Here is a 284,359-nt window from a genome sequence, read left to right as displayed (position 1 = left end):
ACACATCAATTAGAATTGCAGGATCAATAAATAGGGCGTAGCGGCATGTCCATGTGCTTTGGAACAATGGATCCTAACAATGCTGATGTTGCAAGACAACAGAGAGGAAGAGGACGACGACGATAACAACAAAGACAAGTAATCTCAGATGAAATCCGTGCCACCCTAGTTCATCATGCGAAAACAGATAATTTGCCTTGTTGTTACTATGATACATGTAATGTTGTAGTGCGTATAGACTGAATCTCCACTTTGTTCTCAGTGTAGTTTTTAACACAGTAATGGAAGACCATAGGTCAGTAATGGACAAATTTCATTTTTGCAGAATTGAGAGGCGGCCATCTATTGGAGGTAGGCAGAGACTTCTCACAGCTGAGCAGGAGACTGTCCTGGTGAATATGGTGATTGCCAGTAATGCCATCCGTTTGAGGGAAATTCAAACCCAAACAGTTGAAGACCTGGTAGTCTTCCAAGGAATTGACAGCATCAGTATTTCCACCATTGACCAGATCGTTCAGAAGAACCACACAAGGACAAAGCAGCTGTACCGTGTGCCTTTTGAAAGGAATTCAAACAGAGTTAAGGAGCAAGGATTCCAATATGTGCAGGTAATTGCTATACTGTACAGAATTTTTACAGTATGTAGAATATGGCCCATCTCTCCAGCATATCAATTCAGTACTGTATAGTAATGTGTTACAGTATATGCAGTATACAATATTTAATTCCAGTACAGTAGTACACTATAGTACTGTATTTGTAGTACAGTAAAATGTATGTTTTAATTTTAATTTTACATTTTTTACTTCTGTAGAGAATCTTTGAGCTGGATGCCTTGGCTGACCCACAGGACGACATCTTTTCCTTCTAACCAAAAGGCGCAAAAGGGTGCGCAACATCATTGGTCACCGTGCCATCATACAAGTTCCTGGCCAGAGGAGAGGCAACGTCACCCTATGTGCAGCCATCAGAAATCGTGGCGTCTTCCACCGCCATGTCAAAGTGGGTCCATACAACACGACACAACTCCTTCGATTTCTAGATCAGCTGCACAATAATTCTTCAACAGGAAGGGGAGCCAGGGCAACCAGAGCAAGCCCAATATGTTGTCATTTGGGATACGGTGAATTTCCATCGGGCTGCTCTGGTTCGCTCCTGGTTCAATGACCCCACCCCAGGTTCCATTCTTTTTTTGCCAGCATATTCCCCATTTCTGAATCTGATTGAGGATTTTTTCTCAGCATGGCAGTGGAGTATATGACCGCAACCCCTACGCACAGCAAAACCTCCTGGAGGCAATGGTGGACGCCTGTGGTGAAGTCTCTGTGGAGTCTATCCAAGGTTTTCTAAGTCACACAAGGGCATTTTTCCCATGCTGCCTGGCAAGAGCAAACATAATGTATGACGTTGATGAGATATTATGGAATGACCCAGAACTGAGACAAGATGATGAGAACGCTGATGCTGATGCTGAGTACCCTGTACATTTTCTGCAATTGGAAATAAAGCTTTTGGAAATTTGGTATTTTACTGTGCATGGACTCTTCCTTACATATTTTGTCAGTGTGACATTTCAAAGGTCAGGTTTTTGACCAAAACAGCATTTACAGTAGTATTCCCTTATCCACTAATGTAAGAGGTATTTATTACAGTACTGTTTTGAATTTCTCTCTGCAGGGTATCCTGAAAGGGTTATCTGGATAATTAGTGCTGTGATTTTACAAAGTGCTAAATTATTTCTCTGAAAACCTATTCTATCCATTCTGGTAGCAGTGTTTGAATTAATCCATCCAGTGTATAACAAACAATCATGTAGTCTGTGTTTTTGACAGCTTGTGTGTTGTCTGAGTGCAAAGTTTGAAGTGGGACACAGAAGTTAGATGTTTGTACCGTTGGGTGAGTTTTTAAAATTGTGTGTGAAGAATTAAGAAAATGGTGAGTTGTTCCAGGAATTGTGTCTTAGCAATCGAGAAAAACTGAAATAATAACTAAATGTAAGCAGTTGCCTTTGTTCTTGTTCAGACTTGGTTTGTGATACATGATCAAAGATGACTTCAGATGTCTAGGCCTAGGCTAGTTGGTCAACTGAAACAGCAAGCTACGACGTTATTAAATGCTACCAGGTTATGTAAAGATGTTACTTATCTGCTTTTTATTATTGGTTGGTGTTATAATATAATCATTAAGTTAAACTGTGGGTTTTGACAATGTACAGGATGTCTGGCTTTTCCCTTGAGCTGCATCCATTAGAAATGTGATTCAGATGTTACCTCTCACTGCTACAAAGGTGCTATCTAGAACCTAAAAGGGTTATTTGGCTGTCCCATAGGAGAACCCTTTGAAAAACACTTTTTGGTTCCAAGTAGGACCCTTTTGGGTTCCATCCATCCATCGCTTCTGAGTATATTACTCCCTAATGTTCAGTCTCTGGACAATACAATTCTGCTGTACACATACTATTCGACAGATATACTGCATATTCTATCCATATACTGTCCATGTTGTCTATACATCCCATCACATACATTACCAATAAAATGTTTGGACACACCTACTCAGTCAAGGGTTTTTCTTTATTGTTACTATTTTCTACATTGTAGAATAGTAAGGAAGACATCAAAACTATGAAATAACACATGTAGTAACAAACAAACAAATGGTTAAACAAATCAAAATATATTTTATATTTGAGATTCTTCAAAGTAGCCTCCCTTTGCCTTGATTACAGGTTTGCACACTCTTGGCGTTCTCTCAACCAGCTTCACCTGGAATGCTTTCCCAACAGTCTTGAAGGAGTTCTCACATATGCTGAGCACTTGTTGGCTGCTTTTCATTCACTCTGCGGTCCAACTCATCCCAAGCCATCTCAATTTGGTTGAGGTCGGGTGATTGTGGAGACCAGGTCATCTGATGCAGCACTCCATCACTCTCCTTCTTGGTCAAATAGTCCCTACTCTGCGTCTCACAAAGACACGGTGGTTAGAACCAAAAATCTCAAATTTTGGACTTATCAGACCAAAGGACAGATTTCCACCTGTTCAATGTCCATTGCTTATGTTTCTTGTCCCAAGCAAGTCTAAACATAATAAAAAGTAAGTTTGAATGACATTGAGGGGCAGTGTTTTTACAGTTAATGCTGGTTTGCCTGAGGCTGATGCCGTGCAGGTGTTTGTACACATGCATATACACACACTCTCATTCAAATACACACATACACAGACACACACACATGTAATAGTGCCAGACATGCACTCAAACGTATACAGTTGGTATTGCTGTTATGATTTTAGTTGTCCTTGATGTCCTTTGTTTTTTTCTATTTAAAAAAAATAAAAAATGGCATTGTTTGTTTACTGTTTTAATTCAGTCTTTCTTTTTTTCTCTTTAGTTCATTTTCTTGGTTGTTGGTGCAATGGGGGGTTCTTGGGGGGTGGGGAATGGAATTAATTGTCTTTTTTGGGGAAGGGGGACTGTGGAAGGATCTTGGAGGGTTCGGGTTCACATTTTTTGGCCTGGTGAGCGGCTTCACAGCAAGTATATTGTATGTTTTGGATATAAAATTTATAAAATTAAGTGTATTTTTATTATTGTCCTTCAGTAGTGGTTTCTTTGCAGCAATTCGACCATGGATGCCTGATTTCACGCAGTCTCCTCTGAACAGTTGTTGAGATGTGAGATGTGTCTGTTACATGATGTATTTATTTGGGCTACAATCTCTGAAGTGCAGTTAACTCTAATGAAAGTATCCTCTTCAGCAGAAGTAACTCTGGGTCTTATTTTCCTGTGGCGGTCCTCATGAGAGCCAGTTTCATCATAGCGCTTGATGGTTTTTGTGACTGCACTTGAAGAAATGTTCAAAGTTTTTGAATTTTTTTTTTTTTTTTTTGAAATTTTCCAGATTGAGTGACCTTCATGACTTTAAAGCAATGATGGACTGTTGTTTCTCTGTGCTTATTTGATCTGTTATTGCCATAATATGGACATTTACCAAACATTTACCAAATAGGGCTATCTTAGGTATACCAACCCTGCAATACCTTGTCATGACACAACTGATTGGCTCAAGTGCATTAAGGAAAGAAAATCCACAAATTAATTTAACAAGGCACACCTGTTAGTTGAAATGCATTCCAGGTGACTATCTCATGGAGCTGGTTGAGAGAATGCCAAGAGTGTGCAAAGCTGTCATCAAGACAAAGGGTGGCTACTTTGAAGAATCTCAAATATAAAATATATTTACATGTTTTGGTTACTACATGAATCCATATGTGTTATTTCATAGTTTTGATGTCTTCACTATTATTCTACAATGTAGAAAATATATTTTTTAATTAAACTTGAATGAGTAGGTGTGTCCAAACTTTTGACTGGTGCTGTATTTATACTCTGGACTCCAACATTACTCATCCTAATATTTCTATAATTCTTAATTCCATTCTTTTACTTTTTAGATTTGTGAGTATTGTTGTGCATTTCTGCACTATCGGAGCTAGGAACACAAGCATTTCGCTACACCCGCTATAACATCTGATAAATATGTGTATGCCACCAATACAATTTTGATTGATTCGATTTCTACATGGAACCCAGAAGGGTTCTACCTGGAACCAAAAATAGTTATCCTATGGGAACAGCCGAAGAACCGTTTTGAAACCCTTAGCTTTTTTCTAAGAGGGTATGGGTATACATGAGCCTTAGTATAGGCTAGAAGCCTCCCGTCCATCAGGCCTGCCCTAACCTCTCATCCACCAAATAGTAAAAAACAAGATTTACATTTATAACCCTCTATTGTTTAAACACGAAAAACATTGTTTGCGAGCCCGAGTTAATGTATTACTGACAACAATGAAATGGCCAGGTTATAACTTGACTGTAACCTGATAAGTTATGTTTAATGCCATAGCTTACCACCTTGCTCAATTTAGAGTAGGTATTTTGCTTTCACGTCAATCTCTTATAACACTGAAGTTATTATTTTAACAGCCAACAAGAAACCTAATAGAACCTGCCTATATTGGGATTATACTGATTTGCTGCTTAACTGTGAAAGTGCAGTAGGCCTGTATCAATTAATTAAATAGTTTGCACTTATGCATTTTAAGATAGGACAGGAAAAGCTATTTGGAAAAGGTGAAGAGAGTGCTCTGGTGTTCTTCTTGGCTTTAGCTTTACTTAGCTGGAAAAATCCCTGGAAAATGTTTTGTATATAAAAGTAAATGCATATTGTGGATTCAAAGGTATTGAAAATAAATGACAATATCGCAAAGCCATTAAGAGAAAGTGGCAGTTAGGCTTTGACTGGAAAGCTTCCCACTGGGCAAAAACTAGTTGAATCAACTTTGTTTCCAAAATTCAATGAGATGATGTTGAATCAACATGGGAAAACTGATTAGATTTGCAAAAAGTAATCAATGTAAGGGAATTTCGTCTTTCTTTCACCCAAGTTGTAACCTAAATCAAATGACATAGTGAAATGTTTTGTTGATTTCACATTGAATTTACTTTAGTTGACAACTCAAAACTACAAGTTGAAGTGCCATCTGTCCCCATTGGATTGCAGCTCACAGAAACCAACTCATTTAAGAGGGTTTCTTCTCACTCACTTGAAGACTGCATGAGATCCATCTACCAAACTAAGCATCCTCATAAAATTCCAAGTGCCATCCCTCACTGAGCTAGAGCAAGTGTTTTACAATACTGACTGTGTGTTCATCATTATTGATCACTTTAATGAATGTCACTTCCAAGAATGACCCTTCTCTTTCCTCCGAATGTCAATGGAAAAATCTCAAGCATCTTTCCTTATACTGAGAATATACAACTGTCTGTGCGGAAACAAAGGGCCTGGGGAAAAGAAGAAGACAAAGGAACCAAGACAAATGGTATTTTATATCACTACTATTTTACAAGCTAATCTCTTGGAGCAAGCTTTGATCAAAGTAACTTTTATTAAAACATGAACATACATGTCCCGATGGAGATCTGTCTCCAGAATGTGTCAGTCAGTCTCTTTACCTCTCCTCTTCCTGCTCATTAGAATAGCACCTGCCCCTGACAATGCAGTTTGATGGTGTATGAACCCATCTCTGGAGATGGAGAGCAAGTGTTCAGCAATAGAGTGACTCCCAGGTCTTCCTCCAGAATCACGGCAGTGTTACACTGTTGATCACTTCTATTTCCATCTCTAATCTACAACAGGTGTAAGAAGAAAATCCAATAAAAATTTCAGAGGAGCATGTTACTCATATTGAAATAGTGACCAATCAATGCATTATAAACCAAATATGCACACATGGGATGAATCAAGGAAGAGTGGGTTCTTACTGGAAATGTTTCACAGATGGGCTTCTTTGTTAGTGAATGAGTTTGTTGAGAAAGCTGTTTGGTTATTAACGGCATCCGTCAGAGCAGGATTTCATCTTGGAAAGAACGGAAGAGGAAGCTGCAGACAAATTAGTTGTTCCAGCTCAGCTCAGCTCAGCTCAGCTCAGCTCAGCTCAGCTCAGCTCAGCTCAGCTCAGCTCTGTCCACTGATAAGATGCCCATCAGCATGGGCGCCATTGTGAGGACAAGCAGGTGTAAACCAAATGTGGCCTACCTCTGAAAATCACATGGACCTCCTAACATACAATGCATTCGAAAAGTATTCAGACTCCTTGACTTTTTCCACGTTACAGTCGTATTCTAAAATTGATACAATTGTTTCCCCCCCTCAATCTACACACAATACCTCATAATGACCAAGCAAAAACAGGTTTTTAGATTTTTTTGAAAATATATATATATGTATAATTAAAAATCACATTTACATAAGTAAAGCACCTTTGGCAGTGATTACAGCCTGAAGTCTTCTTGGGTATGACGCTGCAAGCTTGGCACACCTTTATTTGGGGAGTTATCCCCATCCTTCTCTGCAGATCCTCTCAAGCACTGTCAGGTTGGATGGGGAGCGTTGCTACACAGCTATTTTCAGGTCTCTCCATAGATGTTCGATAGGGTTCAAGTCCGGGTTCTGGTTGGGCCACTCAAGAACATTTATTTTATTTTAATTTTATTTATTTCACCTTTATTTAACCAGGTAAGCAAGTTGAGAACAAGTTCTCATTAACAATTACGACCTGGCCAAGATAAAGCAAAGCAGTTCGACACATACAACAGCACAGAGTTACACATGGAGTAAAACAAACATACAGTCAACAATACAGTAAAACAAGTCTATATACGATGTGAGCAAATGAGGTGAGATAAGGCAAAAAAAAGGCCCTGGTGGCAAAGTAAATACAATACAGCAAGTAAAACACTGGAATGGTAGATTTGCAGTGGAAGAATGTGCAAAGTAGAAATAAAAATAATGGGGTGCAAAGGAGCAAAATAAATAAAATAAAATAAAATAAATACAGTAGGCAAAGAGGTAGTTGTTTGGGATAAATTATAGGTGGGCTATGTACAGGTGCAGTAATCTGTGAGCTGCTCTGACAGCTGGTGCTTAAAGCTAGTGAGGGAGATAAGTGTTTCCAGTTCATAGATTTTTGTAGTTAGTTCCAGTCATTGGCAGCAGAGAACTGGAAGGAGAGGCGGCCAAAGAAATAATTGGTTTTGGGGGTGACCAGAGAGATATACCTGCTGGAGTGCGTACTACGGGTGGGCAATGCTATGGTGACCAGCGAGCAGAGATAAGGGGGGACTTTACCGAGCAGGGTCTTGTAGATGACATGGAGCCAGTGGGTTTGGCGACGAGTATGAAGCGAGGGCCAGCCAACGAGAGCGTACAGATCGCAATGGTGGGTAATATATGGGGCTTTGGTGACAAAACGGATGGCACTGTGATAGACTGCATCCAATAGGTTGAGTAGGGTATTGGAGGCTATTTTGCAAATGACAACGGCAAAGTCGAGGATTGGTAGGATGGTCAGTTTTACAAAAGTATGTTTGGCAGCATGAGTGAAGGATGCTTTGTTGCGAAATAGGAAGCCAATTCTAGATTTAACTTTGGATTGGAGATCTTTTTTTGATGTGGGTCTGGAAGGAGAGTTTACAGTCTAACCAGACACCTAGGTATTTGTAGTTGTCCACGTATTCTAATTCAGAGCCGTCCAGAGTAGTGATGTTGGACAGGCGGGCAGGTGCAGGCAGCGATCGGTTGAAGAGCGTGCATTTAGTTTTACATTGAGACTTGTCCCGAAGCCACTACTGCGTTGTCTTGGCTGTGTGCGTAGGGTCGTTGTCCTGTTGGAAGTTGAAGCTTCGCCCGAGTTTGAGGTCCTGAGCACTCTGGATCAGGTTTATCATCAAGGATCTCTCTGTGCTTTGCTCCACCCATCTTTGCCTCGATCCTGACAAGTATCCCATTCCCTGCTGCTGATAAACATCCCCACAGCATGATGTTGCCACCACCTTGCTTCACCGTAGGGATGGTTCAAGGTTTTATCCAGACGTGATGCTGGCATTCAGACCAAGGACTTCAATCTTGATTTCATCAGAGCAAAGAATCTGGTTTCGAATGGTCTGAGAGACCTTTGCCTTTTGACAAACTCCAAGCCGGCTGTCATGTGCCTTTTACTGAGGAGTGGCTTCCGTCTGGCCACTCTACCATAAAGGCCTGATTGGTGGATTGCTGAATAGATGGTTGTCCTTCTGGAAGGTTCTCCCATCTCCACAGAGGAACTCTGGAGCTCTGTCGGAGTGACCATCCCCCGAACCAAGGCCTTTCTCCCCCAATTGCTCAGTTTGGCTGGGCGGCCAGCTCTAGGAAGAGTCTTGGTGGTTCCAAACTTCTTAATTTTAAGAATAATGGAGATCGCTGTGTTTTGGGGGACCTTCAATGCTTCAGAAATATTTTGGTACCCTTCCCCAGATCTGTGCCCCGACAGACACAATCCTGTCTCTGAGCTCTACAGACAATTCCTTTGACCTCATGGCTTGGTGTTTGCTCTGACATGCACTGTCAACTGTGGGACCATATATAGACAGGTGTGTGCCTATCCAAATTATGTCCAATTAATTTAATTTACCACAGGTGGACTCCAATTAAGTTCTAGAAACACCTCAAGGATGATCAATGGAAACAGGACGCACCTGAGCTCAATTTCAAGTCTCATAGCAAAGGGTCTGAATACTCATTCAAATAAGATATTTCTGTCTTAAAATGTCTAAAAACCTGTTTTTACTTTGTCATTATGGGGTATTGTGTGTAGATTAATGAGGATTTTTTTAAAATTAAATCCATTTTAGAATAAGGCTGTAACTTAACGAAATGTGGAAAAAGGGAAGGGATCTGAATACTTTCCGAATGCACTGTATGTATCCCTGAAGAAGTCCATTAACAGTGGGGAGTCTCTCATGACTCTCCATTAACAAAGGGGAGACTCTCATGAACACGGTAGTGTCACGGGACTCGTCTGAAGTCACCAATGCTGATGTGCCAACTTCTGTCTGTAGCGTTCAAACCGTATGAGCTACAAACGAATATGACCCCACTGTGGAAAGGGGAGACTCTCACGGACACGATGGTCTTCTCCGTTATGCTTGTCTGAAGGTAACCCATACAAATGAATGGAAGTATGGAGGTAGCTTTGAGCCAGCATGTGTAAAAAAAAAGTTAAATAAGTGTCCAAAAAAATATATATATATTTCCTGAGCTTTCTTATATATCCTAGATGTAGGTCTTTTTTGCCATTGAATGTGTTATTCAATGTGTTTCAATAGGCTATATTATTAAATGACAAATTCAATATTTTTTTTAAAACCTAAAGGGGTCCTAAAATTCAAAATCAAATAGCTAAATGATCCATGGTATTACCATCTAAAAACAATTCTACATGTGAGCTTTGAAAGTGTTGTCTCTCATTAGTACTAGAAACAGAATATTCTAGATATTATTTCTGGTGTCTAATTTGGCTGCACCTTGTCTTAGTTGATGTGCGGTCCACTCTCCATCTTGAGTCTAGACCTTCTTCCGTTTTCTCCAATATTCAGTAAGACGTTTTGTTTTGTCGCAGTCCTAAATACTGTTTTCGTCAACAATATTTAGGAATGTATTTCTGGCAAGTTTTTGTTAAAGCCATCCAAAAATCTCAGAAGTCCTCGGCTTTCAACCTCTGTATGACTGTAAATACCACAGCTTTTTAAGGATGGAAAAGAGTGTCTCATACAGAAGATTGTGTAAAGCAATTATGGTTCACATTAAACTGGAGTGTTTGTTGTGGAAAGTGAATTAATAGAAATCTGAACACAAAATGTTAATGGATCAGTAGATGATTTTATGTGGCTCTTTGTTTCAGGCTGCATAGATCTTGCAGCATGTAGCCTAGTAGATAAGAGCATTGGGCCATTAACCGAAAGGTTGCTGGTTTGAATCCCTGAGCCGACAAGGTGAAAAGTCTGTGACCTAGAGCAAGGCACTTGAAAGAGCTTCTGCTAAATTACTAAATTGTAAACTGTCTTGCTGTTACTCTAAATCAGGGTTCCCCAACTGGCGGGCCACGGGTGATTTAATTTTTAAAAAAATTGGTGGACATAAAAGACTGTAAAAACACCAGGAAATCAGCTACTAGTGATTGAAATTGTTATGTTTTAGTCAAATATAATATCTGTTCGGGCTTCCTGCGGATAATTTGAGGTCTACAAATTATTTGTAATTATGTTCTGGCCCCCGGACCAGCCGCTCAAGAAAAAATTGTCCTGCGGCTAAGGCTAGTTGATGATCCCAGCTCTAAATGCATCAGGCCCTTTATCTTAAGTAAGGCCTCTCTATTTCATCCTAAAACATATAAGTTGCAGAACTACTGAAAGGAATCCCTTAAGATTTTGGTATGCATTTTCTCTATGTTAAGGATCATGCTGCAGCTGTTTCTTTCATCAAGGCAGGCCATTTGAGGTAATGTACTCTATGTTGTTTCAATCATTACTGCATCCTGGTGACTGTGACATGAAGTTCTGAAGTCCTGCTGAAGCCCAGGGCCGAAGTCCATCTCCTTGATGTTCCTTTCTGGTTTTATCCCTCTTTTAGACGAGGGATGTACTGTATCATCTTATGGTATTAAGCAGTAAGCCATAGACAGGCCATGGGAAGATAAACAATAATAAGAAAACCGACTTTGTGACATTGCATCGTTTTTATCCGTATTACTGTGATCAGTTCAGTGTGGCCAACTGCAGATGGATTAACTGGCTTTCCAGTGTTCTTAAGTACAAGCTCCCAGTTACTGTTGAAATGCTTTGTTTAACCTAGCTGTATGTACTGTAAATGGAACAAAGCCTGAAAACAGCAGTGACCTTATTCCAACTGCAAAGTAATGTCATGCAGTACTGTAGCGTATAGTGGGTATGCCTTCAGGGTCACCTACATCAAAAAGTATATAAGATATATTTCAGAAAGAGAGAAGACATCATTTTACACCAATGAAAACGAAGGAATAGAGATGAGGCTGACGTCTCTGTGATTCAGCTGTACGGTGAGTGCCTGATGTGAGCTCCCTACTGAGACCACACACACACACACACACACACACACACACACACACACACACACACACACACGCACACACACACACACACACAGACACACACACACAGTGGTGTAAAGTACTTATGTAAAAATACTTTAAAGTACAACTTAAGTTGTTTTTTGGGGGTACCTGTACTTTACTTTACTATTTAGATTTTTTAACTATTTTTACTTTTACTAAACTACATTCCTACAGAACATGATGTACTACTTTTTACTCCATACATTTTCCCTGACACCCAAAAGTTTTGAATGCTTAGCAGGACAGAAATGGCCCAATTCACACAATTATCAAGAGAACATCCCTGGTCATCCCTACTGCCACTGATCTGGCAACTCACTAAACACAAATGCTTTGTTTCTGAATGATGTCTGTGTTGGAGTGTGCCCCTGGCTATGCGTACATTTAAAAAAACACAAACAATTGTGCCGACTGGTTTGCTTAATATAAGGAATTTGAAATTATTTATACTTTCACTTTTACTTTTGATACTTTAGTACATTTTTTAAATTACATTTACTTCTGATACTTAAGTATATTTCAAACCAAATACTTTGAGGTTTTACTCAAGTAGTATTTTACTGGTGGGCTTTCAATTTTACTTGAGTCATTTGGCATTAAGGTATCTTTACTTTTATTCAAGTATGACAATTGGGTACTTTTTTCCACCACTGTACACACACACACACACACACACACACACACACACACACACACACACACACACACACACACACACACACACACACACACACACACACACACACACACTCACACCCATACCCCCATAGTGTAGTATGCTTACCGCTCAACCCCTGCAGGATAAACATGGGTCTGCTGCAGCACAAGGCCAAAGCTTGTCCCTGTCTCCCTGGCAATGGTGGATGGTCCCATGGTAAACCCTAGCGACCTTGTCATCCCAGGGCTGATATCAACTGCTACTCACTGTTTGTACCCTACATTGGCTGACAGCTCTCAAACCAAAGGAGAAATATATAATATAGGTTTATTTTTCAATGGAATTTTTGTATCAGAACATGCCTACTCCCTCTGGTTGGAGTATAACATGTAGATGGGTTAAGCCGTTGGGGGAATTTTATAATAATATTTATTTCTGGATTACTTTAGTTTACTTACAGTACACTCACACTACGGACTGTTCCACTCCACTCACACACAAGCCCCAGAGCTAAAGTGAACAGTCAGATAAACAGCTCATCATCAGTCATTTACAACTACAGTATCATACAGAGAATTATAGTGTCTGGGAGAATTATTGATCTGTGTCTCACCTGTTCTGATCTGCAGAACAGGCCATCTGTAACTTCTGTCTCTTGTATACAGTACTCTTCCTGTTTGCTCACCAAGACTGGGGACCTTTCCATGTCACACTAACACTTTATTATTTTCCATCCTCTCATTTACTTCTTAACTTTGTGATGTTTCCTTTCATGAATAAATGGATGGTTCTATTTGTGTGCATCTGGCGGTGTGCCTGAGGAGGTCTGGTGTTTTGGTGCTTTAGAGACAGCTGGGAAGATGAACTGTTCTGGGGTGAGACTGACTCAACCGCAGGTCACATCTCTAAGTGAGTCATGGTCTGCTTTTTGAAGAAGAGGGCAGGGGGTCAATGATCTCACTGTTTATACGCCAACGCATGGTAGAAGCCTACGCGTTCACGTAACATTTAGATTTACACATGCTGTTGTTGTTTTGTTTGTATTTTGTTATCAGGTCATTTCACATTGATCATATGAGAAATCCCACTTTGGACTCTTTTGCTCCCTCTTTCTCAGTGACGCAGGGGAAAGCACGGTATGCAATGCCGGATGTGATTGTTAAAGGAAAAATCCACAAAAAAACTATTGTTTCATATTTATATAATTAGACTGTTGATACAGTCTCAAAATGTTTTGCATGTCAGTAATCACGTTTTCAAGATAAAGGACTTTCAAAAAGCAAATTGTCAGTTGCCACATCATCATGAGGATGCGTTTTGCTGTTTTGATGTGGGAAGTGGCTATTAGCTTTTTGAATGTCCCATATCTTGAAAATGTGATTGCTGACATGCACAACATTTTGGGACTGTATCAACAGTGGACTAATGAAAAAAATATAAAAATATAGTTTTTTTGTGGATTATTCCTTTAAACTAGGCCATGGTGTGTTCCCATTGGATAGAAGTTGAGTTCAGTTTTATGATCAGTGGGTCTGGCTCAGGATTCTGTCAGAATCACCCTGACTGTTAAAAGCCTCAGAATGAAACCACTAAATGTGGAATGTGTGAGAATTCAGAGGAATGGGATTTTATTTAGACTTTATGAGTCTGAAGTTTAAAGTGTGAGTGACTATAGGAACATAGGCCTGTATGACCGATTCTCCACTTTACTTGCTCATAAATTCCAGCTGATTCCCAGATTATTTATCGATTCATCCCCACAAGTATTGAAGCTGCAAACTTCAAGTTTAGGGGATCTAGCCACCTGGTGTCCCCGGTCTAAATATTAACCCTGTGCCTTGCTGGCTGGGTGTGTTTCTTATATTTCCTGACATTTATACAAGTTACACTGCTGTTGTTCAACTGCAGCAGATTTTAAATGCCATTCAGCTTGACAGAAACCTTGGCCAAATATATGGAGAATAGTCACCCTGATGCACTTTGTGATGTATTTCTCCAGGATTACAGAGGAACAAGCTCATCTCACCGAGTACAGCTGTCCTCTACATTTATTACACTATGTGTCCCAAACCTAATAGCCATGCCGTTTAAAGTTCAAGGTTACATTGGTTATACCTCAGATTTCTAAAGCCATATCTTATGGTTTCCAGACATGTATTTTACAAGACTGACTTCTGTATGTCACTGGGAAGGAATCCAAGAAAACAAGGTCATGTAAAGATTTTAACAGGTGCCCCATGTCAAGAACAAAGGTCATCGTTTCAGAACATAATAGCAACAAAAAAGAAAGAAGTTCCATATCTCTGGACTGCCTCACCTAAACAGATAATTCATTGATAATACCAGAGAAGCCGGTGATTGGAGGATATATTGACATGGGTGTTGTTACTGTAGGCCTGAGACGATGTCGAGAGCTGGCAAACTGTGCCAATATATCCTCCAAACACCGGCTTCGAGGGAATTATCACTTTTATACAACGGGTTACCATCCTATTCAAAAAATGATTGACATATTTTCATTAAAAACGTTATTTTGATTAATTTAGTCATACTATTTCATCCTTCCACAAGATATAGTCCTGATACAAATCTAGGGTTTCTACCCAAGCCGACTGGTCGTTCGTTCAATCGGTTCCCAGAGACGACGCGACCCAGTCGTTATGTATTGTTCTTCTGTATCTATGGACGCGACCCAGTCGTTTGTTCTAAATGTTCTACTGCCATACTGGCTGGCAACGTTCTTATCCCTTGCTTGCTAGCTAGCCAACTATGGCTAACTTACAGTCACGTCAAACAGTGCAGCCAGAATAACAGCAAACTATCTGCATTTGCATTTGTTTAAGCTGTTTTCTAGTGACATTTATTTGTATATATTCATAAGAATTAGCTGATGATACGCAAATAACTTAAGTAAAAATACTTTAAAGTACTACTTAAGTAATTTTTTGTGGTATCTGGACTTTACTATTTACATTTTGTACAACTTTCACTTTTACTTAACTAAATTCCCAAAGAAAATATTGTACTTCTTAATCCATAAAATGTGCCCTGTTACGGATACCATTATCCTGTGTGTGTATCCTGTGTGTGTGTGTGTATCCTGTGTTCTTTTCTCTCCTTCTCCCCTCACAGGTGAAAATCATCACGCCCCAATCAGTCACCAATCCAATCATCAATCAGAAGACACACCTCCTGTTTCCTACCCTATCACCGTTTAAAAACCCCATCAGTTGTTTGCTCCAGAGCTCAATCTCTTTGTAAATGCCATGTTTGTAGATCTCTGTATTTCACTCTCTCTTTGTGTATTAACCTGTCTTTTGTTTGAGCACCTCCATAGCACTTTGTCATCACCTGTGAGTATTGTTTTTGGTTATGGTGTTTGTGTTTGATTGCTGGTGGGAAAAGGGGAAACCAAGACAAGTCACCCATGGGCATACACTACCCGTAGGTAGACTTTGTTAAATACACTGGTTAGAACTGGGCGGACCACCCACTGTATTTTTGGTTAGTTAGTTAGCTGTTGTTGAAATAGGCTAGTCTAGCTTAGTTTTTTTTTTGAATACTTATTGTTCCTTTCCTTGGGTCCAGCTCAGCCCCTTTTCCTGCTCCCCCCATTACCGTGTGTTTATTAATAAACCCTGAGTTTGACGGTAGATTTCAGTTGTCGTGGTCATTTCGTTCACACTTTTACTCTGTCACTATTAGAATTTACATGAGTTATGTTATGGGTCTCAATACCATTCCCCCCCCCTAGACTGTCGGGCCAAAAGGGATTCGTAACATGCCCCGACAACCCAAATTACTTGTTTCATTATGAATGCTTAGCAGGACAGGAAAATTGTGAAATTGTCACGCCCTGACCTTAGAGCCATTTTCTTTCTCTATTTGGTTAGGTCAGGGTGTGATTTGGGGTGGGCAAGTATGGTTCCCAATCAGAGGCAGTTGTCTCGTTGTCTGATTGGGAATCATACTCAGGCAGCCCTTTTTTCCACTTTTGTGGGATCTTGTATTTGTAAATATTTGTCTGACTGTTGGAGTGACCCTGGCTATCTGTACATTTTTAAAACAAGAAAATGGTGCCTTCTGCTTTGCTTATTTTATAAGGATTTTGAAATTATTCTTACTTTTACTTCTACTTTTCATACTTAGGTCTATTTTAGCAATTACATTTACTTTTGATACTTAAGTATGTTTAAATAATTTTTTTGACTTTCACTCAAGTAGTATTTTACTGGGTGACTTTCACTTTTACTTGAGAAACTTTAAGGTATCTATACTTTTACTCAAGTATCACAATTGGGTACTTTTTCCACCACTGGAGATTTCACCTGGCATAGAAAATGTCAGGACACAGTTGTTCAGGGAGCTAGCCAACAACACAGCTATCACAATCCCTTAACTTAAGCTGGAAAGACTGCAAACTAGCTGCATTTAATTGTACCTGTTTTCTATTGACACTTCTTTGTATATGTTCTTAAAAATTATGCTGATTCATGATTTCGAGTGGCTTAGAAAAGCTGCCTGCATGCCTGTCTGTCTTATCCCGACTTCCGACCTCTACACGTTCTCTATGGGACAGCTGGAGATCGAATTTCAATATTGAACCAATGTTGCAAATGTCAGAGAGACATTGAAAACCACTTGCTCATCTAAAAGAAATGGGAGAAAATGTCTAGATGCTTTAACATTGGAGATGAAGTTTATAAATTGTCTGGCTAGGCTGATGAGACAGTAGTTCGCTCAGTGAGATGGAACGGAGTAAATAGGCATTTCAAAGTCATAGCTTTAGCCGGTGGTAACTTGTGGAATAGACACCAGCTGGAATGCGGTTTTAACCAATCAGTGTCCAGGATTAGACCCACCCATTGTATAATGACTAAATGAGGAGATGAAAAGGCAATGACAGCTGCACCAAATAAATATTACAGTAAAGGGAATTCCCTCTGGAATACCTGATGACATGGGACCTCATGGGGAAGGCCTGGAAATGCTGGAGAGTTTTTCAACAGGAGTGGTCCTGATAAATACTACAGCTTCCAGTTTGGTCAGTTATCAGGAGACTTCATCTCACATCTAAAAATGATGTGGTTAATTACCTATTTGGATACTGGCAGAATATTTGACATACTTTCCCTCCCCCTAAAAACAGTCCCTTGCATGAAAATAAACAATAGTATGACATGTAGGTACAATTAGTAAGCATGATAAATGTTACATGTCTTTACTTAGATAATTTTAGTGGACTGTGCTGTCTTAGGTTGTTTACAAATTGGTTCTTTGGACCAATCACATCAGATCTTTTCACATCAGATCTTTTTCAGAGTTGATCTGATACCAATTATAGAAAACAAAACCATAATTGGGCTGCCTATCTAAATGCAGCCTGTTTGTCAGGAGTGAAGTAAAACACAACCTCCAGTTTACTAGTTACACCTCCAGTCAGGCAAGTCAGTGACCCCTGCTATTCAGTTATTCAGTTATTATCCTGAACAACATATTCATGTCCAGCTCCGTTTTACAGAAACTTAAATAATTATGTTTAAATACTCAAATAACGTTAGACAGTAATGCTACACAACCTTTATGAGGATAACAACATCATTCTGAAAACAGTTTTGAACGAACTGGCCTTCAAGTCAGTTGTGGCTTGGAATGGTGCTAACATGTGACTTGAAGCGCATTTTCCTGCTGCCTCAGCTGCTTGACTGTGGAGAACAAGGTGTGTTCTGTTGGCATGTATTTAGATTCAGGTCTGCTGACTTTAATGAGTGATGTTCTGGGGACAGCCTAGTGAACAGTAGGAACAGCACTATGGGGGACTCCTGACCCATGTTCATCCATACCTCATTTCCCCTCTGTTGATGTACCTAGGTGCGCAAAGCTCCAATCCCTCCTGACGTTTGGTACAGTTTTGAGACAAAAATGTCAAATCTCCAAAACACCTCACTGCATAATAATAGAGATCCAGCTGAAGAGTTACATGAAGCAGCATCAGGCAGAATATCGGTAATATCAATGTCGCCCAAGTGTTTCCTTTTGTTGTTGTGGAAACATTTTGGAATATAGATCTAATAAACCACAGCAGCAATGCTGAGAGCAAGCTGGGTCAGAATCAGTGTCTGCACTTCATTCAGTTTCATCCAAGTCTGAAAGCAGTCGGAGTTCATTTCCTGTTACCAGATTGAGTCCAGAGCAGCTGGACCAAACTAAGCTAGACCTAACTAACTATTAGTAGATTCTCGTGGATCTAACATACTCTCAGCACTGACAGCACATATCTAAGGGAGTGAATGTATTTATAATAAGGGTAACATGGAGAAAATCAGACCAATTTTAAATGAAAATGGATGGCCCTCCCTTCAGGAAAATATAAATATACACTACCATTCAAAAGTTTGGTGTCACTTAGAAATGTCCTTGTTTTTGAAAGAAAAGCTACTTTTTTTGTCCATTAAAATAACATCAAATTGATCAGAAATACAGTGTAGACATTGTTAATGTTGTAAATTACTATTGGAGCTGGAAACGGCAGATTTTTTTAATGGAATATCTACAAGTACAGAGGCCCATTATCAGCAACCATCACTCCTGTGTTCCAATGGCACGTTGTTAGCTAATCCAATTTTATAATTTTAAAAGGCTAATTGATCATTAGAAAACCCTTTTGCAATTATATTAGCACAGCTGAAAACTGTGCTGATTAAGGAAGCAATACAACTGGCCGCCTTTGGATTAGTTGAGTATCTGGAGCATCAGCATTTGTGGGTTCGATTACAGGCTCTAAATGGCCAGAAACAAAGAACTTTCTTCTGAAACTCGTCAGATCATTCTTGTTCTGAGAAGTGAAGGCTATTCCATGCGAGAAGTTTCCAAGAAACTGAAGATCTCTTACAATGCTGTGTACTACTTCCTTCACAGAACAGTGCAAACAGGCTCTAACCAGAATAGAAAGAGGAGTGGGAGGCCCCGGTGCACAACTGAGCAAGAGGACAAGTACATTAGAGGGTCTAGTTTGAGAAACAGACAAGTCCTCAACGTCATTAAATAGTACCCTCAAACACCAGTCTCAACGTCAAGAGTGAAGAGGCGACTCCGATATGCTGGCCTTCTAGGCAGAGTTGTAAAGAAAAAGCCATATCTCAGACTGGCCAATAAAAATAAAATAATTAGATGGGCAAAAGAACACGAACACAGACACTGGACAGAGGCAGATTGGAAAAAAAGTGTTATGGACAGACAAATCTAAGTGTTCGGATCACAAAGAAGAACATTTGTGAGACACAGAAAAAGGAAAATGTACTGGAGGAGTGCTTGACGCCATCTGTCAAGCATGGTGGAGGCAATGTGATGGTCTGGGGGTGCTTTGGTGGTGGTAAAGTGGGGGATTTGTACAGGGTAATCGGAATCTTGAAGAGGGAAGGCTATCAGTCCATTTTGCAACGCCATGCCATACCCTGTGGACGGAGCTTAGTTGGAGCCAATTTCCTCCTAACAGGACAATAACCCAAAGTACCGCTCCAAACTATGCAAGAACTACCGTTGAAGTCGGAAGTTTACATACACCTTAAATACATTTAAACTCAGTTTTTTCACAATTCCTGACATTTAATCCTAGTAAACATTTCCTGTTTTAGGTCAGTTAGTATCACCACTTTATTTTAAGAATGTGAAATGTCAGAAAAATAGCAGAGAATGATTTACTTCAGCTTTTATTTTTTTCATCACATTCCCAGTGGGTCAGAAGTTTACATACACTCAATTAGTATTTGGTAGCATTGCTTTTAAATTGTTTAACTTGGGTCAAATGTTTCAGGTAGCCTTCCACAAGCTTCCCACAATAAGTTGGGTGAATTTTGGCCCATTCCTCCTGACAGAGCTGGTGTAACTGAGTCAGGTTTGTAGGTCTCCTTGCTCGCACACACTTTTTCAGTTCTGCCCACAAGTGTTCTATAGGATTGAGGTCAGGGCTTTGTGATGGCCACTCCAATACCTTGACTTTGTTGTCCTTTAACCATTTTGCCACAACTTTGGAAGTATGCTTGGGGTCATTGTCCATTTTAAAGACCCATTTGCGAGCAAGCTTTAACATCCTGACTGAGGTCTTGAGATGTTGCTTCAATATATCCACCTAATTTTCCTTCCTCTTGACGCCATCTATTCTGTGATGTGTACCAGTCCCTCCTGCAGCAAAGCTCCCCACAACACCACCCCCGTGCTTCACGGTTGGGTTGGTGTTCTTCGGCTTGCAAGCCTCCCCCTTTTTCCTCCAAACATAATGCTCATTATGGCCAAACAGTTCTATTTTTGTTTCATCACACCAGAGAACATTTCTCCAAAAAGTATGATCTATGTCCCCATGTGCAGTTGCAAACCGTAGTCTGGCATTTTTATGGCGGTTTTGGAGCAATGGCTTCTTCCTTACTGAGCAGCCTTTCAGGTTGTGTCGATATAGGACTCGTTTTACTGTGAATATAGATAATTTTGTACCTGTTTCCTCCAGTATCTTTACAAGGTCCTTTGCTGTTGTTCTGGGACTGATTTGCACTTTTCGCACCAAAGTATGTTCATCTCTATGAGAAGTTTGGGAATTGCTCCCAATGATGAACCAGACTTCTGGAAGTCAACCATTCATTTTCTGAGGTCTTGGCTGATTTATTTTGATTTTCCCATGATGTCAAGCAAAGAGGCAGTGAGTTTGAAGGTAGGGCTAAAAATACATCAACAAGTACACCTCCAATTGACTCAAATTATGTCACTTAGCCTATCAGAAGCTCCTAAAGCCATGTCACGTTCTGACCTCTATTTCCTTTGTTTTGTCATTATTTAGTATGGTCAGGGCGTGAGTTGGGGTGGGCAGTCTGTTTGTTTTTCTATGATTTTGGGATTTCTGTTTCGGCCTATTATGGTTCTCAATCAGAGGCAGGTGTCATTAGTTGTCTCTGATTGAGAATCATACTTAGGTAGCCTGTGTTTCACTGTTTGTTTGTGGGTGATTGTCTATGTTAGTTGCTTGTTTCAGCACAGTTCTCATTATAGCTTCACGGTCGTTATTTTGTTTATTGTTTTGTATAGTTTGTATTCAGTGTTCAGTGGATTATTTTATTAAAAAATCATCACGAACACATACCACGCTGCATTTTGGTCCGCTTCATACGACGATCGTGACAAGCCATGACATAATTTTCTGGTACTTTCCAAGCTGTTTAAAGGCACAGGCAACTTAGTGTATGTAAACTTCTGACCCACCGGAATTGTGATACAGTGAATTAATAGTGAAATTATCTGTCTGTAGACAATTGTTGGATAATTAACTTGTGTCATGCACAAGGTAGATATCCTAACCGACTTGCCAAAACTATAGTTTGTTAACAAGAAATTTGTGTAGTGATTGAAAAATTAGTTTTTTTTTATGACTTTAACCTAAAGTGTATGTAAACTACCGGCTTCAACTGTATTTAGGGAAGAAGCAGTCAGCTGGTTTTCCGTCTTTCAAGGAATGGGCAGCAAAGTCACCGGATCTCAACCCTATTGAGCTGTTGTGCGAGCAGCTTGACCATATGGTATGTAAGAAGTGCCCATCAAGCCAAACCAACTTGTTGAAGTGTTTCAGAAAGCATGGGGTGAAATCTCTTCAGATTACCTCAACAAATTGACAACTAGAATGCCAAATGTCTGTGAGGCTGTAATTGCTGCAAATGGAGGATTCTTTGACGAAAGTTTGAAGGACACAATTATTATTTCAATTAAAAATAATTAATTATAACCTGGTCTATTTTGACTATATTTCCTATTCATTTTGCAACTTATTTCTTGTATGTTTTCTTGGAAAACCAGGACATTTCTAAGTGACCCCAAACTTTTGAACGGTAGTGTGTGTGTGTGTGTATATATATATGACAGTACCAGTCAAAAGTTTGGACACACCTACTCACTCCAGGTTTTTTATTTGTACTATTTTCAACATTGTAGAATAATAGTGAAGACATCAAAACTATGAAATGACACATATGGAATCATGTAGTAACCAAAAAAGCCTCTCCTGCGTTGTCTTGGCTGTGTGCTTAGGGTCGGTGTTCTGTTGGAAGGTGAACCTTCACCCCAGTATGAGGTCCTGAGTGCTCTGGAGCATGTTTTCATCAAGGATCTCTCTATACTTTGCTCCATTCATCTTTGCCTCGATCCTGACAAGTCTCCAAGTCCCTGCCACTGAAAAACATCCCCACAGCATGATGCTGACATCCACCATGCTTCACCATAGGGATGGTGTCAGGTTTCCTCCAGATGTGACGCTTGGCATTCAGGCCAAAGAGTTCAATCTTGGTTTCATCAGACCAGAGAATCTTGTTTCTCCAAGCGGACTGTCATGTGCCTTTTACTGAGGAGTGGCTTCCATCTGGCATCTCTAACATAAAGTCCTGATTGGTGGAGTGCTACAGAGATGGTTGTCCTTCTGGAAGGTCCTCCCATCTCCACAGAGGAACTCTACAGCTCTGTCAGAGAGACCATCGGGTTCTTGGTCACCTCACAATTATCATTTTAGTTATCCATTATAGAATAAGTCTAATGTAAGAAAATGTGGAATAAATCAAGGGGTCTGATTCCTTCTCGAATGCAAGATGTTGTAAATATGCACTGCCTATCTTAATTTATTCCCACAATTGAGGAATAATATGAGTAATAATGTAACCACTTCTATGAAGGATTGTTACCCATAACAACAGCCATGAGCAGGAATTCTACATTTGTGTCAACAGATGTGGAATGCATACACTCTTTCCCTCACTCACTCACTCACTCACTCACACTTCCCCTCCCGAACAAACACCTCTGCCCCTCTCTCCCCATCCACCCATCGATTAACCTACAGTACATGCACCCACACATACTCACAAGCACAAATGTTGAACGGTTGTTCCATCCCCGAGCCCAACTCAAGAGAAGACTTGATGTGTGAATGTGTATACAATGGTGCTGTTTAAGAAGGCATGCCAAATTGAGCAGGAATAGGAAGATTTGATTAACCAATATCTAGTCCTAGCTGATGCAGCTTGGATCCCCCCCATCACCCACACACACTGGTCCCCTGTTGTGACCCGTCTTCCCAAGCACCTCTGTGCAGTCAGACTGTTTGATTATTCTGTGCCGCCAGGGCCACAATAATATGCCACCTCTCTGTGATTCTCTCCCTATGGGTTACTGCAGCCAGTGTTGCCAGCACTGCCACTACTTGGGTGGGGTACTCCACCGGAATTCCTACCGGCTAGGTACGAGCTCGTCAAGGTTCTCATTAGCAGCTTTTGAGAAAATCCTTGTATACAGTATTATGCTCACCCATCCGGGGGCTTTGGCTTTTGGATGAATCCTGTCAGGCAGGCTCAGACTCTAGAGGGGGCGATGCTGCTTTAGTGGGTTTCTGACCGCGTTCACCTTTCTGTCATGGTTTCGTAGGCTACTTGCAGTAGGCCTATAAAACAGATAAGGACTTCTCCTTAGTGGGTGGGTCGCTAAGGTCGGTGTCTAGGATATATAAACAAACTATATATTTTTTAAATGTATATCCCATATCTCTGCGAAAGTGCTCACAGACACACTGGGGCTCTTAATTTGAAACCATTTTTCTTAGTCACTCACTTAACTCGTCACACTTTTCCAATCACACAAAACACACAGGCATCCCATCTTCCTACACACCCGCACTTCCCTCACATATACACTCATACATACCCACATACTGTGCCTTTTTATGTCCTCTGCAAAATATATTTGACCTAAACCCTACCTGAACGCGTACAAAAATAAACAAGTGACCCTCTCCTACACTCTAAATAATAATTAAAACAAAGTAAATAGCAGAGAACATCCTTACTGTTTACCCTCACTTCTTGGACAAACCAGAGCCTTAGATATGCCGTTTTACAAATTGTTCTTTGTCCTGTAAGCATGACATGCAGTAATTGGGAGACCGAAGGTTGTGGGTTTACAGACCACTGTGGACAAGAGTAGGAGTGGAAAGATCTCCTTCATAGTAAAAGTGGTGCATGAATATATCATCGTATTTGCAGGCCTGAGAAAATGTTTGTTTTATAAACTTTTCATGCAATTCTACATATTAGCAGAATCACACAAAGCACACAAATTTCTCCAATGACAAATCAGTGTGTCTTGTTTGAACAAGACTGTCCCTGTTTGCAAATAATGAAATCTGAGACCTCAGTAGGAATTTGAGCATACATGGTACCTTCAAAAGTTAGGCCTATCTTTCCACCCCAGACATTTGAATTTGTATTTATTATGGATCTCGTTAGAGATCTACTCTTCCTCTATGTAATTATGGCTCAATGTAGTACCGTGCGCGTCACATATTCTGTTCTGGACTTGGGGACTGTGAAAGGACCTCTGGCATGTCTTGTGGGGTATGTCTGGGTGTCCGAGCTGTGCGCTAATAGTTTAAACAGGCAGCTTGGTGCATTCAACATGTCAATACTGCTCACAAATACAAGTAGTAATGAAGTGAATCTCTCCTCCACTTTGAGCCAAGAGATATTGACATGCATATTATTCATGTTAGCGCTCCTTGCAGCCGTGCTGCCCTGTTCCATCCGTGCTGCCCTGTTCTGGGAAAATTGTAATTTTCCTAAGTCCCTCTTTGTGGCGTCTGACCACATGCTGGACAGTAGTCCAGGTGTGACAGAACTATGGCCTGTAGGACCTGCCTTGTTGATTGTGTTGTTAAGAAGGCAGAGCAGCGCTTTATTATGGACAGACTTCTCCCCATCTAAGCTACTGTTGTATCAGTATGTTTTGACCATGACAGTTTACAATCCAGGGTTACTTCAAGCAGTTTAGTCTCCTCAACTCACCCAATTTCCACATGATTCATTACAAGGTTTAGTTGAGGTTTAGGGTTTAGTCAATTATTTGTGCCAAATTCAATGCTTTTAATTTTTGAAATATGTAGGACTATATTTCTGTCACCCATTCTGAAATGGACTGCAGCTCTTTAAGTGTTGCAGTGATTTCAATTGCTGTTGTAGCTGAAATATACAGTTGAAGTTGGAAGTTTACATACACCTTAGCCAAATGCATGTGCACTCAGTTTTTCACAATTCCTGACATTTAATCATAGTAAAAATATTTCTTATTTTTATTTATTTTTATTTCTTTCATCACATTCCCAGCTGGTCAGAAGTATACATACACTCAAATAGTATTTGGTTGCATTGCCTTTAAATTGTTTAACTTGGGTCAAATGTTTCGGGTAGCCTTCCACAAGCTTCCCACAATAAGTTGGGTGAATTTTGGCCCATTCCTCCTGACAGAGCTGATGTAACTGAGTCAGGTTTGTAGGCCTCCTTGCTAACACACACTTTTTCAGTTCTGCCCAAAAATGTTCTATAGGATTGAGGTCAGGGCTTTGTGATGGCCACTCCAATACCTTGACTTTGTTGTCCTTTAACCATTTTGCCACAACTTTGGAAGTATGCTTGGGGTCATTGTCCGTTTGAAAGACCCATTTGCGACCAAGCTTTAACTTCCTGACTGATGTCTTGAGATGTTGCTTCAACATATCCACATAATTTTCCTTCCTCATGACGCCATCTATTTTGTGATGTGCACCAGTCCATCCTGCATCAAAGCACCCCCACAACATGATGCTGCCACCCCTGTGCTTCACAGTGGGGATGGTGTTCTTTGGCTTGCAAGCCTCCCCCTTTTTCCTCCAAACATAACGATGCTCATTATGGCCAAACAGTTCTATGTTTGTTTCATCAGACCAGAGGACATTTCTCCAAGAAGTACGATCTTTGTCCTCATGTGCAGTTGCAAACTGTGTCTGGCTTTTTTATGGCGGTTTTGGAGCAGTGGCTTCTTTCTTGCTGAGCAGGCTTTCAGGTTATGTCGATATAGGACTTGTTTTACTGTGGATATAGATACTTTTGTACCTGTTTCCTCCAGCATCTTCACAAGGTCCTTTGCTGTTGTTCTGGGATTGATTTGCACTTTTCGCACCAAAGTACATGCATCTCTAGGAGACACAACGCGTCTCCTTCCTGAGTGGTATGGCGGCTGCGTGGTCCCATGGTGTTTATACTGCGTACTATTGTTTGTACAGATGAACGTGGTACCTTCAGGCATTTGGAAATTGCTCCCAAGGATGAACCAGACTTGTGGAGGTCAACATTTATTTTCTGAGGTCTTGGCTGATTTCTTTTGATTTTCCAATGATGTCAAGCAAAGAGGCACTGAGTTAGAAGGTAGGCCTTGAAATACATCCACAGGTACACCTCCAATTGACTCAAATTATTTCAATTAGCCTATCAAAAGCTTCTAAAGCCATGACATAATTTTCTGGAATTTTCCAAGCTGTTTAAAGGCACAGTCAACTTGGTGTATGTACACTTCTGACCCACTGGAATTGTGATACAGTGAATTATACATTTGTATAAATAATCTGTCTGTAAACAATTGTTGGAAAAAATACTTGTGTCATGCACAAAGTAGATGTCCTAACTGACTTGCCAAAACTATAGTTTGTTAACAAGACATTTTTGGAGTTGTTGAAAAACAAGTTTTAATGGCTCCAAACCAAGTGTATGTAAACTTCTGATTTCAACTTTATATAGCAGCCTATATCCTAGTTTTGTCTGTAAAACAGGAAGGCCTACCTCTTTTTTATTACATCGGAAGATATAGGCTCCAAAACAAAGCTCTCCTGTTGTTTGAGAAGTCTAATTAAAATGAAGATGTTGAATGAATTATGCCTACTCGATTTAGTCGACTTTCATCACCATGAGCTGTCCATTTCCGATTGATTGTGCCGTGAATATTGCTTCAATTTGCAGTACCACAATGTAACTTACTCGAATCTGGCTTATTGTCAGGTCAATAACTCAATAAATACATCATGAGCAAGAAACATATTGTTTTTATTCAAATAAATTATAGTAGTCACAAGCTATCAAAGTTGGCTTCCGGTCCTCTTTCTCATCTTCACGCTCTCCTTCTCAAACTGAACAGAGCATAGGCTATAGGCTAGTCCACACAAGATATTGCATTTTTTAACTAGGCCTAATCCTCCTGAACTGCCACTGTAGGCTTACACAGCATTGGTTAAGCATCACAAAAAAAGGTTTTGATCAGCAAGAGCAGAGCAGGCCGGGGCTCAGGGTTGGAATAGCCATTGCAGGGTTTAATGCAGCCTAGTTTTTATTTAGAGCATCCCAGCAGCCATCTTAGAAATATAACTTTGCTTTGTGCTTCTCTAAGCATGCACTTCGTAGCCTATAGGCAATGGATCATTTGATTGAGACTACACTAAATAGCCTAAAGGCGCACAATATCAATATGATATTGATATGATATTGCGCTTCCAGCAGAGAATCAGAGATGAGGGGTGGCATCAGGCACACATCGATATATAGCCTAATAACAAAATAACACTGAGAAATATTGAAATTTCATCAATTACAAACTACATAACCATAAAAAAAATGACTAAACCCTCCCCTTGACTGATACCCATTCTGTACATTTTGATCCATCACTAAGCAGTTCTATCACTTGATTTCTGCACTGCCCTGTTATCACTGTCTCATAGAATATACTCTACATTCTTCTGTCACAATCAATGATCTACTTAAGCAATAAGGCGTGAGGGGGTGCGGTATATGGCCAATATACCACAGCTAAGGGCTGTTCTTAAGCACGACACAACATGGAGTGCCTGGATATCCATGGCCATATATCACAACCCCCTGAGGTGCCTCATTGCTATTATAAACTGGTTACCAACGTAATTAGAGCAGTAAAAATACACGTTTTGTCATACCAGTGGTATATGGTCTGATATTCCACGGCTGTCAGCCAATCAGCATTCAGGACACGAACCATCCAGTTCATAAAATTATTTAATGCATGTACCGTCATCTAAAAGTCAATACTCAAACATCAGTTAGCTAGGGGATTCCTTTTTCTCCTTGATTGGAATGAAAGTGGAAAATGTTAGCCCCACTGTAATCATGCTTTTGCCAAATATCTGACAAAAATGTCAGCCAGGAGACTTTCTTTAATGATGTATGTCTGATGTGTCTTCACTTACTGTCCATTCCACATCAGTCTGCTAGCCATCCATAATTTTTATTCAGATAAATTCTTGCTTAATGAGTATATTTCCAAGACGCAGATACTGACCCTAAATGCCGGGGAGTATTCTGTCCAGTTTATGTGGCCAAATCACTGAAGTGTGGTGTTTTCCACACCGGTGTTTGAGAACGGCATCTGTATTTGTGTCCCTGCCCAAGAACACAGGCCTTTCTGTGGTCCCAGAAGCCCTGTCGCCTTGTGCAGAGATGCATCAAAGAGCAGAGACGCTGATGACTGATTTCACTATCTCCCATGGAGACCTTGACATCCAGAAACACTGGTGACCTCTGACCTGGCCAGGTCCAGTCCTCTCAGCTGGACCGTGCTATTGGTCTCTATAACCATGTTTATGTAGGCTCCATGTAGCCTTCCCCTCCTGGTGGTTCACTGGCGTCAATCTGGCCCTTTGTGGGCAGAGTTACATTAGGGGCACTACTACCGCAGTCACACACAGGCAGATCACACTGAGCCCACCCGCTCTCTGAAAGCTCAGCCTGTTTGTCTTGGATCATTAGAGCTCAAATAAACAGACCAGAGCTCTGGTAGATTATTCTCAGGCCACCCTGCTCTTCGACTGCTCCACCACTGGAGCAAGACACTTTTCTCCATGGGATTCATCCCCAGACCAGAGCCTGTCCAGCACTGACAGAGAGCGTTACAGCATGGAAACCTCTTGACAATCTGAGATCATTTAATCACCAAGACCTCCAGAACTGAGGTAGAGGACCATGTGCCTGTAGGAAGTATAATGATGCACTTGTACAGTGGGATTGTTAGACTGTGATGGAGACATTGTTGTTGGTTGTTCTGTATTCTTACTTTTTACAGGAAGTTTCTCCACACTTGACATTCACCAGAAATAGCAGTCTATGTTGGCTGGGCTTTTTCTTTTACTGTATGTGTACCCATTGTGATTGTGTTTGACATGAGCTTACAAATCAGTCGTGATGATTTCCTCTGTGAAATCGCTAGTTAATCAGTTGCTGGAAGGCTTTGGTTGCCCAGATGAGGAAAGCAGAAGGACATCACTCTGCTCAGAAGGGCTTTGGAAAAGGAAGTAGATGTTGACCCTGTAGCCTCAGTATATTTCCATGTTCAACACCAGGGAGTCCCTGTCTGATTGTGGGGAACTACAGTGGGTTATCCTCAGAGCAAATACCACTCCTGTCCAGCAACCCTTCACCACAGAATGTCAAGCGGTTCCCTTCATAACTGAGTGCTTTCAATTACGGGAAATGTGATTCAACTGGGGAGAGAGTTAGCTGAATCAGACATACAATACTTTGATACAATTCCAATCTATAGTAGAACAGCCTCAAATAAAGTGGATTAGAACGAATCAAAAGCAATGTTATTTCTATTCTTGTGTTTTGTATCTGATGCAGGGCTGCTGCCTGAATGTCTGGCCAGGTGATAGAGGTGTTTCCTGTGGGAGCTGTGTTCCTCTGTAGATCACACAACAGTACTTGGAGTTTCCTCTCCTCTCTCCCCCAGGCCCTGCTAAACAATAACCCACTATATACAGTACAGTGTGTATGGTAGAAAAAAAGGGGTTGAGGCTGGGGGCCAAGTGGTGGCTGTGGTGGGGGGAAACTTGCTGACTGCAGCATGTCTTGTCCTGCTCACAGAGCACTATGGATAAAATAGGAATATTCCCGGTGTTATTGTTTCCCATGTTCTGCAAACCCCAGTAATACTTTCCAGATTAAAGCACGGACTTCTCCTTTCCCCCATCAAGACTCCAGGGCCAGATGCAATTTGGAGGGTAAAACCAGAGGAACCTCAAAGTGGGAATTTGCTATTTTCCACTGCATTATGAGATAATGTGTTAAAAGTGGTGTGCCTGTATTCAATAGCCACAGACTAGAACATTATTTCCATACACTTTTCCCAAGGCAATTTGAAAAAGGAGTAATTTCTACTTCAGGCTGAATTTCCTGTCATCTGAAGGGATGGTTTGATATAAAATGATATCACTATACTGTATCGTATCATCTAATGCATACTTGTGGAAAATGTTAACTTGAGCAGTGAGTAATGCACAATGATTTGATACATTTTCCATATCATATGCATGAATGATAATTCATAACCATTTAGAGCTTCAAGCAAGGAGTATATTTCTCAGGTTACAGTAGTTGGCTTGAATTAAAGTAAAAAGAAGGGATGCCTAAGAGCAGAAGTACGGTGAATCTTACTGGTTATGGCTGTGGTTCTGGACCTGACCATCGCTCACTCAAATGCACTTAAGGGACAACAGAGGGACAGAATAGGATGGAAATTAACACAGACACACACCTATCCCCTTGGCTCCATGGTCCAACAGGCTCTGCTGAGCTCATAGTTTGGACACACCTCTGCAGGCTCTTTGCGCCCGTTGAGTAGCTCCTCCACAACCACAGGCCCACTATTCCTCCTGCTCCTCCACACCCACAGGCCCAGTATTCCTCCTGCTCCTCCACACCCACAGGCCCACTATACCTCCTGCTCCTCCACACCCACAGGCTCACTATTCCTCCTGCTCCTTCACACCCACAGGCTCACTATTCCTCCTGCTCCTCCACACCCACAGGACCACTATTCCTCCTGCTCCTCCACACCCACAGGCCCACTATACCTCCTGCTCCTCCACACCCACAGGCCCACTATTCCTCCTGCTCCTCCACACCCACAGGCCCACTATTCCTCCTGCTCCTCCACACCCACAGGCCCACTATTCCTCCTGCTCCTCCACACCCATAGGCCCACTATTCCTCCTGCTCCTCCACACCCACAGGCCCACCATTCCTCCAGCTTCTCTGGCTCTGAAAATCAGAGTTCTGTGTTTGGCTTGGCAGTACTTCAGAAGAGTGAAGCACTTTCTTTTACTCTTTCAAAGTTCTTCAGTGACAGTTATAAATGCAACTGCATAGTAGTGATGACTCAGGTTGAGTGGGTTCTTCTCCCACTGAGGATATGAACTGATTATATCACCAACAGGACACCCATCCATTCAACCCATATCAAACACAACACTGTGTGAAGCTGAGGCCAATGAGATGCTCAACAGTGCCCTGTTCAGTTTTTAAATGCTATCCCTCTGTAACTGACTCCCTGGAGTTAATGTGTACTTTATGCCTTAAAAAGAGTGAAGTGTTTAATTTCCTCCTAGTGGCAGAATGAGAAATGGCTATTTCATTTCTAACGTCTGCTGACAGATGTCCCTGTAAACGTCACGTCATTTCTGTGGACTTGATGTTCAGACATAAAAATCTTGCTGAGAGCTCAAAAGTTGCATTCATCCAGTACCAATGTCTAATGAAACATTTCATTGGTTTTACTCAGCCAACCTGGCAGCTTTCTCCAGTTTAAACAATAGGGGGCCTGTTGATTGAATTCACATATAGGTAGACTTCATAATATAGGCTGCTACTCTGAAGCCAACCAACAGAGAGACTGTTTTTCCAGACAGTATGTTCCTGAACCCAGCATTATTGTTCTGCACATGTGCAGTGTGGTTCTCCAGTCACATCACTGAGTCAAAACAAAGCCCTGGGATGTCATTTAATTGCTATATTTAGGCTTCTAAATCAACCAGAATATCAGTAAAGCTTATGGAATGTAAACATGTATTTCATGTGGATTAATATGCAAGTCCTTGTATAATTGAACATTATTTTGTGCCCATACAGTAGCTTAACTATAATGTAATGATTTTCCAATGCGTGCTCATGATCGTTCCAGAATGTGTCGCCCAAAAAATATTTCCCTCATGAGAATAGTGTGTACTGTACTTATGTCTCACATTACTCTCTTCACCACTTGAAAGTGGAAAGGCACAAAAAAAAGAAAGGCACAGTTACCTCATATTTACCAGTCATACCTTCCATGCGGTGGCAGACGATATTTAGCTTCCAATGATGTGTCAGCTCTTTCCACTGGCTTTCTCTTGGCAGTGTCCTTAAAACCTCTCTCTCCACAAGAGTAGGAGCTCTGCAGACAGAAACACCCTGACAGTACTCTCACTTTCATTGGGTAAAGTGGCATCAATTGTTGATTTATCTTCCTGCTTGTTTGCCTGTTACCTGTCACGTATTACATCATGTACAATCAGGGCTTTGTTATTGTTTTATAAGAGCACCCAGTGTAAAGTAGTCCTTAAGGTACATGTAGATGCATTGTAGCATTTAACCCCGTAGCTCGTCTCCAAGGCTGTTTTGACTGTACTATGTGGGAGGTATTTGAAGACAGCAACTCTGGTTTTAATGAACTCACAGATGTTGTTTCAGTGTTTCTGTGTTGAACCAGTTGTGCCTACTAAGACCTGTAACATCTTCCCTAACAATAAGCCTTGGGTATCAAAAAATCTAAAATCACTACTTAAAACTTCTTAGGGCTGCAATCCCGTTAACGGGATCGATATGACAACAGCCAGTGAAAGTGCAATCTCATAATTAAAATTCCTTAAACATGCATGTATCTTATACCGTTTTAAAGGTAATCTTGTTGTTAATCCCACCACAGTGTCCGATTTCAAATAGGCTTTACAGCGAAAGCACCACAAACGATTATGTTAGGTCACCACCAACTCACAGAAATACACAGCCACATGAAATATATATTTCATTGAGAGTATTTTAACTTTTTGTATTGTTTGTTGGTTTGGCAATGCCACTGTCAGCCACAAAAATATGCTGAGAAGGATTATCACCACAGTAAGTAAGGTACTTGGAGCCAAACAGACAGGTTTTGATGAGATCTTTAATGTCAGGACCCACAGCAAGGCTCACAAAATCATTTTAGACCCAAGCCACCCCCTGTACCCGGACTTGGAACTAGTCCTCTCTGGGTGAAGGTATGGTACAATTATTTGTGCCAGTTGTGATATCCTACAGTATCTGAACAGCTCGGGCTAATGTTCCTATCGACCCAGTGAAGCCAGCAGGCTAGTCTTTTGTTGTTGACATGTAACTGTTATGAATATTGTATTGTCAATTTGTTTTCTACTGTATTTAAACACCACTTTAAACGTGTACATGATACTGCAACAACATTTCCCCATGGGGACAATAAAGTCAGTAAAGTAAAGTTAGCCCAGAGTCTGCAGTGCAGAATAAAGCACAGTGCATCCCACAGTCTCTCTTTCACATCCTCATTGACGGTCCTTGAGTGTGGAGACAGGCGCGCGAGAGACAGTTGCCACTGAGACAGTTGCCACGGCATTTACTACCCTCAGCCCTTTCTACCTCGTAAGAGGTCATAACAGTGGAATGCTCATTTGAGCAGTGTGAAGGTCAGGGCAAAGCACTTGACCTGTTTGTTTGGAGTTTAGAACATATTACTACGGTTTCCTTTGCCAAGTAGAGGCGGACCTTGTCAGTCAGGTCATTGCCTATAGCCACACTGTTGCTCACTCTGTCTTTACTGTATATGTCTCACTCTGCCCTCACTCTCTAACGCACACACATTTGGAAATACAAATATTTTTTATATTGGCACCTTATGTGACGAGCAGTTCTTATAGCTCCTGCGTAAGAAAAGCGAGGCCTAATATACCTTGTGTAAATATTATTGAAACATGTCTGCATTGACAGGAACACCACTTTTCATGCTAATAAATTGTATTAATCTAACAGTTAATCTATTGCTCGTTTAAAAGACTGCTGTTTGATTTATGAGCCAATGACTTTCTAAACTCTAAATCTTCCTTTCCACTCAGTGAGCAAAAGATCAAGACCTTTTAAATTGATCATTCGTCTTTAATAATTAAGGCATATAAAAGCAAATGATGCCAGCTATACGACCGGAGCAATATCTCTACAACTTCACCGCTTCCATTGGTCCCAATTAAGGGTAAATCTCTCTTAAGGCGCCTTGACACCTGTCCTTAGGCCAGTGATGGGAATGCCATTGTGGGACTATCACAGCATAGTTGTGAAAGCTGTTTTAAAACAGTTGCCTTCTGTAACTTATGGCTGGTATCTGCTGTGGCTATGGGGGCCTCTATGTGCTATTGAAGGTTTCAACACAGTGCCATTTACCGTGAAGACAGCACTGGCTGTTTGTGAAATCATGCATTTCTTCTTGACTCAACCTCGCAATGAGGCTGTAGCCATTGAGAATGCACACCATGAGTCCTCTCTGTCGTTCTCAAGAGATAGTCTTGTGAATCTGTATCTGACTGACCTTGCTATATTTAGATCAACGGTTATGGCTCTCTCTTCTCAACATGCCTGTTCTCCACAGACCCTCCAAGATAGAGTACTACTGTACACACTCCAGTGCAATATGGTCACATTTCCCTAAACACCTTTATTCATAGACCGTAGTCCACCACAGCTGATAGCAATGTATTATACAGTCCGTATTGTTGTTAGACTACATTATATAGATGTCCAAAATGGCTACAGTGAGAAAAGGTTGTTTGCTATATTTTTTACAACCATCCACGGCAGTATTTCATGCAACAGTCAGGAGAGGTTGACAGGTCCAATTTGTGTTGTAAAAGTCAAAAAGGGGAGAGGCTAAATATAAGTGTGTATTACATTTCAAACTGCATAAACCATGTCTGTAAATATCCATGACTGTAATGGTCACTGGTTTCAGGCAGGCCACACTCCAGGCGTGCCTCACCGTCTGTTCCAGGGCACTGGCCGTGATGGATGGTTGTCAGGCCCCCATCACCAGACCCTCCCTGGGGTCACGCTGCTGAAGGCACTGCTCTTCTGGAGCCCAGCCACCAGCACTCTCATTTCCAGGAAGCTCAGCTCTTATCCCATGCATCCTAGACACTCGTAAAGTCTTAAATCGCTCAAATGGAGCCAAAAAAACTGAGAAAATTATACAGGATTGGTGAGTAATGAATGACTGCTTTGCCAAGACAAACATTATTTTACTGTGGTATGCTGGCACTTACTTTTCTCCAAGTTGTTGCAAAAGAAGGAGAAGAGTTGTAATCAGATTTCCTAGAATGCATTGATTTCTCGCAAAGCTTTAGCTCCAATTCGCTGACAAACCGACACATATTCCTGTAATGGAGGACTATCCAGTCGACATTGGGGTAAAAGAGTGCACTCGCTGCTGTATTAAGACATTGGCCAACTTTTAGTTGTGGTATTAGACTCCTTTTTTGATGTGCCATTGTACATTGTTAGTGTGAGCAGTTGTTCATTCAATGTCTCCAAGCCACCCACTGCATGGTCCCTAGGAGGAGTGTGAGGGTCAGGACAGTGGCAAGGCTTCTCACACACACACACACTCACACTCACACTCACACTCACACACACACACACATAGCTATTTCTGTCATGGGTAAAGCGTGGTTTAGAGCCAGAACTCTTCCATCTGTTAAAGGCTCAGTGGGCCTAAGTGATCAGGCAGTGTTCTCAGTGTACAACATGGAATGTGTGTGTCACCTTCAGGTTATGGCTTCTAACTTGTTTCAATTTAGGAGATAAATGTATTAGATGCCCAAGCATAAAATGACCCAGTAAACTCTGACCCTCTATAGGTTGATCATTACACAGAGAATGGTTCTACTCATGCTGAACAAACGTTGAGTTCAACTGCCTTGTGAACTGGGGATTATAAATGTTCTAGAACTTTATAGGAGATGTAGTTATAGGAGGTAGTTAGGCCATGAACATGTAATTATGACCATGTAGATACCATGATTGTCACGCTCTGACCTTTAATATCTCTGTTTTCTTTATATTTTGGTTAGGTCAGGGTGTGACGAGGGTGGGTATGCTAGTTTTGTATTGTCTAGGGTTTTTGTATATCTAGAGGTTTTGTAGGTCTAGGCATTTATATGTCTATGGTGGCCTGATATGGTACCCAATCAGAGGTAGCTGTTTATCGTTGTCTCTGATTGGGGATTATATTTAGGTGGCCATTTTCCCTTTTGTGTTTGTGGGTTCTTATTCTATGTTTAGTTGCCTGTCTGCACTATCCATATAGCGTCACGGTTCGTTTTGTTAGTTTGTTCAGTGTTCATTCTTTTAATAAATGTATTCCATGTCAGATATATATATATATATATATATATATATATATATATATATTTTATTCAAATGGAATGGAGTAGAACAGCAAACACACACATGGCCACTGCGCCTGCTACTCCTCTCCATTTCCATATGAAATAGCCATTGGGTGCTGTTGGAGGGAGGGCAGGCCCACGACAATGGCCGGAGTTGAATGGAACAGCACTTCACCTTAGTGAATGTTCCCTCTGCTCTATACAATACATATCTGTTTATTTTACGCAATGATAAAAGGCTCATACAATACAAATATTTTTTAAAATGTTTTCTTTCACAGTGATAGCGACTCCGACTGGGAGCCCCCGGTGCCAAGCTGCCCGCTCTACCTCTGCCCCCTCTACTCCTGCCGCCAGTGGTGTTCATATGCCACAGTTCAATACTGCAGGCATGACTGTGCCTCAGGGCCAAAAGGGCACAGCATGGAGGCGTCGTTGTGTTCTGTGTCGCATAAAGTCCCCCATCACCTGCACCACTTGTTCAGTTTGCCTCTGCTTTACATCAGAAAGAGACTGATATGGGACATGGCACAGGCAGCAATGTTTAATGTTTTTTTTCTATTATTTTTTAAAAACATTTTAATATTTTTTGTGTGTGTTAGAATTGCTTTTTGATATGTTGTATATAGTTATTTGCAGTGTTGTACACGTATATAGTTATAGGTCATTTCACCAATTCGGCCACTTGGGTACATTTGGGCAACTTGTGTGGGACACCTGGTTGACTTCATGCTAAATTTCATGTACAGTGCCTTGCGAAAGTATTCGGCCCCCTTGAACTTTGCGACCTTTTGCCACATTTCAGGCTTCAAACATAAAGATATAAAACTGTATTTGTTTGTGAAGAATCAACAACAAGTGGGACACAATCATGAAGTGGAACGACATTTATTGGATATTTCAAACTTTTTTAACAAATCAAAAACTGAAAAATTGGGCGTGCAAAATTATTCAGCCCCTTTACTTTCAGTGCAGCAAACTCTCTCCAGAAGTTCAGTGAGGATCTCTGAATGATCCAATGTTGACCTAAATGACTAATGATGATAAAAACAATCCACCTGTGTGTAATCAAGTCTCTGTATAAATGCACCTGCACTGTGATAGTCTCAGAGGTCCGTCAAAAGCGCAGAGAGCATCATGAAGAACAAGGAACACACCAGGCAGGTCCGAGATACTGTTGTGAAGAAGTTTAAAGCCGGATTTGGATACAAAAAGATTTCCCAAGCTATAAACATCCCAAGGAGCACTGTGCAAGCGATAATATTGAAATGGAAGGAGTATCAGACCACTGCAAATCTACCAAGACCTGGCCGTCCCTCTAAACTTTCAGCTCATACAAGGAGAAGACTGATCAGAGATGCAGCCAAGAGGCCCATGATCACTCTGGATGAACTGCAGAGATCTACAGCTGAGGTGGGAGACTCTGTCCATAGGACAACAATCAGTCGTAAATTGCACAAATCTGGCCTTTATGGAAGAGTGGCAAGAAGAAAGCCATTTCTTAAAGATATCCATAAAAAGTGTTGTTTAAAGTTTGCCACAAGCCACCTGGGAGACACACCAAACATGTGGAAGAAGGTGCTCTGGTCAGATGAAACCAAAATTGAACTTTTTGGCAGCAATGCAAAACGTTATGTTTGGCGTAAAAGCAACACAGCTCATCACCCTGAACACACCATCCCCACTGTCAAACATGGTGGTGGCAGCATCATGGTTTGGGCCTGCTTTTCTTCAGCAGGGACAGGGAATATGGTTAAAATTGATGGGAAGATGGATGGAGCCAAATACAGGACCATTCTGGAAGAACCTGATGGAGTCTGCAAAAGACCTGAGACTGGGACGAAGATGTGTCTTCCAACAAGACAATGATCCAAAACATAAAGCAAAATCTACAATGGAATGGTTCAAAAATAAACATATCCAGGTGTTAGAATGGCCAAGTCAAAGTCCAGACCTGAATCCAATCGAGAATCTGTGGAAAGAACTGAAAACTGCTGTTCACAAATGCTCTCCATCCAACCTCACTGAGCTCGAGCTGTTTTGCAAGGAGGAATGGGAAAAAATGTCAGTCTCTCGATGTGCAAAACTGATAGAGACATACCCCAAGCGACTTACAGCTGTAATCGCAGCAAAAGGTGGCGCTACAAAGTATTAACTTAAGGGGGCTGAATAATTTTGCACACCCAATTTTTCAGTTTTTGATTTGTTAAAAAAGTTTGAAATATCCAATAAATGTCATTCCACTTCATGATTGTGTCCCACTTGTTGTTGATTCTTCACAAAAAAATACAGTTGTATATCTTTATGTTTGAAGCCTGAAATGTGGCAAAAGGTCGCAAAGTTCAAGGGGGCCGAATACTTTCGCAAGGCACTGTAGCTCACCCATTCCTGAAGTTATCAGTCTGAAGCTTTGCACACCTACAGGTGCCCCCTTGTGTTATCCATAAAAATTATCTCCAGCATCCTATCTGACTGTGTGGCTATTCTGGTACATGTGAAATATGATGCTACAACAATAAACAGAAAACATATGCTCTTTCTTTCTCTTTTCTTCCACCAGATCTACTGTGTTATATTCTCCTATATTCAATTAACATTTCCACAAACTTCAGAATGTTTCCATTCAAATGATACCAAGAATATGCATATCCTTGCCTCTGGGACTGAGCTACATGCAGTTAGATTAGGGTATGTCTTCAGGCGGAAATTGAGAACAAGGGATGCAGCTATAAGTTAATTGGCTGTTGGCGAGGGGTTCCGCTAGACAGGTTAAGTCCCTCTTTGTGGCACCTGACCACACTACTGAACAGTAGTCCAGGTGCAACAAAACTAGGGCCTAGGGGCTAACCCGAAAGGTTGGTGGATAGAATCTGACAATTTAAAAATCTGTCGTTCTGCCCCTGAACAAGGCAGTAAACTTTTCCTAGGCCGTCATTGTAAATAAGAATTTGTTCTTAATTGACTTGCTTGGTAAAATCAAATAAAATACAATTATTTTAGTTTTGGAAATATTGAGGACTAACTTATTCCTTCATACCTGTTCCGAAACTAATTGCAGCTCTTTGTTAAGTGTTGCAGTCATTTCAGTTGCTGTAGTAGCTGATGTGTATACTGTAGTATTGAGTCATCTGCATACACAGACACACTCAAAGCCAGTGGCATGTCATTAGTAAAGATTGAAAAAAGTAAGGGTCCTAAACAGCTACCCTGGGGAATTCCTGATTCTACCTGGATTATGTTTGAGAGGCTTCCATTAACTTCTTATGGGCAGGTGGGATGGTAGCGTCCCACCTGGCCAACATCCGGTGAAATTGCAGAGTGCGAAACCACCCCCCAAAAAAACAATTCAGCCTACCACGATTTTCAATGACTATTACTTTTATTATAAGGCAAAGTCCTCCCAGATTGCAGTTCCTAGGCCTTCCACTAGATGGTCTATAGCAATGGTGGTCTATAGCAACTTCCCTGTCACGCGGAATGACGCTGGAGGGACGAAGTAGGTACAGGTAGTAAACATTTAATAAATGACGGACATATAACGACACAGTGTCTGTGCCTAAGACAAGAAACAATCAATGCAGCAGCGGGGAACAGAGCAAGGGAACAGACAAATATAGGCGAGGAAAAGAACATGTGATACGTGAGTCCAGGTGAGTCCAATAACGCTGATGCGAGTAACGAGGGAGGGCAGGTGTGAGTGATGGGTGGCAGGAGCGTGTGATGCAGGGTAATCTGGCGCCCTCAAGCGCCAGGGGAAGGGAAGAGCGGGAGCAGGCGTGACATTCCCACCAGAATGGGTGAGGCAGATGAACCTGGAGCGATATTACTTCAACAGTACTTAACCTGTTAGATCTCTAGGGGCGCTATTTCATTTTTGGATAAAAAACGTTCCCGTTTTAAGCGCGATATTTTGTCACGAAAAGATGCTCGACTATGCATATTCTTATTATTCTGACAGTTTTGGAAAGTTGACAGTTTTGGAAAGAAAACTCTGAAGTTTCAGAATCTGCAAAGATTTTGTCTGTAAGTGCCCCAGAACTCATTCTACAGGCGAAACCAAGATGATGCATCAACCAGGAATTAGCAGAATTTCTGAAGCTCTGTTTTCCATTGTCTCCTTATATGGCTGTGATTGCGCAAGGAATGAGCCTACACTTTCTGTCGTTCGCCCAAGGTCTTAGCAGCATTGTGACGTATTTGTAGGCATATCATTGGAAGATTGACCATAAGAGACTACATTTTCCAAGTGTCCGCCTGGTGTCCTGCGTGGAATTCGGTGCGCAATTGCCAGCTGCTCGTACTTTTCCATTTGATATAGGGGAGAAACCATGTGTCCAAGAACGATGTATCAATGAAGAGATATGTGAAAAACACCTTGATGATTGATTCTAAACAACGTTTGCCATGTTTTCAGTCGATATTATGGAGTTAATTTGGAAAAAAGTTCGCGTTTTGAGGACTGAATTTTCAGATTTTTTTTGGTAGCCAAATGTGATGTATAAAACGGAGCTACAGTGCCTTGCGAAAGTATTCGGCCCCCTTGAACTTTGCGACCTTTTGCCACATTTCAGGCTTCAAACAAAAAGATATAAAACTGTATTTTTTTGTGAAGAATCAACAACAAGTGGGACACAATCATGAAGTGGAATGACATTTATTGGATATTTCAAACTTTTTTAACAAATCAAAAACTGAAAAATTGGGCGTGCAAAATTATTCAGCCCCCTTAAGTTAATACTTTGTAGCGCCACCTTTTGCTGCGATTACAGCTGTAAGTCGATTGGGGTATGTCTCTATCAGTTTTGCACATCGAGAGACTGAAATTTTTTCCCATTCCTCCTTGCAAAACAGCTCGAGCTCAGTGAGGTTGGATGGAGAGCATTTGTGAACAGCAGTTTTCAGTTCTTTCCACAGATTCTCGATTGGATTCAGGTCTGGACTTTGACTTGGCCATTCTAACACCTGGATATGTTTATTTTTGAACCATTCCATTGCAGATTTTGCTTTATGTTTTGGATCATTGTCTTGTTGGAAGACAAATCTCCGTCCCAGTCTCAGGTCTTTTGCAGACTCCATCAGGTTTTCTTTCAGAATGGTCCTGTATTTGGCTCTATCCATCTTCCCATCAATTTTAACCATCTTCCCTGTCCCTGCTGAAGAAAAGCAGGCCCAAACCATGATGCTGCCACCACCATGTTTGACAGTGGGGATGGTGTGTTCAGCTGTGTTGCTTTTACGCCAAACATAACGTTTTGTATTGTTGCCAAAAAGTTCAATTTTGGTTTCATCTGACCAGAGCACCTTCTTCCACATGTTTGATGTGTCTCCCAGGTGGCTTGTGGCAAACTTTGAACAACAGTTTTCATGGATATTTTTAAGAAATGGCTTTCTTCTTGCCACTCTTCCATAAAGGCCAGATTTGTGCAATATACGACTGATTGTTGTCCTATGGACAGAGTCTCCCACCTCAGCTGTAGATCTCTGCAGTTCATCCAGAGTGATCATGGGCCTCTTGGCTGCATCTCTGATCAGTCTTCTCCTTGTATGAGCTGAAGGTTTAGAGGGACGGCCAGGTCTTGGTAGATTTGCAGTGGTCTGATACTCCTTCCATTTCAATATTATCGCTTGCACAGTGCTCCTTGTGATGTTTAAAGCTTGGGAAATCTTTTTGTATCAAAATCCGGCTTTAAACTTCTTCACAACAGTATCTCGGACCTGCCTGGTGTGTTCCTTGTTCTTCATGATGCTCTCTGCGCTTTTAACGGACCTCTGAGACTATCACAGTGCAGGTGCATTTATACGGAGACTTGATTACACACAGGTGGATTGTATTTATCATCATTAGTCATTTAGGTCAACATTGGATCATTCAGAGATCCTCACTGAACTTCTGGAGATAGTTTGCTGCACTGAAAGTAAAGGGGCTGAATAATTTTGCACGCCCAATTTTTCAGTTTTTGATTTGTTAAAAAAGTTTGAAATATCCAATAAATGTCGTTCCACTTCATGATTGTGTCCCACTTGTTGTTGATTCTTCACAAAAAAAATACAGTTTTATATCTTTATGTTTGAAGCCTGAAATGTGGCAAAAGGTCGCAAAGTTCAAGGGGGCCGAATACTTTCGCAAGGCACTGTATTTCTAATACACAAAGAATCTTTTTGGAAAAACTGAGCATCTGCTATCTAACTGAGAGTATCCTCATTGAAAACATCAGAAGTTCTTCAAAGGTAAATGATTTTATTTGAAGGCTTTTATGTTTTTGTTGAAATGTTGCGTGCTGGATGCTAATGCTAACGCTAAATGCTAACGCTAAATGCTAACGCTAAATGCTAACGCTAGCTAGCTACTTTTACACAAATGATTGTTTTCCTATGGTTGAGAAGCATATTTTGAAAATCTGAGATGACAGTGTTGTTTACAAAAGGCTAAGCTTGAGAGATGGCATATTTATTTCATTTCATTTGCGATTTTCATGAATAGTTAACGTTGTGTTATGCTAATTTACACAATCCACAATCCTGGATACAGGGGTTTTTTCATAGCTAAACGTGACGCAGAAAACGGAGCGATTTGTCCTAAACAAATAATCTTTCAGGAAAAACTGAACATTTGCTATCTGAGAGTCTCCTCATTGAAAACATCTGAAGTTCTTCAAAGGTAAATGATTTTATTTGAATGCTTTTCTGTTTTTTTGTGTAAATGTTGCCAGCTGAATGCTAATGCTAAATGCTACGTTAGCCATCAATACTGTTACACAAATGCTTGTTTTGCAATGGTTGAGAAGCATATTTTGAAAATCTGAGATGACAGTGTTGTTAACAAAAGGCTAAGCTTGAGAGCTAGCATATTTATTTCATTTCATTTGCGATTTTCATGAATAGTTAACGTTGCGTTATGGTAATGAGCTTGAGTCTGTATTCACGATCCCGGATCCGGGATGGGGAGATCAGAAAGGTTAACATTAGATTGTCTCTAAGCTTTACAGGAATGTGGTTCTGAATGTAGACCGCAACACCGCCCCTGCTGGCATTACTGTCTTTTCGGTAGATGTTATAACCATGTATTGCTACCACTGTATCATTAAAGGTATTATCTAAGTGAGTTTCAGAGTTTCCTATGAATGTTTTATTTTTTAAAACTTTTTATTGAATATCCGAAACATACAGCATACTTGCAGTGAAGCCGCTCAACAACTACATCATACCAGTCATCCAATAGACTCCCATTCAGAGCGACACACAGAAGCATCCATGGTCAATGTCCTGCTCAAGGGCACGTTGACAGATCTCCCACCAGGCCAAAATACGTGAACCCGAACCCTCCAAGATTCCCGCAAAGTTCCCCAAAAGTTTCATATGAATGTTACACTCACTCTGGTTCATAATTTGGATGGACTCCATCATTCCTGTAAAGTATTTTCTGTTTCCAGAAGGTGTCAAAGTTATCTATAAAAGTGATTCCAGCAGAACTACTGTAATCTTTTAGACAGATGCCAGTAGTCTGCAGAATCTTTCACACCCGCTGCCCAACTATCGTACTGGATCTGAAATGATTGGCCATTTTTGGAGTCTTTTAATGCTAAAATCAGTGCTAAACAAATCCATTTTCAGATGTTCCGAGCTAGCCCTGCTAATGTCGTTTGACCCCACATGGACTACGCCAGTGTCAGCCCCTGGCATTTGCCGTAGAACAGTCAGAAGCAGCCTTGTGATGTCCTGTGCTTGTGCTTGTCACGTTCGTTGAATGGAGGAGACCAAGGCGCAGCGTGAGATGAATACATCTTCTTATTTAATGAAATGAAGAACACATAAATAAACATACAAAACGACCGTGAAGCTATATATGATAAGTGCAAGCAGAGGCAACTAACACATAGACAATAACCCACGAAATACCCAAGGAATATGACTGCCTAAATATGGTTCCCAATCAGAGACAACAATAAACAGCTGCCTCTAATTGAGAACCAATCTAGGCAACCATAGACATACATAACACCTAGACTAGTGAACACCCATAGACATACAAAACCCCTAGACAAGGGAAAACACATACATCACCCATGTCACACCCTGACCTAACAAAATATTAATAAAACAAATAATACTAAGGTCAGGACGTGACAGTGCTCCTGGGTAGCACAGGGTTTTTGCATTGGGAACCATGATGTTTCTCACCATAGACCTGCCGATGATGACAGCTGGTGATGTTGAATGGGCCGGTCTCTCAGGCGGTCTGATAAAGGTGGGAACTCTGAGGATCTGAACCTGAGGTAGAAATTACCAGAGAGGAAGACGCAGGTACCTCCGGATCCAATGTCGAATGGGAAGAAGGCGCCGGAACCTCTGGATCCAGGGCAGCAAAGCCGGTTCTGGTCTGTGTCAGTTCCGGGCTTAACATCTTCAAGGAGACCCCCGGTCCCAGAGGAAGCTTTCTTCGACTTCCACGGCGAGTGACGTATCTACATGGCTGGTTGGTTGGTTCGAGAACAGCTCCGTTCTCCAGGGAAGGGTGAGACCCATTCGGGGATGGATCCATGCTGAGCACCGGCCAGTCGACTGTCGGGAGTCCAGCTATTGGGGTGGAAGATAAATAAAAAGTAGGCTGGCGTGGATTCCTCAGTAGCTTGTATAGGTTTGCTACGTGCTCTGCGTCTCACTAATTTGGACACAAAATCAGACCAAAGGTCAGATTTCCACCGGTCTAATGTCCATTGCTTGTGTTTCTTGGCCCAAGCAACTCTCTTCTTCTTATTGGTGTCCATTAGTAGTGGTTTCTTTGCAGCAATTCGACCACGAAGGCCTGCTTCACTCAGTCTTCCCTGAACAGTTGATGTTGAGATTTGTCTGTTACTTGAAATCTGTGAATCATTTACTTGGGCTACAATTTCTGAGACTCCTGTGTGAACTTGCCTTAAGCATGCTGCAAGGAGGCATGAGGACTGCTGATGTGGCCAGGGCAATAAATTGAAATGTCCGTACTGTGAGACACCTAAGACAGTGCAACAGGGAAACAAGACGGACAGCTGTTTGTACTCGCAGTGGCAGACCACGTGTAACAACACCTGTACATTCAAAATTCACGCCTACGGGACAGGTACAGGATGGCAACAACAACTGCGAGAGTTACACCAGGAATTCACAATCCATTCATCAGTGCTCAGACTGTCCGCAATAGGCTAAGAGAGGCTGGACTGAGGGCTTGTAGGCCTGTTGTAAGCAGGTCCTCACCAGACATCACCGGCAACAACGTCGCCTATGGGCACAAACCCACCGTTGCTGAAACAGACAGGACTGGCAAAAAGTGCTCTTTACTGAGGAGTCGCTGTTTTGCCTCACCAGGGGTGATGGTCAGAGTAGCGTTTATCGTCGAAGGAATGAGTGTTACACCGAGGCCTGTACCCTGGAGCTGGATCGATTTGTAGGTGGAGGGTTCGTCAAGGTCTGGGGCGGTGTGTCACAGCATCATCGGACTGAGCGTGTTGTCATTGCAGGCAATCTCAACGCTGTGCGTTACAGGGAAAACATCTTCCTCCCTCATGTGGTACCCTTCCTGCAGACTCATCCTGACATGACCCTCCAGCAGGACAATGCCACCAGCCATACTGCTCGTTCTGTGTGCGATTTCTCGCAAGACAGGAATGTCAGTGTTCTGCCATGGCCAGCGAAGAGCCCAGATCTCAATCCCATTGAGCACGTCTGGGACCTGTTAGAGCGGAGGGTGAGGGCTAGGGCCATTCCCCCCACAAATTTTTTGCAGGTGCCTTGGTGGAAGAGTGGGGTAACATCTCACAGCACGGAACTGGCAAATCTGGTGCAGTCCATGAGGAGGAGATGCACTGCAGTACTTAATGCAGCTGGTGGCCACACCAGATACTGACTGTTACATTTGACCCCCCCCCCCCCCTTTGTTCAGGAACACATTATTCCATTTCTGTTAGTCAGTGGAAGTTGTTCAGTTTATGTCTCAGAAGTAAAATGTTATGTTCATACAAATATTTACAGATGTTATGTTTGCTGAAAATAAATGCAGCTGACAGTGAGGACATTTCTTTTTTTGTTGAGTTTACAATGTAGACATTTTTACTGAATATTGTATGGGTTTGATGTGAGTATCTTTTTCTCCCAACTGCAGTCCCTGGTTGTAATGTTAGGAAGCAGCTCTGGCTGGATAGGAGGGAAGAGAAGGGAAGGGGGACAAGATGGATGGGGCTCGTGTGGTTAGCTTTGGGGGGAATGAAGTCAGCGTCTAGCCCACACAAGAGCTCTTCTAAGTCCATGTGCTCATAGCCCTGCTCTGAGACCAGCCTAAATCCAAGGAAGATGCTTTCATCTGGGTATTCTGTGCAAAAGAAAGAGAAAAGATCCCTGAGTGTGATCCAACCTGAATCGTTTTTGGATGTACAGCTCAGGAAATATTGACTCGGCCCCTACTCTTTGACATCACCACTTCTGGTCACCCACACCTTTAAATCCTTGTAAGGTGAGTGTTGTAAGTTGATGATGGTTATATTGGGCCAAAAAAGTTGAATCATTCATTTCCAGTACTTCACCTCTCTGTGCCAGCCAGCAGTTATTGCTCAGCATCTGGGAAGTCTTGTCCCTGCAGACAGGTAAAGGGTGAGACGGGTAGCAGGGTGGAAAGTGATGCTCTCTTACATGGATATGGGTGGGTAGATGACTGAGGTGGGGGGTTGGTGGGAACATGGTGGGTGGTTTTTAAGCCAAGTTGGGGGGCCCCTCTCAACAGTGGAATATGATGTCATCGGCTACATATTCAATAAACGCAGACAGATGAAGTGGTAATATAGGCCAATAAAAGGTAGATGCTGAAACTCATTAATAAGTAACTCTCATGTTGGAAGGGAACATTGTCCCAAGGAAACTAAAATAAAAAATATTTACCAGTACTACACAGGGGGTATGTTTGATTGAGACTTCCAATGAAAGCTTATCTGTTGCAGCTCTACTGTTTTTATCCAAAGTTTTTCCCAAAGTTAGCTTGTTAGATTATTATTAACAAGGATGAATGAGAAGACAATAGGCTATGTTACACAATAATTTATGTTTAATGTATCACACAAATACCATAGCAAATTTGAAATATTTTTTATAAAAAAATGTTTAAAAAAATGTACTTTGTTTTTATTGTAGGAACACAAAGAAAGTACAAATAAGGTCAAATAAAAAATTAAACAATTAAAAAGATCTGGCAATTACAGTGCACTTCATACCTTCATGATCATATCATCATATTTTTACATTGACATCTTTGAATTAGTCCTTTTCCAAGTACGAAACCCATTTTTCCCAGTATTCTTGACCTCTCTCCTGTTGAGTTCTTAGAGCAAAGGTCCTACATGTGGTGTATTTCTTCTACAATGTCTATCCATTGTGTCACTGTGGGAGGGTCTTTTTGTAGCCATTTCCTAGTGATAGCCTTTTTACTGGCTGCCAGTAGGACCTTCAAGAGGTACTTTTCTCTATTGTGTAAGTTATCAGGTATTTCACCCATGTACAAAGAAATGAATGTTTGTTCTATGTCAAATCCCATTATTTTTCCAATGTTAGATCTTATTTCTCCCCAGGAAGTTTCGATTGCGGGGCAAGTCCAAAAGATATGAGAGTGGTCCGCCCTCAATTGACCGCATTCTCTCCAACAAGGGTGTAGTGAGCCCGTCTGTTTTGATTTCAGTTTAGGTGTTATGAAGAAACATATAACATTCTTCCAACAGAATTCTCTCCATGACCTTGAGTTGGTGGCGCTATGTTGAGTCCCTAATAGGTTCAACCGTGTTTCATCAGTTATTTCAATGTTAAGTTCCTCCTCCCATTTATTTTTAATATAGTTTGTAGAATGTTTCTTTGAGGCTTGAATACCCAAGTAGAGATTTGAAATAGTATTTTTGTTACTCCCCAAGTTGTACGCGTTAGTGAATACTTGGATTAATTTTGGAGGTGCTCGGGGGTCAGTCACTTTTATCTCCCTTAAGAAACAGTGTCGAAATTGTAGGTATTTGTAAAAATCTTGTTTATCCAAGCCATGTTTTTTACTTAGGTCCTGGAAGTTATCTAGGTTCCCATTCCTTATAATTGTACTGAATGATGTGATGCCTTTCTGCGTCCATTGTTTAAACCTGCTGTCCCGAGTTGCAGGGATGAAGCTGGGGTCGTATGTGGGCCAACTCAGCAGTTTGATCTCTCTGTCTAAATTATTTTGCTTAACTACCCTAAACCATGTTTTCAGAGAGAAATTAATCCACTGATTTTGTCTATTGTATATTTCTTTTACCATCTCCTTATTTCCCAGTACTGACTGTATGGGTATCTCTGTCAGAGTAGTCTCAATGTCTTTCCATTTGGATTTGGATTCTGAATTGCACCAACACACCAGGGGTCTCAATTGGGCTGACACATAATAACCTTTTAGGTTTGGTAAGGCCATACCCCCACAGTTTTTTGGTAACTGTAATGTTGTATATCTAGTTCTTGGTCTCTTACTGTTCCAGATTAACCTTGATATCCGTTTATCCCATTCCCTAAACTGTTTAGGCGGGATTTCTATGGGCAGTGATTGGAACAAATACAGTAACCTTGGCAGGATGTTAATTTTGATTGTTTCAATTCTACTACTAAGATCTAAGGGAAGTGAATTCCACCTGTCTAGGTCATCATATATTTTCTTGTTAATGTGATCGTAATTCATGCAATAAAGCTTGGGTGTATCTTTTGGTAGATATACTCCAATATATTTAATGGGTGAAGAGGTCCAGGTGAAGATATACCTACTCTTCAGCTCTTCCTGTGGGGTATAATTATATACTAGGGCTTGGGTCTTGTGTACGTTAAGCACATACCCTGAATATGTTCCAAATGTTTGTAAAACATCCATCAATCTAGGTACACTTGAGCCTGGGTCTCTAAGGAATAACAGAACGTCATCAGCATACATGCATATCTTATGTTCACTGCATCTTATTGTTATTCCCTCTAATGTTGTGTCCTGTCTTCTTGCCTGTCCTAATGGTTCTAGGTACAAGGAGAAGAGCGTGAGTGAAAGATTACAGCCTTGTCTTGCCCCTTGCTCTAATTTTATCGTTCGTGTCAAATGTCCATTTATCTTTATTCTAGCGGTTGGACATGAATATAGTGTTTTGATGCACTGTATCACTTCTTTGTTGAAACCAAGTCTTTCCATAACTTGGAATAGGTAATCCCATCCCACTGAATCAAATGCTTTTTCTGCGTCTAGACTGATTAATATTGCACTTGTCTTATTCTGAGTAATGTGGTCCATGACATGTAGTGTTCTCCTTATATTGTCCTGTGTCTGCCTATTTTGTATGAAACCAGTTTGATATCCGTTGATCAATTCTGGGATTATGTTCTCCATTCTTTTGGCTATTATTGATGCATATAGTTTATAATATGTGTTAAGAATTGTGGTCTATATGAACTGCATTCTTATCTTTACCATCTTTTGGGATTACTGATATGATGGCTTCTCTCCATGACGGTGGGAGACCCCCCTCCCTCAGAGTCCAGTTAAAACAGGCCTTAAGTAGAGGTACTAATTGTTCTCTGAAGGTCTTGAACCATTTTGAAGGGAAGCCAGCAGTGCCTGGAGACTTGTTGGGTTTTTGCTGAGATATTGCTTTATACATTTCATCGGTGGATATTTCTGAAGTTAGTCTATCATTTTGCTCTGTCCCAATTGAGGGGAGATCGAGTGAGTTCAAAAAGTGCCCTATTGTCTGTGCATCTGCCTTCTCTGGTTGCTTGTACAGATCTTTGTAATATGATTCAAACGCATTCTGTATTTCATCTAATTTGCATGTGATCTTTTTTGTTTTGGTGTCTTTTATTTTGAAAATGGTATTCTGTGCTTGTTGTTTCCTGAGTCTCCATGCTAGTAATTTGGTTGCCTTTGAGCCTGCTTCATAATATCGTTGTTTCAGGAACCTAAGCTTTTTCTCTACTTCTTCTCTATAAATCTGGTCATTCCTGTTTTACCTTTTTAATCTCTCATAATATAAGAGTTGTGTTGACTATGAGATCGTTCTAAGTTTCTTAGGGTTTCCTGTAATTTCAGCAGTTTCTGTGCTTTAATCTTTTTCTTGAGAGATGATTTGGCTATGATCTTCCCTCTAATAACCGCCTTAGCTGCATCCCACAATATAGCAGGAGATACTTCCCCATTATCATTATTCTCCAGGTAGATGTTCAATTCTGACGTTATTGATTCCTTGAATGCTGGATCATTCAGCATGCTTGTATTAAGTCTCCATATAGTATTTCTTGGTTTGCTATCAAGGTGCAGAGTAAGGTAAACTCCATTATGATCTGATCGCTCTGCCCGATCCTACAATCCTTAAGCCAGTGTCTATCTGCACTGTACATAAAAAAGTAGTCTAACCTGGAGTATTCAGTGTGGTGGGCTGAGTAAAAAGTATATTCCTTATCGGTCTTGTGGGTGTCACGCCATACATCGAGCAGTCCTAGATCCTGCAGTTTCATATTTACCTTTTTGGCAACTAGGCTCATTTTCCTATTTTGGTTTGTGCTGTCCAATTTTGAGTTTAGAATTGTGTTAAAGTCCCCTCCACAGATAAGAGTGCCAGTGGTTTCTGTGGCAATTAAATCAAACACCTTCCTGTAGAAGACCATGTCACTCCCTGGGGGTGCGTATGCATTAAATCATGTAACTTCCTTGTTATCCAGTTTACATTTAACAAGTATAAATCTACCCTCCTTGTCTTTTATTTCTGACATAAACTCAAAATTAACAGAATTTGGGATCAAGATTGCAACTCCCCTTCTACCCATTTTGTAAGAAGATAAAAAGGTGTTCCTATATCCCATTTTCTTGAGTTTCTCGTGTTCAGGTGTGGATAAGTGAGTTTCCTGCCAGAATAGTATGTCACGCCCTCCCGTTTCATCTTTGCTATTACCTTGCTTCTCTTGATGGCACTCACATGTCAGAGGACTGTCTCTTGCCTCTGGGGTTTGAGGGGATGAGCCTGTCCGCAGGATGGGCCCCTCGCTCAGATATGAAAATGCGTGACGTAGTCACCAGAAGCCTGAACATTTGAAATCTGTGCGTGCGTGTCTGCAATTTATGGGTGCACATTGGATGGTGTGATGACATTCAAGGTTTTCACATTGACTCAGTAGGAGGATTGTTTTTTGTAGCTGCCATAGTGACCAGCAAACCTTACCATCTCATCCTTTATGCCTAATTGGCGGGCCAGTGGAAATGGTCTGGGTAAGAACATGCATATGTTAACCAACATATTCACTAATGTCTTAGTAACTGGGCAGTGGGAAATTAATGTGTCATCTGGAAATATATGGCTTCATAAATTTGTCTTCACGGGTGAGCGTAACGTTGACAAAAAACTTGCAAACAAATCTTGTTAATGGTTCTAAAAACATGTTTCCAACAGCTTTGTATTTATTCACCCTCGTTAGAGTCTCAGAGCATATTGTACTTTAAGGGGTTGGACAGGAATTATGAAGTGGCTAAGCTGTTGACTGATTAATTGAATACGGAAGAACATTGGAAATGACTTAAGATTTCCACTTGCACACCATTGACATTAATGTCGAGACTCACGGCAAACAACATTGCATTACCCAGTTTTCTAAAGCAGATGCCACACCCCTAGAATGTATACTGTATAGTGGTCATCCCCTAACTGCATTACATACAGTATCCTCAATGTGTTTTGTAACAGTACTGCTGGGCGATGTCACACCCTGACCATAGTTTGCTTTGTATGTTTCTATGTTTTGTTTGGTCAGGGTGTGATCTGAGTGGGCATTCTATGTTACATGTCTAGTTTGTCTATTTCTATGCTTGGCCTGATATGGTTCTCAATCAGAGGCAGGTGTTAGTCATTGTCTCTGATTGGGAACCATATTTAGGTAGCCTGTTTGGTGTTGGGTTTTGTGGGTGATTGTTCCTGTCTCTATGTTTGCACCAGATAGGGCTGTTTTGGTTTTTCACATTTCTTGTTTTGTTAGTCTATTCATGTATAGCTTCTTTATTAAAGAACCATGAATAACAACCACGCTGCGTTTTGGTCCGCCTCTCCTTCAACTCAAGAAAACCGTTACAGGCGATCTATCTAAAGGGTTTCTCATTCTGTGGCTAAAATGCCTCCCCTCCACTGAAGTCCTCTAGCACATAATGTCATCATGGTTGAGAGAGTATTACTCAATCTGCCCAGACAATGAAGGCCAAAGACTGATGTGGTATTATGATGGTCTGAAGCAGATGACATTACTCATGCTGCTATTTTTGACGTTTCCAATGACAGAATGTACAGTACCAGTCAAGAGTTTGTGCACACCTACTCATTCAAGGGTTCTTCTTTATTTTGACTATTTTCTACATTGTAGAATAATAGTGAAGACATCAAACTATGAAATAGCGCATATGAAATCATGTAGTAACCAAAAAAGTGTTAAACAAATCAAAACATATTTTATATTTGAGATTCTTCAAAGTAGCCACCCTTTGCCTTGGTGACAGCTTTGCACACTCTTGAAATTCTCTCAACCAGCTTCATTAGGAATGCTTTTCCAACAGTCTTGAAGGAGTTCTCACATATGCTGAGCACTTGATGGCTGCTTTTCCTTCACTCTGTAGTCCAACTCAACCCAAACCATGTCAATTGGGTTGAGTTCGGGTGATTATGGAGGCCAGGTCATCTGATGCAGCACTCTATCACTCTCCTTCTTGGTCAAATAGCCCTTACACAGCCTGGAGGTGTGTTGGGTCATAGTCCTGTTGAAAAACAAATGATAGTCCCATTAAGAATAAACCAGATGGGATGGCGTTCTTTCTCCTAGTCAATAATAAGTTCCCTTTCAGTCAGTCAACTTCGGTACAGCATACTACAGGGAGTCGCACTCTCGCAACTTCAGTTGAAGGATCTACAATCACACAGGACAATGAAATCCACACCTCGCTGGAAGCCCCACCTTCAACAGCTGATAAGGCCGGGATTCATTCCTTCAATTAGTCCGCACTTCACTTCTGTGTGAACAGGAACAATTTGCGCTACTAAAATAAACAATTGGAAAACGTCTCACATTGCGCCAACTAAACTGTCCCCTAATGGTAGAGCGTGCTCACCCCCTGGACATCGTGTGCTGAAATCTGTGCTTGATCTCATAAGTGTTCTAATCATAAACAATTAGTTATTCTTAATTGTTTTGGTTCAATGAGTAAGATGGCTAAGAAAATGACCTAGACGACGATGCCCCCAGTCATGTGGTTATATCATTTCTATGGAAGATAGTCCCAATCTTTGTGTAGTTTGTCTCAGCTTGGAGCCCTCTCAGCTTGGAGCCCCATCTGCTCAAACCATATATTGTGCGCATTGCCACGTACCGCTAACAAACTTCATGAAAAGATGTGTAACATTCTTGAAGAATCTTGGAATTACTGATGGCGACTTCCTTTTCCCAGATGCCGGTACCTTGGCTTGGTCTGAGGTGCAGGAAACGGAGATGGATTGGGTGGAATAACAGATGACAAGATGGTGCCGAAAACCATGGTTGACGTTTTACCATCTCCCAACCAATTGTGCAATTTTGTAATTTTTTTGCATTTTGTGTAACTTATTTTTTAACTTATTTTGTATATAATGTTGCTGCTACCATCTCTTATGACCGAAAATAACTTCTAGACAGAAAAGCGAATACTCACCGCGGACTGGAAGAAACTTTTTCCTTTAACAAGTCTGACGAGAAGGATATCCTGCTTTCACTGGAACAGGCCCAGATCCACACCTTTTACGCGAAGAAAAGACGCAGGAAAAAGGGACGCAGATCGGGGATCTTTCTGAGAATCCGGAGGCGAGCGAGTAAACTCCCAATGCCTTCCATTCTTCTTGCTAATGTGCAATCGTTAGAAAATAAAATGTATCACCTAATATTAAGATTGTCCTACCAACAGGAAATTAAAAACTGCAACATCCTATGTTTCACCGAGGCGTGGCTGAATGAAGAAACAGACAATATAGAGCTGGTGAGATGTTCCATGCCCCGGCAGAATAGAGATGCTACCTCTGGTAAGACGAGGGGTGGGGGTGTGTGTCTTTTTGTCAATAACAGCTGGTGCGTGATGTCTAATATTAAAGAAGTCTCGAAGTATTGCTCTCCTGAGGTAGAGTACCTTATGATAAGCTGTCAACCGCAATATCTACCAAGAGAGTTCTCATCTGTATTATTCATAGCCATCTCTTTACCACCACAAAGCGAAGCTGGCACTAAGACACCTCTCAACCAACTCTATAAGGCCATAAGCAAAGAAGAAAATGCTCACCCAGAAGCGGCACTCCTAGTGGCCGAGGACATTAATGCACGCAAACTTAAATCAGTTTTACCAAAATTTTAACCAGAAAGTCACATGTGCAACCAGGGGAAAAAAAACCTAGACCACCTTTACTCCACACACAGAGATGCATACAAAGCTCTCCCCCGACCCCCTTTTGGCAAATCTGACCATAATTCTATCCTCCTGATTCCTGCTTACAAGCAAAAACTAAAGCAGGAAGTACCAGTGACTCGCTCAATACGGAAGTGGTCAGATGACGCGGATGCTACACTACAGGACTGTTTTGCTAGCACAGACTGAAATATGTAATCCGATGGTATTGAGGAATAGTCATCGGCTTCATCAATAAGTGCATCAATGACAGCATCCACACAGTGACTGTACATACATTTCCCAACCAGAAGCCATGGATTACAGGCAACATCCGCATCGAGTTAAAGAATAGAGCTGCCACTTTGAAGGAGCGGGAGACTAATCCGGAAGCTTATAGGAAATTCCGCTATGCCCTCAGACGAACCATCAAACAAGCCATGCATCAATACAGGATTAAGATTGAATCCTATTACACCTACTCTGACACTCGTAAGATGTGGCAGGGATTGAAAACTATTACAGACTACAAAGGGAAACCCAGACGAGAGCTGCCCAGTGACGCGAGCCTACCAGCTAAATGCCTTTTATTCTCGCTTCGAGGCAAGCAACCCCGTAGCATGCACGAGAGAGGACCAGCTGTTCTGGATGTGTGATAATGCTCTCGGTAGCCGATGTAAACAAAACCTTTAAACAGGTCAACATTCACAAAGCCAGACAGATTACAATGACCTCTGTTACTTGGCGTTTCATGGTGTTCACAGGGTAAGAGTGACAAGTTGGGTCACTGTCCACAAGGGGTGGCCACATAGGTGGCTCATTACTGGGATTCATTGCTGATTCTTGCCTGTAGCTCACTAGTCCACCAATCACCCCAGGAACATGGGAAATGACATAGGAAAGAAGGGACCTGAAAAAGAAAACAGATGCCAAATCACAAAGGCTAAAACAGAAATTGGAGAAGCAGTACAGAAAAATCAACACACAAGTCAAAAGGCTAGTAAAAGAGACAAAAGGGCTTAACTGGAGGATATCGCAAGTGCTCCTGAAAAAGCAGCAGCAAGCAACCAGCAAGGAACAGTATATAAAATCACTAACCTAAGCTGTGGCAGAAAATTCAAGTCAAATACTCAATTCAAAAGCAAGCAAGGCAATCTCTTGACTACAGAAAATGAACAGGAAGCAAGATGGACAGAACACTTGTGTATCCAATTAACACACCTGAAGCTGCTCCGGGAAGATCTATACATAAACACCGACCCACCACCCAAATAAGAAATAATCACTACCCTCAAGTCACTAAAGAATGGGAAAGCTCCAGGTACTGATAACCTCAATGCAGAGCTGTTCAAAATCGATCCAATATTAGCTGCAAACATCCTTCTTCCACTCTTCACTGACACCTGGATGAAGGGCAAGATACCTTTAGATTGGACCAAAAGGTTCATCATACGCTACCGTTACCGGTACGCTACCGTTCAAAAGTTTTTGGGTCAATTAGAAATGTCCTTGTTTTTGAAAGAAAAGCAAATTTTTGGTCCATTAAAATAACATCAAATTGATCCGAAATACAGTGTAGACATTGTTAATGTTGTAAATGACTATTGTAGCTGGAAACGGCAGCTACATAGGCATACAGAGGTCCATTATCAGCAACCATCACTCCTGTGTTCCCTTGTGTTAGCTAATCCAAGTTTATCATTTTAAAAGGCTAATTGATCATTAGAAACCCCTTTTGCAATTATGTTAGCACAGCTGAAAACTGTTGTGCTAATTAAAGAAGCAATACAACCGGCCTTCTTTAGACTAGTTGAGCATCTGTAGCATTAGCGTTTGTGGGTTAGATTACAGGCTCAAAATGGCCAGAAACAAAGCACTTTCTTCTGAAACTTGTCAGTCTATTCTTGTTCTGAGAAATGAAGACTATTCAATGCGAGAAATTTCCAAGAAACTGAAGATCTCGTACAACGCTGTGTACTACTCCCTTTACAGAACAACGCAAACCCTCAAGAACATCAAAGAACGTCAACTTTATTGACTTTCAGAAGGCTTTTGACAGCATTCACCGCAAAAGCCCACGGAAGATCTTAAGAATTTATGGAATCCCCACCCATGTTGTTAACATCATAAAACATTTGTACAGCAACAACGTGAGCAAAACAAAGGAGCTGATTGTGGACTACAGGAAAAGGCGGGCCAAACACACCCCCATTCACATTGACGGGGATGTAGTGGAGCGGGTCTAGAGTTTCAAGCTCCTTGGTGTCCACATCACCAACAAACTATTATGGTCCAAACACACCAAGACAGTTGTGAAGAGGGCACGACAACACCTTTCCCCCCTCAGGAGACTGAAAAGATTTGGCATGGGTCTCCAGATCCTCTAAAAGTTCTACAGCTGCACCATCGAGAGCATCCTGACAAGTTGCATCACCGCCTGGTATGGCAACTGCTTGGCATCCGACCATTAGGCACTACAGAAGGTAGTGCATATGGCCCAGTACATCACTGGGGCCAAGCTTCCTGCCATCCAGGACCTATATACTAGGCGCTGTCAGATGGGGTACCAGCCAAAAAATTGTCAAAGACTCCAGGCACCCAAGTCATAGACTGTTCTCTCTGCTATCGCACGGCAAGAGTTACCGGAGCGCCAAGTCTAGGTCCAAAAGGCTCCTACCCCCAAGCCATAAGACTGCTGAACAATTAATCATATGACCACCCAGACTATTTACATTGACACCCCCCCTCACCCTTTGTTTTTACACTGCTGCTAGTCGCTGTCTGTTTATTATCTATGAATAGTCACTTTACCCCTACCTACATGTGCAAATTACCTCGACTAACCTGTATTCCCTCACCTTGACTCGGTACCCACTGTATATAGCCTAGTTATTGTTATTTTATTGTGTTACTTTTTATAAAAACATTTACTTTTGTTTATTTAGTTAATATTTTCTTATCTCTATTTCTTTAACTGCATTGGGCTTGTAAGTAAGCATTTCACGGTAAGATCTACACTTGTTGTATTCGGCGCATGTGACAAATACAATTTGATTTGATTTGATTGCCATGCACAATGGGAATGAGCAACATGAGCTTTGATGTGAAGTCTGGAGTTTGTCAGCTTTACTCTTCAACCTGGCAATAGACTGGGTCATGCAGCGAACAACAGAAGATCAGGCAAGAGGAATACGATGACCTGGCTCTTTTATCCCACACACACCAACATCTGCAAGGTAAATGCCATACTCAAGAGACGCTGCTGGAGCTGGATTGGACGCTTCCCGAGAAAGAGTACAAACTCTATCCCAAGAATAGCTGTCCACTGGACTCCAGAGGGCAGACGAAAAGGCCCAACACAACATGGCGGAGAACAATCAAGACCGAGCTTCAACAACATCAGCAGAGCTGGGGCACGGTGGAAAAGATGGCCAGAGACAGACAGAAATGGAGTGCCTTTGTTGCTGCCCCATGCGCCAGCCGGCGCGATGGGATGAGTAAGTGAGTCTCTCTGTATGTGAGTTCTATTAAAAGTTTATTCAGACACAAGGTTGTCAAGAGTTGTGGAATTGGAAGAAGAACCAATCTCTACCAGTCCACCAGTCCCGCCCCTTCAGATGGCACTTAACAGGAGTCTCGTTGTCTGCTGCAACCAATGACACTGCCACTGTGCAGTGTTGCTCTGGATCATGTGAAAAGTGACGCTGGAGTACAGGCTGTAATTTGTTGTGTCCCCCACGCTTCTGCAGGGTCATCACATCGACAGTTCCCGAGGCCCCAGTGCCAGTTTGGAGGGAGGAAATATCCTCTCGTATCCAGAAGAAGGCAATCCTAGTGGTTCCTATGTCAAAGATCTGGGACTGCTGGTACAGCCGGTATTCCTGGTTATGAAAAGGTACAGGACTTTGCTTCCCATTCTAGACCTACGTGCTCTCAGCAAGCACCTTAGCGTTTACAAACTCAGAATGCTCATGAGCCACCAGCTATTACAGCGATTGGCTGGTCGAGGCGGTCTCGAGGGGGCAAGCAGTGATACACACATCCATGCTACTGACCCGTATTCAGTCTCTAGGCTTCATAAGAAACCAGAAAAAGAGCTGTCTGACTCCATCTCAGCTCATTGCGTTTCTGGGTCTGGAGCTCGGTTCACTCTCATATCCAGCCAAATCTCAGCTGGGTCACAGTGTGTTTTTCAACAGTGCCTATGCCTACTGGGGATGATGGCTTCTGTGATGGAAGTCATTCCTGTGGGGCTATTGTTGATATGGCCCTTCCGGCACTGAGTGCTAGCCACTCACCCGGATGCATCTCGCTTCAGGTGTCCCTATTGTCAAGGGGCTCCCATGGGCTGAGTTGGTGGCGTGCATCAACAGATGGGGAGAGACTCTGTCTCTCTCCCTCCTAACCTTGGCTCGCTACTTATTGCTGGGGAGCAGTAAGCACGTTTTTGCTTTGGACGGCGCATGTCCACCGTTGCCTCAACTCAGGTGCAGATATTTTATCCAGGTGGGACCCTCTCTCTCTGGAGTGGAGGCATTTTCGTCAGGGTCCATGTAGATCTTACGCATTACAAGAAAATGAGGAGTATCCTATTTTCAGTTCCTGGAGTTGGTAACCCCCAGAGTGAGGGGCTTTTTCTTGATGAGGGACCTGATTGCCCTGTTGGATGGTCTGGCGCACCAGTGGCCTCGGACCCTCCTTTCCACGTTTCTGCCTTGGTTCTTGACAAACGTGATTGTAGATCCTTAAACCGAAGTCAGGAGAGTGTGACTCCCCATAGTATGTTGTACTTCGTCTCCCCCTTCAGGAAACAGTAGTTATAGTCATAACATTATGATATTGTGACCCTATGACCCTATGAAGTGATTAAACAGCAAACAGGCATACTGTACTTTTAGTTTATCAGTTTATGTTTAGGACATTATTTACTACCAGTATCTGGAATACAGTAAAATACTAGACCTAGTAGCCTAATTTAGCTCCCGAACCCATCTGTTCCTGGAGAGCATAAAGTTGTAATGCCTATGGTTGGGGTCAGAGCTCCATAGCTTACACACACTAATTGGTTGAAAAGTTGTGCTCATTAGACTGGAGCCCATAGTTTGTCCTGACATCCTGACTGTTAAAAGCTGTAGGGGAGTTGAGGCTAGAAGCCATCCTCAGCAGGAACACACCCATGCTGCTTCACTTCCACAAATACTCCACTTTTATAGCACTGTGGAAAAATACCCCGAGACTGCTCCTGAGTGCATGTGTTAGTAGACATTTGAGAACATCAAGACTTTAAAAGACGCTCACATTTCTTTCATTCAACCCAATAGAGATGCAGTTAATTTCCCTTTGATGGCACTTTTACTTGATTTGTGTGATTCCTTGTTTCATTCAGAAGTAGGTGTTTTAGTCCTAATGATATTGCTCTTCCACTATCACCAGTGGTTCAGACTACATATTGTTGCACATGTCTTTTAGGCAAATTACATAGAGTTTTATGGACATACTGTAGGGCTTCATGAATGTTTGTCCAGAAACAGAAGGTGGAAGAAATGAGGCTTGAATGTTTGCTTATCACATGGGATATATAACAGTTCATTTAGCCCCCAGCCCGCGCTACAGCATAGAAAAGTAGGACGAGTGCTCAACAACGATAAACCAAAATCAAACACGAGAGGGCACTTTTTCTTCAAGTATCAACACGGTTCCCATAGAATAGCCTCACTTGCCATGTTAATAAGACTGGGAACCCGGAGACAACGAATCAATGTAGTCATCAATGCTAAAACAACTATTTCATCAACAAATTAATTTTCTCTTATAATTCTACATTCACTTTACTTGTGTACAATATGTGTGTTCTCTCTCAACTACCTTGGAGCATGGTAGTGTCACTTCCTCAAAATCTAAAAGGAGGAGCCTTTTTGGTTCCAGATAAAACCCTTTTGGGTTCCATGAAGAACCCTCTGTGGAAAGGGTTCTGCATGGAACCCAAAATGGTTCTACCAGGAACCAAAAGGGTTCTACCTGGAATCAAAACAGGTTCTTCAAAGGGTTCTCCTATGGGCACAGCCAAATAATCCATTTAGGTTCTAGATAGCACCTTTTTTTCTAAGAGTGTATGAAATCAATATTGTTTACTATCAATATTAGCAAGGCATATCGTGAAATCGGCTTATCCTTGCTGTAACCTACAATATGATGTAAAAGAGCATACATGACTGTTTCTGCAGACACAAAACCTTCTTACAGGGTCAACTTAGCACACTATGATAAATCATTTGTTGGGTGCTTATATTTCAAATCAAATTGTATTCGTCACATGCGCCGAATACAACAGGTGTAGACCTTACAGTGAAATGCTTACTTATGAGTCCCTAACAGGAGCAGTTTCCAAAAATGTGGATAAGAATTAGAAATAAAAGTAACAAGTAATTAAAGAGGAGCAGTAAAAAATAACAATATATACAGGGGGGTGCCGGTACAGAGTCAATGTGCGGGGGCACCGGTTAGTTGAGGTAGTATGTACATGTAGGTAGACATAATTAAAGTGACTATGCATAGATGACAACAGAGAGTGGCAGTGGTATGGAGAGGGGAGAGGGACGGCAATGTGAATAGTCTGGGTAGCCATTTGACTAGATGTTCAGGAGTCTTATGGCTTGGGGTAGAAGCTGTTTAGAAGCCTCTTGGACCTAGACTTGGTGCTCTGGTACCCCTTGCCATGTGGTAGCAGAGAGAACAATCTATGACTAGGCTGGCGTCTTTGACAATTTTTGGTGCCTTCCTATGACAGAGCCTGGTATATAGGTCCTGGATGGCAGGAAGCTTGTCCTCAGTGATGTACTGGGCCGTTGGTACTACCCTCTGTAGTGCCTTGCGGTCGGAGGGCGAGCAGTTGCCATACCAGGCAGTGATGCAACAAGTCAGGATGCTCTTGACGGTGCAGCTGTAGAACCTTTTGAGGATCTGAGGACCAATGCCAAATCTTTTCAGTCTTCTGAGGGTGAAAAGGTTTTGTCACCATGTTAGTTTGTTGGTGATGTGGACACCAAGGAACTTGAAGCTGTCAACCTGCTCCACTGCAGTACCGTCGATGAGAATGGGGGCGTGCTCGGTCCTCTTTTTCCTGTGGTCCACAATCATCTCCTTTGTCTTGGTTACATTGAGGGAGAGGTTGTTGTCCTGGCACCACACGGCTAGGTCTCTGACCTTTCTATAGGCTGTCTCGTTGTTGTCGGTGATCAGAACTACCACTGTTGTATCATCAGCAAATTTAATGACGGTGTTGGAGTCGTGCCTGGCCGTGCAGTCATGAGTGAACAGGGAGTACAGGAGGAGACTGAGCATGCACCACTGAGGGTCCCCTGTGTTGAGGATCAGCGTGGTGGATGTGTTGTCACCTACCCTTACCACCTAGCGGCGGCCCGTCAGGAAGTCTAGGATCCATATACAGAGGGGAGGTGTTTAGTCCCAGGGTCCGTAGCTTATTGATGAGCTTTGAGGGCACTATGGTGTTGAACGCTTAGCTGTAGTCAATAAACAGCATTCTCACATAAGTGTTCCTTTTGTCCAGGTGGGAAAGGGCAGTGTGGAGTGCAATAGAGACTGCATCATCTGTGGATCTGTTGGGGCGGTATGCAAATTCTGTACAATTAATTTTGTCTTATAATTCTACCTGCACTTTACTTGTGTACAATATGTGTGTTCTCTCTCAACTACCTTGGAGCATGGTAGTGTCACTTCCTCAAAATCTAAAAGGAGGAGCCTTTTTGGTTCCAGATAAAAACCCTTTTGGGTTCCATGTAGAACTCTCTGTGGAAAGGGAAAGTGGGTCTAGGGTTTCTGGGATGATGATGTTGATGTGAGCTATAACCAGCTTTTCAAAGCACTTCATGGCTACAGACGTGAGTGCAATGGGTCAGTAGTCATTTAGGCAGGTTACCTTAGTGTACTTGGGCACAGGGACTATGGTGGTCTGCTTTAAACATGTTGGTATTACAGACTCGGTCAGGGAGAGGTTGAAAATGTCAGTGAAGACACTTGCTAGTTGATCAGCGCATGCTCGCAGTACACATCCTGGTAATCCGTCTGGCCCTGCGACCTTGTGAATGTTGACCTGTCTAAAGGTCTTACTCACATCGGCTGCAGAGAGCGTGATCACTCCGTCTTCCGGTACAGCTGGTGCTTTTATTGATCTAGTCACTGCTGCTTCCTGCTTTAATTTCTGCTTGTAAGCAGTAATCAGGAGGATAGAATTATGGTCAGATTTACCAAATGGAGGGCGAGGGAGAGCTTTGTATGCATCTCTGTGTGTGGAGTATAGGTGGTCCAGAGTTCTTTTCCCTGTGTTTGCACATTTAACATATTGATAGACATGAGGTAAAACTGATTGGACTGATCATGTCAACATCATGCTTTCAAAATGCTTAGCTAGCAAGCTAGCAGTCGTCACCATAAATCAAGTCGAGAATCAAATCCTTTTCAATCCTGTCATGTGAAGAGAAATTAGAGATAAAACGTCTCGGTGCTTCTCGGCCGTTGGACATAAACATTACACAACAAATCTGGATTGTAAATTTCTCTTTGATGACAAAATTTATATTAACTACGTCCGTCGTCTCTCACTCATTAATGTCTTAATCGAAATTACGGATTGTGTCACGCCCTGACCGTAGATATCCAGGGTGTGACTCGGGTGGGAAAGTCTATGCTTTCTGGTTCTTTGTTTTTGGCCTGGTATCGTGACAAATGGCCTCTTATCCGCATGTCGTCCCCTTATGCTTATCTCAATTGTCAGTAGAAACCACATTTGTTTAAGCAAGTCAGCCATATCAGCATTGTTTTTTTTAAAGGCTTACTTCACTGAGGCTGAATGAACTGTAGCAGTGGTAAGGTGTTGGGAGTCACTGGGGCTCTGCTGTTGGGACAGCTTTATGTAGGCCCTAACAGTTTGTGGGCACCGTTTGTCACTGTGATAGTGCAATCAATGTATTGTTTAGTGTTGTATTGTTGCTTTGCTGGCATGCATCCCACTTGTTTTTTTTGTCCCACCAAGATTTACATGCTAAAATCGCCACTGTATGTTAGTATGATCTGTTATTTCAGCATGTTGATGAGTGTCATTGCCATGTATCACACAGAGAAAGCTCGCCATCTACTGGTGAACTATTTTGGTTTTACAATTTCTCAATTGCTTAGACATAATTCCTGGAACAACTTACCATTTTCTCAAATCATCACACACAATTTAAAAAACTCACAACCAACGGTACAAACATCTAACTTCTGGGTCCCAATTCAAACACAAGCTGTCAAACACAGACTACATAATTGTTTGTTACACACTGGAGGGATTCATTCAAAACACTGCTGCCAAAATGTTTAGAATAGTTTCAGAGAAATCATTTGGAACTTTGTAAAATCACAGCACTGACCATCCTTAATGAGGCTTGGGCTCCATTCCGGTCTTACTTTAAACAATCCATCCTCTGATGGCATTCCTATTAAAACCAAAATAAGTCTGTATTTGACCCCCCTGTGACTTAAGGGTTGGATGAGTATTTCTTTATGTTTTTTTGGGGGGGGGGCATTAAGGTTGATGTGCTTATTGATCGTGACCTGCCGATGCCTTGTTCATCTTGCCCGGTGTAACGGTTTTCTTCCGCTGAAGGAGAGGAGGACCAAAATGCAGCGTGGTTAGTGTTAAACATCTTTTAATATAGACGATAACCGAGAACACTACAAAAATACAAAACAATAAATGTGAAAACCGAAACAGTCCTGTGTGGTGAAAGAAACACAGACACAGAAACAATCACCCACAAAACAACAGTGAAACCCAGGCTACCTAAGTATGATTCTCAATCAGAGACAACTAACGACACCTGCCTCTGATTGAGAACCATACTAGGCCGAACACAGAAAAACAACCTAGACACACAAAACATAGAATGGCCACCCAACTCACGTCCTGACCAACTAAAACAATTAACACAATAACTATGGTCAGAACGTGACAGTACCCCCCTCCCAAGGTGCGGACTCCGGCCGCAAAACCTGAACCTATAGGGGAGGGTCTGGGTGGGCATCTGTCCGCAGTGGCGGCTCTGGCGCTGGACGTGGACCCCACTCCACCATAGTCTTTGTCCACCTCCTTAGCGTCCTTTGAGTGGCGACCCTCGCCGCCGACCTAGGCCTAGGAACCCTAACAAAGGGCCCCACTAAACTGAGGGGCAGCTCCGGACTGAGGGGCAGCTCGGGACTGAGGTAGCTCATGACTGAGAGGTAGCTCATGACTGAGAGGTAGCTCATGACCGAGGGGTAGCTCAGGACTGAGGGGTAGCTCAGGCCTGAGGGGTAGCTCAGGACTGAGAGGTAGCTCAGGGTGGTTGACGGCTCTGGCGGCTTCTGGCTGACTGACGGCTCTGGCAGCTCCTGGATGACTGGCGGCTCTGGCGGATCCTGGCTGAATGGCGGCTCTGGCGGATCCTGGCTGACTGGCGGCTCTGGCGGATCCTGGCTGACTGGCGGCTCTGGCGGATCCTGGCTGACTGGCGGCTCTGGCGGATCCTGGCTGAATGGCGGCTCTGGCGGATCCTGGCTGAATGGCGGCTCTGGCAGATCCTGGCTGAATGGCGGCTCTGGCGAATCCTGGCTGACTGGCGGCTGTGGCGGATCCTGGCTGACTCGCGGCTCCACGCTGCCTGGCGGCTCTGGCGGCTCCATGCTGACTGGCGGCTCATGCGGCTCTGGACAGACGGGAGACTCTAGCGGCGCTGGGCAGACGGGAGACTCTAGCGGCGCTGGGCAGACGGGAGACTCTAGCAGAGCTGGGCAGACGGGAGACTCTAGCAGAGCTGGGCAGACGGGAGACTCTAGCGGCGCTGGGCAGACGGGAGACTCTAGCGGCGCTGGGCAGATGGGAGACTCTAGCGGCGCTGGGCAGACGGGAGACTCTAGCGGCGCTGGGCAGACGGGAGATCACCGACCATTTCAAATCCCACCGGCAGACTCAACAGCTTTGGTTTCTCAAATGACTGCCTCGCCTGGTTCACCAACTACTTCTCAGACAGAGTTCAGTGTGTCAAATCGGAGGGCCTGTTGTCCGGACCTCTGACAGTCTATCGGGGTGCCACAGAATTCAATTCTCAGGCCGACTCTTTTCTCTGTGTATATCAATGATGTCGCTCTTGCTGCTGGTGATTCTCTGATTCACCTCTATGCAGACGACACCATTGTGTATACTTCTGGCCCTTCCTTGAACACAATGTTAACAAACCTCCAAACGAGCTTCAATGCCATACAACACTCCTTCCGTGGCCTCCAACTGCTTTTAAATGCTAGTAAAACTAAATGCACGCTCTTCAACCGATTGTTGCCCGCACCTGCCTGCCCAACTAGCATCACTTCTCTGGACGGTTCTGACTTAGAATATGTGGACAACTACAAATACCTAGGTGTCAGGTTAGACTGTAAACTCTCCTTCCAGACTCACAACAATCGACTGTAAGTTTGTTAATGTGTAACTCTATGTTGTTGTTTTTGTCGCACTGCTTTGCTTTATATTGGCCAGGTCACAGTTGTAAACTTGTTCTCAACTTGCCTAACCGGTTAAATAAACAGGAAATTTGCCTTGTTGTTACTGTGATACATGTAATGTTGTAGTGTGTATAGACTGAATCTCCACTTTGTTCTCAGTGTAGTTTTTACCACATTAATGGATGACCGTAGGTCAGTAATGGACAAATTTAATTTTTGCAGAACTGAGAGGCGGCCATCTATTGGAGGTAGGCGGAGACTTCTCACAGCTGAGCAGGAGACTGTCCTGGTGAATATGGTGATTGCCAGTAATGCCATCCGTTTGAGGGAAATTCAAACCCAAACAGTTGAAGACCAGGTAGTCTTCCAAGGAATTGACAGCGTCAATATTTCCACCATTGAGTGGATTGTTCAGAATAACCTTTTTTTTCTTCTTTAAAAAAAACTTATTTAGAGAATCTTTGAGCTGGATGCCATGGCTGACCCACAGGAATAAATCTTAATCAACAAGGCAGGTTTCAACCTAACAAAAAGGCGCAAAAGGGGGCGCAAAATCATTGGTCACCGTACCATCATACAAGTTCCTGGCCAGAGGAGAGGCAACGTCACCCTATGTGCAGCCATCAGCAATTGAGGTGTCCTCCACTGCCATGTCAAAGTGGGTCCATACAACACGACACAACTCGATTTCTAGATCAGTTGCACAATAATTCTTCAACAGGAAGGGGAGCCAGGGCAACCAGAGCAAGCCCAATATGTTGTCATTTGGGATACGGTGAATTTCCATCGGGCTGCTCTGGTTCGCACCTGGTTCAATGACCCCAACCCAGGTTCACCGTTCATTTTTTTGCCAGCATATTCCCCATTTCTGAATCCGATTGAGGATTTTTTCTCAGCATGGCAGTGGAGTGTATGACCGCAACCCCTACGCGCAGCAAAACCTCCTGGAGGCAATGGTGGACGCCTGTGGTGATGTGTCTGTGGAGTCTATCCAGGGTTTTCCAAGTCACACAAGGGCATTTTTCCCATGCTGCTTGGCAAGAGCAAACATAAGGCCTGACCCAGACCTGAGACGAGATGATGAACGCTGATGCTGAAGCTGAGTATCCTGTACATTTCCTGCACTTGGAAATAAAGCTTTTGGAAATTGCAGTATTTTACTGTGCATGAACTCTTCCTTACATGTTTTGTCAGTGTGACATTTCAAAGGTGAGGTTTTTGACCAAAACAGCATTTACAGTAGTATTCCCTTATCCACTAATGTAAGAGGTATTTATTACAGTACTGTTTTGAATTTCTCTCGCCAGGGTATCCTGAAAGGGTTATCTGGATAGTCAGTGCTGTGATTTTACAAAGTTCCAAATTATTTGTCTGAACCTATTCTAAACATTTTGGTAGCAGTGTTTGAATTAATCCATCCAGTGTATAACAAACAATCATGTAGTCTGTGTTTTTGACAGCTTGTGTGTTGTCTGAGTGCAAAGTTTGAATTGGGACACAAAAGTTAGATGTTGGTTGTGAGCTTTTAAAATTGTGTGTGAAGATTTGAGAAAATGGTAAGTTGTTCCAGGGATTGTAGTGCAATGGGTATTGTATGTTCATCAAAAACAACACAACAGGCAATGTTAGGGGGTGTTAATTTTCTTATGTTAAAATTTAATTAGAGTGTAGAGAGCAACAGTTGGCACGCAGTTGGGCCTGGTTGAGTGGCATTACAGAATTCCCGTGATCCAAACAGCTCCTCAACTCCTCCCTTCACTATGTTTTGTTCACACAACACAATAACACATATTTTCTCCCTGTTATGAACTCTCCTGATTCACATATCAAACACTTCGAAAAGGCTAAGAAACAAAAAACATGATTTTAGGAGAATGAGTTTTAGGACTCCACTGTGGATGGTGGGTTCACCTTTTAAAGCCTGTAGGGTAATCGGGGTACAAAGTTCAAACAGTCAGATGAACCGGGGGACCAATGAGTACAGTAGGGTGAATTTCCCCCTCAACATTGATGTCAGTTTTGTGTTTTCCCTCTAGAATTTGGGGAGGGTAACCTGATCCTACATCTAATACAAATCTGCTTTCATTCAGGTTTTACAGATGAAAGTCTTTGAATGAGCAGGTCCAAGGTAATTGCTTAGGTCATTCTGACAGTGCTCGGGGATCTCATCATAGAAATACTACAGTCAGTGTGTGTGTTCTTCAGTTCAATGGTGATAGTGTTTCCAGATCTCAGCAAAGACCTTTTGTGGGTGACAGGGTTGTGTCATGGCTGGCTTACACACCCTTCATAATCACCAGTGTACTTTAAACTCCCTTTCACCTGCTTCTCACCCTTTCCACCTGTCTCTTTCAAGAGCTACCAATAGCAAAGTTTGAATAGGGTAAATATTCACGACTATATTGTCAGGGCACATACAGATAAGAGAGCACCAGTTGTATTTTACTTGCAGGTTGTGTTGAAAAAATGAAATTGCCAATGGCTCATTCTGTGCTCTAGGCTTATTCTCAAGCAAGATCAGTGCAAAGTCCACTATTAACCCTGTGACAAATGCAAGCTATGCAGAATCTTTTCAGAGTTTCTATTCAGTCCTGCTTTGACAGATTGTACTGGAAAGTACAATGGGATGTGAGCCATGAGTCAGGCTTAGTATGGCCTGTATACTGAAGGGATGATAACAACTCATTCATCATTGCAGAGAGGCTTTTCACTTTAAAAAAGGTGGTTGGAAGGAGCTCTATCACTCTTATTTGTATTATTCTTCACACCTTTATTTAACCAGGTAGGCTAGTTGAGCACATGTTCTCATTTAAAACTGCGACCTGGCCAAGATAAAGCAAAGCGACACAAACAACACCACAGAGTTACACATGGAATAAACTATGTGTGTGCAAATTAGGTAAGATAAGGGAGGTAAGGCAATAAATAGGCCATAGTAGGGAAATAATTACAATTTAGCAATTAAACACTGGAGTGATAGATCTGCAGAAGATGAATGTACAAGTTGAGTTACTGGGTTGCAAAGGAGCAAAAAAAATAGTATGGGGATGAGGTAGTTGGATGGTAGTTGGATGGGCTATTTAGGTAGTTGGATGGGCTATTTACAGATGGGCTATGTACAGGTGCAGTGATCTGTGAGCTGCTCTGACAGCTGGTGCTTAAAGTTAGTGAGGGAGATATGAGTCTCCAGCTTCAGTGATTATTGAAATTTGTTCCAGTCATTGGCAGCAGAGAACTGGAAGGAGAGGCGGCAAAGGGGGAATTGGCTTTGGGGGTGACCAGTGAAATATACCTGCTGGAGCGCATGCTACGGGTGGGTGCTGCTATGGTGACCAGTAAGCTGAGATAAGGCGGGGCTTTACCCAGCAAAGACTTATAGATGACCTGGAGCCAGTGGGTTTGGCAACGAATATGAAGCGAGGGCCAGTCAACGACAGCATACAGGTCGCAGTGGTGGGTAGTATATGGGGCATTGGTGACAAAACAGATGGTACTGTGATAGACTGCCTCCAATTTGCTGAGTAGAGTGTTGGAGGCTATTTTGTAAATGACATCGCCAAAGTCAAGGATCAGTTTGACAGTCAGTTTTACGAGGATATGTTTTGCAGCATGAGTGAAGGATGCTTTGTTGCGAAAAAGGAAGTTGATTCTAGATTTAATTTTGGATTGGAGATGCTTAATGTGAGTCTGGAAGGAGAGTTTACAGTCTAACTAGACATCTAGGTATTTGAAGTTGTCCAAATATTCTAAGTCAGAACCGTCCAGAGTAGTGATGCTGGACGGGCGGGCAGGTGCGGCAGCGATCGGTTGAAGAGCATGCATTTAGTTTTACTAAATGAGCAGTTGGAGGCCACGGAAGGAGAGATGTATGGCATTGAATCTTGTCTGGAGGTTAGTTAACACAGTGTCCAAAGAAGGGCCAGAAGTATACAGAATGGTGTCGTCTGCGTAGAGGTGGATCAAAGAATCACCAGCAGCAAGAGCAACATCATTGATACATACAGAGAAAATAGTTGGCCCGAGAAGTGAACCCTGTGGCACCCCCATAGAGACTGTCAGAGGTCCGGACAACAGGCCCTCCGATTTGACACACTGAACTCTGTCTGAGAAGTAGTTGGTGAACCAGGCGAGGCAGTCATTTGAGAAACCAAGGCTGTTGAGTCTGCCGATAAGGATGTGTTGATTGACAGAGTCGAAAGCCTTGTCCAGGTCGATGAATACAGCTGCACAGTATTGTCTCTTATCGATGGCAGTTCTGATATCGTTTAGGACCTTGGGCGTGGCTGAGGTGCACCCATGACCAGCTAGGGAATCAGATTGCATAGCAGAGAAGGTACGGTGGGATTCAAAATGGTTGGTGATCTGTTTGTTAACTTGGATTTCGAAGACCTTAGAAAGGCAGGGCAGAATAGATATAGGTCTGTAGCAGTTTGGGTCAAGAGTGTCTCCCCCTTTGAAGAGGGGGATGACTGCGGCAGCTTTCCAATCTTTGGAGATCTCAGACGATACGAAAGAAAGGTTGAACAGGCTAGTAATAGGGGTTGCAACAATTTTGGCGGATAATTTTAGAAAGAGAGGGTCCAGGTTGTCTAGCCCGAATGATTTGTAGGGGTCCAGATTTTTCAGAACATCAGCTATCTGGATTTGGGTGAAGGAGAAATGGGAAGGCTTGGGCAAGTTGCTGTGGGGGTGCAGGGCTGTTGACCGTGGTAGGGGTAGCCAGGTGGAAAGCATGGCCAGCCGTAGAAAAATGTTTATTGAAATTCACAATTATCGTGGATTAATCGGCGGTGACAGTGTTTCCTAGCCTCAGTGCAGTGGGCAGCTGGAAGGAGGTGCTCTTATTCTCCATGGAATTTACAGTGTCCCAGAACGTTTTGGAGTTTGTGCTACAGGATGCAAATTTCTGTTTGAAAAAACTAGCCTTAGCTTTCCTAACTGCTTGTGTATATTTGTTGCTAACTTCCCTGAAAAGTTGCCTATCGCGGGGGCTATTCGATGCGAATGCAGTACACCACAGGATATTTTTGTGCTGGCCAAGGGCAGTCAGGTCTTGAGTGAACCAGGGGCTATTTCTGTTCCTGGTTCCATTTTTATTTTTTTATTGGGCATGTGATTTAGGTGAGGAAGGTGAGGAAAGCACTTTTAAAGAAAAACCAGGCATCCTCTACTGACGGAAAGAGGTCAATACCCTTCCAGGATACCCGGGCCAGGTCGATTAGAAAGGCCTGCTCACTGAAGTGTTTTAGAATAGTGATGAGGGGTGGTCGTTTGACTGCAGACCCATTACGCACGCAGGCAATGAGGCATTGATCGCTGAGATCCTGGTTGAAAACAGCAGAGGTGTATTTGGAGTGCAGGGGCCTGTTGCACAAAAGTAGAATTAAGACATCCGGGATAAATGACTCAGCTGAGCTCAATGAAGCCAAAACATGTGCGTCCAGGCTTAATTGGTTGCACAAAGACCAAGCCAGGATGAGCAGACACGGATTCATTAAGCCAGGTGAAACCAATCCTGGATAGGTGCGCGCTCACGGCTCACTCAAATAGACCCCGCCACAGATCACAGATTAACTGATTTACCATGGCAACTAGAGCCGCGTACTTTTCCCCGTCGGAAGCACAAATCCTCATGGAGGCATACGAGGAGGTAAAAGATATAATTAAGAAGAAAGGCAACACCAACAGTGATAAAGCAAAGAGAAAAAGCGTGGCAAAGTATTGCAGACCGCCTGAATGCGTAAGTAGTGCACAATTACACACTCACCGCTCCGCTGAAACATCACAATTACAATTCAAATATTTAATTCACATCTCCAAAAATGCAGTTGTACTGTAATCATGAAACGGTTAATTTTTTTTATTGAAATGCACTGCAGATATGAGTGAAATTGTGTAAAGTAACTCCATCACACTGTATAAAGCTATGATAAAATTTGATATTTTTACTGAAAACAAGACAAAAATACCAAGTAATTTTTTGCAGTGTGACTCCATTAAGTGTGTGTGTGTGTGTGTGTGTAGATTAAACATGAACGGGCCAAAACGGACATGGCAGCAGGTCAAAATCAAATACAAGAACATTCTGCAGAATGGTATGGTCCCTGACTAATATTTAACAAAGCACAAGCATATATTGTACCCAGAAGGTGCCTGCTCACACATTGTCTGTACTGTTTTAGCAGTGAAAAAGAATACCCACAGACAAGGCACGGGTGGTGGGTCACCAAAGGCTGACCTTACCCCAGCAGAGGACATGGCCTTGGAGCTAAATAAAGGCAGGCCCGTCTTAGAGGGGATCCCTGGGGGGAAAGAGACGAGCATAGGTTCCTCCCAAGATGCCACCCGCTTCATTCAAGGTATGTCCTTCCATCTCTACATGGGATACAACCACATTCATATTGAATCAATTTGGACTGTCTGACTTTGGTTTACCTATTGCCTTGCAGTGTCTGGCAGCACTGTGTTCCTGTTAGAGCCACCAGCACAAGCACCAGACGATGCTGATCCAGTGAGTACTCCATCAAAGGCATACTGTAGGCCTGGCATGTCTTGTCTACTAGCTTCAATATGAATCCGATTAAATGTGATAGGGTGAAGGCCCCAGTGCAGCAGCAACAGCACATGATGGAGACGATGATGAGGAGGAGACCATCTCTCTGGATTCCAGAAGGCATGAGGTATCATGTTAAGACTGTGAAAGTACTATTTACTCTACAATGGTGAGGAGTCCTCATCAAAATCAAAAAATCTAATTTCTTTTACAGGACCCAGATGCTATACAGTGGGAAAACCAGCCTGGCAACATAGTGCGTATTAATAAAAGGACACCACATCCTGCCAAATTCCAGCTGCGCTAATTGTATTGTGTTCACAGAGCTCACAAGCTATCAGAAAGTTGTATGGCAACCACCTCCGGTGCCAAATAGAACTGGCAGACATAGACATTCAGTACAAGAAGAAAAAGATGGAAAATCTTGCACTGGAGTTCGAAATAAAAAAGAGGACAATTAGGAAACTGGACCTTGAAATAAAAAAACTTGAGAGGGAGGTGAGATATGCCTTCAATGTACACTGTATGCTAACTGTAACACAAATGTATTAATCATTATTTTTCTTTCCTCCCCCAGCTCCAAGAAGATGACACAGCTCAAAATAAAAATTAGGTATATTCTCGTAAAGTCAAGTGAGCCATGACATATGAGCTCTTATTGTGAGCACACAGGACGGTGGCATCTTTCTAAGGTTTTTTTTATTTTCCCAGCAATCAGTACAACCAAGTCATCGTTATAAGGCATCGCCCTCTTTTGCCCACCCCCCCCAGCACCAGGTGTGGCCACTAGCCTATATGAAGACCCAAAATTGTGTGTTCCTTTCTGCTCTGACAATGGCATGCCCATTCGTGCGAGATGTGGTGGATGAAGAAGCACTTGTGCTGAGGAGAGCCTTCAGGTGAGAAAGGGTCTTCAGGGACCGGTTGGACCCACTGGCCTTCCCTGATGACCATCTATATGAAAGATACAGGTTTTCTGCAGATGGCATCAGGTATCTATGCAGACTACTGGGTCCCAGGATTAAGCACCGCACTGCACGGAGCCATGCACTGAGTGTGGAGCAAATGGTTTGTGTGGCCTTGCGCTTTTTTGCTAGTGGAGCCTTCCTGTACTCAGTGGGGGATGCAGAACAGCTGAACAAGGCCACAATTTGCCGCACAATAAGGAGTGTGTGTCTGGCTATCAAAGCATTAGCAGATGTCTTCATCTCCTTCCCTGGCCACAGAAGACTCTGTGACATCAAAGAGGAGTTCTATAGGATTGCAGGTAAGAGGATCTACAAATTACAGGACAACTGTTAACACATAGTAGGATACTCATTACTTTGTGTGACAGGTTTCCCCAATGTCATTGGTGCAGTGGACTGCACACACATAAGGATAAAAGCCCCCTCAGGTGCCCATGAGGCCGATTTTGTGAATAGGAAATCCTTTCACAGCATTAATGTTCAGGTGAACATAACTTTTTGATATTGTCCATTGACGAACACTCTGCATTGCCAGTGATGTGCATTGATTGGTGTAATATTCCTCATCTTATGATTTCAGATGGTCTGCAATGCTGACTGTGTGATCAGCAATGTTGTGGCAAAATGGCCTGGCTCAGTCCATGACTCCAGAATCTTTCGGGCCTCTGAAATCTATCAGTGCCTATCACAAGGTAAGCCACACAACCCCTATTTATAACCATCATGGCTGTGTCAAGAATATCACTGTGTTTATGAGGTAGTAATGATGAGATTTTGTGTTGACAGGTGAATTCTCTGGTGTGTTGCTGGGAGACAGGGGGTATGGCTGCCAGCCTTTTCTCCTGACACCTTTCACAGACCCCCAGGAAGCACAGCAGGCCTACAACCATGCCCATGCCAGGACCAGGGCCAGAGTTGAAATGACCTTTGGCCTCCTGAAGGCACGCTTTCACTGCCTTCACAAATTAAGGGTCAGCCCTGTTAGGGCATGTGATATTACTGTGGCTTGTGCTGTCCTCCACAATGTGGCCTGCCTGAGGAAGGAGAGGGCCCCCAGAGTGCCACCAGCCATGGACTGGGACAATCCGGCAATCTTCCCTGATGACGACAGTGGTCGGCTGCTGAGGGACCAATATGTGTTGAATTATTTTAGTTAGTATGTGTGCTTTCAATTTTGGTTAAATATGTCCTGCGGTGGCAGAGGAATTTGGGTTTTTTTGGGTTCGTTTTTTGACGAATTTGGCCTCTTATGATGTTTGTGCGGTATACTGTGTGTAATACAAGGCTGCAGGGAGGCTACTGCATCCATTCATTTGTCTGTTCAGTTGATGTGTATGGATTTGTCCTGCATTTATTTTAGTGTGCAGACATGCAGGGTGTGTTATACACATTCAAAGGTCTGTATATGTATCATTTTGTATAATATGCTTAGATTCTGTGCTTTCCATCTTGTAGAGTCACTGTGACTTCAGTTTTGAAAGGAGCTGATGGTTTACCTGCTTTGTTTTGTCCTTATTCAATAAAGGAACATAATGTTACACATTGTGTTTTTATATTCATATGGAATGTGTATTTGTTTATATGACAGAGTACTAGGGCCACACTGAAGAAAAAGGATAAAGTCATAAATTTATGAGGCTGGTTCTTTCTGCAGAAAAGCTACATATTGTTTTTACAGTTTTGATACTTATGACAATGTGATACTTAATATTCTGGCACATCAGCATGTCTTTGTTTATGAAACCATACTGAAGTACAATTTCACGAAATGCCCCACATCTGTCATTTTAACAACTGTCCTCCTTTAAAACAACTGGTTACAATATTATGACTTGTGTTTTTTTCCCCTCTGTGGCCCTAATATTCTAGCATTTTATATATAGCCTTATAGTCTATGGGAAACTGTAAATTATCTAATGATAGCAACATCATCTAAAAATCATTTTTTATCCAAAATCATTGAAATTAATGATCACAAACGTTTAAATAACAGTGGGTCTAGTTATATGTGATAACAATGTATAGTGAGCAGTGAAATAACTATTGGTTTCCATTTGTGGTGACTGCTGACTGACATTAGGGATGAGATTAAATAGATCCTGGAATTTAGCCTGGTCTGGAGCAGGCTAGCTCCACAGAATAAATCTCCATGGTAATTTATACCATAACATATCCTCCTGCCCCCTATCCATCTTTAGTGCAACCGGATTACGGATCAATTGAGCCAGGATCACCAAGATATCCTGGCTTAATCCCTTATCCTAGTTTTGTGCAACAGGCCCCAGGTTGTTTAGGATGAGATCTATGAGGGTGCCTGTGTTTATGGATTTGGGGTTGTACCTGGTAGGTTCACTGATCATTTGTGTGAGATTGAGGGCATCAAGTTTAGATTGCAGGACAGCCGGGGTGTTGAGCATATCCCAGTTTAGATCACCTAACAGTATGAACTCTGAAGAGAGATGGTGGGCAATCAATTCAATTCAATTCAAATCAATTGTTCAGGGCACACCTGGGGGCTTAAGGAGGTCTATAACAAGCGGCAACAGTGAGAGACTTGTTTCTGGAAAAGTGGATTTTTAAAAGTAGAAGCTCGAATTGTTTGGGCACAGACCTGGATAGTATGACAGAACACTGCAGGCTATCTCTGCATTAGATTGCAACTCCGCCCCCTTTGGCAGTTCTATCTTGTCAGATAATGTTATAGTTAGGGAAGGACATTTCAGGGTTTTTGTTAGCCTTCCAAAGCCAGGATTCAGACACGGCTAGGACATCCGGGTTGGCAGAGTGTGCTAAAGCAGTGAATAAAACAAACTTAGAGAGGAGGCTTGTAATATTAACATGCATGAAACCAAGGCTTTTACGATTACAGAAATCAACAAATGAGAGCACCTGGGGAATGGGAGTGAAGCTAGGCACTGCAGGGCCTGAATTAACCTCTACATCACAAGAGGAACAGAGGAGGAGTAGGATAAGGGTACGGCTAAAGGCTATAAGAACTGGTCGTCTAATACGTTCGGAACAGAGAGTAAAAGGAGCAGGTTTCTGGGGGCAGTAGAATAGATTCAAGGTATAATGTACAGACAAAGGTATGGTAGGATGTGAAGTGGAGGTAAATCTAGGCATTGAGAGAGGTATTGTCTCTAGAGACACCATTTAAACCAGGTGAGGTCACCGCATGTGTGGGAAGTGGAACAAAAGGATTAGATAAGGCATATTGAGCAGGGCAGTGAATAAGACAATAATCACTAACCAAAACAGCAATGGACAAGGCATATTGACATTAGGGAGAGGCATGCGTAGACGAGTGATCATAGAGTCCAGTGAGTAGCTAGGCGGGCTGGAGACATGGCGATTCAGACAGCTAGCAGGTCGGGGCTAGCAGGCTAGCAGACGGGCCTTAGAGGGACGTTGCGACGGAAGAGACTGTTGTAGCCCCCTCGTGCCTTTATGTCGGCAGACCAGTCATGATGGATCTGCAGGGCTCCGTGTAGTAACAGGGTCCAGGCCAATTGGCAAAATAGGTATAGTAGCCCAAGAAATTGGCTGATGAGCCTCTTCAGCTAACAGTCCGATATGCTCTAGACAGCTAGCGGGCCGCGACTAGCAGATGGGCATTCAGGGGACGTCGCGACGGAGGAGCCTGTTGAAAAACACCTTCGGAAGGATTACGTCCGGTCGTGGTAGTCCAGTCGTGATGGATCGGTGGGGCTCCGTAACGGCAGTAAAAGGGGTCCAGGCCAATTGGCAAAATAGGTATTGTAGCCCAAGAAGTGGCTGATGGGCTTCTTCAGCTAGCCGGGAGATGGGCCTAGCATAGGCTAGCTCCAGGCTTATTGGTGCTTGCTTCGGGACAGAGACGTTAGCCAGGAGTAGCCACTCGGATAGCAGCTAGCTAGCTGCATTGATCTAGGTGAAAAGGTTCAGAGCTTGCCGTAGGAATCCGGAGATATGGAGAAAAAGAAGTCTGATATGCTCTGGATTGAATTGGGCTGTGCAGACTGGCAGGAGTTGTCCGGGCTAAAGGTTAGCTGATGACCGCTAGCAGTGGATAGCTGACTACTAGCTAGTAGCTAGTGTCAGGGTTCGTTCCTTGTTCCTTGTCAATCATTTGCTTATTGGTGAAATCAGCAATCAGACAATATCGTTAAGTAAATCAATCATAAATGCAATTGCAGACAGAAGTTGACAACGGGAACACAGCACACATGTTTCCAAGTAAGTTCTGCACTCCACCTAAGGGCGCAGCTGATTTTATACATGTGATCACTCCCTAGTGGTATGATCACCTACGTCAATGTATGTGTGTATCAATAAGCTGAGGTTACCTTATAAGGCAGCCTAGTACAGTAGCTTCTCTGAATTTATTAGCATTGTCTAATGTCACACAAGATCAAAATGTCAACACCAGACAGTGTTTATGGTTTTAGTCTGCCTCAGACCTAACCTGCAAGCACACTCTCTCAACAGCCAGGGCTTAACCACAAAGACTAATATAGATAGCTTGTGCAACGTATAGTGGCAGAGGTTTTAGACACACAGCAACAGTATCTTATTATAAGGCCTGCAGCAAAACATATGAATCTTAAGGTCCCCTTAATCAATAATGGGGAGGGTCTTTGGGACCCACCCCCTACACTAGTTAGCTGGCTAGCTTCTGTTGGGGGTTCCGGTTCTAAAGTAAAGAAAATAGAACATCCATACCACCTTGGGTGAGGCGGGTTGCAGGAGAGTGTGTTGAAGTTGAGGTTAAAAAAATTATAAACAAATATATGCAAAGAAAAAAATATATAAAAAGATATATACACGGGACACGACAAGATGAAGACAAAGACGCTTGACTGCTACGCCATCTTGGAAGTTGCTCTGTCATTTATTCAAACCAAGATGGGTAGTGCTGTGAGGGGAGGGATTTAATGAGTGTATCAGCTGTGTATCATCTCTTCTTAAGTTATCATGCAATGAGTTCAATACCATAGATAGAACATATCATTCCATTCCATAAACAGGTTAGTTCACCCAGACTCAGCCATAGCCTTTTGGGGGCCCTAAGCTAAAAAAATAATAATTTGTGGCCACCCTCTTGACAGCTGAGAGAAAAAAAATCCTGCAATTCAACACATTTGCCGCCCACGTTTGCCGGGGCGGCAGGGTAACCTAGTGGTTAGAGCGTTGGACTAGTAACCAGAAGGTTGCAAGTTCAAACCCCCGAGCTGACAAGGTACAAATCTGTTGTTCTGCAATTTGTTACAAATGTACAGTATGTTATGTTACGAATGCCAATTTGTTGTGGCTAACATTAGCTAGGGGGCTAGGTAGCTAACTCTAACATTAGCTAGATGGCTAACATAAGGTTAAGGTTAAACTCTTTTCAGAAATCAAACTTAAATCTTACTGCTGTCAATGTCATAAGAATATTACTGCTGGAAATAAGAATTTACTTTTCTAACTCTCAACAGTTAGTTGAAAACGATTGCTTATGTCTTAGTTGCTATGGCCGGCCCTGAGTAGTGATGGGCATTCTGAGTCTTTTTGATGAGCCTGACTTTTGGCTCCATTCCCCTAAAATAGTTGTTAATATGGCGCCCAAGTGGCTTTTTGTTCAGTATCTAGCCGATAGCAATGCAATGAGCACTTGGGAGGCTGGAGTCCCTCCAGAGTGGTCGCGCTGTGTGTCAGCTTTGTTGGCCATTTTCTCATTCAGGTGGCGCCGGGGATATGCCAATTTGTCATGACGCAGCTGTGCCCCTTCCGTTCACGTGCAGTTTTCCTCACACATCCCACCCCCTTTAATCGCCCTTCTCCCTTACCGGCGAAACTACAGCTGCCAATTAGAGGCAATAAGCTTTTTCAGCATCAAGCCAGTAGTATGCCTACTTCTTGTCACCAGTTATTTTAATGATTATTTAAGGTAGGCTACATGGAAAAGCCCTGTAAATGATGATGTATGTGCGATAACGACGGTCAGCCCTGGTCATCTGGATCCACTGGTGACGAGTGCTTGAAAATATAATAAAACCATAAAAAATAGCACATCTCGAATGTAAAGCGTAAAAAGTTTACTACCATTATGTCAGATCGTGATATGTGAGTTCAAATACATTTTAACCAGACATAATTATTAGATCGCCTGCAAAAGAAGGAAGATTATTCAAGCAGTAGCCTATGCAAATCAGGGAGCTAATTTAACGCCTCTTTCACAGATGCGATTCGGTTCTTGATCCATTGAAAAAGAGCCGTTCATTCGAGAACGACCCATCACTAGCTCAGAGTCCACCATGTGGAGACGTTGAATTATGAAAGCGTTTGTCACCTGCTAAGAAACATAAATGAATAAGGTATGTAGCTTGCACAATTATTATTAAATGGTACATTGTATGTTTGTTTTGATTAATTTGATCAAGAGAATTGTAAATACATTGATTAGTCGAATTTATGTTAGGCTACGCTGATAAAAATCATATGTAGCTAAGAACTACCGTATTACGTTTAAAATATGTTATTATAATTACCAGTGTTTCCTCATAGTTAACTTTATCTGGAAATAAAGCGGTCGTATTATTAGTGCACGAGTGAAAACATTCTGTTGATGCGCATCCCAACGGAAAAAAAGCCTAATTTGGAAAATGATATTTTTTAATGTGGATGTTGCATTATTAAAATATTCACATCCGAGTCCGCAAAAAAAAAAAAAACAAGAACAAAGTTGCATTGGTTAGCTACTGTATTTAAAAAAGAGAACTTGAGCTCTAAACAATAAACGATGTCTCCCCAAAATAGGTCTGGTCTGGAATCTGTTGATGCGCATCCCAACGGAAAAAAAAAAATATTGGGGAATATGTGGTTCTCGATGACAAAGACTCCTACTCTGGGGTGCTGGTATTGAAGGTCCTCCAGCAGTAGATGCAAATTGGCATGTTGGTAAGGCGTCACGACATCAAGATGAAAAGCAGTTAACAGACTGACTGCAGCCACCCTTCCCAAATTTACCCAGAACTGACGGCTATTTAATAACGTGACTGAAAGTAATCCGCTCACGGTTTACGTTGCAATGTCTATTTTTCAGAATAATTATCAGTATTGTGATTCCAGACCAGACCTATTTTGGGGAGACATCGTTTATTGTTTAGAGCTCAAGTTCTCTTTTTTAAATACAGTAGCTAACCAATGCAACTTTGTTCTTGTTTTTTTTTTTTTTGCGGACTCGGATGTGAATATTTTAATAATGCAACATCCACATTAAAAAATATCATTTTCCAAATTAGGCTTTTTTTTCCGTTGGGATGTTGATCTGTTGATGCGCATCAACAGAATGTTGATAAAAAAATAAAAAAAAAGAACAAAGTTGCATTGGTTAGCTACTGTATTTAAAAAAGAGAACTTGAGCTCTAAACAATAAACGATGTCTCCCCCCAATAGGTCTGGTCTGGAATCACAGAGCTGGGTTTTGATGGACATAGCCTACACTATGCTGAAATTTAAGTTTGGTCTTCTAATATTCTTTGCAGTGATATGTTTATATTGGACATGGTCCATATATATCAAATTGAATACAGACAAATACCCTGCAAAAACACATTGGCAAATTCTCATAAGTGATCAAACAATAACTCCGATTAAAGACACTAAGCATTTAATGGTGTCTGCCTACAAAGACCACAGAGTGGATGGAGCAATCCGTATCATTAGTATAATCAGAAGAGGTGATCTCCAGCCACTTCATTGTTTTTTCTGTGGTGGACATGGCTGCTTTCCTGCCTCAGTGGCACAGGTGGAGATGCACAGTGACCATTTTGGATTCCCATTTGTGACCACAGATGTGCTGTGCCAGAGTCCATCTATGTATAATGTGACACATGTCACTATATCAATACATTCAGATATCAAAGCCAACCAAAACCAGCACTTCCTGTCCATACAAAACAAAGAACTGAGAGAGGAGAAGATATTTCCATACAACTTTACAGTGTGCATTTCCAACCTTTTCGGGGGCTACAACAATGTCCTGCAGTTTGTTCAAACTATGGAGATGTACAAACTCCTTGGGGTGCAGAGAGTGGTTATCTATAACACCAGCTGTGGTCAGGACTTGGAACCAGTGTTAGTTCACTACAGGGAAGAGGGTATACTGGAAATAGTAGAATGGCCGATTGATCAGTTCCTCAACCCATCCAAAGGCTGGAGGTTTGAGGAGCACAAAGGAGATCTCCACTACTATGGGCAGCTGACCACTCTGAATGAATGCATCTATAGATACATGTACCAGTCAAAGTATGTACTTCTTCATGACATTGATGAGATCGTGATGCCTTACCAACATGCCAATTTGCATCTACTGCTGGAGGACCTTCAATACCAGCACCCCAGAGTAGGAGTCTTTGTCATCGAGAACCACATATTCCCCAAAAACCATTACGAAGACAGTGGCAAGTTTAAACTGCCACAATGGAGGGAAATTCCAGGGATCAATATCCTGGAGCATATTTACAGAGAACCCTCGAGAGAAGCTGTTATCAACCCTACCAAACTGATTGTCAACCCTAGACATGTAGTACAAACATCTGTTCACTCTGTGCTGAAGACTTTAGGGGAGACCTCCTGGGTACCACCTGATGTGTGTCGGCTAATACACTTCAGAGTTCCCCTGCAAGGGAGCCTCACTAAAGATCAGCTGCTTGTGGACAAAAAGCTGTGGGAATATGAAAAGGAGCTAGTTCAAAATGTTGACAACACTTTAAGGAAATCTGGACTGTTGCTTTGATGATGCAAATCTGATTTTGACATTCTTTTGTCATTTTTTGTTTCTTGGCCTATTTCATATGAATAATAGTCTGTTTTGCTCTAGCCAAGCCTTGACGACTCGTTAGACAGTAAGGTCAGCCACATCCCAACTTGGCAGAAAATGACTGCGTGATGAAATGAATAGGAGTGAATGGACAATTATTGCATTATGATCGTCCCTGATGTTTTCCTAAGCTTCCCAATACCTACCTGATTGCATTTCAGACACTACAAACCATACTTCCTTCTGATTTATTTTGCTATGTATTAGTGTGTTATTCATTGCGCTGCTATGAGTTAATAGCATATAGGCCAAATTCAATGCTTCATAAAAATACAAATAAATACATATTTGTTTCTTATACCTCCAGGGGTCCTAAAATAAAACAGCTATATGGTCCATGTAATTACTATCTTAAAACAATTCCATATGTTAGGGTAGTAAATATCAGACAAAAATGGCTTATATTCTCAGTTTTGACACTTTGGTTAACTCTGTTTATGTCATTTATTTGACAAACCTGTTTTTAACTTGTCCCATGGACTTCCCCTTGTGTATAAAAAGGTGGTGTTATATTAAAGGATGTAAAGTTTTCAACCAATTATTCAGCAATTATCAATCATTTACTGAATAATTAGTAACATTAATAACATTAATTTCCATTTGACATTTGTGTGTACTATTACTGTTTGTGAGTGTATCATTATTTGTTAAGTGATTTTTTTAATTGGAAAAAACATGAAAATATGTTCATCTGATTCCTCTCTTCCTGTTTCACAAACACCCGGTGGTGGACTGGCCACAAGGAAAAAAAGGATTTACCAGCAAACAAAAACTTCTAATGTGTATTCACCATAGTTATACATGCATGTCACTTTAGTGTTAGTTTCCATACATATTGCCTCATTCCATTACATATTTTACCTTTCTTTCCTCTGTCACATTTGTGTGATTGTTCCTATGGTTCGCTAGCAATAGTGGAACATATGGCTAACATATTACAATTTGGCCAATAATTTTGTGGCAAATACCAGATGGGCTGGTCCATTTTTAGCCCAATGGGCATGTCTATTTTGTTTTGTGGAAAATTGTAATTATCTTTTTAATACTGGGACCTTAAGGAAAAACAATATATAATAGCAAATTAAAAACGAGTGTTTATACATGTTTTTATTCAATAATAAAGTTTTAATTGACATTCTGACTCTCTGACTTAATTCTACTTTAGAGATTTTGAAACCTGGGATGACTCACAATGACTGACTTGGATGTGAACTCTTAATGATGGTGACTCAAAGCTCTTTGTGTGTAATTCTGACAAGTTAAGCATGCATAAATGTTCGTAATTCCCTTTGTATGCACTTTTCTCGCTATGAGTATTCTGACCTTAAACATGATAAAGGCATGCTATTCACCCAATATTTTTTAGGGGTGGAAATCAAAGAAATGAAGGTGTTTCTACAGATACGCCATATTCTGACCTTGACTTAATTCCCTCATAATTCCACCACCTTTATGCACGATGAATAAGGTCGCGAAACCTGACGGTTCCAATTGGAACAACATTACTTTCATTTTCCCGATAGAAATAACACCATTCTCCATGCACTGTAGTTTACAAATTGATAAGAGCTATTGATGAGAGTTAGGTAACTTGAAGCCATTTGGATAAGGGGATTGTAAATATAAATTACAATCTATTTTACCTTATGATCGCTGGAGACCAATGTGAAACCAGTCATAGGGCAGCAAATTGAAGCATATCAACATCATTTTTCCACATTGGAGTTTATGAAATGCTGGCCTTATAACTTGCAGGTATTATATTTGGAGACCCAAGCTATAGGCTTCTGTAGCCATGCGCAAATGATAGTATAGTGCCAAACCTACCAAGTTGATTTATGATTTCTAGAATGTTTTAATTACATGCCCAGACTACTTTTTACAATTTGTATTGTGCTAAATATTAGCCACTATCAGTAGCCAACGTCAGTTATACCCACATACATTTATGTCTGTCACTTTAGTCTTTCCTTAAAATGTTCATTCCATTACATCGTTTACCTTTCTTTCCTCTGTCACATTTGTGTGATTGTTCCTGAAGTTCGCTAGCAATAGTGGATCATATGGCAAACATATTAACAGCTATCATATGGCTAATTTGTGCAATCATTTAGGACATGTAGTCTCTTTGAATCATTATGCAACACATACCATACATAGCAGTTTAAACCTGGAGCCTGGTGCACGGTTCACGACGACTGGACCATTGTCATCACAGTTCCATGATTAATGAGGATTATTAGGGTAGATTTATAGGACTACTGTTCAACCCCTATTGTACACTTTTCTCACCTTCCAATATTTCGTGGATTGAACAATTGAATATGGCAACTTTCAGGATGAATCAAACCATTGTATTTTTTATTCCACAATATATTTGGTGCTTAAAGTTTTTTTATTTTTTATTATTCATTAAATACTTTCCTAACCCTAAATAATATAAACGCAGCAAAAAAATAAATGTCCCTTTTTTAGGACTTGCTTTTCAAAGATAATCCGTAAAAATCCAAATAACTTCACAGATCTTCATTGTAAAAGGGTTTAAACACTGTTTCACATGCTTGTTCAATGAACCATAAACAATTAATGAACATGCACCTGTGTAACAGTCGGTAACTTCTTGGTGACAGGGGGCAGTATTTTCACGTCAACTCATCCCCAGAAGATAAGATATGCATATTATTAGTAGATTTGGATAGAAAACACTCTGAAGTTTCTAAAACTGTTTGAATCATGTCTGTGAGTATAACATAACTTATGTAGCAGGCGAAACCCAGAGGAAAAACCATTCAGAATTTTTTTCTCACTCTCTTTTCAATGGGATTTCATTGGGAATCCAGATTTCTAAGGGACCTTCCTGCAGTTCCTACCGCTTCCACTGGATGTCACCAGTCTTTAGAAATTGGTTGAGATTTTTCCTTTGTTTAATGAAGAAGTAGCCCTGTTCAAAACGAGGGTCACTTCAAGTATACTGTTAGAGGCGCGAGACCAGAAAGGTAGCGTCAGTTTGTTTTCTTCCTGTATTGAACACAGATCATCCCGTCTTCACTTTATCAATTTATTTACTTTAAAAAAGACCTAAAGTTGTTTGAAATGCTTTGGCAAAGTTTACAGGTAATTTTTGTAGATATTTTGTAGTTGCGTTACGCGCCAAATAAATGAAAAAATTGGATACATATATCAACGGAATTAATCGAACAAAAGGACCATTTGTGATGTTTATGGGACATATTGGAGTGCCAACAAAAGAAGCACGTCAAAGGTAAGGCATGATTTATATTTTTATTTCTGCGTTTTGTGTCGCGCCTGCAGGGTTGAAATATGTTTTCTATCTTTGTTTACGGAGGTGCTACCCTCAGATAATAGCGTTGTTTGTTTTCACCGAAAAGCCTTTTTGAAATCTGACATGTTGGCTGGATTCACAACACGTGTAGCTTTAATTTGGTATCTTACATGTGTGATTTCATGAAAGTTTGATTATGTATAGTAATTTATTTGAATTTGGCGCTCTGCATTTTCACTGGCTTTTGGCCAGAGAGGTTAAGACACTAACAGTTTACAGACGGTAGGCAATTAAGGTCACAGTTATGGCAGTCCGGACAGCCGATCGTCCTTGCAGTGGCAGACCACGTGTAACAACACCTGCACAGGAATGTATGGTGGAAAAATTGCAAGATGATGTTATAATATTTTATTGCATCAAATGGTTGTTTTATTCAACAAGAGTATTCTATATATTGTGTGTGTGTACTGAGGATGGGCCTCTGGGAGATAACACAGACAGGAGATTTCCGATGTCTTTTGGGTGATAAAACCTAAAGAGCATTCTAGAGCATGAGTTAATGTTTCTGGTCTATACAGGGCCAGACACTGGTCTCTACACAATGAAAACTGTTGACACAGCAGATACTGTCTGCTATGTATTATAGGTATCTTTCATACAAATCTTAACCTTGTGACTCATTCAATATATATGTTGTTCGTCATGTAGGTTGGAAGGGGTGTATCTTGGCTATAAAAGACCTTTGTACTTTTGTCTCGTGGCTCTCAACGAATCACCTGAGCGTGAATCGTCAACCAGCCATGACCAGCCATCATTATCGTAGAGCACTCAATTGATTTTTATAGTATACTGGGATTGACCACCTGCCCTTGAACCACCAGATTAGCAGACGGGCCTTAAATGGCCTTATCACATCACCCAGCACAGTCCCGCTCCATCTCTCACTGTATGCCTTTTCTCTCTTTGTGCTTCACAACCCTGTCTATGCCATTAGAGCTGCTGAGTGTGTGTGTGTGTGTGTGTGTGTGTGTGTGTACGCCCCCTTTATATGTGTGCGTTGTATTGACCTGCTCCCTTATTAATAAGTGATTAAAGATTTAGTTGAAGTATAACTCTGACTTGTGTGATAAGTTTGTCTCTCCTCATTTGATAGTAAAGAAATTAACCACCCCAATCGGTACATCACACCTGCGGGACAGGTACAGGATGGCAACAACTGCCTGAGTTACACCAGGAACGCACAATCCCTCCATCAGTGGCCAGTGAAAATGCAGAGCGACTGTCCGCAATAGGCTGAGAGGCTGGACTGAGGGCTTGCAGGCCTGTTGTAAGGCAGGTCCTCACCAGACATCACCGGCAACAACGTCGCCTATGGGTACAAACCCACTGTCGCTGGACCAGACAGGACTGGCAAAAAGTGCTCTTCACTGACGAGTCGCGGTTTTGTCTCGCCAGGGGTGATGGTCGGATTTGCGTTTATCGTCGAAGGACTGAGCATTACACCGAGGCCTGTACTCTGGAGCGGGGTGGAGGGTCCGTCATGGTCTGGGGCGGTGTGACACAGCATCATCGGACTGAGCATGTTGTCATTGCAGGCAATCTCAACGCTGTGCATTACAGGGAAGACATCCTCCCTCATGTGGTACCCTTCCTGCAGGCTCATCCTGACTTGACCCTCCAGCATGATAATGCCACTATCCATACTGCTCGTTCTGTGCATGATTTCCTGCAAGACAGGACTGTCAGTGTTCTGCCATGGCCAGCGAATAGCCCAGATCTCAATCCCATTGAGCACATCTGGGACCTGTTGAGTTGGAGGGTGAGGGCTAGGGCCATTCCCCTAGAAATGTCCGGGAACTTGCAGGTGCCTTGGTGGAAGAGTGGGGTTACATCTCACAGCAAGAACTAGCAAATCTAGTGCAGTCCATGAGCAGGAGATGAATCTCATGTTCATACAAATATTTACAGATGTTACGTTTGCTGAAAATAAACACAGTTGACAGTGAGAGGACTTTTTTTTTTTTTGCTGAGTTTACAATTGAGTATTTTTAAGTCTACCAATTGGTGCTGAAAAGGAGATGAATATGCTTATAATTACTTGGGCCAGGATGATACCAGTATCGCAGTGTTTTTTTTTTTCCATTACAAAAATGAAAACAGGAAGCAGACCAAACTCTTTGGCCCTTTAAAAACCTGCTGGATGTAAAATCACGTGTGCTATAGCTTGGAAAATAAATAAATGTGATTCTGGATGACAACATAATGATGAATCCACTTAATGTTTTGTTTCCTTGCCATGATATGAACAAGCATCACGATACTGGTATTGTCCTGGCCCTAGTATTTACATGGCTTTCTTAAATTGATCCCTAATATTCTGAACCATGCTCTCCATATACTCTGAGTCTGTTGAGAATTTTGTTATTAACGGTATGCCAATTTAAAGGGATGGCTTTAGATAAATGTAGTGGAAACTCAATTGAATGAAAACTCCATGAGAAAAACTGTTGACTAGCAAGTGGGAGGGTTTTCAGCAGTTGAATAAAATGTATTCAGCCCAGAGAGCCACGCCTGCATAAGGTAAGTCTGAATAACAACTGAGAAGTGTGTAGGAAAGGCATGCGTAGGAAAGATGTACATTTCCTAATAAGTCTGAATCGGGCCACATATAGATAAATGTACTGAACCATATTGAATGAAAACCAGCTATTGCTGATTTAAACATAGGGTACATGTTTGCCAATATAGCTGCCAAACAGTTGCAATGTTTTTGATTGGATTAGTCTGACACTGACAGTACTCTTTCAGTACAGTTTTTTTTCTAAATGCTTAAACTCAACATCAGTTTGCAATTTAATAACACACTTCTAGCAAAACTGTAAACATTGGTCTCTACATTGCTACACTTTCACCAATTGCCTTTCCACATTGACACGTGAAAACTTTTAGATAATGAGTTTACTTACAAATCAGAACTTGAGCACTATAAATAGGCCACAGTAAACATTTGGTTTGGACAACAATGGAGGCCAATATTGGACAGAGCGTAAGAGGTATGGGAAGGTGAAGAAGTAGGAGGAGGAGAAATAGGTGAAGTAGAATGGGGAAGAGGAAGGCAAGTCAGGAAAACAATAACTGATTAAATCAGAGCGACTGTGGTTGACCATGTTGTCAACCATAGGATGAGCATGAGGGAGGCTGGGCAACAGGTTCAACCAAATCTAGTGTTGCAGGTATCATCCGGATATTTCGAAATGAGAACCGGTAAGTAAGTAACTAAGTGCTGTGGTCTTACTGGTACAGTAATATGTACTGAACTTTCATGAGAAGGATCTATCACTAAAACCATTCAAATGTTTTTACAGAACTGCAAGAACCTCTTCCAACAGATACTGGTTGACTGTTCACCCCAGAGCAGGAGACCCACATTGTAAATATGATCATTGCAGACTCAGAACTGCATCAGACTGTTTTGTCTTGTCTCTTTCAGAGAGTCATGGAGCTAGAAGCAGATGCAGTACATCATGAGCTAATATTTGTGGACGAGGCAGGTTTCAACCAAGCAAAAACAAGGAGCCGCGGCAGGAATATCATCGGACACCGTGCCATTATCAACGTCCCGTGACAATGTGGTGGCAACATAACAAAGGTTATTAGTCAAAACGGCGTCCTTCACCATCATGCAATCCTAGCCCCATACAACACTGCACAGATTATCACATTTCTGGACACCCTCCACAACAGACCAATCCCTAATGACCAGGAGCCACAGCAGCCAGGTACGTTATCATCTGGGACAATGTTAGTTTCCACCGGGCTGCTGTGGTCCGCAATTGGTTCACTGGTCACCCACTTTTCATTGCACTCAATCTCCCACCATAATCTCCGTTCTTGAATCCTATTGAAGAATTTTTCTCTGCATGGTGTTGGAAGGTGTATCATCGCCATCCCCAACACCGCATACCCCTTCTACAGGTAATGGAGGAGGCTTGTGGAGACATCGATCAGGGGTCATGCCAGGCCTGGAAAAGGCACTCCAGGCGATACTTTCCACGCTGCCTAGGTCAAGACAATAGTGTGTTATGTACGGAATGCACATCCATACTTTTGGATACCTGTGTGTATGTGTGTTTACTACATGTATGACAAAACGTTATTGCAAACTGCTTTGCCCTGCACACAAAAAAAGAAAAGGTCACAAGTATTTTTCATTTATACAATCAGTGGGTAATTGGTGCTTAGTGTGCTTATTCAAATGATGGTTTGTGTGTACTGTATTGATGCAAAAACATTTTTTTTTTAAGAGTTTGAAGAGTTTTGTAAGAATTGTTTGCTTTTGCAAGAGATGTACAATGTTTTGCTGGTTTGGTGTAAGGTTTTGGGTTTTGTGGTTAGTGTGTAGAGTTTTGCAAAAAATAGCCTATAGTTTCAAAGAGAGTGCCTAAGCAATCAGAACAAAACTGTAATAGGTGGAATATGTCTAATGATAATACAAAAAAAACATTTATTAAAATTATGCAGATAACAAAACCAATTTAGCCCAGTTTCAAAAATATATAATCTTTGTAAAATATTAGCCACATTTTTCTAAAATGTGCCAAACAATTTATCTATAATATTCCTAAAGGGATCGTTTGCTGGTTTATGGTGATTATAATGCTAATATTATGCCATATTGTTAAATATAAAATCCGTCTTAAATCCTGTCATATATACACTGCATTCCATCATAACATTATAACAAACCGCCTGATGATGAGGGCCTCAACTTACAAACAGTACCAGTCGAAAGTTTGGACACACCTACTCATTCAAGGTTTAATTATTATATATTTTTTTTAAATTGTAAGATAATAGTGAAGACATCAAAACTATGAAATAACACATATGGAATCATGTATTAAACAAAGGTGTTAAACAAATTAAATATATTTTTTTATTTGAGATTCTTTAAAGTTCTCCAACCAGCTTCATGAGGTAGTCACCTGGAATGCATTTCAATTAACAGTTCATTTGTGGAATTTCTTTCCCTATAAATCCGTTTGAGCCAATCAGTTGTCTTGTGACAAGATACGAGAGGAATACAGAAAACATCAAGCGCTATGATGAAACTGGCCCTCATGAGGACAGCCACAGGAAAGAAAGACCCATCGTTACTTCTGCTGTCGAGGATAAGTTCATTAGATGTAACTGCAGCCCAAATAAAATGCTTCACAGAGTTGAAGTAACAGACACAATTGTTCAGAGGAGGTCGTGGTCGAATTGCTGCAAAGAAACCACTACTAAAGGACATCAATAATAAGAAGAGACTTGCTTGGGCCTAGAAACATTAGACCGGTGGAAATCCGTCCTTTGGTCTGATAAGTCCAAATTTGAGATTTTTGGTTCCAACCGCCTTGTCTTTGTGAGATGCAGAGTAGGTAAACGGATGATCTACACATGTGTGGATCCACCGTGAAGAATGGAGGAGGAGGTGTGATGGTGTGGGGGTGCTTTGCTGGTGACACTGTCTAGTGATTTTTGTGCCTTGAATTTTAGAATTCACTTAGTCCCACTATCATTTGTTTTTCAACAGGACAATGACCCAACACACCTCCAGGCTATGTAAGTGCTATTTTACCAAGAAGGAGAGTGATGGAGTGCTGCATCAGATGACCTGGCCTCCACAATCACCCGAGCTCAACCCAATTGAGATGGTTTGGGATGAGTTGGATCGCAGAGTGAAAGAAAAGCAGCCAACAAGTGCTAAGACTGTTGGAAAAGCATTCCTCATGAAGCTGCTTGAGAGAATGCCAAGAGTTTTCAAAGCTGTCATCAAGGCAAAGGGTGGGTACTTTGAAGTATCTAAAATCTCAAATATATTTTGATTTGATTAACACTTTTTTTGGTTACTACATGATTCCATGTGGGTTGTTTCATAGTTTTGATGTCTTCATTATTATTCTACAATGTAGAAAATAGTATAAATAACGAAAAACCCTTGAATTAGTAGGTGTGTCCAAACTTTGGACTGGTACTGTAGCTAGTGAAGTATTCAATTCTTAGGTTTCAGGGACAAAATTGTTCATTGTAGCATAGGTCCTACTGAAATATGTACTGTATTGGTTATTGGCTGCTGAGGGTTGTCGAGGCCATCAGCAATGGTCCAAAATCACCAATTGCATAATTTCTATAAAATTTGTCAACGAGCCACTGAACTAATGGCTACAAAATGATTAGGTAACATATTTCATGAAATAGCTTGTAAGGTTAAAGACAGGACTTGGAACCAGTTCAGGGAACAGAACCGACAACCAAACGTTTTCTTTTTTTTGTTAGTAACTCAGCCTGGCTTTAAACTTACTCTTGAAAGTTGACATAGGAGAATGCACAAGGTGCAATTTCTAAATTTGGTAGTGCATCATCAGTTCCTCTTGTCATGTTTGTAATTCCATACCACCGTGAGATATTTACATAACTTGTGGGCCACACAGAGAGGAAATATTCAAGACACTCTGCATCAGGTTGTACCATCGTTATATGTGCATTCATCTGGAACAGATTCCATTTTTTCCACTCTGAGCAATATGTTTTTTTGTGTCGGCTACATTTACAACAGTTCAAAACTTTGGTTTGATATCAGAAATCGGGTTAAGAATATCTTAATCACTGTATATAAGTTATGAATGTTCCTTTTTGCAAAATACATTCATGGTCTAAGAGGGTGAGCAATGGAATAACAGTGTTATGGTGAATGTATAACAGGAAATGTATGCTCCCTTCATCTCATAGAGGAGTGGATGTGAACTTAGTGACATGGGTGAACTGGCCATTGTCATTTCAGGTAAATGCCAGATGGGCTGGTCCATTTTTAGCCCAGTGGGCTGGTCTAACTTGTTTTTTTGTGTGTGCAAAATGACTTATCTGGCTAATACTGGGGGCCGGTGTGAGGGCTTTAGAGATTGGCCAGTGTGTTAGAAATGCCAGGTCTGATTGCTTGTCGCAGTCCGCCCCTGCAAACACCCACTGAATGTGGTTCTCCACTTTCAAATTCTCTTTGATTTTGGGGTGTGTTTCATGTATAATACTAATTGAGTATTATTTTGGTTTACAAATGAACAGTTCTAGTTCAGCACAATGTCTTTGCTACTTCCTACCCCCCCCCCCCCATAGTTTTTAATAGTCCAGGCCAGGTGAAGCAATCTTTTCTTATCGATTTGTTCTTGCAATGCAAACACCATTTGCCTTACTGATTCAACAAAGCTGTCAAGTACCTTCAGAATAGCACCTTATAGCTGGTTCAAGTGACAACAATGACTTCAAAAATTATAGAAAAGCACTTGGGATAAAATAATATTGCCACACCTGTAGCATTATCAAAATATAAATAACTACATGCCATTCTAATGCTACAGGACCATATTTGGAGTGTTCATTGTAATGATTCCAACAAATCTTATAAAAGGTCCATTTCTTTACAAGAAAAGATTTTGGCAAAATTGTGTCCCCACAGTTTAAGATCCATTTCAATCCAGTTTACTTACTGTACCAGAGGGTCCAAATATCCATGAAATCCTTAGTGTTAATACTGTTTACCTTGTCTCATTATTAGTGCTTTCTTGGCTTGGTCAGCACGCTCTGTCTCACAGGCCTCCAGGCTGTGGGCCTGATTCTACAGAGGTTGGTGAAGGAGGGGTCAGTGGCTTCTCAGGGGCACACACAGTCAGTTCCAGCCTCCAGCTGGGGGGGGGGGGGGGGGGGGGGGCTCATCTCAGTAGGGGTATCTAGAGATGGAGATGTAGATGATGAAGATGCTCTGGTATGTGATGCGGCCCTGTGTGGAGAGGGTGGTGGCCTGCACCCCGAGACGCACCAGGCCTGACCTCTGCAGGGGCCGCAGGGTGAAGATGATGCCCCTGCTTGCCTCGTCCCTGATGCCAAACATCTGGCCCTCTGCCCCCACCCCTGGACCCCCCTCAATGCCCTGCTCCAGAATGGTGAAGGATGTTATCTCCTGCAATACCCCCCCCTCCGAGAAGGCAGACAGGCGCACAATGTTGTGATTGGCTGGGATGCCCAGGGGGAGGGTCAACAGCTTGTACTGCAGTAGCAGAGGGGAACCCCCAGAGCCACAGTCCCGAGAGCAGGGTCTGTAGCACGTCCTGCCATGGAGAGAGAAGAGTCAACTGTTACACTTTCAGAGGTACTGATACCGTCAGGCTCCAAAGGTCAGTGACATACTATATCTAATGTACAACACAACCATGTGATTGTTTAGAGGGACCAATGATCGTGACTTACGACATACATAACCGCACAACAATTACTTTATGGTGGTGTGATAAGGTAACTAAGGTAAGTACAACATGACCACCTTTAGTCCACACACAGACACATACACAGCTCTCCCTCGCCCTCCATCTGGCAAATCTGACCATAATTATATTCTCCTGATTCCTGCTTACAAGCAAACATTACAGCAGGAAGCACCAGTGACTTGATCCATAAAAACACAATAATAAACACAGGGGACCCTCAGTGGTGCATGCTCAGTCTCCTCCTGTACTCCCTGTTCATTCATGACTGCACGGCCAGGCACTACTCCAACACCATCATTAAGTTTGCCGATGACACAACAGTGGTAGGCCTGATCACGACAACGACGAGACAGCCTATAGGGAGACAGTCAGAGACCTGGCCATGTGGTGCCAGGACAACAAGCTCTCCCTCAACATGATCAAGACAAAAGAGATGATTGTGGACTACAGGAAGAAGAGGACCGAGCACACACCCCCTTCTCATCGACGGGGCTGTAATGGAGCAGGTTGAGAGCTTCAAGATTCTTTGTGTCCACATCACCAACAAACTAACATGTTCCAAGCACACCAAGGCAGTTGTGAAGAGGGCACAACAAAACCTATTCCCCCTCAGGAGAAAGAATGAAAACATTTGGCATGGGTCCTCAGATCCTCAAAAGGTTCTGCAGCTGCACCATCAAGAGCATCCTGACGGGTTGCATCACTACCTGGTATGTCAACTGCTCGCCCTCCGACCGCAAGGCACTACATCACTGGGCCAAGCTTCTTGCAATCCAGGACTTCTCTACCAGGCGGTGTCATAGGAAGGCCCTAAAAATGGTCAAAGACTCCAGCCACCCTAGTCATAGACTGTTCTCTCTGCTACCGCATGGCAAGCGGTACCGGAGCACCAAGTCTAGGTCCAAGAGGCTTCTAAACAGCTTCTACCCCCAAGCCATAAGACTCTTGAACATCTAATCAAATGGCTACCCCGGATTATTTGCATTGCACCCCCCCCCCCCTTTTACACTGCTGCTACTCTGTTGTTAGCATTTATGCATAGTCACTTTAATAACTCGACCTACAGTGCCTTGCGAAAGTATTCGGCCCCCTTGAACTTTGCGACCTTTTGCCACATTTCAGGCTTCAAACATGAAGATATAAAACTATTTTTTTGTGAAGAATCAACAGCAAGTCGGACACAATCATGAAGTGGAACGACATTTATTGGATATTTCAAACTCTTTTAACAAATCAAAAACTGAAAAATTGGGCGTGCAAAATTATTCAGCCCCCTTAAGTTAATACTTTGTAGCGCCACCTTTTGCTGCGATTACAGCTGTAAGTCGCTTGGGGTATGTCTCTATCAGTTTTGCACATCGAGAGACTGAAATTGTTTCCCATTCCTCCTTGCAAAACAGCTCGAGCTCAGTGAGGTTGGATGGAGAGCATTTGTGAACAGCAGTTTTCAGTTCTTTCCACAGATTCTCGATTGGATTCAGGTCTGGACTTTGACTTGGCCATTCTAACACCTGGATATGTTTATTTTTGAACCATTCCATTGTAGATTTTGCTTTATGTTTTGGATCATTGTCTTGTTGGAAGACAAATCTCCGTCCCAGTCTCAGGTCTTTTGCAGACTCCATCAGGTTCTCTTCCAGAATGGTCCTGTATTTGGCTCTATCCATCTTCCCATCAATTTTAACCATCTTCCCTGTCCCTGCTGAAGAAAAGCAGGCCCAAACCATGATGCTGCCACCACCATGTTTGACAGTGGGGATGGTGTGTTCAGCTGTGTTGCTTTTATGCCAAACATAACGTTTTGCATTGTTGCCAAAAAGTTCAATTTTGGTTTCATCTGACCAGAGCACCTTCTTCCACATGTTTGGTGTGTCTCCCAGGTGGCTTGTGGCAAACTTTAAACTACACTTTTTATGGATATCTTTAAGAAATGGCTTTCTTCTTGCCACTCATCCATAAAGGCCAGATTTGTGCAATATACGACTGACTGATTGTTGTCCTATGGACAGAGTCTCCCACCTCAGCTGTAGATCTCTGCAGTTCATCCAGAGTGATCATGGGCCTCTTGGCTGCATCTCTGATCAGTCTTCTCCTTGTATGAGCTGAAAGTTTAGAGGGACGGCCAGGTCTTGGTAGATTTGCAGTGGTCTGATACTCCTTCCATTTCAATATTATCGCTTGCACAGTGCTCCTTGGGATGTTTAAAGCTTGGGAAATCTTTTTGTATCCAAATCCGGCTTTAAACTTCTTCACAACAGTATCTCGGACCTGCCTGGTGTGTTCCTTGTTCTTCATGATGCTCTCTGCGCTTTTAACGGACCTCTGAGACTATCACAGTGCAGGTGCATTTATACGGAGACTTGATTACACACAGGTGGATTGTATTTATCATCATTAGTCATTTAGGTCAACATTGGATCATTCAGAGATCCTCACTGAACTTCTGGAGAGAGTTTGCTGCACTGAAAGTAAAGGGGCTGAATAATTTTGCACGCCCAATTTTTCAGTTTTTGATTTGTTAAAAAAGTTTGAAATATCCAATAAATGTCGTTCCACTTCATGATTGTGTCCCACTTGTTGTTGATTCTTCACAAAAAAATACAGTTTTATATCTTTATGTTTGAAGGCTGAAATGTGGCAAAAGGTCGCAAAGTTCAAGGGGGCCGAATACTTTCGCAAGGCACTGTACATGTACATATTACCTTGAGTAACCGGTGTCCCCGCACATTGACTCTGTACCGGTACCCCCCCTGTGTATATTCTCTCTATTGTTATTTTACTGCCTCTCTTTTATTTACCTGTTACTTTTATTTCTTATTCTTATTTGTACTGCATTGTTGGTTAGGGGCTGGTAAGTAAGCATTTCACTGTAAGGTTTACACCTTTTGTATTAGGTGCATGTGACTAAAACAATTTGATTTGTTTTGATTACAAAAATACTCATGAAACGATCTGTCTAACCACATATTGCAAACACACAGTGTTGTTTTATTGAAGCTCCATACCCTGGGCTTCCTCCTTTCTGATAGGATGCAGGGCAGGGCGTGTCCAAACACTGATATCCTCCACGAGTGTTGAAGCACATCTGGTTGTGTCCACACTGGATGCCTTGTACTGCACACTCATCAATGTCTGCAAGCAGCAGAAAGGAAACTCAGTATCTGTATGTGTTCTTGGCAATGTAAACCTAGTCGTGGTGGGTGGTTTATGTATTGTTCATGTGTATTGTTCGTTTTCTCCATACCTGTGCAGCTCCTGCCGTTGGGTAACAGCTGGTAGCCTGTAGGACAGAGGCACTGGAAACCCCCTATTGTGTTCCGGCACTCATGTTGGCATGGGTTCCTCAGCAAGCACTCATCCACATCTGTACAAAAACCGATGACACAATGAGGTGAGCAAGACGTACCAGACTCAACTCCCTTGCTTTTGCTTACAGACATTCAAATCAAATTAGAAAGGGGGGGGGGGGGAGAGACGACTCACCGACACATGTGCCATCTCTGTTGGTATAGCCTATGGGGCAGCTCTGTCTGGTGATGCGAGATACCCCATGATGCCGAGAGAGAATGGGCCTACCCAGCGATGACACCAGCTGTGGGCGCAGTCTTGCCCTGACACGGCTACCATTGGAGAAGACCTGTCCTCTCTCTAGACCAGCACAAGAGCGCCCATCCCCCGTTAACACAGTGCCTGGTGGGCAGAGGCACCGGAAGCTGCCTGGCATATTACGGCACTGGTGGGCACAGGGGCTTGGCATCTGTAGGCACTCATCAATGTCTGAAAGGCAAAACAAGACTCAGACACTTCTTAGAACAAGATTTTATTGGACAGTAGCATATTGATTAGTGTAGTAATACATGTCTATGCCAAAATGAAGTGTCTTACCCAGGCATGGACGGCCCACCCCCTGGGACTGATAACCTCTGGGGCAGACACAGCCGTACCCCCCAATGGTGTTCTGACACATCTGGCTGTAACGGCACAAGTGGCTTCCATCCTGGCATTCGTCCACATCTGTGAATCACAATGTTGGTAAACACAGGGCATACTGTAATGGTAGGATCAGCATTCTCACACCACAAACCTGTACCTGCGTGCAACAACATTCAAAGTAAAAGATGGGTGAGGTATAAATGGCATCATACCCACGCATGCTCCATTCTCTCCCATTCTCATGCCAGCTGGGCAGCTGTCGAAACACTGGTAGCCTCCCTCTGTGTTGCGGCACTGCTGGTGAGCTGGGCACACATTCCTGCTGCACTCGTTGATGTCTGTATACAAACAAACACAAAGGGTTAGAGATTCCACAATTTAACGCGCTGCTTCCATATGATACTGGTATGAAAGATTTGATTCTGTTGATAATCTCATCAGTGAGTCACAGGGTCCACTGACCCAGACAGCGCTGGCCAGACAGCTGGTAGCCAGGGTTGCAGACACAGCGGAAGGAGCCCAGGGTGTTCAGACACTGCTGCTGACACGGGGAGAGAGACGACTCCTGGCACTCATCCACATCTGAAACTCACACCACAGGTCAAACTCTGTTACTAATATGCCTTATTGTCAGGACCCTATTATAAGATGGAGACTAGAATGTATTCTATTCAGTGGATGACTGAAAAATAATCCCCCCTCCCCAAAAAAGTGTATTTGTTGTGAATAGACTTGCCTTCACAGCTGGATCCCATGGTGCTGGGCTTGAAGCCTGGGACACATTTAGCCTGGCAGCGGTATGTGCCAACCGTGTTCACACACTGCTGGTTGTAGTGGCACATGTGGGAGCCCTGGGCACATTCATCAATATCTGTAGAGAGATACCACATGTGAGGTCAAACACAAGAACACTGTCTGCAATACAGCAGTAGGATGTATACTTTCACAGTGATAATATCACCCTGGAAACAAATAGTGTGTGTGCTAGCTAACTGATTCTGTTTACATTTTATCCCCCAACATTCTTTTTTTTTTACACATTTCAAAATAGATTACCTTCTAAATATAGCATACAAATCACCATGATACCAGATCCCTTTACAGACCGATCACTTACTGTAACGTAATCTAATTAGGAGATACTGTATAACGGTGTGATAAAGTATGCAGCATTCAGTTAGTGTTTCCTGTGGCTGACCTTGACATGTGTTGGTTTCTGGGGAGATGGTGAAGCCAGAGGGACAGGCACAGGAGAAGCCACCCATCACATTGTTGCAGGAATGTGAGCAAGGCGACTCGGCAGCACATTCATCCTCATCTAAGCATTCAGATACAGTTTATAAAGGTAATATGCATTAATGAGTTCATTGAATTGCAAACTACAAAATAACATTGGTCGATCCAACAAAGAAATTGAAGAAGGAAAAGGTATACAAAACATACCTGTACAGTAAGAGGCTGTATCCAGGACAAAACCTTCCGGGCATGTTTTTCCATCCCCATCTAAAGACAGAGGAGCACATTCAATCCATGAGCAGATGATGGTACTGTATCACAACTTTAAACAATGAAAATTACATCTTAAAAATGAATGTGTTTGCTACAGTACATCAGTTAAAATTCAAGTGTTTGACTGACTGTCTGTATTGTGTTAGCCTGCTTTGTGGTAATCTGTCTTATATTTCCACTGACCAGGTAGGAGTAGGGAGGCTGTGATCTGGAAGTCCAGACTGAGAGTGAACATGCTGTAGATGCCATCCATCTGGGACACCTTGATGAGCTGCAGCAGTGGCCCCTGACGCTCCTCTCGGCCCTCGTAGACGATGGAGTGGTTACAGCGCAGCACCATGGGACCGTCTGCTCTCTGGTGGGCCTGGGACGACCATGAGTACAGCTGCCCTGGTCCCGTTTGCACGTATGACTCATCAAACTCCTGCATGACACAAAGGAATCATCATATTAGAGATAGATTATGTTGAGATTTAATTAAGACTTTTATGGTTTGTCACAGTCAGGGACTTCAGCTGGCCTTAGGATGACCGTGTTAATCAATACACACCTGCAGATTGAGATGGGAGGTTGATAATGTCAGAGGGACAAAGCCGTTGATGACAATGTCTATTAGGAGAGCCCCCTCTGAGTCCAGACCTCTGGCTACATGGGTCAACTGAAGGATCTCTCCTGGTTACAAACACAAACACAACATTCAAATACATCTGGGATACATTATAAAACAGTCACTTGGGAGAGTTATCTGTCTGAAGAGGACCCACCCCATATTTTTTGGGGTTCTTATTGAAGTTGCCAAAGGAGTCCGTCATTGAAACCAGATCCTAGTAATAATTTAAAAAAACTACAGTCATGGAGACCTATGCCCTCTGCTGGTTCTCTTATAATGTACAGATTTAAAGGGACAATTCCGCTTACGAGAGACAACTACTGTTATAGGACTACATTTACAGTAGAGTAAACCTTAGTTCAGGTTAATTTACAGGATGTTATTGTATCTGTTCTTCAGTGCTGACCTGTGTCAAACTCCAGCTGTGACTCCTGTTTGAACAGGCCCTGGGTCAGGGAGTAGCCGTTCCTGGCTGCTCCAGTCTGCAGTACTGTGGTCCAGTAGATGGGAGCAAACACAGACACCAACACCCGTAGCAATGGACCTGCAAAACATCAGTAGTTAGACCACAGCCTCTATGGAAATACCTCTGAGCAAAGTGTGATAGGTCAAGATACAGCAATGATCAGTGGCTGAGGGATCTATGTGCTTGATTATGGGAAATAACTTTACAGCAAGTGCTTGATTATTGCATTTAGATCTGCTTCTGAGAGGCTCCTACTGGTTACTGTAAGACATCTCTCACACTCCCATACTCACCCACACTAGGAGGGATGTTGTCCAGGTGGGCCTGCAGGGTGCTGGTGCCGTCTTCTGGGTTATCTGTGATGTTAGCCTCCAGGAACGACACCCCAAACTCCCTATCATTCACCACCCCTATCAGACTCCCCCTGGCCTTACGAGGGGCCTCCCCTTCAGTCAACAGAGACAGAGACATAAGTATTAAGTTATACATTATTTAAGAGTAGCTGTAGTACTATACCTTCTATGTACACACATTATTTAATTGTTAAATTCAGCTGCGTCCGTTTGGAGTGACAGGAGAACAGTTCAAACACCCGTACCTGGACAGAGTCCAATCTGACATCTCCTGGAGTCCCTACTGGGAGCGTCACATGATTTCCCCCCATTGGCCAGCTCTGGATTGTTGCATAACCTGATTCGCTCCTGATTCCCTCGACCACAGGTAGTGCTGCATGGGCCCCAATTCTCCCAGTTAGAATAACCTCCATTGACTGTGGCGGGAGAGGGAGAGTAGGGAGGGAGACGGAGATCATCCATATAGAGAATTAAATAAACAATCCATAATTACTATTGTGTGTTTTCTTATTCCTTTGATATAATGGATAGAGAGGATCTAATTGTAGGAATATTAGATTTATTTTATTTATTTATTTATTTATTTATAGGGGACAATCAACATTAATCAACATGAATATTACAATAATGCAACATCCATGTAAATGTGCCGGGGTTAGCCAAAAGCTCATTTGGGCCTGTGTAAAGGTAAGGGCCTTTGCACAGCCACAATACAAAATACAAATACATTACATCCAATAATATATAACTCTAACAACAACGACACCATCAACTGTCGTCTTACATATGAAGAACCACAGATAGCTCAAATCTATCCAAACCTGTTCAGAGTTATGTTTTCAATAAAAATTTAAAAATACAATAATCAGTGCAGCTCCTCAAGTCCATGGGCATTGCATTCCAGTATTTTGTAGCTCTAACAGAGAAGACTGATTGACCGATTTTACTGTGTCGAAAAGGGACACAATCCCCTCTTACGGCCCTTGTTACTCTGGAGGTGCTTTCCTTGAGCATTATACTGTATGCCGGTATAGGGGTGGAGGGACAAGAACATGCAGGATCTTAAAGACAAGGCTTGCATCTACATACTGCTTAAAGCTATCCAGACTACATAAATTATGTTTGTAAATTATATGACAATGGTGGTAACTGTTTGGTTTGTCATCAAAAATCTTAAGTGTTTGTAGAGTAATTCAATTGGTTTCAGAATAGTAGCCCCTGCTTATGACCAGCATGTGAGGCAACAACTCAGATGTGAGAAGATCAGGGCATATATCGTTTGGCGGCCTCCAGAGGAAGGGAAGGTCTTATAAATCTAAAGTTGGACAATCCAAACTTGACCGCGTTAACCATCTTTTTCACATGTTTCTTAAATGTCAAGTTGGAGTCCAAAATGATGCCGAGATACCTGAAGTTTGACACAACTTTCAGATTCTCCCCATTAACAAGAACAGCTCGTTGGGAAGAATCAATGGATTACTTAGAGAAGTACATACAGTCTTGTCGATTTATTTAAATGCAGGCAACAATTTGTAATCCATTTAGAAACATCTACCGTAGTGTCAGTTAACTTGTTAACAACTAGTTTTCTAGTTTTTGAGTGTACATACATAACTGTATTGTCTGCATACATCTGCAAGTTAACTTGTGGGCAAGCAAGTGAGATCATTTATATCGATGGTAAACAGAAGGGGGCCTAATATTGACCCTTGTGGGACCCCAATGTTATAGTAAAGAGAGTCTGACTGAGTGTCCCCCAAACAAACCCTTTGACTTCTGTTTGCCAGAACGTTTGGGCACCCCTCTGAGGCTGCATAATAATTTACTCTGTCACAGAAAATGATCACAGTGGCATGCCATTCATTTTCGAATAAAAGCTGAGTACTGGGGTATTGTCCAGACAAAGATTTTTAGTGTAGCAATACTAAGTTGTATGAAATTAAATCAGATGTGAAAAATAGGCTATTCAAAAATGTGGGCACCCTTGTCATTCTGTTGATTTGAATACCTGTAACTACTTAGCACTGATTCATTGGAACACACAATTGGTTTGGTGAGCTCATTAAGCCTTGAACTTCATAGACAGGTGCATCCAATCATGAGAAAAAGTATTTAAGGTGGCCAATTGCAAGTTGTTGTTCTCTTTGACTCTCCTCTGAAGAGTGGCAACATGGGGGCCTCAAAACAACTCTCAAATGACCTGAACACAAAGATTGTTCAACATTATGGTTTAGAGGAAGGCTACAAAAAGCTATCGCTGAGATTTAAGCTGTCAGTGTTCACTGTGAGGAACATAGTGAGGAAATGGAAGACCATTAGCACAGTTCTTGTTAAGGCCAGAAGTGGCAGGCCAAGTAAAATATCGGAGAGGCAAAGGCGAAGGATGGTGAGAATGCCCACAGACCACCTCCAAAGACCTACAACATCATCTTGCTGCAGATGGTGTCACTGTGCATCGTTCAACAATTCAGTGCACTTTGCACAAGGAGAAGCTGTATGGGAGAGTGATGCGGAAGAAGCCTTTTCTGCACACACGCCACAGAGTCGCTTGAGGTATGCAAACGCACATTTGGACAAGCCAGCTTCATTTTGGAATAAGGTGCTGTGGACTGATGAAACAAAGATTGAGTTATTTGGTCATAACAAGGGATGTTATGCATGGCAGCAAAAGAACACAGCGTTCCAAGAAAAACACTTGCTACCCACAGTAAAATTTGGTGGGGGTTCCATCATGCTGTGGGGCTGTGTGGCTGGTACTGGGAATCTTGTTAAAGTTGAGGGTCGCATGGATTCCACTCAATATCAGCAGATTCTTTCAACAAGACAACGACCCAAAACACTGCTCAAAATCTACCCGGACATTTATGCAGAGGAACAAGTACAATGTTCTCGAATGGCCATCCCAGTCCCCAGACCTGAATATCATTGAGAATCTGTGGGATGATTTTAAGCGGGCTGTCCATGCTCGGCAACCATCAAACCTAATTGAACTGGAGATGTTTTGAAAGGAGGAATGGTCCAAAATACCTTCATCCAGAATCCAGACACTGATTAGAGGCTATGGGAAGCGTCTAGAGGCTGTTATTTTTAGCAGAAGGAGGCTCTACTAAATATTGATGTGATTTTTCTGTTGGGGTGCCCAAATTTATGCACCTGTCTAATTTTGTTTTGATGCATATTGCACATTTTCTGTTAATCCAATAAACCTAATTTCACTACTGAAATATTACTGTGTCCATCAGTTATTTGATAGATCAAAATGAAATTGCTGATCCAAACACCCAATTATTTATACATGGAAATCCTGGAAATTGTCAGGGGTGCCCAAACTTTTTCATACGACTGTATAGTAATTGGCTGTTTCGGTAGAATGGCTAGTTCTGAATCCAAATTTAATTTGATGTATGGAGTTGCCCCGAATGAGGTGATCAGTCAGATGTTCAGCCACCCATCTTTCAGCTACTTTTGATAGCACTGGAAGAATGCTTATAGGTCGGTAATGTTCCACCAGTGTTTGGTCACCAGATTTTAAACAGGTATCACTGCAGCAGACTTCCAAGCATTGGGGAAGAACCCATATTTGATGGATAGATTAACTAGATGTACAATAGGGGCAATCAGAGAATATTTGTGTCTCTTCAGGAATACATTGTCTAGACCAAATACATATTTTGTTCAAGAGCTCCTGAAAAGCTAATAATACTGTCCACTGCGGATGCTGAGATTTCAGGAATTCTGAATATTGGTTTATTATCTATGGGAGTGAGAACTGTGGTCTTGTTTGAAAATCTTTGAGCCAGTTCCCTGACAAAGTCAACAAAAACATTGTTAAAGGTAGTGGATATGAAATCGGAGTCTTGAATTAGAATCCCATTAACCTTTAATTTAGGATGTTTTTTTTCAGGTCCTCTCCCTGTTAGTTTGTTGAAATTTTCCCAAATCACTTTTCCATTTATTTTTGCTTCATTGATCACTAAGAAAGAACTTTGCTTTAGCTTTTTTATAATCCTTATCATCTTATTTCTCAGTGCTGTAAATATATGTCTTCCATAATTCTGACCAGACTTCAGTGCTTTTTTCAAGGAAAGATCCCACTCTCTCATCTGCCTCCAGAGGTCCTCGTTGAGCCATGGTAGAGAGGCTTTCCTTGGCTTAACGTGAAATTTCCTAGTAAAAGAGGTATCCACTTTATCAATGGCTGACAGAAATGTTTTGTATCCAGACTCGGGATTGCTTAACATATCAGCCCAGTCAATTTGACTTATAGCTGCATCGTAGTTACTCTGCTCACTTTTCGGGATATTTTTATCATACTGTTGCACATTAACATGGTTCTTAAATCTATTTTTAGTGATCTTTCTATCCACCAATGTAACATTGTGGTCAGATATGCCAGTTAGTAAGTTAGTGGACTAATAATTTGGTCAGGTCTGTTAGTAAACACCAAATCCATTTGAGTCTGAGATGACTGTGTTACTCTGGTTGGACCTTGTATTGTTCGAGTCAGTTTGAAATATAGTTTTTTTCCTGCAAGTTTTTGTTTTTCCAGTTTATATTGAAATCGCCCATGAAGATGATCTCCTTAATATGATCACATTCTTTAAGCATGGCATTTAGATTATCAAAAATATATATATCAGATGTTGTCCAATAAAAGTGAGAGACATATTTTAGGAGAGGAAGACATTCAGCCCCATACATTCAAGGTCATTGACATGTTTCCATATGATACGATTGCATTTAAAGTTATCTTTCATGTACAAAAGAAATCCACCCCTTCTGCCCTCTCCCCTGTCCTTCCTGAATATGGAATATCCAGGGACACTAAAGGCAGAAATAGGAGAAGATTTCTTCAGAGATTTCTCAGAGAAACAGAAAAAAATCAAGATTAGAGTCATTCAATAAATGTTCTTCAAATATTCAGATGACCTCCCAATATTCCTCTAGGCTTGGAACGAGGGTCCCAGAGGATTTAAGCCTGATTAACGTTTAGAAAATGTTTCATGGTACATTGTTTTTTAATACCTGGGCTAAGGATACTGAGTTTGTCTCGAAGGCGGCTTTTGTTTGGGACATATATCAAGAGTTGGCATTAAAATGATATTATCTGCAGATGGCTCATTCTCTTGAAAAGCCATGTTAGCGACAGAGGTTATGGTTACATACACAGAATGTCCTTCTCTGCACCAGATATTATAGGCGACTCAAATATAGATGATTTCAATCATTCATGTTCCACCATTCAGTCTGGATGGCTAATTAGGGGGACTTTACTCCACTTCTCCCAGAATTACATCCTCCATATCAGCCTTTTTTTCTACAGGTGACCTAAACTCCAGACTCTGAAGGGGAGCTTGGTACCCTGGGCCGCTTAGGTGTATGTTGATTCCGGATTGTTTGAATGAAGGCCAGCATTTGGAAATGGAGGTTGTGTGACTGTGTTCATGCTCCACATCACTCACTCTGTACTTTGAGAGAAATGGTCCTCTCAGCGACCCCAGCCTCACTCTCAGCCACACACTGGTACTCCCCTGCATCTTCTCTCTGACACAGATGGGGACAGATATACATGTTAGGGCATAAACACTTTTAACACAAGCACGTTATCATTGTTCTTCTGAAATATGAGGATTGATATGCTGTTCAGGACTCTCATCCTTTCACTCTTCCAAATTACATAATGTAATTTAGTGACATTTCTAATTAAACATATTTGCCTTACATTCCACGGAGTGATTTTATCATTTTTATGTTATTTCAGATATTTAATGGAACTTTCATCCCTTATTGAGGCATTTAAAAGCTGACATTTTCTTAACAGGAATTTAAGATTTTTCCATTAGCTTGTTTGCAATAAGTGTCATTATGACACCAGAGAGAGGAAGTATCACATTAGAGCACTCTGTAGGAAGGGGAACCATTTGTCTTTCAGAAAGTTTAAGCCGTACAATTACAGCATCAATTACAGAGTTAAAAAAGTTAACATAATTATAGACACAGAACACAACAGTGAGAGAGCCTGGGAACATCCATTTCTGAGCTCCCTCTCTCTCCCTCTCTAGATAATACTGTTGGCTTTTTAGAATGAGCTCACTAAAATCTGACTTAGGCCAGACTGGCACGCTGATGTTAGGTCACACAATGTTCCATGACTCAGGACTGCAAATGGAGTGCAGATTGACTGCAGTCAGTGGTCCATCCTCCCGCTCTCATTTCTTGTGTAAGCCTACTCTCTTTTTGTTTTCATAGACATTTTTTACTCTCAAGATATGAACTCTCAAATTAAACTAACACTGGATAAATAGATTTCTGAGGGAGACTGATTGGACAGGTGGGACAGGTCCAGGGTTGTGTTTACCGTGATGCTGTAGATGGCCAAGGAGCCATTATGGAGGGATTGCAGGCGAAGGGAGCGGAGAAGGGGTCTGCCGTCATGGACCCAGCGGAGGACCGGACTGGGGTCTCCATGGACAGGACAGTCCAGCATGGCAGTGCCACTCTGGGCCACAGTCTGAGAGGTGTGGGCCTCTCCCTTCAACACCGGTGGTTCTAAGGAGACATGACCATAACACATCCATTACGAACACTGTGCCCCTACAAAGGAATATAAAACAATACTAATACAAACAGAAACAGTCTTAAGGTCATGAGATGTTGAAAGTACTCACCTCTGATGCGGACAAATGAGAGTGCTCTGATGGTGCCCACACTGTTCTCTGCTAGGCACACATAGGTTCCTGCATCCCTCAAGGTCACATTCTCTATTACCAAGGAGCTTCTGCCTGCCTCGACCACACTGGAAACTGAGCGAGAGAGAGACATGTTTGGAGTAATCAATATGATTATTACTATTACTATATACAGTACCTATGACTACATCATATCGATCATAAGAGAACATGGGGCAGTGGTGTACCTGGATAGGGGCTGTTGTTAGCGGTCCAGGAGATGACAGGGGTAGGGATGCCCTGGGCGTGGCAAGACAAGCTGAGATTTTGACCTTTGTTCATGGTCACGTCAGCAGGTAACTCCTTGAAGGCGGGTCTCATGTTGACGGACAGGCGGGTGTCCTGTCTCACAGTGCCTGCTGTGTTGGTGGCCACACAGGTGAACACACCACCATCATCTAGCTACAAGGGTGAAAATGTTGATCAGGACCTTCACCTGAACCACCTTCATTATAATGCAATGTAAAACAGAAATGTGTCTCTGACCTCTGCCCTCTCAATGATCAGCTCTCCTGACCGCAGCACGGTGAATTTGCCAGGCAGGCTGGGAACGATGTTACCATCCTTCTTCCATGACACCCTGGGCTCTGGTGAACCCTGAGCCGCACAGGGTAACAAGGCCTGGAAGCCCTGGATGACGGACAACTCCGGCTGACCAACAGGAATCATGGGCGGGACTAGAAGAAAGACTGAGTCAATTTATTACTGGCAGAGCAGTAACTCTGTACCATGAGACACGGTTATTCCTAATGCCAGGTTAAACCTAAATGTCATATTGACCTCATATCACACTCACTCATTATGACAAGCCTCATGTCATGGCTGGCCCTGCCAGCGAGGTTTTTGGCTGAGCAGGTATACAGTCCAGCATCACTGCGTTGTGTGGCTGCGATCCTCAGGGTGCCATTGGCAAAGAGCTGTATGTGTGCCCCCTCTGTGAGGGGCCTGCGCTCCCTTTGCCAGGACACCTCCGGCTGGGGCTGTCCGTCTGCCAAACACTCCAGGCTCACTGGCTGGCCCAGGACTGCTGTGTACTCCTCATGAGGAACTCTCAGCACTGGGGGAACTGGAGAAACACAAAGACACATAGTACCTTTCACTATTGAGGCCCACACATTCATCTAAGTATCAACAAGTGCCTCCATGCTGTTTGAACAACATGTCTGTGCTCTGTAGAAATGTAGTGTGTTACCTTGCAGTACTAGACGTGTCCTTCCTATTGCTGTGCCAGCTTCGTTCTGTGCCAGACACTGGTAGGTGCCCGCATCACCCAGAGTGACTCGAGAGAACTTCAGAGCTCCGTTTGAGAGGAGAGCCAGTTTGTGACCTGAAGAGCCATGGAACGAAGACATCCCAATTGAGAAACAGCAGACTATAAATGACTATTGTGTTATATAATGGCTTGATTTCTGATCAAGTGTCCAAAGATGGCACTCTCACCAGCTGTTATGGGAACACCCTCTCGTTGCCAGGTGATGGAGGGTCGGGGGAAACCCTGCACCTCGCAAGGCAGAACCGTCCCATGATGCAACACTACTTGTACTTCCTCTGTCATAGGCCTGATCTCAGGGGGCTCTGAGTGGGAGAGGGCAAACCCATTAACATGGTTTATTACACACAGATTATTCAACTGTAAAATTAAGACATAAGAGAGTTACAAGGCAAAAACATTAACAATTACTTTATAACCTTAACAACAATCCACCTGAGGACCCACCTTGCACTGTGAGAGTGATGTGTTTGTGGGTCACTCCTGCAGGGTTCCGGGCAGAGCAGGTGTACCTCCCTGCATGACTGGGGGTAGCAGCTGTGATCTCCAGAACTCCTGGATCCAAACAGTACAGTAACACAACAATGAACACCAAAGTACTAACATGACAGGATCCCTGATGGCAACAGCACCATGTTACCCTCTGAGCAGCAAGTGTACCTACCTGTGGGCAGGACTCGGTAACTTCCTCCCCGGGATCCCAGCTTGGCTCCACTCTTGGTCCAGCTGACAGTGGGCTCTGGGATGCCCTGTGCCTGGCATGGCAGCACCACAGGGGCCATTTTGATAGCAGTGACTGTTGTAATGTCATCTTCAATGGTTGGAGCGACTGAGAGACAGAGAGGAGAAGTCTGTTCTGCTGTATGTGAGATGAAAGGGCAGTCTGCAAACGTCTGAGTAGGACCTCAAAGCAACAATACCTTGTAGGATGACCTCAATGACCTGGCGCTCCTCTCCAACCTCATTGGCTGCTGTGCATTCAAAGTATCCCTCATCCTGATTGGATGGAGAGGAAATTGTCAGAGATCCAGAGGAGAGTAACCTTAAAAAAAAATGTTAAAAAAAGTCAAAGGCAATACTTCAGAATGAATCCATTTGGATTTATGTCCATTGTGTTATAATTCACACAGGAGAGGTCATTCTGCTTCATTTACTTGTATGTGCCAGGCTGCTGGTTGGGGTCTAGTGGAGTGCCGTTCCTCTTCCAGGTGACTTTAGGGGCTGGTATACCTGTAGTCTCACAGCTCAGTACGGCTCTCATCCCTGTGGTCACCGTCACATTGAAAGGACCAGGGCTGATCGAGGGACCCACTACAGGGACACAACATGGAGTCATAAGGAATGACATACAGATATGTATGGCATACAAACACATTTGACTGTAAGGCGCTGACTGTAATGCAGTGGCTGAAAATCACTCTGGATAATGTCTACTAAATGTCCTAAATGTTCATGTAAAAACGTAAATATACCGTGTTATAGTGTGATTCTGTAATTCTCTGAGTTGTATTTACCTAACACACGTAAGTCCATCCCACTATGATCTGATCCGGCCTGATTGGACACGGTGCAGTAGTAGCGGCCAGCGTCACTTAGCTGAACAGCCTTTACACGCAGAGAGCCTTCAGACAGCATGGTGTACCTGGGACACACGCAATCAATCAGCGAACTGGACTATCTACCCATCTGTATAAAGACAGTATCCCAACAACCTCTATAGCCTAAGTTAAGTAAGCCCTTACTTGTTATTGTCAGGATCTATAGGGATGCCATTTTTCCTCCACATGACCCTAGGTGAGGTTTCCCCCTCTACTTCACAGGGCAGGACTGCATCCTGCCGGATATGTGCAGTGACCTCAGAGCTGCTCTCTCTGATGACTGGTGGCACTGAGGAAAAAAAGAAAAGAAAACACACGTTCAAATGGATTAAACTTTAATCGGATGAGTCCAAATTTGAGATTTTTGGTTCCAACCGGCATGTCTTTGTGAGACGCAGAGTAGGTGAACGGAGTATCTCTGCATGTGTGGTTCCCACCCTGAAGCATGGAGGAGGAGGTGTGACAGTGTGAGGGTGCTTTGCTGGCAACACTGTCTGTGATTTATTTAGAATTCAAGGCACACTTAACCAGCAAGGCTACCACAGCATTCTGCAGCGATACACCATCCCAACCCATTTGGTTTGCGCTTAGTGGGACTATCATTTGTTTTTCGACAGGACATTGACCCAACACACCTCCAGGCTGTGTAAGGGCTATTTGACCAAGAAGTAGAGTGATGGAGAGCTGCATCAGATGACCTGGCCTCCACAATTGAGATGGTTTGGGATGATTTGGACCGCAGAGTGAAGGAAAAGCAGCCAACAAGTGCTCAACATATGTGGGAACAAGACTGTTGGAAAAGCATTCCAGGCGAAGCTGGTTGAGAGAATGCCAAGAGTGAGCTTGTGTGGCCTAACACGTCGCGGTTGAATCATTGTTGCTCCAAGACATTTTCACTTCACAGTAACAGCACTTACAGTTGATTGGGGCAGCTCTAGCAGGGCAAAAAAAGTTGGAAACTGATTTGTTGAAAAGTGGCATCCTATGATGGTGCCACGTTAAAAGTCACTGAGCTCTTCATTAAGACCATTCTACTGCCAATGTTTGTCTACGGAGATTGCATACACTGTATATACACATATATTAATTATACTGAACAAAAATATAAACGCAAAATGTAAAGTTGTGGTCCTATGTTTCATGAGCTGACATAAAAGATCCCAGAAATGTTCTATATGCACAAAAAATATGTTTACATCCCTGTTAGTGAGCATTTCTCCATCGCCAAGATAATCCATCCACTTGACAGGTGTGGCATATCAAGAAGATGATTAAACAGCATGATCATTACACAGGTGCACCTTGTGCTGGGGACAATAAAAGGCCATTCTAAAACGTGCACTTTTGTCACACAACACAATGCCACAGATGTGTCAAGGTTTGAGAGAGCGTGCAATTGGCATGCTGACTGCAGTAATGTCCACCAGAGCTGTTGACAGAGAATTTAATGTTCATTACTCTACCATAAGCCGTATGTCCATCCGGCCTCACAACCACTGACCACGTGTAAGGTTTGCTGATGTCAACGTTGTGAACAAATCAAATCAAATTTTATTTGTCACATACACATGGTTAGCAGATGTTAATGCGAGTGTAGCGAAATGCTTGTGCTTCTAGATCCGACAATGCAGTAATAACCAACAAGTAATCTAACTAACAATTCCAAAACTACTGTCTTGTAGACAGTGTAAGGGGATAAAGAATATGTACATAAGGATATATGAATGAGTGATGGTACAGAGCAGCATAGGCAAGATACAGTAGATGGTATCGAGTACAGTATATACATATGAGATGAGTATGTAAACAAAGTGGCATAGTTAAAGTGGCTAGTGATACATGTATTACATAAGGATACAGTCGATGATATAGAGTACAGTATATACGTATGCATATGAGATGAATAATGTAGGGTAAGTAACATTATATAAGGTAGCATTGTTTAAAGTGGCTAGTGATATATTTACATCATTTCCCATCAATTCCCATTATTAAAGTGGCTGGAGTTGAGTCAGTGTCAGTGTGTTGGCAGCAGCCACTCAATGTTAGTGGTGGCTGTTTAACAGTCTGATGGCCTTGAGATAGAAGCTGTTTTTCAGTCTCTCGGTCCCAGCTTTGATGCACCTGTACTGACCTCGCCTTCTGGATGATAGCGGGGTGAACAGGCAGTGGCTCGGGTGCCCCATGGTGCCGGTGGGGTTATGGTATGGGCAGGCATCAGCTACGAACAATGAACACATTGTTCGATGGAAATTTAAATGCGCAGAGATACCGTGACGAGGTCCTGAGGCCCATTGTTGTGCCATTCATCCGACGCCATCCCTTCATGTTTCAGCATGGCCCCATGTCGCAAGGATCTGTACACAATTTATGAAAGCTGAAAATGTCCCAGTTCCTCCATAGCCTGCAAACTCACCAAACATGTCACCCATTGAGCATTTTTGGGATGCTCTGGATCGACATGTAAAACAGTGTGTTCCAGTTCCCGCCAATATCCAGCAACTTCACACAGCCATTGAAATGAAGTGGGACAACATTCCACAGGCCACAATCAACATCCTGGAGATGTGTCACACTGCATGAGGCAAATAGTGATCACACCAGATACGGACTGGTTTTCTGATCCATGCCCCTAAACATTTTTTTAAGTATCTGTCCCCAGTCATGTGAAATCCATAGATTAGGGCCTGATTAATTTTTCTAAATTGACTGATTTCCCTATGAACTGTAACTCAGTAAAATCCTTGAATTGTTGTATGTTGCGTATATATTTTTGTTCAATGTTGTCAGAAGGTGAGTGTAGCTGGTGCAGGAAGTCAGGCGCAGGAGAGCAACGTACTTCACTCAACAAAATAAAGGCACAAGGTAAACAAATACACTTGACCAAAATACCAACGGTAAATATTATGCACGGGTGAACACAGCACCTGTCGAAAAACCAGCCATCTTAACCGAACTGAACATAGAAATAATCACGCACAACAAACATGGGGGAAACAGAGGGTTAAATACATGAACGAGTAATTGGATAATGAAAACCAGGTGTGTAGAAAATAAAGACAAAACCAATGGAAAAGGAAAGATGGTCCCCGAACGCCGCCCGTACAAGGAATGTGACCGACCTCGGCGGAAGTCATGACAAATGTAAATTAAATTCACTTAATGCATGATCCCAATCCTGTTTAACTCATCATCTCATCAACTCACAGAGGATCTCCACAGTGAAGAAAAGGCTGGTGCTTCCGGCCATGTTGGTGACCACGCAGCTGTACTGGCCACTGTCTTGAGGCCTAACATTCTGGATCTCCAGGTACTGACCCCCGGCAAGCCTCTGGATGCGACCCCCCAGCTGGAACCAGGAGAGAAAGGGAGAGATAGGGCGACAGAGAGAGAGACAGAATCAATAAGATGATATAACACCATGTATTGTGATTCCTGCCACCCTGACGTCCAGTCTGACCTGTAGTCTCACGTCGTCCTTGTACCATTCTATGTCAGGTGCAGGGTCAAGGTCAGTCTGGCACTCCATAGTCAGGTGTCCTTTGGCTGGGACTGACAACAATCTGACATCATCAGAGCCAAGAAGAGTTGGCGGAACTGGAACAGGGAGACACAACCGTTGATAATCAGAATCAGACTTACAAGTACCTTGTCATCTTTTGGCAGGACCAACAAGTATGGCTAGTAAACGCATGTGTGACCTTGAACCCGGACCCAATGGTTCTTTCCATCCTCTCCCGCTGAGCTGGTAGCCAGACAGGTATAAAGACCTGCATCCTCTACCTAACAACCAAGATATCACTGGTTATTATCTGGTGTTTATCATAATTCAGCAATAAGGTCTGAATGGCAACTAAATGCTGTGTCATTGGGTTTGTGACTCACCTGCACTTGGGTAATCCTAAGAAAGTGTCCATCCTCCTGCACTATCTCACTATCTCCCTGTAAGGGGTGCCCATCCTTGAGCCAGCTGAGGGTAGGAGGAGGGATGCCCTCGGCAGTACACTCCAGCTCCAGAGCAGTGTTCACAGCTACCATCAACTCTTCTGGAGAACTGGAGATGGAAATCTTTGGAGGAACTGTATCGGACAAAACGACGCCATTGTTAAAACACAAAATAAATACTAAACATGACATCCCTTTCCTATTGCTTCAGTGGAGTTTTAACTTTTTATCTGTTTGTAGGTTATGTTTGGGTGAATGGAGAATGTTTATTCTGTCTGCTCACCTAACACAGTGAGGTTGAAGCTCTTGGTGCTGCTGCCAGCCTGGTTGCTGGCGACACAGCTGTAGAGGCCTCTGTCAGAGAGCCCCACATCAGGCAGCTGCAGCCGGGTCTCCTGGCCGTCCAACAGCAGGTTACGGTGCAGGGACAGGGGCTGGCCGTCCTTCAGCCAGGTCAGGGAGGGAGGAGGGACACCCCGCGCCTCACAGGTCAGTGTCACCAAGGACCCCCGCACCACTGTGACTGACTCTACAGGCTCCACACCTGGAGGCACTGACACAGAGACAGATACACAGATTAGATGTTGACAGATTAATCGGAATGGCCGATTAATTAGGGGCGATTTCAAGTTTTCATAACAATCGAAAATCTGTATTTTTGGACACCGATTTGACCGATTTGTTTTTTACACCTTTATTTAACTCGGCAAGTCAGTTACGAACACATTCTTATTTTCAATGACGGCCTAGAAATGGTGGGTAAACTGCCTTGTTCAGGGGCAGAACGACACATTTTTACCTTGTCAGCTCGGGGATTCGTTTTTGCAACCTTCCGGTTACTAGTCCAATGCTCTAACCGCCTGCCTGACATTGCACTCCACGAGGAGCCTGCGTGGCAGGCTGACTACCTGTTACGCGAGGGCAGCAAGAAGCCAAGGTAAGTTGCAAGCTAGCATTAAACTTATCATATAAAAAACAATCAATCTTAACATAATCACTAGTTAACTACACATGGTTGATGAAATTACTAGTTTATCTAGCGTGTCCTGCTTTGCATATAATCGATACGGTGCCTGTTAGTTTCTCATCGAATCACAGCCTACTTTGCCAAACGGGTGATTTAGCATCGTCTTTGCACCAAACCTAACCATAAACATCAATGCCTTTCTTTAAAATCAATACACAAGTATATATTTTTAAACCTGCATATTAAGTTAATATTTCCTGCTAACATGAATTTCTTATAATTAGGGAAATTGTGTATATGCAGCAGTTTGGGCCGCCTGGCTCGTTGCGAACTGTGTGAAATCCATTTATTCCTAACAAAGACCGTATTAATTTGACAGAATTGTACATAATTATGACATAACATTGAAGTTTGTACAATGTAACAGCAATATTTAGACTTAGGGATGCCATCCGTTAGATAAAATACGGAACGGTTCCATATTTCACTGAAAAAATAAATGTTTTGTTTTCGAAATTATACTTTCCGGATTCGACCATATTAATGACCAAAGGCTCGTATTTCTGTCTGTTATTATGTTATAATTAAGTCTATGATTTGATATTTGATAGAGCAGTCTGACTGAGCGATGGTAGGCAGCAGCAGGCTCGTAAGCATTCATTCAAACAGCACTTTCGTGTGTTTGCCAGCAGCTCTTCGCTGTGCTTCAAGCATTGAGCTGTTTATGACTTCAAGCCTATCAACTCCCAAGTTTAGGCTGGTGTAACCGATGTGAAATGGCTAGCTAGTTAGCGGAGTGCGCGCTAATAGCGTTTCAAACGTCACTCGCTCTGAGACTTGGAGTAGTTGTTCCCCTTGCTCTGCAAGGGCCGCGGCTTTTGTGGAGCGATGGGAAACGATACTTCGAGGATGGCTGTTGTCGTGTTCCTGGTTCGAGCCCAGGTAGGGGCGAGGAGAGGGACGGAAGCTATACTGTTACACTGGCAATACTATAGTGCCTATAAGAACATCCAATAGTCAAAGGTATATGAAATACAAATGGTATAGAGAGAAATAGTCCTATAATTCCTATAATAACTACAACCTAAAACTTATTACCTGGGAATATTGAAGACTAATGTTAAAAGGAACCACCAGCTTTCATATGTTCTCATGTTCTGAGCAAGGAACTTAAACATTAGCTTTTTTACATGGCACATATTGCACTTTTACTTTCTTCTCCAACACTTTGTTTTTGCATTATTTAAACCAAATTGAACATGTTTCATTATTTATTTGAGGCTAAATTGATTTTATTTATGTATTATATTAAGTTAAAATAAGTGTTCATTCAGTATTGTTGTAATTGTCATTATTACAAATCAATAAAATAAAATGTCTGATTAATCGGTATCGGCCTTTTTTTGTTCCTCCAATAATCGGTATCGATATTGGTGTTGAAAAATCATAATCGGTCGACCTCTAACACAGATATCAGTACACACAGATACAGCTCCTTCAGATCAGTAGTGTACGCATCAACAGGAGATGGGGAGTTAGTACCTTGAACCTGTACGTCAAAGTTGAGCTCGGCGAGGCCAGCGCGACTGCGTGCCACACATGTATAGATCCCAGAGTCTGCCAGCTGCACTGGAGAAATCCTACACACACAGGGCATATACACAGCTCCAACACACTTTCTAAAACATTATCCTTCATTAAGGCATTTTTATGAGAGAGGAACTAAACTTGACATTTGACATGTGTAGAATCTTACCTAAGTACAGCGTCTGCTGAGAGAAGGCGGGTACGGGGAGACAGGAGCAGGGGGCGTCCATTTCTCAGCCAGCTGATCTGAGGTGGAGGGTTTCCCGCTGCCTGGCACTCCAGTGTCACCACACTGTCCTGGGTGGTCTGCACCTCTCTGGGGACGCTAGTCTCGCCCAGGATAGAGGGGGGTACTGAGGGGCATTACAAAATCATTGTTACCTAGAATCTAAAAAACTTCTGGAAAGATCAGTACCAATTAACTTAGGACATATTTTTGATCAACAGGTATATACAAGACAACAGACCCAGTACAAAGAGGGTGTAGATCTTGTTCTCCTGGCCAGCAGGGCTGACAGCCAGACAGGTGTACGTCCCAGAGTCCTCAGGCCTGAGCCTTAACAGGGTTAGAGTGCTCCCATCAGGGGCTATGCTGTAATTCAGGAGACAAACATATCAGTGATTACTAAGAGCACAACACTGGTACACAGACCTAGGCTGGAGTCTGCACTGTAAGCAAGACGGAATCACTCTATTTTTTTGGGGTCTGAATCTTCCAGAGTGGCGCCGTTCTTCAGCCAGCTGAGGTGGGGTGCAGGTGTCCCTGTCACTCTGCACTCCAGAGTCAGATCATCGCCCACTGGGGCACTCAGGTCAGACGAGTGGCCAGAGTCCAGGATCGTGGGCGACACTGAAACAAAAGGTCAGCAATATGACTCACAGCACTGACTCAAAGTGGAACAGAGGCCATGCAGAAGGTTGTGATTCTCTTACAAAATGTGATTCTCTTGGGTTTAATCTAATTTTCAAAGGTTGGAGATTGTGTAGTGGATAGCCTGTAGCCTACCTTGCACTGTGAGAGTGTAATCCTTCTGAGTCTCTCCCTCCCTGTTCTTGGCCACACAGGTGTAGGTCCCAGCGTGAGAGAGGGTGAGAGGACCCAGCTCCAGTCTGTTGCCTTGTACCGACCACTGCCACTGCAGACTGCTCTCTGGGTAGGAAGAAAACACACCGAGGTCAGCCTACACCAGCAGCTGGAGGTCTCATTCATTCAATAGCATTAATACAAGTGTCAAAATGTGATCTTGTCAAAACTGAATTTTCACAGTTCATTTATGAAACTTCACCCTCTTACCAATAGGGGTGCCATCCTTCAGCCAGGTGATGCTAGGTACTGGGACCCCTGTAGCTTCACACAACAAGGTGACATGGGAGCCCAGGTTTTGAGTGAGAGACTCATGAAGAGGCCCATCCAGGACAGGGGGAACTGAGGAGAGGAACATCATAGAGAGAATGAGATTCATTATACTGTGACATCTGATATGCCAGTATTACCACATGTAAGAAACATATCTAATTGGAGGGAACATGGGAGGCAAGTCTCACCATGGACAGTCAAGCGGAAGGTCCTGTCCACCTGTCCAGCCACATTGGACACCTTGCAGGTGTAGATTCCACCATCAGCCATCTATGGACCATGAACCATAGATAGTGTGAAACAGAACAACAGTGTTTCACCTTGATACTTAAAACAGGGTTAATCTCATGCCCTCAGTTATCAGTGCTAATGCTTGAGACAGTTAGAGTTTCACAAACTGAAGGTGATGACAGTGTGTTTACCTGCACTCCCATGATCTCCAGTGTCTGCTGGTCCACCTTCAGTCCATTCCCAGCTGCCAGCTGTAGCCCGTTCCTGTACCATGTGACCTCAGGCTCTGGGATCCCCCGAGCCTCACAGCGCAGAGTGACAGACGAGCCCATCTGAGGGGTCACGAACTCTGACTCAGAGTCAAGGCGGGGCTTCAACGTGGGCAGGACTGTAAAACCACAGCAGGAATAAAATAGTAACTGTAAATCCTAATCCAGATATTGTAGCAGGTGAAGTGTGACACTGATGAGGGCAGCACAATACTAGCGTAGTGTTTCTCACCATAAACACTGAGTAGGATGCTCTTCTGGTCCTGGCCTGCTGAGTTGGTGGCAGTGCACACGTACTGTCCCGCATCCTCTAGTCTGGCCCGGGGCAGCTGCAGCATCTGACCTCCTACAGTACAGACAATACATAGATTACAATGCATAGTTTTTGTACAGTGATTTCATCAGACATTTGAGTACACTGGGAGTTATGAAGCGTGCTCTGGGCAATGTGTTTAGGAGCTAGCTCTGACCTGGCAGGATGTGGATTCCCATGCTGAACTGGAGGATCTGTCCATCTCTGGTCCATGTTATCTCTGGAGGAGGGTACGCCTGGACGTCACACAGCAGGGACACCATGTGTCCCTGGATCACACTCACCTCCTCCTCCCTGCCAGCCACCATCCTTGGGGGAACTGGAGAGGAACAGGAATCAACTATCACATGTCACATACATTCACAATAACACACACACATTCACAGGAAACCAGAAAGTACCCCTGTCCTTCCTGTGTGAATTGAAAGAATCCTCTCAATGTGGTATTTGAATGACATTTATATTCCATCTGACCTTGCACTGTTAGACTGAAGAGCTTTTCCACTGCTCCAACCTTGTTTTCAGCCACACAAAGGTAACCAGCCATGTCTGATACCTGCACACTGAGGACCTGAAAGACAGAATAACATAACACTATTGACCTACACCTCTTTACCAAAAAAACCTGTTTAGATATTTTCAAAAACACAAGTGCTACAATAAAAATAAACATCAAATCAATAAAAACACACAGTACAGCATATAAAGACACAAAAGGCCACAAACTATCCCATGACAGAGGTCCCTGTATTGCATTATAATATATTAGTGACACCAGCAGAGGAGGGGTGGGGGGCAGGGAGGTGTTGACATTCAACCAAGTGAAGTTCTGACACTGTAATATGCAGTGCATTGCTTTGTTCCAACCATGTCATAATGGGAATCTGACCTGTAGTTGTCTCCCGTCCTTACTGATGCTGTGGTGTTGTCCGGAGTGCAGTGGTGTGCCGTCCCTCAGCCAGGAGATTGCTGGTGCTGGATGACCCGTTACGTCACAGTGGAGAGCCACTGTGCTGTTCACTATCGCTCCTATCTCCTGCATGAACTCATCCAATTGGCCAGTTATCACTGGGGGAACTGGGCAAACAGGACGTCAACATAGAGAAACATTAGCAAATGACTCCTTGGCCTTTTCATACATGTAATAGTTGTTAGGCTATCACTGAACAATGAGTTGATATAATGACAGGAAGTAGTAAGAAAGCATGCCTACCCAGCACATCCAGGTCAAAGTGCATGCGGTCCTCTCCTGCTTCGTTCACTGCCTGACATGTATATTTTCCAGCATCCTCCTGCTGGACCCGAGGGATCTGGAGCACCTGCCCACCTAGAGAACAACAACATAACACAGCATCACAGTGGAGCTGATGCTGCAGTAATGCCATACTGGTCGTTGTACCGGTTTGTTATCCTAGACCTAGAGGGCATGGACCCCTCTCACCTGGAAGCAGTACCACTCCGTCAGCAGTGGAGAGCTTGTGTCCCTCTCTATACCAGCTAAGATGGGGCGGGGGGATGGCATTACTCTCACAGGACAGGCTGATGGGATGCCCCAGGACCACCTCTCTCTTCTCAGTTATCTCATCATCTCTGTCCCCTCCCTCCTCTTCTTCATCCTCTCCTCTCAGACCCCAGGCTGCTGCACCGTTACTCACCCGATGGAAGATGGGAGGAACTGGAGAGAGAGAGAGAAAAATAATGTTCAGTTAGTATCACAAGAGTACTATGAGATTAGGTTGCATAGTGTGAATGAACGCCTCTTGCCAAGGGCAGACAGTGTCAATTCCATGCGTGGACACACCATGAATGGTGACATAGAAGTCTCTCTTGTCCTCTCCTGCAGTGTTGGTGACCACACAGGTGTATTGTCCCTCATGGGAGAGTATGGCATTGTCTATGTGAAGGAACTGACCACTCTCACGAATACCAGTGTGGGAGTTCCTAGTCAACAACTAGAAACAGAAGGTACAACACCATCACGTTTTCATATTAGCAGAAATATACATCTATTGCGCTAAATTAAATTATGTGAAATAGCTAGACAGACAGAAACACAAACCAACCAGTCCATCTTTGAACCACTGGGTCTTGGGTTCAGGGAAGCCTTTAGCCAGACAGGACAGGGTTAATGAGCCATTGATACGCACTTTCTCATCTCGGCCGCCAAAACTCAGAGATGTAGTGTTGCCTTCAATCTGGGGTGGAACTGATCAAATGAAACAGACATTCAAAATCCTCTCCTGCATTTACATTTCATTTTGTTAATGTTAGACTACATTTTATTCTGTACACTAGAATCAACCCTCTCCCTGTCTGGTTCACTTACCAAGCACACTGAGTGAGTAGTGTTTGAGAGTGGTGCCTGCAGGGTTTGAGGCTCGGCAGGTGTAGATACCAGCACTGTCTCCATGTGCTGTCCCCAGCCGCAGCGCCTGCCCACCCCGGGTGTAGGTGAGCTGGGCACTGGACACAATGGGCTGGTTGTCCTTCAGCCAGGTGATACTGGGCATGGGAGAACCTTCTACATCACAAGGCAGAACAGTGGAGAAACCCAACACCACAGACACCTCTGAGGTCTCACTGGGGCCCCTGATGGTGGGGGGAGCTAGAGAAACAGGGGGAGGGAGGGGAGAGTGAGGATAGAGAAAGTAAATCTGCTTCATTGACAAACATTTATAAACATAGAGTTTTAATGTGATTTTTGGAAGTTTGCGTTGTATGTGTGAGTTCATTGAGAAGGAGACATGAGAGATGGGATACCTAGCACTATGAGTCTGAACTGGCGCATCTGTGTCCCAGCGCTGTTACTGGCCAGACACTGGTACAAGCCCTGGTCCCTCAGTCTGACTGTCTTCACCTTCATCACCTGGCCCTGCTCATGGAACTCCACATGGGGGTCACCATCCTTGGACAGCACCCTGGAGAGGAGGAATAGGGATCAATACACCAAAGCCTGATTGTGTACTGATTAATCCCCACACAAAATCTGATATCAAACTCATATAACTAGGAATACTCACTCTCCATCCCGGCTCCATTCTACTTTGGGGGCTGGGCGCCCACCAACCCAACACTGGACCTCCACCTCCTGTCCAGCAACCACTGACAGGTCTTGTACCCTGGACGTCCCCGAGATTACTGGTGGGGCTGACACACACACACACACACACACACACACACACACACACACACACACACACACACACACACACACACACACACACACACACACACACACACACACACACACACAAACACAATTAGGCTTAAGAAAGCATACAACTCTGCCTTGGACCTGTAATGCCTGCTTGTTCACTTTCCTTAAACTTAAAATGTAAAATCAATGGGAGCGGTAGGACCACAACTGGATTTGAAGCACTATGAAGGATCACCTTGTACTACAATGTTGTAGTTCCTTCGGGCCTGCCCGGCTGTGTTACTAGCTGTGCAGGTGAACTGGCCACCATGCTCTTCCTGGACCCGGTAGATTCTCAGAAGTCTCTTCCCATTCTGAAGGTACACTCCAAGGGAGTCCACCACCTGTACACATAATTAGTGCTTGTTACTGTATGATAAATATTGGACTGTGATAAACTAAATTACCACTTGGTGTCACTGTGTTGCTAGATACAAATAACATGATTGTCATTGACAGTTAGCAGTAGACGTATCCCAGCTAACAACAAACATTCCCACAACTTTAGAAAATGTTCCCTTATGAGTCTCATTAGGTAATTAACTAACATTTTCATAGGAATGTTCCTGTGATGTGCAAGGAATGTTTCGAAGAGACCATTTCCTTAATGTCAAATAGAACTTACCAAGAACATGGTTACCATGTTCTCACATATTAATGTTCTAGACACATTGCAAGAACATTCAAGTGTCCAGTTTCTGTGGGTTCTGAGAATATTCCATCAAAGTCCCACCAAACATACACAGAACATGGGCCTTGATTGGCTCTGCAAAAGTAACAAGATGTGATGTGTAATGATTGTTTTTGGGCACGTGTGTAGAACATTAATATCTTACATTCTGAGAACATGGCAACCATGTTCTGTGTATTTTTGATGTAACGTTGATGGAATATTCTCCTAACCCTCAGAAAACTGGACACAGGAATGTTGTATATTCTGAGAACATTGAAACCATGTTCTATGTATGTTTGGTGGGACATTGATGGAATATTGTTCTAACATTCAGGAAACTGGACTCATGAATGTTCTTGCAATGTGCAATAAAACGCATCTAGAACATTAATTAAAACATGCTAAAAAGGTTCTCAGAAGGTTTTAGTTAACATAGATATAATGTTCCCCTAACTCACGAAAAAACTGGACACTCAAACATTAGGGGAACATTACAGGTAACATTACAATAATATTCTCTCTCCCGAGAAGTGTTAACTGAGATGGTAACATACAATATACAACCTATACATTACTTCTTAGTGTTTTTTAAGAAGCTTATTTGAATGACTGGTAGGTGGCTCACATTATGTCCGTCTTTAGTCCAGGTGATTGTGGGGGAGGGGATACCAAAGGCATCACAGCCGAGAGTGAGGGGCTGCTTCAGGGTGACAGTCAGGTTCAGGGGCTGTCCATCATCCTGTATCTCGGGGGGAACTGGAGGAGTACAGGAGACAGACATCATCTGGAAGTCACCTTATTAACACATTTGTGACTAGTTTCAGTAAACTAGGTGTATGTCGCGGGTCACTACTTCACAGGAGAGCCATTTGAACGTCAACAAATGTATTTTTTGGCAGAAATGCCTTCTGGAACATGTGAAATTTCATGTGCCCTTAATAAAATATGTGTATGCCATCTGTAAATACAAAGAAGATTGTTAAATTACGAGCCTAGTTGGTTTAGCCACAGAAAAAAATGAGGCAACCTTCCCGCTAGCCATGATTGGTAGAGATAATGAGTGGGCTGCAAATGGCGAGAGATGAGTTCGGATTAGTCTGCCATATAGCACACCAAAACATTCAAAGGCCATTTTCTCAAAAGTTAGGTTACAAGTTCATTAATTCACTTTCAAAGCATAATTACTTTCCCCTTGTTCCTCAAATGCAGTGTGTGATATACCATTTTGTAGCTCTGTGTCTCTGCTTTTATCCAATGTAAAAAAACATAATTTCAAATTTTGCTACGTAAGACCGAATCAAGGCGGTCGGTCACATTTTATTGTGATCTGAACAGACATCAGGTCTGTATAAAGATCGAGTTTATGAGGTCTCACCATTCACTTTCAGCCGTGTCTTCCGCTCAACAGAGCCTGCATCATTGCTGGCCACACACTTGAAGTCCCCGCTGTGACTGGCAGATGCAGAGCCAATCACAAGAGAGCCATCTTCTGCCACAGAGAACTCTGATTGGTCAGGGAATATCCCAAGACCGTTCTTGAACCAGCGCACCTTTGGAAAGGGTGAGCCTGCGGGTGTAGAGAGAACAGAGAGGTGGTGTGTGTAGTGTTGTAAGGAGGTCTGAGGAGGGATTTATCGATCATAACTGACAGAAACAAAAGTTACTTCTGTCCCTGTACTCCCCCACAGGAGGGCTGAATGGGCAAGAGTCCCAGACTCGAAAAAGCAGGCCCTATATTTATCTGTTGGACAGCAGGACAGCAGGGGAAACATTGCCAAATTGTAACTGAGACTGAGAGGCCTATTGGTCCGTGGGCTAGGATACTTCAAGGCTAGAAAGCAGTACACAAAAGCCAAACACAATATATTGGTAGATGCCTGATTTAAAGTACTGGTGTCATGATTTACTACCAAAATCATAGGTGAGGATCCTGGGTTGGGCCAGTAGTTCAAAGCCTTGATGTGATGTATCGGTGACTGAAACAGATGTGTTTGGAGCTTTACAATGGGGAAAAGGGCCGGGAGCAGAGAAAGGGGTCTGGGATGGAGTTAGTGGTGGAGCAGGGGACTGAATGGTGTTTGGTGGGCACACCATTACCCCATATAAGCCAGTCTGAGGTATCTTTTACATAAGAAGGACAGGACATACATACAGTTGAAGTCAGAAGTTTACATACACTTAGGTTGGAGTCATTAAAACTCATTTTTCAACTACTCCACAAATGTCTTGTTAACAAACAATAGTTTTGGCAAATCGGTTAGGACATTTGCATTGTGCATGACACAAATCATTTTTCCAAAAATTGTTTACAGACGTTCTGTCTCCTAGAGATGAACATACTGTGGTGCGAAAAGTGCAAATAAATCCCAGAACAACAGCAAAGGACCGTGTGAAGATGCTGGAGAAAACAGATACAAAAGTATCTATATCCACAGTAAAACGAGTCCTATATCGACATAACCTGAAAGGTCGCTCAGCAAGTAAGAAGCCACTGCTCCAAAACCGCCATAAAAAAAGCCAGACTACGGTTTGCAACTGCACATGGGGACAAAGATCGTAATTTTTGAAGAAATGTCCTCTGGTCTGATGAAACAAAAATAGAACTATTTGGCCATAATGACCATCGTTATGTTTGGAGGATAAAGGGGGATGCTTACAAGCCGAAGAACACCATCCCAACCATAAAGCACAGGGGTAGCAGCATCATGTTGTGGGGGTGCTTTGCTGCAGGAGGGACTGGTGCACTTCACAAAATAGATGGCATCATGAGGGAGGAAAATTATGTGGATATATTGAAGAAACATCTCAAGACATCAGTCAAGAAGTTAAAGCTTGCTCGCAAATGAGTCTTCCAAATGGACGATGACCCCAAGCATACTTCCAAAGTTGTGGCAAAATGGTTTAAGTACAACAAAGTCAAGGTATTGGAGTGGCCATCACAAAGCCCTGACCTCCATTTCTATGGAAAATTTGTGGGCAAAACCGAAAAAGCGTTTTTGCGAGCAAGGAGGCCTAAAAACCTGAGCTCTGTCAGGAAGAATAGGCCAAAATTCACCCAACTTATTCTGGGAAGCTTGTGGAAGGCTACCCGAAACGTTTGACCCAAGTGAAACAATTTAAAGACAATGCTACCAAATACTAATTGAATGTTTGTAAACTTCTAACCCACTGGGAATGTGATGAAAGAAATAAAAGCTGAACTAAATAATTCTCTCTACTATTATTCTGATAAAGTGGTGATCCTAACTGATTAAATGTCAGGAATTGTGAAAAACTGAGTTTAAATGTATTTGGCTAAGGTGTATGTAAACTTCCGACTTCAACTGTAGGTGTGTCTGACATCCAGTACAGCTTTTTGCATTAAGAGCAGAGAATGAAGTAAACCCCTGTACAATCTCTATTTACAGAACATATCCAAACACCAGAGTGAGAGGAGGCTGTACTGGAAACTAAACACATATTTCATCCCCCGTCCAAAAATACTAAACTCAGGGGACAAAGAGGAACCACAGAGAGGAACCAAAGGTAATGTTATCACCCAGTCCCACGCAGAGCACATGTTTACACTTTAGAACAGTGACTCAATTATATTATCTCATTGCTGTGAGAAAATGCATACAGATGTTCTGTGTAAAAGTAAAAACATCTCATTAAAACCTGTTTCTTGTACTTATCTGCAGGGTCCACTAGATTTCATTCAATTGTCTCTTCCATGTGTTTTTTAGACAAGTACTTGTCTTCCACTATTATTGGGCATTAAGTGTTCCTGTTGGTAAAAAAATAATATTTTCCTGATGTTAGAATCTCCTTTCATCTTCCCATTCAACATCCATGCAGACAGACACATTTATATGAAACAATGGGTGATGAACAAGCTATTGTTTCCTAGTTTCCGTTGCCAGGATCCTAGTGCTACTGCCTAGAGCTGTGACCATCTCTGCGAGGGACCCTTAACAGGTCCTACTAGTCACCCCAAACAATTCCAAACAGGTACCCAAAAGTACCTAAAATAACCCCAAAGTACCCTAAACAACTTCAAACAACCACAAACAGCTCCCCAAAACATCCAACAAGTACCCAAAACAACCCCCCCAAAGTACCCAAAACAACACAAAAGTACACAAAATATCCACAAACAGTTATCCAAAAGCAACCCAAATCCACTCAGAAACAGGGGTAACACTTCACTTGGTCAGTCCATCTGTATAGTCCTATCTACAGACTATCAGTAACATTTCAAATAATGATCTACTAACCCTAACCCTAACCATAGCCCGAAAGAACAGGTACCCGAAAGAACCCAAAAGTACTTAAAAGAACCACAAACTGGTAGCCAAAACAACACAAAACCACCCAAATGATCCGTTCAGGTTCACGTTTCAGTTTCAGTTTGGTATGTGATATATTGGGTTCAGGTCAGGATTCTATATCGTCAGTATAGCAGAAATAACAAAAGCAAAGTACAGTATGACTGAAATAGTAGATATTGGCAAAAACAAGCTGCACTACATATACAAAAGTATGTGGACTCCACTTCAAATTAGTGGATTCGGCTACTTCAGCCACACCCGTTGCTGACAGGTGTATAAATCCATAGACAAACATTGACAGTAGAATGGCCTTACTGAGGAGCTCAGTGACTTTCAACATGGCACCGTCAAAGGATGCCACCTTTCCAACAAGTCAGTATGTCAAATGTCTGTCCTCCATAATTCTACCGTTCCATAATTCTAGAATTCACATTAGCCTATGTTAGCTCAACCGTCCCAAGATCGGTGTCCCGACCTTGGGACGGTTGAGCTAACATAGGCTAATGTGATTAACATCAGGTTGTAAGAAACCCCCAAAATTCCCAGGACATAGACATATCTGATATGGCAGAAAGCTTACATTTCTGTTAATCTAACTGCACTGTCCAATTTGCAGTAGCTATTACAGTGAAATAATACCATGCTATTGTTTGGGGAGAGCGCACAATTATGAACTTGAAAATGTATGAATAAACCAATTAGGCACATTTGGGCAGTCTTGAAACAACATTTTGAATAGAAATGCAATGGTTCATTGAATCAGTCTAAAACTTTGCCCATACACTGCTGCCATCTAGTGGCCAAAGTCTAAATTGTTCCTGGGCTAGAATAATTCATTATGGCCTTTCTCTTGCATTTCAAAGACGATGGTACAATAAAAAAAATGTAAATGCATGTTTTTTTCTATGTATTATCTTTTACCAGATCTAATGTGTTATATTCTCCTACATTATTTTCACATTTCCACAAACGTCAACGTGTTTCCTTTCAAATGGTATCAAGACTATGCAAATCCTTGCTTCAGGTCCTGAGCTACAGGCAATTAGATTTGAGTATGTCATTTTAGGCAAAAATTGAAGAAAATGGGGCTAATCCTTAAGATGATGATTTTGGAATGAGATGTTCGACGAGCAGGTGTCACACACTTTTGGTCATGTAGTGTATGAACGTGTGGATATAATTATTTGCCTACTCTGGTAAATGTGTACGTGAGTGAGTGCAGATAGGGATATTTGTGTGTGTGGTTCAGGGACAGGGTTGGGGTCAATTCAGTTTCAGTTCAGTCAATTGACCCTTCGCTAAATCAAGTCCCAGAATTTTGGGCAACCAATCACAGATCTCCAATGGATAGCAACCGTCGTTGAGTCCAACACCTCGGACAAGCTCACGTTTCAAGCACATGAAAGCCAATGAGACCTATGACAAAACAGAGTTTTCATAGAAAACGTAGCTCAATTGATTAAATGTCTAAATAACAGTGAATGCACCAGGCGTACTTGCTATTGTGATTCCTGAAATGCAGAGGCTGTTGGAGTATTTTTCAAATCCGGAATTGACCACCAAAAATTGCTAATGCTAGCTAGCTCTCTAGCTGGTTAATATAATTTGTTTTCTAAAAATGTATGTCATCAGGATACAACTAGAGCAAACTAGTTAGGTCCATAAGTAGTTAGTAGCAGATTTGACTGCATGACATTGCATTCAGAGCCATCTAGTTGCTAGCCACACTACAAACTTAATTGTACCAGGTTCCCGTGAAGCAATTTTAATGACAGTCCACCACAACATACCCGATAGTCTCCAGATTAGCAAGGGGTAGTCTGTGTTGAATTTTGTTGTGTAAAAACACAATTTGAGATCATTGTGAGGGGTTTTCTCCAGTAGTTTGAATGCTCTGTGTATTACTCTGGGTACGAAATAGATAAGGTGTGTTATCACAGGATGATAGCCTAGCTTCTTCTGAGTCGATAGAGCTGTTACTTGAGCCAAAAGAGCTTGCCAGCTTGTAGTCCCAAAAACCAGAAACGAGTTACATCTGGTTCGTTCAGCCATTCCTATGGGGGAAATGATGGGGAAAAATGGAGTTTTGGGATAAACTGCGAAAATAAGGTCTGAGATTAACACAGGCTTAGAAGATTTTATATGTATTGTTCTATGACAGGGTTCCCCAGGGTTTTATTTCCCCCCTCAAACATTTTCTGAGTAAAAATAAATCAAAATGTGTATGTGGAATTTTTATTGTTGGGACATAAAAGTCTCTAAAAAAAAAAAACACCAGGAAATCAACTCAACGTGATTTTAATTTAAGAAATCTGTTCCCAAGTACTCCCACACATAATAGCGAGACACAGCGTGATCAATGTTTGAAATGATTATATATCGGGTAAACATGATATATTTTTGGGCTTCTTGCAGTCAATTTGCAGTGTACAAATGATTTGTAATTATGTTCCGGCCCCCCCACCATCCGCCCAATCATTTTTTTTTGTGCCATTGGTCATAGATCATTTTTGTAAAGTTTTACATCACATTTTTTGCAATTCTATACATTTTGCAATAGGGTAGAGAGACATTTTTTGCAGTTTTGAAGCTAATTTCCTGCAATCAAACACATTTTTGTAATGATGTATGCCATGTTAATATGATATCTAAGTGAGAATGACTAACAAAATCAATAGGGGCCCCCTGAAGGTCGGGGCCTCTGGGCACGTGCCCTGCGTGCCCGGTCAGTATTCGGTCATGATTACTTCAATCAACTAACTACCAATCAAAAATTGTTAGCTGACATGGCTAATTCAATGACTGTCAGTGACTGACATAACAAGGGAAAACGTCTGACACACAACCACATTTCTAAATTGTACCTGGTGTGTTCTACTATTCTTAATCGCAATAGTAAGTTGAGACCACGAATGAGTTCCATTTTCGGTCGGGGACCGCTTATGTCACTTATGCCTGGAACCAGCCCTGAATATCAGTCAGTCAACTTTCTTAATTATGAAGCCTTTATGTGCTTGTTTTGATCACATACATGCTTCAAAATGCACAAACAGTGATGTTAGCTGATGAAGATTATCTCATAGAATAAAATGTAGAAACTCTCCTAAGTCTGTGTTTACCACAGGCCTTATTTTCAGGCATTTATCCAACCCCCCCCCCCCCCCAGGGATTACTATTGTTCTCTGTAGACCACTCCGTTCATGGCAGGAGACCAGGATTGTGTCACAGTTTACAGGAAATGTCACTGATGATGTTTGAGGGACCTGGATTATCTCTAATGTGTAATCAAATGGGTCCCTGTAGCCTGTAGAGGTGAACCAGCCCAATCAAGCAAGCCATTATTGACCTGTCTGAAACATAAACCTGAATTTATAATTTGGGTGGTTTAGTGTTGTTTTGGCTGCCCGTTTGTAGTTCTTTTGGATGATTTGGGGTACTTGTTTGTGGTTGTTTTGAGTTGTTTTGTGTACTTTTGGGTTGATTTGGGTACCTGTTTGTGGTTGTTTTTGCTGTTTAATGTACTTTTGGGCTGTTTGGAGTTCCTGTTTGGGGTTGTTTGGGGTTGTTTTGCATATGTTGGAATTGTTTTGAGTACCTTTGGGATCTTTTGGGTACTTTTGGGGTGCTTTGCGGTACTTTTGGGTTGTTTTGGGTACTTGTTTATGGTTGTTTGAAGTTGTTTTGGGTTCTTTTTAGTTGTTTTGGGTTGTATTGGGTACGTTTGGGTTGTCTTTGGGTTACCTGTTTGGGGTTGTTTAGGGTACTTTTGGGTTGTTTAGGGTACTTTGGGGTTCTTTTGGGTACTTTAAGGTTCTTTCATGTTCATGTTTGGTGGTGTTTGTTTTTTGGGGGATTGTTTGGGGTTGTTTTGAGTTCTTTGGGGTGTTACTCTGTAATGGTAACAGTGTAGCTGCCTGTCTAAGTTCTACAAGGAGGGCCAGTGGAGCCAGCCTACTCAGTAGAGGAGTACCCCAGATATCTCTGTCTATTATCTGCCAGCAGCAGTCTGTAATTAGGAATCCTCTCCCAGCAGGCCCCCTCGCAGAGCGGAGAGGAAAGCAGATGTGGCCCGCTGAGCCACATCTTCAGGCAGAATGATGTTCCAGCTGCTGCTATGTCCGTATTAGCCCACTCCTCACCTTCTCAAACATGCCCGTTACCATACAAACAACTCGATACTGGTGCCATGTGTATATAGCCAAGTTATCATTACTCATATTTTATTCCTCGTATTATTATATTTATATTATTTCTCTTTTTTTCACTACGCATTAGGAAGGGCCCGTAAGTAAGTATTTCACTGTTAGTCTACACCTGCATGTGACAAATCACATTTGATTTGATTTGAGTTGTCACCTATTTAAATACCCTGTCTACAAGAAGTTCAATGGGCCCACGCATAAGAAAGAATGCTCAAACAAACACACACACACACTTTCTCAGCCATGCTGCGTGCTACCTCCCCCTTCACCAAGATGTTAAAATAGAGACAGAAACAGTATTCAATAGAATGAAAGCACACCATTGGGATATCAGGGGTATTGAAACACACATTTGTTTCCACAGACAAATTAAGCTCTATGTAGAAAGCAGAGCAATGCCTTGAAGGTAGCTAGATAAATCCACACCTTGTCCTACATTTAATATGGAGCTAGCTCTGGGAATGATGAAAGAAAACAGTTCCATCCAAACATTACCAGAAAAAGATTCACCACATCTGTTCACTTTGGTCAGGCTGTGTAAATTGTGTATTTTTTCTGACACCAGATGTGTTTCCCTCTATAGCAAATCACCCCGGACACACATACATAAATAAATCTTATCCTACCTTCGGCGGGGCAGGGGATGGTGACCTTGCTGTTAGACACTTTCTCCATAATGGCATCTCCAGGCTCAGCGAAGGACGGGGCCTCTGTGTAAAGGATAAAGGATATAGCATTAGGACAGCACAGGGAATAAGACAAAGGGTTTATTTAGCGTCATGGGTTATAAAGGCTACTGTAAATAATATGTGTCAAGGTTAGGTTGAGATTTCTATAAGATATAGGCTTGATTTTAGTGTTAATGTTCAGCTAGAGTAGTATTAGGTAAGACAGGGGTGCTTGGGTTAATCCAGGCGGTGGGGTGAAGATGTTGTGCTACTGACCCTGACAATGTGAGTCATGTCTCCTTTGACCCCTACTCACTCGTTAACCTCCAGCTTTGACTTCCTCTAATCCTTCCCTCAGCTTAAGCTGACCTCTAAGGTCAAATATCCCCTCAATCAACACCCACTAACCTACTGACCCATGCTCTTGTCAAATAGAATGGAGTTTATAGGGCTGCTTGTTTAAAGGACCTCACGCTGCTTGCTTAGCGAGTACCACTTCCTTCGGATTCAGATCACACAAAGCTCGAACCCTGGACCTGTGCCTTGTTAGCACACGTGACCACCCTCCTAAAGCATCTTACCAGTCGGATCCAAGTGAAAAGATAGCAATTCGCTGGAGCAAGTGGGACATTTCAGGCTGAGGAATAAGTTGCACACATCCCCAGAGGCGTCATGCCCATAAGGGGTACAGGGTCACGTGCCCCTTCAGATTTGTCTTGTATAAAAATATATATATTTTTTTCTCTCTGTAATACTGTACTTATAGCCACCTAGCAATTTTATGAAGTTGGCTTTAGCTATTCCAGATATGTTCCCATCTGACAACTTCACAACTAGCTGACAATAAGCTATTTCAGCCTATCAATCAAGTTAGAGTAGTTAGCTTGTCTAACTATCTTAGCTGGCATGCCTACTGTCAAGGTTGTTAGACTTTAGAAAAGCGAGCAGTAACTAAATGTACTGAATAAGACTTACATTCCTTTCAATATTTTACACAGATTTGAGCAAACATGCAGAGAAGCATATTTAATTTCTTTAAAAAAATAACCACCAGTCAGGAAGACTGCTCAAGACAGCTCAAGAGGAATGCTTAGAAAAATAAGCCTAGATGGCAGGAAAAAGGTAAAAAAAAAAAAAAAAGGTACATTCTCACATTTACAAACGGGGGGCCTAGCCCCCCTCCAGACCACCACCCAGCCATAAAGTTCTTTGTGCCCCCTCAGATTTTGGGGGTGCATGACACCCCTGCACATCCCCATGAGCTGCACTTACATTGTGACCATATGATGCTGCTTCCAGAGAAAGCACCTCCAAAGACAACTGTCCTTGTCTACTCTGTCTTTAACCATATCAGTCCCGAGAGCCCAGCAAAAATTGGCTTTTCATTTATCTGCATGTCCAGCCCTTATATTCAGCCTCACAATGAAGTATTTTACCATTTGACATAAACAGTTGAAGTCATGAGTTTTTTTGACAAATGTACATTTAAAAAATGAAGGTCCGCCAAAGCGGTTGGTTTGCTCACGGGGAAATGAATATGACAACTGTCTAGAGGTAGTGTCAGCAACTAAGTGAGCTTGTTACAGCATTATGGACACTATGTCCCAGAGGTGTGGACAAGAGTCACATGACTTGGACTCGAGTCACAAACATGATGACTTGCAACTCGACTTTGACTTTTACACCAATGACTCGTGACTTGACTTGGACTTGAGCCTTTTGACTCGACCTGACTTGATACCCTCCCCAAGCCCAAATATAAAAAATTATGCTTTTTAAAAGTGTGCAGAGCATCAATTCTTCATTTAACGGATTACAGTTTGAAACAGACAGCAGCCAATCAAATTGTGCCAGCTGAGAAAAAGTTGTGCGTGGCAGTGCAGAGGAACGTCGCCGGGTGAATTCAGATGGAGCCCTTGGAAAGATGTTTATCATTTTCATTTTCAGATTTAAAGACCACACTGTATCAACAAAAAACAGATTTCAATTTGCAAAACATGCGGGAAGAAAATTCCAGACGGAGGAGCAACAATTTCCAACTTTGTTCGACATTTGAAGCTGCACAAAGAATGGTAAGTCATGGCTAATATAGCCGACAGCTATATATTTTATTACTTTACTAGTGTATCATGTAGGCTAACGTAACGTTAAATCAATGAGCCTGGCTAGGCAGTTGGTAGCCTAAATCCTGCCTGATGTTACTGCTGTTCCTAAAACCATTGACATACATTAGCCTACTGTAACCACACAGAGAGTGTGTTAAATTTGGGCGATTGTGTAGAAGTCTACATCGCCCGATTGCACCCCATAGCGATCCTCGATAGTCGATCACTACTGGGGGGGGGGTGTCTTTCTCATGGCTACCCATGTACTTCCATGGAAATATAACGTTTATTTGGAAAGTAATAAATATAGAGATATTTTTAAAAGCATTCATGATTTGCGTAAATGTAATATACTAACTATTACTCTTGTTAAAAATATGAAATGGTATTATAATGCTCTCTTCACCAAATGTGACTTGTTTAGGACTCAAAACTCAAAGTTTAGGACTTGAGACTTGACTCGCGACTTGACAGTCTTGACTTGGGTCTTGACTTGGGACTTGAGTGCTAAGACTTGAGACTTACTTGTGACTTGTAAAACAATGACTTGGTCCCACCTCTGCTATGTCCTGTGATTTCCCATGTAGAAGAACCCCTTACCTTCTAATGGCTCTTGTGTAGCTTGTGAACATCATATAGCAAAACATGTGCATGTTCATCTCAGCTTTTCATAGATAGTTTGTAGCTCAAACCATTTGGACTCTACAGACGTTTTTCAAAAAAGACCCGGCCCCGGGCCCCTTCGGAATCCGCCCTTGTCACACAAACACCGCTCTAGCTCAGCCTCTGTTAATCACAGAGACTTGGTATCTACAGATGCAGACTAAATAGACAAATCCAATGGGACAACCCAGAAGCTCAAACTCACAATGTTAAAAAGGGGTTAGAAGTCCAAAACATGCCGGCGTTACGATGGGACTCATTGGGTTAAGCTGGGACAGTGTTTCCTCAATGTAAAACGGGAAAATATCTATTTTAGGTATACTGTTACAGTCAGTTCTGTGTGAACCTTTTTCAACACTATTGACAATGACACTATTGTGTATCAGTCTGTGGAAATTGTTCGCGGAGTGCTTGGGCTGATCTGATGAATGGATAAATAAATAGATGTACGGTATATTAGGAGAGAGAAGCTGCATCATTGATGAATCCGATTTCTCACCTAGCACCTCCAGTTTGACCTCCATGGTATCCTGTCCAGCAGTGTTCTTGGCCACACAGCTGTAGGTGCCCTGGTCAGTGAGGCTGGCCCTGTGGATTCTGAGGGCTGCAGAGTCCCTCGCCCCGACAGGATGTCCGTTGTGGAACCAGCTGATTTCAGGTCTGGGCTCCCCCTGAACCACACACGGCAGAACCACCGTCTGGCCTATCAGCGCCTTCAGCAGGGACGGAGCTGCCTGGATTTTGGGCTTAACTGGGAAACAAGGTTTGTGTCTCATGATATCTATTAGATGCATGACATCATCTTGAACAGTGAAGTGAAACAGGCTGTCAGATCTCAAGTTCGCATAGCATCTACAAAGTGAGAATCCATAACGAGATACCTTGTATGTGTAAATTGTAGTTGAGCGACACGTTGCCGGCTGGGTTTTCTGCTGAGCAGGTGTAAAGTTTACTATCAATCAGTCGGACATCGGTGATCTTCAGAGAGCCAGAAGGCAGCACGGTGAACCTGGACATGGAGAGAGGTCAGAGGTCAGGCTGAGTATAACACTGTTACACACAGTGGAGTCACACTGGAAATCCTCAACCCTGTTCACGTTTTTGTGAATATGTGTGAGTGTGTGCATGTGTGTGTGCTGTACATGCCCGTGTAGTTCTGGCTTTTATAATACTATTCACATTGCATAATAGTAACTGAACTTCTCAACTGAACTGAAATCCCCAGCAGAACTCCACCCAGCTGCAGAAATGGATAATATGCACAAATGTAAACAATGCTCTGAGATTTATATGTTTCTCTGCTAAGCAACTAAAATTATATCAATAACATGTTTGGAAATGATCTGGAACCACAAACAGCCCTATATTTCAACACTGCACATGTGGCTAAAACACTCTGCCCCCTTACTGCTTCAAACCCAACCAGTAGCATACATCATAGAAACTGAATGACTGGCTCAGCAGCGGTCAGTCTCTACTGAGAAGTAAAGCAGTTCTAAGTCACCTTAGTAGAGAGCAGGGAGCTGAGCACAAACTGGAGACATGGACCCAACATACAGCCTCATCTGTGTATACATGCTGACACAGGCTGACTGGGACAAATTGGGCTTATCAGAGAGGTCTGAGTGCAGCTCCCTAGCCTCCCCGACTGACCCAGTGTGAGCTAGCGCTCTTCTACTCTCCAGCTGTGCTAGCTCTCTCTCTCTCTCACTCTCTCTCGTTCTCTGTTTGCAGCGCTGGGACATGCGGTGGAGGTGGTGGAGAAGAAGAGGGCTATGGCAGCAGACACTCAGAACACCCACTGACTGAGTTGTTCAAAACAATCCGTTTCTCCCTGCTCACACCGGCTGTGCCAAAGGATGGGGGGCAGATAGACTCCTGGATGGAGAGAATGCGTCTGTCCGTTCCAGTGCATGAGGGCTGAAGGGGTTGTTGGTGGAGGTGTGTTATTCTCATCAGACAGCCAGGGCTGGTAAAGAGTAAGGAGAAGACATGCTCTTTTATGGCAGAAGATCCACAGGGGAGCCAAACGTCAAACAGGCTGTACTTTTTTCTCTTCTTCTGTCAGTCTTCTCCCCTACTTCCCGTCAGCACATGCCTCCCCCTCTCCTCCGTCCCTGTCCCCCACTCCTTCCTGGCCCCACATAAGCATCCTCCTTCCACCACTACCACAGCTTTCAACACTGTCACACAGTTCCTCCAGAGACATAGGGACTGGTCATGGCCAGTTGGTTTCACTGTCATCTCTAGTCTGTGCCCTATAGACAGACTCTACCCGACAGTGAAGCCTGTGCTGAGTGACCACAGATTCAGGGATAAGAGAGTCATGTGTAACCATATGTTCTTCCTCAGAGAAGTTGTTCCATATGACTACACACGCGCAACACACAGCCCAGCACCAGGCTGCTGCCTCTGCCGCTTCAAAAGGCACCACTAAATGCGCTCCAACAGTTAACGGCTGCTTTAGATAGCAGCCGGATTCAATCAGTGTCCCTTGTAAAAGGTTGGTCAGTTAAGTCAGAGGTAAGGTAATCGCCTTGGTATGGTGAGAAACTTGCCTTTTATTGCCTATTTACAATTTCACTGCATTGTTGCTACATTCTTATGTAACCATGGGTCTTCCTCTTACCAAGCAGTGACTGGAGGGATTGGCTGGCCGTTCCTGCTCCATGTGACCAGAGGAGAGGGACTGCCCTGGACCTCACAAGGGAGGATGACCTCAGAGCCCACCTCAGCAGCCATTTTCACCGTGTTCTCCTCACCACTCACACCTACGAGCTTAGGCTTGGCTGAGGGAAAGGGAAACATTATATTTTTACAGAGGCAGGTCTGCTCTAAAGCATACAACTTTTTGTAATCTAAACATGTCAAATGCCTTGTGATTTTCTTTTACACAGTACTTCCTCTATCAATGAAACACTTTGGAGAGAAGCCATTGACACCACGCACTGGACAGCCTTTGCTGTAAGTTAATGTGCAGCCCTTACTGTTGACACTAAGCTTGATCTCACGGCTGGTGTAGCCCACTGCACTGGTGGCTGTGCAGATATATATGCCTGCATCTTCTGCAGTGGGGTTGAGGATATGGAGGAAGCCATCAGAGTCTGAATGGGGGGAGGACCTGTCTCTGGGCAGGGTCTCCCTTCCCTGAGGGAAGAGCAGGCAGATACACACTCAACAGCACTAGGACACATAACTAGGCCATAGGTTCAATGCCCAAATTCACTTCTGATGCTTGCTTGCTATAATTACAGAGCCGAGCCCCCTTCCCAAACTAAACTCTCTCTCAGACACGCACACACGCACACACACACACACAGGGTACTACTTCCCCTTCTTTTTTGAACAGAAAATGGCTTTTGCAGACTCACTTTCACCTGACAAGAATATAAATTTACTTGACTCTAGTGTATTAATCTGAGAATGTATGGAACAAGGCTATGAATAAACATTCCTTGACACAGGCAGCCTTATAATATATACACAAGTGCTATATTAGTTTAAAGGTTATTTACATGATGTTAGTGGCCATTCATCTTAAGATGGATGGGCTGTGATTGCAATCCCCACTAGATTCCCTTGTGCTAAATTCTGCAATTTGTCAAAGGCCATTTGTCACATGTATGATGGAGCCAAAAGCATCATTAAAGAAAAAACAGCTTCAGAGCAGAAAGCATAGCATCCTACCTTGGACCAGACAACAGTTGGCTTGGGAACTCCGCTGGACTCACATGACATGGTGATGGCCACGCCCTCGTTGGCTATGTAGTGGTATGGACCAGCGCTGATCTCTGGGGGCACTGGGAAAGTAGGTCACAAGTACAGCTGTCTACTGAGCATGGACAACAAGGGGAGCAGAATTATCACTGGATTTAGCTCAAATCATCTGCATTACAACTTGTTGATGAACCCTAATCTGGATGTCTGTCATTATTGTCTATGGACCAAATTACGTCATCAAAGCATGCAGTATATGAAACCCTCTCTCAACTATAACACTGCAGGGTGCTCAAGTTACAAGTTGCTCAAGATGTTGTATTCCCATACTAATAGTCAGCACATTCCTACGCTAATTAGATGGTCCATGACTATAGAGGATCTGCCATAGCCCTTTGACCATTCTGTAAACCGTATCTCCTCTCACCATGGACTTCCAGGCTGACTGATGTGTTGACCGACCCGGCTACGTTCACCGCAGTGCAAACATAGATCCCAGCATCCGCTGGGAGTGCCCTCTCTATGTACAGGCTGCCATCGCTCCTCAGGAACTTCCTGCCACTCAGCTGCAGCTAGGGAACAGCAATGGATAATTTTAGGCAATGATAAACACACATTCTGAGAGGTAGTAATGTAGGATTATTCAGGACAGGTCATCCTCACTTGGTTTCCATTGTGGGTCCAGTGTCTCTCTGGCAGGGGTATTCCATCCAATAGCATGCAGGGTATGCTCAGGGACTGACTAATCCCAGTGGTGATGACTGGGGCACCATGTGCCAAAAGAGGGGGCTCTGTTGGACAAAACGGGAGGATATCATTACATGAGCAGACAGACCGAAATACAAAGCAGCAGCTGATCAAATAAAGTAGGCTCAAACTGAAACAATTATGGGGAGAGGCAGCAATGGATACTGGTGTTATCTATCAGCAGAGAAAGGTAAGACTGAACACAAACACTAGTTCATACCCAGTCCACTGACACTGACTCTGGCCTCAGTCCTGATGGTTCCGAACTGATTCTTAGCCTCACAGACATACAGGCCTTCATCATCCAACCAGACATCTGTGGACAGATGCATAGTTACTCTGAGAATACTATTATCATGATCAAATAAATACAGATTCCACTTATAGGATGGCTTCTCCATGCAAACCTCAGTATGAGACAGGTTACGTGTGTAAGTAAGGGAATTTAGAATAGAGTGCATACTAGCTAGAATCATTCTAAGAGTTCATCAACTCTGTCTCAATCATCTACAGGCATTCTCTTGGTTTATTTATAATGTCATTAGGATTCATAAAAAAATGTATCAATACAATAAGACACAATGTAGTACAGCTGCCTATACAACATGTCCTAAACAGTATATTTTACTTAGACCACATGATGACAGATGAAAACATGATTACTTTGCAAGTGTCTAAATGGCTGATGTCAACTCATGTGAAGAGTAAACGGTGAAAACGAAGTTGTACAATATGTAGCCTACATATCTGAGACATTAATAAAGAGACCACTGGACTCTCTTTGTTTAAACAATACCGGGTAAAGACAGAAACATCTGCTGCCATTTAAGGAAATCAGATCAGTACATAGACACAGATGGGGCCAGTGATGAAAGTCCACTTCGCCATGCAAATACTACTGTTTCTCCCTCCCCAACAAAAAAGAACCTAGCCTAAAAACATTTAGGATCTGAGCTATGGATAGATATACCAACCACTCTCTCTCTCTCTTCTCTCTGTTTCTCCCTCACCTCCTCCCTCTCTGACCAACGTATGGTCTAAAATATATTATATCCACATTATACCGTTGAACTTCACTCACCCCTATCTTGACATAAAAGTCTCTGTCAATTCTCTAAGGCCCTCAAAGAGCCTCAGTTCCCCTCGCTGAGGGAGAAAGGGGAGACGCTCTATTCATTCAGCAGGGCCAGCTTTATCCTGCCCTGAAGTGCTCCACCTCTTCTATGTTTATGAACCTAAAGAATGTCAGCCATGCCAGTCACGCACTTGGTGCCAATGGAGGGATAGCGGGATAGTGTAATAGTGTAAAGAAGAATAGTGGGAAAGGGACATAAGACTCACCCTGGATCAGGAGATGCCCTGTTTCTAGTTGCACCGTGCCACCGCTGCTGTATGCTTCAGAGATGATCGCTCTACCATCCTTTAGACGCCAGGTAACTGTAGGCAAGGGGAAACCCCGGGCAACACAGGGCAGCGTGACATTCTCCCCCACATCCACTGTCATGTCAACTGGGGTTTCTGAGAATAGAGGGGCCGCTGTGGAAGAAAGAGTGGGAGATCAACGGGAAGTTCTCTATAATCAAATACAGTGTATAAAAAGGACATAGAACTACTCTGTTCAAAATACATAAATATTCTGTATTACACCTGCTTGGTTTAGATAAAGGATGCAATGTCTTACCATTATTACTGGTTATCTGAAAGTGGCATTAATTCCGTAAGCTTAAAATGGCTGCCCTCACCTCCGACCTCCAGGATAACAGTAGCAGACGAGGTTCCCGCAGGGTTACTGGCCACACAGCTGTACTCCCCAGCATCCATCGCCTGCACTCCTCGGATCTGCAGCGTCCCGTGATGCACGTCCTGCTCAGCAAAAGGAACTGAGCCCACCTGTAGATCACCTGAGAAATGACAGGAAAATTACACACAGACAAATATCGACCTAATGAATGTAATTTATCATAACAGATTAAACAAGTGATTTGATATAATCCTATCTAGTGTACTATTGGCAAAAAAAAACACAAGTGATCAGTGTTTTACCTTTGGACCATTTGACCAGAGGAAGAGGAACTCCGGTGGCTCGGCACTCCAGAGTCGCATCACCTCCAACTGCCACCATCACAACCTGTTTCACCACCCAGATACTGGGTTCCTCTGTGTGGAGGAAGGGTGAACAAAGATAAAGCTTAAATAATAAACATGATCAAAACGTTTGTATTATTATCGACCAAATCGGCAGACATGCTCACAATGCTATACGTGATCAGAATAGCAAATTATTGTGAATTGAATTTTGTCAATTGGGCAGCGGCCCAGACAGGAGGTAAAAATAGAAGTATCGCTGTCTGACATTTCACACGCTTTGTACGTCTGCAGAGACGTGACAGGGACAAGCTCTACAGGAGCCCAGAGAGAGAGACAGTTGAAAGGATGTGATGATGCATCCTGCCAGAGCCAGCTTCATGGTGTCTTACAGATCAGTGTTGTTCAAAATGACACTCCCAGACAAAAGTGAGTATAATACAAGCACACACCAGGGAGAAGCTGCCATGATCCATCAGTGCTGTGTCCTCTGTCAAGCACTCAATTACAGCAAGGCTAAAAATACATCCTGGGGACTGTCAACTCTGCCAACATTGGGAAGTTATAACCTACTGTGAAAGACGGGGGAAAATGCCACTGTCAATCTAAGCTCTCCTCACAGCTAGACAACATAGCCCAAACACGATGGATCAGGTAGACATTCATTCAAACAGCACTCAACAAAAGTTTTCTCACAGAAACCATTCAAAAGTGACCCTACTCTGAACTGAAAATACACTGCTCAAAAAAATAAAGGGAACACTAAAATAACACATCCTAGATCTGAATGAATGAAATATTCTTATTAAATACTTTTTTCTTTACATAGTTGAATGTGCTGACAACAAAATCACACAAAAAATTATCAATGGAAATCAAATTTATCAACCCATGGAGGTCTGGATTTGGACTGACACTCAAAATTAAAGTGGAAAACCACACTACAGGCTGATCCAACTTTGATGTAATGTCCTTAAAACAAGTCAAAATGAGGCTCAGTAGTGTGTGTGGCCTCCACGTGCCTATATGACCTCCCTACAACGCCTGGGCATGCTCCTGATGAGGTGGCGGATGGTGTCCTGAGGGATCTCCTCCCAGACCTGGACTAAAGCATCCGCCAACTTCTGGACAGTCTGTGGTGGATGGAGCGAGACATGATGTCCCAGATGTGCTCAACTGGATTCAGGTCTGGGGAACGGGCGGGCCAGTCCATAGCATCAATGCCTTCCTCTTGCAGGAACTGCTGACACACTCCAGCCACGTGAGGTCTAGCATTGTCTTGCATTAGGAGGAACCCAGGGCCAACTGCACCAGCATATGGTCTCACAAGGGGTCTGAGGATCTCATCTCGGTACCTAATGGCAATCAGGCTACCTCTGGCGAGCACATGGAGGGCTGTGCGGCCCCCCAAAGAAATGCCACCCCACACCATGACTGACCCACCGCCAAACCGGTCATGCTGGAGGATGTTGCAGGCAGCAGAACGTTCTCCACGGCGTCTCCAGACTCTGTCACGTCTGTCACATGTGCTCAGTGTGAACCTGCTTTCATCTGTGAAGAGCACAGGGCGCCAGTGGCGAATTTGCCAACCTTGGTGTTCTCTGGCAAATGCCAAACGTCCTGCACGGTGTTGGGCTGTAAAGCACAACCCCCACCTGTGGAAGTCGGGCCCTCATACCACCCTCATGGAGTCTGTTTCTGACTGTTTGAGCAGACACATGCACATTTGTGGCCTGCTGGAGGTCATTTTGCAGGGCTCTGGCAGTGCTCCTCCTGCTCCTCCTTGCACAAAGGCGGAGGTAGCGGTCTTGCTGCTGGGTTGTTGCCCTCCTACGGCCTCCTCCACGTCTCCTGATGTACTGGCCTGTCTCCTGGTAGCGCCTCCATGCTCTGGACACTACGCTGACAGACACAGCAAACCTTCTTGCCACAGCTCGCATTGATGTGCCATCCTGGATGAGCTGCACTACCTGAGCCACTTGTGTGGGTTGTAGACTCCGTCTCATGCTACCACTAGAGTAAAAGCACCGCCAGCATTCAAAAGTGACCAAAACATCAGCCAGGAAGCATAGGAACTGAGAAGTGGTCTGTGGTCACCATCTGCAGAACCACAGAACTTGCTAATTGCCTATAATTTCCACCTGTTGTCTATTCCATTTGCACAACAGCATGTGAAATTTATTGTCAATCAGTGCTGCTTCCTAAGTGGACAGTTTGATTTCACAGAAGTGTGATTGACTTGGAGTTACATTGTGTTGTTTAAGTGTTCCCTTTATTTTTTTGAGCAGTGTATATGCGTGGGTTGAAAGTGGTAAAGAACTAGTCTTTAAATGGAAAGCCCACATCATAGCCTTTATAGTGGTATCTCACTCAACCTATAATAGGACTGGAACTGATATGACATCTCTACCCACCTGCATAATTGAGAGACACAGTCTGAGTGGCAGTTCCAGCCTCGTTGGTTGCCAGGCAGGTGTAGTTCCCAGCATCCTCGGGGAGGGCATCTCTGATTGTTAGACCTCCGTGGTTGGATATACTCATCCTGTATTGTGTAAGACAGACATCAGTCATGGGAATTCATTTGAATTGATTTAGATGATTACAAATACATGTGTCTTGGTGAAATTCATCACTTGATGTCCAAGTATATCCAATCTCTTTTGAAAATGTATTTTTTGGCAGCCAGATCACGTACATTTACCAAAAATCGGGAATAATGTAGTTTGTGGTTAGCTGAAACTGTAAAATGAAGCAAATGAGATGTGACATTTGTATATTCATGGGAAACTGTTAAAATAGAATCAAACAACTCTCTGCAGCTGCTGTCGTGTAGGTGTTGAGTGGGCTAAGAGTTCCTTTACCTTGGCCGATTAGGGAGGAACATGTTTCCATGACTCCAGAAGAGCTGCGGAGGGGGGGAGCCGGCTGCTGTGCAGACGAGGCGGACCTCAGACCCCCTGGAGAAGGCTTGTCTCTGGGGTCTGACTACCACAGAAGGGGCCTCTGCAGAGAGACAGAGAGGATCCATAGGAAAGAGCTGATGACTCATGTCCCAGTCATGTTTGTATGAGTAATAATTTATTACAGGCAGAGCTGATCATGGCTAGGCAGTGGTAAACCTCTGCTAGTCTGGGGGAAGAGCGTGATTGACCAGGGGGGCCTGACATCATGATCACAGCGGATCACAGTCAGAGACACGTTTCAAATTTGTTTGTCCTTTGCAAACGCATTACAAGCATCTGAGTTCATGCCCATCATAGAAGCTGCAATTTTCGACTTGCATCAATTGGGCTGATTTGAAACATGTTCTGACTGGGAGCGTTTCTGGAGAAGTAGATAAAAAATGTATCAATACAATTAGATGGGGCCAGTCATGCTACTAAGGCAGTAATGGAAAGCAGATGCCAGAGGCCTGGAGGAGGTATAGAGGATGTGTTTAGTGTTTAAACAGATGATCAGTACAGTGTGGTTGGAGTGCGGTGAGCTACAGTACCTGGGACGAGCAGCCACACTGTGACTCGGCTGTCTCCTTTGGCATTGGTGGCCACACACTGGTACTGGCCGGCATCCTGGGGCTGCACCTCATTGATCTCCAGGAAGGAGTTGGGCAGGACCCTGACCCTCCCGGAGTGGGCCAAGATAGTGAGACCTGCCCGCTGCCAAGTCAGGTTGTGGCGCATGGAGCCCTCCACCTGGCAGGCCATCACAGCCACAGCCCCCACTGTAGAGCTCACGTTCAGTGGGGCCTTCAGCACCGGAGGAGGCTCTGTCTCATGGGAAACACAGTCAACACAGTGAGACAAACAACACACTATGAGCAGGGACAAAACAGTTCATTTTACTGTCAATGTAAATATTTGGAATTACATGTTTTGTTTCAAAGTGGTATTTAAATCAGCAATATATAAATAAGATAAGTATTTTGGAAAGCTTTGACTAGCTACGGTACTGTAAGTGATCTGTGACTGTGTGTGTGTGTGTGTGTGTGTGTGTGTGTGTGTGTGTGTGTGTGTGTGTGTGTGTGTGTGTGTGTGTGTGTGTGTTGGTGTGTTCTGACATACCTCTCACGGTCAGCTGTGTGAGCGCTCGTCTGAGTCCTGCACTGCTCTGAGCGATGCACTCGTACGGACCCTCATCCTCACCTGAGGCATGTGGAATTTCCCAAAATGCTTTGCCAGAGAACCTGAGTCACATGAACAGTTAGCTGGCAGAAGAGTGATGATGGGAACATGATACTGTCTTACACCATTGACAAATTAGGCTCTCTGGCACAGAGACACAGCGAATACCACTCGTCAGAGGTCGGCATTATTTCATGTATGTAATTCAAAACAGAGGGAGAAAGAAATAATGCTTTGTTAAGTTTCCAAGATGACACAATCAAATGCGTAATGTACACAAAATCCACTGTGTATACCCGTCTCCTGATTGATGCAGCAATAAAAGGCAACCGAGTCTATCGGCAATAATGTCTTGCAGAGCTGGTAACTGCAAACAGTACACTGTGTCATACCCCATGACCTAATTAGCTGTTTTACAGCGGGTATTGAATGCATATGGCTGTTCCATCCAAAAGGAGGGCAAGTCAAGTGTTATAGTGTGTTATAGTGTGCTAGTGTGTTATAGTGTGTTCATAGTGTGTTATAGTGTGTTATAGAGTGTTACAGTGTGTTACAGTGTGTTATAGTGTGTTCAACAAACAGAACAGACGGAGACTCACTGGTACAACTTCTCCTCCCCAATAGCAACGCCACTCCTGGTGAACCTCAGCCTATAGGGAACGTCGCTCTCTACCGAACAGCCAATCATAGTGGGCTGCATATAAAAGCCGTTCACCACCTTGGGCATGCTCACTGCTGGGGGATCTTTGTCATGACAAAAAAGAGAGGAGGGAAAAGGTCACACAAAGGACTAGGTCTGTCTTGGAGACACTAGGGAGGAGACTGAGGAGAGGGATCTCTTACCTGGGATGATGTTTGTGTAGGAGACACTGGACAACCTCTGGAAGGGGTATCCTTCATCATCCTTCCCTGTCACCTTGAGGAAGAAGCTTTGGGAAGGAGTGCGAAATTTTGGGACACTCCAGAGTCCTCGGCTGCCACTGTCAGAGGGCAGAGGCACGGGGAGGGTGCGTAGGGAGCGTCCTGAACCTGAAACTAACTCCATGTGACTCAGCTGACCTGGGGGCTTCAGTCCTGTACACTTCAGCAGCACATGGGCTGGAACTCCTTTGGAAGGGGAGGGGAGCCCAACGTTATTCAATGCAATCACGTATACATACAAAGAAATAAAATTGCATGCACACATTACCTTTGATGGGTCTCTCCCTGGTATGGTTGAACTCAGACACGGGTATACTGGAGAACCCAGCCCGGAAGTCCAGATTACTGACCCCTGTAACTCTCAGAGTGTGGCGGCCACCGCAGCCCACCTGGACATAGACAGGACATTCAGTTGTTGTATTTTGTCTCAGAGGTGACTAAAGCAGTTATCTCATTCTCAATACAGGATGATCACATCAGGAGGATCTACTATACAGTACCTTCAGAGTCCAGGCTCCAGGTCGGGGGAACTTCAGGTTGACAACACGGGCAGAGTTTGGGATATTCAGCAGCTCTGTGAGGCCCTCCTCCACTCTAACAGTGCGACCTAAGCAATTGAGACATAACAATATAATTTCAAAATTTTAAATAACATTAATGTTCAGCAAAATGGATATCACAGGAGGTTGGTGGCACCTTAATCGGGGAGAACAGGCTCATGGTAATGGCTGGAGTGGAAACCACAAGCTCCTTTCCAGCCATTATTATGAGCTATCCTCCCCTCAGCATTCTCCACTGATGGATATATAGTATTATTCTCAAGTATTGACAAAGTTATTTGCTATCTATACAGAGAAAATACATAATGAAAGCATGATGTACCAAGGGGATCCCTGAGCTCGATCTGAGGGGCTGGTCCACTAAGTGACACAGTGACCTCCTTCAGGCTGGGGTCAAAGGGCACCTCCCACTGGTTCTCCTGAGCGCTGTCATGATTGGAAGAGAGCAGGTGAACCTTCAGGGCCTGCACTGTCTCCTCCACCCACTTCAAGACCTGGCAGAAGAGAAGACTTAATCTCAGCAAGATAGCAGCACACCCCACACAGCACACAGCTAGAGGACAGACTAGACAGGGGAGGTCTGTGACTTAGACTAGACTATATACAGTGGGGCAAAAAAGTATTTAGTCAGCCACCAATTGTGCAAGTTCTCCCACTTAAAACGATGAGAGGTCTGTAATTTTCAGCATAGGTACACTTCAACTATGACAGACAAAATGAGAGAAAAAAAATCCAGAAAATCACATTGTAGGATTTTTAATTCATTTATTTGCTAATTATGGTGGAAAATAAGTATTTAGTCACCTACAAACAAGCAAGATGTCTGGCTCTCACAGACCTGCAACTTCTTCTTTAAGAGGCCCCTCTGTCCTCCACTCGTTACCTGTATTAATGGCACCTGTTTGAACTTGTTATCAGTATAAAAGACACCTGTCCACAACCTCAAACAGTCACACTCCAAACTCCACTATGGCCAAGACCAAAGAGCTGTCCAAGGACACCAGAAACAAAATTGTAGACCTGCACCAGGCTGGGAAGACTGAATCTGCAATAGGTAAGCAGCTTGGTATGAAGAAATCAACTGTGGGAGCAATTATTAGGAAATGGAAGACATACAAGACCACTGATAATCTCCCTCGATCTGGGGCTCCACGCAAGATCTCACCCCGTGGGGTCAAAATGATCACAAGAACGGTGAGCAAAAATCCCAGAACCACACAGGGGAACCTAGTGAATGATCTGCAGAGAGCTGGGACCAAAGTAACAAAGCCTACTATCAGTAACACACTACGCCGCCAGGGACTCAAATCCTGCAGTGCCAGAAGTGTCCCCCTGCTTAAGCCAGTACATGTCCAGGCCCGTCTGAAGTTTGCTAGAGAGCATTTGGATGATCCAGAAGAAGATTGGGAGAATGTCAAATGGTCAGATGAAACCAAAATATAACTTTTTGGTAAAAACTCAACTCGTCGTGTTTGGAGGACAAATAATGCTGAGTTGCATCCAAAGAACACCATACCTACTGTGAAGCATGGGGGTGGTAACATCATGCTTTGGGGTTGTTTTTCTGCAAAGGGACCAGAACGACTGATCCGTGTAAAAGGAAAGAATGAATGGGGCCATGTATCGTGAGATTTTGAGTGAAAACCTCCTTCCATCAGCAAGTGCATTGAAGATGAAATGTGGCTGGGTCTTTCAACATGACAATGATCCCAAACACACTGCCCGGGCAACGAAGGAGTGGCTTCGTAAGAAGCATTTCAAGGTCCTGGAGTGGCCTAGTCAGTCTCCAGATCTCAACCCCATAGAAAATCTTTGCAGGGAGTTGAAAGTCCGTGTTGCCCAGCAACAGCCCCAAAACATCACTGCTCTAGAAGAGATCTGCATGGAGGAATGGGCCAAAATGCCAGCAACAGTATGTGAAAACCTTGTGAAGACTTACAGAAAACGTTTGACCTCTGTCATTGCCAACAAAGGGTATATAACAAAGTATTGAGAAACTTTTGTTATTGACCAAATACTTATTTTCCACCATAACTTGCAAATAAATAAATTACAAATCCTACAATGTGATTTTCTGGATTTTTTTTCTCATTTTGTCTGTCATAGTTGACGTGTACCTATGATGAAAATTACAGGCCTCTCTCTTTTTAAGTGGGAGATCTTGCACAATTGGTGGCTGACTAAATACTTATTTCCCCACTGTATAGCCTAACTTGATCCTGCACATTGGACCTGTTAATAATCTGGAATAGATCTCAGGACCAGGGAACCAATGCCATGATTCATTGAACGAGGTGAGCAAAAGCATTGCTCTTTCTGTCAGACAGTGTGCTACCTTCCACTGTGAGAGAAACTCCTCTTGGGAATTCATGCTTAAGAGTGCAGAAAACTGTATGTTATCTTTTTGACAGTTGAGCTGTTTCACTTTCCTTTCGTTTATGGAAGATCCCTTTGAGACATAAGATGGTTCAAAGACAAAGACCAGCTTGCAGTGTTGAAGCAGACAGTTTCAGAATCAGAGAGAGGTCACATGCACATCCTTCCTGTCCTTTCCCTCTAATTGGGTTTCTAGTAGAGGTCTTTGCTAGAAAGTCTATCTACAGTGGGGCAAAAAAAGTATTTAGTCAGCCACCAATTGTGCAAGTTCTCCCACTTAAAAAGATGAGAGAGGCCTGTAATTTTCATCATAGGTACACTTCAACTATGACAGACAAAATGAGAAAAAAAATCCAGAAAATCACATTGTAGGATTTCTATGAATTTATTTGCAAATTATGGTGGGAAATAAGTATTTGGTCACCTACAAACAAGCAAGATTTCTGGCTCTCACAGACCTGTAACTTCTTCTTTAAGAGGCTCCTTTGTCCTCCACTTGTTACCTGTATTAATGGTACCTGTTTGAACTTGTTATCAGTATAAAAGACACCTGTCCACAACCTCAAACAGTCACACTCCAAACTCCACTATGGCCAAGACCAAAGAGCTGTCAAAGGACACCAGAAACAAAATTGTAGACCTGCACCAGGCTGGGAAGACTGAATCTGCAATAGGTAAGCAGCTTGGTTTGAAGAAATCAACTGTGGGAGCAATTATTAGGAAATGGAAGACATACAAGACCACTGATAATCTCCCTCGATCTGGGGCTCCACGCAAGATCTCACCCCGAGAAATAAAAATCCAGAAAATCACATTGTACGATTTTTAATTAATTTATTTGAAAATTATGGTGGGAAATAAATATTTGGTCAATAACAAAAGTTTCTCAATACTTTGTTATATACCCTTTGTTGGCAATGACAGAGGTCAAACATTTTCTGTAAGTCTTCACAAGATTTTCACACACTGTTGCTGGTATTTTGGCCCATTTTGTTTTGGGGCTGTTGCTGGGCAACACGGACTTTCAACTCCCTCCAAAGATTTTCTATGGGGTTGAGATCTGGAGACTGGCTAGGCCACTCCAGGACCTTGAAATGCTTCTTACGAAGCCACTCCTTCGTTGCCCGGGCGAGACTATATACAGGAGGTACCTGTATAGAGTCAATGTGCGGGGGCACCAGTTAGTAGGTAGAGTTATTAAAGTGACTATGCATAGATGATAACAACAGATTAGCAGCAGCGTAAAGGGGGGGTGCAAATAGTCTGGGTAGCCATTTGATTAGATGTTCAGAAGTCTTATGGCTTGGGGTAGAAGCTGTTTAGAAGCCTCTTGGACCTAGACTTGGCTCTCCGGTACCGCTTGCCTTGTGGTAGCAGAGAGAACAGTCTATGACTAGGGTGGCTGGAGTCTTTGACAATTTTCAGGGCCTTCCTCTGACGCCGCCTGGTACAGAGGTCCTGGAGAGCAGGAAGCTTGGCCCCAGTGATGTATTGGGCCGTACGCACTACCCTCAGTAGTGCCTTGCTGTCGGAGGGCGAGTAGTTGCCATACCAGGCAGTGATGCAACCAGTCAAGATGCTCTCGATGGTGCAGCTTTAGAAGCTTTTGAGGATCTGAGGACCCATGCCAAGTCTCCTAATGGGGAATAGGTTTTGTCGTGCCCTCCTCACAACTGTCTTGGTGTGCTTGGACCATGTTAGTTTGTTGGTGATGTGGACACCAAGGTACTTGAAGCTCTCAACCTGCTCCACTACAGCCCCGTCTATGAGAATGGGGGCGTGCTCGGTCCTCTTTTTCCTGTAGTCCACAATCATCTCATTTGTGTTGATCATGTTGAGGGAGAGGTTGTTGTCCTAGCACCACACGGACAGGTCTCTGACCTCCCTATAGGCTGTCTCGTCATTGTCGGTGATCAGGCATACCACTGTTGTGTCATCAGCAAACCTAATGATGGTGTAGGAGTTGTGACTGTCCGTGCAGTCATGAGTGAACAGAGAGTACAGGAGGGGACTAAGCATGCAGCCCTGAGGGGCCCCTGTGTTGAGGATCAGCGTGGCAGATGTGTTGTTACCCTTAACACCTGGGGGAGGCCTGTCAGGAAGTCCAGGATCCAGTTTCAGAGGGAGTTGTTTAGTCCCAGGGTCCTTAGCTTATTGATGAGCTTTGAGACTACACGCTGAGCTGTAGTCAATGAATAGCATTCTCACATAGGTGTTTATTTTATCCAGGTGGGAAAGGCCAGTGTGTAGTGCAATAGAGTGCAATAGAGATTGCATCATCTGTGGATCTGTTAGGGCGGTATGCAAATTGAAGTGGGTCTAGGGTTTCTGGGATAATGGTGTTGATGTGAGCCATGACCAGCCTTTCAAAGCACTTCATGGCTACAGACGTGAGTGCTACGGGTCAGTAGTCATTTAGGCAGGTTACCTTAGTGTTGCAGTTTACATAGCTGTCCATAAATGGACGTTGCATTTTACTTAATGGATTGGTTTTGCAGGCTTCCCTGCTTTCTACTACAGATAATAATATGATTAGGCCATATCTTTACATAAATAACAACAATACAGTCATATTTTCAGTCATTCCAATTAATATAACACCCCTTGTCTTCAAAAATAGAACTTAGAAATATGGAAATATAGATTAGTCAAATGGTTTTACCTGAGTATAACCCCAAAACTATGGAATAATTAGCCTACTCTGTTGTTTATGATAGACTGATTGGGCTCATTGCTTCACGATGATGCTTTGAGCACTCCCAAAAGTGGTATTTGCATGTGAAAAATGTATTGTTTACGTTTTTGTTGTACGCTTTGATATCTCGATTCCGACATTGCGCGTCCTAATATTTATATATTTCTTAATTCCATTCTATTACTTTTAGATGTGTGTGTATTGTTGTGAATTGTTAGATACTATTGCACTGTTGGAGCTAGGAACAACCCGCATTTAGCTACACCGCAATAACATCTGCATTGTGTGTGTATTGTGACGAATATAGTTTGATTTGATAATTTGCAGCCGATTCTGTTGCAAAACGTTTCTTAAATGGAAGCAGACGGAAAGAAACGGGGAGGGACCTACCTGAATTTGTCCAATATAATCTCTCGTTTTGCTCTGTTTGCATTCGCACCATCGGATGACATTGCTTGTACTGTAGTTGACAAAAGCCTATTCCTGCTCTTTTCCTGCGATCCATCAAATGCATTATGTGTCATCATAGTGGTCTCTGATTTCTGGTCACTCTCGCTCAGTCAGAACAAATTTAAAGCAGGCATTTTTTCAAAGCTAATTTGAATATCATTGAGAAAACAGAGGCCAATATTTTTTTCGCCAAATTCCCGCAGACATCCTTTCTGAATTGTAAAGTAATTCTGGAAGTACGTATATACTTTTTCAAAAGTATATGTAATCTGATTTTTTTTGTCATCCATTAGGCTACATGTATTCTGTTACTCCCGAACCCTACATATTGGTTGGGTTTTAAATAGCAGACATGGCCTGAGAGGACTGGTCTGGTCTTGGGTTGATGGGATTGTGGAGGCTTCACTCTGATATGAGGGTAATTATCTTATTCTCAGAGAACAGATTAACCAATGCCTGGCTTCCGCTGAGTCTGAAATAAGCCTGGGGGGCTTTATTACAATACATTTCAGGAGTAATCATCACTGAGAATACTTTTCCCCTTGACTACTGTAGAATATTTGACAGGTAGAATTTCAATGTTTGATTATATACTCAACCCTCTAGGTGAAATCATACTGGTAGTTAGGATTCAGAAGAAACAAGAATGTGTCCTTTCCCCTTTACAGGAAAAGAAGAGAAGAACCCGTTGTATAACTGAATCGATTTTTTCTGACCGGATCATCATTTTTCCATCTTTCAAGTGCTTAACAAGCAACTGTGGTCTCGTGAGTACAGACATTATGGTTGCATTGCATCTATAATAAAACAAACAGAAAACATTACTTCAGTGGCCCCTCTGAGAAATGGGGCTTATTCAACACATCTTAATATATTTAGGAATTATGGAGAAGATTGGAGTGAGCCAAGCTGGCCCACTGGGTGCTGACAGCAGCTGGTTCCTCTCTGAGTTTACAACTGAAAACAGCTGTAATTTCTGCCACATGTGCTGCCATCCCCAGCAGAGCAGGAAACTGCTATAGAGTGACCTACTGTACCTAGGGAGATCTCCCCAAAGACTTATAAACTAAAACATTAGGGTTCCTCAATGGTTCTTTGGGATGGGTGATGGTTCTGTGGAAATCTAATGACTCAAATAACCCTTTGAGGTCATCAAAGGTTCTTTACAGCTCTTTTAGTGCTAATTAAAATGTATGGGAGGCAGCTCATTTAAATATTTGGGGGTGTGGTTTACGCACAGCGCTTTTTGTGCAACCATGAGATCATTCCAGTTTATTTAATATGTTGTGTTATGCCATTATGAATTACATATGACTATGGCCAGTGATGGTGTCTTGTGAAAAACGAATGCATGGCCTTAAGTCAATTGAGAACAGTTGACTAAATCAGTCAGTGGTTTTCAATTCTCTGATCAGGGGACCCCCAGCTGTTCCAGATATAGCGCACTTGTTTCAACTTGTCAATTAACGCAATAATAACACCTATGACATTTTATCAATATAATTTGTCAGACCGGAATAAAAAAAGGATCTACAAAGAACCTTTCTGATTGAGAAAAGGGTTGTAACCATAGTGGATATGTTTTTTTTGGTGTTTACATAGAACCTTTTTTAATGGTTGTTTATAGAACCTTAGAAAGGGTTCTTTGTAGCACCATACAGGTTCCATTTAGAACCTTATGAGCATGGTTTTTTATTGAACCTTCAAAAAAGCATTCTATATAGCACCAAAAAGGGTTTTGCTGTGGTTACAAGCCAAAGATCCCCTATCTGGTACAATTTAGAACCATTATTTGTTAGTGTGGGACATGGGGGACAGGGGAGACACAGAGATAGAGCTGATGCTGTTTGGTCTGGCCAAGGTGTGACTCGAGGAACATGCTGCGTTCTGCTGCTGCACCAGCCGCTCCCTGCCTGATTCATGGGGAATCCAGAGGATCGACGGGTCTTTGAAACCTCATCTGCCGTGTCTCGACTGAACAGGCACGTGGTGTTGTGTCAGGAAGAAGCACCTCTGCTATTTTAGGACTAGAGCAAGGAGGAAGGTCCGCTAAGGCTGAGGAGATACACGGTTCTTTTCATCTTCCAGCTAGGTTGTTTTCTACAGGGATTCCTCCTCCTCCTCATGCCCCTTTGAAACCACCCAGCAGACCGCTTGAATGTTTCTCCCATAGTGGTTGGGGAACCTATAGACCACAGCCCTCCTTGCACACAGGGGTCTCCCAACTCCGGCTCTGGGGTTAAGCCGCTACCACCATCACTGTGAGAGAGAAGACGGGGTGCCAGGAACCAGGCTATTAGGCCAAATCAGTCCCAGATGGACCCCCGTTCTCCTATTGGATGGGAACCTCAAAACACCTGCCTTGCCTCTCCCCCAGACAACAAGCAAGAGTCTACCACATCTGTCTTCCTGTTTCTGAAAGCAGGTCTAGACTACAGAGACTGGCTTTTTTCACTAACATCAGGAACACGACAGAGGATACGGATTAAGTGGATTTAATTGATCTTTTAACAAAAACCCCTGTCCCATTAACTCACTACTGGGCCCACCTGATGAGGAAACCATTGGGCCAATGTTACTAGTGGTTATTTTATGGAAGGAAGTCCAGCCACTTCAGTGAGGAGTGCGTGTGGAGTTGAAACACAGAGACACGAACATGCATTAGCCAGGCTGCTGACAAGGTGATCATAAACAGCCTAGAGTAGTTTATAGATGGACAGCAATAACCCATGAGCTCATGGTCGACTCACGCAACAGAACAGACATCATCCATGCGCACGGATTAGAGCATAGATGAAACCTCCCAGAGCCCAGAAAGATTTCTCTTGGCCAGGTTCTCAGTCCTCTCACATCCCTCTCACACTGAAAATTGAGGATGGCCTCTATGACCATTACGACCAGAATTCAAGTTGAATTCTTCGGGATAGGGATCCCTTCCACGGGATGGTTGAGCTAACGTAGGCTAATGTGATTAGCATGAGGTTGTAAGCAACAAGAACATTTCCCAGGACATAGACACATTAAATTAAATTAAATTCTTGTTCATCTAACTGCACTGTTCAATTTACAGTAGCTATTACAGTGAAATAATACCATGCTATTGTTTGAGGAGAGTGCACAATTTTTAACATAAAAAGTTATTAATGTACAAATTAGGCATATTTGGGCAGTCTTGATACAACATTTTGAACAGAAATGCAATGGTTCATTGAATCAGTCTAAAACTTTGCACATACACTGCTGCCATCTAGTGGGCAAAATGTATATTGCACCTGGGCTGGAAAAATACAATATGGCCTTTCTCTTGCACTTCAAAGATGATGGTACAAAAAAAATTCAAAAGAACGGTTGTTTTTTCCTTTGTATTATCTTTTACCATTAGTGCATTCGCATCGAATAGCCCCCGTGATATGCTGTTAGGGAAGGGAACTTTTAGGGAACTTATAAGGGAAGTTAGGAACAAATATATACAGGCAGTTAGGAAAGCTAAGGCTAGCTTTTTCAAACAGAAATTTGCATCCTGTAGTACAAACTCAAAAAAGTTCTGGGACACTCTAAAGTCCATGGAGAATAGAGCACCTCCTCCCAGCTGCCCACTGCAATGAGGCTAAGAAACACTGTCACTATCGATAAGTCCACAATAATTGAGAATTTCAAGAAGCATTTTTCTACGCCTGGCCATGCTTTCCACCTGGCTACCCCTACCCCGGTCAACAGCCCTGCGCTCCCCACAGCAACTCGCCCAAACCTCCCCCACTTCTCCTTCACCCAAATCCAGATAGCTGATGTTCTGAAAGAGCTGCAAAATCTGGACCCCTACAAATCAGCCGGGCTCGACAATCTGGACCCTCTCTTTCTAAAATGATCTGCCGAAATTATTGCAACCCATATTACTAGCCTGTTCAACCTCTCTTTCGTATCGTCTGAGATTCCCATAGATTGGAAAGCTGCCGCAGTCATCCCCCTTTTCAAAGGGGAAGACACTCTAGACCCAAACTGCTACAGACCTATATCTATTCTACCCTGACTTTCTAAGGTCTTTGAAAGCCACGTTAACAAACAGATTACCGACCATTTCGAATCTCACCGTACCTTCTCCACTACGCAATCTGGTTTCAGAGCTGGTCATGGATGCACCTCAACCACGCTCAAGGTCCTAAACGATATCATAACCGCCATCGATAAGAGACATTACTGTGCAGCCGTATTCATTGACCTGGCTAAGGCTTTCGACTCTGTCAATCACAACATTCTTATTGGCAGACTCAACAGCCTTCTCAAATGATTTCCTCTCTTGGTTAACCAACTACTTCTCCGATAGAGTTCAGTATGTCAAATTGGGGGGCCTGTTGTCCGGACCTCTGGCAGTCTCAATGGGGGTGCCACAGGGTTCAATTCTCGGGCTGACTCTTTTCTCTGTATACATCAATGATGTCGCTCTCGCTGCTAGTGATTCTTTGATCCAACTCTACGCAGACAACACCATTCTGTATACCTCTGGCCCTTCGTTGGACACTGTGTTAACTAACCTCCAGATGAGCTTCAATGCCATACAACTCTCCTTACGTGGCCTCCAACTGCTCTTAAATGCAAGTAAAACTAAATGCATGCTCTTCAACCAATCGCTGCCCGCACCTGCCCGCCCGTCCAGCATCACTACTCTGGACGGTTCTGACTTAGAACATGTGGACAACTACAAATACCTAGGTGTCTGGTTAGACTGTAAACTGTCCTTCCAGACTCACATTAAACATCTCCAATCCAAAATTAAATCTAGAATCGGCTTCCTATTTCGCAACAAAGCATCCTTCACTCATGCTGCCAAATATACCCTCGTAAAACTGACCATCCTACCGATCCTCGACTTCGGCGATGTCATTTACAAAATAGCCTCCAACACTCTACTCAACAAATTGGATGCAGTCTATCACAGTGCCATCCGTTTTGTCAACAAAGCCCCATATACTACCACCACTGCGACCTGTATGATCTCGTTGGATAGCCCTCGCTTCATACTCGTCGCCAAACCCACTGGCTCCAGGTCATCTACAAGTCTCTGCTAGGTAAAGCCCCGCCTTATCTCAGCTCACTGGTCACCATAGCAGCACCCACCCGTAGCACGCGCTCCAGCAGGTATATCTCACTGGTCACCCCCAAAGCCAATTCTTCCTTTGGCCGCCTCTCCTTACAGTTCTCTGCTGCCAATGAATGGAAAGAACTGCAAAAATCTCTGAAGCTGGAGACTCTTACCTCCCTCACTAGCTTTAAGCACCAGCTGTCAGAGCAGCTCACAGATTACTGCACCTGTACATTGCTCATCTGTAAATAACTCATCCACTCTACCTCATCCCCATACTGTATTTATGTATCTTGCTCCTTTGCACCCCAGTGTCTCAACTTGCACATTCATCTTCTGCACATCCTACCATTCTAGTGTTTAATTGCTATATTGTAATTGCTTTGCCACCATGGCCTATTTATTGCCTTGCCTCTCTTATCCTACCTCATTTGCACATGCTGTATATAGATTATTCTACTGTATTATTGACTGTCTGTTTGTTTATTCCATGTGTAACTCTGTGTTGTTGTATGTGTCAAACTGCTTTGCTTTATCTATTCCAGGTCGCAGTTGCAAATGAGAACTTGTTCTCAACTAGCCAACCTGGTTAAATAAAGGTGAAATATTTAAAAGATATATACATTTTAAACCATATCTATTGTGTGTTATTTTCCTACATTCCTTCCACATTTCCACAAACTTCAACGTGTTTCCTTTCAAATGGTACCAGGAATATGCATATCCTTGCTTCAGGGCCTGAGCTACAGGCAGTTAGATTTGGGTATGTCATTATAGGCAAAAAAAATGGAGAAAAAAAGGGGCAGATCCTTAAGAGGTTTTAAACAGCGCATTAGTGTTCTTTTTCTGCCCGAGGGCTTACTGACAGATTGCTCCCGTGATTACAACAAGTTAAGTATTAAGAGTTTAAGGAGTGTAACACACAAGGTTTCACAATGAGCTGTTGTGTATGGATTTGGAGCCAGCTAAAGAGGGCAGCTGTGTTGGAAAGAAAGAGGGAAGCCATGACAGACCATATCCTGGTGTTAGAGAGTAAAATAAGCAGTCTGTTTTCTCTCCACATCTCTGCCCGAGACCACAAAAGATTGTGTATATTTGATTTGGCCACACTTTATTAAACTGATATTAAGAGGGGAGATTTTAGTTAGATTTGAGGTATGCAGTTTCCAAGGATTTAAATGAATTCAGTAATACCATGCCACCCAGGAGTACTGTACATCTGAAATAGGATTGTAGTTCTGTTGATCCTTGCTAAATGAGTGGAGAGCTTGTCATTTAGCATAACATTTGAAAGGTGAGAGTGGTCACTTTAAAACATGTAAAGGCAATCCAACCTGGTCTAGCACTATCCACACTCTGGCCAGCTGGGGCCCACGATGAGAGGACCGGTTTCTGTTGATGGTGTGAATGTAGTCCCACAGCTCTTCATTATTAACCATTATACTGTTGCACAGCTATGCCCTGCAATGTGGTTCTGACATTCAAACATTCCTCAATGAACTGGGGAGGTTATGAAGTGTTATTAGAACCAGATGAATACATAAAGGCCGACATGATTTGAAAGAAAGGCAGAAACACAAAAAAACACACATAGAGAGCTGGGTTCAGGGGTTCAGTGGGCCACCTTCCAGTCTCCTCTGATGACATGCAGGATACCAGTGTCTCTCCCAAAGGAAACTCTGTCTTGTTTTAAGTTTGACTGTGAGTTATTGAGCTCCGTTGACTTAGGTTTCCAAGATTTGTGGTTCAGTTACATGCTGAGATAAAGTCATCACTCACCACTATTATATAGTTCCTGGTACGATTAATATGCACTGTAAAAATATTTGATGTGTGTCAATACAATACACTATGATTACATGTATGAGTGATATCGGGTTCATATTGCTATTCTTTCGACTGCTTTTACATTTCAAATATTCTCCATACACCATGTGTTCATTTGAACCTGCCTGTATTTTTTAAACAGATGTCCTGAAGAGACTAAAAACCTACAATTCTTACAGAAAAATCACACTTATGGTTGACCATTGACTCAGCACACCCTCATGAGTGTGATTGAAAAAATATACAGTACCAGTCCAAATTTTAGACACACCTAATCATTCAAGATGTTTTACATGTTTTACTATTTTCTACATTGTAGAATAATAGTGAAGACATCAACATTATGAAATAACACATATGGAATCATGTGGTAACCAAAATGTGTTATACAAATCAAAATATATTTTATATTTGAGATTCTTCAAAGTAGTCTCCATTTGCCTTGATGACAGCTTTGCACACTCTTGGCATTCTCTCAACAACTAGCTTCATGAGGTAGTCACCTGGAATGCATTTCAATTAAAAGTTAATTTGTGGAATTTCTTTCCTTCTTAATGTGTTTGAGCCAATCAGTTGTGTTGTGAGAAGGCAGGGGAGGAACACAGTAGTCCTATTTGGTAAAAGACCAAGTCCATATTATGGCAAGAGCAGCTCAAATAAGCAAAGAGACGACAGTCCATCATTACTATAAGACATGAGGTCAGTCAATTCGGAAAATGTCAAGAACTTTGAAAGATTCTTCATGTGCAGTTGCAAAAACCATCAAGTGCTATGATGAAACTGGCTCTCATGAGGACCGCCACAGGAAAGGAAGACTCAGAGTTACCTCTGCTGCAGAGAATAAGTTCATTAGAGATACCAGCCTCAGAAATTGCGGCCCACATAAATGCTTTACAGAGTTCAAGTAACACATCTTAACATCAACTGTTCAGAGGAGGCTGCGTGAATCAGGCCTTCATGGTGGAATTGCTACAAAGAAACCACTACTAAAGGACATCAATAAGAAGAAGAGACTAGATTGGGCCAAGAAACACGAGCAATGGATATTAGACCGGTGGAAATCTGTTCTTTGGTCTGATGAGTCCAAATTTTAGATTTTTGGTACCAACCACCTTGACTTTGTGAGACGCATAGTAGGTGAATAGATGATCTCCGTATATGTGGTTCCCACCGTGAAGCATGGAGGCGGAGGTGTGATGGTGTGGGGGTGCTTTGCTGGTGACACTGTCTGTGATTTATTTAGAATACAGGGCACACTTAACCAGCAAGGCTACCACAGCATACTGCAGCGATACGCCATCCCATCTGGTTTGCGCTTCGTGGGACTATCATCTGTTTTTCAACAGGACGATGACCCAACACACCTCCAGGATGTGTAAGGGCTATTTGACCAAGAAGGAGAGCGATGGAGTGCTGAATCAGATGACCTGACCTCCACAATCACCTGACCTCAATTGAGATGGTTTGAGATGAGTTGGATTGCAGAGTGAAGGAAAAGCAGCCAACAAGTGCTCAGCATAAGTGGGAACTCCTTTAAGACTGTTGGAAAAGCATTCCAGGTGAAGCTGGTTGAGAGTGCAAAGCTGTAATCAATCTTAAATATATTTTGATTTGTTTAACACTTTTTTGGTTACTACATATGTTTCATAGTTTTGATGTCTTCACTATTATTCTACAACGTAAAATGTAGAATGTTGAATGTGTAAGTGTGTCCAAACTTTTGACGGGTACTGTATATGAGTTTGATGACTCTCCTCTTCTGAATCTCACCTCATTGACCTGCTGCTTGTCCAGGTGGAAGATCTGTCCAGAACTTGTGGCAGCGATCTCCTCATAGGCTCTATACCCAGGCTGAGAGCGGTCTCCACAGTCCCCAGTCAGCACAAACACAACCTGGGTGCACACAGAAGACAGCGGTGGATGGTTATTACTACTGAACTTTCATGAGAATACTGTTATCATACATTGCCATCACACTCTAAAAAATGCTGGGTGAAAAACAACTTAATTTGGGTTTTTTGGTAACCCAGTGCTGGGTAAATATTGGACGGACACATCCTGGGTTATTTTGACTGAGCTAGTTGGGCTGTGTGATTACCCAAACATGGGTTCATTTAACCATCATTTGGGTATTTATTACCTTCATGCGGGATTGACCTGCTAGCTTGGAATTTTTGAACATAATCCGTAGGAAATTTTGGCGGCGTAGGCCCTGACATATCTTATTGGCCACCTTGTGATCGTAAATGTAATTCCTGTTCATTATGTTAATTGTATATACTGCAAATGTATAATTGTTGGGGGGCATTTTCCACATTCTTCCAGAATATTATAATAAGGATCTGCCACCTTATTGCACCCCAGCAAAGGGATTTATATAGGCTTTTATTGAACACGTACACTTCTGTAAGAGACTGTACGTTATTTATAATGAGGGGTGCCTGGAGAAAATTGGACCTCTCTGAAATAAAAATGGATGGCCCTACATTCAGTGAAATATATTTTACCCGACCCTCCTTGAAAACTTACAAAGATAGCCGTAACGGTTTCCTTCGGGTGAAGTAGAGGCGGACCAAAACGCAGCGTTGTGATGATTCATGTTTGTTTAATAAAGGAAAACTATATATGAATAAACTACAAAACAATGAAATGTGAAAACCCAAAACAGCCCTATCTGGTGCAAAACACAGAGACGGGAACAATCACCCACAAACACACAGTGAAATCCAGGCTACCTAAGTATGATTCTCAGAGACAACTAATGACACCTGCCTCTGATTGAGAACCATACTAGGCCGAAACATAGAAATACCCAAATCATAGAAAAACAAACAGACTGCCCACCCCAACTCACGCCCTGACCATAATAAATAATGACAAAACAAAGGAAATAAGGGTCAGAACGTGACAGTACCCCCCCCCCGCACAACCTTAACCTATAGGGGAGGGTCTGGGTGGGCGTCTGTCCGCGGTGGCGGCTCTGGCGCGGGACGCGGACCCCACTTCCCCATCGTCTTGGTCCGCCTTATTGTCCGCCTCCGTGGCTTTCTAACCATGGTCTCCCTTCTCAATGACCCCACGGGACAAAGGGGCAGCTCGGGACAGAGGGGCAGCTGGTCGGGACAGAGGGGCAGCTGGTCGGGACAGAGGGGCAGCTGCTCGGGACAGAGGGGCAGCTGCTCGGGACAGAGGGGCAGCTGCTCGGGACAGAGGGGCAGCTGCTCGGGACAGAGGGGCAGCTGCTCGGGACAGAGGGGCTCTGGCGCCTCGGGACAGAGGGGCTCTGGCGGCCCCTGGCTGACTGGCGGCACTGGCGGCCCCTGGCGGCACTGGTGGCCCCTGGCTGACTGGCGGCCCCTGGCTGACTGGCGGCCCCTGGCTGACTGGCGGCCCCTGGCTGACTGGCGGCACTGGCGGCCCCTGGCAGACTGGCGGCACCTGGCAGACTGGCGGCACCTGGCGGCGCTGGGCAGACTGGCGGCACTGGCGGCGCTGGGCAGACTGGCGGCGCTGGGCAGACGGGTAGCTCAGATGGCGCTGGTCAGACGGTTAGCTCAGATGGCGCTGGGCAGACGGGAAGCTCCAGCAGCGCTGGACTGAGTAGCTCTGGCGCCTCTGGAATGAGGGGCTCTAGCGCCTCTGGACTGAGGGTCGGGAGCTCTGGCAGCGCCAAACAGGCGGGAGACTCCGGCTGCGCTGGAGAGGAGGAAGGCTCTGGCAGCGCTGGAGAGGCGGGAGACTCCGACAGCGCTGGAGAGGAGGAAGGCTCCGGCAGCGCTGGAGAGGAGGAAGGCTCCGGCAGCGCTGGACAGGCGGGAGCACCTGTAAGGATGAGCCGGAGAGACAGCCTGGTGCGGGGGGCTGCCACCAGAGGGCTGGTGCGTGGAGGTGGTGACGGATAGACCCAACCGTGCAGGCGCACTGGAGCTCTTGAGCACCGAGCCTGCCCAACCCTACCTGGTTGCATGCTCCCGGTCGCCCTGCCAGTGCGGCGAGGTGGAATAGCCCGCACTGGGCTATGCAGGCGAACAGGAGAGACCATGCGCAAGGCTGGTGCCATGTAAGCCGGCCCAAGGAGACGCACTGGAGACCAGATGCGTAGAGCCGGCTTCATGGCACTTGGCTCTATGCCCACTCTAGCCCGGCCGATACGCGGAGCTGGTGTGTACCGCACCGGGCTATGCACCCGCACTGGGGACACCGTGCGCTTCCCAGCATAACACGGTGCCTGCCCGGTCTCTCCAGGCCCCCGGTAAGCACAGGAAGTTGGTGCAGGTCTCCTACCTGGCTTCGCCACACTTCCTGTGTGCCCCCCCCAATACATTTTTGGGGCTGACTCTCGGGCTTCCATCCACGCCGTCGTGCTGCCTCCTCATACCAGCGCCTCTCCGCCTTCGCAGCATCCAGCTCTTCTTTGGGGCGGCGATATTCTCCAGGCTGTGCCCAGGGTCTTTTTCCATCCAACTCCTCCCATGTCCAGTACTCCTCGCGCTGCTCCTGCTGCCTTTCACCACGCCGCTTGGTCCTGTTGTGGTGGGTGATTCTGTAACGGTTTTCTTCGGGTGAAGTAGAGGCGGACCAAAACGCAGCGTGGTGATGATTCATGTTTGTTTAATAAAGGAAAACTATACATGAATAAACTACAAAACAATGAAATGTGAAAACCCAAAACAGCCCTATCTGGTGCAAAACACAGAGACAGGAACAATCACCCACAAACACACAGTGAAACCCAGGCTACCTATGTATGATTCTCAATCAGAGACAACTAATGACACCTGCCTCTGATTGAGAACTATACTAGGCCGAAACATAGAAATACCCAAATCATAGAAAAACAAACATATTCTGCCCACCCCAACTCACGCCCTGACCATGCTAAATAATGACAAAACAAAGGAAATAAAGGTCAGAACGTGACAATAGCAGAGAACATGCCTATCGTTTACCCTCACTCCTAGGACAAACCAGGGTTTCACAAAAGCATCGTAGCATTAAGATCATCTTAATTCCATTGACACTAAATGGACGGAAGACTATCTTAGTGCTACAATGTTTTTGGGGGGAAACCCAGTCCAGAGAGTTAGATATCCACTTTTAGAAACTGTTCTTCGTTTTGTAAACATTACATGGCAGAGTAGCCAGAAGGTTGTGGATATGCAGACCATCGTGGACAAGGGTATGGGTGAAAAGATATCATTATAATAAAAACACTGCATGAATCTATCATGTTATTAGCGATCCAAGGGAAATGTTTATTTTATAAACGCATTTCATGCAATTCTGTCATTTTACATGACCGGAGACAAGTAAAATATGTTTTAATACCACAACAGAGCATGACAATGAATGAGTGTATGCTGCAGCACCACAGACATTTTGATTTCTATGCAGGCTATTGTTAAAAAAGAGGATAGTCTAAGTTTGAAACAGTGCTAAAGTTGTCTATCAACTGTAAAACTGTAGCGCAACCGAACCAGTTGCAACTGAAGTATCTGATCATCAATTCATTCAAGAAAAAGCAATTTGTTGTTTAACACAGCAGCCGCGTATCATCAGGTACTGTAGGCCTATACGCCATTGTAACTTTTTTGTAATGTATAATTTTTTATTCCATGATATTGCTGTTATAAAATACATTTGTGTTGACAGTGATTAGGGCATGGGAATATAAGAGCATCTGCTAGGCTAAATTAACAAACTAGGCATGCATAGCTCACCGCATGATCCTCAAACCAAAGACTGGCCAAACTCGTGTATCTGAAAGTGAATTCAAAGGCACTGTAGAATGACTGTATAGTCTAATAAGGCATTTTCTGATTCATTATTATTTAATACTAAGTAATTAATTAAATTTTATACAGCCTTATTGCAACATTTATAGCCATGTTTTTGAAGTGCTGTTGTTGATGTGTTGCTGACATGCTGAGTGTTGCTTCCAGCCTGTAGCATGTCACAAATGCTTCACAATTGATTTCTTAAATGGCAGGCTATAGCCTCGAAATAATAATAACGTAGCCTAAATAATTCACTTCCGTTCCTTCTTAGGCTACCTGGCTTGCTCCTGACTGATTTAGAGTTAGCATGTTGTTTAATAAGAATAACAAAAATAAGGGGTTAAATATGTGTCAAAAAATATCTCTCCTAGATATAGGACAGACACTTCAAAACCTTATTTCTTTAAAAAAGAAAATGTACTGTCTTTTCAGCTGTCACGTTCTGACCTTAGTTCCTTTATTATGTCTTTGTGTTAGTTTGGTCAGGGTGTGAGTTGGGGTGGGTAGTCTATGTTCTTTTTTCTATGTTGTGTTTATGTGTTTGGCCTGGTATGGTTCTCAATCAGAGGCAGGTCTCGTTCATTGTCTCTGATTGAGAATCATATTTAGGTAGCCTGTTTTCCCCATTTTAGTTGTGGGGGATTATTTTCTGTTTAGTGTTTTTCGTCACCTTACAGGACTGTTCCTTTGTCGTTTTGTTGTTTTGTTCAGTGTTCAGTTGTTTTATTAAAAATATGAACACTTACCACGCTGCGCTTACCACGCTGCGCCACCAAAAACAGCCGTTACATCAGCCATTTATTCATGTGTTATTGAATGCATTTCTATGGGGCTAGACTTTTAAAGGTTAAAGAAAACAACCCAACTAAGTGACCCAACACCTGCAACCTAGCAGTTGTGTCAACCAAACAACATTTTCTAGAGTGCAATCATTACCTGTGATTGTCGGAGCTGCACCAGCTGCAGTACGTCCCGTTTGAGGCGGTAGTCTTTGGCTCTGGCATCAGTGAACACGTAGATAAAGGAGCCTGGTAGAGACACCTCCAGGGCCTTCTTTATGGCTCCTATACTCATCTCTGGACAGTCTCCACCTCCCTGAGAGAAGACAACACACAGACAATTGATCCAACACCATCACTGAGGGCCTCAATAGGAACAGGAAATGCATCACTATGCATAGTCTAAAGACCTGTGCTGTGTAGCCTAACCATAATCCTATTTAGTTTAGAAACTTATACTGTATTGACTGTAGAGACTATTGGCTTCATATTCTAAGCAGTCTGCATATCTACATATCCTGTATATTCTATATCCTTCCTGGTCTACAGATTGATATAAAGTATGTTAAGCCTATCATATGGAGTCTGGCGGATGTTCTGGCAGAGATGGTATAGCTATAAATTTGTATCAGGCTTTGGTTCTGGTACACACTTGGACAAACAGCTCCTGCAGATCCTGCTGGAACTTCTTTGGGTCAGTGGTGATGGACACAGGGCCAATGTCTAGGAGAAACCATAATGTGGATGTTATTAACATATAATTAAAAAGCGAACTCTGTTGCACAGAAAAAATGATAGGGTGCTTGATGATCTACTATGAAAACTATAGGTCTTTCCTATTTATTTATTTTTTTAGCTGTTGGAACATAATCAAAATGGGGGAAAGGATGTTGTAGTTGCCACATAGAGTAATTAAAGTCCTCAGTCATCCATGATTTCTGGAGATAATAGCTAAATGGAGGTACTACACTTATAATTTCAACAGCAGTTCATGCTGCTCAAATCCAATAAAAATGGCATTTGTCACATGCGCTGAATACAACTGGTGTAGACTTTACCTTGAAATGCTTGCTTACGAGCTCTTCCAAACAATGCACAAAAATAAAATACTAACACGAGGAATAACATAAAATACACAAGAATGAAGCTATATACAGGGAGTACCAGTACCAGATCAATGTGCTTGGGTATGAGGTATTTGATGAAGATATGTACATGAAGGCAGGGTAAAGTGTCTAGGCATCAGGATAGATAATAATAATATTAAGGTATTTGAGGTAGATATGTACATGAAGGCAGGGTAAAGTGTCTAGGCATCAGGATAGATAATAATAATATTAAGGTATTTGAGGTAGATATGTACATGAAGGCAGGGTAAAGTGTCTAGGCATCAGGATAGATAATAATACGATTAAAATAAAGAACAGAGTAGCAGCAGCAAATGATGAGTGTAAAAGTGTGTGTGTGAGTGTGAGTGTGTGTGTAATGTGTATGTATGTGTGTTTGTGTTGGAGTATCAATGTAGTGTGTGTGAGTGATTGTGTATATGGTTTGCTGTCACGACTTCTGCCGAAGTCGATGCCTCTCCTTGTTCGGGCGGTGCTCGGCGGTCACCGGTCTTCCAGCCACCATTGATCCATTTTTAATTTTCCATTGGTTTTGTCTTGTCTCCCTACACACCTGGTTCCAATCCCATTCATAACCTGTTGTGTATTTCACCCTCTGTTTCCCCTCATGTCCTTGTCAGAGATGGTTTGTTTTTTCATGTTCGTGAAGGTTGTATTGGTGCGCGATGGGTCCTCGTACCCACTTTGCTTTTATTATGTACTACAGCTGTGTTTTTGTTAAGTTATTAAACTACTCCAAGTTCGATTATCCTGCGCCTGACTACCCTGCCATCCTTACACACGACGTGACAGAAACTCTGACCAATATATGAAGTCAGCAGGAGAAGGTACCCCGGCCATGGAGATGGAGGAGCGCGTCCAGGAGCATACGGAGAAGCTTTACCATCTAAGTGCCGCCATGGATCGTGTTGTCCAGAATAGGGACCACTGGGAGAGACAGTTTTTCCAGCGCCTCCACCAGCACAACAGGGGTCTATCCTGAGCACCCCTTTCCCGCCTGAGCCCAGTGGGATCCATCTATCTGTGCCACAGGGGTACGACGGAATTGCTGCCAACTGCCAGGGTTTACGGTCCACCCTGGAGTGGGCCAGCTCCGTGTGTGGAGAGGGAGAAACGGCGATGGAACATTTTGAGGAGTTCACCCGCCGTTTCCATCCACCCGAGGGCAGATCGGCAGGTGAGCACCTCTACCATCTGAGGCGGGACACGAGGAGCGCCCAGGAGTTTTCCCCGGAGTTTAGGACCCTGGCTGCCGGCGCTGGATGGAGCAACAGGGCCCTGATCGACAATTACCGATGTAGTCTATGCGAGGACGTCAGTCGGGAGCTGGCCTGCAGAGACACCACCCTCCCTTTCAACCAGCTGGTGGACCTGTCCATCCGGCTGGACAACCTGCCTGCTACTCGCGGACGTCCAGATCTGGGTCTGGTTGTTCCATCCTCCCGCACCCCCTCTCCGATACCCATGGAGCTGGGAGGGAGCAGGAGCGGAAACCCCCTCCGGTCTCCCTGCACACCGTTTCCGCTCATGCACTATATGTGGTCGCAGGGGTTACACTGCTGGTCGGTGCTGGGTTGGTTCCTCTGGGAATCAAGGCAGCAAGCAGGGCGCTCTGGCGTCACCCCAGGTGAGTAGGCACCATTCTCACCCAGAGCCCTGTGTTGCACATATGTTTGTCTGTCACTTTTCCTGATTTTTTTTCTCTACCCGCTTTCCTAGCATAAGGCGCTAGTAGATTCAGGCACGGCTGGGAATTTCTTTATTAAAGTGTTAGCTCATAGTTTAGGGATCCCCATTGTTCCCGTGGATGTGCCCTTCCCCGTTCACTCCTTAGATAGTCAACCATTAGGTGTCAGGGTATATCAGGGAGGCCACCGCTCCTTTGTGTATGGTGACATAAGGGGGGTCCCACAGCCGATTTGGCTCTCACCTTCTGTAAAAAGAAGGCAACTCAATTACCGCCCCATTGACAGGGGGGTTGTGCGATAAATCTCCTGGTAGACGCAGCACTTCCCAGGAGTCGCGTGTATCCCCTGTCGCAAGCGGAGACGTGAACGGGGATGGAGGTTTGCGCCTGTGCATTGATTATCGAGGTCTCAATCAAATCACGGTGATACAGTTACCCGCTACCTCTTATCGCTACGGCGATTGAGTCAATGCACGGGGCGCGCTTCTTCACTAAACTGGATCTCAGGAGTGCGTACAACCTGGTGCATATCCGGGAGGGAGACGAGTGGAAGACGACATTTAGTACCACCTCGGGGCATTATGAGTACCTCGTCATGCTGTATGGGTTGATGAATGCTCCATCTGTTTTCCAATCCTTTGTAGATTAGATTTTCAGAGACCTGCACGGGCAGGGTGTAGTGGTGTATATCGATGACATTCTGATACTCCGATACACGCGCCGAGCATGTGTCCCTGGTGCGCAGAGTGCTTGGTCGCCTGTTGGAGCATGACCTGTACGTCAAGGCTGAAAAATGCCTGTTCTTCCAACAGTCCGTCTCCTTCCTAGGGCATCATATTTCCACGTCAGGAGTAGAGATGGAGAGTGACCGCATTGCACCCGTGCGTAATTGGCCGACTCCCACCACAGTGAAGGAGGTGCAGCGATTCTTAGGGTTTATCAACTACTCCCGGAGGTTTTATCCGAGGCCGGTGCGCTTGCAGTGGTCAGCTGAGGCGAACGGGGCTTTTAGGCATCTGAAGGCTCTGTTTACCTCGGCTCCTGTGTTGGCTCATCCGGATCCCTCTTTGCCATTCATAGTGGAGGTGGACGCGTCCGAGGCTGGGATAGGAGCTGTACTCTCTCAGTGCTCAGGTACGCCACCGAAGCTCCGCCCCTGTGCCTTCTTCTCTAAGGAGCTCAGCTCGGCGGAACGAAACTATGATGTGGGGGACCGGGAGTTGTTAGCTGTCATTAGGGCTTTGAAGGCGTGGAGACATTGGCTTGAGGGGGCTAAACACCTTTTTCTCATCTGGACTGACCACCACAATCTGGAGTACATCCGGGAGGCGAGGAGACTGAATCCTCGCCAGGCAAGGTGGGCCATGTTTTTCACCCGTTTTGTGTTTACCCTCTCTTACAGACCAGGCTCCCAGAACGTTAAGGCAGACGAGCTGTCTCGGCTGTATGCCAGAGTAGCGGACCTTGGATCTCATTCCCATACTCCCAGCCTCTTGTTTGGTGACTCCGGTAGTGTGGGAGCTGGACACGGACATTGAGCGGGCGTCACGTGCAGAGCCCGCTCCACCTCAGTGTCCAGCTGGGCGTCTGTATGTTCCGTCTGCTGTCCGCGACCGGCTGTTCTATTGGGCCCACACGTTACCCTCCTCTGGTCATCCTGGGATTGGTCGGACGGTGCACTGTTTTAGTGGGAGGTACTGGTGGCCCACTTTAAGGACGTGAGGGTTTATGCTTCCTCCTGCTCAGTGTGCGCCCAGCGCAAGGCTCCTAGACACCTGCCCAGAGGTAAGTTACAACTCTTACCTGTTCCACAACGGCCTTGGTCGCACCTGTCGGTGGATTTCTGAACCGATATTCCACCTTCACTGGGTAACACCACGATCCTGGTCGTTGTGGATCGTTTCCCTAAGTCCTGTTGTCTCCTCCCTTTGCCCGGTCTCACTACGGCCCTACAAACTGCAGAGGCCCTGTTTACACATGTTTCCGGCACTATGGGGTGCCTGAGGATATTTTGTCTGATCGGGGTCCTCAGTTCACGTCAAGGGTCTGGAAGGCGTTCATGGAACGTCTGGGGTCTCGGTCTCGGTCAGCCTTACCTAAGGTTTTCACCCCGAGAGTAATGGGCAGGTGGAGAGTTCTGAGGTCCTATTGCCAGGATCGGGCAGAGATGGCCCAGAACTTGCTCCGCCACTCCTCCACTAACCTTTCTCCCTTTCAATGTGTATTAGGTTATCAGCCGGTTCTGGCTCCTTGGCATCAGAGTCAGACCGAGGCTCCTGCGGTGGACGACTGGTTCCGGCGTGCGGAGGAAACATGGGACGCCGTCCACCTTCAGCGAGCCGTACTGAGCCAGAAAGTTGGCGCAGACCGTCACCACAGTGAGGCCCCGTTGTTCACACCGAGGGACAGGGTTTGGCTCTTGACCCGAAACCTGCCCCTCCGCCTGCTCTGCCGGAAGCTGGGTCTGCGGTTTGTGGGTTCGTTTAAAGTCCCAAGGAGAGTGAACAAGGTATGTTACAGGTTACAGCTTCCCCCTAATTACCGCATTAACACCTCCAATCCATGTGTCTCTCCTCAGGCCGGTGGTGGCTGGCCCACTCCAGGAGGCTGAGGTACAGGAGGTTCCTCCGCCCCTCTGGACATTGAGGGGGTCCCGGTATACTCCGTTCGATCCATCCTGGATTCGAGACGTCGGGCGAGGGGCCTTCAGTACCTCGTGGACTGGGAGGGGTACGGTCCGGAGGAGAGATGCTGGGTTCTGGTGGAGGACGTGTTAGATCCTTCCCTGCTGCGAGAGTTCCACCGTCTCCATCCGGATCACCCTGCGCCTCGTCCTCTGGGTCGTCCCCGAGGCCGGTGTCGACACGCTTCTGGAGCCGCGAGTCGGGGGCGGGGTACTGTCACGACTTCTGCGAAGTTGATGCCTCTCCTTGTTCGGGCGGTGCTCGGCGGTTGACGTCACCGGTCTTCTAGCCATCATTGATCCATTTTTCATTTTCCATTGGTTTTGTCTGTCTCCATACGCACCTGGTTCCAATCCTTTTCATTACCTGTTGTGTATTTAACCCTCTGTTTCCCCTTGTCAGAGATGGTTTGTTTTTTCATGTTCGTGAAGGTTGTATTGGTGCGCGATGGGTCCTCGCACCCACTTTGCTTTTATGTACTCTGGTTTTGGAGCTGTGTTTTTGTTACGTTATTAAACTACTGCATTGATACCAAGTTCGATTCTCCTGCGCCTGACTTGCCTGCCACCTATACACACGACATGACATTTGCGTATGGTCAGTGCAAGATAGAACCATTGCAGATAGTTTGGGTACCATTAATTTACTATAGGCACTGGCTATTTAACAGTTTTATGGCTTGGGGGTAGAAGCTGTCTCAAAGCCTGTTGGTCTGAGGCAATGCTCAGGTACCATTTGCCAGATGGTAGCAGAGTGAACAGTCTATGGCTTTGGTGGCTGGAGTTTTATAAAATGTTTAGGAAATGTTTCGAGCCTTAAGGTCCTGGATGGCAGGGAGCCCAGGATTGTATTGGGCTGTCCGCACCAGCCTCTGTAGCGCTTTGCGGTCAAGTGCGATGCATTTGCCATACCAAACGGGGATGCAACCAGTCAAGATGCTCTTGATGGTGCAGCTATAGAACTTTTTGAGGATCTGAGGGCCTATGCCAGAAATAATGTCTAGTCCCCTAAATCATTACTGGTGGACAATTAAGTATCACATACAGTACATGCTAGATGCTATATTATAAACTAGGCGGTTTGAGCCCTGAATGCTGATTGGCTGAAAGCCATGGTATACCGCAGCTATGACCAAAACTGAATTGAAGTTTATAATAGCAATAAGGTACCCCAGGGGTTTGTGGTATATGGCTATACCACGGCTAACAGCTGTATCCAGGCACACCGCGTTGTCGTGCTTAAGAACAGACCTTAGCCATGGTATATTGGCCATATACCACACCCTCTTGTGCCTTACTGCTTAAATATAGCATGTGGTATTGTGCCATCTTCAAAATGCCCATGATAACGGAGTAATCATTAGTTGTGTTTAGTGCTGAAGTCGGCACTCTCTGTTGGGTGACCTGAGCCCCTCTCATACTGCAGTGGACCCCAACGTGACTAATAACAGCCTACTAAGATCTGACACTTATTTGGAATCCTTCAGGGGCTGGTCGATGGAGCAGTAAACATTAATCAACACACTGAGAATATATTGTCTGTCATATAGAATAGCTTGCCATATAGAACAGTTCACTCTGTGAGGGAGAGGCCCGTAGATTGGGTTAGGGGCAGTGTGGGTGTTTTTGTGTGTGTGTGTGTGTGTGTGTGTGTGTGTGCTTCAAGCTTTGCCATCACATTGCTTACCAAATATAACTTTTAGACATTGATAATACGTGGACATGTCAGACTGCCAGACTACCTGGGGAGTATTTATTGATCCCTCTCTGTCCCACTATCATTTTTTTGTCAGGCTTTTTAAGGCTTTGTCCCCACTTCAGTCATAAGAGCCCATACAACATAGACACTGTCACCCTGTTTCTTTGCAATCCTAGGAGGCTTACAAAGTCCCCAAGGGCACACTAAATTAGACACAGATCAAATGTGTGGCGTTAGTGTAGCAAGCCGAGCACACCATCCCCTTCTCAGCATCCAGCCCTTCCACCCAGGGTTGGTTACTGGGGCCGGTAGGCTTTCCAGAGGGGTGGATGGGGGTGATTGGGGTAATTACACACCAGAAGACAGCATATGCTTCTCATCTGGGCTCAAACACCCTCCCCCATTAGGGCACTCTCTTTTTTTCAAGCTCCAGCTTTCCCATAGAGGTTGAGTGGAAGAGGGGTGCCTATACTTGCATTTGTGGCCAAAGCATAAATAAATAAATAAACTGTTTTAAAAAAACCCACCTTAAATTTGTATCTCAAACAGAAGTGTTAAAAATGCTTGCTATTTCCTCATATGTCATCCTCCTGAAGAAGTTGAGCTGGCCCATCACTCCTATTGTAATTATGTCATATTTCATAGAAATCTGGAAACACTGGACAGTTCCTTTAATGTTTGATCTGATTGAGGCCTTATTGTTTAATGTCAATTGTTTAATGTAAATAATGTAGGCCTATTCTCATTTGTCTTTAAAAAAAATGCTAAATATCTTACTCTTGTAAGAAATAATTAGGGTTATGAAACATTTCATTATTATTATTTTTTTTACCTGGGTCATGAAATGGCACGAGGACAAAGTTTTTGATGGGTCTTGTCCTCCGGTTGAGGGTCTTTTCCAGGATCCGAGAGGCACCATCTATCACCTGTTTGAGGTCGTCATACATTGAGCCAGTAACATCGAACACAAATGCCAGGGTTGAAGCGCTGTCACTGTCCATGGAATCAAAGTGCTCCTGGCCACCCTCAACTCGCGGGTCGGTCAGGACTTTGTGCCCGCAAATAAAGAGCGCCAAGAGAAGGCACTTCAACATAATAGCGGTCATTCTCAATTTACTGCATCTGTGTTTGATTTCATAAACGTAACAAACCAGTTAAAACATTAACACATTAAAAAAAGACGTTTTTGCGCATCCCCCACCAAAAATGTATCTATAGAAATCGAATTATTGCCAAAGACAACCAAACTAAAAAATCTTTGAAAAATGTTGTGCCTCAACTGAAATAGCCTACATGTAGATCTAGACTAGATGGTGTAGCACGTTATTTCGTCCCGAGTAACATCCATGCACAAAAGTTTGGACGGATTGAAGAAAGCAGCTCCTCTGGAGAAATGGTAGTGTATGCTGAGCGCTCGGAACGGTGGCAGGGATGGGTGTTAAAAGGGTCCTGAGTAGGAACAAGCATATTTTTTTGTGTGTAACTTGACCCGGCTATCACTTCCAGCCCAACCCCGTCCACATTCTCCTGGCCGGGTACTCATGGCTGGATCCGGTCAACCTTATGCCAAGCTAGAGTTGCAATTGTGCTCAACTTTTAAGCAATTTTACAGTGGAGAAGAATTGTTTTCACGACTCAGCATTGTCGAAATGGCTTGAGCTTTATTATAACAGCAGTGTTTATGTTTAGCTGGCATATCACGCACCTTGCATCCCCTAAAAAGGGGGTGGCACAGGCTCTGTGGCCCCCACCCCCCCAAACAAATATATACACAAATATTATAACATAATCAGGGAGTTGGTCAACCATGGTGTGTAAAATAATTAATTTGAAGAATTTATCTGCACTGTATGTTTATTATTTATTAGCCAGCCAGAGGAATAATTCGTTTAATTTGACAAGTTAACTGCTAATATGCCAATATTTCATTCAAACAATGCAATCAATCTACAGCCATACACTGACTGAAATCAGTAGATGATAGGATTTAAAATGTTGTAAATGCAACAAGCACTGGTATTGTATCATATAATAGCACTCTCAGCTTTCCAAGAAACATTTATGGTTTTAGACATTTATGGTATGTTTACATGTATTTTAGAGGGTATATATACAGAAAATGTGTACAAAACCTGTATAAACTGTATTTAGGATTATAGGACAATATTGTAGGTTAACATTCATTAAATTACACCATTTCTGATACATCACATGCCTTTGTTTGATTTTCCTGCTTAAGAAAAATCAGGATTATGCCTCTAATGCCATTAATTCCAAAAAGACTGGTTTGGATTTCTCCCTGACCAATATGGCTGCCATTTTCACCCCATTTGGAAATGTGAAGGTTTATAACATAGCCTGTCTAGTAATTTTAGGATCTCTATGGTTGCTCCCCCCTTCCCAGGTAAGATATGAACACATCATAAGCCATGTAAAAAAAAATAGAATTATAGGAAATAATTTGTAAAACTGCAACAAATTCTCTCAGCCTCATTGCAACATGTGTAGAATAGCATGAGATTAGTTGTCTCTGGAAAAAAAGACACCAAAATATATGTATATATAAATATATCCCGCTGTTGCATAAATGGAGTCAGTGGCTTGACATGAGACAGAAATGCCAGATGCTTCTTCAGAGGAAAGGCTGAGGAAGCCAAGCATCCCTTTCTCGTCGGATTACAGATCCTGATAAGAACGGATACTTCGATTACATCACATGGTGAGGCAGTCGCTCTCAGGGATTTATCTATTTTAAGATTTCTTACTGAGTTTTATTTGAGCGCAAAGAAGTGTCAAGCCATGCAAGCCAAGAGATTGATGTAGCATATCGGACGTTTGGCGAGGAGAGAAGGCAACCATACAAGAGGAAGGAAAGGGTTTGCAAGAATGAAAACATTTTAATGACCCCAAAAAATAACCATTGGTGTCAGAGACAGGTTGAGTGTTTAACCTTCGTCAAGAAATTGACAGAGATTTTAGAGTCACACTTTTGTGCCTAAAGGAATCATGATTTCAGTCTCATATTCCACAATTCTGCTTACCCAAGAAAAGCATATCAAAGAGAATTAAATACATTTTATGGGATGCTGCTGCAACACCAATGCCAGAACACAATGAATTAAAGATGTTTACTGCAATGATAAAGAAATGTTCTCCTTCTAAACCTACCAGGTCACTATTTAGACTTACTGTATAAGCTTGGCCCACTTGGGTCCTCCTTTGGCATGTAGTAACTCCAGTTCTAATGGCTCTTATATCTCCTGAATCCAGACCAGTTGGATAAGAATGGACAGACAATGTTAAACAGATTAATGGCCCAGTGGATCTTGCTGAGGGCCTGGCTAGCCTCTACCAAACCACTGTGAGTTTTTCAACCGCACGGGGATGGCACAAATCAGACACCAAGGAAATCTCACTACTTCTTAATGGTCTCTTCTAAGTGTGCTAGTCTGCTGTAGGAATACTTGAAGTTAGGTCAGGACATAAAAACTTACATTGCGAATCTATGGTGTAGCAGTAGATTATGGATTTGAAGTGGAAAGCAACACTAAGGCCTGTATTTACTCATATCTACAGTATGAACTGTCTTAAAGCACTGTTTAATGAACAAGTTACAGTCAATGTAATCCTTAATTCATTATAACAGGGTAATTCATGTTTAAGTTTAACAAAAAGTCTGAATCTCCATTGAACAATTACTTCAACCACTTTCTGGCAGAGTTCTGTTCCTGTATCCATTTTGAATAAACAGGTATTTGAGGGAACTGAGACACATTTCGGAAACAAGTTGAGTTTAGAGAGCTTTGAGGTTGAATTTTCAATCACAGAATGTAAAGGCAGCCATTTAAAGGTCCACTGCAGAAATCGCTCCGACATTTCCTGGTCGCTAAAATTGAAATAGTTCGACCAATTTCAGTTTATGCAACAAAACAAACAAGTATAGTGTAGAGAATCATCATACCATCTTAACCGCTGTAAAATATATTTTCAATAACCCAAAATATTGTATTTTCAGGTGTTTGAAGATGGTGTACAAAACCAAAAGTAAAAGATGCAAAAACTAAACTTACAAACGGGAAGCATAGAAATAGCTTACATAGAACAGGTCTACAGCTTCTTAGACTTAATTTAAATGGGAATAACAGGTCTATAACTCACAGTTCTATGTGAATTTGGTCAGGTCGCCCAGAAAGTTACATATTGCAGCTTTAAAATGCATTTTACTCTGTGCTCTGTGTTGTTCAATGTAAATGACAGCACAGGGGGAAATTATCTTTATCACTTGAGTAAGGCTAAATCAGTGAAGCTGACAAATGCCTAATGGTAAGACTGAAATGACCCGAGACTGAACGGGAAAGGCATCATCACATGCTGGGATTTATGGCTTCTGTTGAACACACAGGACAGACACAAAAAGGACAGGCTCAAACAGACAGCCTGCAAAAATCTTTACAACGAGAATGTATGTCTGTTTGTTCTCAATGGCTGAAGCTTTGTGTATACACAGGGTGGATGGAGTAAGACGACGTCAAAGGAAATAATGAGCCTCAGTTGAGATGTGTCAACTGTGAGGAATTACACTGTGTTGCTTGATCATGTCATTTAGAATGTGGCATTGAGACATTACAGTGCCTTGACAGTAGTGCTGATGGGAAACGGAACATACATCCAACACAATAGGAGGCACATAACCCAAACATAATGAATTAAGCCTTACAAATGAAAGCCCCTCCCTGACCACTTACTCCTCAAATAAAAATGTGAAAGACAACCAAGGAAGCGGTTTGTGCAGGAAGCAGGATGAAAAAAAGCATTCCATTAATTAAAACTGATTCAAAAACGATTACGCTTAATTTCATGTTAATGAACAGCACTCCAACAAACGCAGCAAAGCAACACATAATAACAAGACTATTTATAGTATATCCTATATACATGGATTTATAAATTAGTTGATCTCCCTCAACACTCAAAAACAATCAGTGCCTGCTGATGTCTCCTGCTGTAGTCTTTCAGGTAGCCATGTGACAGCTCTCCACGTGTCAGTCACACCACTCTGACTCTGTTGAGCGCCGTTCACAGTTCACACACACCTCAAGGGGTATCCTCCAGTATAGTCCACAAGGAAAAACAACTGCCTTGCTTGTATGTATAAGTTCAGTGTATATTCCCCTCTTGTCCTTTTTTATTTTACATTTTTGTATATCAGAGGGCTCAGAGTTGTTTTCAATGCTTATAGTGCAGATGAATATGTGCAATTAACGGCAGCAGTATTACACAAGTCCTTGCCCTTCTCCTCACCCCACGTCTCCTTCTGGATGGTGCATGGAGGGACGTTGATGCTTGTAGATGCTTTTTTCTCATAGCAGGTGTGATGGCACCATGTTGGACTCATCTGCGAATCTGTAATAATAATCGCCATTGAGTTCAATGAAATCAGACATGGACACAAACAGTGCAAGATCCTATTGACAAAAGAGACACAAAACTAACAAGTAAATGCAGTGCTACTTTAAACCCAAGCTGTCCAATGTAAGTGTCTGTATTGAGCTGAAACACACTCTATCACATGTTGAGCAGGACGTCAGCTACAGCAATAATGGGCTGTGGAATACATTAGACAGAGGGGAGGATAGACCAGCTAACTGCCCTTTCTCCTCTCTGAGCACTGCATGGCTGTTTCATTGCCAGCAATCAGCAGAGGGCACTTGAATAAAACATAAGGACAAACTGTGGTCTGACAATGGCGGTTTTGCATTGTTTTCAGACCGAGTCTCTGACCTCTACACTATACTGCACTTCGTAAACTGTAGTATTCTCAATAACACACATTGTCATCCTCAGATCAATTGACCACACAATTCCTTGTTTCTCTTATTATAAAACATGATTTTGAATATATCATACAGCATGTACAACCTTATGACATTTCCAATACTTGGGTATTGAATTCAATGCTGCATGATCACTGCTCCACTCACCTTTAAACACTTTAGGCCCTATACCAGCCCATCGTACAGTGACAGTGCCTGCACAATGGAGGGGTCTGCCTTGGAACCCTCCTGAAACTCCTGCAGGGTCAACTTGCCATCAGCATTCTGGAATAAGAACACAGGAGAAGATATAGCACAACGGAACAGCATCTCCATCGCAGATCAGGCCGCTTTTACTCTATCTTACCAGCAGGGGGCAAACAAATCATGAGTAAATGTTTTTATTTTTTATTTAACCTTTATTTAACTAGGCAAGTCAGTTAAGAACAAACTATTATTTACAATGACGGCCTACCCCGGCCAAACCCTCCCCTAACCCGGACGACGCTGGGCCAATTGCGCGCCGTCCTATGGGACGGCCGGTTGTCATACAGCCTGGGATCGAACCCGGGTCTGTAGTGACGCCTCTAGCACTGCGATGCAATGCCTTAGACCTCTGTGCCACTCTGTCCCCATTAATGTAATATACCAGGGCCTTTTCTACATGGCTTGGCTGATCTAGTTCAGTGCACTTGAATGGTCAGCTCACTTCCCTCCGCCCATACAAATGACTGAGCAACTGATGCTGTGCTCTGAAGCCAGTCCTATCGGCCTGATCCTTGCACTGGGTATGGAACTGACAAACATGCCCAGGCAGGCTCCATCTCATCTTTCACTGAGCCAAGGACGAGGAGGGCCTGAGTGAGCTGAGTGGGAATTAGCACTGGGCTGTGGTGGTGGAGGGGGTATCTGTGGTGTTTATAGACTGCAGGAATTGTTAGTGATGCTGGGATGGCTACGGCTAAGAGGTCTAAACTCTAGACGGCCCTCACTGCACTACAGCACAGGGACACAGTAGGAACACAATACACATGGTATTTTCTGTGGAGTTGCTAGTCAGCTCATTACAATAGTACTGCCACTGACTTGAGAAACAAAGTGATCTATAAGTTGTACAACTAAGAGCAAAATAGCTATAAACAAATAGTTACATAATTCTTAACCCATGGTGGTGGTTTTGGGTTACTACAGTGTTTTATTTGTGGAATAGAGGTATACCTTGTCCATCATGGAAAAAATACGGTCCACTCTCTTCTCAGGTGTATTCTCTTCTTCTGGTAACTCTACAGTGTTCCCCTGGAACACAAAGGCAAATATATTGTCTTGCAATAGTTCAGGTCAATGTAAAATACTGTATGTGAATTCTACCATTAGCCTTTTTGACACTGGAACATTTTGGTATTGTATAACTTACCACCATCAGATATATGGCATCTACGATGTTTAACATCTCATCTCGTGTGACGTAGCCATCGTTATCAAGATCATACAATTTGAAAGCCCCTAAATACAGCAACAAAAAAAAACAGATGGTGAAGGCCCAGTACTGATTGTAAATAAAGTAGTTTTGGGATTGTGTACAGGTAGATGGGGATAGATGAATGTATGTAGCCTTGACCTTTTACTCAGGTATTAAACATGAGCGGCTGTGTGTGGGGGAGTGGAGTGGCATGAGAGTTTTGAGATAGAATGAACCCCCACAGAGTTAGAACTATTTCTCCCAAATATTTTCTAAAGGTAATCCAAACCCAGGGCCCACATCGTAGGCAACACCATTGAAACAATACTTAAAAATCTCTTATTTGTAGTCTTCTGTGAGCCTGTCTTTTTGTTCTGTACATGCATAACAATACGATCACAAATACTCAGGTCCTGTCACTGAAATGTCAACGTGCACTGCCTGATGTGAAGGGGTCATCTCTCCTTACATCTGAGCTTTTCATCCAGTGTCCCCCGCGAAGTCACCGACAGGGCCTGGATGAACTCTGAAAACTCTATGTGTCCATCCTATTCAATAACACACACACAGAGAGAGAGAGAGAGAGAGAGAGAGAGGGAGAGAGAGAAAGATATAGAGAGAGAAGGGGGGGGGGGGGGTTAGACACAAGACAAATATCTTCTTTCACACTAACTCCCCTAAACACTTTGTTTGGTCTACTGCTGAAAAGTGGGGCAGACTTGTGCTCCATGTCTGCTGCTATTTCGGCTCTGCACCTGGCTCTCCCGAGGCTAAAGTATGTCAACTCTGGTCATTAGCAAGATGGATGCATGCTGCCAGGTACACTATATATATATAAAAGTATGTGGACACCCCTTCAAATTAGTGGATTCGGCTGTTTCAGCCACACCTGTTGCTGACAGGTGTCTAAAATCGAGCTCACCATGCAATCTCTATAGACAAACACTGTCAGTAGAATGGCCTTACTGAAGAGCCAGTTCATAAAATTTCTGCCCTGTTAAAGCTGCCTCATTCAACTGTAAGTGCTGTTATTGTGAAGTGGAAACGTCTAGGAGCAACAGCGGTTCAGCCACAAAGTGGTAGGCCACACAAGCTCACAGAACGGGACTGCCGAGTGCTGAAGCGCGTAGCGCGTAAAAACATCAGTCGTCGGTTGCAACACTCACTACCGAGTTTCAAACTGCCTCTGGAAGCAATGTCAGCACAATAACTGTTCGTCGGGAGCTTCATAAAATGGGTTTCCATGACCGAGCAGCCGCACATAAGCCTAAGATCACCAAGCGCAATGCCAAACGTCGACTGGAGTGGTGTAAAGCTCGCCGCATTGGACTCTGGAGCAGTGGGAACATGTTCTCTGGAGTGTTGAGTCATGCTTCACCATCTAACAGTCCGATGGACAAATCTGGGTTTGGTTGGTTCCAGGAGAACTCTACCTGTCCCAATGCATAGTGCCAACCGTAAAGTTTGGTGGAGGAGAAATAATGGTCTGGGGCTGTTTTTCATGGTTCGGGCTAGGACCCTTAGTTCCAGTGAAGGGAAATCTTAACGCTACAGTATACAATGACGTTCTAGATAATTCTGTGCCTCTAACTTTGTGGAAACAGTTATAGCATGACAATGCCCCCGTGCACAAAGTGAGGTCCATACAGAAATGTTTTTTCGAGATCGGTGTGGAAGAACTTGACTGGCCTGCACAGAGCCCTGACCTCAACCCCATTGAACACCATTGGGATGAAATGGAATGCCGACTGCGAGCCAGGCCTAATCGCCCAACCTCACTAATGCTCCCGTGGCTGAATGAAAGCAAGTTCCCGCAGCAATGTTACAAGATTCAGTGGGAAGCCTTCCCAGAAGAGTGGAGGCTGTTATTACAGCATTTATTTTACCTTTATTTAACTAGGCAAGTCAGTTAAGAACAAATTCTTATTTTCAATGATGGCCTAGGAACAGTGGGTTAACTGCCTGTTCAGGGGCAGAACGACAGATTTGTACCTTGTCAGCTCGGGATTCGAACTTGCAACCTTTCGGTTCCTAGTCCAACCACTAGGCTACCCTGCCGCCCATGATTTTGGAATGAGATGTTCCATGAGCAGGTGTCCACATACTTTTGGTAAGATCTTTTGGTAGCCTAACTACAGATGGATTAGAATCCACTATTTGCAACAGAAACCATTTGTTTTTCCAAACTTTGTTTTTCCCTTGATTGTATTTTGGAATATTGCGAAACAATCTGCTGTTTGATATTTGCAAAAAATTTGCCAAAATGCAGCGAGCATCCTGACTGTATGCGCTTGTGATTACATACAATACACAGCAATGCCTGCTACTACATGATAATGAGAAGAGGGGAACAAAATATTTATTTTCAAGATACCAGTAGACCTTTTCTGATTTGATTTTCATGAGATATTGTTGTAGGCAAAATTACATCCTAGGATACATACCCCAGACCTGAGCAAGGCCTGCTAAAGGAGAGATATGGGATCTGAGACACAACAACAGCATTTTACGGACTCTCAGACTGATTCTATCTCCACCAGACAAGGGACCAGCCAGCCAGCCAGCTGTTGTAAAACAGACATTGAACTGAAAAATTACACTGATTACAAATACTATTAGAACCACAGCATTCTCTCTAACTACAGGGTGCTTAGCACAAATTAAACTCATAAACATCCGAACCAGTGTGTGGCTATGGCCGCCAGGGGTCATCGACCAGCCTGTGAGACTGCTCTTAACAACACAACAGATGACCTTGATAACTAAACGAGGATGCTGCTTTATGAATGATTAATATTGAATATTGATAACATAATGCCAGGCTGCACTAGCATGTTTCATTAACAAGCCACACACACACACAACGTTTGGGGTTCCTCTCAAAGCCTACAGACCATGGGGATGAAACAAGAATTGCAATGCCTTGTTGTGAATTACAAAAACCTTTGTTCAAAGTCCATTTCCCTCTCATTTCCAGGAACCTCTGACATGTGCTTTGTCAACCCATCTCACCTCTGATTGATCCCACAAAAGGGACCCTTTCTGCGCTCAGATTCCACTTCTGATTAGAGACCGTTACACAGTGCTATGACCCTCAAGGCACCACAGAGACTGGAAACGGTTGGATCATCACGGAGTAATCTCACCCATCTACCAGAAACAGCATCCTAAACCTTTTTACTATACAGTATGTACGCATTTACTCCCCTAACATGACAGTGGCTGAAATGTAATTAAAATCACAGAAAAAGCACATGTAATTGTATGGAGGTACAAATAATAAAAAGATTTAAACCTTGTTTTCATCAAAGACGTTGAAGACAAAAGAAGCAAACTTGGTGGGGTCACCAAAAGGGAAGAACTGCTTGTAGATCTTTTGAAAGCCCACAGCATCCAGCTGACCACTTGGACAGTCCTTAATAAAGCCTTTGTACCTGCAGGAGATGATGATGATTATGATAATGATGAGAGAGGAAGTCAAAGAGAACACAAGAGAAAGTTAACATGATAGGGATACAATTAGCCTACTGAATATAATATGAAATTGTTCAATAACACTGAGCTTCAGACGCAGCTCTTAACAGGCAAGCAGCAGTGATCTAGTTTAAAACAGCATGTTGTATAAAAAGGTTTAACCCAAAGCTATTTATCTTGCTAGCAGATAAGATAATGTCTCTAATCAAATATAATAGGCAGAGGGAGTTTAATTAAAATCAAATGACTTTCTTGTCTTTTGATAATGTGCATACATGATAAATCAATCTGTGAGCTTCTAGCCTCTAGAGATGAGATGATATGTCCAGAATGACATAACACCACAGCTATTTATAGAACCAATTTCAAGCCTCGTCACTCAAAGGTAGACAGTCTCGTTGTACAACTCAATAAAGAAACAGTGTTATCAGAGTAAAATAACAAGCCTTTAATGGGTCTGTACAGAGAGGGAGACGGAGAGGGAGAAGGAGATTTGAAGAAGGAATCAGAGATGGGTAGGCTAGTTTAAGGTGTATATTTCTCTCTCCATCGCTCTCTGGTAAAAGCATGGGGGTATTATCAGTTTGGTGGACTAAAATGTGCATCCACATGACGTCTGACCCAGTGTTAGACAGTGATGTTCAGAGGTAGACAGGTCTTTTGTGAGTTCCCATAACTTCCCATGTCTCTGTGTGATTGACAACAGACCCAGACTGGTCCTGATGAGGATCTGCTGTAATGAAGGCCAGACTGAGAGGAATGAAGAATGAAGCCAGGACAGATCCTCCCTACACTCACTCCTTCCTTTGGCTCCTCACTCTGAAACTCATATTTTTAATCTGCCTCGCAGATAAAGCACACTCCTGCTAAACCTAGAATAGGACAGACAGACACATATAATCTCTAAAGATGGGCTGAGAAATTATTGAAGAGAAGGCCATAATCCTCCTATTTGCATATCCAGATGTGGAGATATGCAGAGGAAACGAAAGCTCACTGAAGAACAATGAGGAATCAAGTCTAATTGCCGTTCAGCGGGCAGGTAATACAAAGCACAACATAATCCCAATATGACCCATTTCAAGTTAAATAGATTTTGTCTGACTCATTTGTGAAATTCCCATTGTCTCTGTGAGAGGAAAATCGTTTCAGTACTGTATATTCATTGGGGGACTCAATGAAACAGCAAAAACATGCTAGTGCAAAAACACACAGGCCTTTAGATTCAATCAGTTGCTTAGTAACTAACCATTGACTAGTAATTGGGCAGGATGATCCCAATCTAACTAAATGTGAAGCATCTTTCTCTAGTTTGATGTGACCCTGGCTAACTCACTAGCATATGTGCAGTTGTGCATGGACATGTAGCCTAGCTCCTAGGCCTTTCAGGATAATTGTGCTTACTCACATGAAAATAGCCTAAACCAGTAGACCAGTGACTTTATGTCATAGTCAGTGAGGCAACCTGGAGATATACTGTACATGACTGGCAGCTTTCTACCAACACGCTGTAATCTGTCATCATGGTGGATGGCTATAAACAGTGTTGTGGACAAGGCTATTTAGCTACTTTCCCTTGTTGTTGTCCAGTTGGCAGGGATACTTGGCTATGTCCCTGTGTTATTGATTGCAGGTGAGCACTAAGCATGCTAATGACATTTCCCCCTGAATAGATTAGCATTGATCAATATGGATGGAGGAGACATTTAACAGTACCAGCATTTATCTAAGAGTTTCGAAAACCCAATCGTAGGCAACAGAGTGACTAGGGTCTGGTTTCAATGACGGACTCTTTAGGCATAGAGGAAATACGTCACTGCCTACGTCACTACTTTATCTGCTTGAACAAAATACTAGATAGTAGCTAGCAAGATGGAGATCACAGAGGTTATTTTTAATGTGTGCATTTCGCAAGTGGCTAGTTTGCATCAGCTACCTTAACAAAAACCACTGCAAAGGCTTTGCTTACAAACTTTGGTTTTCAATCGCGGCATTCTGGCATGTCTGCCTCGAGATTTTTTGGGAGAGCCCCCAGATGTATTATTATTTTTTCTTATCGACTGAGGCAGTGATGTAGTTCCTCTATGCCAAAATAGTTCATAATTGAAACCCTAGTCAATGTGTTGCCTAGGGTCGTGTTTAAGAGTCTATTTATCTAACCTTGCTATTTATTCTATGTCTGTGAGTGGCTCCTCCACTAATTACACACCATCTCCCATTTCCCCTGTTTAAATTGCCTCTCATCTTTCACACTCAACCATGGTGATTGCAGCTGATCTTCCATTGAGGAGTCATGCAACGTTTTATGTAAAATAATGGATGGAAGTCTGACTGACTTGGATGGAGTGCACAGCCAGGGTGTTATTCTGCCCCAGTGCACCCAGGCAGCCCCTGAGACTGGCCGACTCTGTAGCCACGTGCCGAAGCAGAGCCAGCCGAGCGTTGTCTTTCTGCTGCATGTGGACAGGGATGTGGATGAGCCCTTGCTCCCTGACCCTATCAGAGAGGGTAGTGCATCAACACACTGATTGACTGGCTCACGAGGCACTGACTTCTCTCTCGTACAAGGATCAGGTTTTGACACAAAGCCAAGGCAGATGAAATAATGTTAAAGACCTGGCACGTCAGACAGACAGGGAAAGGCAGCATTTACAAAGTGCTATAGGCTACAGTAAATCATCATATGTTGTATAGCTAGATCTAGCCTGGGGGTAAGATGTATGCAACTATTTATCTTTCATCCACTAATTTACTACAAAAAATAAAAACAGAATAATCAGGCAGCTCCATCATTATTTTGCTTTGAGATGAGTTGACTGTGTTATAGCATTGCATCGCAGAGGAAATGACCCAATTCCCTGTGTGCTTCAAATTGCTTCAAGAGCTGCTGCCCCTAAACACCAACTAGTCCCTTTGAAAACGGCCTGAGGCATCCATTTGAGTGTCAAAATTGACTACAAAGTGTAAAGAGGATAATTTTGGTCATAAAGTCAGTCTCGTCTGAAACGGAGTTTGGATTACAATTATGTAAACAAATCATGCCCCCTTTTGCTAAATTCCACGTGCAAATCGCCCCTCTGCCCACTTCGCTTCCCTTTATTCAACGTGGCTCCGTTGTTTCATCGCCCCAATGCGCTCAAAGGATCACAGATGTTTTAGACCACATATGTCAGAGTCAAGGCCCGCGGGCCACATCCGGCCCGCAAGAAGGTTTTTTACGGCCCCTGGGATGATCTTGATTTATTATTAGAACCGGCCCGCAGCAAGCCGGCAGCCCGCAGATCTTTTACACGCACCAATACTACATTTCCCACAATGCAAAGGTGACGCACCGAGCAGTAGGCTGCTTCATTTCAATATTTATTGGCACAGCAGTCGTCAGCATCACAGTAAAATTAACTTTCAGATACCCATCAAAAATGGCAAAACGGAAGGTGGATACTGAGAACCGGGGGTTTCAAACAAGGTGGGAGTCGGAGTATATGTTCACGAAGGTAGCTGGAAAACCTGTGTGTCTTCTGTGTGGAGAAAGTGTGGCGGTACTGAAAGAGTATAATCTGAGACGACATTATGAAACGAAACACGCGGACAAAAACAAGAATATGGACATGGAACAAAGGCTACAAAAGGCAGAGGAATTAAAACGAGGCCTCAAATCTCGACAGGCTCTGTTCAAAAAAGCCAAATCACAAGGCCAGGCTGCTGTCAAGGCCAGTTTTATTTTGGCAGAAGAGATCGCTAAATCAGCCCGGCCATTTACGGAGGGGGATTTCATCAAAAACTGCATGATTAAAGTTTGTGACGAAGTTTGCCCAGAAAAAAGGCAACTCTTTTTAAATGTGAGTCTGAGCAGAAACACCATTGCCGAGAGAGTAGACCAGTTGTCCATCAATCTAAAAGAGCAGCTTGTGAAAAAGGGAAAAGATTTTATTGCATATTCCTTGGCTGTGGATGAGAGCACCGACATTTCTGACATTGCCCAGTTGTCAATTTTCATCCGCGGAGTGGACTCCAACCTAAGCGTGACAGAGGAGTTTTTGGCTTTACGTCCTATGCATGGCACAACTACGGGGCATGATTTGTATGAAGAGGTGTCAAGATGTGTAAATGAGATGGAGCTGCCTTGGGAAAAACTCGTGGGTTTGACAACCGACGGAGCACCTGCGATGTGTGGACACAGGAGCGGACTGGTGGCGAAGATACGGGAAAAGATGCAAGAGGAAAACGCGACAGGTGAGCTGACAGCTTATCATTGTATCATACACCAGGAAGCGTTGTGCGGTAAAGCCTTGAAAATGGAGCATGTAATGAGCATCATCACGCGCACAGTTAACTTTATCAGAGCCAAAGGTTTGAATCACCGCCAGTTCAAGGCATTTCTGACGGAGTTAGAAACGGAGCATGGTGATTTGCCTTATCACACAGAGGTGCGATGGCTAAGCCAGGGAAAGGTGCTTCAAAGATGTTTCGAGCTTCGTGAGGAGATTTGTCTGTTCTTGGACAGCAAAGGGAAAGACACAACACAACTCCGAGACGAAATGTTTCTGTGTGAAATGGCTTTTCTGTGTGACATTACGAGTCATCTGAATGCAATAAACTTGCAGCTGCAGGGTCGGGATCGTGTCATCTCTGATATGTACAGTACAGTGAAGGCATTTAAAACCAAACTGACTCTGTGGGAGACGCAGATGCGGAAAGAAAATTTGAGCCACTTTCCCAGCTGCCAGACCATGAAAGAGAAGCTCTCTACCAGTGCGTTCCCGAGCACACAGTTGGCTGATAAAATAGGTATGCTTGCCGCTGACTTTCGACGCCGATTTGCTGACTTTGAAGCACAAAAAAGCAGGTTGGAACTGCTCGGTAACCCATTTGCTGTTGACGTGGAAAGCTCACCACCAAACCTCCAAATGGAGTTGATTGACCTCCAATGCAATGATGCACTGAGGGCAAAATATGCGGCAGTGGGTGCTGCGGAGTTCGCCCGTTTCCTCCCCGGCACAATGCCCCAGCTGCGCATCCAGGCTGCTCAAACGTTGTCTATGTTTGGCAGCACATACCTGTGTGAACAACTGTTTTCTTTGATGAACCTGAACAAAACATCACACAGAAGTCGACTTACTGCTGAACACCTCCACTCAATTCTGAGGATTTCTTCAGCTCAGAGCCTTACCCCGAACATTGATGAACTTGTGGAAAAGATGGGACACCACCAAGTATCACCCTCAACCTCAAACAAGTGAACATTACTGTGCAATCACATATTTAGAGTTTTTACTCAGTTCAAGTTTAAAAGTTAAAATTTAATATTTGTTTTCACTGCATGTTACTTCTCCTTAAACAAAGTGTTGTTTTTGATTAATAGATTTTTGCACTTTATTTTTTTGTATTTCAATCCAATTATATTTTAAAAATATTTCAGTTGAGTGGATGATAGAAAATTGCTATTATTGTTTTTTCTTTGAAGTAAATTTAGCCCACTTTTGCTAAAATAGAAAATATAGTCTACTGATGGTGCCTTGAATACCGGTTTCTTTCATTTAATGTTCATGTTATGGGGATATTTATATAAAGGAAATTTGTCTTTTGTGTCTGTTGAAAATTAAAGATTACTGACAGAGCCATAAGAAAATATTGCTTTATTTATCTGATCATATTGTAATATATTTGTTAGGTTTTCAGTAGGTTCAATTAGGTTCACTAGACTATATGCGTCATTTAAAAAATTTTCAATGAACATTCGAACAGTCCGGCCCTCGTCTTGTAGCTGATTTTTTTATTTGGCCCTCCGTCCATTTGACTTTGACACCCCTGTTTTAGACTGAAAAACCCTATACAGATTAACTATGCAATGCATGCTTCCAGCAGGATGCACATCCAAATGGTTTGCATGCTCTGCGGAAGGAGCCCAGTGGTGAGTATACTGGTAGTCACTAGCTAGGCCATAGACTGCTGGTTATGTATATTTGTATGGTTATGTATATTTGATAATCATTATCACTGCTAGCTAGATAACGTTAGCCTACATCAATACAACTCGGATTTGCCACCATTTTTTTAAAGCTAGCTAACATTAGCATTGCTAGCTATTTTTGACGAACTTTGCTAGTAACAGTAATGGCAACATTATCATCACTCTAAAGGAAATTTGATGACATAATATGACAACGTTGTTTGCTACTAATTATGTGCCCAATTTTGCGTATTTCCATGCCACTGTAAATTAATGTAATTTAGATGAAACAGTCACACTAGCCTCCAAGGTGCAACCCATGACTAGGACACAATTAAATATTGGATGGACCTATGGTAGTACTAGCTAACAACTCATGTCTGACTACAGCAGTGTACTAACTAGCAGCAACCAACTCAAACCAACCCTGGGCCATGACAAAACATGTCACAGTAGGTTGCATGGTGTCACCGTCCTGAATCGAATCCAATCTGGAGCCAATCTGTCAACATCTGTAAAGCATAGAATTAGCTTCCAAACAATATTGTTGTTTCTCGAGCTATGTTTATAATTGAGGGATGATGACAATGATGATGATGATGATTGACGCTGTTTTTCTGTTAGACAAAGTGCACAGTTGGGTGTCAGACTGATCCCCTGGTCATGAATGGATGCCGGGACCTACCAGAAGGAGAAAATGTGGGTATCATAACATGTCCAGCAATGTGATTACATTATTATTTTTTTTTTACTTATTTAACTAGGCAAGTATGTAAGAACAAATTCTTATTTACAAAGACGGCCTACCCCGGGCCGAACACTAACCAGGACAGCGCTGGGCCAATTGTGAGCCGCCCTATGGGACTCCCAATCATGGCCGGTTGTGATACAGACTGGAATCGAACCAGAGTCTGTAGTGACGCCTCTAGCACTGAGATGCAGTACATTAGACTGCAGCGCCACTCTGGAACCCAAATGGTTTAGTGACCTAACAAAATATTTGAATTCACTGTTTACTTGCAATTTTCACAGCTTGTCAGGCAAAACTTCAGAGTAAAAGTGTCATGCGACACAAGTACCCTTGTGACACCTCCATTGTTTCATTTTTAAATTTTAGTCATTTAGCAGGCTCTCTTATCCAAAGTGATTTATAGCTAGTGCATTCATCTTAAGACAACTAGGTGGAACAACCACATATCACATGCATAGTAAGTACACTTTTCCCCAATTAAAGTACTTCTCAGCAAAGTCAGAGCTAGAAAGGGGGCAGTCAAGTGCAAGTGTTGCTTCAGGAATTATATTTTAATAATTTATTTTGGGGGGAGGGTTGAGATGAGGCGGGGTATTATTTAAGATACTCTTTGAAGAGGTAGGTTTTCAGGTGATTTTGGAAGATGGGCAGGGACTCTGCTGTCCTAGCTTCAGCGGGAACCTGGTTCCACCATTGGATTGCCAAGACAGAGAAGAGCTTGGGCTGAGCAGGAGCTGCCCTCCTGTAGGGGTGGAGGGCCAAGAGACCAGAGGTGGCAGAGCAGAGTGATTGGTTTTGGGTGTAAGGTTTGAGCATAGCCTGAAGGTAGGGAAGGGCAGTTCCTCTTGCTGCTAGTCAACAACGAGTTGCAGTAGTCCAGACAGGAGATGACAAGTGCCTGGATTAAGACCTGCTCCGCTTCCTGTGTGATATAGGGTCGTACTCTATGGACGTAGTAGAGCATGAACCTGCAGGAGCGAGTCACTGCTTTGATGTTTGCAGAGATAGACAGGGTGTTGTCCAGGGTCAAGCCAAGGTTATTTGCACTCTGGAAGGGCGACACTGTGGAGTTGTCAACCGTGATGGAGAGGACTTTTAGCAGGCAGGCTTTCCCTGAGAGGAAGAGCAGCTCCGTCTTGTTGAGGTAAAGCTTGAGGTGGTGGGGGCGACATTCAAGCTGAGATATCTGCCAGGCACGCAGTGATGCATGTTGCCATGGTTTTCAGAAGAGGGGAAGGATAAAAGTAGTTGAGTGTCATCCGCAGGAGAGACCATGTGAGTAAATGATGGAAACGAGTTACTTGGTGTATAGAGCGAAGAGAAGAGGGCCTAGAACCAAGTCCTGGGGGACACCAGTAGTGAGAGTCTGTGGTGCGGACACAGATCCTCTCCATGTCACCTGGTCAGAGCTGCCTGCCAGGTAGGATGCAATCCAAAAAGTGTGCGGAGCCTGAGAAGCCCAGCCATGAGTGGGGGGAGAGGAGGATCTGATGGTTTGTGGTGTCGAAGGCAGCGGATAGGTCTAGGAGGATGAGGAGAGAGTCAGCTTTGCAGTGCAGAGAGCCTTCGTGATGCAGAGAAGAGCAATCTCTGTTGAGTGACCCACCTTGACTGGTTAGGGTCAAGAAGATCGTTCTGATAGAGGTAACGAAAAAGTTGATCAGAGACAGCATTCTCAAGTGTTTTGGGGAAAAAGAGAAAGTCGTTTTTGACATCAGTCTCCCTCAACTCCTATCAGAAGGACACGACATGAGGCCTCTGATAGTGACCCGAGTTACTGCCCTGATAACACAGACGGCTTCATCATCAACAACAGATAATGTTTATGTGAAAAGTTGCATTGAAAAATCCCTGGCTTGATAAACTAGTAGGCTAATTCCCCAGCCAAGCATATACAACGGATATAGAGTTGTTTTGGTTGTGAAGTGCATTAGCAAAAAGCTTTGTCCTTTAGAACAAAATGCAATTTGCCACCACCTCATAAGATTGTCTTCTGCAGTTGTTTGAGAGATGTTCAGTTTGCTGCCAAACATGCAGCACAGAGAAGACCAGCAAGGGGGCCCTCATCACCATCATGAAGACATGTCCTCACTGTAAGCATTCCTATGAATGGAACAGTCAGACACATTTTGGCAAGTATGTGGCCAGCAACCTTCACCTGTCAGCGGAAACAGCTTCTACAGGCTCATCATTTGTACAAATACAGAAGTTAAGCCACTTAACTGTGAAACATTGTGAAACATAATTTATGTAAACTGACATTATTTGTTGCTTATTTACTACTTCTTAGATGCATATAATGTTTAGGGCATTACGTAGTCTGGTGGAACCAGCCTGATCGCTGTGTTGACCATTCTATTTCACTTCACATTTTATGATATCTGAAGTGAAATAGAAAGGTGATCACATCGATAAGGTTGGTTTCACCAGGCTAATCATAACCAATATTGATAATGTAATCCGTGCTCTGTGTGTGTGCGACTGACCAGTATCTTTGATAAGGGGCTAGGAGCTGATCTACGCTGCTATGCCCATCAATGGGGCGCTAGCAAAGACCTTACCTCCAGTCTCACCACTTGCCTGCTCACGAACGGTCGTCGATGGGGAGGCAATCACTGTCACTGTTCTATATGTGTTCACAGATTCATGAGGACATAGACAAACACTATCCAGGTTAGACTTCCACACGCCATTCCCCCAGGGGGCAGCAGCAACCTTTGAGCCTGGTTGGTAAGCATATCAGGTTCTTTGTAGCTCAGTTGGTAGAGCAGGGTGCTTGTAATGCCAGGGTAGCGGGTTCTATTCCCAGGACCACCCATATGTAAAATGTATGCAATCATGACTAAGTTGCTTAAAAGCGTCTGCTAAATGGCATATACACTGAGTGTACAAAACAATAACACCTTCCTAATATTGACTTGCACCCCCCTTTTTTCCCTCAGAACAGCCTCAATTCATTGGGGCATGGCCTCTACAAGGTGTCTCAAGCATTCCATAGAGATGCTGGCCCATGTTGACTCCAATGCTTTCCATAGTTGTGTCAAGTTGGCTGGATGTCCTTTGAGTGGCGGACCATTCTTGATACACACTGGAAACTGTTGAGTGTGAAAAATCCAGCAGCGTTGCAGTTCTTGACACAAACCAGTGCCTGCTACCATACCCCATTCAAAGGCACTTAAATATTTTGTCTTGCCCATTCACCCTCTGAATGGCACACATACACAATCCATGTCTCAATTGTCTCAAGGATTAAAAATCATTCTTTAACCATTTTCCTTCCCTTCATCCACACTGATTAACATGGATTTAACAAGTGACATCAATAAGGGATCATAGCTTTTACCTGGATTCACCTGGTCAGTCTTTGTCATGGAAAGAGCAGGTATTCATAATGTTTTGTACACTCAGTATATATTATATTTAATTGGGGTGATTGTTATTTTTTATTTTATTTTTTATTATATGTGTACTTGTTTGACATTTTACTGCATTGTTAGGAGCTAGTAAAAAGCATTTTGCTGCTCCCACTATAACATGTGTCACGCCTACTCCAGCGCTCGACGTCGCCGATCTACTAACCCCCGGTGCTGGCAACCATCCTTACACACACCTGCTCCCCATTATTACGCACACCTGGACTTCATCATCACCTTGATTACACTCCCTTTATTTGGCCCTCAGTAGCCTCAGTCATCAGGCAGTGTTGGTTTGCTTTCATGTTCAGTACGCATCTCCTGTTTAGTTCATTTGCCTTTCATCATTGTTATTAAACTCTCCTTCTGCACCTGCTTCCTGACTCCCTGTGTATTCGTGACAATCTGCTAAACTGTGCATGCGACCAATAAACTTTGATTTGATTTCATCAACAATATCACCAATCCCTGACTCTGTAGGAAATCTGTGACATGGCTGGTTTGAGAGGTGTTCATGTAGGCCTATTTAGTCACAAAGCCAGTAGGTTAAGTGCAGTCTGAGAGTAGAGGGAGGCCAGAGAGCAATACATGGTAATACCCTCTCTGAAACACATTTAAGGTGCAATCTGGTGATACACCCACAATCTCATGGAGGGAATGCTGTGAGCTATAGTAACACAAAAGAGTGTAGAATGCTCTTTGCACCTTGCGATTTTGTTTTGTTATCAGAAGGCCCTCTTGAAAATAGCCCCAGAAGGCTTGGGAGGCGCAGGGATTAGATCACGGAGGTGTTTGTATCAGTGTTATCAGACAGACTCCAAAGTCACTCTGTCTCACTATTATCAGGCTTCAAAGTCATTCTATTTTCAGAACTCATCTGTCTCCAAGGCAATGTGTGAGAAATTAACTTTGCAGTAGAACTATACTATCTAGCCTACTTAAATACTTTTCCCATGGATTTCACCTCAGAAGCAATATCTGTGTGTCAAATATCTATTAAATTGAGGATTTAATCAGAGGGCTATATAAAGTGAAATACTCCCTCTGTAGAAAAGCCTTAATACCCAGCTGCAGAGTTGGAGCATCAGTCAGACATGAGTCAACAACTCAGGAAGCTCCTGGTCACCAGCCCAGCCAGCTCACACCCTAGTCACTGCTCTCAGCCCCCAGAGCAGCAGATCTACACTCCAGGTTCAGACCAGTCATAGTGACCCTGTAGACTGAAGTCAGCCTTTAGCTGGCCCCTGGAGCACCTGGCATTAACACAAGAACATCTGCCAAATGTAGTAGACAGCAGATGTTGCAGGTGACTCAGTCAATCTCACCCACATGGGCAGCTACAGTTCTATTTGAGGACTAGGGGTAATGCATAGGTTAGAAGAATCTGAGTTTTGGGAGAAGAGGGGAGAAAAAAAGGGTAGAGCAGGAGGAGATTTGGAGGGTCATTTAAAATGATGTACTTACCACTGTTGCACCTCTTTCTCTGTAACTGTAAGAAAAAAAGAAACTGTTTTTAGCAAGAGACAAACTAATGTACTATGTATCAGACCATGAAGGTGACTTGGAAAATCCATTGGCAGGTGAAAATCACTGATTCCCATGACTGTACAGGTTGGACTGACAGTATATCTGGCTTAATAGTGCTGTCCATTTAAATTATGATTGCACTGGGGTTTTTCCATTTGCAACCACCCTGAGGAATAATGTGTAATTCCGTACATATTGTTAACAAACCGAATGATTCATCACACCTGAAGCTATGGAATTCACTAATCTGCTGTATTGCTCCCAAGGACCACATCATTATTATTATTTCAAAGGTCAATTTAGCACATTGTGTGAGAGAGAGAGGTCACCCAGCAGGATGGTGAGTGGCTTGGGTAACGAGACATGTTATCATGCCCACACAAGCAGCATTATTATCTGCCAGTATCTAATCAACCACTCCCTCATGGTTCTCCTTTCACAATCTGAACCCTGGGGCATACTCTCTAAAACAAGGGCTGAAAACCTGGTGGTCCTGTGACGGCGTTCTGAAGGTACACTGCTCATAGCAGTGGTTCTTCGGACAGACAGGTAGCTTTCTCTATACAGGATGCTACTTAAGGCACTACACACAATACAACAAACTAAATGTTCATGGGCTATATTTTGCTGTTCCCTCTGCCACAGGTCATAATGTTGTTGTCACCATAATCGTGGTTGGATAAAAAAAAAAAACTCATATATAGAATCCTGCAAGACGTTATCCAGTCTGTGGAGGGAATAATTCAAAGGTTTGAATAGTCACAACTATCATATTACCTGAACCTTACACAGTGAATGTGCAAAGGTCATGTCCAGGCATACCTGTAACCTTCAAGTACAAGCTCATGCCAGTGAGTGAATGAGTTCCCAGTGGATAGGGAGAGGGATGATATAATTGAGAGTAGGTGTCCGCCTTTCCTCCTACACGCTCAAACAAATATCCTTTGGGAAAAGATTGCCTCATTTTAAAGACCAAAAAAAAAAAGAAACCGGTCTCTTAATTTTCCTGTTTCATTCAACAGTAACCTAGACAGTGCCATTTCACCACTAAGTAGTTAATTCAACATTTTAATGAAGCTTGTCATGTAGAGCAAGGATAGGCTATTTATTAACATTGCCTGATGCAGTGTTGTTTTCTTGGGTGTTTTGCTTAATAAATACAGGTAACTGCCAAAATAAAGGAAACACCAACATAAAGTGTCTTAATAGGGCGTTGCTTCAATACACCTTGGCAAATATTCTACCAGTGTCTGTAACTCTATTGGAGGGATGTGACACCATTCTTCCACGAAAAATTCCATAATTTGATGTTTTGTTGATGATGGTGGTGGAAAACGCTGTCTCAGGCACCGCTCTAGAATCTCCCATAAGTGTTCAATTGGGTCGAGATCTGGTGACAATTTCATTGTAGAAAAACCTAACTTGTTTGAATAAAACAAAAAATATGTTGCTTTAGTTTTTCCATAAATCATAAAAATGGAATACTAGTTTACGTTTACATTAAACTATAATATTTATAAAAACACTGTCTGTGGACGTGTCTCAACACTTTCAAGTTCCCGTAAAAACTCCAACCAGTTTTTAAATAAAATGTTATGGGTGAATAACACAAGTTAAGCACAAGTTAATTTATTCACTTATATATGCCTTCAGAATTAGGTTCTTATTCTCAAACAACCCCTTGGCCTTCTCATTGTCAAAATGGCAAAAAATCTCAAATTGAGAGAGAAGTCAGAGAACCATTAACTTACCAACATGGTGGAATGAATGGGCTTTAGTGATGTGGTGCTGACTCATAATAATCATAATAATCTTCATAATCATAATCTGTCTTTATTATTTGCAGATTGGGTTTAGGAGGTAACATTATCGAACCAGTTTCATGGTATCCACGGACTCGGGAGAGGCGAAGGTCATGCGTCCTCCAAAACACAACCCAACCAAGCCAAGCCGCACTGCTTCTTAACACAGCGCGCATCCAACCCTGCAGCCAGCCGCACCAATGTGTCGGAGGAAACACCTAGTGACCTGGTCAGCGTGCACTGCACCCAGCCCGCCACAGGAGTCGCTAGTGCACAATGAGACAAGGATATCCCTGCTGGCCAAACCCTCCCTAACCCGGACGACGCTAGGCCAATTGTGCGCTGCCCCATGAGCCTCCCAGTTGCAGCTGGCTGCGACAGAGGCTGTGCTTGAACCCAGAGTCTCTGGTGGCACAGCCATAGCCTTAGACCACTGCTCCACCGGGAGGCCCTAATTGATACATTTTCAAGTACATAACTATAGAGAACATACAAAAATTATATGGTAATATTTTTTTTTTTACACATTCCCAGGAATGTCATAAATGATGGATAATTAGCTTCCGTACAGAAAAGACATGTACAGACACAGCAGGGGTTCAAACTGTAGAACCCAGTTCTTACATTTGAACATAAAAATAGATTTTATCAAACAAAACTATGCTACATTTGATCTTTCTGCCCATATAAGACATGTCTATGTCCTGGGAAATGTTCTTGTTCCTTACAATGTCATGCTAATCACATTAGCGCACGTTAGCTCAGCCGTCCCGCAAGGGGGACACCAATCCCGTGGAGGTTTTAACAGACTAGTTACAATATTTTTATTAGCCTAGAATCATCGTCCAGTATTGTAGCTGACTGGTGCAGTTAGTATAAGAACAGTAAAGAGACATGATGCAACCAATTTCCACTGAGGGTATAGCCTACGCCCTACGCCCACATGTACAGTGAGGGAAAAAAGTATTTGATCCCTGCTGATTTTGTACGTTTGCCCACTGACAAAGAAATAATCAGTCTATCATTTTAATTGTAGGTTTATTTGAACAGTGAGAGACAGAATAACAACAACAAAAATGTCAAAAATGTTATAAATTGATTTGCATTTTAATGAGGAAAATAAGTATTTGACCCCCTCTCAATCAGAAAGATTTCTGGCTCCCAGGTGTCTTTTATACAGGTAACAAGCTGAAATTAGGAGCACACTCTTAAAGGGAGTGCTCCTAATCTCAGTTTGTTACCTGTATAAAAGACACCTGTCCACAGAAGCAATCAATCAATCAGATTCCAAACTCTCCACCATGGCCAAGACCAAAGAGCTCTCCAAGGATGTCAGGGACAAGATTGTAGACCTACACAAGGCTGGAATGGGCTACAAGACCATCTCCAAGCAGCTTGGTCGCTGCGATTATTCGCAAATGGAAGAAACACAAAAGAACTGTCACTCTCCCTCGTCCAGGGGCTCCATGCAAGATCTCACCTCATGGAGTTGCAATGATCATGAGAACGGTGAGGAATCAGCCCAGAACAATGATTTCAAGGCAGCTGGGACCATAGTCACCAAGAAAACAATTGGTAACACACTACGCCGTGAAGGACTGAAATCCTGCAGCGCCCGCAAGGTACCCCTGCTCAAGAAAGCACATATACAGTGGGGCAAAAAAGTATTTAGTCAGCCACCAATTGTGCAAGTTCTCCCACTTAAAACGATGAGAAAGGCCTGTAATTTTCATCATAGGTCCACTTCAACTATGACAGAAAAAAACTCCAGAAAATCACATTGTAGGATTTTTTATGAATTTATTTGCAAATTATTGTGGAAAATAAGTATTTGGTCAATAACAAAAGTTTATCTCAATACTTTGTTATATACTCTTTGTTGGCAATGACAGAGGTCAAACGTTTTCTGTAAGTCTTCACAAGGTTTTCACACACTGTTGCTGGTATTTTGGCCCATTCCTCCATGCAGATCTCCTCTAGAGCAGTGATGTTTTGGGGCTGCTGCTGGGCAACACAGACTTTCAACTCCCTCCAAAGATTTTCTATGGGGTTGAGATCTGGAGACTGGCTAGGCCACTCCGGGACCTTGAAATGCTTCTTACAAAGCCACTCCTTCGTTGCCCGGGTGGTGTGTTTGGGATCATTGTCATGCTGAAAGACCCAGCCACGTTTCATCTTCAATGCCCTTGCTGATGGAAGGAGGTTTTCACTCAAAATCTCACGATACATGGCCCCATTCATTCTTTCCTTTACACGGATCAGTTGTCCTGGTCCCTTTGCAGAAAAACAGCCCCAAAGCATGATGTTACCACCCCCATGCTTCACAGTAGGTATGGTGTTCTTTGGATGCAACTCAGCATTCTTTGTCCTCCAAACATGACGAGTTGAGTTTTTACCAAAAAGTTATATTTTGGTTTCATCTGACCATATGACATTCTCCCAAACTTCTTCTGGATCATCCAAATGCTCTCTAGCAAACTTCAGACGGGCCTGGACATGTACTGGCTTAAGCAGGGGGACACGTCTGGCACTGCAGGATTTGAGTCCCTGGCGGCGTAGTGTGTTACTGATGGTAGGCTTTGTTACTTTGGTCCCAGCTCTCTGCAGGTCATTCAATAGGTCCCCCCCGTGTGGTTCTGGGATTTTTGCTCACCGTTCTTGTGATCATTTTGACCCCACGGGGTGAGATCTTGCGTGGAGCCCCAGATCAAGGGAGATTATCAGTGGTCTTGTATGTCTTCCATTTCCTAATAATTGCTCCCACAGTTGATTTCTTCAAACCAAGCTGCTTACCTATTGCAGATTCAGTCTTCCCAGCCTGGTGCAGGTCTACAATTTTGTTTCTGGTGTCCATTGACAGCTCTTTGGTCTTGGCCATAGTGGAGTTTGGAGTGTGACTGTTTGAGGTTGTCGACAGGTGTCTTTTATACTGATAACAAGTTCAAACAGGTGCCATTAATACAGGTAACGAGTGGAAGACAGAGGAGCCTCTTAAAGAAGAAGTTACAGGTCTGTGAGAGCCAGAAATCCTGCTTGTTTGTAGGTGACCAAATACTTATTTTCCACCATAATTTGCAAATAATTTCATTAAAAATCCTACAATGTGATTTTCTGGAATTGTTTTTCTCATTTTGTCTGTCATAGTTGAAGTGTACCAATGATGAAAATTACAGGTCTCTCTCATCTTTTTAAGTGGGAGAACGTGCACAATTGGTGGCTGACTAAATACTTTTTTGCCCCACTGTACATGCCCGTCTGAAGTTTGCCAATGAACATCTGAATGATTCAAAGGACAACTGGGTGAAAGTGTTGTGGTCAGATGAGACCAAAATGGAGCTCTTTGGCATCAAATCAACTCGCCGTGTTTGGAGGAGGAGGAATGCTGCCTATGACCCCAAGAACACCATCCCCACCGTCAAACATTCAGGTGGAAACATTATGCTTTGGGGGTGTTTTTCTGCTAAGGGGACAGGACAACTTCACCGCATCAAAGGGACGATGGACGGGGCCATGTACCATCAAATCTTGGGTGAGAACCTCCTTCCCTCATCCAGGGCATTGAAAATGGGTCGTGGATGGGTACTCCAGCATGACAATGACCCAAAACACACGGCCAAGGCAACAAATGAGTGGCTCAAGAAGAAGCACATTAAGTTCCTGGAGTGGCCTAGCCTGTCTCCAGACCTTAATCACATAGAACATCTGTGGAGGGAGCTAATGGTTCGAGTTGCCAAACGTCAGCCTCGAAACCTTACTGACTTGGAGAAGATCTGCAAAGATGAGTGGGACAAAATCCCTCCTGAGATGTGTGCAAACCTGGTGGCCAACTACAAGAAACGTCTGACATCTGTGATTGCCAACAAGGGTTTTGCCACCAAATACTAAGTCATGTTTTGCAGAGGGGTCAAATACTTATTTCCCTCATTAAAAGGCAAATCAATTTATAACATTTTTGACATGACTTTTTCTGGATTTTGTTGTTGTTATTCTGTCTCTCACTGTTCAAATAAACCTACCATTAAAATTATAGACGGATCATTTCGTTGTCAGTGGGCAAACATACAAAATCAGCAGGGGATCAAATACTTTTTTCCCTCACTGTACATCCCTGCTTTGCTCAGCGCTTCACAGAGAATTATCATGTGACACATTCATAAATTACAGAGTCAATCTCACGAATGTCGGGCAAGCCATTAAATTGGCCTCAAAAGTCAATGCCGTCCAAAAATCTAGGCAATTCACCATGGCTGAGATTTAATCAAGTTTGATTATGTAACTCAGTCAAAGGCAATGGGCAGTAATACAATCAGCCTATGAGGAGGGAGGAGAGCAGTGAGGTCAGGGCTAGCAGCTTACTTGCCCTGCAGGCCTACTCACATCCAGCTTGCACTCTGTCAGTATCAACTGCTGAGCTGAGTCTGACGGCTAACAAAAACACCTATTACATCCTCAGGTTGACTGGGATTCCTCTTTCCATATCATATCAGACCAGTCATTTGGAAAACCATTTAGACTTGTTTAGGTTTAGGTACAGTAGGCTAAACTGTGGCCCCCTACATTAAAATATGGGTATGTTTTAAGCCATAACATGCAATATTAAATGCTTGTTAAATTGGCAAATTGAAATAGCTAATAGAAAAAGTAGGAAAGCAGAGGAAGTATCTCTGCTTTCTGCCCGCACAACCAAACGTGTAAGACTGGTATAATTATAGATAGGCTTTTCCTTTGAAGTGTCAAAAGAGAATGTCTCAAACTTGACATTGGATCAAAGTGAGGTTGGCAATAGGAGTAAAAACGTTGCTTATGAGATTTACTTGACTGGCTGTCAAATTACCTTAGATGCACCAAAAAAACACAATCTCCAGAACTGCATCCTAAAATTGTTAACGCACAGACGGTGCTCCTCCTTTAATTTGGGTGTGTGCCATGGACAGGACAGTAGGGTAAGCCAGCTTCTTTTAATCTTTTATTATGGCACTGAAAACAGCCCTACAACTTCCTGGGCTCAAAATTGATCACTGAAAACAACTTCCAATGAGAAAGGAAGAAAGGATATGATTTACAAGTCAGAGGAATAATATTTAAGCCTCTCAACAGGAGAGGGAGAAGAAGAATCAGAAAGAAAAGGAGATGGAATGAGGGGAGAAATGAAAAGGGGTCTAAATTAGATGAGAGCGGGGTAAGGGAGTGGACATGCTGGGAGAAAAGGCTGGGTGCCCCTCTGTGCAAAGCTAAGGAGATGAGATCCTAATTATACTGTTCCATTCCCTGCTCAAATAGGGCAATTAGGGGATGTGGAGGGAGAGAGAGAGAGAGAAAAAACAGAAAAGAGAGAGCTGGATAAAGGAGAGCAGCAAACAGCCCATCCCAGCACGAAGCCCAATCTTCCTCAGCACTTCAATCTCCTGCCACAGCAGCCTTCCCTGGTTGTGGTGTGGTGAAGCCCACCGCGTGAACAGAACTGTCATTAGGCAGCCATTGGCTGTCAACTCCCACCCAACACCTGGCATGCAATGCTACAAGCTAACCACCCCCCCACTAGACTCAATACTGTGTGCACAAATGTAATGTTTCAACTCTTGTCTTCTAAATACTGAAGGAACAAAAAGCAATATTTATTTGCAAAATGGACTGCTTCATTTAAATGGCTACAGTTGAAGTCGGAAGTATACATACACTTATGTTTGAGTCATTAAAACTCATTTTTAAACCACTCCACAAATGTATTGTTAACAAACTATAGTTTTGGCAAGTCGGTTAGGACATCTACTTTGTGAATGACACAAGTAATTTTTCCAACAATTGTTTACAGACAAGATTATTTCACTTGTAATTCACTGTATCACAATTCCAGTGGGTCAGAAGTTTACATACACTAAGTTGACTGTGCCTTTAAACAGCTTGGAAAATTCCAGAAAACGATGTCATGGCTTTAGAAGCTTCTGATAGGCTAATTGACATCATTTGAGTCAATTGTAGGTGTACCTGTGGATGTATTTCAAGGCCTACCTTCAGACTCAGTGCCTCTTTGTTTGACATCATGGAAAAATCCAAATAAATCAGCCAAGACCTCAGAAAATAAATTGTAGACCTCCACAACTCTGGTTCATTCTTGGGAGTAATTTCCAAACGCCTGAAGGTACCACGTTCACCTGTACAAATAATAGTACGCAAGTATAAACACCATGGGATCACGCAGCCGTCATACCGCTCACGAAGGAGACGCATTCTGTCTCCTAGAGATGAACGTCCTTTGGTGCGAAAAGTTCAAATCAATCCCAGAACAACAGCAAAGGACCTTGTGAAGATGCTGGAGGAAACAGGTACAAAAGTATCTATATCCACAGTAAAACGAGTCCTATATCAACATAACCTGAAAGGCCGCTCAGCAAGGAAGAAGCCACTGCTCCAAAACCACCATAAAAAAGCCAGACTACAGTTTGCAACTGCACATGGGGACAAAGATTGTACTTTTTGGAGAAATGTCCTCTGGTCTGATGAAACAAAAATAGAACTGTTTGGCCATTATGACCATTGTTATGTTTGGAGGAAAAAGGGGGAAGTTTGCGAGCCAAAGAACCCCATCCCAACCGTGAAGCACGGGGTGGCAGCATCATGTTGTGGGGGTGCTTTGCTGCACGAGGGACTGGTACACTTCACAAAATAGATGGCATCATGAGGTAGGAAAATTATGTGGATATATTGAAGCAACATCTCAATACATCAGTCAGGAAGTTGAAGCTTGGTCGTAAATGGGTCTTCCAAATAGACAATGACCCCAAGCATACTTCCAAAGTTGTGGCAAAATGGCTTAAGGACAACAAAGTCAAGGTATTGGGATGGCCATCACAAAGTCCTGACCTCAACCCTATAGAACATTTGTATGTAAACTTCTGACCCACTGGGAATGTGATGAAATAAATAAAAGCTGAAATAAATAATTCTCTCTACTATTATTCTGACATTTCACATTCTTAAAATAAAGTGGTGATCCTAACTGACCTAAGACAGGACATTTTTACTAGGATTAAATGTCAGGAACTGTGAAAAACTGAGTTTAAATGTATTTGGCTAAGGTGTATGTAAACTTCTGACTTCAACTGTATGTGGATATGTTCATTCTGTGATTAGAGATGCTAATTAACATAATTGTGATTATCTTGTTATTGATGCAAATGCCTCCAGTCCACTTTGCCTGACTTAGGCTAGGTGACCTATTGCACACAATGAAAATAGTGTTATTTTGCCTGCTACTTGAAGACCTTTGCCTAAATGTGCATACACTAATGGCACTGTATGAAGGCTCCATCAAGCCCATATTTGCTAACTTTTGGCAAACCACCACCAGCTTGATTGCTGATCCAAAGTCTTAACTCCATCTGCATATTCATATATCTCTCCTTCCCAGTGGACTGTTTCCAAAGACCTGAACTAATCACAATTTGTGACACCATAGAAATATTTATGCAAGCCAAAAATATGAAGCCTAGGCTATATCCACAGAGGAGATGACAGTTAAAGGCCCATGGCAGTAAAATTTGTTTTCCTATGTTTTTTATCATATTGTAACAGCTGATGAAACAAATACTGTAAAAGTGTGAAAAATGTGATCAGTGTTATTTCCTGATAGTTGCTTGTTAAAAATACAATCTACACAGGACCTTCTAATCAGCAGGTTTGCATGGGCTGGAGTTTCCATGGTGACATCACCATGCGGTTCTAAACCTCTCTGCCAATAACAGCTAGTTTTCAGTTTTCCCTCCCCACGTAGACCACTCCCAGACAGTCATTCTTGCTTGAAAAATAGTTTTTTAAAAAGCTGTTTTTGCCCATGTTAATATACATCTATTACAGTAAGGTACTTAATTGTTACCCAGACATGATTTAATATTGATATAAAACGGCTGCATTGGGCCTTTAATTTGTGCTGTTGTTTCTGAGGATTAAGAGAAACAGAAGCCTAGATGTCTTATCCAGGCTACATGGAAACCAGGTCATGTGAGGTACACATTTAGTATTTTATTCAATATTGTTCATCATAAAATGCACTAGAAAATTCACCAGCACTAAATCAGACTTGGTTCAGTGCTCTTACAGTGCTGTTTTAATGCTGTTACATAGTTATGAAATAGGCATGTATTATGTATAGGTTATTTATTCATCCATTTTACAATGATTTTGTTCACCCAACATAAAATATTTGCATTTTATACAATCCACATCCTATCTCAGTCCAGTTGAAAAAAGATAGAACATTAAAAAAAGGACACTCACAGTAGGTCTTCCTGGTGAGTTCCTCCACCACCTCCTGCTTGAGCTTGCTGTTTGATTTTCCCATGGTGGGTACCTTTGTCCTCACTGCCTTGGGTTACTCCTCCACGCCTCCTCCAGCTCCACCTTGACACACACTGAACACCCCTCTCAGTCTACTCCTCAGTCCTCGCTGGTCAAACAGATGCAAATATGGGCCAGTTAAAGAAAGCAATGCAATTATACCACTGAAATAAGAGAACAGTAAACTCTGGCAGAGAATTTAACTCCACCCACCAGGCTTCTGTTCAGTGCAGTCCACTCTGGATGTGGCCAAGATGTGCCCAGACTTCAGCACTCCAGGGCAATCACTCCAACCCCAGGGGCTCAGCACTGAATAATGGGAGACTGTTGATTCAGAGTCTGAGTGCTCGCCTCCCCTTTCTTTAGGATGCTCAGTGGGCGAGAGTGACGTTGTGATGTGTTGCTACCTTTGTCCTTGGTTACAGGAGTCACTCAGTCTCTGGGTTGTGTGTACACACTCCCTCACACTCAGCTCAATGTTCCTTTCACCCCTCCTTTTCCTCCTTTATCTTCCTCCCACCCTCTTTTCCCACCACTGTCTCTGTGGCTGCGGGTAACTTATAAGAGAATCCTCCCTCTTGACAGCTGAGATAAGGGGGTGGGTAAAAAAAAATACAATGAACAGGGCTCAGCCTTAGATGCACTCTCTTTTCAATTACACCCCAGGCTTGAACTCAGATCCCAGCAGGACTTCCTTCAAACACAGCAGCAGAAAATACAAAGTCAAAAGGTCTTTGCGACTTAAACTGTCATTTTAAATGCAAAATACAGAAAATTAGAGAGAAAATAAAAACGTCCCAGTGAGTTTACTGGCTGAGAGATTTACAGAGTGACAGTTCTCTTTTCTCTTCCATTCTGACTCACAATTCTCCTTCCTTCAGGTGAATAATGGAATTTCTCTGTGTCACAGGCCTGAGATGGCATTCATAGATGCTACCTCAGTAGCTGGCTGAGTCTCAGTACATCACAGGACAATACGGCACCTTTCCTCACTAAGCATTAGGGTCTATGTCTGTGTTTGTTCTGTTCTTGGCCTGAACTGTCTTCTCTATGCATGTGACTGTGGTGACGGTAATCATCATCTTGTGTTTGCTCAGCTCCATGGTCCCGAGTAACCTAGACACTGTAAAAAAAAACACAAAAAAAAAAACCAGCAGTTGCAAGGTCAGGGCAGTGCCAGGAGGGCAAGATTGCAGTGAACATCCCTGGAATCTCACCCACTCCACACCAATGACAGTGTCAAATGCTGAGCAGTTCTCAATGCCGAGTTCTCCTCAAGCATTCACAGACAATACTGAAACAGCAACTTGCTTGACTTCATTGGGTTGAGAGAGAAATGCCCTGCTCCTGTGTATGCAGTCCTCACAATGCTCTTGCAGTGCAGATGAAAGGTTTGGTAATGGAATGACGGAACAAACAGCACAAATCTTCATTCTGTTACCAAACTTTGCATCTGCACTGTTCAAGTAAATCTGCTTTGGTAAAATGTTCAGTGCTATTAATGAAAGTAGTCCATTGTGCATAGAGTTGTATGGTTTCTTTAACTTTGCAATCATCGTTTTTTTGTTTGACATAGCCTACATTGTAAAGTGAAAAATCTAAGTCTCAGCATTACCTTGGAATTGCCCTATGTCATTCAATCTAGCATATCAATTATCCAAAAACATTAACACATTCTGCCAGGCTCAAAGTAAATAACATATCTAAATTACATATAATAATTTTACACCTCATTGCATTTTGGTTTGAGTTCACTACAATATTTATACTATACCCAGGCTGTGTGATGTTTCTTTGAACAAAATAACAACTCAATAACGAAACAGTCAAAAAGTAGGCTACCAGTTTGCGAAAGTAGGATACCAGTACCAAAGACGGATTCAGCGCTATTGCTTAGCAACACAAACAGAAATGGATATGGCGACGGTGAAGGCTGAGCTCTTCGGTTTGTTACCTGTCATTCGTTTACTTATAAAGCTACTTTCACTATCTATGACAAATAATACCCTTGTAACAGAAAGACATAATGACAGATTTATTTTGAAACACTCACCTTCATCTTCAGACAGGCATCCGGAATTAACCGTAAATCGACGAATTATCTGTTTTTCCCGCGAGGTTTCTGTATTCTACAAGAGCGCGCTTCTCCTGTCGGTCTCTTCCACTGGCGTCAGCTAGATTCAGGAGCGCCTGACATCGCAGTCCTGAACCTCAGGACAACATGTGCTATTAACCGTTTATTTCCTGTGCAATTTTCGATAGTCTGTCTCGAACTGTAAATCAGAGGTATTGTAAAAGTATTCAAAATGAACAGCAATTAAGTGTAAGAGAATAGATACTTAATTTTCCATTTGGTTAGAAACAGACATTCGTTCTCTTCCTTAATTAACCAGCAGACACACACCAATGTGGAACAGGGTCAGCAGCGGTGCAGTGCAGTTGGAGCAAATTTGGGGTTAAGTGCCTTGGTCAAAGGCACAACGGCAGTGGAGCTGGGATTCCTTTTAAATCACATCACCTTGAGAGAGCCATATCTAGTGGTGTGCTGTGGTGTTCTGGATGAGGGACTTTGTCATTACAGTTAGTGACGTCATGTCCATAGGGGGCACAAGGGCAGGTGCCCCCTCAGGTTTGTTATTTCTTCATTTTTATCCTACGTTTTATCATAATTATTTACAAAAAGATCTGTCAATGGTATTTTGCAGAGGAGGCACACTGACTGGACCAGGCAAAGAGTACCTAGAAAAATATTGTCACCCTTGCAAATTTTGCCCAATTTCTTCCAGAAAACTGTTGAAAACTGTTGTGTTGAAATTTTGGTGTCCACATATATATGTCTTTGGTTTCATTTGAACAAAACAAAAGAATCTGAATAATTTACTAAATGTTAGCTTATTCCACAAATAAATCATAAAATGGCACCTTCTAGAAGTAGTTAGAAGTAATTTGATTTCATGCAGGTGATTCTCCTTTACTTTGGAATTGAACTCACATGTCGTGAGTTGCAGGTGCCTGCAATATGAAAATCACTCATTCAACCAGTTTGACTAGAGAAAAGGACTTATTCTCCTGTTTTGTGTCACGTTGTATACTGCAATGAGCATGGAGAAAAGAAAGAGAACCAGAAAATGATCTGTGGAGGTCAGACACAAGATTGTAGCCAAGCATCAAAAATCTCAAGTCTACAAGTCCATCTCCAGAGACCTTGATGTTCCTGTTTCCACTGTACGTAATGTTATCAAGAAGTTAAAGGCCCATGCCACTGTAGCCATGCAGAGAGAACTTGATGGAAGATTGAAGCAAAGGATTGTTTGAATGGTGGAGAAAGCTCCTCGATCAACTGCCACACAGATTCAAGCTGACCTTCAGACACAAGGTACGACATTTTCAACTCGCACCTTCTGTCGCCAACTCAGGAGGACCCCACTGCTGAGAGAAAGACATAACAAAGCTTGACTGCAATTTGCCAAAACACACCTGAACATGCCAAAATCCTTATCCTGTGGACAAATGAGACCAAATTTGAGCTTTTTGGTAAAGCACACCATCTCTATGTTTACAGAAAACAAAATTAAGCCTTCAAAGAAAATACACCTTCCCTACAGTCAAACATGGAGGAGGTTCATGTTTTGGGTTGCTTTGCTGCCTCTGGCACTGGGTGCTTTGAACGTGTGCATGGCATCATGAAATCAGGAGAATACCAAGGCATTTTGGAGCGCAATGTCAGACCCAGTGCCAGAAAGCTTGGTCTCTGTCAAAGGTCATGGGTCTTCCAGCAGGACAATGACCCCAAACACACTTCAAAGAGCACCCAGGAATGGTTCAAGACAAAACACTGGACTGTTCTGTCGCCAGCAATGAGTCCAGATCAAGCTCCCATTGAAAACTTGTGGAGAGATCTGAAAACAGCAGTTGGGAGAAAGCACCGTTCAAATCTGGGAGAAAAGAGGGCATGTGAAGAGGGCACGACAAAGCCTATTCCCCTTCAGGAAACTAAAAAGATTTGCCATGGATCCTGAGATCCTCAAAAGGTTCTACAGCTGCAACATTGAGAGCATCCTGACTAGTTGTATCACTGCCTGGTACGGCAATTGCTCGGCCTCTGACCGCAAGGCACTACAGAGGGTAGTGCGTACAGCCCAGTACATCACTGGCTAAGCTGCCTGCCATCTAGGACCTCTACACCAGAGGAAGGCCTTAAAAATGGTCAATGACCCTAGCCTCCCCAGTCATAGACTGTTCTCTCTACTACCGCATGGCAAGCGGTACCAGAGTGCCAAGTCTAGGACAAAAAGGCTTCTCAACAGTTTTTACCCCCAAGCCATGAGACTCCTGAACAGGTAATCAAATGGCTACCCGGACTATTTGCATTGTGTGCACGCCCCCAACCCCTCTTTTACGCTGCTGCTACTCTCTGTTTATCATATAGGCATAGCCACTTTAACTATACATTAATGTATATACTACCTCAATTGGGCCGACCAACCAGTTCTCCCGCACATTGGCTAATCGGGCTATCTGCATTGTGTCCCACCACCCGCCAACCCCTCTTTTACGCTACTGCTACTCTCTGTTCATCATATATGTATAGTCCCTTTAACCATATCTACATACTACCTCAATCAGCCTAACTAACCGGTGTCTGTATGTAGCCTCGCTACTTTTATAGCCTCGCTACTGTATATAGCCTGTCAATTTACTGTTGTTTTATTTCTTTACTTACCTATTGTTCACCTAATACCTTTTTTGCACTATTGGTTAGAGCCTGTAAGTACGTGACAAATAATCTTTGATTTGATTTGAGAACTGGAGCAATTTGCACAAGAGGAGCAGGCCAAACTGCCAGTAAAGAGGTGCAGGAAACTCATCGATGGCTATAGGAAGCACTTGATTGCAGTTATTTTGACCAAAGGCTGTGCTACCAAATATTAAGTCTAGGGTCTCAATAATTTTGTCAATGCTATTTCTGTTTATTTTCTGATTTAAATGGATATTGTCACGTCTACTCCAGCGCTCGACGTCGCCGGTCTACTAACCTACGATCCTGGCAATCCATCATTATGCACACCTGGCAACCATCATTACGCACACCTGCGCCTCATCATCAGGCACACCTGGACTTCATCACTTCCCTGATTACTCCCCCTTTATCTAGCACTCCGTTGTTATCACCCATCAGGCAGTATTGTTTATGTGTTTATGTTCAGACTACTCTTGTTCGTGTATTAACTCTGTTCGTTCTTTTTAAACTCACTGACTGCACCTGCTTCCTGACTCCCTGCATCTTCGTTACAGATATATTAACAGTGAAATAAAGCATTTTGGAGACCAAATACTTTCGTAAATGTCAAGTTTTTGGGGGGTGAAATGCAAGGGTGCTAATACTTTTGGCCACGTCTGTATATATACAGTGGGGAGAACAAGTATTTGATAATGCCGATTTTGCAGGTTTTCCTACTTACAAAGCATGTAGAGGTCTGTAATTTTATCATAGGTACACTTCAACTGTGAAAGACAGAATCTAAAACAAAAATCCAGAAAATCGCATTGTATGATTTTTAAGTAATTCATTTGCATTTTATTGCATGACTTAAGTATTTGATACATCAGAAAAGCAGAACTTAATATTTGGTACAGAAACCTTTGTTTGCAATTACAGAGATCATACGTTTCCTGTAGTTCTTGACCAGGTTTGCACACACTGCAGCAGGGATTTTGGCCCACTCCTTCGTACAGACCTTCTCCAGATCCTTCAGGTTTCGGGGCTGTCGCTGGGCAATACGGACTTTCAGCTCCCTCCAAATATTTTCTATTCGGTTCAGGTCTGGAGACTGGCTAGGCCACTCCAGGACCTTGAGATGCTTCTTACGGAGCCACTCCTTAGTTGCCCTGGCTGTGTGTTGTTTCAGGTCGTTGTCATGCTGGGAAGACCCAGCCACGACCCATCTTCAATGCTCTTACTGAGGGAAGGAGGTTGTTGGCCAAGATCTCGCAATACATGGCCCCATCCATCCTCCCCTCAATACGGTGCAGTCGTCCTGTCCCCTTTGCAGAAAAGCATCCCCAAAGAAGGATGTTTCCACCTCCATGTTTCACGGTTGGGATGGTGTTCTTGGGGTTGTACTCATCCTTCTTCTTCCTCCAAACACGTTGAGTGGAGTTTAGACCAAAAAGCTCAATTTTTGTCTCATCAGACCACATGACCTTCTCCCATTCCTCCTCAGGATCATCCAGATGGTCATTGGCAAACTTCAGACGGGCCTGGACATGCGCTGGCTTGAGCAGGGGGACCTTGCGTGCGCTGCAGGATTTTAATCCATGACGGCGTAGTGTTTTACTAATGGTTTTCTTTGAGACTGTGGTCCCAGCTCTCTTCAGGTCATTGACCAGGTCCTGCCGTGTAGTTCAGGGCTGATCCCTCACCTTCCTCATGATCATTGATGCCCCACGAGGTGAGATCTTGCATGGAGCCCCAGACCGAGGGTGATTGACCGTCATCTTGAACTTCTTCCATTTTCGAATAGTTGCGCCAACAGTTGTTGCCTTCTCACCAAGCTGCTTGCCTATTGTCCTGTAACCCATCCCAGCCTTGTGCAGGTCTACAATTTTATCCCTGATGTCCTTACACAGCTCTCTAGTCTTGGCCATTGTGGAGAGGTTGGAGTCTGTTTGATTGAGTGTGTGGACAGGTGTCTTTTATACAGGTAACAAGTTCAAACAGGTGCATTTAATACAGGTAATGAGTGGAGAACAGGAGGGCTTCTTAAAGAAAAACTAACAAGTCTGTGAGATCCAGAATTCTTACTGGTTGGTAGGTGATCAAATACTTATGTCATGCAATAAAATGCAAATTAATTACTTAAAAATCATACAATGTGATTTTCTGGATTTTTGTTTTAGATTCCATCTCTCACAGTTGAAGTGTACCTATGATAAAAATTACAGACCTCTACATGCTTGTAAGTAGGAAAACCTGCAAAATCAGCAGTGTATCAAATACTTGTTCTCCCCACTGTATATATACAGACGTGACCATCTCGAATCCCACCGTACCTTCTCCGCTGTGCAATCTGGTTTCCGAGCCGGTCACGGGTGCACCTCAGCCACGCTAAAGGTACTAAACAATATCATAACCGCCATCGATAAAAGACAGTATTGTGCAGCAGTCTTCATCGACCTGGCCAAGGCTTTCGACTCTGTCAATCACCATATTCTCATCGGCAGACTCAGTAGCCTCGGTTTTTCTAATGACTGCCTTGCCTGGTTCTCCAACCGGTGTGTCAAATCGGAGGGCATGTTGTCCGGTCCTCTGGCAGTCTCTATGGGGGTGCCACAGGGTTCAATTCTCGGGCCGACTCTTTTCTCTGTATATATCGATGATGTTGCTCTCCCTGATCCACCTCTACGCAGACGACATCATTCTGTATACTTCTGGCCCTTCCTTGGACACTGTGCTATCTAACCTCCAAACGAGCTTCAATGCCATACAACACTCCTTCCGTGGCCTCCAACTGCTCTTAAACGCTAGTAAAACCAAATGCATGCTATTCAACCGTTCGCTGCCTGCACCCGCACGCCCGACTAGCATCACCACCCTGGATGGTTCCGACCTAGAATATGTGGACATCTATAAGTAGGTGTCTGGCTAGACTGTAAACTCTCCTTCCAGACTCATATCAAACATCTCCAATCCAAAATCAAATCTAGAATCGGCTTTCTATTTCGCAACAAAGCCTCCTTCACTCACGCCGCCAAACTTATCCTTGTAAAACTGACTATCCTACCAATCCTCGACTTCGGCGATGTCATCTACAAAATGGCTTCCAATACTCTACTCAGCAAACTGGATGCAGTTTATCACAGTGCCATCTGCTTTGTTACTAAAGCACCTTATACCACCCACCACTGCGACCTGTATGCTCTAGGCCCTCGCTACATATTCGTCGCCAGACCCACTGGCTCCAGGTCATCTACAAGTCCATGCTAGGTAAAGCTCCGCCTTATCTCAGTTCACTGGTCACGATGGCAACACCCACTCTTAGCACGCGCTCCAGCAGGTGTATCTCACTGATCATCCCTAAAGCCAAACGGGGTGTTTGGCTGCCTTTCCTTCCAGTTCTCTGCTGCCTGTGACTGAATTGCAAAAATCGTTGAATTTGGAGACTTTTATCTCCCTCACCAACTTTAAACATCTGCTATCTGAGCAGCTAACCGATCGCTGCAGCTGTACATAGTCCATCGGTAAATAGCCCACCCAATTTACCTACCTCATCCCCATACTGTTTTTATTTATTTACTTTTCTGCTCACCAGTATCTCTAACTGCACATGGCTGTCTGATCATTTATCACTCCAGTGTTAATCTGCTAAATTGTAATTATTCGCCTTCCTCCTCATGCCTTTTGCACACTATTTTCTTTATTTTTTATCTTTATTTAACCAGGCAAGTCAGTTAAGAACAAATTCTTATTTTCAATGACAGCCTGGGAACAGTGGGTTAACTGCCTGTTCAGGGGCAGAACGACAGATTTGTACCTTGTCAGCTCGGGGGTTTGAACTCGCAACCTTCCGGTTACTAGTCCAACGCTCTAACCACTAGGCTACCCTATTTTTTTTTTCCTACTGTGTTATTGACTTATTTATTGTTTACTCCATGCGTAACTCTGTGTTGCTGTCTGTTCACACGGCTATGCTTTATCTTGGCCAGGCCGCAGTTGTAAATGAGAACTTGTTCTCAACTACCCTTCCTGGTTAAATAAAGGTGAAATAAATCAAATAAAAACCCGTGCGGCATGACGAGGTACTCATAGTGCCCTGAGGTGGTACTAAATGCCGTCTTCCACTCGTCCCCCTCCCGGATACACACCAGGTTGTAAGCGCTCCTGAGATTCAATTTGAACGTGCATTGACTCGATCGCACTGGCGATGAGAGGCAGCGGGTAGCTGTACCTCACTGTGATCTGATTGATACCCCGATAGTAAATACACGGGCGCAGACCTCCATCCTTCTTCTTCACAAAAAATTAACTTGAGGAGGCAGGTGAAGTGGATGGCCGAAGGTATCCCTGCCCCAGGGATTCGGAGACATATGTTTCCATAGCCGCCTTCTCCTCCTGTGACAGAGGATACACGTGACTCCTGGGAAGTGCTGCGTCTACCAGGAGATTTATCGCACAATCCCCCCGTCGATGGGGTGGTAATTGAGATGCCTTCTTCTCACAGAAGGTGAGAGCCAAATCGGCATATTCTCTCGTGAGTGAAAACTCAATTGAATGAAAACTCCACGAGAAAATCTGTTGACTAGCAAGTGGGAGGGTTTACAGCAGTTGAATAAAATGTATTCAGCCCAGGGACCCACGTCTGCAAAGCCCGTTACACACCTGCATAAGGTACACCACATCAGTCACTGGCTATGTCAATAAGTGCATCGAGGACATCGTCCCCACAGTGAATGTACGTACATACCCCAATCACAAGCCATAAATTACAGGCAACATTCACACTGAGCTAAAGGGTAGAGCTGCCGCTTTCAAGGAGTGGGACTCTAACCTGGAAGCTTATAAGAAATTACTCTATGCCCTCCGACAAACCATCAAACATTCAAAGTGTCAATACAGGACGAAGATCAAATCATACTACACTGGCTCCGACACTTGTCTGATGTGCCACAGCTTGTGAACTATTACAGACTACAAAGGGAAGCACAGCCGAGAGCTGCCCAGTGACACGAGCCTACCAAACAAGCTAAATCATTTCTATGCTCGCCTCCAGGCAAGTAACACTGAAACATGCATGAGAGATGCTCTCATGCTCTCCTCAGCCGATGTGAGTGTAACAGTGTAGATTCCCTCCTTCTCCTCGCCCCTACCTGGGCTCGAACCAGGGACCCTCTGCACACATCAACAGCTGCCACCCTCGAAGCATCATTACCCATCCCTCCACAAAAGCCACGGCCCTTGCAGAGCAAGGGGAACAACTGCTTCAAGGTCTCAGAGCAAGTGACGTCACCGATTGAAACGCTATTAGCACGCACCCCACTAACTAGCTAGCCATTTCACATCGGTTACATGAGTAAGACCTTTAAACAGGTCAACATTCACAAGGCCGCAGGGCCAGACGGATTACAAGGACGTGTACTCCGAGCATGTGCTGACCAACTGGCAAGTATCTTCACTGACATTTTCAACCTCTCCCTGTCCGAGTCTGTAATATCAGCATGTTTCAAGCAGACCACCATAGTCCCTGTGCCCAAGAACACTAAGGTAACCTGCCTGAATGACTACCGACCCATTGCACTCACGTCTATAGCTATGAAATGCTTTGAAAGGCTGGTCATAGCTCACATCAACACCATCATCCCAGAAACCCTAGACCCACTCCAATTTGCATACTGTCCTAACAGATCCACAGATGATGCAATCTCTATTGCGCTCCACACTGCCCTTTTCCACATAGACAAAACAACCTTAAGACAAAACAACCTTTCCCTCAATGTGATCAAGACAAATGAGATGATTGTGGATTACAGGAAAAGGAGGACCGAGCACACCCCTGTTCTCATTGACGGGGCTGTAGTGGAGCAGGTTGAGAGCTTCAAATTTCTTGCTGTCCACATCACCAACAAACTAACATGGTCCAAGCACACCAAGACAGTCATGAGGAGGGCATGCCAAAACCTATTCCCCCTCAGGAGACTGAAAATATTTGGCATGGGTCCTCAAAAGGTTTTACAGCTGCACCATCAAGAGCATCCTGACGGGTTGCGTCAATTTCTGGTATGGCAACTGCTCAGTACACCACTGGGGCCAAGCTTCCTGCCATCCAGGCCCTCTATACTAGGCGGTGTCAGAAGGCCCTAAAATTGTCAAAGACTTCAGCCACCCTAGTCATTGAATGTTCTCTCTGCTACCGCATGTCAAGCGTTATCGGAGCGCCAAGTCTAGGTCCAAGAGGCTTCTAAACAGCTTTTACCCCCAAGCCATAAGACTCCTGAACAGCTAATCAAAAATGGCAACCTGAACTATTTTTATTGCCCCCCCCCCCCCCCCCCCCCCTTTTCTTCGCTGCTGCTACTCTCTGTTATTATGTATGCATGGTCACTTTAATATCTCTACCTACATGTACATATTACCTCAATAACCTTGACACCGATTCCCCCGCACATTGACTCTATACCGGTACCCCCTGTATAAAGCCCCACTATTGCTATTTACTGCTGCTCTTTAATTATTTGTTATTCTTATCTCTTAAATTTTTGTTGGTATTTTCTTAAAACTGCATTATTGTTTAATTAAGGGCTTGTAAGTGAACATTTCACTTGTATTTGGCGCATGTGACAAATACAATTTGATTTGATTTGAGTCCAGATGAAAGCGATGCTCCCTTATTGATATCACTTGTTCAATCCACTTCAGTCAGTGTAGATGAAGAGGAGGAGACAGGTTAAAGAAGAATTGTTAAGCCTTGAGACAAATGAGATATGGATCGTGTATATGTGTGCCATTCAGAGGGTGAATGGGCAAGACAAAATATTTAAGTGCCTTTGAATGGGTATAGTAGTAGGTGTTAGGTGCACCCTTGTGTGTCAAGAACTGCAACTCCGCTGGGTTTTTTATGCTCAACAGTTTCCCGTGTGTATCAACAACGGTCCACTACCCAAAGGACATCCATCCAACTTGACACAGCTGTGGGAAGCATTGGAGTCAACATGGGCCAGCATCCCTTTGATTATTTGTGTATTGTTTTCTAGGTATTATTGAGATAGAAACACAAGCATTTCGCTGCATTTGCGATAACATCTGGCAATCTGTTTACGTGACAAATAAACTTTGACTTGATTTGATACAATGCGTTTGGTGTGTATTGAGAGTATGGACAGTATATGAATAGCAAAGGTGTGTACAGCAGTAGTTTTATAGGATGAGCCATGACTAGGATACAGTATATACATGTAAAGTGGGTAAAACAGCATGTACACATTAAAGTGTTCAGTGTTCAATGACTGTATGTACACAGGACAAAGCAGTGCAGGGTAGAGTACCGGCTAGTGGTAGCCAGCTAGTAACAGTGACTAAGGTTCAGGGCAGGGTATGGGGTGGAGGCCGGCTAGTGGTGACAGTCTAAAAGTCTGATGACCTGGAGATAGAAGCTGTTTATCAGTCTCTCGGTCCCAGACTTGATGCACCTGTACTGTCTCCTCCTTCTAGATGCTAGCGGGGTGAACAGGCGGTGGCTCGGGTGGCTGAGGTCCTTGATGATCTTCTTGGTCCTCCTGTGAGACCGGGTACTGTAGATGTCCTGGAGGACAGGCAGTGTGCCCCCAATGACGCTTTGGGTTGACCACACCACCATCTGGAGAGCCTTGCGGTTGCGGACAGTGCAAATTGCTGTACCAGGCAGTGATACAGCAGGATGCTCTCAATGGTGCATCTGTAGAAGTTTGTGAGCGTCTTAGGGGCCAAGCTTGATTTCTTCAACCTCCTGAGTTCGATAAGGTGCTGCTGTGCCTTCTTCACCACACTGTCTGTGTGAAGGGACCATTTCAGGTGATTTCAGTGATGTGCACACCTAGGAACTTGAAGCTTTTGACCTTCTCCTCCACAGCCTGGTCGATATGGATGGGAGTGTGCACTCTCTGCAGTCTATGATCAGCTCCTTTGTTTCGTTGACGTTGAGGGAGAGGTTTTTTCCTGGCACCACTCCGACCGGGCTCTCACCTCCTTCCTGTGGGCTGTCTCATCATTGTTTGTAATCAGGCTTACCACTGTTGTGATGACAGCAAACTTGATGATTGAGTTGGAGTTGTATGGGGCCCCGCAGTCATGGATTAGCAGGGAGTACAGTACAGAGCAGAGCACAGACCCCTGTGGGGCCCCAGCATTGTGGAAGAGGTGTTGCTGTCTACCTACATCCCTTGGGATTAGCCTGTCAGGATGTCCAGGATCCAGTGATACAGGGAGGGGTTCAGGTTGAGCTGTATTCAATGAACAGCATTCTTACATAGGTATTTCTCTTGTCCAGGTGGGATAAGGCAGTGTGCAGTGCAATGGCGATTGTGTCATTGGTGGATCTGTTGGGGCAGTATGAAAATTGTAGTGGGTCTAGGTTAAGGTGGAGGTGATATGGTCTTTAAACTAGCCTCTCAAAGCACTTCATGATCACAGAAGTGAGTGCTATGGGGCGATAGTCATTTAGTTCAGTTACCTTTGCCTTCTTGGGTTCAGGAACAATGGTGTACATCTTGAAGCAAGTGGGGACAACAGACTGGTATATGGAGAGATTGAATATGTCCGGAAACACACCAGCCAGCTGATCTGCACATGCTCTGAGGATGCGGCTTAGGATGCCATCCGGGCCGCCAGCCTTGCGAGGATTAACACACTTTAATGACTTACTCACGTTGACCATGGAGAACAAGAGCACACGGTCCTAGGGAGCGAAGAAGGCCTGTGTCGGCAGTTAGGTGTTTAGCTTATCTGGAGTGAGGTGTCGGTGTCCTTTAAATGGCTGGATTTCTCTTTATAATCCATGATTGTCTGAGCCGTTGAATTGCGAATCCACTTTGTCCCCGTACTGTCGATTTGCCTCTATGATTGCCTTTTCGGAGGTCATAGCTGTTCAGTTTGTACACGTCTATGTTCCCAGCCACTTTGCCATGGTAAATGCAGTGGTTCCCGCTTTCAGTACTGTGCCAATGCTGCCATCCGTCCTACATTTTTGGTTTGGATAAGTTCAAATTATCACTGCGGGAATAACATCCTTTATGCACTTCCTGATGAACCCAATCACAGCATCAGTGTATACGTTGATGGTATTCTCAAAGGCGACCTGGTACATTTCCCAGTCCGTGTGATCAAAACAATCTTTAAGCATAGATTCTGATTGGTCAGACCAATGTTGAACAGTCCTTACCACAGATGCTTTCTGTTTAAGTTTCTGCCTATAGGTGGGGAGGAGAAGAATGGAGGCATGATCTGATTATCCAAGGTATGTGATGTGCGTGTAGCACAGGAGATGTGTTGATAGAATCTTGGCAGCATTTTCCTCAGATTTCCTTTATTAAAGTCCCCAGCTACAATAAATGCGGCCTCAGGATATGCGGTTTCCAGTTTGCACATAGTCCAGTGTAGTTCATTGAGAGCCGTCACGGTGACGGCTTGGGGGGAATATACACGGCAGTGATAATGACCGAAGACAATTCTCTCGGTAGGTAATCTGGTCGGCATTTGATGGTGAGGTATTTCAGATTGGGAGATGCAGCCGGCAATACATTCGTTCAGCCAATCAGTTTGAAACTATCAGACCAGGGGATCAGTTTGTTTTACGTCTGCTGCATTATCACATCTGTGAAAACCAAGACTGTTCTCAGGGCATACCTAGTTGTAGCTAGATATGTATTTTGGTATTTTATTAGGATCCCCATTAGCTGTTGCGAAAGCAGCAGCTACTCTTCCTGGGGTCCACACAAAACATGAAACATAATACAGAATATCATTAGACAAGAACAGTTCAAGGACAGAACTACATCAATAACAATTTAAAAAGGCACACGTAGCCTACATTTGAATACATACACACAAACTATCTAGGTCAAATAAGGGAGAGGCGTTGTGCCGTGAGGTGTTGCTTTATTCGTTTTTTTAAACCGTGTTTGCTGTTCATTTGAGCAATATGAGATGGGAGTTCCATGCAATAATGGCTCTATTTAATACTGCACGCTTTCTAGAATTTGTTTTGGATTGGGGGACTGTGAAAATACCCCACGTGGCATGTCTGGTGGGGTAAGTGTGTGTGTGTCAGAGCTGTGTGTAAGTTGACTATGCAAACAATTTGTAATTTTTAAGGCATTAATGTTTCTTATGAAAAGAAGTGATGCAGCCAGTCTTTCCTCAACTCTTAACCAAGAGAGACTGCCATGCATAGTATTTATATTAGCCCTCTGATTACAAGGAAGAGCAAGACATGCCATTCTGTTCTGGGCCAGCTGCAGCTTAACTAGGTCTTTCCTTGGAGCACTCGACCACATGACTGGACAATAATCAAGATAAGACAAAACTAGAGCCTCAGGACTTGCTTTTTGGAGTGGAGTGTCAGAAAAGCAGAGCATCTCTTTCTTATGGACAGACCACTCCCCATCTTTACAACTATTGAATATATATGTTTTGACCACGACAGTTTACAATATGTTCAAGTCAGGTTGGGGACAATTTTAGCTTTTCCTAACCGTAACCTAATTCTCCTAACCTGCCACATGAATTATCCTAACCTGCCCGTTTAAATTCTCCTAACCTGCTACAAAAAGTAACTTCTGCTAGTCAGACCCGCCCTGAGAACAGTCTTGGTTTCCACTAATGGGCTAGAGCGCTGCGTTAGGTTACGGGTGAAAAAACTGCTGCAACTTAATTGGCTGTTCCCATTCGGCCCCGGTTGAGATGTGTGTACTTTGTGCTCCCTCTAAAATAATTGGTGCATGACGCCCCTGATTGGGAATTGTAAGAAAATAAGGACAGTTAGAGGAGAGATGTCTTTCTGGCAGTTGGGTTTGTTGTTGTTTTCAGTATTTTATGAAAAAGTAATGTAAAATTATTTTTCTATGGCCACAGAAATGTACCCCTGGTCAGATAAAATCCCTAAACACATATACAGGGCAGACCTCCCCATCAGTTTCAATTTCCATATCTGTCAGCGGGCTACAGGCAAAATGTTTATTTGAAATGAATTGTTTGGGTTTAAGTGAACTGGGACTGGGTTGACTAAAGGCTGAAAGCTGGATGCAGTCAGTACATATCCTCTTAATATTCACAACAGAGAGAAACCCATTGTATCTGACAGGGGCTCGGGACAGCCTTTTAGTATTCACAAGAGCAGTCCTGCTCTTACATTGCACAAATAGCAGGTATACTCTCAGAGGAATAGATTGAGTATAATAAACTGCCTGTGCACTGGGCAGTATGCTATGAGGTGTTTGGTAACAGATGGGCGAATGTGTGCGTCTTGTTCCTGACTGTGCCCAATACTTGGCAAACATATAACTTTGCCAGTCTGTGTGTTGGGAGTGTTTAACCAGGCCAGTGCAGCCTGTCTCTCAGCACTTGCCAAGGTCTCCCTTCCTACCCTGTATCCTCTTGAGCCATCACCGTCCCCAATCATTTGAGGCTCCTTTCGCAATCACTTTCCTAATGCATTTCTGCACCTTTAGGCCAATGTATTGGTAAACTTTGAAGATAATAGTAATAGAAGTACCATTTTTTACATTATATTGTAGTATTTGCAACTTTTGGTTCTTTCTCATTGAAACTCACAGCATCTTTGTTTTATGACTGATATGGTCATGAATAATTTGAAATAATGACTGACGTTGCAATTTGAAATAATTATTCCATGTTAATACTGAGAGACATGTTGTGTAGCACACAAGATCCGAGCTGTGCTCCAATCTCTAGACTTTATGCAAGGCAACTAATATAGAGTATTTTTGTTATCATATCCACCGCTATCAACACTCTTCATGTCCATATAGTATATTATAGTGAATAACTTAACCCAACGATAATAATGTAATAATATTCCAAACAATCCGTTGGATGTTCTATTGAAGCAGTATATGGCTAAACCTGTCTAATGGTAACTGACTGACTTGAATTTCCATGCCTGGCACAGCATTGGGGATGCAATAAAAGATCCTTCAATAGAGGGAAATAGTGCACAGAATCCCTCTGTGAAGCCAGATTTGACAGATGCTTTATTACATTAGAACTGTGAAAAGACAGCAACCCTCCTGCAAAAAACTAAGCCCCAAAAACAATTAAAGGAAACATCCAAAAAGGATGTTTTGAGGCTATTAATGCTGATGTTTTTAAGTGCTGCTCAACCATTTTCTAATCACAAGTGACAGACTTACTCCATCAGCACAGCAATGCCTGCGGATCAATAAAGACCAGCAAATACTGAAATTAAAAACACCAGGAGAAAGACAAATAATGACAATCGTGTATGTTAGATTGAAATTCATGACTCCAGGCCAATTTACTTTAGCAGGACAAAGTTAATTAATTATCATGAACATTTGGTCATTTCAAAGGACAATACATAAAGAGTTGACTAGGAAAGGATGTTTTAGATTAGAATAGTGGTGAGCCACGGTGTATATGTTAAGTGTACAGTAAGGGCACATAATGAAGCTAATGTACTACGAGGTAGAAACATTAGTAGGCACTTTCTGGATGCCACAGATTTCAAGTGAGTGAATAAGGACAACCAATAAACAAGTATCTCATGGTGGTATTGTATGCAGGACATATCCACTCTGCATAATGTTGGAGATCCAATCTGAGAGGGAAACCATACATACTGGGGGATACTCCTTCAGCACAGTTATCTTAAAGTTCTCAACCTGTTTCTATCATTTTTCATTGTCTGGTTCACAGGTAGCCTGTGTGGTTTTCAAACCTCTCTTCTGGGATACCCAAAGGTTTAACTTGTTCAGATTTTTCCTGAACTAGCTCACATGATTCACCTATTCAAGGGCTTGATGAATAGTTGACAGGTGGAATCAGATGTGCTAGCTGTGGAATAGTTAAAAGTGGAATAGTTCAAATACATGGAACAGTTGAGGTTTGAAAACCCCTGTCCTACAGCACCATTTTCCAAACCAGCGGGATAATCTCTCAGCAGGTGGCAACTATTCCAGGGGGGAAGCAGGTTTCAACATAGCAGCTCTGTTGGTATACTGCCTGATACCCAGCTGTTAATTCAGACTGACAACAGGCAGATATCTAGCCGACTAATGGCAGATGGGACTGGAATCCCAGCTTTATAGTGATAAACTATGCCCACTGTGGAGAGGGGGGGCAGAGAGAGAGATGCACTCAAATTAGTATGATATGTTACGTTTGGTATGTATTAATTTGTAGATGTCCATCATCCATTTGGTATGATATTGTACAAATTGTAAATTGTAACATATGTTAAGAATTTGCAGTACTTATGATACGTTACAAATTCCAATATGTTGTGGCTAACGTTAGCTAGGGGTTAAGGTCAGGAGTTGGGTTAAGGCTAGGATTAGCTAACATGCTAAGTAGTTGCAAAGCTGCTAATTAGCTAAAGTTGTCTGCGACGAGATATGAACATGCAACCTTCGGGTTGCTAGACATTCACGTTATACACCACCCTCCTTTTGATTTTGCCTTAAGTAACCTTCTGTCTTATGTAACCATACCAAACAGATCATACTCATTTTAATTTACTTTGTTAGGTATTATCTAGTCTATGAGACCAGGCTGGTAGACATCACATCTACAGGGGTCACCATGTAGCCTAGTGGTTAGAGCGTTGGGCCAGTAACCGAAAGGTTCCTGTATCAAATCCCTGAGCTGACAAGGTAAAAATGTGTAGTTCTGCCCCTGAAAAAGGCAGTTAACCCACTGTTCCTGGTAGGCTGTCATTGTAAATAAGAATTTGTTCTAAACTGACTTGCCTAGATAAATAAAATCTAAGGAGCATTCAGTCCTAAAGTACATCTGTAATGTTACAATGGGCCTTGTCTGCCCTCTGGTGGTTCTATATTACACTTACAAAAATGTATGGCCTGCAGCATTTATGATAGTGTGTGTGAACTTGTGTATATTCAGTTTAGAGCTTCTGTGAAAATGATAAGGCCAAATGAACATCCTGTTTTTTTCTTTGATTTGCACACTTAGTTAGAAAGTCATTGCTGGAAATTGTTATATCAACAAGCCGTCAAGTTCAAAATATTATTTATAATGTCATTTCCATGTGCTAACTCTCATGGAATTTTTTTGTCTTACAGTACTATGTCACTAACAAAATACTGTACATGAAACAAGCAAGGGGTGAGTTTGTGGACAAATGTACTGTTCTGCACTGTGACACCCGCCAGTGACATCCAGTGACCAATAGAATAAACAACAGTGTTCACCAACCAGCCAATCAGCTGGCATTGCTCTTTTCACCTACTCCCACAGTGAAAATCAACAAATGAAGTCTGTCACTTATCAACTACTGCCCCTGATGTTTTAGTAAACTTGTTTGCCACTTCCCCATTTGGCTGGGTCTTATCAGACTGGGCTGGAAGGAAGATCTTGGTCCTCTTACTCTGATAGATATATAGCAAGGCCAGGTAGTGTGTGGTGTGGTCCCACAGGGAGAGGAGAGGGGAAACATGGCAGCCTTGGCGCTGCTCTGTCTGCTGTCAGTGCTGCCAGGCTCCACAGCAATACTAATGAGATCTCCACTGGAGGAGGTAAGTGGAAAACACACGGATGTGGTTGGTGATTCTTCTGTTTGTGACATCTGCAAAGTACATTGACCTCCACAACTTGCGCTGTTTATCGTCCTGCGGAAATCTCTACCTACAGAGAGGCAGATCACAGGTTTCACAGGATCTCAGTTGTATGATACACTTAAAAGTTACATTTTTCAGGGGTTCTGTAGAGATATTATTGTTGTTCAGTTGATTGTGCTCCTCGTGGACATAGGCCTGCTGTAATCTGTCACACTGTGTACAAACCAGGAATGGATTAGTGAATCTAATCCTCATGTTGCTGCTCACAAAATGACCCCAACATTTCATGTGTATCCCCTCTCCAGCTATTTCTGCACTCCCTGGATCAAAAGGACATGGTGTTTTATTTTGGTACTGACTCTGCTACTTCAGGTATGACTGAATAATGACACAGTTTCCATAGGGTTACAGTGAGCTACTGAATCATTATGGTGGATACAATCATTCACATACAGTGGCAAGAAAAAGCCTGTGAACCCTTTGGAATTCCCTGGATTTCTGCATAAATTTGACATAATTTTTTTTATCTGATCTTCATCTAAGTCACAACAATAGACAAACACAGTGTGCTTAAACTAATAACACACAAATTATTGTATTTTTCTTGTCTATATTAAATACATAATTTAAACATTCACAGTGTAGGTTGGAAAAAGCATGTGAACCGCTAGGCTAATGACTTCTCCAAAAGCTAATTGGAGTCAGCTAACCTGGAGTCCAATACATTTCTATTTACCTTTATTTAACTAGGCAAGTCAGTTAAGAACAAATTCTTATTTTTGATGACGGCCTAGGAACAGTGGGTTGACTGCCTGTTTAGGGGCAGAACAACAGATTTGTACCTTGTCAGCTCGGGGATTTGAACTTGCAACCTTTCGGTTACTAGCCCAACACTCTAACCACTACGAGATTGGAGATTTTTGATTAGAGCTGCCCTGCCCCATAAAAAAACACTCACAAAATTTGAGTTTCCTATTCACAAGAAGCATTGCTTTATGCTGACCATGCCTCGAACAAAAGAGATCTCAGAAGACAATAAGAATTGTTGCCCTGCATAAAGCTGGAAAGGGTTACAAAAGTATCTCTAAAAGTCAGTCCACGGTAAGACAAATTGTCTATAAATGGAGAAATTTCAGCACTGTTGCTACTCTCACTAGGAGTGGCTGTCCTGCAAAGATGACTGCAAGAGCACAGCGCAGAATGCTCAATGAGGTTAAGAGGAATCCTAGAGTGTCAGCTAAAGACTTACAGAAATCTCTGGAGATGCTAACATCTCTGTTGACGAGTCTACAATACGTAAAACACTAAACAAGAATGGTGTTCATGGGAGGACACCATGGAAGAAGACACTGCTATCCCAAAAAAACATTGCTGCACATCTGAAGTTCACAAAAGAGCACCTGGATGTTCCACAGAGCTACTGGCAAAACATTCTGTGGACAGATAAAACTAAAGTTGTGTTGTTTGGAAGGAACACACAACACACCAACATCAAAACCTCCTCCCAACTATAAACTATGGTGGAGGGAGCATCATGGTTTGGGGCTGCTTTGCTGCCTCAGGGCCTGGACAGCTTGCTATCATCGACGGAAAAATGAATTCCCAAGTTCATCAAGACATTTAGCAGGAGAATGTTAGGCTATTTGTCTGCCAATTAAAGCTCAACAGAAGTTAGGTGATGCAACAGGACAACAACCCAAAAGACAGAAGTAAATCAACAACTGAATGGCTTGAACAGAAGAAAATACGCCTTCTGGAGTGGCCCAGTCAGTCCTAACCGCAACCCGATTGATATGCTGTGGCATGACCTCAAGAGTGGTTCACACCAGACATCCCAAGAATATTGTGGAAATTAAACAGTTTTGTAAAGAGGAATGGTCAAAAAAATTCCTCCTGACTTTTGTGCAGGTCTGATCCGCAACTACAGAAAACATTTGGTTGAGGTTATTGCTGCCAAAGGAGGGTCAACCTGTTATTAAATCCAAGGGATCACGTACTTTTTCCAACCTGCACTGTGAATGTTTACACGGTGTGTTCAATAAAGACATGAACAACTATGATTGTTTGTGTTATTAGTTTAAGCAGACTGTGTTTGTCTTTTGTTGGGACTTACTGTACTTACTTAGATAATGATCAGATAACATTTTATGACCAATTTATGTAGAAATCCAGATAATTCTAAAGGGTTCATACTTTTTCTTCCCACTGTACAGTATTGTAACCTTTCTCACCCCAGTGCCGGAGTTTCAGCTCATCTGGACAGACTGTGCCTCTACGGAGCTGCACACTGGCCCCTGGCGATGCTCCTTCGAGACCGAAGGGAAGCGCTTTGTGCTGGGGCTCGGGGAGAGGAAGCAGTCCTTCTCCTGTCAGTCCAGATTAGAGACAGCGCGGAACACCACTCTCAACACCAGAAGGAAAAGTCATGCCATGTGTTGTCAGCAGGCCAAAGTTCTACATCCCCCTTCAACTAAAGGATTTCTCACCATCTGTGCCAGGAAAATGGTACGTTTTCCAAGTTAACACAAACAATTCTACAGTTTACTCATTTATTTATACTGTTATTCTGTTATTCATTCATAATTCTCTTAAATTCATTTGGATTGCAAATATTTCTCCATTTCCAACAGCAAGGCCTGGTTGTTGCAGGTAAAGAGAAGGAGAGACTATACATTCAGCCAGTGCTTCAAAAACACATTCATCTGACTGAAGTCAGAAACTGTTCCAGTCCAGGAACACCTCATCTGGTGTTCCACCAGCCATTTACTGCCAGAGGCCCCCCCAGACACTCTCACAGTCAGTGTTCAAGCATTATAGCATTGTATTTAATGTTTCATACTTCATCCTCGCACATTCTATTAGCATACGGCTCTTTTTGTCTTCATCCTGACAGTGAAGAGGCTGCGTCGCCAAAGGTCAGCCATAATGCCTGAGGTGACCCACCTGGAGCTGCTAGTGGTGGTGGCGCCTGACGTGCAGCTTGTCCACAGGCAGGACACAGAGAGATACATACTTACCAACCTCAACATTGTGAGTTTGTCTGTCTGCCTGCCTGTTTGCCTACCTGCCTGTCTTTGTCTGTTTGTTATTGTTTGTGTCAGGCATCTGAATGATTATTGAAAGTGGTCATCCAGTGTTGGTGTGTCCTGCTATCTTCCCACAGGCCTCAGAGCTGCTGAGGGACATGACACTGGGAGCCAACATGAGAGTGCATCTGGTCCGCATGATCATCCTCTCAGAACCAGAGGTCAGTGTCTGACAATGTCTGTCCACCGCACACCACACACACACCTGGGTGGGCCAGTCTGCCATGGAGGCCTGGCTGAGGAGCCAGAATAATGCTTCCCTCTCTGAGTGCTATGTTCTCACTTTCAGCCAGAGATTAACATCTCCACCAACATCTCCTCGTCTCTGACGAGTGTGTGTGAGTGGGCCAGAAGGGTCATCCCCTCTAATGACACTGACCCCCTGCATGCTGACCTTGTGTTATACATCACAAGGTAGGTCATTGTACTTTATCCTGTGCTATTTTTTCAAATTGAATTGTAGTCTGTCTGAAGTTAGAACATTTATATAATTGTAAATCTTGTGGTTTTACTTTACTGTAATTTGTTTGTCCTCAACCAGATTTGATCTGGAGCTGCCCAATGGGAACAAGCAGGTGAGGGGCGTGACCCAGCTAGGCGGGGCATGTTCTAGCCAATGGAGTTGTGTAATCACAGAGGACACAGGCTTTGATCTGGGCATCACCATCGCTCATGAGATAGGCCACAGGTAATTTGAAAAGGAAAAGGCACAATGCTCGCTCACCATTAAAAACCATTAAAAAACAGATTATTTTATTTAAGCAACTATCAAAAGCTTAGGCCACAGGTAAGACATAGTGGCATGAGATAGGCCACAGGTAAGACATTGTCAATAGCATGGGATGAGCTACAGGTAGTAATCTTCACTTCTTTCCCCCAGCTTTGGTATAAACCATGATGGGATTGGTAACACATGCAGCAGCAGTGGCTTTATGATGGCCTCTGATGGAGGCTACAACAGTGTGGATCTCACCTGGTCCCAGTGCAGCAGACAGCAGCTGTACACATTCTTCAGGTAAGCATGCCAGCTGTTTCTCACATGGATTCTTAATAATGAACTGTTCATCATAAGTAGATTACTCTGCAGAAATGTAATAATGGTCAGTGGTACTGTACACAACACAGTGAGTATTGTAGAAGGCTGGTGATGAGAGTAAGATATGTGTTTGTATTGCTATTCTAGTGAAGGCAAGGCTGACTGTGTGAAAGACTTGCCTGTCCTGGTTGGCTCTCTGCAAGACTGGAAGCCAGGCCTTTACTATGGTGTGGACGACCAGTGCCGGATAGCGTTTGGTAGCACCGCCAGGGCCTGCTCCTTCACCAACACTGACCTGGTAAGGCACACATTATGACATTAATGGCAGCCACTTCTGTGAATATACTATCATGGTTATACTGTAGTAATAAGACTGGTTATACAGTATGTTGACAGTATCTATAGCTCTGTCTGGGTAAGGCTTTCCCAGTGTTAATTCTTTCCTCCTGTCAGCCTGTGTGCCGTGTTCTCTCCTGCCACATCAAACCTGATGACAACAGCTCATGTAAACGTCTGCTGGTGCCTCTGTTGGATGGGACAGAGTGTGCACCCAACCAGGTACAGCCTTATGTTATCACTAGTCACATTCCATCATTATGACTATGTTTGGTCAAAGTATGCAACATTTGGGTTGTGAAATGAAAGCAGCCCTGACCTCTAACCCTGCATGTCCTCTAGTGGTGCCTGAAGGGCCGCTGTGTGTCCCCAGACCAGCTCAGCTCCTCTTCCTCTGTGGTGGTGCACGGGTCCTGGTCCAGCTGGTCCCAGTTCTCCCCATGCTCACGGATATGTGGCGGGGGCGTCACTTCCCGGACCAGGCAATGCAATAACCCACGGTAACAAGAAACAAAAGTCAACGCTAATTCTCATGACTCCTCTCAAGTGCAAGTGGTACATTTCTGGCAAATGAGATTAGCGAAACAGTATATTATTCTTGATGGATGTCTTCATAATTTTCATTTAAATAATGTTTTCATTTCCAGACCTGCATTTGGTGGGAATGATTGCAAGGGCAGGGATACAGAGGCGGAACTTTGTCACCAGCAGGTAAAACTCCACAGGTCATGTTTATGTTTACAGTGGGCCTCCGCAGGTCATTTTTACAAGGTAAATTGTTGCACCATTTATTCTGTGCCGTGCGTACTGTAAGTGTATGTATGCACATGTATGGAGCGATTTCAGTGCTAAAAATTGTATTTTTTAAAATTTGTATTAGGATATTGAATTTGAATGTAATATTGTTTTATTTGTAATGCACAAATTGATTCATTGAATTCATAAATTGAACTTGTAATTCATGAATTGAATGTAGTATATAGCATACAGTTTTTCAATTAAATTTCTATTTAATATTCAAAAACAATGAATATTAAAATTCAAAATGTATATATTCCGTTTCAATATGGTAGATATTGCATTCATTTTCTGTATATCAAGTTTACAAACTAACATTCACATGTTAAAATTCAGATTCAAAACTTGTCCTGGTACTTTGCCAGCCAGGAAAGGTAAAGGAGCACAGATATAATCAAACACTCTCTGTGGTAAACTGATGGTTGAATGTATTTTATTCCTATGAATTTGGCGCACAGGAGACCTGGGTTAGAACCCCCATCAGTCAAACTAACACGTCTTCATGTCTCAGGCAAGGTTGCTCATCATATTCATGGATCACCAAACCACCTTTGTTGCACTCTCATTAAATGGGGTGCACAGATCTGCCTGCTTCTTTTTTCCACAGAAAGTGTTTTTGTTGTGCAGTAGGCCTGATTTCGAAACCAGTTAGTTATATTGGTGCCGTGATCTCTAAGTATGAGGTCAAAGGGGGGTAAAATGTAACCAAGATGGTTCGATGAACCACGCTCTTTTGATGACAAAGCTTGCTGGAGACTTGAGTTAGGTTCCTGAACTCATTCCTATGGGCTTTAGCTAAGTGGGCTAACACAGTCTTGTGACATACAGGAGACCTGGTTGGAACCCAGTCAGAGTTAGATTAAGTAAGGAGTGGAAAGGCTATCCTTAGAAGGGCTATAACAGGGCTATTCCACTATATTCTTATCGGGACCGAACTGTGGTTTTTGTGACACTCCCTTCCAATGTTCCCTCTAAAAAATGTTGTCACTAAGCAAATTTCAGGTCTGCTGAGTGCAAACTTGAACGTTGTGAAAATTCTGTACAACTTCCAGATTGCTTTTACTGTGAACACTGAGGCAGTACCTGCTTTAAGTTACAGTTTTAACAGTGGTCAAGTAGGCTACTGTGACTATTTGATCAAAATGATGGAGAAAAATGCTACTCATTTTAACATGGAAATAGCTGTTCTATCATTCAGCCTACAGTAACAGCCAATGTGTGGTGTTCAATGCAGGCCTACATTCCATGATACTTTTGAAAAAAAACATGCAGGGCTTGACATTAACCTGTTTATCCACTTGTCCTTTTCTGATGCAAGAAACTACTTTACAAAATAATATTCCCATACCATTATAGAGAATCAGACAAATTATGCTACCCTCTACCCATTGACTAATTAGCTTATTCAAGCCTGTCTCAAAATACAACACTGCCCCTTTAAGACAAAAAAAAGCTCTTTACCTGACTTGCTTTTCAAAGATGTCTAGAAATGTACATGTTTTGTGCTCTTGTAGGAAGTAATCACTCCCCTATTGCTGACTACAAATGATCTATAGCTGAGCTAATAACTCCCTAAAGCAAAGGATATGAACAAAATGTACACGCGTGGCTACATGCAGCTCTCGCTTTAATCTCAAAACAAGCGCATCTACTCACGACCGCTCATGCTGTAAACACAGTCCAGTTCAAAATAAATGGCACAGATCCATATATGGCAATGGTCTATTTGCATATAGGCCTACTGCAGCTCTGATTGGTTATGCCGCACCAATCTGTGTAGATTATGGGCTGAGTCCTATGCTAATGCATTCTGCCTTCAACAAAATCTCTTGCATAGTTCATTTTGTTTCGGTATGTTGCATTGAAAGTGAATAATATTGCGTTGATTCGATCACAATTGCCACAGTAAAGGGAAACGTTGATAATGTTAACAGGGAAAACTCTAGAACAGTGGTCAATGACGCTGCCGGTGTGATCGAAGCGTAACGCTTCAAACACACTGACAGCGTCATTGCACAAAATATGCAACAAAAGTTCAACATTCACCTTCTGCTCCCATTTCCGTCAAGCCGTCTACGATAAATCCAACGTATGCACCACACCGTACGCACTGCAACTGCCTCTGCAACGCAATGCTGCAAGGCAAATGCAGTGTTTCATTGGAAATGAATGTAATTCTGGTGTACCAAAATGTAATGACGCTGTCGGTGTGTTCGAAGAATAAGAACATAAACCCTCACTCATAAAAACAGCAGCTTTTAAACACTTTGAAATCTCACAGTATCAACTTTGCTGTAGCTTTCTTTTATGCCTGTTACTGCGGACACGGTAATCTGAGCCATCCGTTTGGCCAGCGTTAGACCTAAGTGCACTTGATTTGCTCTCCGGCCAACCGGGAAGGCAGAGTTTGTACCTCCAGACACATGAAATGGTTAAAAAAGGCAACAGTTCATCTACACAGCACACAAGGCAGCTGAATCAGGTGCACCTACCGCCAACAGCCCGAGATGAATAAAAAATAAAAATAAAAATATTTTTTTACAGAAATGTTTGGCGATCGACTTGGAGATTGACCAGTCGATCGCGATTGACCGGTTGGTGACAACTGCTCTAGAAAGTTGAGTAAAATTGAATCTCGTGCTTCTCTCCATGGGCTGATATTTTTTCTGCGTGGCAGTTCTGTTTACCACAGAGAGCATTTGATTATGTATTTTCTCCTCTACCTTTCCTGGCTTGCCAGGAGGCTCTCTCAGGTTTTGAATTTGAATTTAGAGATCTGAATTTGAAAACTGAATCTGAATGCATCCGAGAAGTTGAATATATGAAACTTTGATCAACTTTAAATAAAAGTTTGGAAACTTGATACACAGACAATGAATGCAATATCTACCCTATTGAAGATGAATATATAAATATGAAATTAAAACTGAATGCAATATTCTATTCAAATTATGAATAATATGATCAAATTAGTGCATTACCGATTAAAAAATATGACATAAAAAAAAATCTATATCCTAAATGATGTAATTCAAATACAATTTCTGTTAGCACTGAAATAACTCCATACACATGCTTCGAGTGGAATGAGGGAAGTTGAACTGGAAATAGAAATGTTGCTTCTCTTCAAAAGATTATTATGATCGAAAGTTCAATTGGTCGTCAAAAGGATGTTAACTGAAACATAGGGTGTGAACACAAGCAATGTTCAGGCATTCTTCCCCTCACACTATGCTGTCTGAGTAGCAGTGTGAAAGGACCCAGCTGGCCTTCATGGCAGAGCAGTGCGCCCAGACAGATCTACAGCCCCTGTACCTGTCCCCCAACACGGCCTCCCTCTACACCTGGATCCCTGCTGTAGGCTTTGTCACAGGTGGGCCAAGACATCTTGTCAATGGGGAATGGTTGGGTCATTGGGATGGAGGGCAATAAACAAAGGACAAACTACTACATTACTGACTCCCTCCACTGTATTCCTCTGATTTACCCCCATGACCAGGGGATGAACAGTGCAGGTACATGTGCCAGTGTAAGGGAGAGAACTTCATTGTGAGCCGTGGGTCTCAGTTTGTGGATGGGACTCGTTGTGAACCAGACAGTCCAGCTCCCCTTGGTGCCACGACAGCTTGTCTAGGAGGGACGTGCCAGGTAAAGGCCTGCTTCGGTTTCTCCACCTTAGAGAGTTCTAGAGACGCTTTGAGAAATTATTAGACCTGACATGTCCTCATAAGCTAACAGGAAATAATTTATTCCACTAGCTGTTTGGCTGTGATGGAGTGTTGAAGTCTGGGAAGGTGGAGGATGTGTGTGGGGTATGTGGAGGGGATGGCTCCTCTTGCAGTCTCACCTCTCAGTCTTACAGTGGTGGTCAGGCCAGAGGTAACAGCTCAAATATCCCCATTCTTCAGTCTGGAGAGTGATCATTTCTACCTCCATCTCATTCCAGTAATTAAACTAGATTTTCCCTGCTTAATTGATTCTCAGAGTACGTCACATTCCTGACCCTGCCAGTAAACGCCACTCAGGTTCACATTGTCAACAGGGCACCCGTCTTCACTCACCTGGGTGAGTATCTGGGGTGACCTTGGGTGGTTTGAAAAGAAACCCCAAATCATATAAAGGACAATAAGCAAGGTGTCTGGTGTTTTTACCCATAGCGGTGTTGATTGGGAATCAGTATGTTGTGTCTGGGAGTGGCAGTATTGCGTTAAACATCACTCACCCCTCTCCTCTGGAGGACGGTCGTCTGGTTTATCGTCTGTACCTGACCCCTGACCTCCTGCCTCTCATGGAGGAGCTGCTGCTGCCTGGAACTGTTACAGAGGAGACACACGTTCAGGTCAGCAGGGAGAGACATATTCCCAGACATGGCAACAGACACTCCAAATATCAGAGGGGATAACTGTGAGAGACACATATAGAAGAGGAACAGTATCTCCATTCACTATGTACACACACATATAGAACTTTACTGACTCCTCAAAATAGAAAGGTATATGACATTTGTTTATGGCTCCTACAGGTCTATCGGAAATATGGAAAAGAATATGGAGAACAAACCAGTCCAAACATCACCTACCACTTTTATACTCCCATGAGTAATAATGCTTTTATAAAAGAGATACCCAGGGGCAAGTGGACTGTTGTCACAACATCCTGCTCTGTCACCTGTGGATCTGGTAAGAATCACTTTGAATTATTATTGGATAAATATATTTAGTTTGTTTGTTGTGGGTGTACTTTAGGGCTTTCCAAATGTCACTGTTCTTATAGATCCACTGTTCTCTCTTTTTCTTGTAGGCATACAGAAATCTATGTATGTCTGTATGGATGAAGACACCAAGGAGCATCTGGAGGAGGTCTACTGTAATTCAGCTCCCCTTCTCCTGCTTCAGCAGACAACCTGTCACCTCCCAGCCTGTCCCCCCAGGTCCACTCTACATTCACTGCACATTGTCACACCTAGAACGCTTGGACTTTCATCAAACTGATTGATCAATGTCCTGTGTTGTGTTCTCCAGCTGGGAGATGGGGGAGTTTGGGCCCTGCAGTGCCTTGTGTGGTGGTGGAGAGAAAGTGCGCCCTGTGAGATGTGTTCAAAGGCAAGGAGCAGATGTCCTACAGGTGGCCGTTTCTGAATGTCCACAACACTCAGCCACACAATCAGTGGATACATGCAACTTTCAACCCTGCCCTGCAAGGTATACATATTTTTTATAATCAAATACAACATGTACATGAAGCAAACAAGGTCCAAGTTGCACCATGTAGGTTAATGGCCCAGTACAGTGTTGATATAGAATTCTGGGGGGGTGGGGGCTGTGTGTGACAGGTGGAATGCGTCAGAAGCCGGGGAGTGTTCAGCGGTGTGTGGGCCCGGAGCGGCCAAACGCGTTGTGACATGTGTGCGGTCCGAAGGTGGTCATGATGTTGAGGTGGACCATAGCTTGTGTTCAGGGCTCTTCAAACCACCTGTCTTAGTGTCTTGTGTGATCGATGTCTGCCCTATTGGCTGGGAGTCTAAGGGACAGGTACAGCAGAGATCTATAATACATCTCATAAATGTGCACACTGAATTCTAAGACATCATACTGGAGAAGGTGGAACTTTGACATTCGTTCATTTGTCTTTACCAGGATCAACCTATACTTAACAAATCCCCTGGTTTAAGGTACCGCTCCAGGTACCTAACAGTGTATGTTTGGAGCCCTGTGATAGGCCAATGCTCAAAGACCTGCGGAAATGGTAAGTTAGACCAGGTAATCTCTTCCATTTTTACAAAGTGTGGTACCTTGATCAACACAAGCCTTATACATGTGTAGGTACCCTGCAGGTGTGGTTTTCATGTCTGGACCACCAGACCAGGCTAGCGGTGCCTGAGGTCTACTGTGATGCCTCCAGCAAACCAGAGCCTCACACAGAGTCCTGCAACCCTTCCCCTTGCCCTCCCATGTGAGTTGATCATTTCAAGTACAAGAATGACAGCTCTGTCATAGCAGGGTAACAGCAGTGTGTTTCCCATGCAGGTGGCGCTACAAGCAGGGAGTGTGCAGTGTGTCGTGTGGAGGAGGCGTGGCCCATAGGGTGCTATACTGCTCCCAGGAGACAGAGGGAGATGAGGAGGTGGTTGTGAACAATACAGAGTGCAGTAACATGACCAAACCCATAGCAGTGGTCACATGCAACTCCAACAGCTGTCCAGCCAGGTAAACCATGCAATTCCAACAGCTGCCTGGCCAGGTAAACCATGCATCTCCAACACCTGCCCAGACAGGTAAACGGTAAACACAGACACTGAACACTGGCTGGAAGACCAGGGTAAAAAAGATAATCTAAATGTGGAATTCACCACCCATGGATTTCAGTTTGTCTTGAATGCTATGTGAGTTTCAACAGACAGTGCCATATAGAGATTTCTGTATGTATTGCTGGGTGTAAATAAACTTGAACTTAGGTAATACTGTCCAGGTGGAGAGTGCTGAGGACGGGGGCCTGTACTACGTCTTGTGATCTGGGGTTAGCCAGGAGGCATGTCTCCTGTGTTGAGTATATCCATGGGGAGGACAGTGAGGTGTCTGAGGAGAGATGCCATGCAGCCGTTAAACCTGCTACCACGGTACCCTGTCTGGTGCAGGTGTGCACCTTCAGATGGGACGTGAAAGACTGGAACCAGGTAGGTATAGTGGCCAGTGGTGTTTTCATACATGAGTGATTTATAAATTATGTAGATTGACAAACAACTGTTGACAAACATTTCTGTTGTCTCTCAGTGTTCAGTGCCGTGTGGGTATGGGATCCAGTCTAGAGCAGTGTCCTGCATGGGACCCACTAAGCCTGAGCCCCTCAGCCCACTGCTCTGCATGCACATGCCCAAGCCCATCACCATCCGGGGCTGCCAGATGGACGACTGCAGGGTCTTAGAGAAGACTAGTGCCCTCACCCACACACACACCACCAACACCCCCTCACTAGAGACCAGGGACCAGTTACCCAGTCCCCAGGGCATGGAAGTCACTTCCATGGATGAGGAGCCACTCCTGTCTCCTACTCTCAGCCTGACCCAGACACCCCCGACTGCAACAGAACCGACCACCCCACAGACCACCACAGCCATGCCCACTGTGACACCTAAAACCAGTAAGGTGGCAGAACTCTCTGCTTTTTTAGCACTCATCAGAAAAGGCATAGACCAAGCATTGAGAGAGCTCCATCAGCTAATGTAATAGTTATCTACTGTGTGTCGCTATCTAGGTCTGTGTGGGCAGCTTCTGCTGGAGGAGTCAGGCACAGTGGACTTGAGACATGAGACAGGTCGCTGCATCCTGTCAATAGGCCGGCCCCTGGATGAGGTCATCCACATGAAAGTAGAGTCCAGCTCCCTAAGCTGCAAGAAAAGTGAGAAATGCTATAATACTCTTTGTAAGGTCTATCTATGGCAACCGAAATGGACAACAATAACCCTGTGTGTGTGTGTGCGCTTAGGGGAGTATGTGGCGTTCTATGACAGGCTGGTACTGGTCAGAAAGTGTGACCAGCTTGAGGACACTGAACTGACCTCCAGGACCAACGTCCTGCTGGTGCGCCAGCATCTCTTGTCCCCCGGAAACGGAGTGCTGCTGACTTACAGCAGTCAGAAGAACAACAAGAAGAGTCACCACCAGGGTAACACTGAGCTGCTACTGTATTGGCTGGAACAGAAGGCAGAGTGGCATGTTGTTACAGAGCTGGAACAATAGATTTTTAGAAGGACATATTATTTGGTCAATTTAATACATAACCAACATGCTTCTTACTGTTGCTCCTACAGACTGTGATGTCCAGCTGTTTGCTCCCAGCGGGGTCATTGAGAATCCAGCGATGACCTCAGAGTTGGGCAGTCACACCTGTCGAGTCCTCATCAACGCCCCTCCCTCAGTGAAGATTAGGATCCGGGCTCTGAGCATGGGCCCTGTGGTCAACAGCACAGCAGCCCAGTCCACCTTCATTATGGTCAGGGAGGAGGGAGACTGTTCTCTCTTGCTTTTCAGTATATTCATCAATGCAAACTAGTTAAGTATACATTAAACCATGAATCTTGAATGTTGACATGTATGCCATTGTAGATAACATTATGCCTCTAATACCATCTCCATTAGATACGAGATGTAGACGTCTTGAAGACCAACGTGTTCAAGGGCCAACAGCTTTTTGAATGGCGATCAGCTGGAAACATGGCAGAGATAGAGTTTCATGGCGAGTACCTGCATAGCAATGGGAGCTTCCGAGCTGAATACTCATTCGTGGAGCCTTGATCCGTGGCTCGCATTTCTATTATACAGTATTTAACGAGACAGGAATTTAGGCTGTTACTGGAGAACAATTTGTCCTTAGTTTAATCAGTATTGTCAGAATTTTGTAACATTAAAATAAATGACAGCAGTCCGTCTTTGTTTGTTTGTTTTTTTTGTATAGAAAACATTTACCAAAGTAAATCACAGCAAAACCACTCAGCAACTCATTATTATGGCACATTTGGTATAGTATGGCACACATTTTCAGAACTTAAATAACTTAGAACTGTTTGAACTTATTTTATATATATGAAATAACAAATATGTAAGTCAACAAACTGAATAAACACATCTATAGAATCCCACAAAAATAAATGTTAAGACAGCGCCAACATACTGTATGACTTTTAAATATAACTTAAAACAGACAGATGTAATCTCTTAATTCGATCACTCTGTTGTCGCAGAAGATTTTCCTGCACAGCTTTCTAAAGTTTTCAATTTCCACTTTAAAAATGTCAGACTTGATTTATCCTAACAAAATCATTTATCAACCCCTACAAAAAATGTCCATTAAATAACGCACATAATAATTCACGTTTACTGTTGCTGCAGGATTATTGTCCTGCTGTGAGAAACTGGTCAAATTAAGATAGTACACCTGAAATAGAGTCTCTGCCATGATCTGGTGTGGATCTTTCTTTGACATATGGCGCTTTCTATTTGGAAAAGGATACACCCATTTCAGTCAACATGAAATGTATAACTTTCCATCAGTCATACTCGCTTTACAGTCTTGATATTATTTTGCTTATTACAAGACTGTCTCTCCTACAGGATTTTCCCTCCAACACTCACATCACGTCTACCTGAAGGGCCCAAAATCTTCCCAAGGCCCACCTAATGCATTGCAAAGTGCTTCTCCTCTCTCCATGTTACAGCACTAGATATACCCGGGTGGCTTCAGTTTCCCCCACTACCTCCAGCACAGGTTCAGTTCCACACAGCCATAAAGAGGAGCCATGTCCCCTGTGGGGACTCATTGCTTGGCCTTAGCTGTCTCCTCCAGCAGAGACCTCATGTCTCTCAGAGCCTTCTTCATAGCCCGGCCAAAGTTGGCAGCATGTGTCTCTTCACAGCTGTTGAAGGCTGTAATGGCAATGTTGATGTGGTCTGCCATGGGGTTGTAACACACTCCGTAGCCATCTGGCACCAGTGGACCGAAGCACATCACACAGTCTGTCTTGGCACCAGCCTGGAGAAGAGAGACAGTGAAACATTACCTTTAGCTGTACAAATGTGGGCCAAACCTAATAAACAAATCATTACCAAACCACTGTCTACAATTTGTCCTGTTATATGTTGTATTTTGGGATGCTAAATACCTCACATAAACAGCCTTCATACCTGGCTGGTGGAGAGATTGGGATGCTCAGCCACAGCATAGGCTGTGTCCATGAATATCTCTGGCATGGACGTCAGTTCTTCAATCGCCTGCAACTTCAGGCCAAGGAGATGTCTGTCTATGGCCTGGCCATGAATTGCCTGCTCATTTTGACATACACAAAATAAATATACATTGCAGTGAGTGGGGACAAGCATGGATTAATACAGTAAATGTCCCTTTCCATCAAGTCCTCACCATGCGTGTGTATTCTACGTGGGCTTGGCATGCCTTGTCCAATAGAGAAACCTTCTCTGTGTTCTGTCAACATATGGGATAAACAGACATCATTACAGTAGAGTGACAGTCAGGGTTGATTGTTTATTTAGTGTCAATGTTCAGGTTTCAGAGTTGACCTACCGGTTTAGCTAGGTCCTCCATTGCCTGGACAAATTTGAGAGACTCATTGGAGCAGGAGCGGATTGTGTCTGTTCGCCCAAGTGCAAACATACGCAGGGACGCACTCTCATAGGTGGAACAGCACATCTTATACATTCTGAAACATTGAAAGATCAATATGTCTCATCAATATGTCTCAAAGTGATAGGTTAAGGTACAGTGCCTTGCGAAAGTATTCGGCCCCCTTGAACTTTGCGACCTTTTGCCACATTTCAGGCTTCAAACATAAAGATATAAAACTGTATTTTTTTGTGAAGAATCAACAACAAGTGGGACACAATCATGAAGTGGAACGACATTTATTGGATATTTCTAACTTTTTTAACAAATCAAAAACTGAAAAATTGGGCGTGCAAAATTATTCAGCCCCCTTAAGTTAATACTTTGTAGCGCCACCTTTTGCTGCGATTACAGCTGTAAATCGCTTGGGGTATGTCTCTATCAGTTTTGCACATCGAGAGACTGACATTTTTTCCCATTCCTCCTTGCAAAACAGCTCGAGCTCAGTGAGGTTGGATGGAGAGCATTTGTGAACAGCAGTTTTCAGTTCTTTCCACAGATTCTCGATTGGATTCAGGTCTGGACTTTGACTTGGCCATTCTAACACCTGGATATGTTTATTTTTGAACCATTCCATTGTAGATTTTGCTTTATGTTTTGGATCATTGTCTTGTTGGAAGACAAATCTCCGTCCCAGTCTCAGGTCTTTTGCAGACTCCATCAGGTTTTCTTCCAGAATGGTCCTGTATTTGGCTCCATCCATCTTCCCATCAATTTTAACCATCTTCCCTGTCCCTGCTGAAGAAAAGCAGGCCCAAACCATGATGCTGCCACCACCATGTTTGCCAGTGGGGATGGTGTGTTCAGCTGTGTTGCTTTTACGCCAAACATAACGTTTTGCATTGTTGCCAAAAAGTTCAATTTTGGTTTCATCTGACCAGAGCACCTTCTTCCACATGTTTGGTGTGTCTCCCAGGTGGCTTGTGGCAAACTTTAAAATACACTTTTTATGGATATCTTTAAGAAATGGCTTTCTTCTTGCCACTCTTCCATAAAGGCCAGATTTGTGCAATATACGACTGATTGTTGTCCTATGGACAGAGTCTCCCACCTCAGCTGTAGATCTCTGCAGTTCATCCAGAGTGATCATGGGCCTCTTGGCTGCATCTCTGATCAGTCTTCTCCTTGTATGAGCTGAAAGTTTAGAGGGACGGCCAGGTCTTGGTAGATTTGCAGTGGTCTGATACTCCTTCCATTTCAATATTATCGCTTGCACAGTGCTCCTTGGGATGTTTAAAGCTTGGGAAATCTTTTTGTATCCAAATCCGGCTTTAAACTTCTTCACAACAGTATCTCGGACCTGCCTGGTGTGTTCCTTGTTCTTCATGATGCTCTCTGCGCTTTTGACGGACCTCTGAGACTATCACAGTGCAGGTGCATTTATACGGAGACTTGATTACACACAGGTGGATTGTATTTATCATCATTAGTCATTTAGGTCAACATTGGATCATTCAGAGATCCTCACTGAACTTCTGGCGAGAGTTTGCTGCACTGAAAGTAAAGGGGCTGAATAATTTTTCACGCCCAATTTTTCAGTTTTTGATTTGTTAAAAAAGTTTGAAATATCCAATAAATGTCCTTCCACTTCATGATTGTGTCCCACTTGTTGTTGATTCTTCACAAAAAAAATACAGTTTTATATCTTTATGTTTGAAGCCTGAAATGTGGCAAAAGGTCGCAAAGTTCAAGGGGGCCGAATACTTTCGCAAGGCACTGTAACCCAACTGCTGTTTCAGATGTTGACTGTTTTGTTCATGAACCCCACCTGAAGTAGGCAAGCTGTAGAGCCATTTGTATAAAGGCATCTGGACTCATGTTGTGAGCCTTTGGAACATTTCTCCCATAGTCAGCAAAGTTGACCACGTTCACATCCAGGTCGTGTGACATTCTGGTGAATGAAAGAGTAGCCAAAGAGTGAGAAACACTTCAAAGATATGTTTGAATGGAAACTGCTAGGAACACAAACAGACTCTACTTGCATGTTCATATTCTGTTTGGCCGACTCAATATCCTTCTTGACCTCAGGTGTGATATTGAAACGCAGTTTGGGAGGCATGGGCAGAGGGATCATGGGAGAGCGTACTACCTCCATCCTCCCCCTGTTTAAACAACACAAAGCATTATACTTCAAGAGAGGCAGAGGCACATTCAGTAGCAGGCCAGGGTCATGATTCCAGCTTGGCCATGATCAGTGGGCTTCAAATGGTTGTAAAAATCATTTTCAAATGGATCAGTCACTATCTAAACTTGACAAATAGTGAATCTTCAAAGTGCTTGCTACACTCAGGCATAATGCACCTGCTCTGGTTGGAAAAATAGCCATTGCAACCATAGCAACCAGCGCCGACCTTTTATCTGTAGTACACAATGACCTTGGCAGTGCTGTGTACCATTAATCAATGAATGAAATAAACATATTTTGTTATGCCTTACATGTACTCAACCAAATAGTCCACCAGGAACACAATGGGTGGTCCTTCAGCTGGGGCATGCTCATACACCAGACCACAGGTACCATCTTCACCCACAATAAACTGGGGATTAAATAATACACGTTACAATAATAAGATTTAAAATACATTTATGAATACAGTAGAATAATGCAAGAGACTCTTTGAATAAAAATATGAACATATATCAGGGAGGATGCAACCTTTGTTCTACAGCTTCAGTCTCAAGAGCTCACCTGTAATGTCTTATCAAACCAGCGGTTGCCACTGTTCCAGCGACTCCCTCCACCATGCAGCATCTGGGCAGCGACGCGGCTCTGGTAGCGCTGCTCAGACATCTGTGGCATGGGGGCGTCTAGACACACTGTGAATATGCTCTTCTGGATAGCACGGACAGACTCCTTATTTGTCTTGTCTAAGGAAGAAAACGATACAATGAGCGACCTACAAGGACCTCGAGGAAATCATCGACCAATATGTCTAAAACAGTGTGTGCAAAGTGATAGGATGCATCCAGTCACTCTTACGTTATGTCTCAAGACTGGGTTATGACTAGGGTTTTGTTTATTTGGTGGGTCACTCCATGCGCTCCAAAGACCCTTCTCTAGCATTCAAGGCTCTCCCTGGCCTCACCCTTAATGAGGTTGTTGTAGGCTTTGCCCCAGGTGTTGCGGTGCTGGGAAGTCAGGATGCCGATAGGCTCCTTGTTGCTCTGCAGGGATGAGTTCCAGATTTTCTCCATTTGCATGTAAATCTGATCCACCGTCAGTGGGGAGCCATCGCTGTTATACACATCCAGGACAAAGAACTAAGGACAGAGGGAGAAGGTCAATCAGCATTTCAGGTTCTGGTTAAGTGGGTTAGAGACAATAAACTAACAATGCAACAATGTTATTGATTTCCTCTCTTGTGTTGTAGCAACATAAAGCAGCATCAAAGAGAGAAAAGCAAAGCAATAGCACACCCTAGTGTACCTGGAAGTTATGGACCACAGTGATGTGAGTAGGGGCCACTTTCCCGATAGCATGGTTGACCACAGTGTCTCTCTTTGGTCCAGGGATACGACAGGAGGACAGGATCTGGTAGTACTGGTCCATACACAGAGGCTTCCCACCCAAATACTCAATAGGTAGGGTCTCACTGTGACACAGAGTTAGAGTAAACTGGTCTGACAAATATATATTAGATGTATATCATTAAGTTATAGAAAATATTTTCTATATCAATATTACTCACTTGTCAATCATTTGTTTGAAGTCCAAAACTCCTGAAATCAATTTAGAAGCAAACCTGAGCAGAAAACATTGATTTACATTTTAGTAGACACGCTTATCCAGAGTGATTTACAGGAGCAATTAGGGTTGCATGCCTTGCTCAAGGGCACATCGTCAGATTTGTCAACTAGTCGGCTCAGGCATTCAAACCAGCAACTTTTCGCTTACTGGCCCAATGCTCTTAACCACTAGGCTACCTGCCACCCTATTGAGTAATTAAGTATGATATATGGTATTTCCTCATCCAACTGAGATTCAGCCTTTTACTCCTCCAGCATCTCATGTTCCATTCACATAATCAACTCCAATACACTTTAGTGCAGTATTGTTTTCCATGTCCTCATATCTCCAACCAGACTTGCTTAGCATGTCCAACTCAGAACCATGATATCTGTCTATTTTGATACTATATTTCTGCATTTATTGAGCTGTCTGTCACTCTAGTCTAGCAGATAAGATGGTGTACATTACAGTACAGTATATTGTTGAATCATTTACTTTTCATATGAGCATGGAAGTCTGCTCTAGTGTCATCTTCTATTGCATGTGTTTGGCACTGTCCGCAATGTTGATTGCGTACGTGTGTCTCCGCGGTCCAAAAAAGCTGAGCAATTCTATGAGCAGCCAATGTGCTTAAAATAGCCAGCATGAAAGGGGAGTCTGTCTAAAGGTCATCTGAAACTCAAGCTTATTCTCAAGTTCAACAGAGCTATGGCGGATTACAACACTGAAGTCAATCACTTTCTACTAACTTTTCTACTAAGCAGTAAGCCTATAAAATGTCCTTTTCACTGATCGGTATAGACAGACCTAAAATGTTGTAGTGCTGGGGGAGGGTGGGCATCTACTGTATAATCTCGTAGCAAGGGCTGGTACAATGGTCTCAGACACGCATGGTTCCTTGTTGCTCACCTCATTTGTCCTTGGCGATCTTGGAAGGTCATGCGGGGCAGGACCACCCCGGGGCTGGAATAGACTGCCACAGGCATCCGGGAATCCAGATAGGCTGACTGCATCCACCACTCTGTCAGCTGCATAAAAATCCACAAACAGCCATGATAATGCTATAGACCATCAACATGACATACTGTATACTGTAGGTGCATAAAGGATATAATACAGGTATCTGTTCCTGCCAATCAACCCAAGATCAACCCAGTGCTCTGCCCTAATAAGTACCCATCTCTGCTCTATGTGACCAGTTCTGTTCTATGGCAGTACCTACCCAGTTTTCTTTGTTGCTAGCTCTGCGCTCCAGGCTCCTCTGCAGCCTGTCTCCCACTCCCTCAGGAATGAGGAACTCCTTGACTAGCTTGCGTGTGTGATCCATCTCCTCCTCACTGAGCAGGGGCTCCAGCATCAACAGGTAGCGCTCAAATGTTTGCCTTAGTGGAGGCACGGGCAGCTTGGGCAAATTGTCCTGGTGATGCGAGGACCTCTCTGGGAGGATGGTCACTGACATCGGCTTGACCAGGCGACATGGCTTCACCAAGCCCGGCCTTAACTGAAAAAATGTTTTCTGTGTCATTGCATTTATAATAAAGAATTTGTTTTGCAATCAATATGACACAAAAATACCACACATACTGTATAGTATCTAGGTTGATATTTAATTTAAGTTTCTGAAATATTAAGTTGATATTCCCATTAGCATATAAAATATATCAGCAATGTTGGGTGAACACCACAGAGCTGATTGGTAGGCCTACTGGCCAGCAACTGTCAACACCATGATACATAATCTAGGTTTGTTAAAATAGAGCCCTCTAATGCAGTGATACATCTAAGCGCTGGGGGTAGTGCTATAGGTCCGGGGTTGTGACAGCAACAGGAGAAAAAATAATAATAATCCTGTTTTTGCTCCAAGGTTATTATAGTAAGTGAATACCGAAACTAAAATGAAAACATTGGAAAAACAATTTAGTAAACTTAAATAAAAATCTTAAATTAAATCATTTGAAAAGCTAAAACTTATATTTGACTGCAAAACGAACTGAAATAAAAACTATCATACCTTTTTTACTTTGCACAGAAATGTAATTGGGTTTTTAAGCTTATTTTCTAATGGGGTTTTCAAGCTTCTGAAAATGGTGGATAAATGCTGCCAGTAGATGCCAATGTTTCAAATAGGCCTTGCTTGTGCATTACTATCACTAGCTATCATGGAAGAAATCCGAGGGCGAGCATGGAGCGTGACTGGGCCAAGCTAGAGCAGCTTGTGAAGTTACTGGAGCCATTCGCGATCCACATCGACCAACTTGCTGACCAGTGACTGGGCCAAGCTAGAGCAGCTTGTGAAGTTGCTGGAGCCGTTCTCAATCCACACTGACCAACTTCAAACTGACAGCCAGTCGCTGTCTGATGTGGTGGTGTGCCTTCTCAACCTTGAGGCACACTTGCTGTCAACTACTGTTGCAAAACAGTTGGCACAGGTCCTCCTGAAGTCACTGTGTGAGCGCTTCGCATGCATATTGAATCCACTAACAGCCAACTTTGATCCAACCCCTGCGGCAGATTGCCTGATGGACCCAAGTGTGTCTCTGGCACTTCGCTCGACAGAGATGGAGCCCCTGATTAGGGAAGCAGAATCTTTTGTACTTCAGAAAATGTGTGAGTACAGCCGTGGAGCAGGACCCCAGGAAGATGCCAGCATGATTATTCCAGCAAGAATCTCGACCACTGTGCTCTTCAGAAATATAACTTCCTTGCATCAAAGATTGTGTCTGAGGTCACTGTCCAGCCGGAGGGTCAACCTGGCAGGGCATTAAGTGTCCCATGTAAGCTGCGGAAATACCTGGAAAACGTAAAGGGGGGCATGTTTACAGAGTCACCTCTCAAATTCTGCCAGGCAAACTGTGCCATGTGGCACTGGACCTGGTTTCTGCCACTGCATCCTAAGTGTTTGTGGAGAGAATATTCTCTGTCTGTGGACAACTGTCATCAGGCTCGAGAAACCAAATGACCACCTCTCTGGAATGCAGTCTTCTTGAAGATAAGCCAGAAAATGTTGTTTGGTTGAAGAGAAACACACACACACAAGCTGGCTGGCTGTCTGTGAACTGATAGATTTGTGAAGAAATATTGTTTTGCTTATGTTTTTTGCTGTTGTTGCAGCTGTTTTTATGAACCCTTTTTAAAGGGGTTAGTCACTGATACATGTTTAATATTACATAAATGTAACATATCAAATGGGCCATGACTTCATTTGTTGTTTTTTCCCTCTCTCTTTCTGTCATATTAAGGTGAAGGTACTTGATTTTTAATTAAGTAGATGTTAGAACAAAGCTTTGGATTGGTGTAACCATGGGCAAGAGAGTTTCCTTCCACCATATTTCTTGTACCAGTCTAGGCGCTTATTCTTTAAATCGATTGATTTATTATTTATGTCCTGGCCATAAAGTTGTAGGGAGTCCTGTAGTGGCCAAAAGCTCCATTCAGGACTTTTGCCGTTATGATTTAGTCAACTGGGTGGGACTTCCGAACTTCCTTGACTGATCCTTTCTGATGACCTGGTTGGCATGACCTAATGACCCGGTTGGAGTCGTGACAACCGTGTCATCAGAAGGGATCAGACAATGATTTTTACTTGAGAAGAAGAACATTGACTATCTCAAGATGATGGCCTCAATGGTGCTGCCCATGCTCTCACCAACGCCATCTTAATAATACAGATACAGAGATGCTATGTCTATCCAAGTCTATGGTTCTGGCCCATCAATTTATGTATTACTGTCCCCCAGTGGCAAAAAGTGACATTGCCAAAAAACAAACAACAGGCCTACAACACATAAATGGTTATTATAAGCTTGGTTTGCTCAGTATGTTTAGAGCGCTGACAGTCAACATTGTTGTAATTGGCTTCAACGAGTATAGGGCTTTACGAATCGCACTTCTCCTCAAATAAAAAGGACAAGGTTCCCGTAAATTGTACTGTATGTGTGATGTACGTTCTAAATAAGCAAGATATAGCCTAGGCCTGTTTGGAGGAGCGCATCTTTGGTAACTGGACAAGAAGCCCTCTTTGGAAATGGGGATGGATACAAGCCGAATGGAGTACGCACACAGCAATGTGAATTGTGAATAATGCAAAAGCATGTCGGCAAAAGCTTCACAAGTAGACGATGTAGAAACCCTTTATGGATAGGCTACTTGTAGACTAACGCATGACCAGCATAAGAAAGACACCAGAGCCATTGCTGTAGCTTTCGTAATAGTAGGGTAAGGGTAGCCCACTAAGGGCTTGTTTGTTAATCAAACCAAAAGGAAAACAAGCAATTGTTTCAGAAAAATAAGGTACATGTTTCGAAATAGGACTGTCACTGGATTATCTCATCTCTCATTCAATGATGGGCATATAGCCAACATGGAGATGCTTTTACGCACAGCCAAAATGATATCAGGAGCTGGCAAAAATAATATCATAGCCGGGATGTCCTTTCACTGTTCGCTGCTGCCAAACTTGATCTTTTAATGAAGCTTTGGTGAATAAGATATATTTCAAAGCGGCCTCACAGGCCAAACCCTTTATCAATAGTCTTGGCTACTTGGCAAATGCATTGGGCATGACAAACAAACTGCCTTCAATAAGAGGAGAGGAGGCTATGCTTTGTTTTTAATACAAGGTTGACGGGCACAAAAAACACATACTTGTATATAGTGCATGTGGACACCCCTTCAAAATAGTGGATTTGGCTATTTCAGCCACTCCCGTTGCTGACAGTTAGTGCACACAGCCATGAAATCTCCATAGATCAACATTGGCAGTAGAATGGCCGTACTGAAGAGCTCAGTGACTTTCAACATACCTTTCCAACAAGTCAGTTCGTAAAATGTTTGCCTTGCTAATGCTACCCCGGTCAACTGTAAGTGCTGTTATTGTGAAGTGGAAACGTCTAGGAGCAACAACTGCTCAGCCACGAAGTGGTAGGCCACACAAGCTCACAGAACGAGACCGCCGAGTGCTGAAAATCGTCTGTCTTCTGTTACAACACTCACTACCGAGTTATAAACACCTTCTGAAAGCAACATCCGTACAAGACCTGTTCGTCGGGAGCTTCATGAAATTGATTTCCATTGCAGAGAAGCTGCACACAAGCCTAAGATCACCATGCGCAGTGATGGAATGGTGGACTCTGGAGCAGTGGAAACAAGTTCTCTGGAGTGACGAATCACACTTCACCATCTGGAAGTCCCGCGGACTAATCTGAGTTTGGCGGATGACAGGAGAATGCTACCTGCACCAATGCATTGTACCAACTGTAAAGTTGGGTGGAGGAGGAATAATGGTCTGGGGCTGTTTTTCATGGTTTGGGCTAGGACCCTTAGTTCCAGTGAAGGGAAATATTAATGCTACAGCATACAATGACATTCTAGATGATTCTGTGCAACCAACTTTGTGGAAACAGTTTGGGGAAGGCCTTTACCTGCTTCAGCATGACAATGCCCCCATGCACAAAGCGAGGTCCATACAGAAATGATTTGTAGAGATTGGTGTGGAAGAACTTGACTGGTCTGCACGGAGCCCTGATCTCAACCCCATCGAATACTTTTGGGATGAATTGTAACGCCGACTGTGAGCCAGGTCTTATCGCCCAACATTAGTGCCCGATCTCACTAATGCGCTTGTGGCTGAATGGAAGCAAGTCCCAGCAGCAATGTTGTAACATCTAGTGAAAAGCCTTCCCGGAAGAGTGTAGGCTGTTATAGCAGCAAAGGGGGGAGGACCAAATCCATATTAATGCCCATGATTTTGAAATGAGATGTTCAAAGAGCAGGTGTGCACATATTTATGGTCATGTAGTGCATCTCTAATTCCATGTGCATATGGGTACTGTGTGTCATGGCTGGATAGGCTACGCTTCCGATGTCAAAATCCATGCCACAGCCAACTGGGTTACCGCTAAGGCCAGCTTTTGGTTGGTTTTAAATATCCCCACCAGTGCATACTGAAATTGGCACTTTGGCGCACGTTTTTAAGGGCACAACTCCGATATTGCCACCCCTCCCACCTCAGAGCGAGCAAGCTCACATAAGACTGATAAATTACAAATCCTGGCGCTAGGGTTTGAAAATAGAAGAGCTTAAACGGATCAACATTTTTAATCAAATAAAATCTTATTGGTTGCGTACACATTTAGCAGGTGTTATGGCGGGTGCAGCGAGATGCTTATGTTTCAAGTTCCTATCAATAAACAAGCACACAATAAACAAAAATTCTAAAATAATAAAAAATGTAGTACAGCAGTACATATATAAATAGTATGTTCTTCTGAAATCGCTTGGTATAGAGGTCCTGGATGCCAAGGAAGCTCGGCCCCACCCCAGTGATGTACTGAGCTGTATGCACCCTCTGTAGCGCATGGAGGTCGGATCCCATGCCAAGCGGTGACGCAGCCAGTCAATACAATTTTGGTTATCTTTTCAGTTTCCTGAGGGGGAAGGGGCATTGTCGTGCCTTCTTCACAACTGTGTTGGTGTGTGTGGACCATGATCATTTCTTAGTGATGTGGACACCGAGGAACTTGCAGCCCTCGACCCGCTCCACTAAAGCCCCGTCAATGTGGATGGGGGCATGCTCAGTTAGTAGTCCTTCTCTTGTCCAGGTGGGATAGGGAAGTGTGCAGTGCAATGGCAATTGTGTCGTCAGAGGATCTGTTGGAGCCGTATGCAAATTGTAGTGGGTCTAGGGTGTCGGGTAAGTTGGAGGTGATATGGTTCTTAACTAGCCTCTCAAAGCACTTCATGATAACAGAAGTGATTGCTACGGGGCGATAGTCATTTAGTTCAGTTACCTTCGCTTTCTTGGGTACAGGAATAATGGTGGACATTTTGAAGCAAGTGGGGACAACAGACTGGGATAGTGAAAGATTGATTATGTCCGTAAACACTCCAGTCAGCTGGCCTGTGCATGCTCTTAGGACGCGGCTTGGGATGCCGTCTGGCAAATGCAATTGCGCTGGCTTAACGCCAGCTGAAAATAGAGCCCAAAGGGTCTGGGCCATTGCAACGGAAACCAGAACATAATAAAACAGACACAATTTTAAGGTTACACAAAGTGATTAACATGCATTTACGTTAGTTTCAATTTAAATACGTGTGATCAGTATAATTCTGTCTGAATCCAAAAACCAAAGCAAACAATAGATTGTTAGAGCAATGTAGGAGCAAATTTTATGACTAAGAAACTTGAGACCAAAGCAACTCTGTCAAGTTTAGTATGTTGTTACACTATTTGTTTGTACTGTGCTTGGCTGTCAAGTTTCCTGACAGCTTCTTCAGGTTAGAATATATACTGAGCGTACAAAAATGACCAGGTGAAAGTTATGATCCCTTATTGAGGTCACCTGTTTAAATGACTTCAAATCAGTGTAGATAAAGGTGAGGAGACAGGTTATTAAAGAAGGATTTTTAAGCCTTGAGTCAATTGAGACATGGATTGTGTATGTGTGCCATTTAGAGGGTGAATGGACAAGTCAAAATATTTAAGTGCCTTTGAATGGGGGTATGGTAGTAGGTCCAGGCGCACCAGTTTGAGTGTGTCAAGAACTGCAACGCTGCTGGGTTTTTCACCCTCAACAGTTTTCCGTGTGTATCAAGAATGGCCCACCACCCAAGGGACATCTAGCCAACTTGACACAACTGTGGGTTGCAATTGAGTCAACATTTTTGAATTTTTTTACTCCACTACATTTCCTAAAGAAAATATTAATTCTTTAATCACATACATTTTCCCTGACACACAGAAGTACTCATTTACGTTTACATTTCGAATGCTCAGGCAGGTCAGCAATATGGTCCAATTGAGTACTTAGCCTATGTATATAACCCGTTGTCATCGCTACTGCCTCTGATCTGGCAGACTCACTAAACACAAGTACTACATTTGTAAATTATGTCTGAGTGTTTAGTGTGCCCCTGGCTGTCAGTAAATAAAATAAATAAAAAAAGAAAGAAAATCGTGCAACTGGTTTGCTTATTATAAGGAATTTGATTCATGGCATTTACTTTTACTCAAGTATGACACCTCAAGTATGACAACTTTCCACCACTGTACTTAACTACATTTAAAACCAGACACTTTTATTTAATACTGGGTGACTCACTTTTACCTTAATAGAAAATGACTGAAGTATCTTTACTTTTACTCAAGGCATGACAGTACTTTATCCACCACTGCAAACACAAATAAAAAGCAAGCTGTAGTCTATATTAAAATATTGCATAATAGTTTAACCCACTGTCCCTCAATTAATTGTTACCAGTATTGATCTGATATAGACATGAACTTTGAAACGGTATCCATGTTGTAGCCTAATATATGGGGTAAATAGGTTACAGTATGCAACCCCCACACACACACAAACACATACATTTACAGCAGTAATAGTGAACGCGCTGCTCTCAGTTATGGGTGCACAACTGCGCATTTATGAATTATAAAAACGTTTGACTCACCACGACTCTCAAAAGAAGACCCAACATAATTGCATAAAAATGACCCCGCGAGGCTTTCGTTGTTGTTTGTGTAAAGAAACACCTCGAGCTGTCATGTCAAGGACATAGCCCACACCTAAAGTTTTACCAGTTGAGAAGTTACTTAGTAATGTCGGACATTTCTACGCCCCCCTCCGGACATGATGGAAAACTATATAGCCTATGTCTACAGCTGGATACACTGTTGCCCATATTCAATCATACTGTCTTGATACATACATTCATGCAGTTGAATACTTTTTAAATAACATGTATTATTTAGTTACCAAAATTATACTACCTTGTTTTGTGGAGGGACATCATTAAGTATGATGGCGTGCCACAGAAATGATGTAAGACATATTTAAACAAAATTAACTTGGTTTACAAAAGGCCGAATTAAAACAGCCTATATTGCCCTATAAAATGCACAATACACCTGGTAATTTTCTTATAATTTCACGGCAGTGATATCTATAAATTTCTTGTGCAAAATAGGTGTAATTATGTTCTATTATCGCATGGTGGAGCTCGTTCTGCGTCACACATTCGTGCCGATCACATGAAGGCAACATGCTGGTGCAGGATCAAGAAAGGGCCCTCTCCGCAAAAGTGAAATTGAGTTCAACAGCTTTTAAAATGAGAGGAGAAGAGTGTTAAGTGTGTAAAATACATATTTTATTTGAGACCAGCAATGGAGTGTAGAAAAAGTACATGTGTGTCGATCAAAAAGCTTCAATTGCTCTCGTCCATGCACCGCTGCACGCCAATGCTTGTTTGCAACAGTTTGTTTGTCCATTAACTAGGCCTACTTGTTCCAAGTCCGTTTGCCAGTTCAACAGCTCATTAAACCCCGAGTCTAACACTGACATGAGATTGGAGATGTTATTTGTGTCCAGCTGTTCGGAATTACAACAATAAACGTCCTCAGACCTAATCTGTTTGCATGACATGGGCAAAAAGTCAGACAGATAATCGGAATCAGAAACATAACTTGAGTCAATTTTTCGTTTCTTAGGTGAACCTTGCAAGCACTGACCATGTTGTTTAAAAGACAAGCAGTAGTCTGCGTGGAGATATCCATAATCGACAGTAGTCACTACATGTGTGTCCAAGTCCAATACAGTCTTTTGATTGTTGGGTGTGTTTGAAATAAGAATGTCCCGTTTGAATGTGTAAGGTTCGGAATAATAGTCCCAGTTGATTTCCGAGTCCAACAGGTTAGAGTCACAATGACGCACAGGAGCCATGGGACAGGCAATTACCGTCTGGGTGTACGCTTCGGGCACCATTGCTGGGTTAAAGTCACAATGACGCACAGGAGCCATGGGACAGGCAGGTACCGTTTGGGTGTGCGCTTCGGGCACCATTGCTGGGTAACCAGCCGACTGTGGTGCTGCGCAGTGGTAAGTGTCCAACGAATCCCCGCTGTAGTTGCAGCAAAACTCACCAGCTATATCGTCGCAGTTCCCGGTCAATTCAAATGTGTCCTGCTTTTCATCAGAGACTGTCCTCATCTCCCCGTTCTGCTGTATGCTGTACATTCCTGCGAACTCCACGCTCATGTAAAAGTCTCTAGCGTTCGCCAGGACGTAGGTAACTAGCAGGTTCTTGTGGAGCTTGATACCTCCTCTCTGCGTCCTGGAGTTATGGATTTTCTGCAAAGAAATGGAGATAATATTCTGTGCGTCAATGGCACATTCCTCCATCATTAAAAATGTCCAACTGTTTTTATCTGATACTAGTGAAAAAATAAACGAATCTGTGCGTAAAAATAGCAATAATCTGCCTAGAGTTTAATCAATTCGTGAAGAACATCTGAACATGCTTTCCCATACTTTCTGGAAATGGGCATGATGTCCCTCATTGCTGTGAGAGATTTAAAGCTATTTCGCATAGGTTACTCCCCATTGATGTTTCCACCAACAAAACCGCGGCGTCGTTAAAGAATGGCTTGCTTGCCACGCCTTGTAGTAGGTACTAACCAATGAGAGAGAGGCTGTTATTCTACTGTTCAAATATGTGTGCCAAAAGCGCACAGCCTACTAATGCATTAGTAGGCTACACTTTCATCTCCCCAACGGTAATTTATGGATACCCATGGTATTGCTGTTATTGCAATATATTACGTTTATCATCAAACATACCATTTAATCAAATTACATTTAATCAAATGACTATTTCAACTCATCCAACACACAACAGAGTTATGTTGAATGAGATGTGCAGAAATGAATTGAATAATGAATGACTGAATCTGCTGCACACACACAAACACACAAATACACACACACACACACACACACACAACACACACACACACAAACACACACACCGAGATGCACATCTGCTGATAGAAGACAGATGGATGACATCATATTGGTCACCTGAAATAAAATAACATTTTATTGGTCACATACAGGTGTTTAGCAGAGGTTATTGTGGGTGTAGCGAAACGCTTGTGTTTCTAGCTCCGACAGTGCAGTAATATCTAACAAGTAATGTCTAACAATTTCACAACATATACCCAATACACACAAATCTTTCATATTCTGCCAAATACTGTAGGTTACTGTAGAATTAACCACTTAGGTGAAAAAATAACAGAATTAAGGCTATGATGCCCTGATAAAACTGTAGGTCAAATTAGTAGTGTGTGATAGTAAGTCTGTCAGTGTATAGCAGTGCTTAAGTGTATATTTTCAGAATGTCCAGAATCAGGGAATCAAATGAGTGTGACTCCTTTTGACTGTCTTTGAACCTTGATACAAAGGATTTCCCCCACCCACAAGGTGATCATTTGGTTTGCTATAGCCTCAGTCTTTCAAATGCAACGCATCGGCAGAGATGGAGGCATGCAGTAACAACAATGCAGCCGACTACCATTACACTCAAGCCGGTGTTGTTTGAGTTTTTAACTGTAATAAAGGATGGGAACTACAATTCCAACGTATACTAGAGTAAAAAAGAAACCTGATTTCACCAATGTTTGATTTAAAAAACTCAAATTCATCCACATCCATTTTTTTTTCTTTGTTTCTTGACACTGCCATCACAAATGTCAAGTCAGGGCACATACATGACAGTCGCACACACACAGTTAACATCTCTGTCAAAGTGGGGCATAGTTACAGCACCAAGCACTATCAGGGTGCAGGTCAAATGTTTAACACCATGTCCACCCTCTTTGACAGACAGAGAGACAGCCAAGTCAAGGGCGCTAAATGCAGTGACCTGCAGCGATACACCTGTTTATGTGCCATCCGTGTCTAACTCTAAATTAAATTAAATTATTGTCATTTAAAGTAGACACTAAGCAGCAGTATAAAAATGTCCATATTATAACATGTTAATGTGTTGGATAAGAACCTATACTCACCCTGAGCACAATTGACAATAGCTCCCTTACTTGTTCAACACTGCTAGATGGACAGACCAAGGAGAAACAATGCAAGGAAGTAGACAAGTGGTACAGTAGTAGCCTCAATCGACTCAGAGAGAAATAATGGCCTTAACTAGTGATAGGTAAGAGGGAGATGGCTATTGAAGGCCTTAAGGTAAAGATATCAAGAGGAAAGAATCTACACAGAAAAGAATTGTGCCAACGACTTGATCTGCATACTGTTACAGAAAACAACCCTACGGATTCTCTGAATATCACAATCAATTCTGTTTCAGTTGTCCATAGAGTGGACCCATTCCCAAAACGGCAGCTAGTAACAGTACAGTGCTACGATCTGTTTTGACCTGTAGAGAAAATAAAGTGATTACTGTCTCAGAGAGTAGTAGCATGTGGTTTCGGTGACACCTTGTGCATCACAAGGGTTATTGATGTATAAGCATGATAAAATATATATATATATATATATATATATATATGTGAAAAGAGGATGGGAAGAGTATAGTTCTAAGACTAGATCTCTGATCAGGGTTAGCTCTTTGAATTTTATACATTTATTAAATGATCTCAGTCAACTACCTACTGTATATAAACTTCTAAAATGCAAACTAATCATTTCTAATCCCTGCAATGCAGACTGATTTCTGTGTAACAGGGAAGAGGGAAGGTGATGAAAGAAAAAAAGATTGAGGCTGTTGGCTTGTAAAGATGCATACAATTGCCTCCATCGAGCAAGTGTGCTACATTTACATATGCATATGCAAGGTTACTGTGAGGGTGGAACAATAAGGAGAGAGGGAGAGAGAGAGAGATGGATGGATGGCTGGCTGGCTGGCTGGCTGGCTGGCTGGCTGGCTGGCTGGCTGGCTGGCTGGCTGGCTGGCTGGCTGGCTGGCTGGCTGGCTGGCTGGCTGGCTGGCTGGCTGGATGGGGAAGAGCAGGATATGGTGTTGTATTAATATTTAACCACTCAGGGAAGCATCCTTCAGAAGACTCTTCTGAAGAAGAGCAGAAGAGACTAAACCTGCAACCTCCAAGGAAAAGTCAGATATATAATATTTAATGCAAATTGAATAGAAAGTTGTAAAGATTATATATATATTGACACAATTTCTCTGCCAATGCCACTCCCATTTCAGAACGACTGAAAGCTCTAACAAAGACAGCGAAGGTTGGTTTTGTAAACCTGTGGGTTCATTTTTGGAGCTATAGAACCCGTCTTTGAACCATAATACACACTGCAGTGTTTAATATTAACAACATCAGCCACTGTAGCTGTTTATTTGTACCATGAAAGTTATACTGCAAGGGGCACATTCATAGGTTCTGTACTCCTGAAAACAAAAACAAAACTTAAGGAACAGGTCAGATTTAGCTTTTATAACCACAATATGTAAATATATGAACAAATAGCAGAGCATTTACTACTGAAGGTCTTTGCTGTTAAATGTGGCAAACAGATGTATGAAATTCAATCCATTCACACATGAAAACATATGTTGAATTTAACACAAGTGCTATGAAAAAAAGAAATGAGTAAAAACATCTGAAAATGTAGCCGAAGTCATAAAGTCATAATGTTTCCATGTGTTGTGTATGTGCACGGCACACTGAGAGCAAAATAATGAAAAGAATTCAGGCTACATAAATCAACCTTGTGTTTCAGATCATATGACACTTACTCTCTATGTCCTTTATGTTATTTCCAACATATCCTGTTACTAATTTCCTCCCACAGTTTTACATTTCCTGTGTGAAGGATCACCTGTACAGAATGCACTGGTTCCCTGCCTCATGCTTAGACTGGAAAACAGGAAAGGGTTCAAGGCTGTCCAACATGTTGGCTACTATTCACACACACAGTCATGTGAATCCCAGCATGGCAGTACTCCCAATTCTCAGACCAGTAAATGGTGTTTTATCGAGCTTCTTTGCATGAACACTGCCAGAAATGTTAACTCCAATGTTGAATGAGGTACAGCCATATTTCTCAGATATTCCATACTGCCAGGACATGCTGTTTTGTCAGCATGTCCATTACCTACAATCAGTCACATTGGCTTAGCCCAATTAATTAGCAGTTATTACTATGGTTCCCTGTTCTAAGGGACTTCATCTCACGTGTTCTGATATGACACGATGATCAATAACATGGTGCCCTGTAGGGTGTCCCCTTGACCATGTGCGTCTCAGACAGTCAGTCACTTCACTGTACAACTGGGGCTTGCTCGATTGTGGAAGCATGCAGATTTATGCCTGAGTGATGCTAGCTAGCTCCTGCATATTTGACGAAAGCCTTGTTTGCATATACCCTCTCTTTCGCTACATCTTCCTCTCCCCCTTTCCCGCTCTTCCTCTCTCCATTTTTTGGAAGCGTCACTTTAATATGTATGCAAATGGTTTGTGCTCCATGCGTTGATTGTGTGGCCTCCTGTAGTCAGTCAGTCAGGCGGTAGGTGTGGGGAAAGGATTTTGTATTCATGAGACTGCATCAGTCTCTACCAGCTTAATGCGAGGGACTGTGACTGGCAGAGGCTCTGTAGTGCAGCCAGAGTGCACTCTTACTGCCTCTCTGTGGAAGTTATGCCAGTAACAAACGATAGAGGAAATCTTGTGTATGCCAATGCACTATTGCCACTGTACTATTCTTTCTACTTTGATACCGGCCTTTGTGAAACAGTTACTCACTGTATCAGCACATGACCCTATACCTGTAGATCAGGGGTCTTCAACCTTTTCTTCCCCAGGGACCCCCGCCGAGGCAAACTGGTGACCCAGGAACCCACATCATATTATGTGAAACAATTATATATATTTTTTCATATATTTTCTTATTATCAGGTGAACGATAATGGCAATGAGAAGTAATCAACATTTTAAAATGAATAGATTTAGTGATCGTTTTTCATTATTTTGAACTCCCCGCATTTTAACTGGAAGAGAAAGTTTAAACTAACAAAGCTTAATAGCTAGAAAAAGGTAACTCCAAAGACATTTTTGCTAAAATCAGCTGTTTAGCTGGTTAAGCAAAAGTGAGCCATATGTTGGCAAAAAATGAATGTCCAAGTCAAGAAACATTACCAGTAGCCGTGAACACTTGCCTTGACCTGTCCTTGGGATAGCTACAGATTGTAACACCAGATAATGTAATTTAACCCAAAACAATTGGTATCTATTATACTGGCTGTAACAGGTTTGCCAACACAAAATGTTGCCAGATATTTTTCAACTAACCTTGTATTCAGTGGTGCAAAGTACTTAAGGAAAAATACTTTCAAGTACTACTTAAGTCGTTTTTTGGGAGGTATCTGTAATTTACTATTTATATTTTGAACAACTTTTACTTTTACTTCATTATATTTCTAAAGAAAATAATGTACTTTTTACTCCATATATTTTCCCTGACACGTGAAAGTACTTGTTACATTTTGAATTCTTAGCAGGACAGGAAATTTATCAAGAGAACATCCATGGTCATCTCTACTGCCTCTGAGCTGGCAGACTCACTAAACACAAAGCATTTGTTTGTAAATTATGTCTGAGTGTTTGCCCCTGGCTATCCGTAAATAAATGTAAAAACATGAAAATGGTGCTGTCTGGTTTGCTTAATATATGGAATTTGAAATTATTTATACTTTTACTTTTGACACTAAGTATGTTTTAGCAATTACATTTACTTTTGATACTTAAGTATATTTAAAACAAAATATTTGAGACTTTTACTCAAGTAGAATTAGACTGGGTAACTTTCACTTTTACTTGAGTAATTTTATATTAAGGTATGTTTAGCTTGTTTAACTTAGTATGACAATGGTTACTTTTTCAACCATTGCTGGTATTGGCGATACTATCTTCGTCCTCGATTCATGGAAACAATAGTCTCATAAAATGTATCTGTCCAGTTGCCCTCCATTTGAATTTAGAAAATTCTCTGTTATTAAAATAAATAATGGTTTTGCTCCATGAAGAACTCCAACAATGTGTAAGCCGCCATCTTATCTACTTCAAGTCTTCTCTCAATGATCGAGACAGGTGTCTGTCATGACATGCAGCACGAATATGAAGCGAGGGCCAGCCAACAAGAGCATACAGTTCGCAGTGCTGGGTAGTATATGGGGCTTTAGTGAAAAAACGGATGGCACTGTGATAGACTACATCCAATTTGCTGAGTAGAGTGCTGGAGGCTATTTTGTAAATGACATCGCCGAAGTCAAGGATCGGTGGGATAGTCAGTTTTACGAGGGTATGTTTGGCAGCAGGAGTGAGGGATGCTTTGTTGCGAAATAGGAATCCGATTCTAGATTTAATTTTGGATTGGAGAAGCTTAATGTGAGCCTGGAAGGAGAGTTTACAGTCTAACCAGACACCTAGGTATTTTTAGTTGTCCACATATTCTAAGTCAGAAGCGTCCAGAGTAGTGATGCTAGACGGGCGGGCGGGTGCGGGCAGCGATCGGTTGAGGGGCATGTTTTTAGTTTTACTTGCATTTAAGAGCAGTTGGAGGCCACGGAAGGAGTGTTGTATCGCATTGAAACTTGTCTGGAGGTTTTTAACACAGTGTCCAAAGAAGGGACAGAAGTATGCAGAATTGTCAGAAGTATACAGAATGGTATCGTCTATGTGGAGGTGGATCAGAGATTCGCCAGAAGCAAGAGCGACATCATTGATATATACAGAGAAAACTAGTCGGCCTGAGAATTGAACCCTGTGGCACCCCCATAGAGACTGCCAGAGGTACGGACAACAGGCCCTCCGATTTGAACTCTATGTGAGAAGTAGTTGGTGAACCAGGCGAGACAGTCATTTGAGAAACAAAGGCTGTTGAGTCTATTGATAAAAATGTGGTGATTGACAGAGTCGAAAGCCTTGGCAAGGTCAAGGAAGACGCCTTTAGGGTTATACCTGGTAGGTTGCTTGATAATTTGTGTGAGATTGGCATCTAGCTTAGATTGTATGATAGCCGGGGTGTTAAAACATCTTAAGGTATAGGGGGCAGCATTTTCACTTTTGGATAAATAGCGTGCCCAATTTCAACTTCCTGCTATTATTAGTAGATTTGGATAGAAAACACTCTGAAGTTTCTAAAACTGTTTGAATCATGTATGTGAGTATAACAGAATTTATGTAGCAGGCAAAACCCAGAGGACTAACCGTTCAGATTATTATTTTTTGTTAGTCTCTGTCTGTTCACTGAGTTCTCATTGGCAAATTATATTTCTTAGGAACCTGTTTTCAGTTCCTACCGCTTCCAGTGGATGTCACCAGTTTTTGGAATTTGGTTGAGGTTATTAATTTGTGCAATGAGGAAGTAGGCCATCTAGGAACTGGGTAACACTGTTGAGTGTGCGCAAGACGTGAAAAGTAGCATGGTTTGTTGTCTTCCTGTATTGAACACAGATAGACCTGTCTACAATTTGATTGATTATTAACGTTTAAAAATACCTAAAGTTGTATTACAAAAGTAGATTGAAATATTTTGGCAAAGTTTATAGGTAACTTTTGAAATATTTTGTAGTGACGTTGCAGTTTTTGGAAGCTGTTTTTTCTGGATCAAATGCGTCAAATAAATGGACATTTGGATATATATGGACGAAATTAATCGAACAAAAGGAACAATTGTGATGTTTATGGGACATATTGGAGTGCCAACAAAAGAAGCTCGTCAAAGGTAATGCATGTTTTATATTTTATTTCTACGTTTTGTGTAGCGCCTGCAGGGTTGAAATATGCTACCCTCTTTGTTTACTATTGTGCTATCATCAGATAATAGCTTCTTATGCTTTCGCCAAAAAGCCTTTTAAAAATCTGACATGTTGGCTGGATTCACAACGAGTGTAGCTTTAATTGAGTATCTTTCATGTGTGATTTAATGAAAGTTAGATTTTTATATAATTTTTTTGAATTTGCTGCGGTTTTAAGTATATCCCACTTTAGATAAATGGGGGGCAATTAATTCACATATGGTGTCCAGGGCACAGCTGGGGCAGAAGGTGGTTTATAACAAGCGGCAACAGTGAGAGACTTATTTCTAGAAAGGTGGATTTTTAAAAGTAGAAGCTCGAACTGTTTGGGCACAGACCTGGATAGTAAGACAGAACTCTGTAGGCTATCTCTGCAGTAGATAGAAACTCCTCCCCCTTTGGCAGTTCTATGTTGGTAGAAAATGTTGTAGTTGGGGATGGAAATGTCAAAATGTTTGGCCTTCCTAAGCCAGGATTCAGACACGGCTAGGACATCATGGTTGGTGGAGTGTGCTAAAGCAGTGAATAAAACAAACTTAGGGAGGAGGCTTCTGATGTTAACATGCATGAAAGAAAGGCTTTTACGGTTACAGAAGTAAAAAAAATGATAGTGCCTGGGGAATAGGAGTGGAACTGGGGGCTGCAGGGCCTGGGTTAACCTCTACATCACCAGAGGAATAGAGGAGGAGTAGGATAAGGGTACAGCTAAAGACTATTAGAACTGGTTGTCTAGTGCGTTGGGGACAAAGAATAAAAGTAGCAGATTTCTGGGCGTGGTAGAATACATTTAGGGCAGTGGTATGGTAGGATGTGAGACAATGGTACAGACAATGGTATGGTAGGATGTGAGTACAGTGGAGGTAAACCTAGGCGTTGAGTGATGATGAGAGAGGTTTCGTAAGCCAGGTGAGGTCTCCGCATGTGTGTGTGGTGAAATAAAAGAGCCATCTAAGGCATTTTGAGAGGGACTGAGGGCTTTACAGTGAAATAAAACAATAAAATCTAGCTAAGACAGCAGTAGACAAGGCATTAGAGAGAGGCATAAAGCAAACACAGGTGTTGATCAGGAGAGCTAAGACAACAATGGGTAGATGGCGATGATTGGGCAGAGCGGGTCAGTTAAGTACATGCAGGACCTGAGCTTGAGGCTGGGGCCGACAGGTAAACAAAATGAGGTACAGTGTTATTGAAACAGTCCAGGGGGCATCAGCTGGGTGATCATAAGGTCAAAAGAGCAGCAGTCAGGGTGCTGTTTGGTAGTCACTACTACGCTAGGTGAGAAGGGGACACAGTGTTCAGAAAAGCTAGCGGGACAGGGCTAGTAGATGGTTCTTTGGCGACATCGTAACAGAATAGCTTGTTGAGACCACATCGTCAGTTCAGTCGTGATGGATCGGCGGGGCTCCGTGTCGACAAAAAGGGTCCAGGCCAATTGGCAAAGGAGGTGTTGTTGCCCTAGAATTAGCTTGTATATGGGCCTAGCTCAAGGCTAGCTGGTGCTTGTTTTGGAACAGAGGTGTTAGCTAACAGTAGCCACTTGTTTGCAGCTATCTAGCTGTGATGATCCGGTGTAATGATCCAGAGTGGCATGAATCTGGTGATTGGTAGAGAGAAGGAGTCCCAAATGCTCTGGGTTGATATCGCGCTGAGCAGATAGACAGGAGTTGTTCGAGGTAAGGCTGGCTGGTGACCGAGAAAAAGGTGAAGACCGCTATCCGTGGCTAACAAAGACTAGTAGCTAGTTAGCTGGCTAGCTCCTGATGGAAGTTCCAGTTATAAGGAATAAAAATGTTAGATCCGTACCACATTGGGTGAGACGGGTTGAACTGTAACTCATTTAGCATTTTTATTTTTTGTTCAGGATATACATGTATTATGTAATCATATAATGTGTGCATGATTAATAGCATAGATATAATTTCTAAGCAAACATCTGGAGGCAGGGCTTACTCCAAAAGAGCTCCATTTTTATGGAATGGTCTACCGACAAATGTGAGATACGCAGACTCGCTCTCAACCTTTAAGTCTGTGTTGAAGACTCATCTCTTAAGTAGGTCCTATGATTGAGTGTGGTCTGACCCAGGAGTGTGAAGGTGAACAGAAAGGCACTGGAGCAATGAACCGCCCTTGCTGTCTCTGCGTGGCCAATTCCCCTCTCTCCACTGGGATTCTCTGCCTCGAACCATATTACAGGGGCTGAGTCACTGGCTTACTGGTGCTCTTCCATGCCGTCCCTAGGAGGGGTGCGTCACTTGAGTGGGTTGAGTCACTGACGTGATCTTCCTGTCTTGGTCGGCGCCCCCTTTGGGTTGTGCCGTGGCTGAGATCTTTGTGGGCTATTCTCGGCCTTGTCTCAGGATGGTAAGTTGGTGGTTGAAGATATCCCTCTAGTGGTGTGGGGGCTGTGCTTTGGCAAAGTGGGTGGGATTATATCCTGCCTGTTTGGCCCTGTCCGAGGGTATTGTCGGATGGGGCCACAGTGTCTCCCGACCCCTCCTGTCTCAGCCTCCAGTATTTATGCTGCAGTAGTTTGTGTCGGGGGGCTAGGGTCAGTCTGTTATATCTGGAGTTTTTCTCCTTTCTTATCCGGTGTCCTGTGTGAATTTAAGTATTCTCTCTGTAGATCTCTTTCTTTCTTTCTCTCTCTCGGAGGACTTGTTGCACCCTCGACAACCACTGTGATTATTATTATTTGACCCTGCTGGTCATCTATGAACATTTGAACATCTTGGCCATGTTCTGTTATAATCTCCACCCGGCACAGCCAGAAGAGGACTGGCCACCCCTCATAGCCTGGTTACCACTCTAAGTTTCTTCCTAGGTTCTGGCCTTTCTAGGGAGTTTTTCCTAGCCACCGTGCTTCTACACCTGCATTGCTTGCTGTTTGGGGTTTTAGGCTGGGTTTCTGTACAGCACTTTGAGATATCTGTCACGTTCTGACCTTTATTCCTTTGCTTTGTCTTTATTTAGTATGGTCAGGGCGTGAGTTGGGGTGGGCAGTCTATGTTTGTTTTTCTATATTTTTCTGTGTTTGGCCTGATATGGTTCTCAATCAGAGGCAGCTGTCTATCGTTGTCCCTGATTGAGAACCATATTTAGGTAGCCTGTTTTCCTTTGTGTTTTGTGGGTGGTTATTTTCAGTCTTTGTGTGTCTGCACCAGATAGAACTGTTTCGGTTGTCACTTTGTTGTTTTGTATTTTTGAAGTGTTCAGTTTCTTATTAAAAAGATGAACACTAACCACGCTGCGCTTTGGTCCTCTCCTTCTTCCCAAGACAACCGTTACAATATCAGCTGATGTAAGAAGGGCTTTATAAATACATTTGATTTGATAGCATGCAAAGCTTGCAGGTCTATGGAAATCTTCACAATTTCTGTAATAACTTGTCAGAAACTCAAACAGCATTAATCACTTGCACCATGTACTGTACTTTTAATAAAATCTCAACTGCAATTCAGGTGTGTGCTTAGTCACCTTTTGTACTTCCTGTTTACCCACGACTGCATGTCCACGCACTACTCCAAAACCATCATCAAGTTTGCTGACAACGGTGGTAGGCCTGATCACCGATAGTGATGAGACAGCCTACAGGGAGGATGTCAGAGACTTAGCTGTGTGGTGTGGTGCCATGACAACAACCTCTCCCTCAAAGTCAGTAAGACCAAGAAGCTGATCGTGGACTCAGGAGAAAGAGGGGAGAGCTCGCCCCCATCCACATCAACAGGGCTATAGTGGAGCAGGCCGAGAGCTTCAAGTTGCATGGAGTCCACATCACTAAGAACTTAACATGGTCCACATACACCCGCAGTCATAAAGAAGGGCCCCTCAGGAGGCTAAAAATATTTTTCATGGGCCCTCGGATCCTCAAAAGTTTATACAGCTGCACCAATAAGAGCATCTTGACTGGCTGCATCATCATTTGGTATGGCAAATGCACCTCCCTCGACCGCAAAGCGCTAAAGAAGGTGGTGCGGACAGCCTAGTAGATTACCGGGCCGAGCTCCCTGCCACCCAGGACCTCTATCAGGGGGTGTCAGAAGAAGGCCTGAAAAATTGCCAAAGACTCCAGCCACCCTTGCCATAGACTGTTCACTCTGCTACTGTCCGGCCATATGGTACCGGAGCATCGGCTCTGGAACCTACAGATTCTACACCCAAGCCATCAGAATGCTAAATAGCCATCAATCAGGCCTTTGTGGTTGATTGGCCAGACGGAAACTCCCCAAATACAGGTTTGCCAAGCTTGTAGCGCCATACCCAATAAGACTCAAGGCTGTAATCGCTGCCTAAGATGCTTCAACAAAGTACTGAGTAAAGGGTCTGAATACTTATGTAAATTATATATTTCAGTTTTTAATTTTTAATAAATTGGAACACGCTGTCATACAGGTCGATCCAGAGCATCCTAAACACGCTTAATGGGTGACATGTCTGGTGAGTATGCAGGCCATGGAATAACTGGGACATTTTCAGCTTCCAGGAATTGTGTACAGATCCTTGAGACATGGGGCTGTGCATTATCATGCTGAAACATGAGGTAACGGTGGCAGATGAATGGCACGACAACGGGCTTCAGGATTTTGTCACGGTATCTCTGTACATTCACATTGCCATTGATAAAATGCAATTGTATTCATTGCTGCCGCTTATGCCTGCCCATACCATAACTCCACCGCCACCATGGGGCACTCTGTTCACAACGTTGATATCAAAGTGGTCTTTGATTGTCCCCAACACAAGGTGCACCTTTGTAATGACCATGCTGCTTAATCAGCTTATTGATATGCCACACCTGTCAGGTGGATGGATTATTTTAGCAAATGAGAAATGCTCAAAAACAAGGATGCAAACAAATTTGTGCACAACATTTGAGAGAAATGCACTTATGTGTATGGAACATTTTTGGGATCTTTTATTTCAGCTCATGGGACCAATCCTTTACATGTTGCGTTTATATTTTTGTTCAGTGTAGCTGTCTCACTTTGTCTTTATCTTGAAATTCTTTGTGGTCTTCTTTGTGGTCTCTGTTCCACACGCTGCCAGCTGACACTACAATACATTTGCTTTTGTCCGTTTCCAGCAATGTATTCAGAACAATCCCTACGGGGCTTTGCCTTTTGTGACTGACCACTGCTGGTGTTGGGTGTGCTGTTCACGCCTATGGTTCACGCTCATGCTCCGCGTTTGGATTTCTTCCCTGTTAGCTACTGATACCTAGTGATAGTGATGCACAAGCTAGGGCTCTTTGAAACATTGCCATCTACTGGCAGCATTTACCTGCCAGATTCAGAAGCTCAGAAAACTCAATTAGAAAATTAAACTTGAAAACCCCATTTGATCTTTGCCCCCCAAAAAGTAAAATAAAAAAATAAACATAATTTGATGCTTTTTATTGTATTTATTTAGTTTTGCAGTGGAATATACATTTTCGTGTAGTTTTTTAAATGTTTGTTATTTCAGTTTACAGCATACTGACACAACACAAATACACACATACATTTTTACACTCATCATTTACTGCTGCTACTCTATTCTTTATTTTACTCTTATTATCTATCCTGATGCCTAGTCACTTTACCCTGCCTTCAAGTACATATCTACCTCAAATACTGCACATTGATCTGGCACTCCCTGTATTTTGCTCCATTCTTGTGTATTTCCTCGTGTTACTATTTTTCTTTATATTACTATTTTTTTAAACTCTGCATCGTTGGGGAGGCCTCGTAAGCAAGCATTTCATGGTTAAGTCCACACCCATTGTATTCGGTGCATATGACAAATACAATTAGATTTTGAAGCACAGTGATAACACATGTATCTGTTGTATAAATAAACAAAACATCTGACATTGTATTCTCATTAGAACTTTGCTGAAGTTTTAAATGGTTGAAAGCGCAATAATTGTCACGCCCTGATCTGTTTCACCTCTCTTTGTGCTTGTCTCCACCCCCCTCCAGGTGTCACCCATTTCCCCCCTTATCCCGTGTACTTCTACCTGTGTTCTCTGTTTGTCTGTTGACAGTTCGTTTTGTTTCTTCAAGTCAACCAGCGTTTTGTTTCTCAGCGCCTGCTTTTTCCAGTCTCTCTTTTCTTGCCCTCCTGGTTTTGACCCTTGCCTGTCCTGACTCCGAGCCCGCCTGCCTGACCACTCTGCCTGAGCCTGCCTGCCGACCTGTACCTTTGACCCCCTCTGGATTACAGACCTCTGCCTTAACCTGACCCTGCCTGGCACCCGGTACCGTTGCCCCACTTCTGGTTTACTGATCCCAGCCCTGCCTTGACCTGTCTATTGCCTGCCCCTGTTGGAATATTAACCTATTGCTTATTCGACGTGGTCTGCTTCTTACCTTACCTTCATACCTGATAGTAATAGACATTTGGGTGACAACTAAACCAAAAATCTGACATTGTTTTTCCATTGGAATTTGGTTGTGCTTTTATTGTAGATGGTTGAAAGCATAGTGATAACACATTGTAATTTAACAAACTGCTGGCTGTCTTTTTGACTGTGAATAAAGGTTGAAATATCATTGATCAACATCTCAACCAAATATTCCCCATGTTAAAATGAGGTGGTGTGCTCAGTAGGGTAGAACTCAATTGAACAGATCAGGAGACACATCAGGAAGATGTTTGACTGCTTCAAACACTTTGTCTAAACTGGGCCCAGATGTGTCCGTCAGTCAGTGGGCTATTCTCCTGTATTTCCCTTCATGTTTTAGATTTAAGACCTCTGTCATTGACAGTGATGTGGTTTATCAACTCCCTTCATGTCAGAAACATACAGAAATGAACACATTCATCACTTGACATATTTCCTCTCAGATGTCAAGTGTGTCAAAACATAATGCTCTCATACAACCATAAAAATAGTCCTATGATATATCAGTCCTCTGTTGCTTACTTATTACAAGCTGTCTAAATCTAAGACAGCCAGATAAGATCCTGTGTGCATGGCATATGGAACCCAATAAACAGGTTCCTTGACAGACCTTAAAGAATGGATACTCGATTGTGATATTTTAGCATAGTTCGTTGAGAACAAAAATCCCAGAAAACACATAGATGGATTAAATAAACCAAGGAGGGAAATTGTGCTGATCCGCCATGTCACTGTTCCTGTTACCCTAACCTCATATTTCGGCAAGAATGTGGTCCTTCAGTGATTGGTGTGGATTTAAAGCACATATTATTGGACTGCTGCCTGGGACCCCAGGGGATGAAGATCACTCTGCGAGAGGTGGACTTGACGAGACAAGGTCAGGTCATCTGTCAAAGATGTACCCTAACCCATCTCATCAGACGCCCACTTCACCAGAAGGCAAGAATCAATCATGTCCTGTTAGCACTGGATGAACGTGTTCAACCCAGATCATTTCCCAAAGATTCATGTGCTTACTCAGCAAGCCATTTGAATCAGGAATGAATGTTTTCTGTATCTTTGTATTTGTTAGATCAAACTAATGTTAGAAAGCAAAGTAATAATCATACACTGATATTACAATAAAAATAGCATTGAAAATCTAATACATGCACAGTGTATTTGGAAAGTATTCAGCCCCCTTGACTTTATCCACATTTTGAAATGTTACAGCCTTATTCTAAAATGGATTAAAAAAAAATTCTCCCCCATCAATCTACACACAATACCCCATAATTAGAAAGCAAAAACAGTTTTTTTTTTTGTTTTTGCAAATGTATAAAGAATTTCAAACAAAGTATTCACACCATTTATTCAGTACTTTGCTGAAGCACCTTTGGAAGCGAATATAGCCTGTCACACCTCTATTTGGGGAGTTTCTCCCATTCTTCTCTGCAGATCCTCTCAAGCTCTGTCAGGTTGGATTGGGAGTGTTGCTGCAAAGCTATTTTCAGGTCTCTCCAGAGATGTTCGATCGGGTTCAAGTCCGGACTCTGGCTGGGCTACTCAAGGACATTCAGAGACTTGTCCCGAAGCCACTCCTGCATTGTCTTGGCTGTGTGCTTAGGGTCATTGTCCCGGTCTGAGGTCCTAAGCACTCTGGAGCAGGTTTTTATCAAGGATTTCTCTGCACTTGATTCCCACAGCATGATGCTGCCACCACCATGCTTCACCGTGGGGATAGTGCCAGGTTTCATCCAGACGTGACACTTGGAATTCAGGCCAAAGAGTTCAATCTTGGTTTCATCAGACCTGAGAATCTTGTTTCTCATGGTCTGAGAGTCCTTTGGGTTACCTCCCACACCAAGACGCTTCTCCCCCGATTGCTCAGTTTGGCTGGGTGGCCAGCTCTAGGAAGTCTTGGTGGTTCCAAACTTCTTCCATTTAAGAATGATGGAGGCCACTGTGTTCTTGGGGACCTTCAATGCTGCAGAAATGTTTTGGTACTCTTCCCCAGATCTGTGCCTCGGCACAATCCTGTCTCGGAGCTCTGCAGACAATTTATTTGACCTTGTGGCTTGGTTTTTGCCATGACATGCACCGTCAACTGTGTATGCCTCTATTAAGCCAAGTGGTCCAGGTCCTGAGGCAGTAAAGCATCCCCAAACCATCACACTACTACAACCATGCTTGACCATTGGTATGAGGTTTTTACTGTGGAATGCAGTGTTTGGTTTTTGTTGTCCAAAAAGTGTTGGTGGTAGTGTGATGGTTTGGGGATGCTTTGCTGCTTCGGGACCTGAAGACAACTTGCTCTGTATCAGAGATATCTACAGGATAATGTCAGTCCCTCCGTCTGAGCTGAAGCTGCAGATCAACTGGGTAATGCAGCAAGACAATGATCCAAAACACACAATCAAGTCTACATGAAAATGGCTTAAAAGCAACAAATGTGAAGTTTTGGAATGGCCTAGTCAAAATCCAGACCTAATCCCAATTGAGATGTTGGGGCAGGAATTGAAACGAGCAGTTCATGCTTGAAAACCCCCAAATGTTGCTGAGTTAAAGGAGTTCTGCATGGAAGAGTGGGCAAAAAATCCTCCACAGCGATGTGAGAGACTGATCAACAACTACAGGAAGCATTTGGTTGGTGTCATTGCAGCTAAAGGTGGCACAACAAGTTATTGAGGGTAAGGGGGAAATTACTTTTTCACACAGGGGTGTCATGACGTTGCCCTCTTTGGGTACAGCAAGCCCCATCCCCCTCTCCCTGTCTCCTACACCCAGGCTGCTGTGGTCGTAAATTCCTAGAAGAGATTATCTCCTTATGGCCACAGTATAGAGACAGAGTGAATTTTCATAGAGAACAATGGAATTTCTTCCACTTCACAGAACTGGAGAACCTAACAACATTTATGTTCTGGAGAAGGTATAAAAGATCGGTGAAGAATCCAGCTACGAACTGGTCCGTTTGGTACAATTTTGTGAAACTCATGGGAGACAATACGGCCACATTACCATAACGCTGTTTATATAATAGCCTCAGATATGAGGTTTACATCTAATTGTTGTATAAGATGAATGAGTGAAGATGATACTGTTTGTAAAATTGTTTAATGTGATTTTGGACTGTTTAATGAAGGAAACTCCAATTCCCTTTTGAGTTTAACTAAATCAGAGGACCACCCATGGGCCCAGTTCGGACCTGGCATCATGAGACAGCCTTTTTCTGCTCTCCAGAATAAAAAGCCCACTTTGAGAATTTCTCAACAGACCATGTTGCTCTCATTTACGAGAGGACAAAGGTTGCAGACCAGCTTACCTCAATAACGAGAGGGCCAAGGTTTGAGTAGATGGCTGAATCTTTTGACCATTCCACATGGTTAAACTCTTAGACTATCGATACTGACAGAATAAGAACAAGGCTTTGATATTAATTACTAGTCTGCAGCTAGGAATTCGGTATCATTGAACGCGAAGACCGACAACCGCCGAAACATCTATCCATAACTACATGAATGAATGTCACTCTGAACTATCCATTCTAACCACGACAGAGAGGGTGGACAAACTCTCCAACAGAAACAAACTTTTCAACAGAGACCCCGACGACACACTGAGCGTAAATATATATATTGCTTGCAATTGTTCCCGAATGAGTGAGCGTTCATGTGCAAAGGATTAGCATTTCAATTGTTATAATTATCAACTGTGTGTTGTCTTATCTCATTTGACCCCCACTTCCCTTTTGTACACCAAGCCGCGATACCGGTTTATCCCACTAGGGAAACTCCCTTATCATTTCTACTGTTTGTTTATGCATTTCTGTGAATTACTTAGTTAGTAAATAAATGATTTAAGACAATTGATGTATGAATGACTCAGTGAAGACTGGGTTTGTGCAGATAACCAACAATTTACGACGTTTGGAATGAGACTAACGTGAGGTAAAGAAGAATTCATTAATCAGAAGACTATTGATCAGATAGGAAAATATCTGAAAAGTTAGGAAAATATTAGGAAAATTATAACTTTGTAATCTGAATATTTCCTTGGTGCCCGACTTCCTAGTTAATTACAGTTACATGATTAATCAGTTTAATCGTGTAATACTAATTACAGAGAGTCATTTGATAAAGATTAATGTTCAGCTTGACCGCGGTTTAGCGCATGGGTTAGGGATCCCCCTTGTTCAGCTTGACAAACCCTTCCCAGTGCACGCCTTAGATAGCCGACCATTAGGGTCAAGGCTAGTCAGGGAGGCCACGGCTCCACTGGGCATGGATACGCAGGACGGTCATGAGGAGATAATTAGTCTCTTCCTCATTGATTCTCCTGCATTTCCGGTGGTGCTGGGGATCCCCTGGTTAGCCCGTCACAACCCCAGGATTTCGTGGCAACAGAGGGCTCTAAAGGGGTGGTCAGAGGAGTGCTCAGGCAGGTGTGTAGGAGTTTCCATCGGTGCTATGAAGGTTGAGAGTCCAGACCAAGTCTCCAACGTGTGCATTCACATTCACATCGCCTTCTGTAAAAAGAGGGCAACCCAATTACCACCTCATTGACGAGGGGATTGTGCGATAAATCTCCTGGTAGGCACTGCACTTCCCAGGAGTCACATGTATCCCCTGTCACAGGAGGAGACGGTAGCTATGGAGACATACAGATCTGAATCTCTGGGGCAGGGGTACATTCGGCCCTTCATATCACCTGCCTCCTCGAGTTTCATTTTTGTGAAAAAGAAGGAGGGAGGGCTGGGTCCTTATTATAGAGGTCTAAATTCCATCATGGTGGGGTACAGTTACCTCTCATTGCCATGGCGATTGAGTCATTTCACGGAGCATGCTTTTTCACAAAACTGCATCTCAGAAGCGCATATAACTTGCGTATCCGGGAGGGAGATGAGTGGAAGACGGAGTTTAGTAACACATCCGGCCATTATGAGTACCTCGTCATGCCGTATGGGTTGAAGAATGCTCCAGCAGTCTTCCAATCTTTTGTAGACGAGATTCTCAGGGACCTGCACGGGCAGGGTGTGGTGGTTTACATCGATGATATTCTGGTCTGTTCCGCTACCCGCGCATGTGTCTCTGGTGCGCAAGGTACTTGGGCGACTGTTGGAGCATGACCTGTATGTCAAGGCTGAGAAATGCTTGTTCTTCAAACAGGCCGTCTCCTTCCTTGGGTATCTCATTTCCACATCACGGTTGGTGATGGAGTGTGACCGCATTACAGCCGTGCGTAATTGGCCGACTCCAACCACGGTAAAGGAGGTGCAGCGGTTCTTAGGGTTTGCCAATTACTACCGGAGGTTTATCCGGGGTTTTGGACAGGTAGCTGCTCCCATTACGTCACTGCTGAAGGGAGGTGGTGCGTCTGGGGTGGTCGGCTGAGGCGGACAGGGCTTTTGGTCGCCTGAAGGCTCTTTTCACCTCGGCTCCCATGCTAGCGCATCTGAATCCCTCTTTGGCATTCTTAGTGGAGGTGGACACGTCCGAGGCTGGGATTGGAGCCGTGCTCTCACAGCGCTCAAGTGTGCCACCGAAGCTCCGCCCCTGTGCTTTCTTTTCGCAGAAGCTCAGCCCGGCGGAGCGAAATTATGACGTGGGGGATCGGGAGATGCTGGCTGTTGTCAGGGCCCTGAAGGTGTGGAGACATTGGCAACACCCTTTTCTCATCTGGACTGACCACCATAATCTAGAGTACATTCGGGCAGCGAGGAGACTGAACCCTCGTCAGGCAAGGTGGGCCATGTTTTTCACCCGTTTTAGGTTCATCATCTCCTATAGACCAGGCTCCCAGAACACTAAGGCAGACACACTGTCCCGACTATATGATATGGAGGAGCGGGGGGGGGGGGGGGGGGGGGGGGGGGGGGGGGGAATACTGTCACGACTTCTACTGAAGGTGGCTCCTCCCCCTGTTCGGGCGGCGGTCTACTAGCCATCACCGATCCCTTTTTCCTTTTCTGTTTGTTTTGTCTTTGGTTCTTTTTCACACCTGGTTTCATTTGCGTTAATTTCTGTGTGTATAATTGTAACCTGTTGCCTGCCTAAATTTGTGCAGGATTAGTCTTTTATTGTGATGTGCTCGGTTGGATTTACTGTTATTTGTTTTCACGGTTACGTAAAGTGTATGAGTGTCAGAACTTTGTTTGTTCCTCCGTGCGTTTTACACGGGTTCTCTGTTAACGAGGGCGTTGTCCTTTTTGATTGTGCTATTCCTGTGTTGTTGGACGGTCTTATTAAAACACTCTTCTCAGACATCCCTGCTCTCCTGCGCCTGACTCCTACACCTACCACCTAGACGCACCTTATCACACAGTTTAATGATGCCAAAGACACGACAGGGGCATTGGGTGTTGCATAACTTTGTTTAAAAGTTATTTTTTTTAAAGTATGTCATTGTTGTGTTATTTGTTTACTCAGGTTCCCTTTATCTAAGATTTTGGTTGAAGATCTGATAACATTCAGTATAAAAACATATGTAAAGGTAGAGAAAAACAAATGTAAAAGTACTGTGTATGCTTCCTTACTGCATTCATAGTATTTGAATATCTTGAATTGGGTAAGAGGTGAGACAGATAATGATGGAAGGAGCCTTTATGGATCTTCATCGTAATAGTTGTTGTATCATATCTGAGTGGCAGGCATTGCCCCGGCAACATTTCCATGGATTTCACAGCTTCCATCTTTCACTGACAGCACAAGGGAATGGAGAAAATAGTGATGTGTAGAGTTGAGAAGCAATGGGTAAGCAGAAAAATCACAATGATCCAAAGATCATTAAAACCAAAGTACACACATACGTGTTCATGCACACACACACACACACCTCATAAATAAAGCATAATGTGTCTCGTTAAGGCCTTTTTATGAGTCAGACACCACCTTCACATCTCTCTCACCTGCACTCCTCTGTTTAGCATTGCATGAGTGAAAGTGTTAATAAGAGTGATGGTCAGCACCTGTCAGCAGAGCTTGTGGGGTTCTTTGTGCTTCCTTCCACCTGCCTTCAGAGCAATCAGGCAAGATCTCACCATCTAGGGAGAATGTAGGCCTCTCATCCATATTCATCCCATCACAGGCACCTCTCACCAGCCACCACCTTCATCCTCAGCACCCCCATTGTATCCATCACCAGATCCTCCTTCTGTCATTGCAGCCTGGACACCCCCTCTCCTGCTTAGAAGACAGCTCACCACCCTAGCAACTTGATGAGCCTTTTGTGTTCCTTATCCAACAAGCTGTCAAGCAGGAGTATAGATCCAAATGAAGGACTATGATCTAGATACAGTCAGACACCTCTAAGACACACACACATTTACACACTAACACTGGGTTCCAGTAAGGATGTAATCATGGTCTCCTGTGTCTAATTAAAAAGGTAAATGTTGAATTTTAAATCTACTTTTCCACAATACACACATTTGCAATGTGCATGTCTTTTTCAGCCATCTGCAGTGCATTCAGAAAGTATTCAGACCCCTTGACTTTTTCCACATTTTGTTATGTTAGTCTTATTCTAAAAAGTATTAAATAAAAACATTTCCTCATCAATCTTCACACAATACCCCACAATGACAAAGCGAAAACAGGTTTTCAGACCCTTTGCTATGAGACTCGAAATTGAGCTCAGGTGTATCCTGTTTCCACTGATCATCCTTGAGATGTTTCTACCACTTTATTGGAGTCCACCTGTAGTAAATTTAATTAATTAATTGGACATGATTTGGAATGTGACAGCACATGTACATGTGACAGCACATGTAAAAGCAAAAACCAAGCCCTGAGATTGAAGGAGATGTCCTCAGAGCTCCGAGACAGGATTGTGTCAAGGCACAGATCTGGAGAAGGGTACCAAAACATTTCTGCAGCGTTGAAGGTCCCCAAGAACATAGTGGCCTTCATCATCATTAAATGGAAGAATTGTGTAATTACCAAGACTCTTCCAAGAGCTGGCTGCCTGGCCAAATTGGGCAATCAGGAGAGAAGGGCCTTGGTCAGGGATGTGACCAATAATCTGATGGTCACTCTGACAGAGCTCCAGAGTTCCTCTGTGAAGATGGGAGAACCTTCCAGAAGGACAACCATCTCTGCAGCACTCCATCAATCAGGCCTTTATGGTTGAGTGGCCAGACGGAAGCCAATCCTCAGTAAAAGGCACGACAGCCCGCTTGGAGTTCGCCAAAAGGCACCTAAAGACCCCCATACCACACAGGAGTGGTTTCGGGACAAGTCTCTGAATGTCCTTGTGTGGTCTAGCCAGAGCCTGGATTGAACATGTCTGGAGAGACCTGAAAATAAGTGTGCAGCGACGCTCCACATCCAACCTGACAGAGCTTGAGAGGATCTGCAGAGAAGAATGAGAGAAACTCTCCACATACAGGTGTGCCAAGCTTGTAGCGTCATACCCAAGAAGACTCAAGGCTGTAATCGCTGCCAAAGGTGCTTCAACAAAGTACTGAGAAAAGGGTCTGAATACGTATGTAAATGTTATATTTAAATTTTTATAATTTTTATCTTTGTCATGGGTTATTGTGTGTATATTGGATTAAATTTGTTTTTCCTCATAATTTTCAAATAAGGCTGTAACGTAACAAAATGTGGAAAAAGTCAAGGGGTCTGAATACTTTCCGAATTAACAGTATTTCCTGTGTTTGAGGGGTGCGAAATCCACTTGTCACTTAAATCTCGCTGGATTAATTGCTTTCATTTTACTCTGTAACTCTTTCATACTCTTGCTTGTGCCTGTACACTACCGGTCGAAAGTTTTCAAACACCTACTCATTCAAGGGTTTTTGTTTATTTTTACTATTTTCTACATTGTAGAATAATAGTAAAGACCTCAAAACTATGAAAACACATGTGGAATCCTGTAGTAACCAAAAAAGTGCTAAACAAATCAAAATATACTTTATATTTGAGATTCTTCAAAGTAGCCACCCTTTGCCTTGATGACAGCTATGGCACTATTGGAAGCACTCTCAACCAGCTTCACCTGGAATACTTTTACAACAGTCTCGAAGGAGTTCCCACAGATGCTGAGCACTTGTTGGCTGCTTTTCCTTCACTCTGCGGTCCAACTCATCCCAAACCATTTCAGTTGGGTTGAGGTCGGGTGATTGTGGAGGCCAGGTAATCTGAAGCAGCACTCCATCACTCTGCTTCTTGGTAAAATAGCCCTTACACAGCCTGGAAGTGTGTTGGGTCATTGTCCTGTTGAAAACAAATGATACTAAGCGCAAACCAGATGGGATTTCGTACAGTTGAAGTCGGATGTTTACATACACTTACATTGGAGTCATTAAAACCATATTTTCAACCACTCCACAAATGTATTGTTAACAAACTATAGTTTTGGCAAGTTGGTTAGGACATGTACTTTGTGCATGACACAAGTAATTTTTCCAACAATTGTTTACAGGCAGATTATTTCACTTATATATTTCACTTTATGACAATTCCAGTGGGTCAGAAGTTCACATACACTAAGTTGACTGTGCCTTTAAACAGCTTGGTAAATTCCATAAAATGATGTCATGGCTTTAGAAGCTTCTGATAGGCTAACTGACATAATTTGAGTCAATTGGAGGTGTACCTGTGGATGTATTTCAAGGCCTACCTTCAGACTCAGTGCCTCTTTGCTTGACATCATGGAAACATCAAAAGAAATCAGCCAAAACCTCAGAAAATAAATTGTAGACCTCCACAAATCTGGTTCATTCTTGGAAGTAATTTCCAAACGCCTGAAGGTACCACGTTCATCTGTACAAATAATAATACGCGAGTATAAACACCATGGGACCACGCAGCCGTCATACCGCTCACGAAGGAGACGCATTCTGTCTCCTAGAGATGAAAGTCCTTTGGTGCGAAAAGTTCAAATCAATCCCAGAACAACAGCAAATGACCTTGTGAAGATGCTGGAGGAAACAGGTACAAAGTATCTATATCCACAGTAAAACTAGCCCTATATCTACATAACCTGAAAGGCCGCTCAGCAAGGAAGAAGCCACTGCTCCAAAACCGCCATAAAAAAAAACAGATTACGGTTTGCAACTGAACATGTGGACAATGTTCCTACTTTTTGGAGAAATGCCCTTTGGTCTGATTAAAATAAAATAGAACTGTTTGGCCATAATGACCATCATTATGTTTGGAGGAAAAAGGGGATGCTTGCAAGCCGAAGAACACCATCCCAACCGTGAGGCACGGGGGTGGCAGCATCATGTTGTGTGGGTGCTTTGCTGCAGGAGGGACTGGTGCACATCACAAAATAGATGGCATCATGAGGGAGGAAAATTATGTGGATATATTGAAGCAACATCTCAAAACATCTGTCAGGAAGCTTGGTCGCAAATTGGTCTTCCAAATGGACAATGACCCCAAGCATACTTCCAAAGTTGTGGCAAAATGGCTTAAGGACAACAAAGTCAAGGTATTGGAGTGGCCATCACAAAGTCCTGACCTCAACCCCATAGAAAATGTGTGGGCAGAACTAAAAAAGTGTCTGCGAGCAAGGAGGCCTATAAAACCTGACTCAGTTACACCAGCTCTGTCAGGAGGAATGGGCCAAAATTCACCCAACTAATTTTGGGAAGCTTGTGGATGGGTACCCAGAAAGTTTGACCCAAGTTAAACAATTTAAAGGCAATGCTGCCAAATACTAATTGAGTGTATATAAACTTCTGACCCACTGGGATTGTGATGAAAGAAACAAAAGCTGAAATAAATCATTATCTCATCATCCAAAAACATCATCATCTCTCTACTATTATTCTGACATTTCACATTCTTAAAATAAAGCGGTGATCCTAACTGACCTAAGATAGGGAATTTTTACTCATAATAAAGGTCAGGAATTGTGAAAAACTGAGTTTAAATGTATTTGACTAAGGTGTATGTAAACTTCTGACTTCAACTGTATCCCTGCAGAATGCGGTGGTAGCCATGCTGGTTAAGTGTGCCTTGAATTGTGTCACCAGCAAAGCACCCTCACACCATAACACCTGCTCCTCCATGCTTTACGGTGGGAAATACACATGCAGAGATAATCTGTTGCCCCGAAACCCGTCTCACAAAGACACGGCGTTTGGAACCAAAAATATCAAATTTGGACTCCAGACCAAAGGACAAATTTCCACCGGTCTAATGTCAATTGCTCTTGTTTCTAGGCCCAAGCAAGTCTCTTCTTTTTATTGGTGTCCTTAAATAGTGGTTTCTTTGCAGCAATTCGACCATGAAGGCCTGATTCAAACAGTCTCCTCTGAACAGTTCATTTTGAGATGTGTCTGTTACTTGAATTCTGTAGCATTTATTTGGCCTGTAATTTATGAAGCTGGTAACTAATGACCTTATCCTCTGCAGCAGAGGTAACTCTGGGTCTTAATTTCCTGTGTTGGTCCTCACGAGAGCCAGTTTCCTCATAGAGCTTGATGCTTTTTGCGACTGCACTTGAAGAAACTTTCAAAGTTCTTGAAATGTTCTGTTTTGACTGACCTTCATGTCTTAAAGTAATGATGGGCTGTTGTTTCTCTTTGCTTATTTGAGCTGTTCTTGGCATAATATGGACTTGGTCTTTTACCAAATAGGGCTATAATCTGTATATTAAAGAAATATAGAACATGTGCAGTATATATGGAGTGCATTCTAAGAAAGAAAACAGGGGAATTTGACAATAAATGTCATCCCTGAACCCAATTCATTAGTTGTACGTGCCAGTAAAAACTGCATTCAATACCTGATGGATTAAAACATTTCTAAACGTCTGGTGCATCTTCATCCATTGTTCAACTGCATTTATTCAAATTGTTTTCAAAACTTTGTAACAGTTTTGATGACTGTTGCTACACATACACTCTCTTCCGCAAGTATTTGGACAGTGAAGCTAAAATGTACTCCAGCATTTGGAATTTGAGATTTAAATGTTTCACATGATGTGACAGTTTATAATTTCACCTTTTGAGTGTATTTTCATACATATCTGTTTTACCTTTTAGAAATGAAAGCACTATATGCATCTAATCCCTCTTTTTGAAGTCTTTTTGAAACCCTCGTTTTGAAATTCACTTATAGTGTATTAAAGTAGTCAAAAGTTTACTATTTGTGCATATTCCTTGCACTCAATGACTATAGTACATCAACCTACATACATCAAGTGCTTTCATTTCTAAACGGTTAAACAGATATGCATTAAAAATACCCTCAAATTAAAGGTGAAATGATGTACTGTCGCCTCACATGAAACATTTTATCTCAAATCTAAAATGCTGGAGTACAGAGCCAATTGGAAAGTTTAGTTTCACTAACCAAATACATATGGAGGGGAGTGTACAGTCAGAGACCATTTATCCTCTTGGCCCGTAATGTTTGGTTGATGGGGAGGTGCTTGCTGGGGTTTGGATGGAGGTTGTTTAGTGCAGCCTCTACCCTGGGGTGAAAGCAGAGCAGAATTGTTCTGATTTAAAGTGGCTATAGTGCTCTGTCATGGCATCCCAGATCCCTGTAGACTAAAGCCACGCTCCCCACAGTAAAATATGGTCACAGAGGTTGTTATGTCCAACTCTGGTATGTTATTTCACTAAAGCCATTCCTATCTAGACTATGGATATGTACAAATGGCTGAGGTAAAAAGGACCAACTAATGTCCAACTATTGCTGGTGACAGAAGAGATGCATACCTTGGTGGACTGTAGCACAGACAGTAACCATGACAACGTGGCAAAGCGAGAAAGAAACAGAATAAAATAGAACTGGTTTCTGTTGAGACCTGCAGTTGTGGCACCGCACCACAGCATTCCCTCAAAGAGCCAAGAGAAGAGTGAGTGAGGGAGAGGTGTAGACAGAACCTTATTAAACATACATGCCAACTGTCTCCCTCCGCTCTTCCCAATTATGGTCAATTACACTAGAGGTGCTGGAGCCAGCGAGGCGGAACACCAAAGGTAGTGGCATGGTGGCATGCATTAGTTCTAATCAATGTTGCACGCCATTCAGCGGTTGACTTGCTCTAGCTTGGATACACTTTTTTAATCCTAATCAGATGCTATTTAAGAATGTGATAATTAAAGTGTAGGACAGTGTGCAGAGGAAGATACACATACAGCTTCTTCCATCTCCTCCTCTCTCTAGATTTCTCTTGCTATTTGTCCTCCTCCTTCTCTAGGCTCTGTTCTCATCCAAACCTCCCCCTTCCCTTTCCTCAAGGGAATAGAGGTCATAAAGCAAATGATTACTCAAACCCTAGTTGCCATAGAAACACAGTCATGTGACAAGAACATGCATGCATAGACCACAACAAAGAGGTTGATTACGAACCCAGCACTGGAAAAGTAGCTCCGTTTTCAGTATATTCAACATTTTCTGTGGTTAAGTATAATAATATATGTCATATTTCACACATGTATAAGTGTGAATTGTAAATGTATTTTTTTGCATATCCCCCTTGAGACACATTCGGAGAGTGGAGTCACGGCCAGGATCAACCATTATCAACAGCGACACTGGAGCAATTAGGGTTAAGTGCCTTGCTCAAGGGCACAGCAACAGATTTTTCACCTTGCTGGCTCAGATATTCAAACAAGCAACCTTTCGGATATTGGCCCAATGCTCTAACCGCTAGGCTACCTGTCACCCTAAGTATGGAAGGGCAGACAGGGAGGTAAAGGAAAATAAATATGCAAAAGTAGAACGGAAATTCAACTCTGTTTTCTGGTTGTGAATATGTTAGGCTGGCCTGTATTCCATGGGTGGGCAACATACGGCCCACAGCTATTACTAACATTGGGCCTACAATCATGTCAAGGGTCAACAAATTGGCAAACTTAATTTTTCATTTCACTTTTTCTTTTAAATTCTTCAATTTTTCTTGAAGATAAAGACAGGTGGCGATTGTCTGGAACTTGCCGGACATGATTTTATTATAAACCAAGTCATCCACAGCATAAGGACATACTCATATACACCCTCATGGAAGGTGTCATTGAGTTGCAAAAGTCACCCTAAATTATATGCGGCACAATGCAATGCAACTAAATGCAATGTAGTCTACAGTACATGCAAAAATGTGCAGGACAGCACATGTTCAATTCAGATCTTGCAGGCTAAAGCAAACCCGCTCTCCAGTATTTGAATGGCCAGCTAATGAACCATATAAAACAGTGCTATGGTTGACCATGCTTTTAGCACAAGCCCCCTCCCAGTACACTGTGAGACAGAGACCTGGGTAGACAGAGCTCAGCCTGCCCCCCCACTGAGCTTAGTCACATGGCATGGGAGGGTGAACTCACTGACCTACTATCTTCCACTGTCCAGGTTTGAAGTACACACAGACCAGCCATCCCCCAGTCAAAGCTTTACATGGGTCTCTGTCTAAAGCCACAATATTCCGTAAAAATCATGTATGCATATCTGTAAGTCAGCAGTGCTGCCGCTTCACCATGGGAAAGGAAAGGGGGATACCTGGTCTTCCCCATTTAACCCAACCCTTCTGAATCAGGGAGGTGCCTTGCAACCTGATAATATATGGGGTGAAAAAGTGCACATTCATTCCTATCATTCTATAGCTATGACCTGCATCTATTAATCATTTGGAAGTATTCTATCAACTCCACTGTAGTAATAGGAAGGAGTAGGTCTACATTCTTCTCAGATGAGATCACCAAATCTGTGGTAACAGGAGCTCAGTACTGTCTGCACAAAACCTGCTGCACCACACAGACGACCATAAGTAATTGGTCCACCAAATGCTTAACACTAGTGTGTTTTTGTATTATTATTCGCTCTTAACCGCTATTCAACGTTCTCGGTTTCTCCACATCTCTCTTCCTAATCATCTCTCTCTCTCTGAGTCCTGACTCTTTCATGGCTGTGGGAGAAGCTGAGTGTTCAGTGGTGTCTGTAATTACCTTGCGTCTAGACATTGCTGGGTTGAAGACATACACACACATAGAGGCAGTGTTTGTGCAAGGGACTGTACTAAATCTTAGTCTTACAATTGTGTCAATGTCAACCATGACACATGACAAGTCTGTATCTGTATGATGGTGTCATCAACTGCCCTTGACACTCAACAACAGCTTGTCTGTGTGTTTGTGGTGACAATGTTATGTTGTCCACGTCACACAGACAACAGAGACACGAGGCACATCTAGAACTAATGTATCCATCAATTCAAATGACATCATCATGGATATGCTCTATAGTATTGAGTATATTATTATAATCACTTACTTTCTGTCCTATTTACCCTACATTGTTTCATCTTTCTTTTAATATTGTTGTTTTTCTTTCTGTCTGCATATTGTATGCTTGAACATCTGAAAGGCAACTGCAGAAACATGGACCCTCAAATATTGTATACAGCAAAACAATGTAAACTTTACTATTATAATAGAATGGGCCCTATGCAAAGCTGATCGCAAAACGGGTTCACGGAGTATGCGTGTCCCACAATTCTCAACAAGCTCCAGTTTCAATTTCTGATGTCAGGAGTCTTGATTTCACAGCTGAAGAAAGACCATGGTAGAGGCATTGAGGAGGAAAAAGAGAGGAGGGAGAACATTGTCATGTTAGAGCACAACTTGACAGTCTTTTGTACTGAGTGTATTAACACAACGTTTCTATTCCATTCTCAAACAGGCACAGCAGAAGGGTTTATTTTAGTGGCCAGGTTTTTCCATTTTCTAATTCCCCTTCTTACATTGTTCAACCAGAATCCCAACTACTAAATATCTTTCTTTCTTGAGAATTTGTGTGCAATCCAAAGTGCACAGGATGTGACTGAGACAATTGATTGTATTCTGGTCTGGTTCGCTGTCCACCGAGTAACCTGCAGTAATTTACTATTATATTACATTG

The 284,359-nt window shown here is 43.0% G+C and overlaps 7 protein-coding genes, 2 long non-coding RNA genes and 1 pseudogene across 11 annotated transcripts; 6 read left to right on the top strand and 4 right to left on the bottom strand.

Moving 5' to 3' along the window:
- The first annotated feature begins 42,501 nt into the window (after positions 1-42,501).
- LOC149979634 (uncharacterized) lies at positions 42,502-279,792 on the top strand. 2 transcript variants are annotated; one of them, XR_016484569.1, is made up of 3 exons: positions 42,502-42,577; positions 42,946-43,007; positions 279,731-279,792. It is a non-coding gene; the product is annotated as an uncharacterized LOC149979634 (long non-coding RNA). The 2 variants fall into 2 exon arrangements; XR_016484570.1 differs by lacking the exon at positions 279,731-279,792 and adding an exon at positions 271,645-271,770.
- LOC149979637 (uncharacterized) lies at positions 72,170-74,140 on the top strand. Its single transcript, XM_090189140.1, has 8 exons — positions 72,170-72,415; positions 72,503-72,679; positions 72,770-72,831; positions 72,914-73,000; positions 73,088-73,129; positions 73,198-73,371; positions 73,451-73,486; positions 73,585-74,140. The coding sequence occupies exons 1-7, from the start codon at positions 72,247-72,249 to the stop codon at positions 73,484-73,486; spliced, it is 747 nt and encodes a 248-aa protein (XP_090045266.1). The 5' UTR covers positions 72,170-72,246; the 3' UTR covers positions 73,585-74,140.
- On the top strand, positions 81,259-83,818 carry LOC110535964 (uncharacterized). The gene has a single exon (XM_021621382.3). The coding sequence runs from the start codon at positions 81,289-81,291 to the stop codon at positions 82,597-82,599; it is 1,311 nt and encodes a 436-aa protein (XP_021477057.2). The 5' UTR covers positions 81,259-81,288; the 3' UTR covers positions 82,600-83,818.
- LOC110535063 (hemicentin-1) lies at positions 90,442-175,196 on the bottom strand. The gene is made up of 81 exons (XM_036935794.2): positions 174,377-175,196; positions 167,001-167,071; positions 166,506-166,664; positions 161,563-161,685; positions 147,690-147,861; positions 147,308-147,414; positions 147,076-147,196; positions 146,730-146,993; positions 146,486-146,630; positions 145,827-145,948; positions 145,259-145,531; positions 144,627-144,768; positions 144,180-144,307; positions 141,724-141,837; positions 141,423-141,581; positions 141,022-141,216; positions 139,901-139,996; positions 139,597-139,724; positions 139,361-139,505; positions 138,904-139,016; positions 138,204-138,363; positions 137,846-138,005; positions 136,098-136,225; positions 135,716-135,967; positions 132,407-132,490; positions 124,644-124,835; positions 123,894-124,024; positions 122,792-122,939; positions 122,420-122,546; positions 122,160-122,317; positions 121,726-122,004; positions 121,463-121,605; positions 121,201-121,351; positions 120,841-121,074; positions 120,613-120,726; positions 120,289-120,476; positions 119,874-119,970; positions 119,557-119,718; positions 119,319-119,432; positions 119,009-119,205; positions 118,775-118,856; positions 118,524-118,655; positions 118,236-118,379; positions 117,920-118,079; positions 117,697-117,821; positions 117,399-117,582; positions 117,185-117,282; positions 114,959-115,228; positions 114,616-114,809; positions 114,432-114,513; positions 114,191-114,327; positions 113,938-114,079; positions 110,875-111,019; positions 110,647-110,774; positions 110,287-110,443; positions 110,053-110,174; positions 109,797-109,961; positions 109,580-109,687; positions 109,303-109,437; positions 109,055-109,189; positions 108,659-108,928; positions 108,349-108,539; positions 108,051-108,264; positions 107,803-107,937; positions 107,493-107,683; positions 106,597-106,678; positions 101,380-101,550; positions 101,075-101,227; positions 100,722-100,859; positions 100,256-100,377; positions 99,889-100,129; positions 99,640-99,699; positions 99,395-99,514; positions 98,933-99,067; positions 98,659-98,778; positions 98,409-98,534; positions 98,149-98,277; positions 97,747-98,040; positions 97,508-97,627; positions 97,269-97,395; positions 90,442-94,107 (listed from the first exon to the last, which is right to left on the bottom strand). The coding sequence occupies exons 1-81, from the start codon at positions 174,648-174,650 to the stop codon at positions 93,717-93,719; spliced, it is 12,645 nt and encodes a 4,214-aa protein (XP_036791689.2). The 5' UTR covers positions 174,651-175,196; the 3' UTR covers positions 90,442-93,716.
- Positions 96,925-101,624, top strand: LOC149979636 (uncharacterized). The gene is made up of 2 exons (XR_016484571.1): positions 96,925-97,654; positions 97,776-101,624. It is a non-coding gene; the product is annotated as an uncharacterized LOC149979636 (long non-coding RNA).
- LOC110535962 (neuronal calcium sensor 1) lies at positions 175,381-208,255 on the bottom strand. Its single transcript, XM_036935793.2, has 10 exons — positions 208,121-208,255; positions 206,281-207,190; positions 206,008-206,176; positions 195,869-195,893; positions 184,112-184,250; positions 181,286-181,364; positions 180,772-180,860; positions 180,576-180,653; positions 179,526-179,642; positions 175,381-178,947 (listed from the first exon to the last, which is right to left on the bottom strand). The coding sequence occupies exons 3-9, from the start codon at positions 206,069-206,071 to the stop codon at positions 179,544-179,546; spliced, it is 573 nt and encodes a 190-aa protein (XP_036791688.1). The 5' UTR covers positions 206,072-206,176; positions 206,281-207,190; positions 208,121-208,255; the 3' UTR covers positions 175,381-178,947; positions 179,526-179,543.
- On the top strand, positions 225,027-239,046 carry adamts13 (ADAM metallopeptidase with thrombospondin type 1 motif, 13). Of its 2 annotated transcripts, none has more exons than XM_036935790.2 (31): positions 225,027-225,330; positions 225,678-225,744; positions 227,609-227,877; positions 228,003-228,168; positions 228,266-228,402; positions 228,536-228,619; positions 228,748-228,872; positions 229,000-229,146; positions 229,339-229,473; positions 229,642-229,792; positions 229,948-230,052; positions 230,173-230,330; positions 230,478-230,541; positions 233,875-234,001; positions 234,128-234,276; positions 234,387-234,507; positions 234,613-234,693; positions 234,786-234,967; positions 235,151-235,307; positions 235,429-235,558; positions 235,650-235,829; positions 235,961-236,159; positions 236,265-236,373; positions 236,451-236,580; positions 236,655-236,834; positions 237,097-237,301; positions 237,399-237,765; positions 237,880-238,023; positions 238,111-238,290; positions 238,436-238,617; positions 238,764-239,046. In XM_036935790.2, exons 1-31 carry the CDS (start codon positions 225,250-225,252, stop codon positions 238,917-238,919), a joined length of 4,668 nt encoding a protein of 1,555 aa, XP_036791685.2. In that variant the 5' UTR covers positions 225,027-225,249; the 3' UTR covers positions 238,920-239,046. The 2 variants fall into 2 exon arrangements, with proteins under 2 accessions (XP_036791685.2, XP_036791687.2); XM_036935792.2 differs by having other exon boundaries at positions 238,436-238,676.
- On the bottom strand, positions 238,965-253,202 carry LOC110535959 (carnitine O-acetyltransferase). Its single transcript, XM_021621379.3, has 14 exons — positions 252,983-253,202; positions 245,754-246,032; positions 245,441-245,559; positions 244,491-244,544; positions 244,229-244,394; positions 243,888-244,062; positions 243,491-243,669; positions 243,238-243,338; positions 242,784-242,903; positions 242,570-242,692; positions 240,703-240,838; positions 240,541-240,603; positions 240,306-240,443; positions 238,965-240,153 (listed from the first exon to the last, which is right to left on the bottom strand). The coding sequence occupies exons 1-14, from the start codon at positions 253,007-253,009 to the stop codon at positions 239,938-239,940; spliced, it is 1,896 nt and encodes a 631-aa protein (XP_021477054.3). The 5' UTR covers positions 253,010-253,202; the 3' UTR covers positions 238,965-239,937.
- Positions 246,691-247,623, top strand: LOC149979635 (uncharacterized; annotated as a pseudogene).
- Positions 253,657-254,909, bottom strand: LOC110535960 (immediate early response gene 5-like protein). The gene has a single exon (XM_021621380.3). It carries the CDS (start codon positions 254,710-254,712, stop codon positions 253,726-253,728), a length of 987 nt encoding a protein of 328 aa, XP_021477055.3. The 5' UTR covers positions 254,713-254,909; the 3' UTR covers positions 253,657-253,725.
- Positions 279,793-284,359: the final 4,567 nt, after the last annotated feature.

The sequence above is a fragment of the Oncorhynchus mykiss genome, chromosome 11, assembly GCF_057628025.1.
Source record: "Oncorhynchus mykiss isolate SJ-2025 chromosome 11, ASM5762802v1, whole genome shotgun sequence".
Classification (NCBI taxonomy): domain Eukaryota; kingdom Metazoa; phylum Chordata; class Actinopteri; order Salmoniformes; family Salmonidae; genus Oncorhynchus; species Oncorhynchus mykiss.
This window is presented reverse-complemented; position numbering and strand designations above follow the sequence as displayed.

Bases quoted from the DNA above. Each gene is read 5' to 3' on its own strand.
- LOC110535960 (XM_021621380.3), bottom strand. From the start codon at position 254,712: ATGATGGAGGAATGTGCCATTGACGCACAGAATATTATCTCCATTTCT.
- LOC110535964 (XM_021621382.3), top strand. From the start codon at position 81,289: ATGGACATAGCCTACACTATGCTGAAATTTAAGTTTGGTCTTCTAATA.
- LOC110535959 (XM_021621379.3), bottom strand. From the start codon at position 253,009: ATGTTGGGTCTTCTTTTGAGAGTCGTG. The intron at 244,063-244,228 runs GTACACTAGGGT...CTCTGTCCTTAG, and splicing joins CTGTGGTCCATAACTTCCAG to TTCTTTGTCCTGGATGTGTA. The intron at 242,693-242,783 runs GCAAGTAGAGTC...TTCATTCACCAG, and splicing joins GCCAAACAGAATATGAACAT to AATGTCACACGACCTGGATG.
- LOC110535962 (XM_036935793.2), bottom strand. From the start codon at position 206,071: ATGGGAAAATCAAACAGCAAGCTCAAGCAGGAGGTGGTGGAGGAACTC. The intron at 195,894-206,007 runs GTGAGTGTCCTT...TTTTTCTTACAG, and splicing joins ACTCACCAGGAAGACCTACT to TTACAGAGAAAGAGGTGCAA. The intron at 181,365-184,111 runs GTTTAAATCTTT...GTTATTGAATAG, and splicing joins ACGTCTTTGATGAAAACAAG to GATGGACACATAGAGTTTTC.
- LOC110535063 (XM_036935794.2), bottom strand. From the start codon at position 174,650: ATGACCGCTATTATGTTGAAGTGCCTTCTCTTGGCGCTCTTTATTTGC. The intron at 138,006-138,203 runs GTAAGGGCTGCA...CCTTTCCCTCAG, and splicing joins GATCAAGCTTAGTGTCAACA to CCAAGCCTAAGCTCGTAGGT. The intron at 120,477-120,612 runs GTAGGCATGCTT...CTGTTTGCCCAG, and splicing joins CTTTGACCTGGATGTGCTGG to TTCCCCCAGTGATAACTGGC.
- adamts13 (XM_036935790.2), top strand. From the start codon at position 225,250: ATGGCAGCCTTGGCGCTGCTCTGTCTGCTGTCAGTGCTGCCAGGCTCC. The intron at 228,620-228,747 runs GTCAGTGTCTGA...TCTCACTTTCAG, and splicing joins TCATCCTCTCAGAACCAGAG to CCAGAGATTAACATCTCCAC. The intron at 230,331-230,477 runs GTAACAAGAAAC...TTTCATTTCCAG, and splicing joins AGGCAATGCAATAACCCACG to ACCTGCATTTGGTGGGAATG.
- LOC149979637 (XM_090189140.1), top strand. From the start codon at position 72,247: ATGATAAAATTTGATATTTTTACTGAAAACAAGACAAAAATACCAAGT. The intron at 72,832-72,913 runs GTGAGTACTCCA...TAAATGTGATAG, and splicing joins CACCAGACGATGCTGATCCA to GGTGAAGGCCCCAGTGCAGC. The intron at 73,130-73,197 runs GTGCGTATTAAT...TTGTGTTCACAG, and splicing joins AAAACCAGCCTGGCAACATA to AGCTCACAAGCTATCAGAAA.